Source organism: Carassius carassius, chromosome 46, assembly GCF_963082965.1.
Source record: "Carassius carassius chromosome 46, fCarCar2.1, whole genome shotgun sequence".
Taxonomy (NCBI): domain Eukaryota; kingdom Metazoa; phylum Chordata; class Actinopteri; order Cypriniformes; family Cyprinidae; genus Carassius; species Carassius carassius.
In genome coordinates this window covers 24,097,708-24,386,065 of record NC_081800.1, presented here as the reverse complement: position 1 = coordinate 24,386,065, position 288,358 = coordinate 24,097,708, and the positions used below count along the sequence as shown (strand labels likewise).

The 288,358-nt window shown below is 36.2% G+C and overlaps 5 protein-coding genes, 1 long non-coding RNA gene and 1 other non-coding gene across 12 annotated transcripts; 4 read left to right on the top strand and 3 right to left on the bottom strand.

The window, feature by feature from the left end:
• Window positions 1-19,360: 19,360 nt before the first annotated feature.
• On the bottom strand, window positions 19,361-21,866 carry LOC132129604 (N-acetyltransferase family 8 member 7). Its single transcript, XM_059541241.1, has 2 exons — window positions 21,753-21,866; window positions 19,361-20,385 (listed from the first exon to the last, which is right to left on the bottom strand). The coding sequence occupies exons 1-2, from the start codon at window positions 21,769-21,771 to the stop codon at window positions 19,694-19,696; spliced, it is 711 nt and encodes a 236-aa protein (XP_059397224.1). The 5' UTR covers window positions 21,772-21,866; the 3' UTR covers window positions 19,361-19,693.
• Window positions 21,867-44,109: 22,243 nt separating this feature from the next.
• trnat-ugu (transfer RNA threonine (anticodon UGU)) lies at window positions 44,110-44,182 on the top strand. The gene has a single exon. It is a non-coding gene; the product is annotated as a tRNA-Thr (tRNA).
• A 678-nt stretch (window positions 44,183-44,860) lies between these two features.
• LOC132128973 (prefoldin subunit 4-like) lies at window positions 44,861-47,780 on the bottom strand. The gene is made up of 4 exons (XM_059540394.1): window positions 47,633-47,780; window positions 46,988-47,095; window positions 46,761-46,901; window positions 44,861-45,223 (listed from the first exon to the last, which is right to left on the bottom strand). The coding sequence occupies exons 1-4, from the start codon at window positions 47,732-47,734 to the stop codon at window positions 45,092-45,094; spliced, it is 483 nt and encodes a 160-aa protein (XP_059396377.1). The 5' UTR covers window positions 47,735-47,780; the 3' UTR covers window positions 44,861-45,091.
• Window positions 47,781-50,406: 2,626 nt separating this feature from the next.
• On the top strand, window positions 50,407-63,508 carry LOC132128971 (muscle M-line assembly protein unc-89-like). 5 transcript variants are annotated; one of them, XM_059540389.1, is made up of 13 exons: window positions 50,407-50,655; window positions 50,936-50,993; window positions 51,452-51,527; window positions 52,162-52,481; window positions 53,614-54,019; window positions 54,098-54,642; window positions 56,155-56,301; window positions 57,038-57,097; window positions 58,224-58,259; window positions 58,457-58,648; window positions 61,163-61,201; window positions 62,039-62,161; window positions 63,243-63,508. In XM_059540389.1, exons 2-13 carry the CDS (start codon window positions 50,955-50,957, stop codon window positions 63,441-63,443), a joined length of 2,184 nt encoding a protein of 727 aa, XP_059396372.1. In that variant the 5' UTR covers window positions 50,407-50,655; window positions 50,936-50,954; the 3' UTR covers window positions 63,444-63,508. The 5 variants fall into 5 exon arrangements, with proteins under 5 accessions (XP_059396372.1, XP_059396374.1, XP_059396376.1 ...); XM_059540390.1 differs by having other exon boundaries at window positions 50,409-50,655; window positions 58,463-58,648; XM_059540391.1 differs by lacking the exon at window positions 58,224-58,259.
• Window positions 63,509-76,322: 12,814 nt separating this feature from the next.
• znf217 (zinc finger protein 217) lies at window positions 76,323-89,319 on the top strand. Of its 2 annotated transcripts, none has more exons than XM_059541502.1 (6): window positions 76,323-76,549; window positions 80,273-81,940; window positions 82,926-83,048; window positions 83,200-84,540; window positions 87,176-87,296; window positions 87,384-89,319. In XM_059541502.1, exons 2-5 carry the CDS (start codon window positions 80,632-80,634, stop codon window positions 87,283-87,285), a joined length of 2,883 nt encoding a protein of 960 aa, XP_059397485.1. In that variant the 5' UTR covers window positions 76,323-76,549; window positions 80,273-80,631; the 3' UTR covers window positions 87,286-87,296; window positions 87,384-89,319. The 2 variants fall into 2 exon arrangements, with proteins under 2 accessions (XP_059397485.1, XP_059397486.1); XM_059541503.1 differs by having other exon boundaries at window positions 76,323-76,562.
• Window positions 89,320-99,614: 10,295 nt separating this feature from the next.
• Window positions 99,615-172,929, top strand: LOC132129064 (uncharacterized). Its single transcript, XR_009428432.1, has 4 exons — window positions 99,615-99,836; window positions 100,208-100,397; window positions 131,448-131,555; window positions 172,747-172,929. It is a non-coding gene; the product is annotated as an uncharacterized LOC132129064 (long non-coding RNA).
• On the bottom strand, window positions 141,032-201,798 carry LOC132129063 (teashirt homolog 2-like). The gene is made up of 2 exons (XM_059540485.1): window positions 201,166-201,798; window positions 141,032-144,850 (listed from the first exon to the last, which is right to left on the bottom strand). The coding sequence occupies exons 1-2, from the start codon at window positions 201,203-201,205 to the stop codon at window positions 141,825-141,827; spliced, it is 3,066 nt and encodes a 1,021-aa protein (XP_059396468.1). The 5' UTR covers window positions 201,206-201,798; the 3' UTR covers window positions 141,032-141,824.
• Window positions 201,799-288,358: the final 86,560 nt, after the last annotated feature.

The window sequence follows — 288,358 nt, the reverse complement described above, 5'->3', positions numbered from 1 at the left end:
AGAACAAATATTACTTTTATTAAGTTAAAAGTGTTTTGTGTGTGTTTGAAGGAATCGAGTGGACCATGATCAGTTTACGTGAAGAATGGAAATGCATTCGATTCTTTACATTATGCATGTGAAGTACAGCTATCTAAATGATTTCCATGCAAACACATATCACACCAACTCATAAACCGGTGCTTACAGCCAGATCAGACACAGAACAAATGCACAGCTACCTATAGTGTGATACACACAGACACACACAGCAGGTGTAACTGCTAGCGGGGGAATCACAGCTCATTGCACAAGTGGGTAATGTGATTGCACATTTTTCTGGTGAATACAGTAAAACTATATCCTTCGGTAATGTAATCAAATGACAATATCTGTCACACTGATTATGTAGTGTTGACAATTAGCATGTCATTACATTATCCATAAAATTATAGGGAGAACAGCATGTGGGGAAACTGAGCATTCTCTCAGCCAGAAATCACAAGGAATCCTGTGAAGTGCAGGAAAACATGCAAATGTAGAGCAACTAGTGTAAGCATGAGCTGCACTTCACATCAGCATATGCAGATGTTTAACAGAGCTAGAAACTGAGCTCATTTGGTGCTTATTTGCTTCTAGGAGAGTTTTTTAGCAATGCAGGAATCACATTTACAGTGAGGAGCTAAGTGCCAACTCATTGATCCCAACACTAGCACAAACCTATATAAATTAAAAATTATTCAAGAATTATGAGAAAGACAGATTTATGACATTTAAATTTAGAATTGTGAGAAATATAAATCTGATAAATTTCGAATTGTGAGAAGACAATTCTGATATAAAAATTGAGAATTGTAAAAACACAATTAAGTAGATTAAGAATTGTGAGAAATTGAATTGTGTGATGTAAATGGGAAAAAAACTGAAATATGAGATATAAATAAGAAATGTGAAGGAACAAAGTAATTATGTAAATGTAGCATTGTGAGGGGGAAAATTAATTCTTAGATATGAATTTAGAATTTGTCTTTAAAATATAATTGAGCTACAAATGTAAAATTGTCAAGAAAAAATGAGTTGTGAGATGTTAAAGTAGAATTGTTAGGAAAAATACAGAATTCTGAGATTTAAATGTCGCAGTTAACTTTTTATACTTTTGTATATTCAAGTTGTCACTTAATACAATGTTGACTCAACATTTACTTTAAGTTAAAACTAATATCTTTCTAACTATGGCTATGAGAAATATTATATTTGTCCCTGATGTCTTATTTCCCACCAAAAATCTTAAAAATTCTAAAGCGATGATTTTCATTCTCTTTTTCTCCTAATTTTGCTGATGATGCAGTTAATTGACCTGTCATGAAGAGCACTCAGTCTCCAGTGATGCTTTTTCCTGAGTACCTTTCATCTTGCTCTAGTGATTCCTGCTGGTTGAATCTCTAGAAGAGGTTCGTTTTTCTTGTTTTCTTGCATGATGTGATCTTAGAAATCAAACACGTTCATTAACTTGATGACTGGTTTGCTACAGTGAAAATCTCAAGAAAAAGAACTCTTTTCTTATGAAAGAACAGTATGAAAAAGTACAGAAATCATTATAAACATTTTTAAAATGCTTATAAATGTACATATGTTTATTATTGATGTAAGATTTATAAATTATTCATATATAAATATAACATTTTCTCTTGAATTTCTGAGTTAATGTAAAGTTTTTAAATCTAAATCATTTTCGTTATATAAATATAGATATCAAATCTGCAGTCAAATATCAATTTGTAAAAATGTCAGTATGAGCTCATCAAATATTTCACAGCCAAGTGATCACTAATGGACTCAAAAAGGTATGCACATTTAAAATCTAATTTGTGTCACATACTTGAAGGAATTTTGAAAGAAACATCACAAATGTGATACAGAAATGAAAAAAAAAATAGAATTTTTTGAATGGGCAGCATTGAAGGGAACATTTTTTGCGAGTTCTTGCTAAAAAATACAAAATGGTTATGTATCTAGCGTTTTTAGATACTACTAATGGATATTGCTAGTTTTCGTCAGTTCGTCAGATGCCGTTTCATGACCACTTCCCCTTCAGTCGTGCAGAGCACTCTTCATATGCCAGCAAACAGACCAATTATTTCTTTTGGATTTTTATTTGATTAATAATCAGCTTGAGTTGTTCAAGTAGCTAGACCGTTCTGAGAAGCTCTTGAGCGTACTCCATTGACACTCACCTAATCAGGGCCTCGCTCTCTTCAGCTCTCACCTCCGGGACGCTCGCGACTCTCAGCAAACGCATGTGTTATACTCTGTGTGATTTGGGTGTTAGGTGCTAATTTAGGCCTTGTTTGAAATGCATAGAAATTATTGTAGTTGGTAGGTGCTGGAAGTCTGCAATTAACTTCAACAAAGTGTGAAACGTAACATTTTCAAATCAAAGTTTTAGATCAAGAATAACTACAAGCAAGCACATTCATAAAAGAGCAGGTTGGATGGCCTGAGGGCGCATATATTTTCTGCAAATGTTAATTTTTGGATAAAATATTCCTTTAAAATGCTGCTTACATATACAGCTCATAGGTTTTCATGCAGATGGGTCGAATGCAGTGAATGGGTGCCGTCAGAAAGATAGTTCAAACAGCTAATAAAATCATCACCATAATCAACATCTAGTATAAATATATTCACAAATTACTTTATTGATTTGGAGAAATGTAGCATTACATCACTGGTTCACCAGTGGATCCTTTGAAGTGAAAGGGTGCCGTCAGAATGAGTCCAAACAGCTGATAAAAACATCACCATAACATCATCATAACATCAGTAATCTACATTACACCGCTCCAGTCCATCAGTTAACATCTTGTGAAGCAAAAAACTACATGTTCATAATAAATCAATTGAGAAGTTTTAACGTTAAACTATCTCTTTTGGTTAAAATACAACTCCATAATTCCTTCAGTCTATCCCCTGCTGTCTTCTCACATCAAAATCCACTCTCATATTTGTTTAGAACTTTTTGTACTGTTTTGGTTTTTAAACTGTGCTTGATCTGTGCAAATTTCTCTCCTGATTCAAAGAAGAAGACTTTTTCACTGGAAAAAGAAATATTATGGATGGGGACTGGCAAATTATGGCAGAAGCAATGGTTTGAACTTAAAAAATGCCTTGATGGGTTGGTTTCATACAAACATTCTCATTCTCTCATTCTGACGGCACCCATTCACTGCAGAGCATCCATTGCTGAGCAAGTGATGCAATGCTACATTTCTCCAAATCTGTTCTGATAAAAAACAAACTCATCTACATCTTGGATGGCCTGAGGGTGAGTACATTTTCAACTAATTTAAATTTATGGCTGAACTATTTCTTTAAGTCCACATACACCATTAAACGCCATTATTCATCTGAGCACCATTAAACGCCTTTCACATGCTCTCCATTCTGCTCTTTCTCCTTGGATAACCTAAGATTGTGAACCTTACACACACTCTTACCTCCATCCTTTGTGTAAGTCAAGAAAAATATACCATATAATGAATATTTTCGTACTTTCCAAATGTATAGCAGTTCACTTTGCTGTCATTAAATCAGAGAACCGCTGACTCACTGAACCCAAAATAATGGCTGGCAAGGTCAGTGTCAGATCCTCTTCAAACATGCCATAAGAGTGACAAGTGATAGAATATATTATAGCGGGCAGCTGAAAGCATGCTGTCAGCATTTGCCACACAGATTTACAGGTATTATATATTATGTGAATTATAGAGCATGCTAAGCATGTCAATGAATATCATTGAGGGGATCCGTAGAAAAAAGCAGTAATCTTCCAATTTGATAAATTTCCTTTCCGAATCTATCCGTATATCAGCGAAATCAAGTTCTAAATCCATCTTGCACATTTCCTAATATGAAATTATTCTAAGCAGTCAAGTGTTAAAAAAATTTAATTGGGTGAAACATACAATATTAATGTGTTAACTTTGGCAGTCCTAATATTAATCTGAGAAACAAATATGAGAAATAGCTTACCCAACATATGTCAAGTGTATTCGTCCAGGAAAAGCACCTGGTGTCTTAGAATAGAGCATTGTGGATTTAATGATTCTGTACATTGTCTGAATTTTCAGCCTTGGCAAGCAGATGTCCAAGACTGCTGTATGAGTTTGTATTTTTGGGCCAAACAGAGACAAATTACAGCTTGGCAAGGCGTCGTGCATCTGTGATTTTGGAACAGGTGTTAACAGACCTGAAGATGCATTTTTATTCGACATCAATGTGAAAAACACAACCTGTGCAGGTTTTCTGCTGCAGACTAATGTAAATTAATGACCATGTGGCGTGAAAAACATCCTCATTCCATTTTTCACAATACACATGCTACAATAAAAAGACTTAAAGGCATTGGTTTTAAATGTTTCTGCATCTGTATTCTAAAATGTCAACCAGTATTTGAGACAAGGCATTAAGTATTGTGTATGACAGGAAACCTGGCCTTGTCACCATAAAATGCAAATATACAGTACAGACCAAAAGTTTGGACACACCTTCTCATTCAAAGAGTTTTCTTTATTTTCATGACTATGAAAATTGTAGATTCACACTGAAGGCATCAAAACTATGAATTAACACATGTGGAATTATATATGGAATTATATACATAACAAAAAAGTGTGAAACAACTGAAAATATGTCATATTCTAGGTTCTTCAAAGTAGCCACCTTTTGCTTTGATTACCGCTTTGCACACTCTTGGCATTCTCTTGATGAGCTTCAAGAGGTAGTCACCTGAAATGGTCTTCCAACAGTCTTGAAGGAGTTCCCCAAGAGATGCTTAGCACTTGTTGGGCCTTTTGCCTTCTGTCTGCGGTCCAGCTCACCCCTAAACCATCTCGATTGGGTTCAGGTCCGGTGACTGTGGAGGCCAGGTCATCTGGCGCAGCACCCCATCACTCTCCTTCTTGGTCAAATAGCCCTTGATGCCTTCAGTGTGACTCTACCATTTTCATAGTCATGAAAATAAAGAAAACTCTTTGAATGAGAAGGTGTGTCCAAACTTTTGGTCTGTACTGTGTATATACATATATATATATATATTTATAATATTAAAATTATTTTTGTACACAAAAAAAAAAAAAACTAAAATAATGATTTTATTCAACAATTTGTCTCCTCTGTGTCTCTCCCCATCAGCATAGTGCCATTTTGGAGAATATGATAAACAATGCTTTTCATACCTTTCTGGACCTTGACAGTGTCACTTTTTTTTTTTTTTTTTTTTTACCTTCAACCTTTAACTCATGCTGTTACTGTGAAAATATATAGTATAATTTTAATTGTAAAAATTTGTTAAAAATTGGTAGTATTTGTTGTAATGCTTAATTTTTTTCATCACTGTAAGTGAGAATATGATGAGAATCACAATCGAGAATAATAGGAATTACAAAAAATAAAGACATTTTCAAAAATCTGGAAACATAAATTATTTGGAAATATGGTTAAATAATTTCATAGTGCAAGAAAATCTGAAAGACACTGAAAAGTGACCTGGACACATTTTGTTTTAAGATTATCTCTCTAATGAAATGAATTTGATCAAAATCAAGATGCAGCATTGATATGCCTTGAGAATCCAAGCTCCATATCAGTCTGTATTTATTTTTCACTTTCATGTAGTTACATTGTGAGAGCTGGACCAGGTTAATACAGCTGGGTGCTTGGGAATGACCCTTGCACAGCAACCAAGCAGTGCGAGACTGTCTGTCCCATGCTAGGCTAGTTTTTGCCCTCCAAAAGCCCTTAATTCAATCAGCTCCTCTTCCAGCAGCGGGTCCCTGCAGAGACCCGGAGCTGCGTAGGTGAGGAAGGTTAAGAGCGAGAGAGAGGAACCACTAATAATATACTGAGGCTTAGGTCACCTACGCCGAGGCACTTTTTCCAGCCTGGGCAAATTAGCTCTTCATTTCCCTTTCAGAAATCAGAGCTCGTCACAGCGCATGGATGCCACCGCCGCCGGTGAACACGCTGCATGCTAAACTGTCTCTCAATCCCTCGCTCTGTCACAGACTGTGGCATTCAGAAAAACAGGTCTATAACACATGAAGATGAGAGGATGTTTGAAAACTTAAACGTTCAAGCCAACATGAAATCCACAATTTCACTTGGATCCACGATTATCTGACGGGCAGGCCACAGTTTCAAGATTTGTTTTATTCGTCACATACATGGTTTATAGCATATGACCAGCAGTGAAATGTAAGTTTGTGAGATGTAAGTAACATCAGGGCTCCCCAGGAAACTGTTCTATCTCCTTATCTGAACTTGAAGCTCATTATTTAATATTTAAGAAGTTGCATTGAACTTGAAGCTCCTTACACTCATAAATTTTATACTTGTAAAAAAAAAAAAAAAAAAAAAAAAATTGGACAGAAGTAATTCAGGTAATGGAAGAGAGTAAGAAATCAAATATAATAAGATACAAAATATAGTTTTGGGTATATGACCTATGCTACTTAGTAAAGATGAGTTATTTATTTAGAATACTGAGAATTACATTTTTTAAACCAATAACACAATTTTGGAGAAGGCAAGAATCGCCCGTTTTAAATGATTGGTTAGAATTAGTTTCCAAAGTCCACTCTATGGAGAGGATATCATATTTAATTAAGAGTAAAAGTATACATTTTGCAAAAAAAAACTAAAAAACTAAAATCAAAGTAGGGCTATATTCTATAAAATAAAGGAATACATATCATATTAATTACTTTTTTTATATAATTCTGCCTCTCTTTTAATTTATTCACTTATTATTTTATTTATTTCGTATTATTATTATTGATTGATGTTAAAGATTATTTGAGGAATTAGGTGTCATGATAGGAGTTTGATATGAATATGTCTTTGCATTTTTCTTTTTATATAATGTTACAAAATATTTTAAATTAATTCTGTAATTTTGAACTTCCTGTTAATAATCAGAAATGTTTCTTGAGCAATCAGCATATTAGTATGATTTCTGAAGGAACATGAGATTAGTACCCCTCGGACAACATACAAAACTAGCAAATCTTGCTATACGTTTGATTGCAACATATAATCATTGGTATTAATAGTGTTCACCATCTGTTTGATTACTTGTCATTAACTAACTGCTTGACTTTTACCATAAAATTCTGCCATATGGATATCAACTTGACCACTGATAAGCTGTTAGTAAACATAATGTAGAAACTTTAATTTTTTGTAAAGCTGCTTTGCAATGATTTGCATCGTGATAAGCACTATACAAATAAACTTGAATTGAACACTGAAGACTGGAGTAATGATGCTGAAAATTCAGCTTTGATCACAGGAATAAATTACATTTTAAAATGTATTCAAATAGAAAACAGCTAGTTTAAATTATAATAATATTTCACAATATTACAATCCACCCACCTCTAAACAAGGTGAAGGTGGTTGGTTGGAAGGGGTTGAAATGTAAAGGGATTAGTGATGTAAACTGGGAAGGAAGGATGGCAAGGTGTTTTGATGAAAGATTATAAAGATGCATGCAGCGATGAATCATTCACAATGAGACCAGAAACATGCATTATGAAAGAACATAGTCAGTTCTAATTTCATGCTGACGTTGAGCCTTCATTAATGAGTTGAATAGACTGATTCAATGGCATTGCATGGCTTCTTTGAGATGCAAGTAGAACAAGGCAATTCAAGCAGACAGCAACAGTAGAGATCATGAGTTCATGGGCTGCAGCCGGCAAAATGTTTCTGACTCCAAAAGAACGCACAAAGCTATGTAACCAAGGTGACAGTTATCTGATATTATACTAATTTCATCATAAATACCACTGTATTTAGCATATTCAGCCATTCACAGACAGATTTGCACATCGAAGAAATATTGCAAAAAAAGCTTAATTTTTGTTGCTATAGCTGCTTTGCACTACAAAACAGAACATATAACTGTGAACAAATATAGATAGAAATACTATTAAAAACATTTAGAATTTATTTTTGACTTATATCTTGCAATTCAGAAGTGCAATATATAAACCTGCAATTCTGAAAGAGATTCAGAAAAAAACCAATTCAGAATATATATATATATATATATATATATATATATATATATTCTGAATTGTTTTTTTTTCCTCAGAGTAAATTTTCACACAATTTCTTAGATTATTTAGCTATTCTGACTTTATTTCTTGCCATTCTGACTCTTTTCTTAATTCTGAGTTTCTCCCACAATTTAAATTCTTATTGCGCAGTTCTGATTTTGTTTCTTATTTAATATTTATCTGATTTTATTTATCAAAAATAATCTGCAAAAATGATTTTCTTCTTCTCTATTTGTGTCTTGCTTTCCAGTACAAGTATCCAGAGGTGGGTAGAGTACCCAAAAACTGTACTCAAGTAAAAGTAAAAGTACTTCTAGAAATATTTACTCAAGTAAAAGTAAAAGTAAAAGTAAAAGTACTAGTCTTGAATAGTTACTTGAGTAAGAGTAAAAAAGTATCGGATAAAAAATCTACTCAAGTAGTTAGTTACTAGTTACTTTGGGTCATATATACTGAGCCTATTTTTATTTAGATATATAGATAAAATGTATGTAATGTATGTGTGCGTGTATAAATTTATATATTTCATCAGCCTTTACTCCAATTTATGTAATTTATTATAAAACCTTGTCTGTTTACTTAAGTAACAGATATAGGTATATTTAATATGACTGACTTTATATTAAATGTGAATTTAACATTGAAAGTTAATGTGATATAAATATTGCTAATAATCTTTCATTGTTCAGAAAGAGAGCAAATAACATTTACATTATTAAAGATCATTTTCACTGACAGTCTAGATTTCAATCACTCTCAGAAACTCCCATTAAAATCACTGAAACTGTTAACACTGTGAAATCAATATCTTAATTAAAGATTCGTACACACATCTGCACTTTGTTGTTTTTGACCAGAGAATTCGCGTGATTGTATTAAAATTAATAAAATCTTAATCGGCTAATTTTTGTCTTTTGGAAGCTGCATTCAACTTGACTCCCCTCTGTTATAAGCCACACACGTACAACAAACTAATGTCACAGTGGTATCGTGTACTGTAATCGAATGTAGCCCAAGTTATTACCTGTTAAACAGTAGACAGCACACGCGGTGTTCATCTAATAAGGATCTCCATCACTAGCAAATAATAGCCTTTGCAGATTTGCTTTCAATTCAGTGCAGTTCCAGCCACGTTTTCAACGCTCTTTCTGTTCTTAAACGTTACAACTGAGTGAACCACTTCAGACGCTCAGCGCGTGCGGCAGGGAACTGAACAACTCATTAAAAATGATTCATGAACCAATTCACTCGTTTGCCAATTGGGTTGATCAAGCCTTTGAACAATTGACTCAAAAGAATGAATCATTCGCGAATGGGCATCGCTCATTGCCCAGAGAAAAGTAGACGGCGTGTTTGGAATAAACTGAAGCATTTATAACATTTATTGCATTAAGATAAAGTAACGAGAGGAGCGTCGCCCACAGTAACGAAGTAAAAGTACAGATTTTCCCCCAAAAATGTACTCAGGTAAGAGTATAAAGTACCCATCTTTAAATATACTCCGAAAAGTATTCGTTACCCCAAAGAATTACTCAAGTAAATGTAACTCGTTACTACCCACCTCTGCAAGTATCTCACATTTCCTGTAAAATAAATTAAAAGTGACTTTATGCTTATAAAAAGAAAAAAATAACTGCCAGTGGGGAATGTTAAATGTTAATCATGTTATCCTTTCAAATTTAATTTATTTTTCTGACCCCACTGGCAGGTTTTGTTTAGTCATTTAAGTCATTTTAATTTTTATCTTTTTTTCAGAAAATAAGTCTTAAAATATCAAATAACTTTGATTCGCATGTAAATGTCTATTGATTTCAGAATGTTTAGAAATTTGTAATGGAAAACAAGAGAATAATACAGAGGAAGAATCATTTTTGCAGCGTCTAAGTGGGTGGTTCTTAGAGGGCCATCCTCAAAAATACTCCTCTTATATATCTCTAAGCACCTCTGTAGCATAATAATTTGTGCTTCAAAACCCATATCACCCCAGGTGGTATATCAGCAGTCAACAAGATCCCAGACACAGATGAAGCCCTGAGCCTCTGCTCAGTAAATAAGCTCAAGTGATTCCATCATGCTAGTGTTATTTGTGCGGGTCTCCACACATGCAAACGCAGCAACCGGAGATAAAGATTCATAGAAGAAGCCTGTCTGTGGAAGCACTTCAGTGGCTGCTGCCCGGGTCGAAACCATGGCAACAGCTGTGAAAGTGCCGCACATCCGTGCCGAAACAAGAGCCCTCCTGCCCTGTGAAGTGTTCGGCTCTCTGGGCAGATCGCGCGCTACGTGACTCTGGTTTCAAGTGGATTTTCAAAGAGAATAAAAAGAGGTTGTTCGCTCTTTATGGGCGTAATGACTCGCGCTGTGTTCAGAAATGAAAGTTCAGTGTCTGAGTGTTGATCATGTCGCTCATCAGACCGGCTGCTAGAACTGTAGAACACCGCTGCATCTTTTACTAATTACAAATCAAATTATATATTAAGTAATATATTCAGACTACTTTTCAGTTACTTTTAGATTACTTTTGACTTGATTATCACAGATAAATAAGGAACTAGAAACAATATATAATATGAACATTTTAAAATATTAAATCTAACATACTGGGAAGGAACTACAGAAAAAAAAAAATAATTATACTCTTTAAAAATAAAATATAACGCATAATCATAAAAAAGTAACTGCAGGGGGTTCATGAGTTGATGAAAAGCTAATAATATTTGATTAACAATTATTTTTTTAAATAAACAATCAATATGAAATACTTGAACATTAAAAAAGTTGAAATATTGAAATATTTGTTTACATGCATGTCATTAACTGATATCAGATTAGTCAATTATTATAATTATTCAGATATCAGTCAATTATTATAAAATATATAAAATCATAAAAAATTCAGAATAATTTAATAAATAGAAGGCTTACTGTTTTATTATGAGTATTGTAATATTTAATACTTTTTAGGGTCTGTTGCTGAAAATGTATATTTTAAGAAATGTATTCTGACTAGTGACTACTTTTTGATAACTTAACTTATCAAATTTGAATAGTGTGTGTGTGTGTGTGTGTGTGTGTGTGTGTGTGTGTGTGTGTGTGTGTGTGTGTGTGTGTGTGTACATGTGTGTGTACATGTGTGTGTGTGTTTGTGAGCTGATGAAAAGCTAATAATATATAATGAAAATGTAAATTAAATAAATACACAATTTTAAAATAATCAAAATGAAACACATGAACAGTAAGAAAGAGACATTTCATTCGTTTGCCTGCGTGTCATCAGAGAATTATGATTAAAATGACCAAATCAATAAAAAACATGACACATTTATTTCCATTTTGTGAATAATATAATACAATTGAATCAATAAAAAAAGTAAGTGTAGTCAAAATATAAGTTATTTAAAATGTAATATAATCTACTTAATTTTTGGAATCTAATTACATAATTCAGATTGCATATGAGATAATGCCCAACACTGGTGGGTAAAGGCTTATTTTTAACACCCCACAGAGTTACATCCTACTTAGACGTGACTCTCGCATTTTAATACCTCTGGAGGCACAAGCTAAGCTAGGAAGAGAGAGCACTCACACACTGTTTAGCACTACGTTGGTTAAGCCTGTATTCAACACGTTCATCGGATTAATCTCGAGGGCATGTCAAAAATAGTAACTGGGTTATTGTTAATTATGTGGCATTCATTCAATAAAAGGAGGATGGTTTAAGTCTTTAGCACTCGTTTTGTCTACTGTCAAGGGAAGAAGTGTCAAAGTAAAAAAAAAAAAAAAAAGCATTAGCAAATGTCACACAATTACAGGTGACAATTAGACCTCTCTCTTTCAATTAAATCTCTTTCACTCCTTCCCAGAAGCATTGATTTGGTAAAATGAGCAATCTACATTTCAACACTGACTTGAAAGTGACGTGACATACAGCCAAGTATGGTGACCCTTACTCAGCGCACAAGCACGCACGCATGCGCGCGCACACGCGCACACGCACACACACACACACACACACACACACACACACACACACACACACACACACACACACACACACACACACACACACACACACACACACACAGACAGACAGTGGTGGGGGGGTTCAGGTCCTTGCTCAGGGCACCTCAGTCATGGTATTGCCAGCCCGAGAATCAAACCAACAACCTTAGGATTAGGTGTCAGACTCTCTAACCACTAAGTCACGACTTCCCCCTTCCTCCTGAAAAAGATTCTAAGTTCAAAAATGAAAATGAAAATCCTGTCTTCATTTACTCATCCTCTTGTTGTTGTAAACCTGTATGAGTTGTTGAACACAAAACATGAAGATGTTTTGAAGAATGTTGGTAACTAAACAGCTGATGGTAGACATTGACTTCCATGGTATGGACAACAATTCCATGGAAGTCAATGGCTACTGGCAACTGTTTGGCTACACACATTATTCAATATATATATATATATATATATATATATATATATATATATAGTGTGTGTTCAACAGTATTCAAACTCATACAGTTTTGGAACAACTTCAGAGTTGTTAAGTAATGACGGGATATTTTCTATTGTCTTGTTAGAAAATTTGGATTTGCCTCGTGTGAGGAAGTTTGCATCAATGATTTTGTTACTATCCTGTTTAATACTGTTAACTGCTTCAGAACAATCTCTGTTGTATAAAGTGGTAGTGTTTTTCTACTTTTAGTCCAGGCACTTGTCATTTCTAGGCTGGACTACTGCAGTGCTCTTCTGTCTGGACTTCCACTAAGCACAATTAAACCTCTACAAATGATTCAGAATGCAGCAGCACAACTGGTCTTCAACGAGCCCAAAAGAGCCTATGTTACACCTCTCATAAGGGCCTTTCACACCGATTTAGTTCCAGAAATAAATGTACAGTACTAAAGTACTGGGACGATTCATTTTACCCGGTTTACCGGTTACATGGTATCATTTAAAGGGTTGCATTCGCACCGACAGTGTGTACTAGGACGTGATGTAAGCCGGTCAACAGTGATGTCATTTGTGCGTGACGTTCAACAATGAAAACAAAGAAGAACAACGTTAACAACAGGTGGATGGAGGATGCTGTGATCACAGCTGTATTTTTGGTGTGTCTCGTGGATTACACAATAATGGACATGGAATGTCAACGTATACAAAAAATGATTGAAAGAACTGGAAAGAGGACTACGAATCTCCAACGACAACTGGCAGTGCTACATTTGCTACAAGTGCTTGTACTTCGGCCATCTATCGCTGTTCATACTTGCGAAATAAGTTGACACAATTTTTACAGTATGTTTACATGGCATTTTAAATCATGGCAGGTGAGGGTACTATAAAAAAGTTTATAAAAAATCTCCTTGCACTGGCTACCGGTTAAGGCTTGCATCAATTTTAAGATATTGATACTTGCATATAACAGTCACAGACTTAGCCCCCCTCTACTTCCACTCACTACTACGGATCTACATCCCCTCCAGAAGTCTGAGATCCGCTAGTGAGCGACGCCTCATGGTACCATCACGGAAAGGCCCCAGATCACTTTCCAGAACATTCTCGTTCACCATTCCTGGCTGGTGGAATGATCTTCCCACCACTCTCCAGAATGCTGAATCCCTGACAATTTTAAAGCGACAGTTGAAAACTCATCTCTTTCGAAGCTACTTGACTTCATAAAATAATAATAAATTGTCTCTATTTATTCCTCTTTCTAGCTTGCACTTTTTGAACAATGCCTAAAACTTGGTATTACAAGCACTTTCTTTCTGTTTGCCTCTTTAAGAAGAATCACTTCATGTATCCCCCAATTGTAAGTTGCTTTGGATAAAAGCATCTGCAAAATTACTAAATGTAAATGTGAATACTGAGTGGCAAAAAGATCTCGCAGGCTCTTGAGTAAGATTGTATTGGATTCAAGATAATTTGTTGATGGGGCCTGTCAAAACTTCATCAAAGAGGCCTCACTTAGCATAAACTGAACACATAATTGTCTGAATGCAATCAAGCTGCCTACAAATCTGATAAACCGAAAAAAAAGAGAGGGAATAAGAAAAAAAAACTAACTGAATTCATAATCCAACCAACATTAGAGACTCTCTGGCCATTTTGTACATGGTAGAAACATCTGTCATGGGTAAAATGGGAATACGTTTTCTTGATGTAAACCTTGCAATTTTTTATCTATTCATTTAATTATTCAATTTAAGATTAAGAAACTATTTTAATTGATCTTTATTTATATTTATATATATTATATATTATATACTTATATTTATATATAAGTTTGCTTAATTTCTGTATGTTTGAATGTATTTATGCATTATGTTTATTTACTTATGTGTGCATTGTGTCTTGCAGGAAATATACATATCTGTATTGTGGCCAAAAATTTATATAGAACATATTCAATAATAAAACTATAATAGTATCTGAATGAAACGAAGATAACTCTGATTTGTTCCTATTATCTATTGATTTGAGGCAACATTTTCTTAATTAGCTCTATCATTTATTGGCCACATTAAACTTATTTGTTGCTAAAACAAACAAACTAAAACAAAAACAAACTAAAACAAAACATGAAAACAAATTAAGTTGCGGGAACAAATTTTTAATTCATGGCCATAATATTATTTTTTCCCCCTTACATGTCTGGCAAACAAGAAAAAAAAAATACTTAAGATGATTTTTGTAGTGTAAAACATTTGTTGACTTCTGTTTTTAGCAATGATCTTGTGATCCGATCACTAAATCTATACCAGATGCTAAAGGCACATCATTCTCACCTGTTTCTAGTTTTTTTTTTTTTATACTGTTTTTCTTCATGAATGAATCAATGTCAGAGCTTTTCCTGCTGCTTAACCAATGTACAACATAGCAATAAACAAAAAAGTCCCTAGTCACACAAGTTCAGAAATGAAAACAGAATATTTTTTTGCAGTATTTTCTCCTCAACCATCACCACTAAAGTGGTGTCTAATTCATTTTGAACACTGATCACAGCATCCAGCTTGGGTTTGTCTGGGTCCTATTCTATAAGTCACATCTGTCTGATAGCAATATTTTCAGATCTGACAAGCTTTTGAGGAGAACGCGTTCAAAGAAAGTCACAGACCTGATCTTCCCTTCAAATAGGGACCTTAAAGTGACCCTCGTGTCTTTGAAGCCGTTTGCTGACTGAGGACATCTTCTATTGTGAAATCACAAAATCTAGCGATCCATGTCCTGCTGTCAACCAGTATGCTGGTGAATATTTGTTATCACATAACTGATATAGAAAATCTTCTGTAAATCACATTTTTCAAGGGAAATGAAGCAGAATAGCATGAGTGCAATAAATAATTGTATGTATTTATTTTTACAATTAATAATAATAATTATTATTATAGTTGTTGTAGTTTTACATTACACTAACATTTACATTTAGCAGATGACTTTATCCAAAGTGACTTACAAATGAGGACAAAAGAAGCTATCAAAACCAACATAAGGGCAAAATGTAAAACAATTAAAAATGTAAACAATTGTATTTTTTTTTAAACCATAAAATAAAAAATAATAATAATAATAAAACTGGAACTTAAAAAACAAAACAAAAAATAATTGCTAAAAAATTAAATAAATGTTAACTGAAATAAGTATTAAGCTAAATGACTACAACTATTTTAGTTGTAATTTTTAATAACCTGAAAAAACCTCTTAAAACAAAAACTTCTAAAAATGGCAAAAAAATAACAAAATTTCTAAAATGTTAACTAAAATATTATATTTGTATTCCTTCTCTTATAATTCATAATAATTATAATAATTATAATACAATTTAGAAAATTAACCAGTTCAGCTGACTAGCTCTCCTAAAATTCACATTAAACATGAAAAGGAATTTGAGAATTAATTGCCATTCAACACTAGCCTCGCACAGAGCTGTGTGTGTGTGTGTGCGCGCGTGTGTGTAAGGATTTCTGTGTTCCCTCTTAAACCCAGGGGTGAGTTCATTAAAGGGAATTGGGCTTTTTGCATCTCTCATCCCTCCTTTATTTCACCTCTTTAATGTCTGCTAAAAGTGACCGTATATGAAATGGGATTTCTGTTTAGAGGTGATGGTTATGTGATGACTGTCGATGACTGAATACTTTCTACAGCTTAATATGCAGGGACAGCTATAAATACGCCATTGTTAATGGTTTCCCTGGCAAGTGTAAGCTATGTAACTCTATGCAAACATTGCTTGGCTTGTTTGAGCATCACTATTGACCTTACACAGTGATACGGACTAAACTTTTTGACATTGGCCAGCAAGTAACCATACAGTATATAAATTATCTTGGTGCCATGTTAGCATGGAGTACAGAGGAACCTAATCAACTGACTGAATAATATCAAGCATGTCCAAGCTGTAAATGCCTCCAAAATGCAGAGTCACACAGCTGGACGCTTGGCAATTATTCAGCATTGACACTACGGCATTTTCCGACCTGACATTACGTGTGTCCCTTATTTATATGTGCATATGCATGCATTAGAGTCATGATGTGCAATTTAGACAATTATTTAAAAAACCTATCCTTATGAACGGTGAGAATAATAATGATGGGAGTCATTATACAGGCTTACTCCCCTCCCGAGTGGCTGAAAGTGGCTCAGCAGTGCTCAGATCATCACAGTGTTTTAATACCGTCTGACAAGACCTGAGTGGGTGATTGATGTCTGCGCTCTGTCTAGTAATGTGAGCACAGCTCAGCTGACCACAGCATTCATCTGAGAAAGAATACTTTGATGTATACTATGAGGATATTTATCTGAATAGATGCATGTAAACGTATATAAATGTATTTTTTATATCCAATTGTAAAAATGCAAATACTGCACCTAGTGTGCATCCATATATTGTTTTTGAAAAAAAAAAATATATATATTATAATTATTTACTATAAATATTATTACAATTTAAGATAAATCTTTTCTGTTTTAATATAAATTCAAATGTAATTTTTTCCTGTTTTTGTTTTATTCACCTGTATTTACTCCAGATAACCTCCAAGTGGAAGATAAACCCCAACATGTCATAAAATAAAAAAAATCACAGATCGCACAATCACAGAGTTGGAAAAAGAATCACCCCCTTGTGCCAGTATTTTGTTGAACCACCTTTTACTTTAGTTACAGCCTTTAGTCTGTTGGGATTTGTCTCTACTAACTTTACACGTCTAGACTTGGCAATATTTGCCTGCTCTTCTTTGCAGAACTGCTCAAGTTCAGTTTAATTTGATGGTGAGTGTTTGTTGACTGCAGTCTTCAAGACATTCCACAGATTTTTAATGGGGTTTAAGTCTGGGCTCTGACTATAGGCCATGCAAAGACATTCACCTTTTTATCCTTCTACCACTACGTGCTCAGTTTTGCTGTGTGCTTTGGGTCATTGTCATGATTGAAGGTAAATCTTCTTCCCATTGACAACTTTCTGGCAGAGGACAGCAAATTTTGATGAATTTGATGGTGTTTTGCCCCATCCATTTTTCCTTCTATCCTGACAAGTGCTGCTGCTGCAGAGAAACACCCCCAGAACAGGAGATCACCAGCTCCATGCTTTACAGCAGGAATGCTGTTATTAGGTTGGTGAGCTGGATTGGATTTCCACCAGACATATCGTTTGGTGTTGAGAAGTCATTTGCCTCAAAAGTCTTCAATGTGTGTTTTGGCAAAGCTCAGTCGTGACTGCTGTCCTTTCTTGAGGAGTGGCTTTTTTTCTTGCAACCTTCCCATACAAGCCACATTTGTGGAGAATTTGTGATATTGTTTTCACATGCACACAATGACCACTCTTTGTCGTGAATTCCTGCAGTTGCTTCAGAGTTGCTTTCGGCCTCTCTGTCGCCTCTCTGAACAGTTTTCTCCTGATCTTTCATCCAGTTTGGAGTGACGTCCTGATCCAGGGTGGGTCTGTGCTGTACCAGGTTCCTTGCATTTCTCAATAGACTTCACTGTGCTTCTAGACATTGATAAAGTCTTTAGCATGTTTTTGTGCCTGTCCACAACTTTTGACAGTGCCTTGCCTCCTATAGTTGATTGTTTGCTTCAGTTGCACTACCGAGCACAGCTGATCACAGTTGAGAGTCAAATGATCTGTTGTACCATTGAGAAGGTGATCAGCACCTGATTGAGTTTACGAGTCATTTTTAGGAGGGGGGGGGGGGGGGGTGATCGTATTACTCAGTGATTCCGTTTTTTTTTTTTTATGACATGTTGGTGTTTTTATATTTACTTGGATGCTATCTGTTGCACTTATAAATTGTATTCAGTATATACAGTTGGAAAAAACAAAAACTGTCCATCTTCAGCAAGATGTGATTATATGTAACTGTGCATATACATATACTGGTGCTATATATGTGCACACACATAAGCTAATTTCATATAAATAAATACATACATGTAGGTTCATATGTAACAAAAAAAAAAATCGATAGATAGACCGTTTCAGTGTTTGCAGTGAGCTGGTCCTCTGAAGTTCCTCTGAAAGTCAGCATCTCAAGATAAGTGAATGGCCTTTCATTATTTTTCATCACAAACTGTCTGCATAGTCTGCATTTGACAGTTCCCAAAGGAACCATACACCAGGTTTAAACCATGTTTGATATTTAACAAATTGTGTGTAAATGCATTTTACACATGCTAGTGTAGAATGATAGATGTTATGAAGTATAGATCTGGCTCAATATGGATTTTACTCCAAATAAAATTTGTAAACACTAGACCTTTTTATTCTAATCTACACAATAAGCTCACAATGGCATTGTGCCTGCAAGAATGTTAAACCTCCAGCCGCTTTCTCTGGTTTTGCAATTCAGTGGTATTTCCAGATTTTAGTATGGTCTTATGTGTCAGCTGGCACAAATTGCTCTGGAGCAATGAGATCCAGCCTTTTCCTGAAAGCTACAAGTAGTTTATATACATTTTTACACCTCCGCTTCTATTTATAATACATTTCAAATGGACAAAGAGCAAACTATAAAATATGTATTGTTTGTTGCTTGTGAAGTTTGTTTAGATCCCATACGAAAGTATGAAGAAATCAGACAAAAATAAATAAATAAATAAAAAAGTATTACATTTGCATTGCTTTTTGATTGTATTCAGAGCATGAAAATAGTATCGACTGCAAATGAATTGTCAAATGTGTGAATATGAGATACAAACATAAACATTTCTGCATCATTTATTACATATTATTAGTAATGCAACTTAAAAAAAAAAAAATTGTGGATGTTAAAATCATGAAGTAGATGACGAATAATAAACTGAAGTTGATCACAGTATCAACACTGACCATAAGTACTAGTAACAGTGATATATATATAGTTCAGGCATAAAACTATAGTTGTGTTGTTTATTGGTTGCGGCTTTTGTTTAGATTCCATATAACAATATAAGAAACCAGGCCAAGAAGGCAAACAAACTATATTTCATTTAAACTGTCATTGCGAGTGAGAGTATAGTCTTGTTCGATGAGGAATGTTCAAATGTGTGAAAATGGAAAAAAAAATCAAAACAATTTTTGTAAGGCTTCAACATACAGTAGCATTTTACAGATGCTTTTCCATTCGTATAACATTGATCCGGCCCAGTTTTGATACCAAATGGTAAGCGTGTGTGTTGCTGTTCACAGACGTCACAATAAAGCCAAGTTTGCGGAAAAGCGAAAGAGCTGCGGTTTGCGGGGAGCTGATCTTTACGATAACTCGAGAAAGTCCCTGCTCCTTGCAAAACTCCACGGCCGTTTCGACCAGCTGGGTTCCCAGACCTTTACATCTCTGGTTGAAGGACACGACCAACTGAAACACCTCTAGAGCCGGTCCGTCGCCCGCATCTGCGTCCCATACGTCACTCTTCACCGCAGCCAGCAGCCCGGCAACCTTTGACTTCCCGTTCACCTCCATCTCCACCACCCAGAATCCATTCGCCTGGCTATCCATGAAGTTGGCCTGAATGTCAGCCATTTCGGTGTCTAGCTTCCTCCTGAGGGAGGCATCGTAAATCTCGTGACAGCAATAGTAGACCAAACAAGCCCAGGCTCCTGCGAAGAGCACGGCCAGGAAGTATGAGGATCCTCCGAGCACATATCCAGCCACGGAGACGCTGAGGGTCATGCCGATGTGGTCCGGATGACTCATGGCTTTGAAGAAAGCTGGGTAGACGTGCTCCAGAATCCCAAAGCGGAAGAGAGAGACAATAGCTGACTTATCTGTGGGCTTGTAGGGCCTGATTATACTCTTCACTGCAAGAGAGGTACAAAAAAACAGGGATTCAATTTGATTCTGACAACTTCAGTCATGCAGAGTTATAGGCAGGAGGATGCAAGTACAGAAAGAATGCTTATAATTAAAACCAGGGTTATTATAATTAACTTGGACCATGACAACAGTTTCATAATTTGATAAAATTTTAAGGAGTTTAAGGTTTGTAGAATTCTAAGTTGATGTTTGTTTCTGCTATTTGTTATGGCAACATTATACATTTTCATGTAGTTTAAGCATATGTACTAAAAAGTTACAGCAATGCAAACTATGTAGACATTTAAAAATGAATAAAAATTATAAATACAAATATAAATACAAATTACAAAGCACATAAAAAATGAAAGTGCAAATAAAAAATGTTAAATAAATAAATCTAATTCAAAATATGAACAACAACTTTCATATATAAATTTACAAATACTTTAGTAAATGAGATTAAAATAAAATACTAAAAAATAAAAACTGAAACTTAATGGAAACTTTATACATTATATTTAATAAAATAATAAAAAAACATAATAATGACAATCCCACAACAAAATAACAAACATAAACAAAAATAAAAATGCAGACAGAAAACATAAAAATTAGATCTACTTCAAAATTGTAACAAAAGTTATAATGCTGTATTAATGAAGCTAAAATAACTAATAACTAAAACTTAATAAAATATGTAATAAAATAATAAATGACAAATATACAAGTTTTAACTAAAAAAAAACTATAAAAAATTAAATGCTAATTGAAAATATTAACAAAAATTATCATAGTGAATCAATGATACTAAAATAACATTTAAAAATATAAACATGAATTATCAGCATCAAAATAATGTTTGGTCATGTGTTTCACAGCTGAGAAGAGCAAATGAAGCCTTAATTTACAAAGGTGAAGCATTTCAAAACTAATCTAAATAAATAAAAAAGTTAATATGTGAAATGTGTAAAATTCTATGAGATTTAATTGAAAATAATCACATATGAATAAAATCATAATATACTTAATTGAATAAATTAAAAAATATTTTTTTTTAAATAAGATTATTTTCAATATATTGATTATTTATTCTTTTTTTTTCTTTCTTTTTTGTTGAATGTCTGTATGTTTTATACGATCAACAAACTTCAGACATTATAATAAAAGAATGTTTCACAATTGGGAAACATGACATTCAGTGTGAACCCCCTCAACAGCCTGAATCTGAAAAATGATGAATTGTGCCGCAGCAAACTGCAATTTTAATAATACGCCATAGCATAAGCTTTTCCAGTCCTTGTATGATAATTGCATTAGCACCTTTGACACACCTTTGAGACACATTCAGACAGAGAAAAAGTTCACTTACAGCTGCTTTTCTGTTCCATCGCTGCTGTTCAACGCTTTACCTCCTCGCTCAATCTGTGAACTTTAGCACAGTATGAGACAAATACCCATTTACAGAGCAGCTTAGGGAAAGAAATGGAGCATGTTCAACACACTCACACACACACACAGAGGACCACTCATACATGTCCCAAGCACTTATTCATTTATTAGATTTCAAACTATCCATCATTTTGATGTTTTGTTTTCTAAAGATCAAAATCCACCTATTAGTCATAATTACCAGAAATTAAAACATGATTATGATTAAAGAAATTGACAAATATTTGTAATTGAGATATAAACTCAAAAACATTATCAATAATTTATTGAATTTGAGCCACAAATATGACAAATAACTTTGCAATTGTGAGATACTGTATAAGAGCATATTGTGAGATATAAAACCAAAAATATACCAGTTAACTTTGCAGTTGTGAGATATAAAGCTTATTGTGAGTAATAAAGCCAAAAATATAACAAACAATGTTGAAATTTAGATATAAAGTCATATTATGAGATACAGTATATAAAATCATAAATACAAGACATAATTTTCTGAATTGTCAGATAAAGTAAAATGTGCAAAAATATAACAAATAACTTTGTAACTGAGATATAAAATCATAAATATGAGAAGTTACTTGCAACTGAGATGTAAAGTCATGCTGTGAGATGTGAAATCACGAATATGAAAAATAACTTTGCAATTGTAAGATATAAACTCTTATTCTGAAATATAAAGCTAGAATTTAAAGGAAGAGTTACAATTGTGAGATATACTGTAACAAACCTTTTTAAGCAATAAGAGATTACAAAACCATTTTAAGCCGGGATTGTTGACTGCATGGTCCTCACACTGTAGCTGATTGTTACATATGGATAGCCAGCCACACATATACTCATATTCAGCGTCTCGCTAGTATTTCATCAAATCAGCTCTATAATCTTGGCCTGACTGTGTAATGAGGTCCTCATATGCCTCGCTGGATCAGACATGGAGCTGCATATCTCAGTGACTTTGTAGGGCTGCTAAATGTGACCTGGGTTTTAATCGCAAGAGTTCAGATTAACTAACTAGAGACATTTAATAAGAGCTGTTAAAGATTCATCACACCCAATACACTAGACTCAAACATATAGGCTGTGGTGCATATATATATATATCTGGCTTATCAACCGAATATATGATTTTTTTTTTTTTTTTTTTTGGTGTGTCCTATAGTAAGAATAACAATACACAGGTTTTCAACAACATGAAGAATATTCACGTTTTTTGAGTGAACTGTCGCTTTAAGCATAAATGAAGAAATTCCGTTATTGAAAACAGTTCAGTGAAATCACAGATAGATGATTTTCGTGAATGATGTGGCTTCAAGGGCAATGACAATGACTCGGAAAGCACTCTGAGGCTTCTAGGGCCTTCGGGCACCTTACATGAGATTTAAATTAGAAATCCTTTAGTTCGTTCTGTGGTGCCATGGACACATAAATTACACCTGATTGCTTGTCGCTCAATCACGCTGCATGCTACAGAGGACAGACAGCTTGCCAACCCATGCACTTCATTTAGTAACCGGATTAGTGTGCATGTTTTACATTACAGGGGAGACTGGGGCTAGTTGTCTTGTCACATAGGGAAGTTGCACCAGTGGCTGTATTTCAATAACTATAAGAGTTTGAGTCAAGTGATTTATGTATTTGGAATGTGCATAAAAATTCCATGCATAACAAACTAATAAACTTAATGTGGTGCATATTTATCAATGCATAAGATTTCTGTAATAGTACTCATAAACTGAAAGTGTTTTAGATGCACAATAGCCAGGTTTATCATCAGTAAATCCAAATCTCATATTTTAGTGTTAAACTGTATATTGCTTATTCCACATTTAGCCATATTTTAGCCATGCTTATACTTTTTAACTTTTTTTTTATCACAATTAACAGATTTATGCAGATTATAGGCAATCTGAATAAATGCATTTTAATAAATGCATAGAAAATCAAATAGATCCAAATAGATAAAACTATAATAAAACTGATTTTTGAGTGCAGAAATATATTTCTAACCTGATACATATGAAAATGAAATATAAAATTGAAAGACATATTAGGACACATAAAATCACACATGTAACAAAACTTTTTATTTGTGATATATAGTCACAGCTATTACAAATAACTTTGCATTTGTAACATATAAAGTCAAAAATGACGAACAATTGCAAATGTGAAGAAGTCTTATTGTGAACCTGACAAATATGCTTTACATGAGATTTACTAATTTATTATAAGCCTTTGTAAACCAAATGGATGTAAATATATAATGTACAATTTAAATACATAAACCAATGTAGGTTTTTGTGTGACAACATGCCCCAATGTATTAAACCAACTGTTCAATACACTGTTAGAAATCCCTCATTTTTACTAGACAGTTAATTTTCACTTTTCATCATTACATCTCTTCTGTTAATATTAGCTAAGTTTCAATTGTTCGTCAGTCTACTGTACGGTGGGCCTGAGCCTGGCCAGCCCAGTGTTAAAAGATTTAACGTTACCTTTCACCTCCATTTATAAGCACATAAAATGCACTCCGATCTCAAAATCTCACTGGAATAAATACACGCAATTGCTGTTAAGCTATGATAGCATTTCACAAACCCATGTGCTTTCTGAATATGTCCCGATATATTTATGTTCAGAAATCCAGTGACCTATTTAAGGACACGAATTTCAACAAGAACATTGCAAATGTATCTCTTTGTTTGTGTGTGTGAGTGTGTGTGTCTGTGTGTTTATTTATAGAGTGTCTTAAAGCTCCCTGCTATTCTAACTATATTTTAACCTCTAATTATATGGTAATGATTTATATGAAGCGACTACACAAGGATCATTCTTTATTCCAGATCTTAACATTGTCAAGTGTTTTTGTGACGTTAAAGTGGTTCATTCAACACATGGATCACCCCACGTTCATTCTGTTTGTGACACTGGAATGAAGTGATTTAAAAGGAATAGGTAACAGCAAAAAAAAAAAAAACTAAACAATTACTCGCATTCAAACCTTCATGAATTTCTTTCTTCTGTGGAACACAAAAGGAGAATCTTTTTCCATGCATTTACAGTGGAAGGGGACCAGTGATTTAATGCTTCAAAAAAGCAAAAGCTCCAACATAACAACGAAACAAATGACTCATGCTCTAAAGTTTTCTGTTGATGTATTACAGCTTAACAGACCTAAAGAGTCTCATTCACTGACAGTCTTGACATTCACATTTGCTCTACTTGATGCATCATAAGTTCAAAATTTGTTGCTGAGACAAGTAGTAATTATTATTTTGAGTCCAAGACTCCAAACTTTTCAATGAATCATTAAATTGGACCGGTCTGAATGATCCATTCGATTTAATGTTCCAGTCAAGGAAGGGTGTACATCACATACGTTTTTGTGTAATGATAAAAATCCTTACATGCAGAATGTAGGTCAGAAGTATGGGAGTTTCCGCCACAAAATAAAAAAGGTAATTATGACTTATATATAGTGTGCATACAGAAGTCATATAGGCCACTTTTGATACTTTTATGGTCACTTTGCATCCTTTTTGAAGCTTGAAAGCACCAGGCCCCATTAATTATAATTGCATGGAAAACAAAACATGAACATTAGTCCAAAATGTCTGTGCAGTAAAGGCAGTCATAAAGGTTTGGAACAATAGTAAAAGATGACAAAATGTTATCTTTGTATGTGAACTTCTGCATCTCTTTCTAACTTTTGCTCATGGTCTCTGCTGTACACACTCACAGCTGTTCACATAAATATTCCCTTTCCCTCTCTCTTCTGTTTTTGACACTTAAGTTCTTAAAATACAGAGTCTCACAATAGAAAAACTAACAAAACATTGAATGCTTAACTTTTTTTCCCTCTGGAGCTTCTTTTCCTTTTCTTCCCTGTAATGCTAATTATTTTTGGGGTAGTTAATGAGTTTTGCACTGAAATCTTGGGAGATAATTAAAAGCAACTTGCTGTTTACCAAATAATGATGAAACTCAGCTCCTGTAATATAAACACATTATTTTCCACAATATCTGCCCTAAAATAAAGAATTTAGAACTTTTTGTAAAAAAAGAATCTTTAGTTAAAGTAAATAATGCTACAAATAACTAAATTACCTCATTTTTAAAGAAATTTTTAGGTTAATTCATGCTGTAGAGCAATGTTAACAACAGACATTATTTTACACATAATTTGAAAACAGCTATTATAAAAAGCCAGAAGAATTTCCCATGGGATACCATGACATCTTTTCACAGAAAATGTACTGAAATATTAAATGCAATTTGATATTTTACTATCTAATAGCATGTTCAAGTGTCCAAATACTTTCTGGGGCTGTTACAGCTTCCAGAATGTACAGTGATGGAGTAATATTAGTTGGCGGATGACACAATGAGACTGTGAGATGGTGAATTATGTCGTTTGTTTTGATATGTGAGCAGCACAGGTTGTTGTGACATCGTCTTGAGCAATAAACCCACGGATGTCAGGTAAGATTGAATTTCCGCTGCGGTGAGACGGCTTTTCTTACACCTGCTTAAATCAATAACGGCCCTCATGAATCGCGGAGGAAGCTGAGGGTCAAGGGACTCTTGATGTTTTGAGAATAATTTAAAGCATGTCGATGAATTTGGAATTCCTCTCCAGTGACACCCCTTTTCTGTATTACCTTTAATCAGATCTTGAGCAAATCGTGTTAGTTTTGGTGAGAGTTGTGTTATACAACTATAAAACCAGACTAAAAGTATTTTTAAAACCAGTGATTAAAAGTAGTTCTAGACTAAATTGTACTGTCATAGATGGTTAACATGTGAGAAGCTTTTCAATCCAATTCCATGCAATATCAATGCAATTTAAAAGAAACATTTGGGGTATTGAGGTCTAATGCAAAACTGCAAAAATGCAGGTGCAAAAACTGTAATAATTTTCATTTTAAAAACTGACCTGCATTCAAACCCTTTTTGTAAGAAAATGCATTTATATTAAACTTTAAACCCTCTTTGCCCATGCAACCTTGTCATTGAACAAAGAATCAAATTATAATAAATAATTCAGCAACCACCTTTAATAGCTGCAATATACATCTGCCATTAAATTTGATCATGTCATGATCTCATTTATTTGGGAAAAAAACTCTCTTCTGCCTTTTTAAGGGTTAAAAGACTTTAAATAGTGCTATTCTATTTCTTTCACTTTCCTTATAAATGTCATTTAGAGATGTAGAGGAGTTTGTTTCTTCACCAGAACAGGTTCTGACAAAATTAGCATTCTAGCGTCAGAATGATAGTCCAAACATCTGATAAAAACACAATAATCCACACCACTCCAGTCCATCAGGTAACATCTTGTGAAGTCAAAAGCTGCGTGTTTGTAAAAGAAAAGAAAAATCCATCATTAAGGTGTGTTTATCTTAAAATGGTTGCTTCCGGCTAAAATAGTCATCTATCTATAATTTTGCTTTCTTGCATTAAAAAAGTCACCTGAATAAGGAGAGAAGTCTGCACAGATCAAAGAAAAAACAGTCCAAAACAGTTCTTAACAAATATGTGAGTGGATTTTGATGTGAGAGACAACAGGAGATGGCCTTTTTCACAGGAGGAAGTGTTATTGTGGATTATGGAGCCAGAAGTGATGATTTACATTTATTGATATTTACATGAAATTGAATACATTTATTGATGAACTGGAGTGGTGTGGATTACTTGTGGATTATTGTGATGTTTTTATCAGATGTTTGGACTCTCGTTCTGACGGCACCCATTCACTGCAGAGGATCCATTGCTGAGCAAGGGATGCAATGCAAAACTTTTACTACAAAAACAAAATCAAAAACAATATTCTTTGCATTGAAACACCAAACATTTATCTTAATAGTGACTTAACACAGAGCAGGGTCAACAGCTCTGAGAAACCATTAATGACAGCATCAGACAACATCCATTGCGGTCCAACATAACCTTCACAACAATGTGAGAATACATAGTTTAACACACTGCAAAAGTTCATAAAAAGCCTTAGTCACCATTCACTCTTATCGTATGTGATCGAAAAAAAAAAAGATGCAATGAAAGCGATTGGTGACTAAACGTTTACCATTTACCAACAAATTACAGGTTGCTGTAGTGTTCAGTAGAAGACTCAGATTCAGAATAGTGTCTTACTCAAACAGTGACATGAACAACATTATCCAAGTTAAAAAGATTTACCCAAAGTTCAAGTATTGATATATTCCTTTTTCCTTCCTGACAATAACACACGTTCTCTCTCGCTCTGTCTCTCTCTCTCTCTCTCTCTCTCTCACACACACACACACACACACACGCACACGCAAACACACACAAACTTAAAAGACCAAGAAAAATAATAATCATTACCTTTTGTCATAACCTGGCAGCTACGAAATAAATGTAAAAAATAAATACATGCATACATACACAACGACAATAAATAACGATGGAAAAATTTACTTATCCTCTTGATTTGAATTGGAAATTTAATTAAACAATTTAAGTGATATAGGCAGACAAAGTCTGTGATAAACAATAGTATAATTTAATCCAAAAGGAAACATTCAGCACTTATAAGTGAGTAGTTGGAGGCTAAATAAGTCACAATTTGAACAGATTATAATATACTTTAAAGTTCAAACTATGGTAAAAAGTAGTGTTTTTTTTGATTGTTTGTTTTTTTTGTCATTTTGAACCATGTAATGATTGTACACACACACACACACACACACACACACAAACAGGTTGAGTCCGGGGTGAGAGGGGTCTTTGATGATGTTACCTGCCAGTTTCTTCACTCTGGAGTTGTACAAGTCCTGAAGACTGGGCAGGTGCACACCAATGATCCTTTCTGCGGTCCTAACAATCCACTGCAGACTTCTTGCTGGCTGACAGTTATAGAAGAGCCCAGAACCGACTCAGTAACAGCAGAGTAAAACTGTGTCATCTGTGCCTGGGACAGGTTGAACTTTTTCAGCTGATGAAGGAAGTACAGCCTCAGCTGGGCCATTTTCACAATGGAGTCCCACTTCAGGTTCTGAGAGTGGTGCCCAGGAACCTGAATGAGTCCACGGCAGCCACAGTGCTGTTCATGATGGTGAGCAGGGGGGTTTCTCCTGAAGTCCACGGTCATCTCCACAGTTTTGAGCGCGTTCAGCTACAGGTTGTTGTGACCACACCAGACAGCCAGCTCTTTAACCTTCTGTCTGTAAGCAAACTCGTCACTGTCCAAAATGAGGCCGATGACTGTAGTGTCGTCTGCAAACTTCAGGAGCTTGACAGAGGGGTCTTTAGAGGTGCAGTCATTTGTGTAGAGGGAGAAGAGCAGTGGGGAGAGAACACAGCCCTGAGGAGCTCCAGTTGTGATGGTGCAGGTGTTGGATGTGAGTTTTCCCAGCCTCAGACTATCCTGACCTACCATGTGTATTAGCCACACAGGCACACCATATGAGAAACAATTGCATGGAATATATGTATTAAATTATCTATAGGCTACATGTGTGTATGGTGAAATTCCGGATATAGCCCCATCACCTTTAAAATGCATATTTTTCATTTTCCTGGCAGCCAAGTCCAAATGCCGTAATATGCGTGACTCCATGAGTTGAGGGTTAAGACACCAGCTCACCAGCGGGTAAATTAGTGATGTGTTACATACATTTCAGCCTAATTCAGTTCTACAGAACCTTGTGAGACTAGCCTCTATGCAGCCTCGCAAGTGGCGGAAGATAGAGCTTTACTGGGAATAATTTTGAGCAAGAAAACACGTCTAATTTAGTTGAGTAATGCGAAGTAAAGCTAGCATTGAACAATGAAGCATTGCACTTCATCTTCAATAAGCACTCGCCTCACAGGCACTATGTAGGAAGCCAATAAAAGCCTGAAACAATTGAGTCGCTGTAGATTGAGGGGACACAAAAGCTGGCTGGAAGCATTATACTGCTATTCGATGGCGGTCTCTTCCCCTCCGGGAGAATAAGGACACAATGTGGACAGTCAAGCAGCTCCAAACTCCATCTATCATACTTAAGATAAAAGCCACCCACCTATGTCTGTTCAACCACATGCAGGGATATTCTGAGGTTTACGGAAACACTCTGAAACGACACAAAGGACCAGAGCTGTCACCGTTACAGCGATCTTTCTAAAGGAGAGCTGCATTTGTGTGTGTGGCACCTTGGTTTTGTTTAAGTGGAATTGTCGGCTGGGTACACTGTCGAATTTCCATGAACGGAGACGCTCAGGTGACGCTGTATTAATAATTGATGGAGGAAAGTGAAAGTACACTCTGAGGATCAGAGTTCACAGGTGCTCACAGAAGTTTGTGAGTGGATCTTCTCCGCTAAAGCACAACAAACCTGATGTTTTTGCTATTTCTGGATACGGTAAAAGCCACAAACCTCTGCGGCTTGCGCTGAAGTGGACACTCAGCAGGACTGCACTTACACCCACCCTAAAATGCATTCAAAATCAGTTTAGTCCATAAGGTAATTAACTTGCCTGAATAGATGCAAGGGGCAGCGCTCTAACAAGTACTGAGAAATTATGCATAATTATAGGTTATGTGTCAAAATTTGACTTAATTACATGTCCTAACCAAAACCATTTAGCCTACTTGAGTGAAAAGTAAAAGAGGCTCCATTTAACTGTACTTAAAAGTTATTCTCAGTGTCTTAATTATAAATACAGAAATCTTTTACCTGATACTGCAATCACATCATACTCAAATTAAATGTTAAATTGAGTGCTGCAGGTATGACATGTTTTTGTAGGCCACAAGTGCATTCGAGCACTTCCAGTTCCAAAATTAATGTGTTCTTGGTTTAATGCCCATAATAAGATCTGTGGTTAGCAAGGGTGTAGAATTTAGTAGAAATGCTAGGGACATGTCCCAACCAATATTCAGCAACTACTAAATTGTCTGTGACGAGTGGGCTGGTGGAGTAAATGATAATGAGTGAGGAGCTCCAGAAGATTAAAAGGAGGAGTGACGACAGTGAAGGACGAGAGAGGACCAGGCCTGGGACATTTTAGTTGTGTTTTTGTTTGTTTGTGTGGCAGTCATCTGTCAGGGGCTGCTGCTTAAGGCTTGAATACACTACACAATTTTTGCCCTGATTTTCCGCCAATTTAATGTCTGGAGAAGTTGACGCTAGTTGCCGTAATTCAGAGCCAGTCTGGAGATTTGAGTAGGATATAGTAGGGATGCTATAACATGTCCCTACATGGTTGCATGGTTTTAAAATCGGTTAAGATTCGGGTGCAGCCAGTTTAAACTATTTAGCAGCGACTGTAATGAAGTGTTAGCATGTTGACACTTGCAGCGAATGCTAATTTACAAACTCCTGATCTGTGCAGGCCCTGAAATTGTTTCCCAATAAATTCCTAGTTTCATAATTTTCCTTCAGTTCCCTAATGGCCCAGAACCAGTATTATGCAATAAAAATGAATACTCACCACAAACTTCTACAATCTCATCTCCGAAATGAATTATGAACATGTTTTCCTGGAGGGAATTAGGCTTGGGATATTTAGTTCAAGCTGCATTTAAAGGAAGGCATTCACTGGTAAATGAGAAATGATGCTTGGCTCGAACTACCTTCTCATTTTTAAACACACTCAATGGGAGGCCCATGTGCGATTCAGGCAGCCTTTTTATGAAACGCTTTGCCAATGTTGACACCAGCTCTCAGAAACTCACATTACCACCCCCAACTATTGTCAGCCGGTTCTATAAGAGGTGCGACGCACGGAGACTAATAAAAAGAGGCCAGGTCAAACTGGAGTGCCCATTCAAATGTTTGTTTTACTCTCGCTGGATCCATTTCTAAATGGCACAGCATGCTTTTAAAGCCCTGGCACATCTTAACACAAACAAAAGCAACCTGTGCTTTGCATTCCTTGAACAACAGCCACAAATCAAATATTGTTTTTTAGTTAGTCAATATGCACACTTTGGTAATTGTTGTGGCTGTTGCATGCATACATGTATGTCATGACTTCCTCAAACTGACATAGTCTACACAGAATTTGGTTTCTGAAGACACATTTAATCCTTAATAATCAGGTATTACACAAAGACAGAACAGTCTCTTTGAAATGCACTTTTCAGTTGCAGGTAGAAATGGCTTCTCGTTTCATTCCCTTATCAACTAAATCAACAGAAACGAAAGAACATCCAAGGTTTTACCTCTAATCAAGTTGGAAATGTATTACCGGTGGAGACTTTAGGGAGATGCGGACTCTCTATGCAAGTCATTTGTTTTTCCATTAAAGACTGTCGGCCATGCAGAAGAGAGCAGAAGTACAGGGAGCCAAGTTTCAAATAGATTCACTAAATTATACAGGACAATTTCATGGAAATGAATCAATAAACTTGGCATTACAGGAATAGTTTGTCTAAAAATTTAACTTTTGACTTTACTTGTTCGCTCTCGTGTCATTCCAACAGAGGTGGGTAGAGTACCCAAAAACTGTACTCAAGTAAAAGTAAAAGTACTTCTAGAAATATTTACTCAAGTAAAAGTAAAAGTACTAGTCTTGAATAGTTACTTGAGTAAGAGTAAAAGAGTATCGGATAAAAAATCTACTCAAGTAGTTAGTTACTAGTTACTTTGGGTCATATATACTGAGCCTATTTTTATTTAGATATATAGATAAAATGTATGTAATGTATGTGTGCGTGTATAAATTTATATATTTCATCAGCCTTTACTCCAATTTATGTAATTTATTATAAAACCTTGTCTGTTTACTTAAGTAACAGATATAGGTGTCATGCCATAGCATATTTTTAATACGACTGACTTTATATTAAATGTGAATTTAACATTGAAAGTTAATGTGATATAAATATTGCTACTAATCTTTCATTGTTCAGAAAGAGAGCAAATAACATTTACATTATTAAAGATAATTTTCACTGACAGTCTAGATTTCAATCACTCTCAGAAACTCCCATTAAATCACTGAAACTGTTAACACTGTGAAATCAATATCTTAATTAAAGATTCGTACACACATCTGCACTTTGTTGTTTCTGACGAGAGAATTCGCCAGAAAGAGGTATTCAGTCAGCGAGCGAGTGAAGGAAGGACCGGCATTTTAGCGATGACTCATCGGAACACCTCTGATTGGCCAATGCTTTAATAAGCTCAAAAGAATCATGTGTGATTTGTTATAATGCGCAGTGCTGTATAAACGCATCTATCTCTGGCTCAGCGCCAGCCAGCGATCACAGATCTGAATTTAGCAGCTGATGTTATGACTCGCTGAACGTACTTGCACCAGTGTGATTGTATTAAAATTAATAAAATCTTAATCGGCTATTTTTTGTCTTTTGGAAGCTGCATTCAACTTGACTCCCCTCTGTTATAAGCCACACACGTACAACAAACTAATGTCACAGTGGTATCGTGTACTGTAATCGAATGTAGCCCAAGTTATTACCTGTTAAACAGTAGACAGCACACGCGGTGTTCATCTAATAAGGATCTCCATCGCTAGCAAATAATAACCTTTGAAGATTTCAATTCAGTGGAGTTCCAGCCACGTTTTCAACGCTCTTTCTGTTCTTAAACGTTACAACTCCGAGTGAACCACTTCAGACGCTCAGCGCGTGCGGCAGGGAACTGAACGACTCATTCAAACTGATTCATGAACCAATTCACTCGTTTGCCAATTGGTTTGATCAAGCCTTTGAACAGAATTGACTCAAAAGAATGAATCATTCACGAATGGGCATCGCTCATTGCCCAGAGAAAAGTAGACGGCGCGTTTGGAATAAACTGAAGCATTTATAACATTTATTGCATTAAGATTAAGTAACGAGAGGAGCGTCGCCCACAGTAACGAAGTAAAAGTACAGATTTTTCCCCAAAAATTTACTCAAGTAAGAGTATAAAGTACCCATCTTTAAATATACTCCGAAAAGTATTCGTTACCCCAAAAAATTACTCAAGTAAATGTAACGAAGTAAATGTAACTCGTTACTACCCACCTCTGCATTCCAAACTTGACAAAAAGTGAATTCTATAAAAATATCTTGGCTGCTCTTTAAAATGAATGTGAAGTAGGAAAAAAGTGGTCCATCAGAGTGTAGAGATGATGTATTTTTGCTGGCAAAAACCCAGAAACAAGTGCATTTTAGCACTTCTGGTTCCATTGTCACAAAAGTCAGGTTTTTTGATTAAATGCCTTAAATAGGCGCTCTTGCAAAACATTGTAAAAATCTCTTGTTTTCTAAAGCGACAGTGATGTTGAAATCATGAGACTATAGTTAATTTATAGCTTATATTTATATGTTTTTTACTTCTAGTGATACAATAATACATAGATTTGATTTATTTGTGATTGAAAAATTAGTTTTCAGTCAAATCTTTTAACGAATCAATTGATCCAGTTCACAAAGCCATTTTAAAAGATTCGTTCACAAATCAAACTGATCTGATTCTCAAAATCAATTCTTACTCATGATTATTAATAAATTTTAGTGTTGTTGGTCGGTTTTGCACACAAAGCTACTTCAAAATAAATTTAATTATGAATTATTTTATGAATCTTTAGGGAGCTTTTGCATTATTTTTTGTATCTTAAAATCTCTGGTCTACATTTTTTGTCATTGGAAAAAATGTAAATATTGAAAAACGTTTTTCAAAATTTATCCCATCTATGAATGAATAAAACTTTTTTTTTTTTTTTTTTTAAATCAGTATCAGTTTTTAAAAGTAAATCAGTATATAGTGCAAAGCTTAAGAACTCTGATCTACATTTATTGTTTTTTTTGGGGGGGGGGGGGGGGCACAAATATTTAACTAAATTTATCCAATTTGTGATTGAATCATTCTTTTGAGTTAAATCTTTTCAATGAATCAATTGATCCAGTTCACAAAGCCGGTCTGAATGTTTAGTTCACAATCCGACTGTTCTGATTCTCAAAATCAACTCTTATTCATTTAGTTTTAGTAAGTTTTAGTGGTTTCAGTCTGTTTCTCACACAAAGCTACAAATGTAGCTCAAAATTCGGAAGATCTCTGTGAATTTTCTTTTTGGAGTTAACAAAGTAAATGATGACTGAATTTCCTTTTGTTAGGTGAACTGTCCCTTTAAATTTCTCTGGGTATGAAATTATATACAACTATGAATATTAGTTCAACTCTTTGTCAGTAAGCGTCCCTGAGCAATGACCTCTGTGAGATGTGACCGTAAATATTTCCGAAAACAACTCTTGAAAAAGTATGTTGCAAATGGAGTCAATTAGAGCGCTCTCTCCCAGTTCCAGCCACGCTGGGAATTGAATTAGAATGGCAAATGAGACAGCAGATGTTACAGCCGACCATCAGATGCTCAGGGATATTGGGGTGACAAACAAGTCAACCTTCTCAAAGCGGTCATCTACTACAACTGACTATGGGATTGTGTGTTTATTAGAAGGAGTAATGCTGCTTTCCACTAGACAGAAGAAAGAAACAAAAGAAAACAGAGGCCACCTTTTACACCTGACATGAACATGCCTTTGCAGGGAGGCAATTTACAGTTGGAAGTCACTTGGCTATACAGTAAAAGCCAAGTATAAAAGCATTATGATCAGATCACTGAAATGCATCTAAGTAATTGTTTAAACAAGCTGACACTTACTGGTACATGAAAATAGAATCAAATTAGACTTAAATACAACAGAAAGGAGACTTAAATTAAATATAAAATGTTAATAGATTTGAATAAAATTTAATAAAATATAAAATGACTTGCATCAATAAAATATAATAATAAAATAATATATACAAATAAAATATCAAGTTAATAAAAAATGTAATTTATATATATATATTATAAATTATAATATATAAATATAATACAGAACATAAGACATAATGTGATTTTTGCACAGGTAAATGTGATTTTATCACACATTAGATGTGTTGGGATGCAAATTGTGAATTGTAAATGTGAATTAAAAATTAATGCCAAGTGTAAAGGGGCCCTTAATGACATCCATTTATCATGATATATCTGTCCATTTCTAAGTACTGTGCCTATTGTTTCCCCCGTCTTTCACATGAATACTGGATATACAGAAATGTCTGGGACAAATTTGGCAGTATCCTGGGCATCAGAAGCAATTTTTTAATGCAAATTTGGTTGCGTGTGAACGATGCCAGAGTAAATTAACAAGTCATTTTCAGAAAACAGCATTTGTTGCATATTGTTGATTACCACAAAAATAAATAAATAAATGAATAAATAAATAAATAAATAAATATCAGCTTTGCAACTGAAGTGAACAGGGCCGTTTTTGAGGAGTTACACACAGAAATGTGAAGCTTATCATTTTATGCTCTTTTGTAAAAAAAAAAAAACTATTTATTACTTGAGCAGATTTAGGGTTTTATTGTTTATAATGTTAAACTGTCATAGTGACAAAGTAAACATGGACATCATTAATACATAGGAAGTGATCTTTCACTTAAAAGGACAGTTTGCCGCCCCCCAAAAATACAAATATTACCCTCATGTATATCAAAACCTGTATTTTTTTTTTGTTCTTCTGCTGAACACAAAAGTATATATTTTAAAGAATGTGAGTAACTAAACATTTTCAGGTCCAACTGACTTCCATAATATGGACCAAAAATATAATGGAAGTCAATGGGACCCAAAAATGTTTAGTTAACAACATTCTTCAAAATATCTTTTTCTACAGAATAAATGTATAAATATTTAAGTGTACTTTAAATGGATTGATTGACTCCTTTATTTATATAGTAAGTGTAACTGTAACTCCATTCATTCATTCATTTATAAGACAGAGGGACAACTGAAGTTTTATTTCATTTCATATTTCTTTGGTTTAAGGCTATGTCTTACTGCTCTCATTGCTGACTAAGGAAACCTGTTCTAAATCTACACTGAGCAGCATCTAATATTTACTTTTCCATTAAGGGGCAATATTTGCCCCTGGAACTGATTTCCCAAACTGGCCAGAGTTTCAATGCTGACTAATTTAAACACCTCTGATTGGCCAGTTTTCAGGACTGACTAATCAAAAATGCCTCTGATTGGCCATCACGTTCTTAGGCTCAAAAGAAACGTGTGTTATTGGTTATTATACTCAACACATAAAAACTATGCATGAAAAAGTGATCTGATGCAATATGCACAGATCTAAATATTAAAAACCTTTGATTTTAACATTTCATTTTTATCGCAACAGCCGTTATAGATGTAATATAAGTGTGCATGGGCAATTTTTGCCCCTTCACCTTGAATTTGTGGAGCTTTTTTGCCACAAGGCCCCATTACCTTCTGACTCTGATACTGAGTAACTAAACACACTCATACATCTGTAATACATTAATATGTGAAGATGAAATTCCGGGCCCATTGTGCCCCACAGTACAAGTCGAAAACATATTTGGAGGAAGCAGTCGCCCAGGCAGCCGCCGGCCAGCTCACGGGAAGAAAGCAGTTACCACACTTACTAAAAGAAGATTAATGTTTTATCCCTCACCCAATAGTGCTCTGTCTCAGAGCGCTGCAGATGGGAGAGAACGGCGAGACCGATGATAGAAGTTCTCTGTGCTTCCCCTCTAATCAGTTTAGCCCATTTCTAATATCAATGGATGACTGATACAAAGAGGAACTTTGATTGATTACATGCCGCAGATGTTCTCGAAATGCATTTGCTTCCTTGCTTTCGGCATCATGAGGCGCCCGTGAGTCATCACAGGAGGATGAACCGGTAAAACGGCACATGCAAGAGAAAAACCCTCGACTCAACTTCAAGTGGGATATCAGACCTAGTCGGGCACAACTAAGTTTGGCAGGTTAGCATGTAGAGGTTCTCATTCATAGATTGTTGTTATTGTTAATTAACTAAAGCTATTATCATTTCCTGACATAAACATAACATAGAAATATTAGATGAAAAACTTGCTTTGGACTCAAGATTTCAAATCTAGAACTTTGTTGATTGATTATCAAGTTGCTAGTAATCATAAAATCTTTGGAGAGTTGCCCTTGATATACGGAGGGAAGGCTGGTGGAGCTCACATGGATGTGGTCCAATCTGAAAACAATGATCAGTGATGAAGGAAGATGGAGCCAAAAATACATTATTTAAAGCAACAGTTTGCAAAAAAAAAAAAAAAAAAAGTGAAGAAAGAAAATTATGTAATTTGATACGATCAAATTGGTGCAATCTAAACTCAGTCTATTCATAACATTTCTTTTTTTTTTTCCTAGGTTTTTTTTAGTTGAAAATGTTTCAGAGAAAATAAAGAAATTTACCATATCAAAAACATTTTCAGGAGATCTGAAGATTATTAAAAATTAGATTGGAGGAAAAAAAGGGCCTAAGATTATCTGACCAAAATATGGAGAAGATGCATAATAATGCAATACATAAAGTGTTGTTTTTATATTTAAAGAAAACCATTTACCAAAAAAATGAAAATTCTGTAAATAATTATATGTTATTTTTGTAGTGGTTTCAGGACAACGGTTTAGAATATCAAGTTACTATACAAATCATTTACTATACAACCATCATTTTGTGGTTTTACATAATTTTCGAACTTGACAAGCTTATGAATTCTTATTATATTGAGAAAAAAAAACAGGATATCCATCCTCCATCCCTGATGTACAGAAGAAAGAAAATCACACAAGTTTAGAGAAACACGAATGCAAGTATACTTACATGACAGAATTAAAATTTAACAGGATGAACTATCCCTTTAAAACAACACTCCCTCTCCCAAAGGCAATGACAGACTAGTAATAATGATAGGCCCAGCTCTGAAACTCTGTTTCAAACAGTTTGTTCCCTGCAAAGTTCAAACACACATTAATATGACTTCATTCAGCAAGCCCTCAGCATCCTAGCAGAGCGTCCCGAGTCACAGTGATTGAAATGTAATTATTGGCAAATGAATTCATCTCCAAGTCCCTGCCAGTGATTGCTTCCTCACTGCAAGTCCATCTGGGCCAACGTAGCGTCTCGTTCACGCCGAATCCTCAATGAGTTCTCTTACACAGCCCACGCTGCGAGTCGTATCACGTGTCCCTGAGCTCTTTTCCATGCCACATCCAGCAGTGGGCCAAGGTTTATAATCTGCCACAAATCCCCTGGTGCTCCAGTACATGTCAGGCTGTCATAATCTCTTCTACATGGGCTGTCAAGTGAAGGCGCTTGTTTTCCATCAAGTGCACGGAGGATGTTGGATTTGCCATTTTGTGAGCGCATTCTGCACTGTCAGTCTGAATGTCCTAGATGCAGAGAAGTCATCTTAAGACAGCTGATCCATGCTACACACCTGTCTGAAAATATCAAGTGGCTGAGTCAACTCACTGATACTACATATTTAAATGTGTATACACTTCACCGGTGATGGGAAAGTACTGAGGAGGTTTGTGCTAACTGATAGCTGGCCTTTGAACTTTGAGCTGTTATGTCAAATGCAATATAGTCCAAAAAAGTCACTTATATAACTCTAGTTACTGTTCAGATGTTTGGGGTCAGTACGATTATTTATTTTATTTCAAATGTGATGTATTCTTGGGTATTTTCAGCATCATTCCTCCAGTCTTCAGTGTCACGTGATTCTTCAGAAATCATTCTAATATGCTGATTTGCTGCGCAAAAGATTGTCTGATTATTAACAATGTTGTAATACATTCTTAGAAAAATATTTTTTTGTAAACTTGGCTCTTACTTGATATCCTACTAGAAACAAAACATGGCAAATGTTTTGATGATTGTTTATAAAGACGTCTCTTAGCAACTAAACTGCAGAGGATAAGCAACGCATTGCAACATTAGCATTTGTTAGACATACAATTAACAGCATTGAAGATGGTGTGCTGTTTTACACACCTGTCTTTGCAAACATTTGCTGAACAGCTATTATCATGTGTTTGTAGAAACTTTGACTCATTGAAGCTTTTTATTTGTTTAGAAGTCAATTAGCTGTGTACATCATACATCTAGGTTTTCGCATGCATTTTAAGTCAGAAAAACTACAAGTGACATTCGATTGCACAGTTTTTTCTTTTTTTTTCTTTTTTTTTTTTTTGTGGAAAGCCGGGAATTCCAGCACAAACTCTGCAGGGAGACACATCTCCAGGACTTCAAACCCCTGCTGAATGCATTAGGTATTTAAAAGATGAAGTTCATTTTGCAGCCTATCAGATTTGGGCTTTGAGATGGATTGCTGCAGTATATCTTCCACAAAATATTTCTTATACCTAAGTGTCTGGATTTAAAAAGAATTGAAAAAGTCTGTTTCATATTTCAGAGTGAGTAATATAATACATCCAGATACCAGACAGCACACAAGGATAGAAGGCAACACTAGGAAAGTGCAGCTGTTTCAGACCAGAGATTCTCATACTCCTAAATAATCCACAAGTAGCAGCATGCAGCATAAAAGAGCATTAAAAATTAGTGATGTTTGTTCATGGGCAGTTGTGATTACCTCTGACACAAGAAGGACCGAGTGTGATAGGTCTCTGTGGAGATTTATGTTTTATAGGGCTTTAGGGAGATATTGAGCGATGACTATGAGCTCCCCAGAGGAAAGGAGAGAGGACTGGAAGACAGATTTGTGGTTGTTCTCCCATGGGCAGCACAGCGCACCATGTGTTTGCCATCTGTTTCGTAGCCAATTACACTGCATGGTGATCAAAACGTATACACAAGACACGTTTCAGTGACTTGTTAGAATGAGACATTCAATCAGAAATCTTGATTTGCTGGTGATGACCTTTCCATGCAACCCCCCATAGACGTTCTGGTGTGAAAATTGGGTGGAAGTGTCTAAAGTACTGCGCCAAGCATGGAATTACTTGAGAAACAGAGACCCATAGTGGAAAGATTGTGGAAGTGCATGTCAAATCATGGATCATAACTATGGATCATACCTTACAGTGGACAATTGTAATTACTAAATCTGACATCACAACCGGCATCAATATGAACTTAAAAATGTGGATCCCATAAAGCAATTAAGTCTCCTTAAAGCAATAGTTTGCCCAAAATTAACATTTTCTGAAAAATTACTCCCCATCAGACCATCTAAGATGTTGATGAGTTTGTTTCTTCATCAGATCAGATCAGATCAGATTTGGAGAAATATGCTTGTGGATTATTGTGATGTTTTTATCAGCTGTTTGGACATCCATTCTGACGGCACCCATTCACTGCAGAGCATCCATTGGTGAGTAAGTGATGGAATGCTACGCTACATTTCTCCAAATATGTTCTGATGAAGAAACAAACTCATCTACATCTTGTATGACCGGAGGGCACTGTCTTTTTTTTTGGGGGGGGGGGGGATTTTTTTCATGAACAAAAGCAATAAATGAAGCATCAGACATAGGTTCATCGTTTAGTTTTACGACTAAACGAATGTTTGAGCATAACTTCACTGGGTAGATGCTAAAATGAGCAATAAATATCCAAAGAACAGTATACTTGCATTGAAGAAGAGATTTGAGCCACCAAAAAAATAATAATAATAATAAAATATATATAATAATAATAATTAAAAAATAGTTTGTATCTAAACATAAATATCTAGTTCTTACCTAAAGAGAAAAGGCAAAAGGCTCATGAGGTATAATACACTGTGATGACTTTATCACTGAAGCAAGAAAGAAAGAAAGAAAGAAGATATGAAATTAAAAGAATGAAGGAAAGACGGGTGGAAATAAGGAAGGAAATAAGAGCTGAAAGGAAAAAAAGAAAGGAATCAAGATGAAGGATAAAGGAAACTAGATGAGTAAAGTTTGTGAACAATTTTCGGAGTTGGCTTGAGAAAACCTAGCCTGAAAGTTTGAAGCAGATGTAAAAGCTTTTGAAAGTTTGAAAGTTTAGATGGATGTTAATAGCATGTTGCTAGCCTGATTTAGCACAAAGCAATGAACACTGTGTAGGGACTCTGTCAATCAGAACACAGTTCATGCATGGAGATCTCTTCTAATGCGCTGTTTATCTGAATCAGGTGTGTTTAATAAAAGAGACATGCAAAATGTTTCATAGCCAGTAACACTGTGTGGTGATCAAAATGTATAAACAAGGCACGTTTCAGTGGCTTGTTAGAATGAGGGATTGAATTGAGAATCACTGTCTTAATGTACAGACGTTTTGACCACTCAGTGAAAGTCTATGGAACTTTCCGTAGATTTAGTTAAAAAAAAAAGATATGCATAACCAGAGTCAGACCAGTCTGAAGATCTCACCTGAGTTTGGTGGTTGTGGCTTGAAAGCTGTATGAAGAGACACATTTTCAAATTTAGTCTCAGAAGAAGAAGAAGCTGAAATTGTAGATCAGTCCGTGGGCTTTCTCAAGCCAATTAATGAACAGAATAAAGGATGAAAAGAAATGTAGAGATGGGGAAAAAAGGAAGGAAAGAAAAGTTGAACGAGAAAATGAAGGAAAGAAAGGAAGTAAAATGAAGAAAGGGAATTAATATGATGAAGAATGTAAAAACTGAAATGTAGGAAGGATGAAAAAAGGAAGGAAATAAAGACTGAAAGCAGAAAAAGGAAAATGAAGGAAGAGAGGAAACAAGTAAAGACTTTTTTTTTTAAGAATGGAAAGGAGGAAGGAAGGAACAGTGTAAAGGAAGAAAAAGAAAATAAATAAAGTAAGAAAAAGGAAAATTGAGGATGTGGAAGAAAAGGAAGAAAATAAAAAAAGAAAGGATGGAAGATGCAAGGGTGGAAATGAAGAAAAAGGCAGAATGGACATGATAAAAGGGAAGCAGAAAACACAGGAAGTAAAGAAATTAAGAAAGATAGGAAAGCATGCAATTGTTGCTGTGTGTGAAGTAAGATCTCTGATCTCCTCAGATTCAGGCTTTAGGCTGATGATGCTGGATGAGAGTGGGCGGAGCTTCTCTTTAGGAACTTCTTAATTGAGATCGGGATCCTCCGGTCGGCTGCTGGAGCATTTATGTATGTGCTGTTTTATTTGGAGGAGCACGCTCACTTAAATTAGGCCAGTTCAATCACACCTGCTCCAGCAGGACCAGACCAGCATTTGATCAAGCAGATGAAGAAATCACAACAGCTGGAATTCAGCACTCACTTCTTTTAGGCCAATTAGCACGGTTCTGACACCATGTAGTGATGTGATCACTCTGTAATGATGCAATTACAAAATAATAATTATATTTCTTGCTCAGCAGAATAATATATGAAAGTGATATACATATGATGATATCTTGTGAAAATAATGCATGAGGGTCACAGCTTTTTAATGCTCAATCTGGCTGTTTGTATTTGCGTTTTTCAAAGCTTCCTGCTGAAAATCAGTACAACATATGAATAACTTGTTATTCATCTCTGATTTTGAGATGAAATCCAGGCTTTTTGGAAACCTTCTAGATTCTGAATGCTTCTCACCATTTGTGTCCCAAGTTAACAGTCCATAGTTTGTTATATAAAGGTAATAATTTGTTAAAAGTTGGTGAAAATATATATATATATTTATGAAAAATTATAATTTCATGAAAATGTAAGGCCATTCAAGATGATGAGATGAGTTTGTAGATTTTTCTCAGAACAAATTTGGAGATATGTAGCATTCCATCACTTGCTCAGCAATGGATGCTCTGCAGTGAATGGGTGCCGTCAGAATGAGAGTCCAAACAACCGATAAAAACATCACAATAATCCATTCAACTCCATGATCCATAGCAAGTCTTCCTGCAGTCCATTCACTGTTTTACTCTCACATCAAAATCCACTGAAATCTTTTTTGAGTAGCTGTACTACTTTCTAAAACATATTTAAATAATGTAATTTTTTTGTTTGTTTTTTTGTTTTGTAAACAGTGCTTGATCTTTGCATATTTCTCTCCTGGTTCAGACTAGACTGATTTTTTTCCACTAAGAAAGCAATATTATGGATAAAGGATTCATATTTTAGTTGGAAGTGAAGGTCTGAAAATAAAAACATCCTGATGTTTTTTTTATACAGCTTTTCACTTCACAAGATGTTAACTGATGGACTGGAGTGGTGTGGATTACTGTGATGTTTTTATCAGCTGTTTGGACTCTGACGGCACCCATTCACTGCAGAGCATCCATTGGTGAGCAAGTGATTGAATATATATATATTTTTTTAATCTGTTCCCATTTAGAAACAAAGTCATCAGGCTGAGTAATCATTTTGCAAATTGCTGGTGATTTGCATAGACTGTCTAGGAGGCATAAGAGTATCATTGTCATTGAAAATGGATACAAACGAAAAAAACACATCAACTGGCTCCATAGCTCAGTGGTTAGAGCACTGGTCTTGTAAACCAGGGGTCGTGAGTTCAATCCTCGCTGGGGCCTCGGGGTAAAAGTGAACATTTAGCTTCAAAACTACAAAAATAAATAAAAAAAAATTGCTTTATCTGTTGTATCATAACACCATTCTAGTTCCCCTCTCCTCCTTTGGAGACTCCATTTCATGTATCCAAATATTTCAGATGTAAAAATTATTCAAAATTAAAATAGCCGTTTTGACTATATCTAAAAACGTAATTTATTCCTGTATTTTCATCATCATTCCTCCAGTCTTCAGAGTCACATGATCTTCCGAAATCATTCTAATATGCTGAGTTGCTGCTCAAGAAACATTTCTTATTATTATCAATGTTGAAACAGTTGCTGCTTCATGTTGTGGAAATCATGATGCATTTTTCAAGGATTCTATGATTAATACAAAGTTCAAAAGAACAGAATTTATTTCAAATCGATAAATCTTTTTTTAACATTATAAATGTCCTTACTGTCATTTTTGATCAATTTAATGTACCCTTGCTGAATAAAAATATTCATTTCTTTACAAAAGGACCTTAAACTTTTAAATGATAGTGTAACTTTTTTAAATAAATATTAAATAACTTGCATTACACAAATCCTTTAGCTGACACTTTTATCCAAAGCGACTCACTTAATACACTATTATGCTAAGCATACATCATTGCACCAATAATACAACAAAACTGAATAAGAAAACTGAAACAAAGGAATATTTAGATTTTTATTTTTTTACATCAGTGCCTCTCATTCTCTCTTGCTGGATGCTTCATGCAGCCCAAAACCACCTGTATGCAACAGCTCAATTAATTCACTAAACATAACGAAATGTGAAATGCAACAAAGAACACTAGTTTAAACAGGGCGAGAACTTGCTGTCAGAGTAGAAATGCCATTTCCTGTTGGAGACTGATAGTCTATGAGGTCATGCTCAAGGTCTCAGCTCTCATCTGCCTCTAGATTGATGTGGTTTCCAAACTTGGCATATAACTGAACCTTCAAATCTCCAAGGAGCTCCTGTATGGACGACACACGACCCTCCAGAGCTTTGATCTCATCCTGCAGAGCTTCCTGTGGATAGCAGAATAGAAGAATGGAAATGTTGAGCAGTACAACAAGGGCTCAAAATAAACACTCGGCAAGCAAGAAACACAAGAACAAATTGGTTTTGCACAGCAAAGGAAGCTAGACGCCAGTTGGCCGGTAACTTTTCTTAGGGATTGAAAAAATGAGATACAAAAAGTCCAACAAAGAAAACATTTTTTACCATCTAACAATTCTGAGAAAAATCCAACAACGTTAAGATGCTGGGCAGTTTTACGTTAGGCTGCTTTGTACATGATGTGCAGCAACTCAAATTGTGCTGATACTAGTAAAATCTATATATTGAATAATGTGTGTTAGATATTACAACCATCTGCAATAAACACCTTAACATAAACAATTTCATAATTCATCAACAGACGCAAAATCTAAGATCTCTTAAAATGATTAAGATGTTTGTCATACACTTTTAAGATATTTTTAAATTTCTGCAGGGATTATATTTCGTTTGCTCCTAAATACATTTTACAGTTTGCACAGGTATATTTTTAGTTGCAAACGCGAGTGAAAAGTTAGCGTGAGACATGCAAAATGCACAACACCGATGTATGCTGCTTAAAAGAGCATGTTGCTCTGATGTAAACAATCATGCATGAGAAGCACATGGGGAACACGTGAGAGATGCGCTGAATGAAAGCACATTCACTCTCTGACAGCAGATGGCGCTAAAATGCAGAAAATGCTGCCCAGAAACCCCATAAATAAAGCGCTACTTTCTAAAACATATTAAAATCATTTTAAATAGCCATTCAGGTTTGTGTATTCACTATGATGTTCATCACAGCACCAAATACTTAAATATTTAGACTTAATAGGCTATTTAGTTTCAAACTTTTTTTTCTTTCATTTTGATATGGACTACAAAATGCCCTAGATATTGTTTAAAAAAAGTGTTTTGATTCTTTATTGTTAATTCACACTTTGCATTAGGGCTTCGTTAGTTAACATTAGTTAATTCATTAGTTACCAAACTGCCAATGAAAAATTCTTCTGAACATTCATTAATCTTAGGTATTCTGATATTCAATAACATCTTAAAATCTAGTTGCAATTGTATTATTTAATGAGCTAACATGAACTAAGAAATTTTTATAAGAGATTAATAACTTCTGTAGCAAATGTAGCTATTGCTCATTGTGGATGTTAATGGTTAACTAATGAGGTCTTATCGTAAAGTGATACATATGGGTCTTTATAGTTCTTTTGAACTTTAATCGGTCTAAAACTTTATATATATTTTCTGTATTGCTGTATTGCTTTATTGTATTTAAATGTTCAGTTATTTTTGTTATAAGAAAAAAGTTAACCTGTTATACTGTATTATGACAATGTATTTTTTTTTACTAAATTTCAAAGACCACAATGATTACACGACTCTTGGGAGATTTGAGCCTACAAGCTTTCCAGCATAGATGTTCAACCATTAGGCTACAAGGTGTTCCAGATTCAGGCACAACACACATAAACACACAGGGTTTGGTTTGGTTTGTGTGGCTCACGTCACCTTCGCTGCCTCCAGCATTTCCTGCGTCTCTTCCTGCGAGTGACTGATGAACACATCTCCGATCTGATACGGGATCAGCATTGCATCGTCCTCACACATCATGAGGTCATCACTGGCATCCTCGAGATTCTGTAAGGATTTCTACAAAAAAAAAGAAAAAAGTTTGATCAGCATCTGCCTGAACAAAATACAACCCAAAATGTAGACAAATCAAAACAATTATTTACCTTTTTGGCCTCGATTTCATCTTTAAGTTCAGACATCCGATTTGTGTTCCTGGCAAACTTGTTGATCTTTTGCTGGTCCTCAAATGTTACATTGACATCTTCAGCTGCCTGTTATGATTTGAGCAAGATTTATAATTAAAAAATGCATTTATAACAATATAAACAACTAATGTTGCTCTCTATTTTTTTTTAAATTCTGCTTGATATAAAAATTCTCAGAAAATAATATTTTATGTCATATAATACAGTTACTTTCTGTGATGCACTTTGTGAATTCCAAAAGGTTGAATTTATATATAATGTAGCTGTATTCTTATGAAATAACCACACAGTGACAAAAACAGATATTTACTTGCACATGATCTGAAGGCAAATGGCCTACTGTAGAGCGATAAACGTAAATGTAAATAAAATAAATAAATGTAAATAAAAAAATTAAATGTCAATGGCAGAAAAATCCCGAATCATGTGACGTTAGCTATTTAGCTGCTCTAAGAAAAAATGAAAACAAATACTCTCCGGAGTCACTCATCGCTCTTTCTCTCGTGCACTGTTTCACATCTTTCAGCCTCACTTACAGGTTACTAAACACGCGCAAAAACACGACGTGAATCTGGACAGAAAGACGTTTATGTAAACACATACCACTCCTTTCTTCATGGTGGCTGCCATCTTGAACAGGAAACGGAGTAACGGACCTCGTGCACGCGCGTGAACGGCGGCGGAATGAAGCACGTGGGTATTCATGAGTTTGTTGTTGCCATTTCGGAAATGTGCTGCCTTTGTAAGAGGGAGAATGACACGGTTTAGACTTGAGCACTTAAGTTGTGCATTTATTTTCTCATTATTATCCGCAGTGCTCGTTGTGGTCAGGATTTTCACAGCACTTAGCCTACTGACATCTTCTGGACAATAATAGCCTAGATTTGTTTCCACATAGACACATACACATTTTATGATGATGATTTAAACCAGTATATCTATACTTTTATGTCCCCAGAGATTGATTTCCTTTCCCCAACTTTATACTTGTAGATATAGCTTTGTCAAAGAACCAGAAATAAAAAATAATAAAAACATCTTGAAAATATTAAAAAATGACAATTAAATGTTATTGTAGGCCTACTTGTTTACATTCTAAAACCCCACAGGGCTGATATGAAGAAAAACCCATGCACTTGAATTCAGCTTGGCCGACTGACTTGTTACTTTAAGTCTTGGATTATTTTAAGATATATTGTAGATATTTTGGTTGTTCCTATTTGCCTGTGCATATTATGCAATTTGTGATTTATAATGTGCTTTTATTTGATGCATTTTCTGTTGCAATACAGTCTTTGTATTGATAAGTGAAAAAAACGACCTTCAAGACATCTCAAACTAACTTATTTAATGTATTTAAGAAATGTATGACAGAAAATGAAGACCAAATCTACATTTTTGGGTGAACCAGGTCTTTCAGCTTCATTATAGCCATGTGAGCGAGACACAAGCTGTTGAATATTTAGTTAACATAATGACAGCGGACACAACCTGACTGAACAAACTCACTCTGGTTGCTAGTACTAGTTTCTTAAACATCCTCTTAGTAAACAGCGTTACACCCAAAGACAAATATTGGGATGATATGCAATTTACCCCCCTTTTCCCAACATTACCATTCATATATGATTATTTTTAAAAGCTATCTTTAATTTCCATGTGTGCATATTTGAGCATCAGTGACAAATATTAATTTGATAAATGTAAAAACTATAATTGCAACTTGTTTGCATTCTGTGCGGTCTTTAATCTTAATGAAAATATGCTTCATTTGGATGATTTAGTGGAATGCCTTCAAGGTTTTTCACTGTTAGCATGTTGCAAGAATTCCTCATGGTGGCAGATTGAGTTCACAGTGACCATGGAGGAATTTGATTGTTCGCCCCCAGTGTGTGCATTTACAATGTGTCTCTGTATACGAAGCTTACATGGCAAAATCAGCTCCTTTGTTCGTTGTCATGCTTTCTGATGAACAGGAAAACACAGCACACTTTACATATTAGAGTGTTCTGCTTGACATTCATTTAATGAGATATTAAAGACGAGTTTACAGTACGTTTTGGCAAAGCAAGAGGATTCCTCAGCTCAAACATCCATGTGTCCATTGAATAGTTGCATTTAGTGGGAATGGACAATGACTGAAACGGCTGAGCGGGGCCTGTGGGAGACAATCGGCATGTGTTTTGTCTGTATTTATGCATGTCGTGCAGTAAGAAGAATTATATTATGTCGAGAAAATTATTATTTTAATTATTATTATATACAGTATATTATTTATACTGTAAGCCTAACACAGCAGTGTATTGTACAAATACTTTGACTTTAGATGTACTTTGCTGTAGGATTTATTTTACAATCTGGAGCTGATGATCAAAACACGGGTTCATCAGGATTCCCAAACAAATCTACAAAAATGTTTGATGATGAGCTTAAACTGATCAGTTTAACAGGCTGGAAAGATGAAACGGTCTGCAATGAATCTGCTGTGAAGTCCAGAGCAGGGTTTTATAGTTAATACAAATGAAACCATTTAAAGAAAGTTATTTTATAAAATATAAATCAGCGTTTATTTTTTATTATGACGTTTCAAAAAAAAAAAAAAAAAATTGACAAAAACAAAAAATAAATAATAATAATAATAAATAATAAAAATAATACTTACTTTAGCTGAAGCGCAAGATGCTCTTTGAAACATCTCTGGAAAAATAGGCTCATCTTTATTACACTGATATACATTTTTAAGGCAACTTGCAGTACCTTTTAAAAGTTTATTTATTTATTATAAATAAATATAATAATATAATATAATATAAAATAACTTTTCTTTATTTTACTACATTTTAAAATGTAATTTATTCTGAAATGTACAAAGCTAGATTTCAGCACCATTCCTCCAGTCTTCAGTGTCACATGATTTACCAGAAATCATTCTAATATGCTGATTTGCTGCTCAAGAAACTTTTCTGATATGATCAATGTTGAAAACCATTGTCCTGGTTCATATTTTTGTGGAAACCAGATTCTTTCAGGATTCTTTGATGCATAGAAAGTTCAAAACTATTCCTAATTGTTTTTCATGTACCTTTCCATGTATTCTGCAATTAAATCATTAAATAAATAAAGACTTAGGTTGGAAAGTTTGATGTCATGTACTCTGTACTCAAGCCCTGGATGAGAGTCATGCTGCGCAAATAAACTTGTGCTATATATCCTCTACACACATCCTGTTTGGGCTCAACCACACCTACAAAACCAGAGCTGTTCTCAGATCAGCCCGACACTTTCTCTGCTTCGGTGCTTTGACTGAAGCAATGGATGATACTGACTGATGCTTATCTTTGATGTGTATGATAATCGTATCTTCTGTATTTAGGTGGAAAAGCTCATCAGTGAGAAACAATAGGACATGATCATGAGTTCATCAGTGCTAATAGGTTTACAGGACATGTCTCATCCACAGTTTATCTCTCAAGTAGCTTCAGGTAATAAGTATTGAGCCCCACCCTCTCTTAGGACAGGTATATGTGTACACACGCGGGCTGACAGACAGCAGACTTGCTTTCATCGAGCTTTGGAAACTGTACACAGACTCTACTTGTCAGTTTGGGGCAGAAGACAGTGGAAAGGTAGATACAAATATTCTGTATTAATTTTGTTTTTATTAATTTCAGTATTTTTATAAAATCTGTATATGCAATTGTCTGTAAGGTTTATAGTAATCAGAAATATTAATTAAAAATGTAATTTTCATCCGTGCATGGGACTGAACCTCCACCCTGCAGCGATCTGTTTTTCTTATTCGGACTTTTAGTGATATGATTAAATGTAACTCTTGTAACAGACTTATTTTGCATATTTTCATCATATTTATGTTTAATAATTATCAATGTCAATGCCGATATTTAGTTGCTGACTTGAAGTGACCATGGGAAACGAGCAATCATCTCCGAAAAAACGGCAGAAGGTGAATTTTTTCCTCTTTTTTTATATATATATATATCGACATAGCTTTATTTTGCAACATCTATATTATAAGTTAAATATACAAGAAAATCTATAATTTATTTTCAAACATTTTAGCAATATCATTATTATATTGTTAAAAGTACAAATATTCTGTGTAGTTCTAAAAACACTATTTTGTTCAAATTAGTCATAGATTATAGCAAATGTTATCAATGTAGCAAGTTTTATGGCAGCAATGTGTTGGTTTTGGAAGATATTTGTGTATAATCTTGATTCAGAAAAGGCATATTATAAATTATTATGCATTATAAATTATATATATATATATACATCAGTTAAAATAGTTAAATAAATGGAAAATACAAAACTATAAACAAATTTCATATAATCAAATATAATCATATTTTTGATGTAAAATAACAACAGATTATGAAAATAACCAGTATAATTCACCAGGCAAATGCTGAGAAAAAAGTCCAAAATGGAGAGCTGAATGGACATGCAGCAGCAGCTCCAGATGAAACTGAACCTGGTATGTATATGATATACTGCACATTTATTCTGTTCATGTAATTTAATTTATCTCATTTTATAATTTCAAAGTAAGCATATAAAGGAGTAAAGCTAAACTGGCTGGCATGTACATTGTTTGGATTAACTCAGCAAGTCAGCCAACAATCGAGAACATGACTCAAAGCTCTGTATAAACTTTGGGTGTTGTAGTCAGGTGCATGGTGGATAAAGCAATGTTTAATTTGCATTTGGTGTGCAATGCTAGTTTGTACTTTCACAAAGCCTTTATAAAAACAAAATGTACTCATAAGTACATTTTCCTTAAATGCTGATGCATGCATTTATTCATGCACATATTAAGAGAGAATGAAAGTTGTACAATGCACATAGAAATAAGGCCAGAAACACACTTTATGCTAGTATGCAAACGCATTCTTGTTGAATATAATTGTACTCTTGTGTCATTTTGGCTTTAACCTCAACTGTTCTTTAAAATGTTGAGTGTGTATAAGAAGTGGGTGTGTATTATGATTTATGACTGGTCAATTCTATTATCATATTGATAACTGAAGGCAATAAATATTATTTGTCCCTGTACATTGCATTCATTATTTTTTTAATATATATATATATATATATATATATATTTCTAGAGACAAGCAAAGAAGCAGCAGTGGAGCAAAAGAGTGAAACCCCACCAGCCCCTGTCACAAATCAACCAAAACCACCAGAAAAAGAGGAGGTAGACAGCAGCAAAGCGAATGGACCCGTGCATGTGGAAACGACCCCTGAGCAAAAAACAACTAAATCATCAGATGCTGAACCACACAAAAAAGCTGCAAAGCCCAGTGGAGATGAGATGTCTAGCTTCATTGGTAAAATGTTCAAAAAGAAAAGCGAACCTGCAGCAGAAAACAACGATTCAGTGGATGCACCGGTCAAAGCAGTGGATCTGAAAATCGACATGAAGCCTGTAAGTAGAAGTTGCAAAAATTTAAACTTACACTTTCTCAGGCCATCCAAGATGTAGAGGAGTGTGTTTCTTCATCAGAAGAACAGATTTTGAGAAATTTAGCAATCCATCTTTTGCTCATCAATGGATACTCTGCAGTGAATGGGTGCCATCAGAATGTGATTCCAAACAGTTGATAAAAACATCACAATAATCCACACCACTGCAGTCCATCAGTTAATATCTTGAAGTGAAGTCTTGTAAGAAAAAAATCCATCATTAAGATGTTTTATCTTAATACATTATTTAATATATATACATATATATATATATATATATATATATATTTTTTAATTGTTGCATCCAGCTAAAATACGATACTATGTGCTTTCTCCGGTGTAAAAGTTTTCTCATCTGAATCAGGAGAGAAATATGCACAGATCAAGCACCATTTACAAGCCAAAACACTCCAAAAGTCTAAAAACGTGGGTTGATTTTGATGTGAGAGGAAAACATGGGATGGACTTTTTAACTGACGATTATGAATAGAAGACTTGTATTTTAGCCTGAAGCAATGATTTAAAGTTAAAAACATCTTGATGGATTTGTTTCTTACAAACATGGAGCTTTTTTGCTTCACAAAGCATTGATTTATAGACTGGAGTGGTGCGGATTACTTGTGAATTATTGTGATGTTTTTATAGCTGTTTGGACTTTCATTCTGATGGCACCCATTTACTGCAGAGCATCCATTGGTGAATCAGTGATGCAATGCTACATTTCTGATAAACAAACAAACATATCTACATCTTGAATGAGGGTAAATACATTTTTCAGCAAATTTTCATTTTTTGTTGAACTATTTTCCTGGCCACTCGATTTGCCTGGCCTCGTCTACAGTGAAACATGGCTGTATTTTAAACATCAAATATTGCTAATTAGCTATGATTTGTTTTTGTTTTTTTGCTGTTAGTTTGGAGGAAAAAAACATTATTTGACTAAAAATTTGGAATGCAAAAAAATCTTGAAGTACCAAGAATGCTTTAGTACGTTTAGCTGATTTTAACATGAAAGTTTTCTGCCGAGCATCTACCAGGTAACAACAAATCCAAATAAATGCACTTTGACTCTGACCAATTTCTCATTACAAAAGGATAAAGTATTAATTAACGCAGACCAAAAGGAGATTCTTGAGGAAGTCGCGGAGAAGATCAAGTTGCAATTGGTTGACTCCATTCCTGTACAACCCATAAGTTCAGGTTTACTGACAAAGCACGTCCTGTTGGAGTCCTCAAACACAGATGAGATCTTTCCAGACTGGCCTGCTACACACGAACCAGTAGATGTTAGAGAAGAACCAGTAGCTGAAGAGCCAGTTAAAAGAAAAGCCAGTGAGTTACATACAGGACATCTGAAGTCTGAAGAGGAACTATTGGTTGATGCCCAGGCTGTAGAAGAAGAAGAACCTAAAACTGAGGATGCTGAAAAGGCCTTGAAAGAAGACACAGAACTCCTACAACTTGTTGAAAGCATAACATCAGAAGAAAAGAAACAAGCATGTGAGAACAAGCCAAATGGTATCAAACAGATTAGTGATAAACTCAACGCTGATAGTGTGTCTCCAGTTGTACAATTAGCAGTTGATACTGTCGATGTTGAGGAACCAGTCGTTGGAGCTGATGAGCCATTGCTGGTTGCTGAAGAAATTGCAGACATTGTTGAGGAAATCTTCCACATCACTCAGGAGCAAGAAAGCCTTGATGCAGAAGAGTCAGAAGAACATCAAAGGAACATGTGCAAGGAGACTTTGGTCGTTACAGAAGAACCATTACCATCATCTGTGGAAGCAGCGCTGATTGCCGGAAAAGAAATCGCTCCTGCCACTTCTGAGTTCATCTTAGCTGTTAATAGATCGATGACTGTAGATGAGGACAGTTGGGTGATAATTCAAAAACTGGCTCGACCGCAGAACATCTCTGGACTTTTAGAAGAACCTGCACTCACTAGAACTAAATGGTATTCAGCAGATTCTTCTCAATTGCTTTCCCAACTGAGGTCCACATGCACTAAAGTTTTAGAAGATGCTTCATATAAGCCGCTCAGTGTCGATGTATGTGCTGATGAAAGCACTATTCACATCACAGTTGAGCTTTGCCCGGATGAGCTCACATATCTGAATAAGGTCAGTTACAATACCGATGATTTTTCGACAAGAAAACCGCTGCATGGACAAACTCACCGCATGCGATTCACTCAAAAAGCAGAAATATTGTAAAACATTATTAGAATTTAAAATGACTTTGTGTTTAAATATATTTCATATTTGTGATCCTGGACAACAAAATCAGTCTTGTATGTAAATTTTGGAAAACAACAAAATCTGAGAGCTGAATAAATAAGCTTTCCATCGATATATAGTTTGTTAGGATAGAACAATATTTGGAATACTATTTGAATATCTGGAGTCTCAAAATGTTAAAATATTGAGAAAATCGCATTTAAAGTTGTAAGTTGTCCAAATGAAGTTCTTAGCAATGCATATTTCTAATCAAAAATTAAGTTTTGATATATTTACGGTAGGAAATTTGCAAAATATCTTCATGGGGCATGATCTTAACATAATATCCTAGTGATTTTTGGCATAAAAGAAAAATCTATAATTTTGACCCATAAAATCTATTTTTGGCTATTGCTACAAATATACTTAAGACTGCTTTTGTGCTCCAGGGTCATATTTAGCGCTTAATTATTGTCAATTATCATTAGTCCTCAATTATTAATAATAATGGATCTATTATAAATGTTGAAAGCAGCCTAATATGTATATGTAAACAAAAATACAATATTTCAAGATTTTTTTGATGAATAGAAAGCTAAATGAACAGCATTTATTTCATCTTTATATTCTTACTAATAATAATATCTAAAACCTTATTTGAAATATATAATAATCGTATATGCTTCAATTTATCAATATTAAATTGTAATAATATTTCACAAAATTCATGTTTTACTGTATTTTTGATCATAAGAGGCTTTTATAACAATAAATATATCATTCTAATATTATTCCAAACATTTGACTGGTAGTTTACCGGTCTCAGACATTTAAAGTGTTTGTTTTGTCTTTATAATTAATTCATTAAAAATAAATAAATGTTTGTTTATTTATTTATTCATTCATTCATTCAAAACATTTATCTAGTAGTTTAACTGTCTTCAAGGGTGTGTTTGTTTTGTCTTTTATTCATTCATCTAGTAGTTTAACTGTCTTAGTTAAGTGTTTCTTTTGTCTTTTTCTTGTGCATTTTACATTTGCATGAAATCTAACAACTAATGAAGAGCTACTGTAACTCTACTGTACACCAGTCATCACCAACCAGATGTTGTTGAGTTACATCTTTCACATGTTCAACTTTCCACAGAAATATAACAAGCAAAACATACTGTATATTCTAAATATGACACACTTTACTGCCATTTAAAACACATGCAGACTTTAAATCCAGCACATTGCTGAATATCAATGAGTGAGGGGGGGGAACAGGCGTTAATAAAAGGATGATTGTTGCTGCTGGCTGGAGTAGGCAGAGGCATGGATGGAATTGTGCCTCTATTTCAATGCATCTATTGCACATCAGCTGTAAGGGTTGTAATACATTCCCAAGGGCTTATTCTCTGGATTTGTCTATAGGATCCAGTGGACATAAAGACCAGCACAGAGCCGGAGCCGGTGGCTGAAGCTCTCAAACCCAGTCCAGTGGAAGCTGCACAAGAAAATAACCCGTCAGAGGAGGCCAAAGCAGCAGAGAAGACAGTTATGAACTTTTTCAAAACATTTGTAAGTACATTTTAATTGCTTTGGGTGATTTGAATGCTGTTTGAATTCTCTTTCAAATTACATTTTTGTTTTAATTGCACTGAAATGCATAAACTCATCGGTGTTTTAAGCTAAGCTACAATCATAAGTTTCAATATTATTGAGAAACACAAGCATGCAGTGTTTATAAAAAAAAAAAATTTATAAGAGTAACAAGTGTGTATTAGTTTAAACTGAAAAATCTAGACTTGTTGTTCCAGACTAAAATGATGCATTTTTACTCTATCATTGAGGTATTTGTTACACTGCATTTTTTTTATCTGTTAAACTCTTGTTTGGCACTCTGTTGAATCAATCTTTTGGACATGTCAGACTGTGGCAGGCTTTTGTTTGCTGCATAATGTAAGCTCACAAGGGAGGCCTGTGCGTTTGGAGTTGTGATAAAGCACGGGAAGGCCTACGCCGTCTCCAGAGGACAATGGCTGACTCAACACCAGATACATGCTCAGATCGGCCCCTGCCAGCGAGCTCTTTGTGTGCCTGTGGCAAAGCAAGCCCGGCTAAACTGCGTCTGGATTTGACAGACAGGCTTTATCCTCACAAAAGATGCTTTTTTTGATATCTCTGTCTTAGACTAGGTCCAGTTTGGAGAAATGGAGTACCTGAAGGAGCAGTATATGCTTAAACACACCACCCTGATGGTGTTTCAAAGTCACTCTAATGTTTACGTGTCTCATTCTCTTTTCTGCATGTGAAGGTCACTCCGACCAAAACAAGCAAAGAAGCCAAAGCCACTCCTGATGCTTCTAAAGAGCAGGTAATAAAGCCTTGACTCTCACAGCATTACTCATTCATATTCATCAGATATTATATTATATTATATTATATTATATTATATTATATTATATTATATTATATTATATTATATTATATTATATTATATTATATTATATTATATTATATTATATTATATTATATTTTTTCTTATAATATAATTTTTAGTGAGAGCAGTCTACAGAACCTATTTCATACTTTCTGCTTAAGATTTTTATTTCTGCATAGGATTGCTTTTAATGATTATTATAGGGCTGAACATTTTTAGTGTGACACCCTAAATTCTGACTTTAGAACTTCTCTCATAGGGCTTCAGCTTCATTCATTCATTCATTCATTCATTCATTCATTCATTCATTCATTCATTCATTCATTCATTCATTTATTTGTTCATTCATTCATTCATTCATTTGTTCATTCATTCATTTATTCATTTATTTGTTCATTCGTCCATACATTCATTTGTTTGTTTCTTCATTCTTTAATTCAAGACAGTTTTATTGATACATTTATAAATAAATATAAAATAATGTAATGTAATATTTATTTTTTTATTTCAGCAGGCTTCATTTATACATTTATGAACAAGTAAACTTAAGCATGCCTTTTTCTTTTCTTTTTTACAAATGCATGAATATAATATATATATTTATTTACTTATTTATTTGTTTAAGCATGCATTATTTATTTAAGCATGCTTTATACATTTGTGAATAAATATAAAAATATATTAATTTATTAAATTGTTTATTTATCTAAGCTTTATTTTTAAATCTGTATGTATAAATGAATTAAATATAAAATGCATTTATTTATTTATTTATTTGACTAAGGATGGTTAGTTCATTACAATTATGAATAAATAATAGAAAATTAGGAAATACAATGTATTTATTTGTTTATTGATTGATTGAGTGATTTATGTATGTATTATTATAAGCATGCTTTATTTTTAATTATTTATAAATTTAGGTTTAAATAAAAAATATATATATAATAATTCAGACTTAGGTTTATTTGCAAAAAAAAACAAAAAAAAAAAAACGTCAGATTATTGTCCTAAATACAGATGATTCTTGGTATTTATTGTCTTAACGTCTGTTCTTTAGTCACAGAAAGAGACCCCACCAGCACCATCAACTAATGTGAGCCATTTAATTATTAATTATTTATTTATTGCTTTTGTAATATTTCTACCTTTTGCATCATTTCATTTCATTCATAAGCAAAAAGTTGGTTTTGAGGTGTGATTAGTTGACAATAAAGCATTATAGAAGGGAAAAAAAGTATACTCACCTGCTGTTTTGTGCTTGAAATGAAACAAACTGCATTTTTTTCTGAGGTACAGGAAGCACCCAAGGCACCTCCTCCTCCTCCCCCAGCGCCACCTAAGATGGAAAGCAAAGCAGAGTCGGCGGTAAAGAAAGAGGACACGTCTGCAACAAAAGCAGCGGCAGCAGCTGCAACAAAACCAGAGGGATCTGCCAAGAGCAAAACTAAAGACAGTGCATTAAGCAAACTCTTCCGTTCAAAGGTAAGCCCAAACCTGACAGCAGAAACAATAAAGCACATTAATAAAACTATTCTGTTTGGTTCTGGGGTGAGCATGAAGATTTCAGTAGTGGTAAATGATAACAGGCTATTCTGATATTAACAGAACTGACACATTACTGTTAACTCCAGACATGCAAATTCAAAGATCTACTGTTAAGAGCTGGAATCAGAGCCTAAAACTAACATTTTGCCACACCAGCCAATGGCAAAATGTACCAGCCATAAATGTTTTTTACCAGCCATAAAACTGTCTGTGCATTATTTATTTAAATAAATAAACAAATTAATTAATTAAAACATAAACATGCTGAACAAATTAAGGAAACACATCCAATTGCAATTATTATTTAATCAAATGATGAAAAATAAACTCTAAACTACATCTATAAAGAAGTCACTATATTACTATTGAATTGTAAAGTATTTCATAATAATAATTTTTTTTTCATTTATATAATAATAAAAAATTTATATTATTGTAATTGTTTATTATTATTATTATTATTATTATTATTATTTAATCAAATTATATATATATAAAAAAAAAACTTGGTAACACTTTAGCTAACAACTAATGGTCCATTGGTTAATGTTAGTTAATTCATTTATTAACATGAACAAACAATGAACAATACACCTATTACTGTATTTATTCATCTTTGTTAATGTTAGTTAATTAAAATACAGTTATTCATTGTTAGATCATGCTTTTTCACAGTGCATTAACTAATGTTAATAAGCACAACTTTTGATCTGAATAATGCATTAGTAAATGTTATTAGTTAATAGTTAAAATATTATTATTATTATTATTATTATTAATCAAATTAAAAATTAAACAAATCTGTAAAAAAAAAAAAAAAAAAAATATATATATATATATATATATATATATATATATATATATATATATAATTATAACACCATTGAATTGTAACATTTAATATTTTAACGTAAATAATAATAATTATTATTATTAAAAAAGTATTGTTAAAACACATGGTACATACACCTTTTCAAAAGTTAAAATCAAGCACTTTTCATTTTCAATGTGCATTTTCAAGCTTTTGCAGCACTTTTATGGTTCAGAATGTATCACCTGTCTGAATTGCATATAAGATTGCATAATCTAAATAGCTAACATAAAATATAAAATTAAAAAAAAGAAAGATTTTATCATAGGATAGGGCTGCAATATTTTGAGATAATCATTATTTTTGATCGCTCTTGATATTGTAATACAGGGTATCTGCAGGATTTTTTAACTCAAATGTAAGGCTTTTAAACCATTTTAAAACTTACACAAATAAAATGAATATTGTATAAGGGGTGCAGGGCAATGTCTATGGTAGCATATTAAATTGTAAAATGACTGCAGAAAAGCAGGATTTACAGTTCAGATACAGGTTTTCACCACAACAAAAAGAGTTATAAAATGATCATTTTCCCATTTCAGCCTTTAAACCAAACATGTGACTGGTTATAATGCTCAGCGCTGAAAAAAGAAAAGAAAAAAAACTAATAAAGAAATCTATGATGCAATGTCAGCAGATCAAAATGTAATGCCACAGTCAACATCTTCATTCATGTTTACATTTAAGTTAATAAGGACAGCCTTCATAGATTTAGTTTACTGAGCTGGGGCAATCCTGCACCCTTATCTTGAATTTGGAGGGCTTTTTTGTTTGCTTTGGTGGCAACGCTGACTGAAGCAGGAACCTCCCGATATGTTTTTATCTCCCACTCTGTTCCATCAAAAATGACTGACAGATTACACCACAGCCACACACGAGTTGTTCTCATTTTATATAAACGGCGAAAGCAATTAGGCTTATTTTATCTAAAAAGTGAAGTAAATAAATAAAATACACTGCATTAAAATTCAAGCATTTAAAAGGATTTCCAGCACCCCTATGAACAGTACTACTATTCATGGCTGTTTTTTGTTTGCTTTCCAATGTTAAACCATAGAGCTTTTATTTTGGTGGAAAACAGCAGAGGATTTTTTTCTTTTGAAATGCTTTTCTCTCGTTTACAACTTATTTATAAACCATTGTCGTTACGAGTTTGGGAAGATTTTTTATGCATGTTGCATGTGACTCGAACTCACAGTTTATGTGGAGCAGCATTTACTGCAGAATCAGATTACATATTTATACACAGTCTTTGCAGTGTTTTCACACAACGGCATTATACCATGTATCATTTATTTAATTAGTGGAAAACTCATTGGAAATAATGAATGAATCAGTGAAGGTCCATTATGGTGATATCACAGCAGCCACTGCCTCACTTCACAACAGCTGCCAACCAAACCATGTGACTCTCCATTCCACCGATTCATAACTTACATCAGATTTATTCAGGCCCTTGTAAAGGCTTTGTGTAACCAGTGACTTAGCATTTGTCCCTGCTAGAATAAATGGCCAGCATAAAGTGCCGTAGGAATTGTAGATTATTGCAAAATTTAATGCCAATATTTGCTTGCCTGCAGCCTGTTGTGGTGGAAGAGAAAAAGCCGGTTGAGGTGCAGGTAAATACATTTAGCTGATCGATTATCTCTTTGTGGGCTTCATGGTGGTGGGACTGTCTTCCTGAATAATTCATCTACTACTGAATTCATCTACTATTTACACTTCTGTACATGGCACTTTCTATGAACAGGTTATAAAACAGTGTTGCATTACTGACACGCTCCTCAAAGAGTGAAGTTATATCGGATGAACTATACTAAAAAAAAAAATCTAAACAAATATATTTTTAACCAAGATATTGGCCATTTTTTGCATGTTTTTATATATTGTAAATGTAAATGTTTAGATATTTTGCCTTCTATATTACAGTTCAAGAAAACACATGCAAACATGTAAAACATTTGAATAAAAATCAGTGAGCAAAATAATTTAAAATGCTCAAAAAATGCAATATTGCACTATATAAAAATATTAAACATTATTAATAAATAATAAACATTTTCTTTAGAAGGCCATCCATCTTTGTATTTAGCCTAAATGTAGGCTACTGTAAGACTGGAAATGTATTTTCTTGCTCCAAAATACATTTAGAAATATATATTTAGAAATATATAAATATATGTAATAAAAAACAAAATATATTTTCTATTTTAAAAATATATTTAATTGATCTTTGCAACATATATTTAGCATATATTTCACATATTCCATATGGGTTTACATGCAATTTAACAATTTATTTTGTTAATAGGGTTGCAAACTAGAGCAAAGGAGAGGGAAAGAGAGATAGAGAGCGACGAATAGATAGACTGAGCATCTTCTTCAATCCCCTCACTGTTCTTTTCACTTACTGTATATATTTTACAGTCTTCTCTGATCTTTCTCTGACACATCAGGTCGACGCGTCTAAGAGCAGCACTCTCGAGGCCGCCGCCAAACCTGATGAACCTCCAGCACAAAAACCAGAGGAGAAGAAACCAGAGAAAAAATCCACTTTTGGAAGCATGTTCAAACCCAAGGTAAAGCCCAGATGAGTGTGAGTGTATCAGATGTGTTTCTGCGTGCAGTAACAGATTTGTGTGACTTTGAGGTACTGCTCGGTCAGGTGAGCAGCGTCCAGCATCTCCCACATGTCTGCTGCAGCGGTAAACACCGCTTTACCAGGCCCTTTATACATTAACCAGCTGCTCTGCTCGAGCTCACGCCTGACACCGGCGTGTGTGTGTGTGTCTGTTCTCTCACACTACAAGTGCAATGGAGTCAAAACACACACAGTGTCAGTGGCACAGTTATTAATCACCTTAATATTTCAGTAATGGAATATAGACTGTTTTCTGAATAAATAAATTACACTAAAATCCTTTATTTTCATATGACACATTTTTGCTTTCTCTTTCTTTTTTCTTTCAAACTGTCAAACTTTCAAACTTCCTTGTTTTCTTTCTTTCTTTGAAACTTTATTACACACTTCCTTCCATTTCTCTTTCTTTCTTTCTTTCTTTCTTTCTTTCTTTCTTTCTTTCTTTCTTTCTTTCTTTCTTTTTAATTAAGTTCTAATAAAGTGTGTATGTGTGTGTATATATAATGTTGTTTTATACATTTTATACATTTTAATTAAAAATAATATAAAATAATACAGTTTAATTTGAAGTCAAAGTTTTTATAATATTTTTTAAAGTCTCCTATGCTCACCAAGGCTGCATTTTCTTGATCAACTTTACAGTAATATTGTGAAATATGATTACAGTTTAAAACAACTGAAATCATTCTAATATGCTGCTCAAATTAAATATTTAAATATTAGAATTGTTTAATTATTAAAGGGTTTATATAATTTTAATCACAATTCTGATTGTTGGGTGAACTAACCCTTTAAGTTGCAAACAGTTGTGCTGCTGTTATAGTTTTTGAGGATTCTTTGACCAATTTTTATATTACATTACATTATTAATTGTAATACTGTCTATTTTGATCACTTTAAAGCTATCTTGCTGAATAAAAGCATTCATTTCTATGTTCTTTTTTTTAAACGTACTAACCTCAAACTTTTGAACAAAAGTGTACAAAATATAAAATATAATTTATTTCTATCAACATAAGGCACCAGAGCCCAAGAAGGAGACTCCAGCTGCTCCTCCTGCGGCAGAAGCTGCTCCGGTTGCGAAGGCCAAAGAGGAGGCACCGCAAGCGGCCCCGGACAACAAATCAGCCGAAAGCACAGATAACGCCTCCCCAAACATGCCCCACAAGCTGGAGAAGAGGAACTCCTTCCAGCTGTTCTTAAAAAACCTGGCTAAGTAGAAACGCGGAGATTCTCCAGGGTTAGGGATCCCACTCAAACCTGTGAGCATTTGCAATCTGTGTAGTCTAACTCTTCAGTTGTATGTAGTTTTCCGGTTACCGTATTTTCCGGACTATAAGTCGCACTTTTTTTCATAGTTTGGCTGGTCCTGCGACTTATAGTCAGGTGCGACTTATTTATCAAAATTAATTTGACATGAACCAAGAGAAATGAACTAAGAGACATGAACCAAGAGAAAACATTACTGTCTCCAGCCGCGAGAGCGCCCTCTGGCGGCTGGAGACGGTAATGTTTTCTCTTGGTTCTAAATAAATGCGACTTATAGTCCAGTGCGACTTATATATGTTTTTTCCCTCATCATGGCGTATTTTTGGACTGATGCGACTTATACTCAGGTGCGACTTATAGTCCGAAAAATACTGTAAATGCTGTCGAGAAACATTTTGTAATTCTGTCCGATGTCTAACCATCCTGAGTATTTTGATATTGCTGGCTATTAATCTTACAACAGTGATCTTTTAGGTGATGAAATGATTAATTGCATCCAAAACAAGTGTTTTATTATTTTGGATGCGATTAATCGGCAATAATTACAATACAAAAATCAACATTTACAGGGTGTGAACACTATATGGCATCAATTACCAACCTATCTAGATTATTAAATTAATTCCACATAAGTTTATTCGAATTTTAATAAATGCTGATTAAAAAAAAGTGATAATATTTCATTAAATTGGGCGCAAATATATTGCTTGTACATTTTTTTTATTGCATGAAATCTAATAATATTACATGAAATCTCATTATCTAATTATGTAATTCTAATCTTTGTTGCAATGTATAACTTCTTCATAAATAAACTATACTTTTTGTCATGTAATATGAATATAATTGTGTCAAAACCATTGTGCATAAGAACATATTTGCTATAGTTGGGAGGTATTATGCTGATTTACGAGGCCCAAATTTGAAGTAACTATCAAATATAATCCCCATGCATTTAGTGAGAGCAGAAGCAAGTGTAATGATATACACTGTTAAGCAAGTGCTACATGTGTTTTTGACTGGAGGGAGGAACTTGTGTTGTTTTCCTGTAGAGAACCGTTTCAGAGTTGCGTGTTGTGGCATGAGATGGAAAAGTGAAAGTGAAAATGTAATCCTGCATTTCAGATAAACTCCCTTTTCTGTGCATGATAAAATGTAAAATATGTTAACTATACTAACACTGTTGTCGTATTGCATTGCAATTCACATGTATTGCGCCATAAAACCATTGCATTTTCACCTGGACAAAGCAAACATCATGCATGTTTACATGTGAAAAGAAATTATTTATGTATTCATACACTATCTGATCTGAAAACAATAACCTGTCGTCTGCTTATTTCAATCACTGAAACCTACAAAGCCAATTGGAATTCCATTTAAAGTGCAAAACTTCTGAATCACTTTAACAGATCCATAGAAATCAAAATAGTTTATTTAACATAATGTCAATCAAATTGAGCGCCGTATATTATATCAACTTACTTGGTTATTTAAGTTTTCAATTAAAAAAAAAACGAAGTTTGTTTATTAATCATGACTTACTAACTAAACCACATTACAATTATTGTCTTGTTATTTGCTTGGCCGTCCGGTTCTGACCAGGGGAGACTAAAAAGAAATTATTCTAGTTAAATATTTTATTTTCTTTCTTATTTTTATGAACAGTACAGTTTGAAATAAATTTGTGGTATACAGTAAGGCCATATACAATGTACATTCAACGCTCTGCTGCAGTCGCATGTACTTTATGATTTTCTTCCTAATTTTCTCTACATTTGTATTGAGTAGAAGGGCCAGATTCAGAATTCAGACTATATGCATGAATCTTAGACTGTCTGTATCTTCTTTGTTGCATATTTGTCTATTTAACCAATCTATAAAAATAAAATAATAATTTCTCTCCTCTGTAAAAGGACTCATTCTGTATTGAAAACTATGAATAAATATATATAAATAGATTTTTACATTTTCTGAAAAAAAGGTGTAAAACCACTATGCAAAGAAAAAAAAAATCTACTAATATATATATTTTTTTTAATATTAGCATATTTAAATAGGCTATATTTTGCCCTCTATTATACTTTAGTTTAATAAAAGACATTCACATATCACATTAAAAGAAAAACTTTATTTAGCCTAAATGATGAATACTCTACTATTAGAAAGTTTTTTTTTTTTGTTTTTTTTTTGGTCACTGAAATAAGTTTTGAAATATTTTTGCTATATGCTTTTTCATTATATTTCTGGTATATTGAACAATGAGCTTCACTGTTTGCAACACACACACACACACACACACACACAAACATATATAATAGTTTACTTTTACAGTAGCGGAAGCCACAATTACATAATTGACATTTGTTTGATACTATAGAAAAGCAGTAAAAGTTTTTTTCAGCTAGTGTTTTCAGCTTGGTAGTTTAAATATAAAAATATGACATGCAGTTGCTTCAAACAATATTGTAAACATCATGCAAAATAAATTGTGATAATCGTTATTAGTAATTGCAATTACAATTTCAAGAGAATAATCAACAATTATGATTTGTTCGCAATCGTGCAGCCCTACAAAAATGCATGGCACTCTCAGTATTATTGTGAGTGCAGTGTGCTGCTGCATGCTGGTGTTTTCCCACGCATACGCACTGTCCCAGCTGTGTGTGTGTGTGTGTGTGCGGGATCACGGGTTTGGGGCTGGAGAGGGGTTTGCTGGAGGACCCCTGTCAGCACTAATGTGTGTCACAGCCGACAGACAGAGAGATCAGAGTCTGGATCAGATTCCAAGAGCCTCAGGGGGCTGAGACCTTCCCAGAATCTTAATTCTTCATTATTCTTCCACAGTCATCTGATTTCTCCAAGCGCACTTATATATTTATAAACCCAAGAATTTGGGGTTGGTATGTTTCTGAAAGAATACTCTTCTGCTCACCAAGGCTGCATTTATTTGATTAAAAATACAGTAAAAAAAAACACTCATATTGTGTAATATTATGACAATTTTTACAGATTGTAGTTTATTTTAAAATGTAATTAATTCCTGTATTTTCAGCATCATTCCTCCAGTCTTCAGTGTCACATGATTTGCTGCTCAAGAAACATTTAGACACATACACACTCTCAGACAGACATATGCGTTCTTGTGAAGAAAATGTAGTTATGTTATAGTGTTCCTGCATTAGTGGTAGTGCTTGAGGACGATTTGTTAGTGTGCTATCTTGAACTAGTTGTATATTAAAGAGAGCTGCTGACAGAGAGCGGTCCTGCAGACTCATGACCGCATGACGCTTCTCTGAGAGAGATGTGATGTCTCGGAGACCCTCACACTAACCTTACACAAATGAGCATGAGGCCTGCTGACCATTAAAGACATAGTTCACCACGAAATGAATAATGTGCCATCATTTACCCGACCTTGTCACTTTTGAGACTCTTAAGAAGTTAAATGCAAGAAAACGGCCCGCCTTCAAGGATGTGCATTTAATACATGTGCGGAGTAAGAACAAGGAAGCACAAGTGTTTAAAACATACAAGCACAATGATGAAGTTTACACTCTTTAACTGTATGTTATTAAATTGAATGCACAAAGCAAACTGTTAGATGAAATATCCACAAAATATAAATAATAATAATAATAAAAAAAGAATATAAAATCACTGAAATGTATCTGGTTTATCTGTGAATCAGCTGTGCATGAAGGTTGCGTCCCAGTGAGTTTTTTTTTTTTTTTTTTTTTTTTTCAGAATCATCATTGGTCCAAATTCCAATTAATTTTTATTATTAAAAATAAGCCTAATTAAGACACCCAGTGCCCTGATGCTACTGTAATGTTATTGGTTTTACATAACCTCCCTATTAGTTCTTAACCCTCTATGTTAGGTTTATATATATATGTGTGTGTGTGTGTGTGTGTGTGTGTGTAAACTGCTCATTATCGCTTATTTAACTTATGCTTAATTTTGGTAATTTCATTTACTTTGATAATGATGCATTTAATTGATTAAACTCTTTATTAACTCTTTAGTTCTAACATATAAATATATTTTAAGTACAGAAATATTCTTCTTCATCATCACTTTATCAATATATTTTATTTTATTTTAGATAAAGAAGCATTTGGTAAAAGCCTTGCTCTACCACAAGGTGTCTCTACAACAGTGACTCTCAGCTGGTTTTGCTCCAGGACCCAGATTTCACATTAGACCATGTTTTCCAACTTTTTCTTGAATACTCTCACAGCTCCATGTGTAAGCTTCTGTTACTCCTTCTTCAACACCAAACCAGAAATATGTTCATTTTTACTCACATTCTGATGGATATTATTTAGCATTTATCTTTATTAAATTAATCAATCACTATAAAAAAGAAAAGACAATGTGTCTTAAAACTCCCCAAGCAGCACATTTATTCTTCTAAAAGTTTCATCCACATTACACACATCATATTGTATTGTTGGCTTTCCTTTAAAAGGAACTGAAACAAAGCTAAAACTTTCCAACAACCCTCTTTAACCTTTTTATTTTATTTTAATCTATTGAATTGGTATAGTTTTTGATATACATTATTAGTTATGATAATGATGAGACGCACTGCTTGTTGATCGATAAGCAGCACATCCTGTCGAATTATTTCTTGTGCAGGCAGATCATTTCACTCACAGACATATTTTTCATTTCTCAAAGTCCACCACTGGGGAAACTCTATTCTCCCCTTGAACAGGAAGTTATTTTCAAAGGTGTTTTCCAGACTTCTGTCACTTTGCGTATGGGGAGTAGATTTCAGTAGAATCCACCCTCACAAAAACTCAATTCTTCAAAAGCGTCATCGTCAGCAGGATGAGGTGTGAAGCGTACTCAGTGTCACATCACGGACACAAGCCTTGTGTTTCCATCTCAAAAGCTCCAAGATTTTCACTCTCAGTGGTGCATTTGCAGGACAAAAGAGCACTAACCTGCCCAGAGTTTTCACTCCACCTCAAAATCGTTTACCTTGGCAAAATAGAAACCAAAGATTGAATGCTTGCTTTACATAAGCTGATTTGTAGAAAGATTAAACTTGATGGTAAATATGATCTGATGGTTTGCCAGTCTTTATAAATTTTCTTCTTTTCAGCAAGCCCCATAACTAACCAAAAAATAAATGTAAAATAATTAAATGTAAAAAAGTATCAATTATATTATAAATAGTCAATTATCAATTAGTTTATAATTGGTTGTAAATATATAATACAATTTATTATAGACAAATATTTCTTTAAATGTTTTTATTATTATTATTATTATTATTGTAAATGTATGAATAAATACATGTAAATTTATTCATAAAATCAATCAATCACGGTTTATGTTAGGAGTAGAGATGTTTTTTTATGTTCCTTTTGTCAAGAAGAACAGCAGAAAGAAATTTATATCAAATGTAATTTATTTATAATTTAAGCAACAGTTTAAATTGATTTGCTTATCATTTAAACAATAGTTTAAACTAATTTATTTTATTATTTTATCATGTGTTTTTTTTTCATTCAAACAATGGTTTAAACAAATAAAATCAATAATGATTAAGGATAATAACTTAGCATTCATATTAATAATATTTCTATAAAATTAAAAGAATAAGAGCTATATTGTCTTTTATATATATTTTTTTTTACTATTTGTTTGTAACTTAAACAATGGTTTATACCCGTAAAATCAATAATGATAAAACCCCTACAAAAACAATGATAAAACACAATGATATAAAAGTAATATTGCTGTAAAAATAAAAGAATTACAGCTAGATTTTTTTATTTCATTTTATTTTATTTTACTCCAAAATCTTCATGATATTCTTGCCCCCCCTCCAATGTATACTATTCGCCATTTACAGGTGAAAAGTCTTTAATTATTTTTTATATGTGCTGATATTTATACTTGGGGTTTGTTCACATCCCTCATGTTTAGTATGAAATATGAATCGTAGCAAACATGGCAGACAATAATAATCTCCCATATTTATCTTTGCATTAATAGAAGAAACACATTTGTGTAGAACAATGAAGTCAGGTGCTCCTGACACATCGAGACAAAACCAGGCTTCAGCAAACTTCACAATCCACTCAGAGCATCACACGTGTGTGCCGTCAGCTCAATACACACTCACTCACACACACACACACACACACACACACAAACAATACACACTCTTAATGAACTCCATTTTCTTCAGCGTATTCTGTCAGCTGTGCTGTTATATCAGCACCCATAACATTTACAGTTTTAGTTTTGTTTTATTTCAGTTAAGGTTTATTTTATTTCAAGTGAAGAGAGTTTTTAATGGTTTAAATTAACTATTATATATTTATACACACACACACAGACACAGTACATATATTATATAATTTAGTAAATGTATGTTTACGTCACTCTTTTTAGCAGTGATTTATTTTTGTGTAGCATCGTCTAAAAGTCGTAATGTGTCACCTAATCAGTGAGTAGCTTTCCTTTCTCCAAACATTGTGCTGATGCCTTCTGCCCTACTTTTCTCCATCATTATTGGCTGACTGGCCATTTGGCTTGATATTATCCTCAGGGGAACAACACAACCCCCTCCCAGCTAACGCTCGGGACGCTGCCATTTATTACCTCTGCAAAACTATAGCTTGAAGTGCAACTATCAGAGGAACACAACAAACTTATCTAGTTGGACTGGATGGTCAGGATTGGATTGGGCAGGATCCTGGAGAAATGTGTTGAAATGAACTTACTCAACAAACCTGTCATTTCCTCAGAGAAGCTCATCTGAGCCGCTCAAACAAAGACACTCACTAATGATGAGCGTTTGATGTCATTTATTCATAACAACATCACGAAACCATGATCCAGATCTGCTGAACCACAACATGATTAATTCAGAGTAGATAACGATCAGATTATAACGGTTAACTAAAACTAAAACTATATATATATTATAAGATAAATAAAAAACTGAAATAATATAATATAATATATTATAACAGTTATTTCAGCTAGTAACATTTCTTATCTTTGTTTAGTTTAACTAAAATACTGACTAGAATAAAAAGAAATTTCTAAATAAAAGACAAACTATGTAGGCTATATAAAATTAATAAAAATGACAAAACACACCACAAAAATAACTACAACTTTAACTGAAAGGAAGGAACCTGCTGATGGCATTAATGGGTCATTAGAGCTGCTTTGAATAAATCTATTCTGTATAGCGCTCTATAAATAAAGGTGACGACTAAAAATCAAGTGAAAAAATAATATATATATATATATATATATATATATATATATATATATATATATATAATATTAACCAAAACTATAATCGTATATAAATGATTCTAAAATATTACTGGTAATAATGTTCTGTGTAAAACATTGTACAAAAAAACACCCCCCAAAAAAAACCTTAATTCTCCCCTCAGTCTGGATCTACAAAAGGTCTTTAACAGGCTTTTATCATGGCCGACATAATAATGCGGTTCCAAAGCCTTTGTGATGTCAGAACAATAGGAAGTGAGCGGGAGGCCTCCCAGTCACATGTGCTGATTCCACACTGGTCTGTGAAAAATAATCCAGGTGAAAGACAATTCAGATCAGTTTGCTATAATATCTTCACTTTACAAACATAAACAGATGCATACAATCATTAAAGTCATAAAAAGGACATGTAATTAAGAATCCTCTCATTTTAGATTAAGATAGTATGCAGTGGTTTCAAATGTTATGTCAATATTTACACCTGACAAATATGTTCGCTGTGAATTTTAAAAGTATCTTATAGAAAAAGAGATGAGATCAGAACTCTGTTAATATCTCTCAGTCTGTGTAACCGATCACACAACACTGTGATAATGTGAATCATCGTCTATATAATGTACAGTGAGTCGGTCATTATCCAAAAAATAAACCCTGACGAGGATGATCTGGTAATGACCACCTGACTGTACATTATTGCACTTATTACATAGTATATTGTATATGTAATAAGTATAAATATACGTAGTATAGTTCTATAAAAAAAAAAAAAAAAAACAACATTACTCAAACTTGAACTAAAATTAAAGTGAAAATATAAAAGACACATAAAATTGAAATAAATATCAAACAAAACTAGAACAAGATATCAAAGTAACACTGATTGAAAATACTGTATGGTGTGACAACTTTTTTGTTTTTTGAAATATAATAAGCTAACTGAAAATAAAATATAAAAAAAAAATATATATATATATATATTCCAGCTTGATAGCTAGTAAAATACCTAAAACTAAATATAATAAATTATATAAATTACATATCATTTACACACATATAAAGATATATATATAAATTAAGGAATGTATGTATATGAAGACTTCAGATGCAAAAACCATCTGAGATTTTTTCTGAGATTTTTTTTATCATATTTATGTTCAGTAATTTCAATTTAATGGCAAAGAAAATGTTATTAGTGGGTAATAAATAAATGCCTTATTAAATATGTATAAATGTTATTTTCAAAAGAGCCTGATAAAAATAAAACTTATCTCAGATATATTATATATATATATATATATATAAGAATTTAGGATGCACTGAATTCAAATATCAAAACTGACAGTAAAAGACAAAGTAAAGTGTTACAAAAGATTTCTATATTTATTATACCTTCTATTTATCAAATAAAAAACAGCTTTGCATCACAGGAATAAATTACATTTAAAAATATGTTCAGATAGAAAACAGTTATTTTAAATTGTATTAATGATAATTGTAATAAAATGTTTGATCAAATAAGTGCAGCCTAGCTGAGCATGAATGACTTCTATCAAACACATTTAAAACTGGAGTGAAAATTGAAACAAAAAAGTAATACACTAATGTTAACTTAATGTCAAATAATGATGATATTTATTTGAAAAAAGTAAATAAAAACGTGCATGTATGTATAAAAAAGTAAGTATGAGCTGCTGTGGACTTGTTACTTGTCAGATTATTGTCATTTGTTATAGATCACCAGATCAGACATTAACTGAAGCTGAACTTCTGAACAATCTTTTAAAAGGCCTGTTTTGTAGACTTACACCCTTCATGCTGTGCAAAACTTTCCATTATGGAAACCAGCAACTAAGACTTAATGACTGGGTTTAAGACTTAGAATGACATCATTTAGTGTGTACTAAACATTTAATCAAAAAGCCTCCCTTGAGCTCTTTGGAGAGTAACTGCTGCTGAACAGAGACTGTGTGGCCCTCCTGACAGCTGTGAGCCACAACTGAGAGCCTCTCTCTCAGAGAAATGATTGCAATAGAGCATGCGTCTGTAAGCCGGCATTCAGAGCAGAGATGAATGGGACGCACACAACACAGCACTGCCTGGACACTCTACAATGGATTTACTGTAGCTCCAAAAGAATGGGAGGGTTGACTTTGGAAACTGAAATTAACAGTTCCTGCCAAAGATATCCTTTATGACACTACAAAGGTTTGTACCAATAATCAATGCCTCATTATCATGAGCCAAATTGCATGTGGGTGGGTTTGTGTGTTTATATACTATGCATATGTATATATAGATAGATAGAAGGATGGATGGATGGATGGATGGATGGATGGATGGATGGATAGATAGATAGATAGATAGATAGATAGATAGATAGATAGATAGATAGATAGATAGATAGATAGATAGATAGATAGATAGATAGATAGATAGATAGATAGATAGATAGATAGATAGAATTTGGCTCATTTTATATATATATATATATTTTATATATATATATATATATATTATATATATTTAATAATATTATATAAATATAATATTATATATATTATTACATTATATATATATTTTTTTCCCCCTAAAATATTTCAACTTTAATCTCATATGGCTATGACTTTATTCTCACAATTTTGCATTTATTCTTAAAATATTTTTTTTATTATTATTTTATAATTTTTTTATTTATAATTTTTTTACTTGACACTAAAATGCAGTTGTTATTTATATTTAATATTTATACGGAGTTGTAATATTCGCCATCATATCAAAATGCTAATTAAAATAATAATAATAATAATAATTTGCTGCCTTAAACTGCATACAATTATAATTTCCAAACTGATATAATAATAATAATAATAATATACAGTAGTATTATAAGATTACTATATATATATTTTTTTTTACGGCAGCACCTGAATTTAAGTAATTGCATCAATTATATGAATAAGTTAACATAATGGAAAAAAAACATCAGGATCTCTTTTATTTCTCTTTTCAAAACCATAAAATAACAAAGCATTTAAATCCTTAAGAACAAGCAAAAGCAAAGAGCCTTAGGGAGATTCCCAAGAACTGCATCTTCCTTTCCATGATTGCTGGGTGTGGAAATATGGGGGATGGGGACGCTGACGCTTCATTCACATGCATAATATACAACTTAAAAACAAGAGGAGGTGAACCTGGTGCAGAAGGACATCCAGCCTTAAATATACAGAATCTGTATGGAAGTTGTTGCACAGACTTAAGCTGAAAGCTGTTTTTTATGGTTTGAAGGTCAGATTTTTTTATGGAAACACAAAGGCTTCAACAAATGCGTGAAACCGACTCGTGTAGGTCTTTACATTTGAGTAATTTCAGTAACAAAGTTTCCCCAACTGAATGATTGCACAACCTAACAGTTGTCTGTCTTTCGCCTGAGGGTGTTTACAGTACTTCTCACTTCTGATGAAGCTTTACATCCCAACTATACTCCTGTGCTGGTTTCTGTGTCACAACAAAAGCATGGTGGATTAGCATTAAGAGTCATAACAGCTACTATTCTGTAGAGAAGACGACTGAATCAATATCATTTCCTTGAATGATTGATTGTTCTGCAAAACCTTTAAATGTCAAAGTTCATGCAACCCACAAAGTTTTATTTGCTTATCTGAATACAGACGCATAACAGCATGCTTTTCTTGCACACTTAGCTTGAATACTGTGATATTCAGTTCTAAATATGCTTATGATTCTGACTTTTAACCATTAAAGTAACAAACCCTGATCTAGGCTTTACATTCATGTGTTTTCTTGTGTGAGTTTCTTCCCCTCCCCCCACTCTACATGGTGTGGTGTGTGTGTGTGTGTGTGTGTGTGTTGTGTGTGTGTGTGAGAGAGAGAGAGAGAGAGAGAGAGAGAGTTAAGGGACGTGATAGGTATCTACTCTCTCAAATAACCAAATTTCCTGTAGTTACATGCAGTTGCAGAATAGTGATGATTTAATGCTTATCTGTTTGTGGAAGAAATAATGAATGAAAATATTAAGGGAGGAGAGAAAGCAACTTTGTCCACCTCTGTTCCTCATAAAACTAGGACTTTTAAATGCACGTTTTTAGGATGATGCCATCATGAGGAGGGTCTATATATATATGTGCATATCAGAATCAGAATGAGCTTTATATATGCATACTATGTATACATACTGGCATAAACACATTTTTGCCCTCATTTGGGACACAAGCCTGAAGGATAAAAGCAATGTATCTTTGTATTGCAGAATTTCCATTCAAATTATGCCATGTTAAGTGCATTTAGGCTAACAGTGAGTATTAGAATGAATAAAATACTATAAATTTAACCTTAGCAAAACATAATTTTATTAAAAGATTATTTAAAATTAAATTCCCAGCACAGAGACTGTTAAATGTAATGCATCTTGATTTGGTGGAAATTTTAATGACTTTTGAACATTTCTACTACACAAACTAGTATGGAAGTGTGTTTTAAGAGAGTTTATTTTCTAAAATAACCCATTATTTTTTTTAAGTTTGAGATGAAAACACCCACTGAGTGTGAACTGAAAATGTTTTGTAGTTGCACTATATAGGCCTATATGGTGAATATACAACGAGCATGACCTTTTTTTTAAGGGATGTTTAGTAACCACGTCATGGTTTAAGAAGGGACATTTGTTTACAATGCGGGCTAAAGTGACTACTAACTACTTAGTGTTAACTTCCTTCACATTACTACTAACGGAAGCCATCCTCACACGTCAGAGAATGTACATAACTCTCATACCACAGTTCATAATAAGCAACAACCGTGAACCACAATTCCACTCTAACACTTCTAGATGAAGAATAGTTGAGAGGGTCATGTGATCAGAGGTGGGTTGCGTGAACGCGCATGTGTCTGCCTTATTTGCGTGAACAGTTCATTAATTATTTTACGTCAGTACGTTATTACGTCACCGTGTGGTCCCCGATGTCCCAGCGTGGTACGCTGCATGCTCTTGAAAAAAGTATTTTTGTTTAATACTTTTATGTTTAGTTTATTTTCCTGTCTACCAGAACATTTTGGTTCCCGCTCATATAAACACTTAATTCAGAGCTCATATTTAATAATATATTTATGCAATATTTCAAAACTCCGGAATAACTTTTTTTTATGTTTTAATAAAACCAAATTCGATACAATACTTCCAATGCATTTTATTTTAAACACGTCTGCTATTTGGATATTGGCGTTTTTATTAAAGTTTTAGTTCATGACGAGTCGACAAAAAATGACAAAAGTGATACTTTGATGAATTAAAGTAACCGTTGGGATTGATTGATTCATAAGTGTTTTGATTCACTAAAAAAGAACGGGATCCTACGAGTCACTTGTTCATGGGAATCAAACTCAACATGTATTAGATTCACTTAAATGAACCGACTCATTAGAGCGATTCGTTCGAAAATCACGCTGCGTGTTTTTTTTTTCGCGGGCCAGTTCGAGTGATTCATTTCAAAGATCCGAATCACAAAGAACGCGCTTTAACGAATCAGACATCTACGGCTCCCCACGGGAGCGCGCCCCCTCTCTCTCTCTGAACGCAACAGCTGCATAGTGAGTGATTTGCAAACATTGAAAGCAAGGCAATTCGTCCGGCTAACAATTGGCTAACTCAGCTAATCAGATTTCCAGAAAGAAAGAAGCTACCAAACTAACACCCCATAGATATCGTTAGTTACTATATTGATTGCTGGCACACAATAAGAATACCTGACGAAGTCTGAACATAATGGTAGGTATGGAGGGTGAGTTCCTTATTTTCTATATCACTCAACGCTAGCGTGTCGTTAGCAAAATTTCTATAATCAGCACGAGCACAGGTTGATCAAACCTCACCAAATTTTACGAACTGACACGTACGCTTTAGTCAGACCCTTCTGTGATATATAACGAAATAGAAGAGGATGATAAAGGTGGGGTCTTTTTTGTTTTGTTTTGCATTGAGATCTTCTGGTGTTCTTCCTTAAAATTAAAGTTGAAACAATAGAAAACAACTTGACAAAAGTTTCAGCCATCCCCCAAAAACAAAGTTATAAAGTTGTATTTTGATATCCGCCCTGTTATTGGGTACAATAATAGCTTTAACAGCAAAACAAGTTATTCTAATAGTTACAAAGAAGAAGGGACTTTTGTATAAGTCTGGTCTGGTTTGTTATAATGATGGCTTTATATGATTATTATTATTATTTTTTGTTTGAATAGCTATTCCGTCTTGTTTGTATTGTTTCTTCCTTCAAACTATACAACGACCACATAGTGATCTCATTGTTCTGTAGTTAAAAAACATCTTAACTGTAGTTAGGGAGGAGTTTTGTATCACATTCCAAAAAGGAAATAAAAAGAAAAAAAAAGGGTACATGCAGGTATATTGGCGAGGAGGGATGTAGTAAAATAACTACATAAGCTGCTGATCAAGTTAGAATGATCACGTGTCAGGAAATTACAGCCACATTAAAGACACGCTTCCACACGAGGCATTATTATTTATATAAAGCGTGATTTCGTTTATAACGCGCGTCGTTTGCATGCTTTCTAATATGTTTTTGAAAAACCGATACTTTTTTATTAGATCGGTAACCGTCGTTTTAATTAGCAGCCATCGCCACATCTCTCTATTTGTTCTCGACGTGATGACCCCAGAAGTAGTCTTGTGTTTGAATACCGTGTGTCTCTGTAAGTGCATATACATATATATATATATATATGTATGTATGTATGTATGTATGTATATGCATTCTGTTCACAAGAATAGTGTGTTTGCTAGCCCCCAAACCATCCAAATTTCTCAAAAGAAGTTATTAAAAAGAGACTGTGTCAGCTACACTTATAGCAGTGGTCTTACAGAACAATAAATGGAGTGGCTGGCTCATGCAAATAACTCAAAAACAGGTTATTATAATAATAAAAAAAACAACTAAAAATAAAAAAAAACACCACCACTCAATAATTATATCAGAAAATGTTTGTAAGTTCTCATAACATTGTATACATGCACTCTATGCATAAAACAAAATAAACCATGATATGCATACATTTCTTTTGCTATATAGCAAATGAAATTTATGCATATGATGGTTTATTTTAACCATGCAAACTGTTTTCTTTTTTAATTATAATAACCTGCTTTTGAGTTATTTGCATGAGCCAGCCACTCCATTTATTGTTCTGTAAGAACACTGCTATAAGTGTAGCTGACACAGTCTCTTTTTAAGAACTTCTTTTGAGAAATTTGGATGGTTTGGGGGCTAAGTGAACAGGTTGCATTGCAAAGCCCAAACAAGAGAGTAAGATAAACAGCAGCTGGTCTCTAGCTGTTTCTTCTTCAGCATGTCAACTAACTGTGTTCTAGGCTATTATAATTACCCAAGCATAGGTGGGCCCATTAACTTTATCATTTTGTACTATTTAGTTACCTAGAATAATAGAACTTTTCTGCATCTGAAAGTAAATGGCTTTGCTCTAGATTACTATCTGAAGGATTTTGAGAAGTAAACAGCATTGTTTGTTGAAATCAGCATGGCGACGCATGCCATTAGCGAATGACTGCATAATGTAAAACAATTCAGATGGTTTTCTTTCTTTTTCACTTGCTTTTTTTTAACAGTGTTTATTCAGTGGATAACTGATGTGCTCAAGCTTCCCTTTCAGCCTCCGTGTCTCTCTTCTTTTTTTCAGCTTCTGTTTCTCTTTTTTTTAGTACCTAACCTTAGCAAAGCTGTGTGTGTGTGTGTTTCCCTAAAAGTGAGTTGAAGTAGTTGTGTGTATCTATGAAATAGCAGGTGATTGTTGGTGTTGTATGATTGCGATTTGATTCTTTTTTTTTGGTGTGTTTTAGGTATTGCTTTGTGTTGTATAAGGACTTTTGTGTGCAGTTTCAAAAGATTGGCAAGATCTTGCATTTAGGCTTCAAAAGTTTGTATTGGGAGTTATATAATATCCTAAGAGAAAGATAAATGTGGTTCCTCATATTTATTGGCTTGTTTCAGCATGGAAGATAGGCTAAACGGTTGCAGAACAATGCTGTGACTCCACCTTAGACCTCATGAGTGAGGTTTCACAGATATTGTGAAGGACACAGTTGTAGATAGGCATACGACTCTGGCTTCCTGTTGCCTCAGAGTAATGCATCTAAAGAATGGCATTTCATCAGTTATGTCCCTGAAGATCTGTCTAAAAGATCTGAAATTGGGTTTTCCCTTCATGTTTTGTAAAAGTTGATGCCAGATCTGTGTGCACTCAGATAGTGTTTTCTTTGTTTGTGATGTGTTCATTTTTACTGAAATAATACTTTCAGTAGGCATTTGGGCCCGATGTATGTGTGTATGTGTTTACACTGGTGTTCCAAAGTTTGGGATCAGAAAGATTTTTAATGTTGGTTTAAAGAAGTCTCTTGTACTCATTAAGGCTGCGTTTATTTGATCAAAAATACAGAAAGAAAACCGTAATACTGTGAAATATTATTTTCAGCATCATTACTCAAGTCTTCAGTGTCACATGATCCTTCAGAAATAGATGTACTGCTATATATATATATATTTATGTAAACAAAGACAAATGACATCAAAGGACTTAAAGGTCAAATGCTAGTTGGCAGCATTAAAGCTATATAACATGGCTACTTATTTTTATAATATACTTTTATAATGTATTATGATTGTTCATGCATTTTTTTTTAATGACCTCTAATCAATTGAGATTGCTACATGGATATTTGTACAATTAAAAGTTGGTTTGTCACTCTCCTGGACAATTAAAATTTAACTAGTGAAATAATAAAGTTGATTAAAATTTGTGAAGAACAATAAAATGGAGACCAGTTACAGCATCTCTTATACAAACCTGTGTGTGTGTGTGTGTGTGTGTGTGTGTGTGTGTATGTATGTATGTATCTATGTATGTGTGTGTGTATATATATATATATATATATATATATATATATGTGTATGTGTGTATATATATGTATATATGAAGACTTTTCTCAAGGGTACAATTATTAAAGACTAACACTCTCGGCATACCTTTAGCTGCTTGTCCATTCCTAATTCAGATCATTTTAATTCCTATCATTACTTTTGGCTGTTGGTTCAGATTTTTAACCACAAGGTTACTATTGTGTTTTACCCAGTCTGTGTTCCCTTAAATAATGATGCATATATTCAGAATCAAAATAACACTGCTATAACAACAAAATGTTCAAAAAAATTTTTTTATCATGTTATATTTGCTGTATGACAAATTGTAGTTACTTAAAACAACTTTTCTTTTGACTCCGGTTTACTTTAGAAACTTAAGCTAAATATCAAATTTGGAGCCCTATGGGGTTACTAATCTTTTTTTTTAATTAATTGTTTTCTCTCCCCCATTAATGTAATCATCTGTATTTGTAAGTGTAGTCCTGAGTAGATTACATTCCAGAGAACTGGCCACACCTGATTTTGTCTTTGTTTTATTTCAGGTTTTGCCTGTCAGGACAATTCCTCTATGTGAATCACAAGAAATCAACTGATCAAGTTTATGCCCCATTACCTGGCAGTGACTGGCAAGCCTCGACTGCTTCTCTTCTACAGGATGGATCATACGGGTTTACTGAAACTCTTAGCATACACACTGAGCTGAAATTTAAAAAGTGTTTGGAAAAATTTAGCATGTTCCACGGTAGTGTTCCAAGTGTTATGAGTATTTGGTATTCTAATGCATGATGTCCTTCATGAGAATTTCAAATGAATGACTCTTGTTTCGCATGTCATATTGTTTCATACAAGCTTTCAACTCAAACGAAATAAGAAAGAAATAGCCAAGTAAATTCCTGCTGACATGCCTACCCACCCATTGATCCCATATGTGGAAAGTCCTGATGGACTAGGTCATGATATACTCAGCCACAGCAGTGCAAGCATGCCTGGTACTGGATCTAGCATGACGCCCCACACTAGCGTGGTGGAAAAACCAGACACGTTGGCAGAAAGTAGCTTACCTCTAGACTGCATGTTTTGCGAGGAGACTTTCCTGCATCAGGAAGACCTGGGACCACACCTTCTTTCTCAGCATCCCACAACATTCCACGCTCCTGCAGTGTTGCGCGTGGAAGCGGAATTCTTAACTCCCAGTGAAAGGGCTCATTCTAAAACCTGCCCAGCTGTGGAAAAGAATGAGGAGCTCTGTTGCGTTGTGTGCGACCAGGCTGTTGCAGATGCAACTGAGCTGGAAACACACATGCGGAAACACAAGGACTCTTTCACGTACTGCTGCGGCCTCTGTGGACGTCGTTTCAAAGAGCCGTGGTTCCTTAAAAACCACATGAGAACCCATGGCGGAAAGGCTAAAAACAAAAACCAGGACCTGGAGAGCCCAGCCACCGTTAATGAGGTCATCCAAGACCAGCCCCCATCACCTGTGGTCACATCGTACAAAATGTGCATGGTATGTGGCTTCTTTTTCCTGAACAAGGAAGTTCTGGCTGAGCACAGCAAGGTACACAACCGTGAACTGGAAGTGGATGAGAACGTATCCTCCGACAGCCATCGTAATGAGGAGCTTCCTGTTTCTCAGAAGTCATTTTTGCAGACCCTACAATTGCATCCTTCGGGAGCAAGAGAAGAAGCTGAACAGAATCACCCATCTGGACGCTGGATATCCCAACTTGATCCCTTCAACACCTACCAGGCCTGGCAGTTGGCCACTAGAGGCAAGATCGCAGCAGGTCCGAACTTGGCCAAGGAGCTCAATGCTGACTCCAACACTGACAATGAGGACTCTGGTTCTGAAAAAGAGGAACTGGGGGCCATTTGGGCTTCTGATGGTGGAGATAAACCCAGGCGAGGCCTACGAAGTGAACTTAAGCCTAGAGAGACTCCTTCCCCATCACCTGAGCAAAAGGGTCTGATTCGTAAGGACAAGCCAACAAACTGTGAAGAGTGCGGCAAGATCTTCAGGACGTACCATCAGTTGGTCCTCCATTCTCGAATCCATAAGAAGGAACGAGGAGGAGCAGAGAGTCCCACCATGCCTGTAGATGGTAGGGCCCAAAGCGTAGGCTCTTGTAGTAGTTCATCTCTTGACCGAGCAGAGGAGTACTCCGAGGATGGCTCCGAAGAGGGAGTGCCAGTTGACGCCTTTAATCCAGGTATTATTACCCATGTGCTCAGAATTGTTTTTGATTTTTATTCATTTTTAATTGCTTAATAAAAACATCTGTCAGAAATTGATCCACAGAGCGCTTGAGATTGTGATCTTTTCAAATGATGTACACCATAATTACCCAGAAATGAACACTCTTTACTACAGATGAAGATACCTCTGTCTCAAGGGATCGATTGCACATTTTTTATGCCAGTGAAGAACTTAGGGCTCCCTCTGCTGGTCAGAGAAAATGCTTGAATATTTGACTTAAAGGGTTAGTTCACCCAAAAATGAAAATTAGAATGTTTTACTCACCCTTGAGGCATCTTAGATGTATATGACTTTCTTCTTTCAGACGAATCCAGTCAAAGTTATATAAAAAAATTGTCCTGGCTATTCCAACCTCTATCATTGCAGTCAGCGGGTGATGTAGTTGAACAATCCACAAATGATCAAATAAAGCATGCGCGTTTATAATAAACGTGCCTCACACATCCTCTGTTTGTACTTCTAATTCATGGCATTTTTTGTTTTGTTCTCTCTCCGTGTTTGTCACTAATCACGTAATGCTGACATCTTATGTTATCTGGCAAAACGGCTTTGCATATGACAGATAACAGAAGTGACAGAAAAGTGTTTATTGCTTTTGGAATTTATATATTTGTCTTTTGGAGGCATTGATTCACCCCCCGGAGCCGTGTGAGGCACATTTTATTATGAATGCGCACGCTTTATTTGACGACTTGTGGACCATTCAACTGGAATAGCCAGGAATTTTTTTTTTATATAACTTCGACTGGATTTGTCTGAAAGAAGATAGTCATATGCACCTAAGATGCCTCAAGGGTGAGTAAAAGAGTCTTATTTTCATTTTTGGGTGAACTAACCCTTTGTGGGTATTCTGTAGTGCAGCTTGTAGTTTTAAATTTCTATTCTAGAATACCATGCATCATTTAAGGCTTAAACTAAACCAGTCACTTTTCTTACAGAAAAAGGTGAGGATGGATCGGGAAAAATGAAGCTGAAAATTCTCGCTCCAAGAAAATGTGGTTACTGTGGCAAGACTTTCCGCTCAAACTATTACCTCAATATTCATCTCAGGACACATACTGGTTAGTTCTTTGTTGTATTATCTTTTAACATTGTGTTGGGTCTAATTTTGCCTTGCTTTATGTCTCCAATGGCTTGTATTCCAGGATGAAAGTAGTTTGCTTATTTTCTTTGTCTTATATAAACATTGACGTCTCTCTTCTCATTTTACAGGTGAAAAACCTTATAAATGTGAATACTGTGACTATGCCGCAGCACAGAAAACGTCTTTGAGGTACCACCTAGACAGACGTCACAAGGACAAACCTTTCACAGAAATCCCGAACATTCCTGCAACATCATCTGCAAGAAGTATCATCAAGGTCATTGAACCTCCCAAGAATGTAGATGACAAAAAAGCCTTAAAACCAGCCAAACAATGGCTTGCTCCTAAACCTCTCCCTGCCAGTGTTAAACATGATCCTGGCATGAGCAAAGCCGTTATCAACAGCACAGGTCCTTCCATTCAAGTCAAGCAAGAATATGTTAGTTCTCCCGTCACAACTCCTTACACCCCTGTGGGTGAGGTCAACAAAAAATACCTGTTACCGGTAAACCCGAAGATGGAGGAGGAGAAGGCTACCGAAGCACCTTTGAATTTGTCCCTCAAAGGGCCACTTCCTGTATCTGCTACCTCAGTACCCAGAAACCTGTTACCAACCAACACGTGTACCTCTTGCTCCTATGAAACCCTTTACCCCGAGGTTCTCTTGATGCATAAAAAGCTCATCCACAAGGAGAAGTTGGATGCCAAGAAGAATGGATACAGGGAACCACAGAAACCAAAACGGTACACTGGTTGCCCTCCGGCTCTTGAGGGCAAAGACGTCACTCCTTTGCCCCACATCAACAGGAAGCATCCCCGTCGGACCAAATCCCCATTGCGCCAGCCGGAAAAACTTGTGGAGAAGCTTCCAAAACAACCTCAGATGTCTAAGATTTCTCCTGCAAAAGATCACTGGAGGGATCAGAACCAGGAGGGCCAAAGGAGCAGGGAATTGGACACAACCAGCTCGCTTTCTAGAAACTTGGAGCAAGAATCCAGTAGAAAATTAAAAGTGCCATTGATAATTGATCGAGAGTTCTCCAAGCAGAGGCCTGGTCTGGATCAGGAGATGAATCAGAGGGCAAGCATGGGCAAAAATGGAATAGTTTGGCCCACAGATCCAGCTAGACTTTGCCTTTCAGACCGCTTCCGAAACTTGACACAAATGGATTTCGGCGAACCGTCTAGCAAGAGACACAAGTCCTTTGAGCCTCTACATACTGCATCTGGGCGGCTTGGAGAGGATTTCACCCAAATTGTGCCCTCCAGCAGAAATGCAAAAACCTCGTTGCAGGCAAACTCACCCTTGGGTTCAGTTAAGGTGACTCCCACTGCGTCTCCCAACAGCATGCAGGCCGACTGGAATGTCATCAACCTGCTCCGCACCTACACGCCCAACAACCTGTCCTCACTCTATCACCCCACCACTGCAGGTTCCAGCCACACTGTTATGGCCTCACCTGTCTCTGGTGAGTATTTACTGCATGGTTGTCAGTAATTGCTCAATGGGTAAATGAAATGGCTTTTACATTAAGATAAGCATAAAGAATTTTTATGCATTATTTACCTTTACTTACTGGTATTTTTTAACATTTGTATTTGTTTCCAAAGTATAATACTGTACTATCAGAATAGTCACGCATCTCAGAGCAACACACAACAGTCTTTAGTTGCTGAATGATTCATCATTTTTGAACGAATTGGGTGAGTCAGTGATTCAGTGAGCCATTCATAAAGACAGTCACTTGCTTCATTTATTGAAGGAATCAGATGTTTGAATGAATCGGTTGAATCATTGACACACCCATTAGGACCGAGACTTGAGACTTGAATTCATATTTAAAAGTATCATTGCATCTTTCCAACATTTCAGATTTGTATGTCAAAAAAAGTAAAACATTACAGGGTTAGTTCACCCAAAAATAAAAATAAGGCCACAAATTACTTATCCTGAAGGTATCCCAGGTGTATATGACTTTCTTCTTTCAGACGAATCCAGTCGGAGTCATTTTAAAAATTAAAAATACACAAAAATGCATTTATTCGCTACAGAATGCCTTTGTTCACCCTCCGGAGCGCTTGGACCGAAGCCCTGCAAAACTCACTGAGTGGCATCAAACAGCTTGAAGGTAGTGCTGGGCGGTTTGACCAAAAATGTATATACCGTTTTTCCGGTGTATGGCGTTTTTTTTTTCATGCATAACCAGGTGTACAATGCATTTTCTGCTGGTTGATATTCCAAGAAGTGCTTGCGGCTAAGGTGCTGGAGCAAATTGCTCGTGTTGCCGCCTTTGGCGACAATTTTAGCCCGACAGCACTTGCATAAAATGGATATTATATATGCATAATCTGCCTGCGGTGCATATGCAGTCCGCAGCACGGACTCATTGTGTTTTCACACAGGACGTGTTTGCAGTCCGCTACTGATCCGCGTCTGTTTAGTCCACAAACACAACATTTGTTCATTGTTTTGATTTCATATCATTTAAAAAAAAAAAAAAAAAAATTATATATATATATATATATATATATAGATATAGATATAATTTTTTTTTTTTCAGCATCGTAAGTCTTATCACAGAACAGTAACAATCTTTCATATAGACATTAGTTTAAACTCAATAAATATAAACAATGCATTATTCATGCATTTTACTTCTAGGTTTGTATAATAAGCTGCTCAAGCAATCGGCAAAACATTTAAACACAATAATTAGCCTACTTTTCTTGTTAAAATATTTAAAATTATAACACCACAGACAGAAACAGTCTCGTGCATTTTGCAATTAAATCTTTATCACAAGCAATCCCACAGGTCTTAATGAACTTTGTTTTTCTGCTTCCATAAAAGTGAAAATATATATTGTTTTCCTTGTTTATCTAAAAGTGCTCTTTTTCTTGTTTTAAACCTAGCCAAAAACCCATGTGACTGTGTTTCCATGTCAATCCATGTTCATTTTTCCCGCGAACAATGCGCTTTCACTTTAACTTTCACGCCTGCAGCACAGCAAAAATAGACTCAGTACGTTAACAATCGCTGCACTGCTGCAGAGCACCGCTCCTTGAACGCACTTACGGACCGCAACCTCGTGCAGCTGGAATCCGTTAATATGACTGGACTGTGTGAAACAGGCGTTATAACGTAACACCAGAGCACTGCTGTGTACCCTCACCAAGTGCGACATTGTAAAGGGTCCGTCTGAAACAGTGTCTCGCGGCCGCGGCGAAGCATCACGTTCGTTCCGAACTCTGAGTAATTAAATACACCAGTATGGCGGTATATTCAAAATTAACATCGTAACGAAAATATACACCGGTTTTCGGTATGAACCGGTTTACCGCCCAGCACTACTTGAAAGATAACTCTGACTGGTTTCGTCTGAAAGAAGAAAGTCATATACACCTAGTATGACTTCAGGGTAAGTCATTTATTGCCTAATTTTCATGTTTGGGTGAACTAACCCTTTAATCTAATAACATTATTTATGCATTTGCAATTTTGAGTAAAAGCATTTATGGAACCACTTATCTTCATTAAACAGCCTGAGTAAATGCATCTAAATAGCACTTTCAATGCATCTTCTGTGTTTCTTTTACTGTGGAAAGATGGAGCCATTTGAATGGTAACAACCATATAGTGTCTTATTCTAACTGCATGTATTGATCAAATTTAAGAATTTGTCGTAAATGGTGACGTACACTTAATAAGGTTAGGAAAATAGCCTTTCATAGCGTTAAAAAGTGTAACAGAAATCAATTTAAGGCAAATATCTCAAATATGATGATTAAAGTACTACCTGATAGATGAGACTATTGCTTCAGAATAAATTGCAATAAATTACATTTACACTAAACCCCCCCCCACCCCCCCCACCCCCGGACAAGTAAATTTTTTACTCTGACAAGTGAATGACACGTCAAGGCTATTTATTTGCATATAATTATTTTAAATATTTATTTTTTGAATATATTCTAGCATCCTTTAAGAAAATGAAGGCAGTAGCTTTGAAGAATTATTTGAAGACTTCACCATGGCCTAAATGGTCTTGGTGGTTGTTTAGTGAGATCATGACTGAATACTACCCTGTATGCTCCTCTCTTTAGGGAGCAGGTCCTTGATCTTCCCTCATTACTCTACTAGTATGACTCAGAGAAGAATCCAAACCAGCCCTCTGAGTAATGAACGCTGTGGACCTTCAGAAAAGAGCTCTTAGACCTATCCAGGGTAAATGTCTTCAGCAGACCTAGCTCTCATTTCACAGATATTGCATTGTGGTTTTAGTAGTTAAATCGCACTCTTTCTCCTCCACAGCTTCGAAATACTCCGATTAAATGCTGATGGCGACTGTGGGGTCCTTGGCTGGGAGAAAAGTTGAACTGATTTGATGTTGCTCACTGTTCTTCAGACACTAACACTGAAGGGATTGATATGTTGGAAGATGTACTGTGGATACGGGCCTGAGCTCTGAGAATGAACTTGGACTGCAGCCTTGAACAGTGTTGTTTTGATTCAATTTGCATTCCATTATGGCAATAGAATTATCTGCGGTGCACTTAACACAAAGCTGAACGTCAGACGCACTCCGTGCATGACAGTTGACTTGTGAATCTGTTGTGGGTCGGTGGTTTATGATGATGGCCTCAATACTAATAATCAAACCACAAGCCCAGCAAGTGCCTCCATTACTTTTTATTAAAAGCCTAAATACATGAGTGGATGGCACTGACCAAATAAATAAAGAGGGGCACTGTGTTTTTTTGCTTTCCTCTAATCGTGCCTGAGTTGTTAATGTTTAACATCTTTTTTGCAGGTTAACTTTATGCTATGCACAGAACGGGAAGTCGATAGTTTCCGAAGTTAGAAAGCTTCTCATTTGTACAAAATCTAGCTGCTGTGTTACCGTCTCGGATGCGAGACTTCTGAAGCAATGGTGACGTACTGTACTGTTGTATAAGTAAAATAAAGAATTGCAGGGACTGCGTGGAACCTCTTTCACTGTGACAAAGACATTCGACGGGATCCTCAGGACTGATGAGAAACATAACTGTGATTTTGCGCATCCACTGCTGAGCAGTTTCTGCCAAATATGTGGTGAGCATTTTTGATGTGATTGTGATGTTTTCAAACACCAGAATTTTGTTATTGTCTTTTTTTTTTTTTTTTTTACTTAATAATCAGTTGTATTTATTTTCAGACAAGTGTGTTGCTTTATTAGGTTGTATGTGGAAAGGTGGCTTAAGCTCATCATGGTTTCTGTTACTGTCTGCGTTCAGTATACCAACTGAAGAAACATCTTCAGATTTGGAGAGTTAACTTATTTTGTATTATTTAAGGGGCTTTCATGAGCTTAAGCAAATAAGCTTAATCGTATTTCATTGATGATAAACTTGAACCATTTTATTATAATTTTCTTTGTTTGCTTCACAGCACAATGATGAATCGCCCCTTTTTTAGTTTTCTTGTGAGTCATAGATCGGTTAGGCTGAGTGGTAATGGATTTCTATTCGACTTTGGTCAAAAACCAACGCTGCTTCATGCTAAAGACAGGTTCGATCTGTCTTTCTGGTTTTTGTCCTCGCTTCTGCTCAGTATTGCGACTCACACCGAATTGGGTTTGTGTAGGTAGTTTGGTTTAATGTCTACATGTGTTTGTAGTTGTTTTTTTCTCTCTAGGGTGTACCTGTTCCCATTTAAAATTTTTCTTTTGCACTTTCACTGATGACTTTCTCTTTAGAGTTCCTTTGTTGTGGCCATGTTGCGCCAAAGGCGTGCAAAAACAATGAAGCCAAGATGCTTTTTCTTCCCGCTGGTCTCGTCCAATGTTTCATGAATGATGCTGTTATTTTTGGTCTTTAACAGAATGTGTAGTTTGGATTTCCAATCTTGTAACCCACCTTGTTATAAAGCCAGGTGTATTAAAGGGCTCAGGCCCTCTCTAGAGGCAGAATAAAGCAGTTGTGCAAACTGGAAGAAAAGTCAGATTGTGTTTTTCATTTTCATCCGAGTATTATTTTGTCTTTGATCTTGATTGTGGATATTTATTGTATAATTAAACTTATGTCATATGCTTAAAATGTGCAGTTAAACATACTGTACAGTTTTGCAGGTCAAGTAGTCTATATACAAACTACCAGTGAAGTGCTAGTTAGTCTTTTTTTTTTAATTTATATAAAAGTTCTTATGAAGATCGAGACAGATTAAGCTTTTTATGATCTAGTTGTGTGTAGCTTTCGTGAGGTTTAGGTGCTCACCCCTCTTAACCTCTAGAAAGATTATTTGCTTATTTTAATTTGTGGGGTGAATTTTGCAAATAAATATTTGATCATATGTCACCCCAGAAAGTAAAAAAAAAAAAAACTAACCCTAATAAAATCTCATTGGTTAACCTTAATGCATTAACTAAAACTTATTTTTAGAGGGAGACATCAACCCTTTTAAAGGTTTTAAATAAAAATGTTCATGTTAACAGTGTGTTAACAATGGTAACGCATGCAACTTTTTATTTTAAATAATGTATAAGTAACGGTTGAGGTTAAGTTTGATACATGTTGTTATTCCATGGTCTCTCTGAATACTGGATTCTGATTGGCTGACAGGTATGCAGTAAAACCGTTTGATGCACAGGTAGTTCCAAGTCAGTTTAATCACGTTCTATATTAATGTGCTGCTTTAATTGAGGCACACCAACCAACATGGATCACTCGCTCACACACACACAGAGAAAGAGAGAGAGGTTGGCACTGTCATGATCCAAGGCTCGGAGCCTGCCCTCCAAGCATTTACACTTGTCTTTATGCAAATTAAACAGCAGGCACATCTTAATACAAGTCTCATTCAAGATCATACAGATATAAATACAAACTCTTATTCTGTAAAAGACATCCAAAAGAGGCTTGATTAACGCTTTGCGTTGGGTGGTTCTTTGCCTCCACGTCCTTTAATGCGTTGATTATCCCTAACTTAGTTCATTTTAACTAATGTTAACAAATGGAATGTTGTTACACATTTTGTAACACTTTATTTTAGATTTGATTTTCCCCTAAATTATCATCACTATCATGCAAATAAATCAAACATTTTCATAAGCAAATGATCAACAAATAAGGATATGCTGGATTTTTTATTTCAAATGTTTCAAACTCCTCTTTTTTTCACTTTCAGTAAAAGGTATATTTTTCTTGGACCCACAGTGTTTCTTGGAAATGTTTTGCAGCTGAATCTCTATTGTGAGTCAATTTTCAACAAATCCATCTGGGATCAAAAGCTTTTTTTCAGGTCAAGAACCAGACAGAACAGAGACCTTGTGTTCGGTTGCATAAACTGCTTGGACCAGTCTTAAATGTCAGTCATCTAGTTTTTTTTTTTAGATGACTAACTTTTAAGAGTCTAAGCAGTTTCTGATAACATTTTAAAGTCAATAACAAGAAGGTCTAATCTGAATCCAAAAAGTAAGACTGCTTACCACTTGGTCAACCACTAGTTGTTCAGACTAGTTCTTAAGATACAGTTTGAACAGTATGCAACACATATTGTATAAATCAATAAGAATCCTGTATTTATACATTTCTAATTATGTTTAATAAATTTTTATTTAGGAAAGCCAGTGGTAGAAGCTTTGAACAAATGCTTTTGTAACGAGTGCTGGGGAAAGTTACTTTTAAAAGTAATGCATTCAAATATTGTGTTACTACCTAAGAAAAATAATAAAGTATCTAATAACTAATTATTTGATTACTTTTTATATAATGTATTATGTTACTTTTGTGTTACTTTTCCTCATCTGGCCTGGGCTTGCTTGTTTTTTGAATGTTATAAAAATACAAATGTTATGTTAATCGAACTTCAGTGACGTCATGTTTACACAGCCTCTGCATTTACTCCTGATTTCTGTCAACATGAGGGCCAGAGAGCTGTCAGTCAATAAATGGGAAAACAAACTAACTAGCATTACTTAATTCAAAAAGTAACTCAGATATTTTCTTATAAATTAAAAAGTGATGCATTACTGGAAATCTGATTATGTAACTTGCGCTTTACTGTTACCCCAACACTGTTTCTAACAATAAGTCATTGTAAACGCTTTTTAAAATCAAATTAATGTATCCTTGCTGAATAGAAGTATTAATTTCTTTCTTAATACATAAAAATAAAAAGTACTGACCTCAAACTTTTTTACAGAAGATTTCTATTTTGAATAAATACTTTTTATTCATCAAAGAATCCTGAAACAATCATCACAGGTTCCAAAAAATAAAATAAAAATAAATAATTAAGCAGCACAAGTGATTCCAGCATTGATAATCAGTATATTAGAAGGATTTCTGAAGATCATGTGACACTGAAGACTAAAGCAATGATGCTGAAAATACAGCTTTAAACATAGGAATAAATTACATTTTACACTATTCACACAGAAAACATTAATTTTAATAATAATTCATTACTGTAATAATAAGTCTAATAATAAATCTTACTGTAATTTTAGGTTTAAAAAATGCAGCCTTGATATTTGTCACTGAGCATAATATTTTGCTTTTAAATATGGCCTGGAATTGTCCTTTACACTTGTTTTGGAGTAATTGTGTAGCAAGAAGAAAATGTGTCTTCACTGGCAGCGCACTAGAGGGCAATGTGGACCAACATGTGCACAGCTTCCAGTGAAACCATGTGCTTTTGCTTCGTATGAACACACAATGAACTCTTCACACAAAGACACATTAGGTCTTACACGGATATAACAATCATTCACCGTTTCGGATGTAAGATGACTACACTGCCTTGAATAATCATCCTCTGCATCTTTCATTTGAGGCCCACACACTTTTATTGGACGGCCGTACGTTAATAATCGATCATTTGCTTTGTTTGTCTGTGTTGAACCTGGCCGAGTGCATCACAGTGCTCAAGTCTGTCAACAGCAAATTACAAAGGACAGTATCCAGCACATTAAACAGAGTCGTTCACCCCCTCCTTCTCTTTTTGACTACAGCACATCTGCTTGCTGTCTGCTCCCCAGGGCCAGCGCTGCTGTGTAATCTATTGCATTAGCTCACATTAGTGCATATCGCCCATGGGCCTTGATAATCACCAACGCAAAATGAGCATTTCGCTTAGTATCACCCTCACACGGCCCTCAAACCGAGGCCAGCGAGAGCATCTGGATGGCAGCAGGGAAGGAAGCACAACCTCAGCTAGCGACACGCTTCCTGTTTTGCCTGAACCCTTCAAGGCAGGACTGAAGCTCAGAGCCGCTCGCTGTTTTCTTTTGATGCTGCTGGTCTGCGGTGATCAGTACACGTCTGGATCAAGCCTCATTACTGCCTTGTGAAAGGTGGAAAGCATGCAGGCTTCTTGTGAATCTCTGGCTGCGGTGAGGGCCTTCAGTGTTGCTTTAGCGGTGCTGAGGTTGTTTGGAGAAAGAAAAATGTATCACGTTGAATTAAACATGAATATTTGAAGTAGAAAAACTGGAATAGTATTTTCTTAACATAGTCTAACAATATTTGTTTTGTCAAATTAAACTCAGCTCCCTTTACTTTAAAAAAAAAAGAGTTTAATTTTTTGCATTGGATTTATTCCTCACATCTATTGATGGATGCAACTTTATGCAGTTGAATTTTCAGTTGCTGTCCTGTGCTATTCATGTTTGTCACCCATGATTACAATTAACATGTAATACACAACATTATTCATACGTTTATTTAACACACCATACTTATTCACATTTCCTTGCATTTGTACGACACTATACATAAAAAAAACTTTTGGCTATTTTGTGTTTTGTTTTTCTTCAAAAAAGTGTTTTATATAGCTATTTCTGAATTCAATTATTCTATTGTAATTATCTTTGTCTTGTCACTGTCATTCTGTTTGTGATGTGGAAGCTTCTGTCACTATAACAAATTCCCTGTATGTGTAAACATACATGACAATAAAGCTCTTTCTGATTCTGATTCTGATGATTAATTTATTTCACAATCAAAAGTGTCTAATAATTGATAATAGTATATGCACCATTTCACACTAGTATACTTTAAAAGCACTAATATGTATCTTTAAGGTACTATTATGTTCCATTTAGAGGTAAGTATAGGTGCAAAGCTTTTTGTAATAGTGCATGAGTCATATAGTCATATTTGTTACTACAATAACAACTGCAGTTTATTTGTGCAAAACATTTGTAAAAAAAAAAAAAAAAAAAACAGCTGGCTGCACCTTTAAATGTTCTCTTAACTAGCATTTTCTAATGCATGCATGCAATGCAGAGCAACTATTACAGCTCGCGCCGTCATCCCCTGCTGTTACAGCACAATAGTTAATTCCTGTTTTCGTCCTGCCTTGTTTTCTGTGAAGGTGTGGGCCCCTTTGTGCCCGGGGTCACACCCTGCAGAAGAGACGTTTATTTCCACCGGGCTCTGCTTTATTCACCACAGGAGGTGTTGCTTTTGCTGACATAGGGATCTGGCACGCAGCGCGCCGGGCCCCACGCAATGCTGTGTGCAGCAGGTAATGTGCAGGAGAACAACACTAAGATGTTAATTAGAGTTATGTGCAACGTGGGGCCACATGCAGTTACCCTATTGCTTGTCATTGTATTTGTGAGAGCCTTTGTGGCAAAAGCAAAGCTGGCGATATTCCCTGTAGACGAGTAGACGATATTTTATTAGTGCCGTTTCCCCCTGTCAGGCAAATTATTTGTTCACCATGAAAATGTTTAATTGTCTGCTTCATTTTTGATATTTTAAGAATAATGTTTTAATAAATTAATCATTGCAACTATATTGTGCATTTTCATCAGTACATACACTGTCACTTTTGTCTTAACTCTTGTTGTTTTGTTGCAATGTTTTTTGCTGTGACGCTTATATTCACATTTCATGGCTTAATGCACAATTCAGATCTAAAATGTTCTTTCATGCAAATGACAAATGTTGCATCCATTATCAAGGCTGCATTTATTTGATCATGCATGCAGTAAAAATAGTAATATTGTGAAATAATAATATTAAAATTTAAAATAAATGTTTTCTATGTGAATATATTTTAAAATAGTATTTCTGTAATGCGCAGCTGAATTTTCAGCATCATTACTCCAGTCTTCAGTGTCACATGATTCTTCAGAAATCATTCTAATATGATAAATTGCTGCTCAGGAAATTCTGATTATTATCAATGTTTTGTGATGCTTGTTATTTTTGTGGAAATGCCATTCATACACTGCCATTCAAAAGTTCAAAAGTAAATATTTTAAAAATTATAATAATTTTATTCAAAATCAAAAGTGACAGTGCAGACATTTATGATGTTACAAAAATATTTGTTTTTTAAAAAGCTGTACTTTTGAACTTTATTCATCAAAGAATGCATTTTTTCCACAAAATTATTAAGCCTCAACACTGACAGTGATAAGAATCATTCTTAATATCTGAGTACCAATAATAATTGATAATAATTTAGCAGCAAATCAGCATATTAGAATGGTTTCAGAAGGATCATGTGATACTGAAGACTGGAGTAATGATGCTGAAAATTCAGCTGCGCATCACAGGAATAAATTACATTTTAAAATATGTTCAAATAGAAATCAGTTATTTTGAATTGTAATAATATTTCTCAATATTACTGTATTTTGTGTGTATTTCTGATATAAATATCAAAATGATAATAGTATATTGATGTTACAAATTTTTTCTATGCTATTTGGGAGCTTCGTATTAACTCTGTTTCTATATTTCCAAGAATGCAGTTACTCAAAATATTATGTAGGATGAACTTAAAATTTCTTAGAGTCAGTATTAGATACAAAACCCCAAGTTACAAAAACCCAAATTACAAGTAGACTGCAATTAAGTTATTAATTTGATACTCATTTAATAAATTCAGTTGAACAGCTCTGCCTAATATACTCCCTAACACTGAATCACACCCAACACTTTATTTCAGACACCTGTCTCTCCTCGCTCCAGACAAAAGCAGCACATGGAATCTTTATATCAGTCAAGTGACCTCTTCATGGCCGATGTTATCGTCACTAACAATTGCTCCTTCCAGATTGTCAACTTGCATCAATTAGCAACTGGGCCAGAAGAGCACTGAAGGAATCCGACTCGTGTTTTTGGAGAGATGTAAAGTCAGCGTTCGCTGTGATTGCTCATCATCATCCGTAGATCCCTCTGAGAAAGAAGGGAGATATAATGGCACTTGCGGAAAAAAACAGCCGCTGGCTTCAGGAAAGGGATTTGGGTGTCTGGAGACAAGAAGGACCATATGGAGCGGGGTAAGATAGCAAGGCACACATTCAGAATAATGGATGATGTGTCATGTTTCATGTTGCTAAGAAGCCATCAAGAGACCTGGTTGGGGGAAATCAAAAGACGTACGTACAGTAAAAGCGACTGTTGCAGCATTTAAAGATTTTGCTGGTTCCATCAGCCCACATTTGCTCTCTGATGGCTGAACCCATTAATGGGATGAGGGTTTTTAAGAAATGACATTGTTGTCATTGTTCAGTGGAAATGGGGCAAAATACATATTCAACACACCTGTACAAAACAAAAAACCAAAACACCCAGCTGTTGAAAAGTTTATTTCCTAAAGTCTTAAAGGAATAGTTTGACTCAGAATTCATTCTCGCACACATATAAATATCATACTTAACAACAATTTCCAAAATAAAACATATTATTCAAAAATAATATGCAGTAAAAACGTTTTTCTTTTTCTTTTCTTTTTTTTTTGAGCAGCAAATCAGCATATTAGAATGATTTTTGAAGCATCATGTGACACTAGGAATGGAGTGATTATGCTGAAAATTCAGCTTTACCATCACAGGAATAAATTACATTTTAAAATATATTCAGTTAGAAAACATTTATTTAAAATGTCACAATATTACTAGTGTGTGTGTGTGTGTGTGTGTGTGTGTGTGTGTGTGTGTGCCTAAATCAAATAGAACCCTTGGTGAGTAGGAGAGCCTTTCAAAAGCATAATAATAATAAGAAGAATAAAAATAAAAAAGACTTTCTCGCAATTCTATATAAAGTATATACAATTTTGAATTGAGACATAAACTCAGAATTCTGACTTTTTCATGCAATTATGAGTTTACATCTCACAATTCAGTTTTATTATTTGTGCCATACAATAAATAAATAAATAAAATAATAATAAAGGTATTGCAAATGTTAATTAATTCATTCATAATTAATTTTTGAAATATTAGAACTGTGAGAAAAACAGAATGGTGACCCTGGACCACAAAACCAATCAATTTTTTGAAATTAAGATTTAGACATCATATGAAAGCTGAATAAATAAGCTTTCCGTATGGTTTGTCAGGATTGGACAATATTTGACCGAGATACAACTATCTGAAAATCTGGAATCTGAGGGTGCAAAAAAATCTAAATATTGAGAAAATCGCCTTTAAAGTTGTCCAAGTAAATTCTTAGCAATACATATTACTAATCAAAAATTAAGTTTTGATATATTTATGGTAGGAAATTTACAAAATATCTTCATGGAACATGATCTTTCGTCAGTTTCCTAGTGATTTTTGGCATAAAAGAAAAATCATTAGTTTTGACCAGTGCAAAGTTTTTTTGGCTAATGCTACAAATATACCCCAGAAACTTAAGACAAGGTCACAACTGTTAGGTACAAACTAAAAATTAAAAAGGGCTTCCATAACTAAGCTGAATAAATATTGATATCATTTACATTTTTGGCACGCTATTCCTTTAAATATTATCTTTAAATGTTCTCTTAACACGTCACCATTGTCCAAAAAAAAAAAAGATCTCTGATTGGGAAATTTCATCTTGTAAACAAAAAGTGTAATCGCTCTTCCCCAGATGTTGTATTAGCGTATTCGAAACCAGACCACTGAGGGAGATACAGGACCGAGGTCATGACCCCTTGAAAATGTATATCTAATGTCGGCCTGTCTGAGCCTGTCTTCCCTTCTATCATCGAGCCATAAATATTACAATGCCTAAACATCACAATCACAAAACACATTGCAGAATTGATAGATGGTGGGTGAATGATAGATAGAAGACAGCTTTGTTTTCCACCTTTCTACACTCTGGATCAGGAGCATGGGGCGGTGGGCTATTTTTCTTTTTGCAAGGGGAGTTTTTTGCTCTTTCTTTCTTTTTCTCTTTGCAAAAGCATGTCCACTAAGTGTGATTCCCCCGCCCGCTCACCCCTCTCGCTCTCTTTTTCTGCCTCCTGCGCTCTACCTGCATGTGAAATGCATCTGCATACCCCTAACCTCACTTTTTCCTCCTGTGTCAGAGCCACCCTTAAGTGCTGTTGCCGATACCCATGAGTAAGCCCTATAAAAGCCGCACTATCGCCGCGGCCGTTATTGTTTCTTGCGGATGATTGATTGATGAATGAGGGCTGACACTTCAATGAAGCTATTTCCACTGGCATCTCTATCCGATGATGTGCAGCGTACATTTTCTATCTACGCCTCATTGCTCGCCTGTGTCATTCCTGGAAGTTCATTTACACCATGTTCCCTGAAGGACCATCTCCCTTTTCTTTCTCCTCTATTTCTACCATTTTTCTCCTCCTGGTGTCATAAAATAATGCTGTTTCTTGTAGGCTCTGTGGGAGCTGGGATAATTTGCACAGAGTGATAAAACAAAAGGCATGGAGAGGTTACTTACAGGAGGAACATGCATGTTTCAGACATATTTATCATAAAATTTAAATCTGCTTAAATATAATATTGTCATTCCTGCTGTGCAGGGTGTTTTTGGCTTCATTTTTCTTTTTCTTTCATTTATAAAATTCTGAAAGACGGAAATCATTTTTATCCCTCACAATATCAAAATTAAGTAAACGTGAGGGTTAATTTTAAATAATTATATTATTATTATAGATGTTGCTGTACTTGTCATGTTTATGGAAAAACTGAGAGTTTATTGAGAAATTTATTGTTTTAATTGGAAACAAAGTGTGTTTCATGTTTATCGCAATGTTTTTCATGTTCACACGTTTTTCATGGTAATTTTGTGTAACAAAAGCCTGTTCATGACATCATCCTCCAGGAAGTATCATCATTTTGGAGGGAAAACAACAGCAAAAACAATAGTCAAGTGAGTATAAGCAATGGATTTGATTCATTGTGTGATGCACTGTGGTATTTTGCATTTATGTAACTAAAAAATGTCCCATCCTTTTTGATAAAATTGCAGAACTTATGATAATTTATACATTTCAAAATATAGTTAAAAACTAGAATGAACTTGAAGTTAGCATACCCAATGCAAGCTAATCCCATTCCCTCAATGAGAAAATGTTAACTTTAGGTGTTTATTTATATCATATTTCATATCATAGCATATTTCATATACACTTTGATAAAACTACCTTGTTTAAATTACAACAAAAGTTTCTTCTTTTTTTTTTTTTAAAGTGTACTGCATAACAGGAATGTCCCAGCAACTCTGTTAGCATTTAAGGTAATTACCCACTACGTTAGTCAACCAGAAACTAATGATGTGGCTTCCTGTTCTTGTTTCCAGAATATCGTAGCAATAACGATTTTTCAGTTGGTGAGTTGAAGAAGAGAGAAAGATGGCTTTTCAAAGACAATTCTTCATTTTTATCTCATATGGAGAGCAGATGGCAGGCCTTCATCAGTGCAGGAGGCTTTCTGGGATGACAGCCATGAGATTCCCCCTCAGGTGCCATTGGAGCCCTCATGAGCCAGGAGTGTGATGGTTGGGACATGGCACCTCCTCGTGAAAGAATGGCTCTCTGTTCGCCTCCCTTTCTCACTTCGTAATGGTGCTTGCTAACAACCTAATATTTCAAGTGTATGTGTGCACACACAGTAGCCCAAACACTATAAACTCTCTTCTCTCCTTCTCTGACACTCTATTTCTTTGTGTGTGGGTATGAAAACAGCCTAGGATTTGAGTTGAAGATCTAAGAACATAATTATCTTTATATTAAGAGTTTTCTGGTTAATTTACATTTACATTTAGTCATTTATCAGATGCTTTTATCTATCTAATTTTGTTCCTCTTAAAGATGGCACAATAATGTGTCACTCACTTGCGGCACATAACTCTCAAGTAAAGAAATTGAATGCACATTAATCAGTTTAATAGACAGCTAATTGTCTATGTATAATATTTGTGACAAAAAAGTTTAACTATGATAATGCACTTCAAATTGGTCATATTAGAGGTTTAAAAAACAGAAATGCAAAGCTTTTGATTTTATTCAGACTTTAAGTCTACTATTTAAGCTAGTCATCCTTTCAGTCAAAAGCCTTAATTTTGTTAATATATTCACTCACATGCTATAACACATTTAAACAATGTTCAAGTACCATATGTTAGAGAGTGTGATGGTTGGAAATTTAATTTAAATTAGCAGTACATTACAATTGCCTGTTAAGGCTTCATTGAAGATATAACATTTCATGAAAATATAATATTTAATTTAATATTTCATGAAAAAAAGAAAATGGTCCTAACCAGTAATTTGGCCACACTGAAAGAAAAATACTGTGCGAATTGACTCAAATACAACCAATCAGAACATATTTTGTGTTTAATACCTATATAGCTATGTGGCACATGATCTTGGACCAATGAGGATTCCCTAGGGGCGGAGCTATACCTATATAGCTTTGTGGCACATGATCTTGGACCAATGAGGATTCCCTAGGGGCGGAGCTACCCAGTATGACACCATGGGAACAGTGGCCAAATGCCTGGCAAAATGTCCTGTTGGCAGGTTAGGACAAAACTCCAACACTTTCGTAAAACTGTGCAAATATTGTACTTTTAGGGGTACAACAGCTTGTCACTGGGAAAAGGATATCTTTGTACCTTATTTACTCATATAAGATTCATAGTAGTACCTTAAGGGGACATATTACTACTCTAAAGGACATTTTAGGGATAGGTAAGGTACAAAGCTTTCCTTTCCAAGGTACCGCGCCAGTGACAAGCTGTTGTACCTCTATGGTACCATTTTTAGAGTGAATATGCAGTTTCTTGGATGTGTGTTGTGTGCTAGCCACAGTTGTGCAATATAATATAATCAGAAACAAATGTGTTAAAATTATAGGATTCCCACATGAACCATTTCCTCTGTCTTTACAGTGTTTGTGTCACAGGTCATTTCCACTGTGAAGGGGAATATCTTTCAGAGGAAATGCAGCATGTTTGAAAATATTCAAGACTTCATCACAATATCAGAGAGAACATGTGGATACTCCACCAAAAACCTCCTGCATTTTTGATGACTCAACCTTCTGTCCTCTTCCAGAGATGAAGTGACTCATAAGGAGAGGTAAGTGTCCATTCCTCCTGTATTTATACAAGCCTTCCCAATGAGAGAATGTATGGAGGCAGAAGGGGTGATTGGACTCTGGCGTATATTTCCCCTGTGTCTTCACTTCAGCATGTCATTCTTTATCAGTAATCACCTTAGAGGGCAGCATGGCACTCATTTGCGAGATTCTGACCTCGCTTGCACTGAGAGTGGTAATATGAAGTGTAGTCACCCTTTTCATGCACTAGTGTTCAAGTGCAAGGCCTGGGGAAAACACCTTTTGGGACCCATCAAAACTCTGGTATTCATTAACCAACAGAAATGGTGAAAAATGGAATACGCTAAGCTATGTAGATATGAATGCCTACCCTGCTGAGAAGACTAGGGCTATGCAACTCCGGTTCTTGAGGGCCATTGTCCTGCAGTTTTTAGTTCCAAGACTCCTGACTAATCAAGTAATCCTTAATTTGCTTCTTCACATGTACTGGATTTGGGTTGGAGGTAAATGCTCCAGGCCATTGCCTATCCAGGATGGGAGTGAAATAGTCCTGGTTTAAACAAACAAGCTGGTTTGTTCATGTTAGGTCTGGGTCAAGCTAGTGGACAAATATTGCCAAGCTGTTCACCAGCAAAACTTGTGTAGCATCTAGCAGAGTTAACTAGTATGGTATTTCAAGTGATGCCAACTGAGCAAAGGAAGTATTTCTGGTTAAGCTAGTTAAGAAGCCCTTTGAGGACGGCAGCTTTCAAAATGTGTTCTGGATTTAAGGCCAGGACACACCAAGCTGACTTCAAAGAACTAATGTTGACAAAAGCCGACGGTGTTGTCACCTAACTTTGGCTACATCTGGACAGAAAAGCTGTGCTTAAACACACTGCAAGGACTACGGCTGACTGCAAACTAGCATATGTGTTCTGCATCTGTGTGTTAGGAGTTAACTCTCTATATCAGCAGGTATTAAGTCTTTATATAGTCTTCAATTTTATATAGCCTTAAATAATCTAATAACTTGCTTCATGTTAAGCGGCTCATGTTGTTATGAAAATATTTGTGTATTGGAATGCTTGGTAAAGATAACTTGACATTATAACAGACTTCTGTCAGTGCAGTCTTGATTTACTTGCTTGCTTTCATCGGGAATCTGGCAAACTGCTTCCTACAAGAGCTGAAGTTTAAAACACATGAAAAAAACCTGCTTGACGTTGGCAGACGCCTGACCATCAGCTTGGTGTGCCACTGCCTCTAGTCACAATAGACGGTAAATTTAATTTTATACAAATGAAAATGAAACTGTGAAGGACCGATGTATAGTTCATTCAATAGACTGTACTGTCCAAGGTCACATCTAATCTTCACAGCCCATATTTCCTGGACCAGTGGTTCCCTACACATTCCTGCCCCCCAAGCTTGTCTCATTTGTCTGACAGCCCCATTTCAGGGGGGGGGGATTTGGTTGGTTGGATGTTAACAATGAACACCAAGCTATACAACACAACAGTGCAACTTAATGACCATCTATCCCTCTGTGTTAAATGTGGCATCCCCCCAACTTAAGTCTGGAACATGGTGTTCTGTTCAGCAAGCTTTCATTCTTTGCAAATGTTTTGTGGTCAGCAGTGAGCTGAACTTGAAGTTTACTCAAACTCATGGTCCAAGCTGTGCTTCTGGACACTTCTCATCTGCCCAAGTGCATGTACATCTCAATCTTAAAGGCGATTCAGCCACACCCACCTGGCAAAGCAATACACTTCATCCGCTAATGCGTGCTGACACTGAATACTAGACCCACCGAAATGAGGAGCCGCAAATTGGGTTTTTCATCTTCACCTGGCGGTAATCTAGTTGATAAGCTCTATGCATGTAGATCTCTAGTGGGGGAAGAGGCAATGTGATTACTGAGAGCAGAGCCATTGATGCCTGAGCTGCAGTTAAAGGGCCTCTGGAACTCCAAGGGATGGGCCTCTAACAAACACGTTTGAAGAAGACAAAGTAAACACTCGTTCTCAATTCTCAGCCATGTAATGCCTTGCAGCACTAGCAACAGTTAGCATGAAACGATGGAAAAGGAGAATAAATTAGTTTGTTTTACTGACTAAAGGAAGAAAGGTGATTTGAGAGGTATTCTTTGGTGTTTGAAAAAGATATCATCTATTTCTGCCTCAGAAAGACTTGGTATTTTTCTTAGTTTATATCCTCTTGCTGTACCTCAATTGTTTTTCCCAGAGAATAGCAAGCATTCACCTGTGAAATCGGGCCAGCGTGCAAAGTAGTCTGACTATTGTAAATAAAGAACAAAGGCTAAAGAGATTCAGCTGTACATCAGCCAGGGCAGGATACAACATTATCTCACGGCAGACTGGCTGGAAATTAGAGCTGATGTCAGAGGGATACTCTTTGCCTAGTTGAAGAAAATGCATGTATCTAGCAAGTAATTTGTAGAGATCCAACTTTGCAATCTTAAATGTAAAAAGGTTCAAATGCAAAGCAAAAAAGATTTATTCAAATGTGATCAGAGGCGTCGACTGGACCACTGAGCTTTAGAAATATTTAGGTTGCATTAACTCATCATGCGATGGCAGTACCTTGAATTATACTACCAATGAAAACACAGGACTCTGTAGTTGAGTCCACCTTCGGCAGGTTGTGAAAAGAGCTGGGGCCTTTGTTGCTCACTGTAGTCTCTGAATTATTTTCATCCCTTCAGGAGTCCATCTGACCTAGACCTAGCAGCATCTCATGACTTATGCATGTCATAGACCCCCTTACTTTCCCCTCCTAATGGCTAGATAGCTTTGGCGGCTGCAAGTTGTTGTTGTATTTGCAGACATGATGCATAGATCCCCGGTGGCCGTATAAAAACCAGCCAGACCAGGTGCAACACTAATATCCCAGCCATATCCAAACATTTCCTTTCAAAGTAACCAGCACACAGGGGCCCATAAATTAGAGCCAAGATGTCAGGCTTCCAATAAGACCCTACCCTGAGCAATAAACTTTGACATTGGTGTGTGAAAAACGGTGGCCCTTTTTCATTGTCAAGTGTTACAAATTGATGAAATGAGTTCATCGATGTTCCCTGGTCATTATCCCTCTAGTGGCACTTTGTTTTACAGACAGCGGGGAAAGGGACGGAGCAGATTAGGGGCCCCCGACACAGTTTATCAAACCAAATCTAATATCATCCCTAAGAAGGGAATCTGGAAATCAATACTTCATTACTAAATTGTTACTGGGGATGAAGAGTGATTGTGAGGGTTCAGAGATGTGTCTCGGCAGCCGGGGCACGGGAAGTTCAATGTCACCGGTGAAGTGATAAGTAAAGGCTTTGATGGGAAGAAACATTTCTGTAACGGGCGCACTGGTGAAGAAGGGCTTTGGGGGTGTTGGTGAGAGAACAGATAATAGAAACTGAGTTTGCCTTTGATTGGGCGTTTGTTTTATAGCTGGAAAGAGAGATAGAGGAGGGGAAAAGGAAAGGAAATCTTTCTTTCTTGACTTCACCAATATCTCTAAGTCTACTGGGTGCGTGCAACATTATGGCGGAATTATTGGGTCGTTGGCAAGCAAACTCTCATTATGAAGGCATCGATTTACACAATAATGAACTCTTTACTTAAAATAGATCTTTTCATATTTGCACACATTGTTCTATTTGCAGAATTGGTGTGTTGAATGCAGGACAGTGTTAACTGTATTGTTGCTAGTCTTCCATAGTCAGGCTTTTCACTATTGGTGATGAAGTCCACATTACCAAGAGCAATCAAGAACTGCCTTTTTATGTAACATTTTAGGCAGGCAAATCTTAAATTGTCCAGAAACGTTCAGTACGGTGGCTGTAGAAATGTAGTTTCAGTTTGTTTACCCATACTACATAAACTGTTTACCGGATTTTTTTTCCAGATTTGAAATTTTAAATGTCAGGACTTCCTCAGGACCAAAAGCCAGGGATTTTAGGCCAGCTGAACACCTTGGGTCAAAGTGGACAATGAATAAAGGCGTTTATTCTGAGTTAGAAGACGGCCAGCACCACTGCTCACTTCCTATAGTTTAATTCTAAATACCATTATAAATGTACATTATGCTTATGAAAATACCAGCGACAGCATGAAGAACTTGAAGAAGCATGAAATCATATTTGTTCTGTCTCTTCTCTGTGTCCTTGATGATTTCAGACTTTTGCATCTGCATGTCATTAATTGAATGGAATAACAGTATAGTGAGATGGTAGACAGTGCTCAAACCTGCTCCGGTTACATCCATCATGGAAAACAAACATAAATACTTATTCTTTCTAAAGAAATTTGGCGTAAACGTACAAGGGTTTATCAGTATTTTTCTATTGTGTTATTTGTGTATGCATTAGGATTTTAAAGTCCTAATGGAGTTGTTTTTTTCATTCCTGTCATTACAAATATATGGAGCAGCTGCGACTAAACCAGTATGTGTGGTCTCTTTTTATGTGAAATAATGTAAAAAATCAGCTTGATTGAGCATGCTTACACAAATGAATAAATTGCAATTTTTTTTATCGTAAATCATTGGTATATAAAATATAGATGCTGAAGTCTTTAAATCTTCATGTAAGGTCCAAATGTCAGCTTCTGTCAAGTTTGTTTTGCAATATAGTTCGTTTTCTTTCATTTTCCCCTCTCTGGTGAAAATGTGGTGTTGTGTGACGTTTGCTTCAGGGAGGCCTGTTAAGGGCAGGTTTTATTGTAGCCCTGGTCTGACAGTGGAAACGAAGCTTGATTTTGACATCGTGGCTTGAGGTCCGAGGCTATTGGTCCCTCCTCGGCTCATTGTTAGCATATGAGGAGTTACACTTCATTTTCTGCCAAATTGTATTGCCGATTAGAAATATTAAAAATACAGTATTTTTTTTTTTATAATTTGAGTTAAGCAGCTAAATGAATGCTACATTTGCTGTCAGATTTGATTGCAGATTTGAAAAAAATATTTTGAAATATTATTCCTGTACAATAGAGCATTCTTAGCAAATGATCCCCTGAGAACTGATAAAATGTATATCTTGATTACAAAGTTGCTAAACATACATTATTGTAGCGTGATTTGAGCTAAGAAATTTAATTAATTAATTAATTAAATAAAAAATGAAGCTAAAGCACTTACTATCAGCCTTAGGCTACATTTACATAACAGCGATGTAGTCAAAAATGGAAAAGTTTTTCCCTTGTGTTTTAAAATTTTCTCGTATACACAAGAACATTTTCAAAATTATTAGGATTTACGAAAACGACCAAAAACGATGGATTATCCCATGCCAGGTACTCGTTCTTCGTATGTCGCCAACTCAGTTAGCTGGATTTGATTGTTGATGATTTGGCATGATCTTGGATTGGTTGGTTCTTCAAAGCTCATCCCGGAGTTGCTTTCATAGCAACAGGTCCGTAAGCTTTTTCATGAAAACAGGATTAGATTGCATATTTTTAAGTAGAACTGATACTTAAAATCTGTCCACTGCCACCGCTACTTTATTACAAGAGTATCCTACTGATCCAGGGACAGTAATTTAAAATAGTAATCATTAAAAAATGTATTTGAAGATAATATAATAATGTTGTGTAATCTTTAGACAAAGACAGTTTCACTCAATGAAAGATTTATACGTCATAAAAAAATTACTTCATAATTGTATTAGAGTCTTACACACATGCTATACAGATAATGTAAAGTCGTGCATTATTTGAGTGATGACAGCTATAATGGGAATGGCTTGATGGAGCACAGGAGATGCAGTTAACATGATCTTGACCCTTAAGAAACTTTAATTAATGCTGTCACATAACAAATCTGTTTAAATATAAAATTAAATGAATTGCTAATTACTACACTGAAATAAAAATGGTAAGCCTGTAGAAATGTTAGCAATCGTGAATATAAATAATTGGGAATCATGTAAAAAAAAAAAAAAAAAAGTAAATTATCTATTATAACATTTCGTTTTGTTTGCTTGGCAGTTTCCTGCCAAGTCCAGAAATTTGTCAAGTGTTTCATCAGGTGTCATTTTTAAATAAATGTCATTATGTTGCTGTCTTGCCGCCAGCCAATCACTGCTTTGCGGATCGTGGTTCCAAGTAACTATACATAACCCCTTTTAAAGCAACCCATGAAGGTTAACTCAATCCAGCCATACCAATCATCAACAACAGGTGCATTTGAAGAACCCCAGTAGTTGGCGCGGTCACCTTGTTAGTAAATAATACCTGTAGGGAAGTAACGATTATATGTTGTATATGATGCATCGCCGATGTTGGTTGTAATATTGGTGAAGTAAATCCACACTTTGCTGAAGAACCATTAGCAAACTCTTGAGCAGCAAATACAGTACTCCACCATTGTTGTGTATGTTTGTTCGCGCTTGCATTTAAAATCGACACACACTGCCCATGTCTACATACCTAACACTTACTATGCACGTGCATGACATAACCATTTTCAAAGATTCCCATATTGGGTGTTTACATGGAAACGATAACGGTGGAGTTTTTAAAAACTTGCACTTTGAAAACTGTCTCCAAAACACGGTTGTTGTGTAAACGAACAGGCAAAATGCATAAAAAGTTTCCAGTTTTGGGCTGAAAACATTGTCGTGTCAATGGCCCTTTCGAAACAAGTTTGTTACAAAATGTGCACGCTGACTGCCAGAATTCTGTAGAAGCTAAATAATCAAATGGGAACTGGAGATTCCAGCCAGCTCTTGTCCTTTATGTGTGTATTTCAGTCAGTAAACAGTTCATGGATGCTCTCTACACAAGAATATGACCGTACCTTGAAGACACTAAGCCATTCTCTAATACTTTATATAAATAAATAAATTAAAGAGACGGAATAAAAGATTTTGGAGCAAATTATTTTGATGAGGCGCGTTACGCTGCATCGCTAACTCCACAGTATGTCTCTAATTGGAAGACCATTGTCTGAGCTGTCACGACTGAAGCCTCGCACATTCGCTCACGTTAAGATGTTCCTCGTGTACATTGCACGTTTCCAGAGCCCCTCTCCACGCAGGTGGCAAAGATAAACATTTTTCACGGCCGAGTTTGACATCAGTGGAGGAAGAAGACTTAGTCCAGTATCAGAGGCCCACGGCTAATGATTTTTGAGCAGCCCCCGACTGAGCCTTAAATGTCTTCAATATCCATAAACAACTCTATACTGTCCAATTAGGCAGACAGAGATGTACTGAGCTGTCAGACAGATTTGCATGGCTAAGCACCTGAGATCCCGCAGATGATGGGGGGGAGGGTTCGTCAGGCCGGGAGAGAAAGATGAGCACAACGGATGACTTTCATTACTGCATTTTGCCTTTTTCCCAACACCCAATTACTGCCAGGATTAATTGATTGTTACCTTTCTTTCAAAGCCCAACGCAGAGATTGCTGGCTCTTTCTTTCCCCACTTTATGCACTTATTTCCTGAGCCTTTTTTTTTGTGTGTTTTGTTCATGTATAAAGCCATTCGCCCTGTTTCTCCTTTGGGGATTTAATTTTTTTGCAATTTATAGGTTAAGAAATAACATCCAGTTCTGTTGCCTTTGAAAAAGATGGCCATTTTACAGCAGGCGATACCATGCTTAATTAGGATTTATACTCTTGTGTACCATCGCTGTTGCCCCTGCTCTCCCCTCTCTCTTCGCAACTGGCCTGTCAGTGGTCAGGGAGCTTGGGAGAACGTGACACTTCCCTGAGTACGTCTGATGGGAGTGAATCATGCTTTTTAGATTCATTATGGCACTTTATTTTTCCACTGGGCCTTTTCTCTCCTGTCCATCCAGTGTTGGGAGTGAGACGTGTGAGGGTGTATTACAGGACAGACAGCGTACATATTTCATGATATGTACGCGGTTCTGCTCTGTGGGCCGGATGAGATGCTCAGCTCTCCGTCGGTGTCTGTTTTGTCTTACATGCTGGCCAGACAAAGAACTCAAAAAGACAAGTTCGGGGGAACAACGTCAAAGTCACATCAGGCTGTCCGTGATTTCTGGGTTAAAGCTGGTTATATGAGGAGAGAGTGAAGAGAGAGAAATCTAGAAGCAGGACTAGTTTTATGTCTGTTTTAAAACTGCTATAGAGTTATATAGCAGCTTTATATAATAACCAATAATGTATTTTTCAGAAAATTATAACTAAGACTGGACATTTCTGATCAGTTATTAAAGTCAGTATACTAAATGAAAACATAAACTTGGAATAAAAAAAAAAAAAAAAAAAAAAAAAAAAAAAAAATTATATATATATTTTTTTTTTTCATTTAAATATTCAAATAAATATTTCAATATAAATATAACTAAATTATCTGCTAATTGTGGGCTTGAAGTTACAAATTCGCAAGAATTTTCATATATATATATATATATATATAATTTATGTATGAAAATTGTTGTGAATTTGTAACTTCAAGCCCACAATTAGCAGATAATTGAGATATATTTATATTAAAGTGAAATAATAATTATAAATAATATACTATTTTATTATTAACTAATACTATTTTATTATATCTTAGATAATATTGCTTGTATTGTTATTTAAGATTGTATATTTATTTAAAAATGTCATGTTTAATTTTATTTCTCTAACTGTATATTTGTAATTTAAAAATGTAAATATATTTTATGTAAATTTAAAACAATATGCAAATGTAAATTATATATACTGTATAAATACTTTTCTGTTTTAAATATTTTACTGTATTAATGTTTTCATCAATTTTAATTGGAAATCTTGGTTTTCATCTTAAAAAAAGTAACAAAAAAATCTGGGGGAAAAGATTAACATTAAATAACATACTAAATATATTTATATTAAAATTTAACTACATATTTTATATATTTTACATATTTAAATGTGTGTGTGTGCATGTGCGTGTTTTCATGGATTTAATATCTAATCAGAAAATAAAAAAATACAAATATAAATAAAAAATGTGAGAATATATACAGTATGTCAAATATGTCAACATTTGAAGTGGATCAAAAAAGTTAATCAGATTTGTCATAAGACAACAACGGGTATTGTTTTGGTTTTAGGATAACTTTGATCAAAGGTTTTGATCCACTTCATATGTTGACTACTGTATATGTGTGTGTGTGTGTGTATATATTTTATACAATATTTTACATATTTATTTTGCATAGATTGTGTCACTTCAAATAGGCTTACAATCAAGTCTTAATTTTTATTCTCTAGAGCTGTACTCTAGAACCCACATGATAACATGTGTGTGTGTGTGTGTGTATATATATATATATATATATATATATATATATTTATATTTCAGAATTAAAAACATGTTATTATATTACTTTTCTAACCTAAAATGGTGTTTCCAGCAAGCATGGTTTCTTTCAAAGCTTGAGACGGGGCTCCATTTGAAGCATGTTATTTTGATCTCAGACATTGGCACTGTTGACACCTCAGTACTTGACTGTCCCTCAAGCCTTTCCATCTCCCTGGCATCACACTTTCATTGGAACTAATTAATAAAAGTGTTTAAATCGCATTTCCCCCCTCCTGTTGTAATTAACAGCAACATCTGTTAAAGTTTCACTCAGCCTAGAAATAGCAGCTCCTATGCAAGCTCACAGGGAGAAATACAAACTGTGCAGAGGATCCGTTAAAACGTTCAGACCGGTGCACGTGACCACGACAGACATGCTTGTTAGAATATGAGGTTTGCATTAATACATTAAACCCATTGATTCAAACATGTTTTAGTTTCTTGTCCATATGCTCATTGCCGAGCCATCGTGGGTGCATTACAACATCTGATCTATTTTGAAAGCTTTTGATTATGTGTGTTTTCTGAATTAGACAGATGAAAGGATCGATGAAGAGGTCAAGTAAGGTCAAAGCAAAGAGCCCCTAAGTAACGGCCCTTTCCGGCAAAACTGGCAGGACGTATGCTGATTTAGTGGAGGTACTTTATATCTTTTCATGTGGAATCAGCCTAGACGTGCTGGTGAAGACTGCAGTGCATGCTTCAAAATGTCATTGTTCATTATTCATTTCGGTTAAGGCGGTTTCAAATGTTGAACTGCTTGATAATTGGCTGAGATGCTTGTTTTGAAGGAATATTCTGGGATATTCTCAGCATAATGTTTATGTGCTGCATCTGTGTCATGCTTTCAATTGCAATAGATAATAAAATGCATGTCATACGGACTCATTTTTTTTGTCAATTTTGAAGGTTAGAAGATATAGGAAGCTAATTGTGAGCTAAAGTTGAAATTAAAATAAGGAAAGATATGTCACTGTAAAATATGAAGTTACAGTTGTCAGTGAGATATTGTATGAATTTCTTTATTATGGAAGCTTGTTTCCACCACAGGATAAAAAATAAATAAATGAAGGTAATTGTGACTCTTTATCACACAATTCTGGGTTTATATCTCGCAATTCAGAGTTTTTTTTTTCTTGCATTTGCAAAGATATACATTGCAATATATAAAGTGAGAATTTAAAAATATAAACTCAAAACTCACAATTCTGACTTTTCTCAAAAAGTTTGTCTTGCAATTCTGATTATTTTCTAGCAATTATATATTTTTTATACTTTACAACTCTATAGATGTTAACTTACAATTGCAAGTTTATGACTTTAATTCTGAGAAGAAATTTTAAGATAAAAAGTTTTAATGTAAACTCAATTCTAAGAAAGAGGTTGGAATTCTAAAATAAAAAGTTGCAGTTAACTTATTTATTTATTCATTGTGTGTGTGTGTGTGTGTGTGTGTGTGTATGTATACATAAACATACATATATAATTTTTTCTCAATATATCACAATTATAACTTCATGGATAAACAGATCGATTATCAAACATGTTTTTTACTTATTTCTTCTTGAGACTTATTTCTCTTAATTGCGACTGCAAGTCATATTGCATTATGACTTGATTAGAAAGTTGCAGTTAGAAAATATTAAGTCACATTGTATGATAAAAAGACACATGAAATCATAATTGCCCTTCCCCCCCTTATTTCCCAGAGGATATTATAGGCCTCCATTATTTTTTTTAAGGTTTTTTAAATTGTGTAAATTGTGTTTTATTTCTTATTTCTCATTACTGCGCAATCACGTTATGGCTAATAAGGTTGCAGTGATGAGAGCAATTGTGATATATTAGAGACAAACTTATGAAATATTAAGCCATAATAAATTGTTTTGAGTCTTCCAGTATTTTTGACGTTTTAAATTTTTTTAAACGTTTTAAAAAATACGTTCACAAATGCCCTTGTGGTTGACAGTTAAAATTTTACTTAAAAAAATATTTAAAGCACTATACGACCAAAGAGTCCCACGGAGCTGGCGTGCCTCGGGTTGAGTACCGGTGCTCTACTAAATCAGTCGCTGTGATTAGACAGGAGGTAGGCTATCCCATGAATCAGGTTGCACTGGCTGCTTATAATCACTTTGTGTGACAAAAAACTAATTGAACTCAAGCTGTTTTGTGTACACGAGTATGACAAGAGCTAATGGGATTATTTGAAATACAAACGGGTCCTCACTTTTTCATCATTAATTACTACTAATTATATGAGCACATGCACACTCTCGCTGAGGCACCTATTAGAGGATTTTGTACTTGAATGGTGTATATCACAATCAGAATGTCACTGATGTGTCTTAATTGTCTTTGTGTCTTCTCTGTCATATCTGAACCCTCTCCCTGATTACTCCGTATGGCACCTGCAGGTTATGTCAAGATGATAAACATAATCATAACTTAAATAGCATGAATCAGACCTCTTATATTATGAGGAGGTGTGAAAGAAATGTGTAAAATATCTTAAAAATGCCATGTTTGAAAAGGAGACATTTTTAAAATCAAAATAGAAATAAAAATACACACTACTTACTTTATATTTTTTGCTTCAAATGATTTAAAGATGCTTGTTTGGTTACATTTCATCAAAATATGAAGTTGCCCAACCCCTGAAATGACTTTCCTTTTCAGATGTTGCCACCAAATATGTTCTCCTTCATTTTTTCATAATTATGTCATTAATTACTTACAAAGCTGTACACATTAATGATATCTTAATTTTTATTTATTCATATTTATTTTATTTATTTAGTGTGTTATAATATATTACATTATATATTATGGAAGTAAAATGGGTTATGAATGCTGTTTCAAGTCTTGTTGTAAAACTGAACAAATAGGGCAGAGTTTGCACACACTACTTGCTTTTATTATTATATTAATTATATGATATAATGAACAAATACTCCCAGTCAAAAACTTTATTAAAAGAAAATAATTCCTTACTTTTCTTGCTCTTGGTATTTTGACCGAAATGGCGACCAACAACAGTTGGGCCTCATTAAGACAGCATTTCTAATATTCAGCCCACCGTATATTCATCAGATTGGACAGACTGCATCAACTCGGCTCATTTCTGCATTTTTAATTGTTGTTTTTTACCCAGAGCTCATCCTTGGGGAGGCAGTCCAGTCTCTCCGAAAGGTTAGTGGTCCCTGATGCAAGCACAGCACTGGATTTCACATAATGTCATGTCTTTGTTAGCATTTTCACTGTTAATAATATAGTCACCTGACATCAGCCTGCCAAACCAGAGGCATAGTAATGCGAAAGAAATGTGATCTCCTTTACCAAAAAACAATTACTGTTGAAGAATATCGCTTTTTCCCCTCCAAATGGTTGTTTTATACTTCATTGAGAGATTCATCAGTAATCAAGGGTTAATTTCACACTCCACTGAATGGCCTGTTTTAATCCCTATTCACAGTAATTAAACTGTCTGATAAAGTGAGCATTTTTCTCTCTTTTTTTTTTTGTTTAAATACTTTTTTTTTATTGTTTTACACCCTTCACGTCTCATCTCCTGAGCACCATGTCATCTCGCCTCAGTGACAGGCCGAATCTATCCCTAAAATTAAAACAATCCTGACCTATCTAAGATGACAGGAGACGCAGAGAGAAAAAGTGATAGAGTTAGAAAAGAGAGGGGGAGAAGAAAGGGATAGACATGAGAGAAGTTGAAAGAGATCCTTCACAAAGCTCATCAGGAGTGCGAAGAATAGCTGACAATCGTTTTATTTTTTTCCACCTCCTTTTCTCTTTCTTACGCACTTCCATTTCAGACGAGTGGAATGTGAAGATTTGACCCTGTCAATCAGGACCGGTGACAAGTTTAATCACGGAGCGCCCTCCACAAAATCATGGCTAAATAGGAATGCAAATAATAGAGCACCAGGGCCTCTTATAAATGCTAATCAAGAGGGCTAATCAGCTGACAGGACCACAGATTCTGCTCGTTCAAGGAGTCACTCAAACTTACTTTCTCCTCTCTTTTGCACTTTCTTTCCCCCCTTTGACTTTCCCCATTACAGGCTATAAATCCACACGTCTGCCGGGAAGGAAATCCAAAAAGATTTCTACCGGCTTCCTGCGGGGTGGTATGAGTGTTGAGGAGAAACCGACGTTACAAACTTAAGGGTAGATTGTGTAATTTCTGTGCTGTTAAAACTGAAATACAAAAATAATGACTGTCAAACACAATCTAGTCTGCAATTGGTCAGACAGCCCCGCCTCCAAAATCACGTGATTGGATGAGCCTGTGTTGCAGTGTTGGGCTGGTCGAGGTGCTGAAACAAAGAGAACAATGGGTTTCATTCACTAATAATTGTGTAGATTATTCATATTGATATGCACAGGAGAACTTCTCTTAACCTCATTGTAATGTTAAAGAATTTGCAGTATTCAAAATGAGCAACCATGTATCTAAGGTTAATTTGTACTAAACATGCCCAAACCGTCTACATATAAGGCCTTTTGTCACAGCAAACTTATCATGTTCTCTTGTCTAAGGCTCTGTTTATACCTATGATGCGCTTTTTGTCGATCAGATCATAAAGAGATGATGGAGAAACATTCCCATTCATACCTGCTGTTTTAATATATCTCTTTGATCCACTTTCAACCACTTCAGTAATTTCTTCGAGGGGAGGGTCAATGGCTGGTGGTACATGGGCCAACTATTTGAGCAATTTTGCTGGGCAACTTTTTTTGAGCAATGTTGCTTGGGCACTTTCCCATTGAGAATGGGTAACAAATCTGGAATCTGGATACTTTAAATCGGTTGTCGGCCCTGTGTCTCACCTGGTTGCCCATTGACAGCAACATTGCTCAAAAAAATTGTCCAGTGTATCATCAGCTTATGGGTGGTTGTATGTATGGGCCTTTTCTGATCTTTCAATCTAATATTGAAAAATAAGCTTCCACAATTTACTTATGAACACAAAAAGAGAGAACAGAAAATAATACAGAGAGAGGGAGCTTTCGTTTCTGCTCTCAAAGCCACAAAACTACACCCAACCAATTTCAAGGGTCCCATCCTCAAAACTAGTTTAAATACCTTCTAAACAGAAGTACATGATTGGACCTCTCAATAACCTGCTGTACATTAATAAAAAATTTATTCAGATGGATGAAATATAACTGAACAATAGCTGAACAAATATTATTAATCTGAGGTAATTAAACACCTTTGTAGTATCCACTGTCAGAATTATAATTTTTTTTTTTGCAAAAATTGTACATTTATGGATCCAGCAGCTTGTTACTGGGACAGTACCGTTAAAGGGGAATGTTGTACCTTATCTACCCCTTAAAAGCAGCATATTAGTACCTTAGAGTAGAAATATGCACTACTATGAACCTAAATAAAGTAGAAAGTTGTTCCTTTAAGGGTACTGTCCTAGTGACAAGCTGTCTAGACACACTGAAATCAAAACATGATTTTAAGAGCACATCCAGTAATCAGTCAAATTCAAACAAAATGAAGTACCTTTCATTTGTGAAGCATCTAATTCACTGGGTTATCCAGAGAAAATAGGCATTACCACATTATTATTTTTTTTATTTAATTTTTTTGTTAAACTTCCAGAAAAAAAGATAACTATCATGATGTGTACCATTAATGTGATACAAATGACATGATTCCGCCCACCTCTACCATCCTGTGTGACCATTGGTTATTCGGGGGTCCGCCCACTTCTGCTCTATTTGCACAGATATAACATGTCAATTATGCCCATCTTTGATCTCGAAGTGTAGTTATTTTCCAGCGTTTCTTCCCTCTGTGGAAGAAATAGTTATATTTTTAGGCTCCATAAAGTGCATTTGATAGAATCCCCCCTCCTCTTGATGAGATGAAGTAGTGTCTGTTTCAGAACCATGTAAATGAGGCCTTGCCAATCCACAGCTCTGTGATCCGACTCAGAAGTGAAGAGCTCAGTGGAGACTTTGAAATGTTGATTTAGGCCTGGTTTGAGGATGGCGAGTCCCCCTGCTGCACCTTTAAAAATGCAGTTGATAAAGTTGAAGTTTCATGTGCGCTTCAAAGTTGTGAAGGTTGCCTTTCTCTTCCCAATTGTCTAAGATATCAAAGCTAAATGTGAAGATCCGCTCCACTCCGCCAAATCACAGACGATAAGACTGAAGCCAAGGCAGTCACTTTCTTCTGGAGACTGTACTTGCTTTTGTTATACTTTGTGTTCTTTCTTACGGTAGTTTTGGTACCTGCGCCATGTGTTTTCCATTATCAGAAGTTTGAAATGAGGAGGGTTAAGAACTTAGGACAGTGCACTTCTAATTCTAGTTTCAAGAAGGTAATGGAAAATTTAATCCAAACGCATGGCAGTCACATTGGATTTCTGAAACCAGCAAATGTGGAACACAGAAGCATCAAAATATTCCAAAATATTAAAACACAATATGCAATTAATTTTGTTGTACATCTAAGTTTACATTTTGACTTTTGAAGAGGATGCTTCTCCTTCTAGTGTATCAATAATTTATGGTAAAGGGAGTCTTTTTATTCAAAGACAAAACATTATTATAACATAATCGTAAGTGATTCCATCTGGTTTCATTTGTCAGCAAGAGTTATGCTTAAAAAGGAAACATAAACAAGCTCTCACATCTCAAAAACTACCACTGGCAAAATCTATTTCTCCCCTCAAACTGATGGTTTAACATCTAATTCTCTCGGGCGTTACTGAGTGCCTGAAACTTTCCCATCTCCAGAAACGCATATGGGTGTGTTTGGCAGTGCCAAGTGTGAAAACAAAGACTTGCTCTGAGAGCTTGTAAAAGATACTGTCATGCACTGCAAGAACCGCAATATCAAAACATTTGGATATTTCATTATTTTGAAAATTAGTGCTGCAGATTTGCAGTCTGCCACTGGACTGTGTTGTACGGTGTTAAAAGTGCTTGTAAATAGAAAAGAGATCAGGCTTTAAGCAAAAGCAAGTTTCATTACTCTAAATTTTTAATTATTTTTCCTTTTTCTGCTAACATCATTTGAGAGAGCCATTTTGAGCTTTGATGACACTTTGAAAATGCGAACAGCCTTCAAATTGTTTGGTTGTTTGGTTGTATTAAGCTTTACAAGTATTGTATAAGATCTGATGGCCGGTTTGCTGGCTGCTAGTTAACAGCAGACCTTGCTCATACACACCCCGAGGTGAAGATTCAACCTGCCGACCACCCACTTCACCAGACGTCTCCCCAGGCATCAACACCACATGGCCATCGTCCAGCCAACATCTCCCCAGTGATGGGCCGATGCTGCTAATGATGCCCCGTGTTTGGCAGTTCAGAGGCCTGTTTGATCAGGTATCAACCCTGCGTGTCAATGATCTCCACAGATATCGCCACAGAGAGCAGAATGGAGGCTGAGGTTCAGAAGGATCTGTCATCAGATCAATCAGTCAACCAGTCAGTCTCTGGGACCGAGGGCCATCAAGGGCCAATGCCTTGCCTTTGGTTGCACTTTCTCCTGAAGCAATGGAAGGTTTTTTTTTCTAATGAGGAATGAGTTTGGTTTGTGGAATAAAATTGCAGAGGTGGTATTGATGTGTACAACCCATCTGGTCATACATAAGATAAACTATATGGCCAAAAGTATGTGGACACCTGAACCCCACACCTGCATGTTCATCTTGAGTGTTTAATTTTAAACCATGGGCATTGCTAGAAAATCTGCTAAACCTGTTCCCTAGAATGTGGGTGTCCATGAACTTTCGGCCATGTCGTTTACCCAATCTAGAGTCTAATAAATTATAGGCCGTAGGCCCTTTTCAGTAAACATGCACATAATGAATCTGCTTTACCTGTGGAATACACTACATGACTTAATATTCGACATTAGGCATTGTACGGTTGTCGAATTTGTAAATTGTCACATGCAAAAATTGCCTGTCATACACTAAATGACTGAGGACTGCACACTATTAGACTTTAAAGTTGTTCCAAACAGAACAAACTCACCTAAAAATACACACATTGTTGGAGTGACAAATAAAAAAACAACATATGTTCTTAAATCGGCTGAAAATATCAAACGTGTTTGACATCCTTCGACAGGAAGGACTAATAGTCTGAAGCTAAAAAAATCGGCGTCTATGACTATCATACAGGGAGGCAGGGTTTCATATTTTTTTGAAGCACCCCTGGGCGCCGCCATTGGCTAGCGGACCCCCACCTGCTGTTAGCATTCCATTGACTCCCATTCATTATGGCGTCACTTTGACAGCGAATAACTTTACATCTGAGGTGTTTAAAGACTCAATTTGTCCATTCATTATTTCTAAAGAAACACGAAAATGTATAAAAGGCTCCATTACCTTGTATCTTACGTTATGGTCATGTAGAAGCAGTTTTTGTAAAAATTAGGCTAACGATTGCGTCATAACCAGCGACTCTCTGTCGCACAGTAGAGAAATTACCGTATGGACAGGAGGAGAAGCTCGCAGGCAATCTTTTACTGTCTATGAGGCTATCGGGGGGATGTGGTGGCATAAAGTCCAGGGAGATAATTAATCAGAATACTTACCAAAATGTGCTCCTGTTCATGCTCGCCTTCTCTGCAAGATTCGGTGGGTGATTCAGATTTCTCTTGGCACAGCGATTAGAAAACTTACAGGTTGCTCACGTGACCTCTACGTCATCAAGCTCAGTTTGAGTCTGCGCAGTACGCCCGACCCCCAGGAAGTGCGTGCTTCTAATTGACTTCACTTGTCTCCGTTTAATCCAATGGGGTCGCTGTGTCAATTTCTTTTACTGTCTATGCTATCATACACTACACAATTTTCTATTTAATTTGCCAACAAAAATCTGCAGACTGGCGCTTACTTTCAGCAGCTAGCATCTACTCGTCCAGACGGTAAATCTGTGCAAATTTGTTTAGTGTATTCCAGCTTTAGAATTGAGTGAGATGAACACATGACTTTCATCCATTCCTTAAACGCCACCCATCTGGATTCCCTCAGACTGGCACTTGAGTTCCAGCGAAAGAAGGGAAAGGGTGCGGAGAGATTCTGGACAACAGATCTGTCTGCTATTTTTACACCTGATAGGATAATGTTGGGGAAATTGACAGACTACCAAATGATGTATTGCATAGTGACATTGTTGAAGACAAGAAGACCTCTTCACACAGGAGGGCACAGGCTGTGACATCAGGGATAATAGCGGCGAACAGAGCTGTTTGTGTCCCACTCACATGGCATTTGGAACTCAGCAGCGATCTGTGCTTGGCCGGGAATATCAGGCTTCGTGCCTTTCAGTCAGCTCACTTGAAGGATGTTGGCAGGGCATGCTCTCTTAACCCTTGAAATCCTTAATAATTAGCTTAATTTTGTGAGGCAGGGCTAAGCCATACCCAAGATGTGTGTGAATACTTGATTGCTATTCTTATTTTTCAGAAGACCCTTTGACTGGTGCATGCATTTATGTTTTTACTTGTGGAATAATGCGAGTACTTTCTATTCCTTTCTGTTGTGGCCCATTCACCAATTACTTCACATAAACTTTTGATACCATTTATCAGCCAGCATTGATTACTTCAGGTGCATAATGAGTATGGACTGCTTCACTCTCATTGGACTGCTCAGGAAAAAGGCAAGCTGGCATCCTCCATCTATGTCCCTACTTGTTTTCATTTTGCCTGGGGGCTGCTTCCAGCGTCAGGGGCCTCTCTTTGCAATGTGACAGCTCCATCTCAAGGGGTATGGCTCCCCATGCAAAAACAGCGCATCAGAACAAATAAGGCCTCCGCCACTTATGAGAAAGCTTCGATCAGTACCACCCTTTAACGTCACGTCAATGCCAGAGCGCACGAGGCAATCTTCCACAGTCTTGCACGGCTCTCTGCCAGTCTGTCCTGCAATTCAGCATCATCTCTACGGGAGGCCCCTGCTTCTGTCATCCTATGGAACCACTGAGGAGGTAATTACAGATTTTGCAGCGTACAGAATTTCCGAAGACGGACACCTGCCTTAAAAAATTATGCTCTTCTGCGGTCGACATTCCCACCCCTGCTCCTCCCTCCACTTTCTCTATTCCAATCCGAGGAAAGATGAAGAACTTCTGCTGATCCCCTACCCAAATGCTGGCGGCAACAGGAGCCTCCTGTACATTAAACAAAAACTGTCAGCCTGGGCAACATGTGGCACTGAAGCATTTATTCTGTCTCACATATCCTGGCACTTAGAATTATTTCCTCCATGCCTGATAACCAAATTACAATATGGCAGGTCTCTCCGGAGCCACGGGGATCGTTAGTGCCAGCTCACAACATACTTTCAACTGATGTGGCATTTCATGTACAGCTGCCAATCAAAGTCTACGGAAGGGAAAGATGCAAATGAGGGTGGGCCCGGCAGTGTTGCAATTACAGTTGTGTGTGTGTGTGCATACGAGCGAATGTATAATCCCTCGTCTCTCCTGAAGATAGACAGCTGCAGTCTGAACGCAGTTCCCCAGAATCTCACTGTGCTAACTCTACTCTAAATATGGGGTAAGCAAAATGGCAGGTGAAGGGAATTACTGTAGTGCTGCTGGATTATGAGCTGTCGTATGCTTCTCTCAGGTCTCTGAGTGAGCCGAAAGCTCCATCCTGTGGAATAACACCATTCGCTGTGTGAATGGCAAAAAGACAGCAGTTTAGTAAACTTGTGGTTCTTCAAAATAAAGGGGTGACACAGAGTCCCAACCTGTTTTGAGATGGAAAAAATCATAATGTTGTGATGTCTTTGGCATAGCGTATTTTTTCCTCTTACAAATGACAAAGTACATTCAAACCATAATAAATATAATATAAAATGGCCCTAATAAAATTAATAAAACATTTTGGAAACTTAAACCATATTTTAAAATTTATGAATATATGTTTGCACATTGCTACTTTAAGTTGGTTAAAAGACATTGCAAGACAACAACAACAACAACAACAACAACAACAACAAAAAAATGTCTGAAAAAGTCCCTAGCATTTTAACAGATGCCACTTGATTTGATATATCATAAAATTAAAATCTAAGTCTATATATCATAAATGAAAGTATAACAAAAGTGTCCAATATTTTTTATTTTTTTTAAATTGTAACATAATATGTATTATTCTGTTGAATATTAGGATATTATTGTTGGAAATTATACATTTTCTTTCGTTTTCTTAATTTTAATGCAGCTTTTGAAGGTGGCCCAGTTAAACCATCAAGCTCATATTTCAGAAAAACATTCTCTGTTTATGAAGGATTCAATTTTGCAATGACTGCACAACCAATGTGTGAGCCGCTTTAGCCACTACAGAATTCTGTGAGTCTTTAGAGGTTTACAGGGTTTCCTCTTGTAAGTTAAAGGGAATATGCATTTATGAATTTAATACATTTATGGATAGGTATGCAAATATTTATGACCAAAAGGGACAATGGCTCATCTCATGCAAATAATGTATTAAAAGGCCCTCCAGCATCTCCACTATACCTAGTACAGGTTTACAGACACTCAGCAAGTGAGATTAAATGGCTGGGAAAATTCTCCATTACGGCTCTGGATGGTGATGAGTGAATATGTGCACTAGGGGTTAATAGCACAGTAAATCATCAGAAACATTTTACAGGTTTCTTGAGTTTATCCCCCAACCTAATTTTTGTTTCTTGATTTTGTCTTCATTCTTATTTGTGTTTTTCTTTTTTTTTTTCGATGAAGGAGTACCCCCCACTTCTCTCTCAAAGTGATGCTTTTGTTGCATTCCAAGAAGTTGATAAATCAATCCATCAAAAAAAATTTGCGGTGAAACTCAATCAAGAAAGGTCATGTCGCCAGGAAAAGAACAGATTAAATTAGCATTGAATTAGACATGGAACGTGAGCTCTGTCAAAACCATCACCGAGCTCAGCACAATTAGAATATGTTAATTATGCATTTCATTAAGGGCCCAGGCGCTCTTTGAATGTGAGATGAAATGTCACTGGTGTAGGCAGCCGAAAAATGGAAGATTGCCAGGCACAACTTTCTTTTTGCAATGTGTGACACCTTCATTAACATCAGGGATTGCTGCTCTGATTAGACTTTTGTATTAGTGGAAGCCTTAGGCCTTCAAATGCTTTGGGTTTTTTTTACACCCTGACTGCAAAGAGGACATTATCTATAGACACTTGAGTGAATTTACAAATCATAACACCTCGCACAACAATATGATTTGTAGTTCCTGCACATTAATGGCTACAGGTCCATTATTTGAAATGTTTTTTTTTTTTTTTAGGTGACAGATGCTGTCATTTAGAGGCTTGATTACAAGTACTGCACATGAAATTTAAGCTATTGTGATGGACCAATCAGCCATTATGCATTAATAATAAACAGTTAAAAAAAATTACATAAATGTTAATTTCTACAGCTTGCAATTACAGAAATTAACATTTATAAATATTGTAAAACTATTGTTAAAACAGACTATTTTTAAAACACCATTAGTCTTTTTTTATTTGTATGTATTTGTTTAATCTATTTGGTGTTGACATTGAGGTTGCAGTAAATGATTTAATGCATCTATTATACAACAATTTTAGGAAGCTGCATATCTGTAAGGATTTGTTATTTGTATTTAGTCTGTTCATCTACTGTAGTTGCTCTTCAGGAACAGAATAGCTTTTCACACTTGAAATAGTTAACCCTGGGGTAAACTGAATCCTGGGTTATCTTGTTTGTTCATACTTTACCTGAGTTTAACCATTAATCCTGTATATAAACTCACGTTTCAAGTCAAGTCAAGTCACCTTTATTTATACAGCGCTTTAAACAAAATACATTGCGTCAAAGCAACTGAACAACATTCATTAGGAAAACAGTGTGTCAATAATGCAAAATGACAGTTAAAGGCAGTTCATCATTGAATTCAGTGATGTCATCTCGGTTCAGTTAAATAGTGTCTGTGCATTTATTTGCAATCAAGTCAACGATATCGCTGTAGATGAAGTGTCCCCAACTAAGCAAGCCAGAGGCGACAGCGGCAAGGAACCGAAACTCCATCAGTGACAGAATGGAGAAAAAAAAACCTTGGGAGAAACCAGGCTCAGTTGGGGGGCCAGTTCTCCTCTGACCAGACGAAACCAGTAGTTCAATTCCAGGCTGCAGCAAAGTCAGATTGTGCAGAAGAATCATCCGTTTCCTGTGGTCTTGTCCTGGTGCTCCTCTGAGACAAGGTCTTTACAGGGGATCTGTATCTGGGGCTCTAGTTGTCTTGGTCTCGGCTGTCTTTCAGGGATGTAGAGGTCCTTTCTAGGTGCTGATCCAGCATCTGGTCTGGATACGTACTGGATCCGGGTGACTGCAGTGACCCTCTGATCTGGACACAGACTGGATCTGGTGGCCACGGTGACCTCGGAATAAGAGAGAAACAGACAAATATTAGCGTAGATGCCATTCTTCTAATGATGTAGCAAGTACATAGGGTGTTATGGGAAGTGTTCCCGGTTCCGGTTTACCTAATTAATGCAGCTTAAAAATCCTTTAACGGATTTGGATATTAAAAGCATATTAGTATGTTATGTGTAAGCCAGGTTAAAGAGATGGGTCTTTAATCTAGATTTAAACTGCAAGAGTGTGTCTGCCTCCCGAACAATGTTAGGTAGGTTATTCCAGAGTTTGGGCGCCAAATAGGAAAAGGATCTGAGGTGCTAAACCATTCAGGGCTTTATAAGTAATAAGCAATATTTTAAAATCTATACGATGTTTGATAGGGAGCCAGTGCAGTGTTGACAGGACCGGGCTAATATGGTCATACTTCCTGGTTCTAGTAAGAACTCTTGCTGCTGCATTTTGGAATAGCTGTAGTTTGTTTACTAAGCGTGCTGAATTGAGTTATTGAGTAATAACTATTGAGTTATTGCTGAATGGAAATTTGGACTATAGAAGGTAAAGTAAGAACAAATATTGTTACTCTAATTCACGTGTTTTCCGTCAATCTCTTTCCGGGTGTAAAATAGATGTTTTTGGCAGGGTTTCACCGATAAAATTCTTATTCCAGGGGCTAAATATCATGTTATTGTGGTCGTTTTACCCGAAGACATGAAAAACACAACCCACACATGGCAATAGTGTTATAGCAGCCCAAGTCCGCAGGAAAACCACACACTTGTCAACAATCTCGATGCTCATGTGGGTTGCCAGATTGGGGGCACGCAACAGGAACGATTGCAACAAGCCTTGATGAGTTTATTTATCTGAGTTTTGATATGCCTTAGCTCATAGAGCATTTTTAGATGAAGGCTTTTAGGTCGGGTAGAATCTGTGATCTCTGATCCAGTTCTTTTGCTGGCTTCCATGCCTGCAATACACTGTGTGTGACAATCATAAAGAGTGAAAAAAATATATAAAAAAAATAACCAGCCATCCTGACACTGAACACGTATTTCAAAGCAGAGTAACTGGCTGTAGCATTGTTTATCGGAGAAACAAGCATGAGAACATGTTTCCTAAATATCTGCAGACAAGTTAAGGTGTTTTTATGCTTTAGTTCAGTCAAAATAATTATGAAGCAACTTAAAGGTGTTCTGAGTAGCTTATAGCATGTTGATATACTGTTTTAGATGTTTGCTGGAAATTGCTAGGGACTTATTAGCATGTTCTGTGTAGCTGGCTGCTTACAAGCCCAAGTCAAAGGGTTCATCATCAAGTCTCTGTGATATTCTGGTCTCTAGATATGGCTCAGGTGCCAGGCTCAAACTAGGAAGAAAACTAACTATTTTTAATGAGTCCAACATCTTTTGTTTTTCCAAATAGTCTAATATACATCTGTTGACCTTTTAAAAAGAGGCATTTTAGGTGTACGTATGATTTTTCTGTAAAAAAGCTGACAAAATGATGGAGGCCCTAACCGTGAAAAAATAGGGGCTCTATCCTTCATAATAAAATGGCAGAGATGCAGAGAGAGAGAGTCATAACAGAGAGTGATAATGAAAAAAAAAGTGGGAACCGAGCACAAATGGTCTGGCATTCTGGATGACTTACACTGAAGATAAGTCAAACTTTTAAAAACTTCATTAAAGCAAAATGAAAGTGCTCCCTGGCACTCTAAAATTGAGTAGAAGATGCTTGGGAATGGGAGCAGCCTGCCAATTACGGCTTTCACAGCCTTTTTTCAGGGTTTAGATGACTGTCTTGAGTTCACACTGAAGCAAATAAGAGCGCGTGTTTGTTCGTTCCTCACCCACCACATTTAAGCTGATGTTCATAACGCTGCACGATCACTGGCTGCTAATCTTATTCCTGTAAAGATCCAGAAAGCTGGTAATATCACTTCAAGGCATCTCTGAGAAGGAACGCTTTATTTAAAAATATCTAATTCCTTGTTTTGCGTTGGTTTAAGAGTGTTGGATGCCTCTTATCTGCTTTGTTCATGTATCTTAATATCACATTTCTGTCTATATGTGCCAAGCGGCAATGCGTTGTCTTTTCTAAAGCATGTGATAAATTATAAATGATTCTAGAGATAACTTAGTTTGCAAAAGGTGCTGTTATGTTATGAGTCTTAGGAATGCTAAATTCTAGTCCATAGCATTTGTTCCTCTAACTACAGTTAGCAGAATCTAGGTAGCGTTGTGAAATATTATTACAGTGTCAAACAACTGTTCGGTTTGAATGTATTTTAAAATGTAATTTATTCCTTTGATAGTAAAGCTGAATTTTCAGCAGCATTACTCTTTGTCATTTGATCATTGTCACATGATCTTCAGAAATCATTCCAATATGCTGATTTTCTCAAGAAATGTTTCTTTGTATTATCAATGTTTAAATCAGTTTTACTGCTTAATGTTTTTGTGCAACCTGTTTTAGATTTATTTATTTATTTAATTTTTTTTTTTCAGGGTTCTTTGATGAAAAGAGTCAAAAGAAGATCATTTCACTAGTTCACGCTTACATATAATTAGCTGAGGTATGGAATGCGTATTTGGCGTGCTGTCCGGGGAAGGGCTCCGAGCTCGGGAATGGCCCGAACCTAGAGTACCCCCCCTTCCCCGTCTATTTATAAAGTGAACTCAAAGTGAGGAGATGGGGTGGAGGAGGGATGCTGATAAACCGTCAAAGGATAGAGGTAAGTCAGCGATATTTATACTATGGGATTGATTACTTGATTATGGTCCACCTGTGTTGATTAGGCTAAGTATCTGACGCGCTCCTCCCCAATCTTATTAATAAAATTACATTTATTTGAAATAGATTTTTTTTTGTAACGTGAAAGTCTGTAAAAGTCTCTTTTTATAAAATGTAATGTGTCCTTGCTGAATAACTGTATCAAAATATACATTATTTGTCCAAATATGATGGTTTCTCATAGTTTACACATGCAAAATAGCTGCAGCAATCCATCCAATAATTGCCAAAATGCGTATGTATGTCAAAAGTCATGTCGGAAAGCTTGTATTTATTGATTGTATTATATGAATGTCACCGCAAAATTGTGATTACAAGTGAATCTTTTCTGATTGGATGTAATCTGGATTATACAATTCCAAAAAGTACTACTAATAATTATAGTACCTATAGTTAAATTGTATTACCTTTTAAAATACTAGTAATCAGACTACAGTTACTTTTTTATTGATTACATGGTTACATACTATTCACATTACATGCAGGTAAACAGGTATAGTATTTCATATTTTTTATTGTTTTATTTGATTATTGTAATTAAAAAAAAGAGTTCTCTTAAAAAGATTAAAAAATATATTTATTTTAATTTTAATTCATTATTCAATTTTCAATAAATTCACGAACCCCCCCTTCAATTCCTTCACGAACCCCAGTTTGAGCAACTTTGACATAATATAACATTTAATGCACTTCGTGTTAATAACAACAACAAATGTAATATATTTTCTTTCTCTTTATATTTTTAGATCAATATCATACAAGATTGTGCTATTTAATTGAATGTGATCAACAAGTTAGGTCAAAAGTAATCTAAAAGTATTCTGATTATATCACCTGAAATATGTAATGTAATGGATTACATTACTAACTGCAATTTGTGTCATGTATAATTCAGATTCAGTATCAGACTACAACTGTAACTGCAAAAAATTACTTTGATTTTAACGGTAAAAAAACTGTGAAAATTCTACAGTACAAATCTGTTAAACGGTTAACGGTAATTTACAAATAAAGAACACATTTACCGTAAACTGACATTCCCAGAATTCTCTGCACTGCGTTTCAAATTTTGTTTGAATTTGATGTTCATTCTATGAAATAACTGTTTCTTCTTATTTTTTTTTTCTTATCTCTTATGTTTATTAGGGTTGTATGTTACATATAATGTTGTTAAATGAATGTTTATTGTATATTTCATTTTAATGATGACTGTGATGGTGTTTAATGCTTGTGTGAATCACACTGTGCAGCTTCTATGTATCTTATTATTTTAAAGCTGCTTGTGATGGGCTTTGTTTCATCACGTGACTTTCTCATCACCACCTGCTTTTGGTGGTTAACAGTGTAATACAAAGGTACAAAACAGATTTCAGTACTTCAATAAGTTGGTATATTAAAATTATATCAGTTAAATTATGGTATTAAACTGTAAATTTAAGGTTAAACCGTTAAACCTAAAACAGTGTTACTGTATTTTTACGGTATAATTCTGGCAACCACAGCTGCCGATTTTTAACCGTATATTGTACAGATTTTTTTTTTTTACAGTGATAATCTACCCAGCACTGACTGTAGTATTACCATGGTACTTGTCCAAAAACATGGTAATATATGTTATATATCATGACTACAAATTTCTTATTAAATTGTTTCCTGCCTGACAGTAGTTGACCTGGAAGAGAAAACTAACAAAAAAAGCGTTGAAAACATGTACCAGGCTTGCATTATGAGCTCTGTTCTGACACATTTAGTAGTGCAACAGTGCGTGAATTAGTAGCTAGCGTGTGCGTTAACCTAAAAGTGTGCTGGATTAGGCTATTTTTGTTCCCTTAGCATTAATGTAAGAACTGACCCCCATGATGTCAGACCGACTTTTCATCATGAAGATCAATGCTTTGTTTTCCCTCCAAAAATGATGCCATTATTTTGAGATCTACATAAAATAACATAAGAATCACTGTAAAAGATATGGCACATCTGACCACGATAAATATCAGGCAAATGCAGTGCTGTACAATAATCTAAATACATCTACAGGAAACAGCCAATCGGAGGAGAAATATGGAGGTCTGTCTCTGTTGTAAATATATTCCGTGGCCCGAGGATGAACTCAGAGGCCATGTGATGTATGATTTACACACAAAAGACCACTGACTCCTCACAATGATGTATCTCTGCCTCCGTCTGGTCAGACCCAGTCCTGACATATAATCTTTCTCTTTAAACGCTGATATAGAGATAGATAACAGAGTGTTCTATTGATTCCACTGTCAGCTCAGGCCCGACTGCTATTTTAAACACTAACTTATGCTTCCTGTGTCATGTATATTCAAAGGACAGTCTCTGCTGTGTCTTATTGTACAATCACATACTCTTTGGCTAACAGCTTAAGTCAACATGAAAACTAATTTGAACGTATTTAATTTCCTAACACATGTACTGGTCTTATTATGAATGATTCATCAGTGCACATTATGGCAGTTTATAAAAGATTACGACAATAAAAGAAAATAGCAATTTAAAAAAATCATTAATATATGTTAGGATTAGTTTGACATTATACCATGGTACTGAAATTCATGCAATATGTTTTTTAGTTTTATTTACTCCATGGTCCTTTCAAGACATGTCCAAAATACCATGGTAATACCATAGTACATGTCTAAAAACATGGATGGCTGTACCATGCAGCTTATTTTAATAATTGAGACCACAGTATTTACATGGTACTTCAATGTGCTTCAAAATATTACATGTACAAAAAAAGATAACTGTATGCCCAAAATACCATAGTATGATGTCCTAACAACCATGTCAGTACCGTGGTACTTTTTTGAAAGTAATCCCATGGTACTATGAGGTACTTCATAGTATATCATGGTATTACCACAGTACTTGTCATTAAAAATGGTAAGACCATGGTACTTTTTATATATCATGGTTCTAATTGATTACCATATGTATATACCATGGTTTTTTCATGATACTTTTAGGAACTTCAAAGCATACTGTGGTAATACCATGTGGTATCTATTAAAAATATGGTAATACCACAGTACTTTGTTTTATGTCATGTCTCTAAATGATTAACAAAAATATATACAATGGTATTTGCATGATACTTTCAGGTGCTTCAAAGTGTACAATTGTTTTACTTGACATATAACAGTGTACCATGGTATTACCATGACTATGATAAATAAATGATTACCTGAAATAGTAACATGGTATTTGCATGCACCTCAAAGAATACTACAGTATGAATACCTGTCCAAAAATATGGTAATAGCATGGTACTTTGGTATATACTATATAAATATATATATAATGACAATAATTCTCAATACTTTCTCAAAATCACATCAGAGCATACCTTGGCATTGCCGTGGAGCTCATCCAAAAACATGGGAATCCTATTTATCTTTGATTTCAAACATAAATTATGGTCTAAAATTATTACCATATTCATATACCATGGTATTAGCATAGAACTCCAAAGTACATCAAAGCATGTCACTGAATTACCATGAAACTTGTCAAAAAACATGGTAATACCATATCATGTGTGCAGTTACAGTTATAATGATCATGATTATCATTATGGCTGCCTTCTAAAAGTCATTTCCATCATCATCCTCATTCGCTAGCGCGCGTCTTACTTCGCTGTCATGCGATTGTGAAGATTTAGCGAGCAATTTATCTCGAGCTTCATGTTTATTCAGTTCAAGTGTTTCAATATTAATACAGTTAATCTAATATCTAACATGTCCACCTTAATTACAACCTTTCTTCTTGTGAACCCTGACCTGCTACAGTCTGAGCAAAGAGCAATGATTAAAGGAATCCTGCACCTCATTTGCACATTGACTCTGCACATTGGTGCACACGAGGTGGGCCGCGTACTGAATCAAAATTACGTGACAGAAAGTGGGTGAAAAGGAGAGAGTTCTTATTGCGTCTGTAGATACATCAATCCTGTACTGCGATCAGCACAGTATTACTTTTTTTTTTTCGTGACATTCAGCCAAGTATGGTGACCCATTCTCAGAATTTGTGCTCTGCATTTAACCCATTCAAAGTGCACACACACAGAGCAGTGAACACACACACACACACACACTGTGAACACACACATGGGGATCTGAAAGCACTTGTGTCACAAACTAGCAACTTGGTCAGGTTTATTTTTGCATGATGCTTTTGCAGCTGATCAAAGCTAACAGCCTGCCTGTACCATCACATACATTCTGACTCCTTATGAAATAGTTTTTAAGCATTTACAGCATTTTGAGCTTCCTAAATGTCTTAATTCCTATTATTCATAGTCTGATGGCTTCAAAAACATTCTGAACATCGTAGATTTACCACACCGACGGAGCATAGAGGTTCATTTTATAAAAAATGTACCAATAAATCCACTGCAAAATCAAATTAACCACATAAGTATGCTTGCCTCACGCAGACAGAACTTGGCAAAATTGACGTCAGCTCACATTTGCAAATCCTCTGTCAATCTGTCATTAGACATGTTATAAAATAGTGATAAGTGTACGCTTCTCGCTTGCTTTTGCGTGCTGCTCTCTGATGTTGATGTGTTGTAATGGACCAAATGTGCATTGAAATTTGCCTGCTTGAATAAACAGAAAACATTCTCTCTCTGCCTTTCTTTGTATTTTCCTGATGACTGTGTGTTCCCTGGATCAACACTGACTCAAAAGGAACATAAAAGGGTTAACGATCTTGCAATGGTAACGTGGATGCTATTCGATTAGAAGGTCTCAGGATTCATGAGATGTCGAGGCCATAATAAGCACCTCGTTTCTCTAAGGAGGTGAATTAGAATGAGATGCATTCAACAATACAAGCATATAACATACCAATTTAACTTTTTTCTTAAGTAACACATTTTAACAGGGACATAAGCACAAGCGTGTTTATTTTGCATCCTTTAAACTCACTCATTTGACGCCATGTAAAGAGAGAACTTTTTCCTCATACACTAAAAAGTAAAGAGTCTAAAAAGTACCTGCATTTGATTTGGTTTCTATTGCATTTCCATTTTGCAATTTTTATCAGTGGGTTGACAAATCTCGGTTTTAGGTTTGCAGAAATCTTTGCTGTTCCTCTCATTTGTCTTGTTTGCAGTATCTGTGTGTGGATGAACAGAGATTAAATGAATCATTGTCAGTTTATATGACCACATGTGTGGGAGAAGCTGTTTTTACATGTACGTGATGTTAACACCTCGGCAGATGTTGACTTGGGTGAAAGATGAAAGCTCAGCTCTTTTCTGTGAACTAAGAGATCTTCATAATCACAAACAGTGATGTCGATCAGCTATCTTTCTTTCTTCCTCCTACATGAGCTGAAATGTGAGGTCAAAGTTGAACTAAACCCTGTTTTATCATGTAAACATCGACAGCATTTGTGGCATCATGTTTGCTTCCTAGAAGCAAACCGGGCCTTTTTTTTCCAGAGGATTGTGTTTTTAAGCACTTAAATTATAAGAATTGTTTAGTAAAAACCTATAATGCTGAAGTTGTTTCTGTTTTCTTTTTTGATAATTTTTCTAGGCAGATGAACTTGTGGTTGTGTGTTTCTGCCGTATATGAAATTTTACTGGTGTCATATGGACGCTGAGAGGAAAAGATCAGATAAAATTACACCAAGAAGGTTAGCAGGTAATTCTGTCACACTACTCTCCAACACTTTTAATTTTTTTGTCTGGGAAAGTTCAGTGCAATAGATACGATGCTAGAAAACAAGCTACATTTCTAGTTTCAACAATACTTATTGTTCATATATTACCCTTTAAATATAATAAGCATCTATATACAAAGTGACTTGGACAATTTGGACATGGTGCCACATTAAGATCCCCATATCAATGGGACTGAACCATATAGGGCCTAGAAAAAGAAGACAACAAAAGGAAAGTTTGTTAAGAACCAGAATCTAAAATCATATTGGAGTATCTTTAATACTTCTTGAGTTTCAGTCACTCAAACTTTGGAAAATGGATATTTATGGCACACAGACAGGTATGTGCTATGCAATTGTTTTGATGGAGGGAAACAAGATACATTTCTAGTTTCAATATTATTTGTTCCTTTGATATTCTTCTTTAAACACACAAAAGTATCAGCTGTTTGCAAAGTGACCCACATTTGGGTTTTGACCCCTGAAAATGTGTAATATTGAATTATTTACTCTTGGAGCAATATTGAGATCCCAATATCTCTGGTAGTGAACCATACAAGGCCATAAATATGAAGATAGCAAAAGAAAGCTTGTTAAAAAACAAATTTGTAAGGGGTATTAAGATATACTTCTTGAGTTACAGCCATGCAAATTTTGAATAAAATGTTTGAATTGTGTACCATTTTTTAACTGTCAACAACAACAACTGCAACAAAGATGCTAAAGACATCTTTCTAAAGTCTGCCTTTAGTAATTTTGCTCCAAATCTCAGGAGAAAATTGTCATTTTGAACCCATTTACAAAATAGTGGATTACTCTGTAAATTAATATTATGGCTTTCATCACTATTTATGTTTGACTTTTTTCAGAATTAGAAAATGTGAAACTCATGTTAGACCAACAGAATTCCCTTAAATGCTGTTCCAACTAGTCCATAACAAATCACTTAACATAGAATATCAGAGTGAACAATTTTGCTTCAAAATGATGCAACGTTTGTTGTGTTGTGATGTCAAGAGCTTGTCTTTTTATGTTTGTTCATTCTCAGCGATCAGGGTTGTGTGTTAAATGCTGTGGTATATGTACAACTAAAACGATAGTCTTTATATCTTCGTTTTGTGAGGTGATTGTGCCTTAAAATTTTGTTAACTTTTCGCAATGCACTAGCATATGGGTGCCTTTGAATCTAGCAGACGTGAACTAAAGCCGTTAAAGTCCCATTTTGATTCCATGCTTTGCTTCAGATGCACTTCTAAAACCTCTCAAAACATTTTAACTGTAGACGACGTGTTTGTAAAACAAAACTGACAGAGATGACAATCTGAAACCTCGCTTTATAAAAGTTTCAGGTAAAGGAACTCTCGCACTTTAAATAGTTCTTTGGCGTACAGCGATATCTGGAACAGTCCTCCATCATACCGTGTACCTCAGACCAACAGACAGCGTCATCATTTTCAGGACAGTCGCTATTTTCCTCCTCGCTAGTCTTCCTTGTGGCAAGCTCAACTTGTAATGGTTGTCTTTAAATATTCATTCTCTTTCATTTCTGTGTTTGATGCTGGGTCGGCCCAGAAAGACATGCTCAATGATTGAGCAGCGTCTACGTTTCCTTTTTACCTGCACGAGAACGTTTGAAAGGTTTTAGCAAAGCGTCACTCACTTCCAGTCACCTTTTCAAAAGGCCAGCTGAAATAAAGTGTTGCACAGTCAGTAATAGAGAGAAGCGCAGAGGAGAGACAGACGTGCTTTCAAGGATAAATGGAGTGACGCCCCCCCCCCCCCCCCCCAAAAAAAAGACTGTAGACTCAAGACTCTGAGCAGCTCAAGTGTTACCCATCAATGGAGATTAGCGCTGTATAAATATGCACTATATGAAACAATGTGTAACATGAAATTTTAATTCTATGGCTGCTGTAGTGAATTTAGAGAGGCTTGATCAAACCAGGTTGCTTAATGTCTTGTGGCTGTATGATTAACGGGCTGATGTACTGTAGCAATGTTCAAATTTAAGGAATTTCAAAGAACTGTAACTGTAGTTTTAAGTTAAGCAATAATCAAAATATTTTGAACAGATCAAATAATAGTAATAAAAAATGAATTTTAACATTTAAATTTAAATTTTCAGTATGAAATACCAATATTCATTTTATTTTATTTTATTTTATTTTAAAATTTCAGGCAAACAGCATGCATAATTTTAAACTGATTTTGGAGTTAAATGGACAGAATAATAATAAAATAATTCAAGAAAATACATTTTAACATTTAAAAGAGCATAATTTCAGTATGAAATATTATGTACAGACAAGTGGGGTATTAAAAATGTAATTGTATTAACTTTTAGTTTATGAAACATTACACTGGATTGAATTTTGGACTTTTCAATATTTTTTATAAACTTATGTGATTGTGATGGTCATTTTGACGAATGTGCTGTTTATTAGATTTTTATCAGTATTTATAATGGTAATTATAACAGGATTTACAGAAATGGCTTAGAAATTGTATTGTAATTGTAGGATTAAATATGTATAATTAGTCAAATTATTTGTCTATAAACTTGAATTATTTATGTCTCAAAACTTGCGCAATTCAATAAATTCCTCTTCCTGTCATTTCAGTTCAATTCCAATTCAACATCCTGTGAAAATAATTGGAATGACAAGTTTTACCCAACCCTGCATTATCATCAAACCTTTTATTTTATTTTCATAAATCATGATGAGTCCAACTATCTCTCTTTAATTTACAATGGATATCATTAAAATGTTTCTCAGAATTCCTAGTCTGCCTGGTCAGCTCCTGATAAACACATCTGAAGCATATTTCTTGAACAGAGATGCATGCTAGGACAAAAAACAGACAGCATAAAGACAGACGTCTGTCCCATCTTGCCAATCTTAAATCAAAGTGATGAAAGCATCTCATTACACTTCTTTGTACCGCTCATTCAATTCTAATAACTCCAACAAAACCTCTTCTAATCACAACATTCAGAGAGATTCACTAACATGTGATTATTTAGACCTTTTTCTCCTGACCTCTTGTTTTCACAACGTCTGCGTGTAAAACTATAATCAAGCTGTGCTCATTGCAAGCCACTTCTACACTGCAAAGAGATGTATGGGGTCAATGGCACCCATTAATTTTTTATCTTCAAAGGCGAGTGAATGCCAATAGCACATCTGAATGAAAGAGTGTGCATCGGTTTAGGCCTCCATTACTGCCTGGATGAAAGAACTGGGTCCCGATTGCCAGCACTTCATCAGTATGTGGTCGTGTCACAGCGACTAGCTGGAGGGCCGGAGAGCTGCCTCAGATTGGAGCTGACATCACCCAAATCTCAAAGCAACAAATCACACATTTTCATTGGGCACTGATCTCCTGGCCAGGCCCTGTGCCGGCGTCAGCACAATCACGGCTGCCATGCTGATTCCTGACGACCGTCCGACTGCTCGCTCCAGCTGTTACTAGCTAGCAAAGCAGAAATGTGCTGAACGTGGCCTGTTGCCACAGACAGCAGTCTCACCCCTCGTGCATCATCCCAACACAGCCACGCCAGATTGGCCATTGTGGGACGATTGTACGGTGAATTGTTTTAGGAGCAGATACTGTACCATCCTGAAGCCAGTCAGACCAGTCAGCAGCCATCTTGCCAATGCCTCCAGCAGCTATTTTCAGTCAAGTACAGCTTCTGTGGGCATGAAGGGGGACTTTGGCAAGATTACATTGCAATAATGTCCATTTTCACTTCTTTTTTGGTTTTTGTTTTTTTTGTTAAATAAAATATGATGTGCTTGTGCATGCAAAACTCCCGACCATGACACTAAGACGTTCTTGGTGGTTTCCAGGGTGTATCTATCTATCTATCTATCTATCTATCTATCTATCTATCTATCTATCTATCTATCTATCTATCTATCTATCTATCTATCTATCTATCTATCTATCTATCTATCTATCTATCTTTAAAGACATTAACCTTTATTTATCTTTAAAGACATTAACCAAAAAAAAAATATTAAAGTGTGTGGCAAAATTAAAATCTTTAAAAAAAACTTAATCTTAAAAATATATATATCTTTCTAAAGTCTGCCTTAAGTAATTTTGCTCCAAATCTCAGGAGAAAATTGTAATTTTGACCCCATTTACAAAATAGTGGATTACTCTGTAAATATACATCCATTACATTTAATATTATGGCTTTCATCACTATTTATGTTTGACTTTTTTCAGAATTAGAAAATTTTAAACTCATGTTAGATATATATATATATATATATATATATTTATTTATTTAAAATTATTTATTGATGACTGTTAGATTTTTTGACAGTATTGCACTTGGTTTAAATAAAATGAAAACATTAACAACAGGTTGGGCTTTTTTTGTCAGGTTGGGCCAGCTAACTAACTAACATGCACATTGTAAACGGACTGATGTCTGTGCCAAAACCTGCCATGTTGAGCACTGCAGTTTCTTCCATTCATATGTCTCCTCTTTATACTGTCTCTGAACACTCTCAAACAATATATCAGCAGCTTTATGTGATGTAAGGCTGATGCAGAGTGTGATATGTGCATGAATAAAGCATGTCAGTGCTGTATAAATGTGAGTGTGCATCTATTGGTTATGAATTGCCTTTATCAGCTGCATTCCTGATGCTGACAGTGGAAAAATGGAACATCAGTTATGTGTTTCCATTAAGTGGAGCCCAAAAGGACTCGGGTTACTGTTGTTGCTACATCTCAATCTATTTTGACAGTCTTGTCCATTGGCATGTGTATATCTGAGCTAATGCGTGCATGAGCAAGTGTGTGTGCCAACTCCAGCAGTCACGTGCAGGCCATCTGTGCGTATGCAAGCCTGGAGGATGTAATGGGTCTTGCTGTCAGGCCGGTAGCCTTCAGGTTATCTGTCACTCATGGAGATGTGAATTAGCTTTCCCCCTCATCCTGTAAACATAGCCGAGGTTCACTGACCCAAAGCTCAAAATACAGCCCATATGCCCTGCTCAAACGGCCGGTCCCGATACAGACGGCATGCTTGTAAACAACTCTGGAATGCCTGTAAAGTCTAAGAGGAAGTTACAATGTGACCGCACATTTCCGTATGGATTTATGAGCATTCTAATTTAACATGATTGTCAGGAATTTTCCAGTAACAAGAAACTTGGGTGTGAGTAAATTAAAAACAACAGTATATGCAAATAACAAAATGTATTTATGTTATGTTTAAATTATTATATAATATATGACAGGTCAACAAAACTTGATTGATATTTATTTGATTTTTTTATTTGATTTTTCTTAAGACCATTTTTTGAAGGTCTTGTCTCAGTCTCCACCATACTCGCTCTTGTCTTGGTCTCAGACTATAATTAAATTCAAATTTATTTGTATAGCGCTTTTTACGATACAAATCATCGCAAAGCAACTTTACAGAAAATCAAGTCTACAATATTTAGAAGTAGCTTATAAGTAGTGACTGTCAGTTTATGTGCATATGACAGGAATTTTCTGAAAAATGTATACAATACAAGAACACTATTAACAGCAATTATTATATATAAGGACTTTGCTTTTTTTTTTTAAGAATACAACTGTGGGGATGTCAATAAATTGCCTGATTTATTTGTTATGGCAAATGTGATATTGGTTTTATACAAATGTTCAACAAATATGAAACTAGGTGAATTTTTGGTCTTCCTATTTCGGCAACAAAAGTAGTTAAAACCAATTAATAGCTGAACTACTGTGCTTTTCTGAGCAATACACAGAGTTTAATAAATGATTCCATGACAGTTTGGTTGAATAAATGATGCAATTAATTTGCTACTAGTGAATCCAGTTGGACTGTCTACATTTTTAAAACATTAATCTCAACAATATTTATTCATTTGTATGCAACTTCTCTGCCACCTCTGCAGTGCAAAGATGATTTTTATTATTAGTGATTTCGTTTGATTTGTAACAGTTCTATAAAGTACCTTATTATTCTAATTGCACGTATTGATCAAATAGAAGACTTTTTCAGGAAGTAAATGTTGTCTTGGCCTTGTCTTTATCTCAACCCCTCAAAGTCTTGGTCTCAGTTTAGATAGTCTTGACTACACTAGCTGTTGTATTAGAAACACTCACACAGCAGTGATATACATTTTTTGTAATTTATTGCCAAGGTAAGAAAACCAAATACGTCATAAGTGTACATAAAATGTAAAATAAATAAATAAATAAATAAAATGTATTTTATTTAAATTATATATATACACGCCTTAACTTGATGAAATATCTTGAAACCAATGGCGACCAAGATGTAAATGCTACAAAATATTTTGGAGGGAGCAGTTAGTTGCAGTCTTGAGCCCTGTCAAGGTGGGCTAATATTTAACAACAAAAAAAACATCCGATATATAACAATATTCAGTATTTCGCCATTAAAACTTTTTGATAAAAATGTGCAATCTAATTTTTAAATAATTGGCTAGATTAAATGACGTGCTCTGTGCTCACTTTTTAACCTGTCTCTTAGAGTAGAAAACTGTGGAAATGTTTCAACACAAGTCATTTTCTGAACATTTCACTCCAGGGTCCCCCATTATTTTGCTGTTCATTTGACATGTAACACTTAACAACTCTTTGACATTTTTGCCCACAAATTTGAGTTTATTTTCAGTCCAGTTAGTGCGCTTATAAAATGCTTTATTTCTGCAGTTTAAAATCAGTGTCTGGATGCACACGGCCCTTTTCCACCGCTGTGACTTAATTAGGCAGAGGACTGGCACTTCTCAAGTGGCTGTCTGACAAGATGATCCACATGGACCCAGAGAAGACGGTACAAGCACATTTGCTGAATTAGACATTCAGGGGAAACTCTATATAGATGTGTTTTGCAAAAAAAAAAATTCCTTCTAAATGACTAAGACTTGTAAATGACAGAGAAAGCAGAGTTCCAAGAGCATTCAGAGATGTGGAAGACGATAACCAGGGGTGTGTCTCAATACGATCACTAGTTTAGTAGCAAGTACTCACTTACGCAGTCCTGTTCAAGATCGCTCCAGTGTCAAACTACACTGTTAAAAATATTCCGTAAAAAATACGATAAAAAAACGGCAGCTGTGGTTGCCAGAATTATAGCGTAAAAAATACGGTAAAACCGTTTTTGGTTTAACGGTTTTATACTGTAAAAAAAGTTACACTGTTGTAGGTTTAACGGTTTTACTTTATATTTACAGTTTAATACCATAATTTAACTGATTTAATATTAATATACAAACTTACTGAAGCACTGAAATCTGTTTTGTACCTTTGTATTACACTGGTAACCACCAAAAGCAGGTGGTGATGAGAGAGTCACGTGGTGAAACAAAGCCCATCACAAGCAGCTTTTAAATAATAAGATACATAGAAGGTGCACGGTGTGATTCACACAAGCACTAAACACCATCATGGTGAGACTCATTAAACTGAAATATGCAATAAACATTAATTTAACAACATTTTATGTAACATACAAACCTAATAAACATAACAGATGAGAAAAAATTGAGAAGAAACATAGTTATTTCAAAGAAAAAACATGAAATTCAAACAAAATTTGAAATGCAACGCAGAGAATTCTGGGAACGTAAAGTTTAAGTTGTAAAGTTTACAGGAAATTACCGTTAACCACTAAACAGGTTTGTACTGTAGCATTTTCACAGTTTTTTACCGTTAAAATCACAGTTATTTTTTACAGTGTAGTAATGTTGTTTTCTTTCCGTAAGTCATCAATAATGATCAAATTTGTGTTCACAATATACAGATTTACATTACAGAGTAGTAGGGAGTGAAATGAGACACATCCCGGATCTTAAGAAAGGCCCAGCAATATTTATCAGGACAGTAATGTAATAATCAGCATAATCGCTTGTTCATTTACTCTCATCCTATTGTTCTTTTAGCATGCGGTGTTGCTTTTATTTTATTTTTTCCACTGCCATCCCGTATAAACATAAGAGACACAGTTAATTAATTGCGGGGTTGTTTAAACCCCTGATTGTGTATCCGATTGGAACTCGCCTTTAATGTGGCAATAAATCTCAAATGACTTTGAATTATTGTTCTGAATTAATATTAGAAACAGCTAATTTCCTCCCCCTGATTACAATGACGAATAGGATCCAGGCCCGTAATGTGAATCTCCGACAATGAGTGGCTACCTAGAAAACCATTTCAAATGTTCCCCCATCACACGTGCCCATCCAGTGGCAGGGTCGTTTCAAATTTTGCCATTAACCGCAAAGGCTAAATGACTCAATTGTGAGTCACCACGGCCGTGGCATGCTTTCATTTGATGAGACACTTCAGAGGCACGCTCTCAATTTTAATTAAGAAACACAAATGACGTTCGTTTTGTCATATTGTTCAGCCTATCTTAAATCATCCTCAGGCTTCCATTTAAAGGAAGTTGGTATTCTGAAGCATAATGGCTCAATGGAGGGAATCAGGAATCCATCGGTGAGAAAAGGCGCTAAATAATTTATGGCTTTAATCTGTGCACTGAGGTGTGAGCTCTATGGCTGTAATTATAAATGCAAGGAGGAATTATTGCAGAATACTTTAACTGCATTAGGAGTCATCAGATGAGCTATCGTGATTGCCTGCTTATTTCCAACAATGGAGGGGCACGGCGGTGTCAGGATGCACAAATCACCAGGTGCTTTCTCCCATTTACTATCAAATGTCACTTTCCTGTTATAAAAAAGATACTATGGGGAGTGGTAATTGGTGGTTTGATTGCTAAAAAAAGTAAGGAAATTGCATAAAATGTTGCAAGTTCAGAGTGTAATTATAATTTTTCATCGTTTTGGAAGCTGAAGGAATGATAAGCGATTCTAGATAGCCGAGTGACATCACAAGGGTCAAATGTTATAGGTGAGAATGGGGCTAGTTGTCATATTTTTCACTCCGGTGAACATTTCACGATTTATGTACAGTAGTCTTGGCAACAAAAACAATGAAAACGGAATAATTCCACCATTTCCCAGAGAGAGAGAGAAAAAAAGGTGATAGTTCATTCAGAACACCTTTTGTTGTGTGGGGTGTAATCTGGCATTAAACAATAATTTTTTATTAACAATAAAACTATGAAAAACTAAATCATGAAAGAGCAAAAATGTAAAAGTTTTTTGACCAGCACAAACAAATAAATTGTATAAGTTTATAACATTTAAAATGCATGACAAGCTGCCCTGACCTGACATTTATTAAAAATAATGCCTTGAGAACAGTTCAACATTTAAAGCAACCTGGATTTATTGTTCAGTTATAAAAAATAAAAAAACTACCTACAGTACATGGTAAATATAATCAAAACTATTTTTCTAGAAAAAAAACATATTGAAAAAGAAAAGAAAAATTCAAAACAATGATTCTGCTTTGTTCCAGTCAATAATAATGGATTTGAAGTGAAGACTTGTAGACAGTTAGAAAATGTTAATGCTTTATTTGTATTGGTATAAAAGGTGCAGTGTTCTTTTGTCTCACAAAGCATTTTCTGATGAGACACTTTTTTCTGCAATGCTAAATATACATTAATGTGAGACTTCCTCATGTCAAACCTGTCCAAATCTGTAAGCCCACACACTGAATCTGCGCCTAAACATGATTAAACTTTTATTAAAGTGCTTTTCTGTTCTATCGTTGTGACACAAACATTTTACAGAGCAAATATACTGTACATTTCAGTAAATGTTTTTAATGTATGTCTGGCTACCTGTTTGAGCACCTGTGTGTTCACACAAGTGCACGATCAGATCTGCAAATTACAGCCAATGCATCAATCAATTTGTTGTTAAACGTAATACAGTTAAAACTTGCCATATCATACAAATAAATAGTAGTCATAGCCAGAGCTATTGCATGCAAACATCAGCATTTATGTCTCAAGCAGTAATACATTTCATTTCTGGTGGTGCATTTGAACAGGGTGCAAAGACTTACGTCAATGTATTCTTAATCTCTTTAGGATTTTTTATTTTCTAACAGTACACTTCAGTCTAACCCAGCCAGTGTGTCCATTTATTCCTCGATATGATGAAATGTTAATTCTGAAGTTGAACTTTAAGCATTCTATGTAATGCTACTTGAAACATTATGGGGAAAAAAAGAGGGGGTGGGGGTAGACAATTTGACCCGTGTTTTATAAAAGCAGAGCAATTACAGTTATTTATCAACAAGATAACTAAAAGTAGTAAAAATCAACAAAGCTACTCTTTGTCCATTTCCACAAATTGTGAATGATTCTCTGGGGATTTACTGTGAGTTTTACTCAAGTGAAGTTTGACTGCGTGATTACTGGCAAATGTCCGACTGCAAAGCTTGCATTTGAACTTTGAGTCAGATTCCTCTTCTGTGATCTGCGAATCTGTCGGCCGTGCATTGAGCGCCTTTGAAAGTTCAGGCTCTGCTACTTTAGTTGGATGTTCTATGGGTAGTTTGTTCATGTCCTTGATTTGGAAACCCAGGTGGTTCTCCAGGTGGGATATAAACGCAGAGGGTGTTCTGAATTGCGATGCACAGTCATTGCAGTAGAAGATCGGATGGCCAGTGTCCATGTTCTTCAAAAACTTGGTCCCTCCCGTTTTCCTAAGCTGGTACTTGACATTGGCGAGCCAGTGGCTGATGGTGGTCATGGAAAGCCCAGTGAACTTGGAGATGTGCATCCTCTCCTGGGGGCCGAGGTCTGCGAGGAGATATTTGCCCTCAGAAGTCTGAAAAAGGCTGGAGGCGAACTGGGCTTGAAGGATGAGCAGATGTTGGGGGTTCCAGTTGGACTGTCGGCCTTTGCGCTTGTGAACTGAGTACAATTCACTGGAGACATCTTCGAATCGTCGCACGTCTGTCTCCAGTTTCATGGCAGGCACTTTCGCTGGCATTGAGAGCTTTGGGGTTGTGGCTTTTGGAAGAACCTTCACCATGTCAGCAATGTCAGAGAGGGCATGTTTCTGGGGTACTGGAGTGGAGGACTTCAAAAAGATGGAAGAGTTTTTGTTTTGTTTGTGTTTTGTCAAGTCTATTGGTTGATCATCATTTGTGTACATGAAGCTATTTCTGGGCCTGAGGGCAGCAGATGCTGAGAGTGCAGAAACTGGTTTCTCTAAACCTCTATTCAATTCTGAAAAGATGGATTGTGTGCGATGGGAGAGGATGCTTTCAGGCCTGGGCTTGTTTGCTTTACCCAAATGATTGTTCAAGACAGACTGTAGTGCGCTTAGAGGGTTTATGCTAAGTACTTCCTGGGAGTCACTGACAAGCTCTGAAGAACTGCTGTGCCCGTTGCTGGCAGGGGGGCTAGGTGATGGGTTCCCTCTTTCAGAAAAAGCTGGGCTCGACTTCCCTTTGATTGTGTCATTCTCTTCACTTACACAGTCTGCATCAAGCTTTGAAGAGGAGGAGGAATCATCTTGACAATCACTGTCATCATTCTCCACCAGATCAAACCTACAGCTCTGGCTCTCTTTGCCATCAGATGCGCAACCCCTCTCCTTTTTGATGTCCAAATTGTGATGTCCCTGGAAACTTTCAAGTCCCCGAAGTCCCTGATAGAACTTCGCCTTGGTTGCGATGGCTCTGTGCTTGTGGTTGAGATTCTGCTTGAGCTGGATGGGAGGAGAAGAGGAAAAGGAGGCCGTCTTGATCACCCCTGAAAGCTGGTATGCCGCATGAATGCTGGGGTAAGCGCTCCAGCTGGGGGTCCCTGTTTGAGCTTTATTGATTGCCGAAGCCACCGTGTTTGCTAAAGACTTGAGAATGTCACCACCTCCACTGGACCCCTGCTCAAGGTCTTCTTCTCGCAAGTAGGGATACTTGAAATTGGCGTCAGTGGACTTCCGGTCCTCCTCAGCTTGTTTGTTGTCCTTCTCTCCATTCTTTTCAGCTTTGTCTGGTGACATGTCCCTTGGACTATCCCTCTCAGAGTCACCAGATGCTGTGCTCTTTGGAGAAACCTTTTCTCCTTCAAGTTCGTTCACTGCTGGTTCAGCAAGTGTCTGCATTTTCTCTATTGCTAGAGGATCGAGGGCTAGTTGTTTGCCTTTCTTGGAGGCAGAATTTGTCACTTTTATGAAGTGGCCGGTGACCATCATGTGAGTGGTGAGCTGCTGGAGTGTATCGTGAGAGCTTCCACACTCCATGCACTTCAGGATCTGAGATTTGCATGTCTCAAACTGCCATGTGTAACTAGCACCGTTTTGATAGCCATAGCGGCTGTTGGGAGCAATGGCGAGGCCAGACGACCTTTGTGCCTCACTGTAACCTGAAGCCCCTGTGGTGGAGTCAGGTGAACAAGGCCTTGTGGCTTCAAATGCACGTTTCTTTGCTGGTGGGACTAATTTGGGAGTGATTACTGGAATAGGTTCTTTCAAAGGCACTTTCTGGTAATGCTTCGTTTTGATCATGTGGACACTTAGGTCTTGTAGAGAATCAAAAGAGTGGCCACAGAACATGCACTTCAGCACCTTTTGTGCATCTTCCTTGCCTTCCATGTCTTGAAGGTTCCTCTTTCGGTTCTTGGATGATGAAGTGGAGGCGATGTTTTGTCTGTTGTGGTTGTCATCCTGGTAGTGGCCACTCTTGTTCATGTGTACCGTCAACTCCACCAGGGTGTCATATGCCGCACTGCAGTCTTTGCAGCGGAAGCGGCTGGCACCTGTAAAGACAGCACTGCACGCTTTGCTACTTTGCCTGTACAGGTGGACGGAGCTGAATAGATTAGGCTTTGACACAGGTTTCGGGGACAGCGTTTGCTGCAGGGTTTTTGAAAGTGCGTCCTGGTGCCAGTCAAACTCGCTCTTGGTGCTCCCGTTGGTGCTATCACAGTTTGGTTTGCTGCCAGTGTTAGCAACCTTTAAATCTAGTCCAATCTTTGACCAGTAGGAGTCTGAAAGGAAGTTGGCATAAGCAGCCCTCATTTTCTCCAGGCTACTGTGCATGTCATTCTTCATTTTTGAGCCCTGGCTCTCTGTGTCCTTTTGACTTGCTGGTGGTGAGGTTTTAAAGTCAGATAGTCTGTCACTGCCATCGCTCAGACGGGATTCCAGCTCAACCTCCTGGTTGGAGAGGACACTGACCGGAGAGTTCTGGAAGCTGTAGCTGCTTTTGTTGTCTATGTTTTTGTCTTCTTTGTCCCTGGAAGTGGGCCTCTCAGAATTCTCCTCCTCGGCCTGCATTTCATTTTCGCCCTCATCCCCTGTGATTGACTCTTGGACACTGACATCATCATCTGGCTCATATGCTGAAAACAGAAAAAAAAACAGAGAATAGTGTTATTAGGGCTGTCAAATTAAATGTAATTAAATTAATTACATGATACAGTGGTTAATGAAACTAATCACAAATATTCTTGTAGCAATATGTAATCCATTCTGTGAGATGCTTGTGGGCCTGTAATCTTCTCCTGGTAATAGTGGGCAATTTGGCAGTATGTGTGATTCATAAGTCACTGACTTAGTTTTCTGAAGGTTTCATCTGTTTACACATACCGTTTGGGTGCAAAGTAAAAGGTGATTTTCTCTAGGTGATAAGCATCATTGCAATAGTCTAGTTGTAAAACTATTTGATAGGAGCCTAGTTGATTCCTGCACATTTCAAAACATAATGTAAAATCTAAAAAAAAAAATTTTTTAAACACTTTTAAAGATTAAATGGTTAAAAAGTAGGTTCACAATGTCTGGAAAGTTTTTATTTACTGTCAATCATTCTCATTCAGAATGAGGCGAAAACATCATAAGACCGCATAAATGCAGTTAACCTAAAAATAGTTAAATGCAACCTGGCATCCTTCTGATCCCTCCTGAATACTTGCTGGCTACAAATTAACCACTATTGACTAGACTCAAAATCATTTCCTAAATCTTTCATCACTTCTTAAACTGTACTGTATTATTCACTTAATAAAATATATCCAAGGCTGTCAATTACATCAATCGCCTCGGTTAAGAAAAATCAAGATCATCTAAATTTTATGAACACATATTTGGATAGCACTTGGAATTTCAAGTGCTATTACGCACAGATGTGCTCTGTTAAATATACATAGGACCTAACAGCCTGGGCCAGGCACTTGCCTTTCATGTGGTTAATATTTTTCTGAACTGGAGATGCTCAATGAGAGCAACTCTCAAAGATGAGGGCTAAAAGTGCTACGTTTTGTAGCCCTCACCATGTCCTGTTCCTTTGGATTCTGAAAATAAGACTTTTTATCAATATTTCAAAGGTGCATCCGGAGTAAGCCTGGAGGTGAATGGATGCAAATGGATAAAAATGGAGCTGAGATTTAGCCTCTCCAAACAAACCCAGAGAATGGGGTTCCTCGAACTAGGGGGTATGCCCGTACAAAAAGCTTCCTGACGTGCCACGACTTTAATCTTCCGCAATGAAAATTTCTCAAATGACTGACTACAATGGATGATTGCATCCCAGAATGTGCTCATGCACTAGCAGTTTCCAAGAGTAGCATCATGTTTTATGTATTGCAATGTGTATATATAGTTTTGACATAAAAGGAGTGATATTGTGTGCATAGTTTCTCTGTGGTGTCGCAAAGGTTTGCAATCAATCAACTGGCGTTATGATGGACAGCAGTATTAGCTGAGCTTTAGATTATTTACAGCATGTGTGGGATCAAAAAATGTAAAATATGGAGTCTGAAATTAACCCTCCTTTGCACTATTGCACAATCCTTGTCCTGCTACAATGAAATAGTTAAGTCATGGTGCAATGTGATTTTTTTTTTTTTCTAGTGACTGGCATGTTTCTGCATATCTCTGTGTTTATAAGATTTTTACGATAGTTACAATCTAAACAAGCAAAGTTACCATGACACCATACACCTGGAGGAATCAATCGACTGCTATTTTGATTGCGGTTGAAAGATAGACAGCTACATGAAAAATGCATTAGTCAACCACACTGCATTTTATTGAACATGTAATACTCTTCAACCTAATAAAAAAATCAGGACAGGTCTGAGGAGTGTCTCATTCAGAGCAATTAAAATGGTTTAATGCAGGTTTCATTACTTGGACATGCTGCGGGATCCACTCAGCCTGGCAACCATGTTCTCAGACTTCAAAGCAATCTAAACCAAATAATTGTTCATTTTATAGTTTTTTGATATATTCATTTTATTTTGACCCTCAATTGCTCAACTGCATAAATTTACATCACTAAACAATGTTGCCTATTAAACAAATTATTTTTGCATCTCAATTAATTTAAGCTTTTTTATTCTAGAAGTAAGGTTGGAAATCAGGTACCATTTGTGTCCCTTTTATACCGTGACTTTGTATACTAAACTTATACATGCATAATTGTTATGCAGATATTTCTAGACACACCAGCATTAAATTATTTTGCCATGTCAAACCATGTCAACTCTGTATAACTGAAGGCGTATTCACATTCAAACATAAACTGCCGTTTCAAAGTTTGTGGTTGGTAAGATGGTAAGATGTTTTTGAAAGACTTGTATTTATTTGATCCAAAATGCATTAAAAACAGTAATAATTTGAAATATTATAACAACTTAAAATATTTTTTTTTATATGAATATATTTCACAATTTAATTTATTTTTGTGGTGCAAAGCTGTATTTTCTGATGAAGACATCTCGAGTCTTCATTGTCACTTAATCCTTCAGAAAACATTTTAATATCAATTGATCAATTGAATGCATCCTTGCGGAATGAAATGATTTCTTCAGTATTGAAATATATATTAATTTAGGTTGAAATGCAACGAGGCAAAATTACTAGCCTGATAAAACCAAATGATTTACTTTAAAAACTTTTCTTATTTTTTTTTCTTATTTTTTCTTTTTTTTTTTGAAAAACTGATGTGGGTGGCATTACTGAAGTCACTGTTCCCTGGGCTCCGATTTCTTCATCCTCTGAACATCTGGAATACACATTAATACAACCACAGGCACATGTTAACCTTCCAGACCCAGATCTCTCCAAAAACCCTTCATGAATGGTTACATTTCCCTTCCTTGCCCATTTGTAACAGGGCACTTGTGTTAGCCAGCTTGTGATCCCTGCCAAGCGGCAGGATTTCGGAGTACAAGATCAAACACAAGGACACCACTCCCACAGACATGAGATACACCAGCCTTTCCCATAATCCACTGCTAGGATGCAGCAACTCTAGCAGGCCAACAGCAGTCGAATCCCACCCCCCTCTTCTGTTACTGATGTCTGAGCCAATAGAACAACCATAGCATAATTTGATCTCCAAGGTGGGCTATTTGTATTAATTTCAGTTATATTCAATATGCATTATTTTGATTCGGTCTAAGCAGCGCACACATGAATGCCTTTTGTAATCGTGCGTGCATGGCACCTCATTCATTTAACTTCTCAAAGAAGCCAGGCTCATTCGCCACAGGCCTGCGCACCATCGTTGGTCTCTCTGTGCTATAACAGAGCAATGAAAACAGTCATCGGTCCAACTAGGCTTACAAAATAAGGCACTGGCATGACTGTGCAGAGATTTAGCATGTCATAAACTTCTGTAAACCCTCCAATCTGTGTCACAACTGATTTATATCTTCAGACAGGGATATTCAAAGGTCAAAAAACCGAAGGTGTCCATCATAAATCAGCCACTAAGTGTTTATAACATTAATCCATTGGGAAAGACTCCTGGCATAACACAGCAGCAGCTGGATTTCAAAGAGCTGCCTGATTCCCAGCCAAATGGCTGCAGAAGGTCGAAGAGAAATGCTAACATTAAATGCGCTTTTTTCACATCTGATTCATATATACAGTAGTGGTATTATCATGGAGTCAGTTCTTATTACTGTAAGTGTGATCAAAGGCTGGAACAAAACTGTTTTTTAATTGTAAAAGAGACAGTGATGTATTTCCAGCTTTTTTTTTTTCGCACAATGGTGTCAGACGTTTTGATGAACCGTATTCTAAACCTACAAAAACTGTAATGAGTTACTGATTTTGCACTTTGATGGATCAAAGTGAGTGTAATCTGTATCATTTCCTCTGGCACCATCATTTTAATATAGCCTACTCATGAAAAAAATTCTTGAAATTTCATGCACCTAAAATTAAGTTATAGGTGTCTTTTTTAAAGAGTTTAAGAAAGAGTGCAATATTAAAAAAGAAGCGGAAAAACTTGAGCTTTACGAAAAAAGCATTGAGAAATGTAATATGCATATGTAATTTAATACTTCGCATCAAAATTAGGATCCATCAGACGTCTCTGTTCAACTTTTGATGGAAGCAGCCTTTATACAGAAAAATAGAAATGACACAAGTAAGATATAACTTTTGCACATTTCATTTGGAATATATTAAGCTTAGATTTATTTATTTTAAATTTTTTGGCTTTTTGACAGATATCAGTATCAGGAAGTTAAACTGAAATGTATTATAAGAAGAGATTAAATGTATCTTATACTGTATAATTAAAATAAAAAGACAAACTCTGATTATCAAATCATGTATACATTTGTTAAATTATTCTGCTAGCCATTTATAAAAAATATATATTTTAGAATATTATGAAAATATATAAATAAATACTGAATTATTTAGACTTAGAGTATACTTAAGTTTATACTTAATTTCTATTAAAATATTAAATATTAACAAATTATTTATTTTTCTCATCAAATTACTGATGTCATTTACATTGTATTTTAGCTAATTGTATTTTTTGCTGTTTAATTAAAAATTTATAAAATTTTATGTTGATGTTCTGAGGCCGTGTATCCAAACTCATGCAACAAATACTATATTTTTGTAAAGAATATGAATATAAAATATTAATTTAATTGTAGTTCTCTCTTCCAATTACTGATTTCTCATTTACATTGTATTAAAGATTATCAAGTATAACAATACATTTACTAAATTTACTAAATAATAATACATTTACAATTAATAAAAAGAATATATATATATATTTTTTTTTGCTCTTATTTTGATGTTGTGGTGTCAAAAATAAAAATGTTCTATCATTGTTTTTATTAATTATTAATTCATTTTTTATTCCTCCTTTCTAATTATTTATGTAATTAAAATTGTATTATCAAGTATAATAAATTAATCAATGAAAGTATAACACATTTTGATTTTAAACTACGTCTATGAAAACTTACATCATTTATTAATCATTGTCATTCCTTACCTACTTATTTGTATTTTTTATATTTTTTATTCTTTGATGTGTTTTTTGTTCTGTCGCTGTCATTCTGTTGCACTGCCGAGTTTCTATCACTAAAACAAATTCCTTGTATGTGTAAACATACCTGGCAATAAAGCTCATTCTGATTCTGATTCTGATTCATTCTGATAATCATAGCATAGCAAAATACATATTTGTGCCTATATTTTGATGTTGATGTTGTGAGGCTGTGTGTCCAATCAAACTCATGCCACAAATGGTAGATACAAGTCAAATAATGTAGAGGCTAAAATATACATGACATGAGCACAATAAACAATACTCAGTCACCACTTCTAAAACAATGCACAGCTCTGGATCATGTGCAGCAATATAATTAGACAGCGTTCACACAAATTACTGAGAAACTCCACTAATACAGAGGGAAGAGGAATAATAGCATTTAAAAACGTGGTCTACGAGGCATGCAGGGTTTTTTTGGTGGACGTGTCCTTTTAGTGTGCCACTGCGGCAGACTAATCATCCCCTTTGAGACATGTGAGGGTCTGTTGGGGTTAAATCTGTCAGTCAGTTTTCAGTCAGGGATGTGATTTGCATTAGTTCAAGGAACCAATGTAACATTCAGGCAACAACTTTTCCCGCCACGCTCTCGTTTTCCATGTGCACTAAACTGCCCTAATGCTAATATTTCTATCAGCGCGACATCAAACACTTACCCCCGTAGCGGTAACATTTATATAATCGATCGGTTCAGGAGGGCGAACAGCTGCAACATCTCTGGCCCTCCGCGAATATGTGAAAGGTAACGCTAGCGTCGCGGGAGACCCTCTAATTCTGAGGCGCTGTTGACAGGTCTGGCGGTCTGTGCCACTTTGGCCACGGATCTCTTTGCCGTCTCAGGCTACAGTTTTTTCCACGCGCCGATCAATAGCTCTTTTTACTTCTCATTGATTGTCTAGCAGCAGGAGACACCTAAGCAGAGGCTGTTATGACATTTCTAGATTTCCCCCTGTCCTTGGAACAATCAATTACACGTGCATGGCAATCAAAACCTCTTTGCAAAATGAACCCGCTCCGTGACATTTTCATCTACCGGATTTATGCCATGCTTTAAAAAAGAGAGAGGCAGAATGGGAGAGCGAGCGACAGAGAGAGAGAGAGAGAAGGCAAGATTTTCATGTCCCACATAAAAAGCCTTCACACACACACACACACACACACACACAGGCATGTGTGCTAACGAAGCAGGTCATGCTAGCGCTGTAATCTCCACTGCAGTCGCTGCTGCACAGGCAGGTCTTTGTTGGACACACTGCTTTGGCTATTGATTTTTGTCATAAGGTATGACAGCCAGGATCACTGTGGGTTTCTAACTGTAGAGTTCAAGAGTCTTGCAGCGTGCTGAGCTGCGGAGCACGGATACTTTGATATACTGCATGCAACAGCAAGACATTGTCATTTACCAGCGCCTGCCTCTCCCAACACATCTGCAGTGTAGCACAGTCAGCAAAGAGGCCTATGGTAGATGCAAAAACAACGTGCTGTAACTGTTCAGAACACGCAGTCGACGCCGGCGAGGACTGCCAAAGTTAACGGAATATTTATTTATTTATTTATTTTTTTTTTTAACTAGACTGTGTAATTATTTTATTTTTTTAAAGATTATGCTATTTATTTTTTTATACAATTATAGATTTTTTTAAAAATATTTTATATAATTTATTTCTATCTTAACATATTTAAGTTTTTGTTAAATACTTGTTATTTTTCAATTTTTCTGTTTAGTTCAAGTAAATTTTGTTAAGCTTTAGTAAATTTTAAGTGCTTTTTTATATATATATTTCTGTTTAGCTTTAATTTATTTTTATATCCATTATAGTTATTAAGTACATTTTGTTAAGCTTTAGTACATTTTTAAAACTTCTGTTCAGCATTAATTTAATTTGATTTCAGTTTTAGTTGACAAAAATTTGTTAGGCTTTAGTACATTTTATTAGGTGCTTTGGTCATTATTAAAATATTTTTGTTTAACTTTATTTTAATTTTCGTTTTAGTTGTAGCAATTTTAATACTTCAGATCATATTATATTTGTGTTAGCTGCCACGGAAACAGTTTTTCATCTAATATTTTTATTTCATTTGAGCTCAGCTTCAGTTTTATTTAACAATAGCAACACTGCTACTAGAAATGCTTTTATTAATTTTTTTTTAAATGTAAAAAAATTGTCTTCTAAACTTCTAATAATATATAATTCCTGGAGATAAATGCCTTGCTTTTAACTAAAATGAAAAGATTAAATTATATTAAAATGCAAATGACACCAGCAAAAGAAGAAAAAAAATCAGATTTCTATAATAAAATATTATTAAATAAGTAATATTTATTTTTTTCACAATTTCTATCTTAATTACAATACACACTTAGCATGCCATTGGATGTCTGGCTATTTAATAAATCAGTTTAAAGTGTGGCTTTGCTGACGTGACAGCAAAACAGGCCCAATTAAATCTTTTCCCAGTGTATCGCCGCAAGCACTCAGAGTGTGTAGATTCTCCACGTCTACATTTACACTGACCAGAAGTGAGAAATACCAGATCCAATCAAGCACAAAAACATGTTCATCATCAACAGTCTGGCCTCTGAAACAGATTATAAAGATCGATCAAATACTTAAAATAACAACACAGACCTATGATTATCAAAACAATGTGTGCAAAAAATCCACTTGATATGAAAAAAGGGTAAATATACTTAATGTTTAAGATGTTTAGATTGTATTCCCCTCTGCCTACAGTATGTTACTGGTGTTATTTACGTTTTAATATAGTCGAATTTTCTCATTTTAAAACTAGGTATTACAGTATAGTTAACATTTGAATGCAATTAAATCTATAATATTAGTGACAAATCAATAACATCGCTATTAAAGCATTGCAGTACAGTGTTATGTGTTGTTGACTGCTCCACAAACCTCTTCCAGGGCTCTGGCTGGAAACCAGGCGGCGGAGAGATTAGAGTTCATTTTTGCATGCATGACAGAGATGTTACTTAAAGCACATTACTTCCTTGACTAAACAGGAGCAATTCATGCAGATAAATGCCTTGCTTTCATATACCCACACATTAAATATTTAATAATATGATATAATCAAATACAAGAGTCTAAATTCTGGCATGGAAAGTTGCAGCAATTGTGGGTTTGATTTGAAGCTTTTGGAGCAGCTGTGTTTGATACCGTATATCAAAAGACATTCTTTGAAAGAACATGTTTGGCTAAATTAAAGTAAAATCCAAGAGAATGTTGTTCAAAAATCAAATATTCCTTTTATAATAATCAAAAGTTATGTTTACAAAAGCACTTTATGGTCACAAAGGCCTCATCTGTTATAAACTGATCCTTCACCATTTGTGTCAAACATTTGTGGTCCACAAACTGACAAACATGGGTGATCTTCTCGCTAGTAACAAAGTGCTCCTCTGAGACGTCTCTACCTCAAACACAGAAACGCTGCTTCTGCACCAGCACACAAGCTCCTGATTCCTGGACACTGATGGAAGCCAGGCTTTTTAGAGTCTGCTAATGACAGAAGATAGAGAGTGAGCAGTGGGAGGGGCTAAAGACGGGGACTCCTCCTCCTCCTCTACGGCCTAAAAATTCTACTGTCAATTCTAAAAAGCACAAAAATCTAACCAAAGTTCTTAACTGAAAAAAAAAAAAACACACAGTAATCTGTATCTTTTACTTTTTTCCGTAAAAATTCCCAAATCTCCTTAAAACTCAATATTTTTACCCAAGGAGCAAAATTTTTATTAAAACAACTGTATTTATTTGATATTAAAAAAAAAAAAAAAAAATATATATATATATATATATATATATATATAATATACAATTTATATATTTCTATAACATGTATATAGAGTCCCAAATAAAGGTTTATAACTAATTAATTATTACTTTATTATTAATTAATAATTACCAATATTATTATTAAATTTACATACAGGTAAGGTATTGCAGTTATTTTTCATTAGTTTATTTTTTTTTTTAAATAAATAAATAAATTAAAAAAATACTCAAAAATGTGCTTGATTTTTGTAATCATTCTCATTAAATGGAAGCACTTCTAGCATTGTGACATGGGTCATGACCACTAAAGTGTCTCTACCTTTCTGTCCCTCCATGGACTGTCCCGGGCTCCAGTATGAGCGTGATGAGGCCTGATGGAGGAGCCCCCATCCCTCCCTCTCATCTGAACCAGAGCAGCCAAGCAAGCAGCGTGCTGCTAATGAAAGATCATCATGCCTTGGTTTATATTTCCTGACTGAATGTCCGTCAGGAATGTTTGCACGATGGAGAGAGAGAGAGAGAAAGAGAGGATGCTGTACTTTTAAAAGACCTGCCATCTAAATATTACACTCTTTTGTTCAGTCAATAATAAATCAGAAAGCAAAGGCTGAAACACATTTTGTTAAGTGTTTGCCACTTAATTTATTAAAGGCAAAGACAAAAATTTGACAGGATAGAGAATTTAAGAGAATGCAGGAAATTATCAGAAAGGTTCACAAATCATATTTGTAACTGCATCTCCCATATGAGTGAACTAAAACTACATTTTTAACTAAAAACTGAAAACTAAAGTAAATAAATTAAAACTGAAAATTATATATATACACACACACAAACACACACACACACACACACAAACACAAACTAAAAATAAATATACTACTAAAATTATAAAAAAACATTACTAAAACTTTAAGTCAAATTAAAATAAAAACACTAATTAAAATATTAATACAATCTATAATATTATCTGAATAATACTAAAATAAAACTTCAACTCAGTTTGTTTCAACCCTCTTTTTTGCTTTTTGTCACTCTTATTTACAGGGAACATGAGATAGGACAGGAAATCACATCATAAATGTCAGGAAATGAACCGGATCCAACACAAATGCTAATCTGAATACACATCATGGAATGTATCACAAACTACATTCAAACTCTCACGTCCACATGCATTAACTGCTAAGCCACAAAGCTGAACTCATTTTCTTGGGCTACTTGTTATATTGTACACTAAAAGACATCCAGCTTTTCTGGTCCCCATTGAGTTCCATAGTATGGAAAAAGAAACTTTAAACTTTAAAATGTCTTCTTTTGTGCTCAACAGAAGAAAGAAACTCATACAGGCTTGAAACAACTTAATGATGGCCAGATTTTCATTTTTGCATAACTCTAATAAGACATCCCAAATATGCTGAAACACAGAACAAAGTCATGACATTAACAAATGTCACAGGACACAATGAGGGGTGAGAGCGTGGGACACCTCACTTCCTCTCAAATAGCTGCTGAGAAACAACACACAAGCACTTGCCACTGTCCTAAATGAAAGTAGAAGGGACGTACTGGTGGAAACAGATCTGCTGGGACACGTTCCCCTGTCCTCTGTGCTTCATAAGAACAAAGCCCTCGTGTGGTCTTTGTCACAGTCACCTTGTCTGACATATAGAAAAAGGACTGAATGTACCGATGATTACAAAGACAAAGAAGTGGGGTACTGGATCTGAGAACACATAACTCCTCTTTTTATCTATTCCCTCTGTCTATTTAGGTAGTTCATTGTAATGGGATTCAGAAGTTCTAATTGATTTTTCGAGTTCGGGAACATGCAAATACTTAAAGAAGTGATGATCGCGACCTGTTTTTTGTGACCGAACATCATTGAAGACATCTGTGTCGGACTTTTGACATCTATGGACTGTTTTTAACGAACCAGCGCTAAAATAAGGATCTGAATACGCCCCCAAAAACTGTTAAAGGTTTCGTCTAATGTCACGAGATTTAAATCACACACCCTTCTCACAAAGGGTAAAGTTGAATAGATCTCAAACTTTGGATGAGAAAGAAATAGCTTTTTCCTGTCAAAAAGAGAATGTTTTCACCTAAGTGTGTCAGAAAAGCACTATTAAGTATAAATATAAAAAGTCCATACAACGTATGCATCATATTCAAAATCTGATGATCCCATACAATAGTTTATGAATAGAATAAATGAAATATGGCGTCTTTAGATGGTCCACATGTTTCGCCTGAGTGACGTCACACATGATGGGCTGAGAGCTATTGGAGGACAAGATTTTCTATTGAATAATGATTTTAATTGGTGTCATTTAAAGGGAAATTTACCTAAAATGAAACTTATGTCATAATTTTACGCTGGCAATCCAAATTTGTATGACTTATTTTCTACAGCAAAACACAAAAGAAGATATTCTGAGAAATGTTCGGGGATCCAAATGTCCAATAAATAGGGTTATCAAATTTTAATCAAATTAAATGCATCCCATGCAGATTAATCAAAATGGTCAAATATATATATATATATACACACACACACACACACACACACACACACACACACACACACACACACACACACACACACACACACACACATTTATGAATATGAAAATATCATGCAATTCATTTGAGGGCTTTTTTTCAACATATGTTTTTAATGATTTATTTGTAATTAATCACATTAATGTTCCAAAAATATCACCAAAAATGCTATATTAATTGATCTTATGGGCTATTAAAACAGCATTGGACCCCACTGACTTTAAATGTTATAGAGGAAAAAAATTTCCCAGTCCCCATTCACTTTCATTATATGGCAATGAGCAACCAGGATATTTTTCCAAAACTCGCCTTTTGTGTTCTTGGGAAAAAAAAGTAATAGTGGTTTGAATCTAGATGAGGGGGAATAAATGACAGAATTTCTATTTTTGGGTGTACTATCCCTTTAAGAAGACCTTAAATATAATGCATGAGTCATATTTTATGAAGTTTTTTTTTTTGAAGGTCAATTTAGAGTGTCAAATTCTCTCCGTGACCAGGGTACTCTTCAAGAACTCACCATTTGTGTTCTTTGGAAGAAAGAAAATCATAGTGGTTTGAAATGACACAAGCGTGAGTAAATGATGGCAGAAATGTCATTTATTTTGTGAACTATTCCTTTAAAATCATTTGCATTTTCACATACCCTCCCTCCCCAACCAGATATTCTATGGATCTTTCATTAGATTCTGGCCCCCCTCCAATCACCACTTTGTGTTATACAAGCAGTTTTGTGCAGTTTTCAGCAAAGGATACATTTTTTATATTCCAAGTTCATTAATAGTAGATAGCCAGTTTTTCCCTTCATTAAATACAATGAGACTTCCCAGTGTATATGAAACAGAAGCGTGTGCTGTCAGCTTCTTGTGGGACCAAAGGCTGTTTGGTGGCACAAATAAAGCGAGGGAAGACGTCTCTCACGCCAAAACCTGCAACACAGCAGGGAGCGAACACCAAAGGGAGAAAGAAAGAAAGCAGAACTCTTCCAAAACAGACCCTCTGTTCATGGTTACTATTCATTTTAATGGCGAATTTGTCGGGAGTATTTGTCAAACGTCCTCCGCACGATGATTAGGGACCGCTGTTTGCTGAAAAGCACTGACTTCGGGGTGCGCCGGGAGAGCGTTGTCACTCAGCGACAGCCTGCGCCGCAGACAATGGCTGCCCGAATTGTGAGAAGTGTTGGCAAAGGCATTCCCTGAAAAGTTCCCCCCTTAATGCTACTTTTCTGCTGTTGGTGGATATTTTGTTGCGTTGATATCAAGTTGTTGATTAGAATGAAAAAGGAAGCCACTCAATTGAAAGGCCAAAAGCTCCCCACAGAGCAGTGTCAGCTACCGAGAGAGATTGACAGTCCTCTTTTGAGTCAACTTTTTTTCCACTTCATAAAAGAGTTGCTGCATGCACCGTCAAAGGAGTAAAGTTGCCGTTTAAGGGCAGCACGATTTCAGACCGCACAGACGATTTAGCTGGAAAGTGAAACCACAACAGAAAGTACAGATTCTAACCCTCTTTTTACTTGATGAACTTTGAATAGCCCATGAAACAGCATGAGTCACTTCCTTAAGTTTCATATTGACATGATGGATAAATGAGTTCCCGGTTTGAATGACTAATACGCTTCTATCATGTAACAGTGGCAGAGGAACAAATTATTTGTTCCTTCATGGCTGTAATGACGCTGAGTAAATTATTCCTAACAAAAAGGAAATGGGAGGAAATTATTAGACTACCCTTTTGTGTTCTTGATCTTAAAGAAAAAAACAAGATATAAAGACTAATATATATTGAACAGTGAGAAAAAAAAAAAAAAATATATATATATATATATAATGTTATTACAAGAATCTAATTAATCAGTAATTATATTTGCCTTTGAAAATACCCCCCATAAATTATATAAAGCCATTATTGTGTTAAATAAGAAATTGCAAGTAGATATTACAAAAAGTAGCTTTAGAAAGAAATATTTTATTTCATTCAACATACAATTTAATACACACAAACATTTAGGCTGCAACGGCCTAACACAAACTATGAAATATAAAAGAAGATGATTTGAGACACATCTCAGTATTTTTTGTTCATACAATGAAAGTCACTGCTAACCAAATCAGCTTGGTTATCAGAATTATTATTTTTCTTCTGGTACCAACATTCTACATTATTTTTTTATGTTCCACAAAAGAAAGTAAGTGTTACAGAATTTTTCTTTTTGGATGAATTATCACTTTATTTATTTATTTTTATTAAATGATGCTCTAAATCAGTGATCCTCAAATCTGGCTCGCGAGATCCAGTTTCCTGCAGAGTTTAGCTCCGACTCCAATTAAACACACCTGCCTGTGATTTTCTAATGATCCTGAAGACACTGATTAGCAAACTCATGCGCGTTTGATTAGGGTTAGAGCTAAACTTCGCAGGAAAGTGGATCTCGTGAGCCAGATTTGAGGATCACTGCTCTAAATAATAACATAAGACTGCCAGTAAACTGAATCTCTTTAAAGAGTAAGTCGTTGAGTCATTCATTCATTTGATTCCTTCAAACTGCTGATTCATTCAGGAATGATGTAAACAACTCTCTTAAAGGAACACTCCACTTAAAAAAAAAAAAATAGGCTAATTTTCTAACTCCCCTAGAGTTTAAAAGTTGAGTTTTACTTATTTACGAATCCATTCAGCCGATCTCCGGTCTAGCTGTAGCACTTTTAGCTTAGCTTAGCATAGATCATTGAATCTGATTAGACCATTAGCATCTCGCACAAAAATGACCTAAATAGTTTCTATTTTTCCTATTTAAAACTTGACTCTTCTGTAGTTACATCATGTACTAAGACCGACGGCAAATAAAAAAAATTGCGATTTTCTAGGCTGATATGGCTAGGAACTATACTCTAATTCCAGTGTAATAATCAATTAACTTTGCTGCCGTACCATGGGTGCAGCAGGCGCAGTGATATTATAAATTGCCTGAAAATAGTCCCCAGCTAGTTTGTGTAGTTGCAGCAATAGCAGAATTAATAGCTGCACCCATGGTACGAATAGATTCAAAAATGGTAAAACTCAACTGTTTAACTCTAGGGGAGTTGAAAATGAAAATGAGCCTATTTTCAAAAAAGGTTTTCCTTTAATGTATGAGCCATTGAATCATTCAAAAAAACAAAACAAATCAACGCTGTATTACAATTTTGTTGTGGCTTTATAGGTAATATTTTCATTGGTAAAATTTAGCAAAAACAAACAATATTGTGTTTAAAATATGACACAATGTTAACTTATTTACTGAACTGTTGTGTAAAATCACATTTGCACTTGTACTATTGGGGACAAAACGAGCACTTGTGTAATACTGCACTAGCTGCTTGTTTCTGCTCATATCGCTTATCATATGATATAAATATGAAACAAAAATTCAAATGTTTTAAATTTTAAGGGCATAACTGCATTTTATAGGCTACAGCACAGTGAGTTGTTCCCCTGTATCATGTTTGTCAACGGTTAACTGTATAAAATATAAGAACATGTACAGGTCTGAGGGTGGGGCGGGTGTGTTCAAATATTTTAATAATGTTATTTTTTCATAACAAATTAATTAAATGAACTTGCTAAAACAACAGCCTTAATTATATTATAATTATATAACAATTGTCAGCAATACATATACATGTGTATGATTGCAGGGAAAAACATTTTTGGACTACATATAAATAAAAGTATGAAATAAATGAATTATAAAATAATTATTTAAATATATTCTTAATAAATAAATTATAAAATGCTGTTTAAAATAGTGGGAGGTGGACACTGCTGTCATGGGTTCGAGTCTCATGTCCAGCAGAAATTTTCAGTGGGGGGAGTGGATAACCAGCGCTCTCTTCAACCCTCAATACCACGACTGAGGTGACACCCTTGAGCAAGGCACCGAACCCCCAACTGCTCCCCAGGCACTACAGCAATATAGCTCCCCAATGCTCCGGATGTGTTAACTACTGTGTGTGAGCACTTGAATGGGTTAAATGCAGAGCAAAAACTCTGAATATGGGTCACCATACTTGGCCACCTGTCACCTCACTTTGACTTTCTTTGCTTGACAACCATTGACTAAAATCAGATGCCATTAAATCTCCCTGTAATGCCAGTACCAGACAAGAGATGTCTGTCACTTACATCTTAAAATGGTTTAAAATGTAAGTGACAGATCTATTTATATTAACAAATACATTGATATCCTGTTTTTTAATTAGTTTTGTGAATTATCCCTATTCCAAAAGTTCCTTTTTTTCCCAGACACCTAATTCAGAGTGACCTGCTTTCAGATCTATTGGTGTTGAGTTTCTTAGTGAATTACTTATCAGTCTACATAATGATCACATCCACCTCTCAGCCCTTTTGAGATTCCGAGTCGCTGAGGGGTCTTAACCAGTAATGAAGTGGGAGGGGTGTTCTGCTTGCTAGAACGGAATGGCATGGCCCCTTCCGCCGCAGCACATCTGAAAGTGGTTAATTTATGGAAAAAGAGCGGGGAAGGGAAAGCGGTGATATGGAACACATACCCCCATGTGACTGAAGGCTGTATACCAGCAGGGGGAGGAATACGAGGAGAAAGAGAAAGGGAGATACTGAGAGAGAGAGAGGAGGTGAGGGAGGCAGGGACCAGAGCGACAGAGGAACGGTTAATGGAAATGAGTGACAGGCTTTCAGAATGATTTACAACGGGCGGGCAGCGGCGGAGCCCGGTACTTTGATGGATGATCCTGAAAGACGGCGAACGACCATAAATCATGTCTTTGAATCATTGACAGAGATAAAGGAGGGGGCGAAAAAGCAATGGCACTGACGTTCATTCTTCCAATAATGTACATTGACGAGTTACACTACCGAGCCTTAATTAAAAAGTGAACGGAGGCTCTGCTCTCTCTCGCTCACATGTCCCCCCTCTTCTCTGCTGTGATATCAGCGGTAATTAAAAATGCATCGAGGCCCCATCCCTGGTCTTGCTCCCACTTCCGCCGGTGGCTCACAGTGGCCAGATTAGATAGACGCTTGGCGAGGAGATAACGTCACTCCCCCTCCTCTCCTCCCAGTGAGGGGCCTCATTGCTCAATGGCTTTCCACTTCACAAAACATGCACAAATACACACCTGCTTTCCCTCCCAACTAGCTGCTATGAGTTTTTCTACTTCCCCACCCCGTCTGTACAGGTGTCTGACTGGGACTGTGTTTAAAAATTCAAATATCCTGGCATAGCTTGTAGCAGCGTCTTTGTAAAAACAGTAAAAAATGGCATCCGCACAAAAACGCTTGACAGTTTTCAAGCTACATGGATGTGGCAAACAAATTTTGGAGGGCAGCTGCTTCCAAAGCGACTCTTTTCTGCAGTGAAGTGATGGATGTCAAGAGTAGAAAGGGAAAGAGAAATAAAGCGAGACAGGAGAGCGGGATAGAAAGATAAAGCTGGAGAAGACATGCCCTGAAGAGGCGGTGGCAGACGAACTGAGGAGGCAGCATTCCACATCAGCTGGGATCCTCCAAAGTGCATACAATGAAGCAGCGAGGTGAAAGTAATCCCAAACATCTGTCCTGGGCGGCACGCACGCGCCGCCTGTTTGTTCCTGTTCAAGGAAAGAGGCATTAGAGAGGGAGGATGGGATCAATTCATGCATTAATTCTCTGAGGGGATCCAAGCGAAAACGGTGCTCTGTTGTTATACATAGCTTCGAACAAGATGGAGACAGATGCAAAGGCAGGAAAGAGGTGAAGGGCAAGGCCCTGGTACCCAACTGAATGCTGATCGGTCGCTGCATTGAGTGAACACACTACATGACCTCTTTATGGGGAATGTGGCTTAGCAGCTAAAGCTCAGGGCCTGTGAAAAAAAAGGCTGCCGGTTCAAGTCCCTCAAGGAATGAGTCTTATACCAAAGAAGATTATTAGATGGATATGTAACGTTTTGAGCGTGTGGAATGCAAAGTTGAGCGCCGTATGGATGGATAGATAGATGTTGCATCACCCACACTAAAATCTTAAGATGTAAGTCGATGTATACAAAAGTGCTAATCACTGACTAGTTGCTGACATCCCTTCTTTGGATGACTGCATTGTTAAGGATTTTAATGAGGGTGACTTGATGGTACTGCCATGGCTTTGACTCATCATTGCTGGATGGGAGTCTAAACGTCCAGCCAGTCTTGACAATCAGTGAAACCGTGTTCCAAACAATGAGAGATCTTAGATGCTTCTTTTACTGCTTCTTATGTCACTGTCCTCAGCTGTCAGCACTTCAAAAGACATGGAAGTGGGTCTTACGTCAGAGGCCAGACCTCCTTCTGACTTGGCCACTTAGTGCAAGTCATGCCTGAGACTGTAACCTTACACCATGGCTCTGTGGGAATTTGTGCAAGTGTGTGTGTTGTGAGCATACTAAGAGACAAAAAAATGTCCCTCCAGCTGGACGATGACATTTTGGCAGTTCCAAAAAGAAATTGCGGCAACAATAGTGCTCCTGTGGTGCAATACTGTGGCACACACACTACCGGGGCCTAGCGAGAGGTAGAGAAAACAAGGTAGCATTGCACCAACCATGAAGTCTGGGTCTGGGTATTCAATCTGGTAACTATTTTTCATCGGATTCTGAAGTTCATGATGGATCCCATGCTGACATTTTCAAACATAGCTTGATGGACACCTGAAATAATTAAATGTCATTCCTCTGTTTGAAGGTTTTCAGGTTTAGTGCCACATCTTTCTATCCATCTGCTGTCGGCAACCTGCAATGGCATAACTCGAATTTGATTCTATCAAAAAAAGAATGCATACTTGATTCTCGACAAAGATGAACTGATGAGGAATTGCATACTGTGATACGAACACACCAAGAAACTCAATAAACTTGAGAGAGTCTCTTTGTCTTGGAGTATTTACTCGACTCGGGGCCCTGTGATGTTAAATGGTCTTAAAAGATGATCCATACAATAATGAAGTACGCTCTCCTGTTGGCTGGCCTCCCAAATGCACAACATAATCAAAGCGAAGTCACAAGGGGATTCTGTGGAGCTGCTCTGTGTTTGAAGAGCAAACATTTGTTTTATTTGCTTGTCACAGACCTCTCGGATGAATCCACTAATGACAGCTAAATATTAATTGATGTATATGAAATGTAAATACCAATTTGTAAGGTACAAGTGCTGCTACGTCAAAATGAAGTGAATGTCAAATTGACGTATACTAATCCTGAATTTAACCCTGAGGTTTATCAATCTCAGATCAGCAGCGGAAGTCATAATGAGACCTCAGTCTTGTTCGGTCCTCGTCTACCCACGCACTTGCTACAGCGTGGATCCCACCCTCTCCCATACACACTGGGTCAGACCACCCTGTTTGCAGCAGTGGCGGCTCAGGCATCTGGACTTGCTGTCTTGTTGTTCTTGGAATGCAGTGAAAGCAAATAGCTTCTTAAATGGCCCCCTTCATTCCCAGACAAAACCAAAAAGCTGTAGAGCCATTCATCAAAAGAGTCGGACAACCTGGTCCTCTACCTCCCCCCCCTCCAGGCACGGCCATATCCCCTCTCTGGGTTTTAACTAGGACTCCATATCATTCCAGAAATGACAAATGATACTTATATCTGTGCCCTGTGCCGAATCAATAGGCATGCAGAACGGCTATCCATCTTGAGAGCTATCGACAGCTGCTGCCTGACATCAGGGGAGAAGCGCCTGGTGGCTTTATTCAACAGTGAGACAAAGCTAATGGCTGCATATATTTTCCCTGAAGTTTGTAAACTGATTGTCCTGTCTTCAGCAGTACAAGTTTATAGCTTTTAATTCTTTATCTAGCCACTTTTCTTTAGTATATAGTGCTAAAGTTATGATAAACTTTGTGACAAATCAGCTAGTGACACAGCAGGTCTCTGACTATTAGCTTCTTTGCTCCAATAGGTATATTTTAAAAAGTTTTAGTAGGATTTCTTTCAATAAACATCAAGCCAATGTCAATTTTATAAATTGCATTTTTTTTATCTAGCCTCTTCTACAGTGCTAAAGTTATGTAAAACCTTGTGTTTATCATAGTGCCACAACAGCTCTTTGGCTACTAGCATTTTTTGCTAGGTACATTTTCAAAACTTTTAGGAGGATTTCTTTCAACAAACATTAAGGCCAGTTCAGTTTTATAGCTTGTAATTTTTATCCAGCCTTATTTCTATAGTATACTATGCTAAAGTTATGACAAACTATGTGTTTATCATAGTTAGCGGCAGTATTCTTCTACTGGCTCTTGCTACCTCTACTTTGCTGCAATAGGTATGTTTTCAAAAGTTTTAGGAATATTTCTTTCACTAAACACATTGAGTTGACAGGTTTTTTTGTTTTTCTAGCTGCTTTTCTATGGTATCCTGAGCTAAACTTATGAAAAACCTTTGACAAGCATAAAAGTGAAATACTCCCTATGAAAGCTAGCAGTACATTTATGACCTTCTGTAAAGGTATGTAGGTTGCGCGCAAGGCTAGCACCTGCCTGTGTTTACATGGCAGTTTATGCTGCCGTGAGCTGATGGTGGAGCGATAGGAGCCCGGGCTGCACAGCACCGTCTGTATCGCAGCAGCTGACAGATAGCACTTCAGTCCAGTTTTAGCAGCACCTTCTCTTGAGAGACCATGATTGATGACTAGCACTGCCACCTATATCCATTTTCCACTCCGATCTCTCAGATTGAGGGTCCACAAAACACATTTCTCAACATTTTTCAAACCACCTTTCAGGGCTCTTTATGGGAAGGAAGTTAACAAAAACATAAGTTTTAAAAAAAACAATTTTTAAAGAGATGACTGATTTGAAATGGTGGTATTCTAATGCATTATAGAATTGTAAGGAAGTCTGCAAAAACCTGGCAGTTTAGGTATGAACAGAATGATCTTAATATGAATGTGAATACAATGTACTGTATTCAGAAATTATACTAAATATATCCCACTTTTATTAATGGCAAATAATTGTAAAATCAAGTTAATGTATAGAATGGCCACAAAAATACAAATAAAAACTTTTCTCTGTGTTACAGGGAAAACAAACTCTATATCTCTTAAAGGTCCCATGACATGGATTATTTCCTTTTCTTTAAATGCTTTTTAATGTTTCCTTAGGTGTACTTATATTGTTAGTATGATTTTTAAATTTAAAATTTAGAAATAAAAAGCATTTTTATATCCTGATATTTGCCCTCTGGCTTGAATGCTCTGTTTGAAGGGGCGTGTCTGCTGTGAGGCTCCGAGTAAACGACAACTGTTGTGATTGGCTGACATCTTTGCATTTGAAATGCGTATTACATGTGGAACCCCTCTCAAATATATATATATATATATATATATATATATATATATATATATATATATATATTATTACATATTATTACAGCTGTCAAGATTAACGAATCGTGGATTTGTTGATTATATAATTATTTTTTCGATCTTGCAGTGATGAACATTGAGTAGACAGAGTCTGTTTATTGCGTGAATGCAGTGATCTCGTCATTATTGCAACACGTTTTCTCTCACAAAATGCTTTCACCACAACTAACAGCAAACACATGAATACAGTAAGAGCTTTGTTGTGCAGCATAACAGCGTCATTCATTGTAACGGCAGTTTAGGCAAGAGTGCAGATATACTCGCGATGTGTGAGAGCTCCGAAAAAAAGTGAGCGTTCTTTGATCGCTCTCTGTAGTTAAATCACAATTTAAATAACAGATTTGTTTCATGCTACTAAGAGAAACAACGTGAAGTTGATCGTTGTCACTGGCTTGATTCACCGATGCATAAACAGTATTAAACGATTTAGAAAGAAAGTCTGTGTGAACTTGAATAATTAGCTACACATCAAAAATCACTGATCACAGATCAGGCATTAATGAACACTGTTACTCACTGTTTGTGGCGGTGCTGTCGAATCCATATCAAAAAAGTCTGTTTGTAACGCCTGTGCTGACATTGCGACTGAATTATATGTAAATATTTGGGCGGGCAAAGCAAAGAAAGAGGAGGTAACAATTCTCCTTGCAACGTCACAAAGAGGAGATTCCAGATCAGCCCATTTGAGCTTCCATTTTCTCAAAGGCAGAGAAAGATAGCAAAATCTCGATTTGCACCGATTAAAATTTCTAGAAACTTGGGGACCATATACAGGCTAGGGAAACTCATATTAATGTTAAAAAACCTCAGAAAGTGAAATTTTCATGTCATAGGACCTTTAATGATATTTATGATAATATGTACAGGTTGAAAAACAATGGTCCTAGTACTGAGCCTTATAGTACTCCATTCCGAATTTGTGATTGATATTCATTTTGATATTTGCTAAATGTTTTATTTAATAGCTTAAATTATTATATTAAATTGTTAATGTTTAAATTATTATTACATTTATTATTAACTTTAAGTAAGTGTCCAATACTGGCGGATACAGGTAAAAAATAGCTTATATTCATGCTTTTCAATCTTTACATCATTTTCTGCCTTTATAAATACTTATTTCCCTGTTCACACAGGACCACATCCATGGAATTTAGAATCGAATGTGTTTCATAAACAAGACCCCAGGATTCCCCTGAGACTATCAAGAAAGGAAAAACAAAAAATGCTGCAGCTCAGACAAAAGACAGTCCTCTATGTTTTTGTTACAGTCTCAACTGTTTAGAGGACATCTTTTGAAAACCAAGCATCCAAGCCATCAGTTTTAACAATGCCACCATAAACGTGTTAACGAACACTTAGCCTAGCCATCTGGATGACAATTGCACAGGAACAAACATACTAGCTCAGCAACTAAAGGTTGGGTCATCAATCACAGACAATGGTCATAATCTAGATGACTGTTTCTGCTGAGACCCAGCCTAATAACCCAATGAACTGCTGTGTCCAGAAGAAACATGTTTTAGGCCCTTAGCTTTTCAGTATGCTAAAGGGCATAACAATGACATAGCTGTTGCCTATGTTTTGTCATTTTATTCAAATGAAACAGCACCAAAATCTTGCATTCTATCCATAAGTTACAAATCATCAATGTTTGCATATACTGTACATACTCCTGACTATAACAGATGAGATATATACATCTAAACAGTGGAGTTAATTCTCCAAGGTGTCCTCCGGTCAAACGTCCACAGTTAAACCAATCCTGCTCTTCTCTTTGAGTAGCTTAATTAATTAACATTTTCTCTTTCTAATTGCAATCATGTGCCCCTTGGGGAGTCATCAAGGGACTATAATTGCAATTACACATTTGGATGAGTTGGTAAAGCAATGTCAACGTACACACCAAATCTGAAGAGATACAGAACGAGGGCTTCAAGTGGGTTAGTTATGCTTCCTGGCGCGGGTTCTTTGATGGGGAGATACTTACAGATGATGCATATAAAAACAGTGCTAATCAAAGGACAGATCTAATGAGCTGTTTAGACAACATTACATTTATTAGTTTCAGTGTTGACAAGTAACTAACCAAAATGAACAATGCTAATAACTTAACCACATTTTTCAGTACTTCTGCCGTTTTTAATAGCATGACCTATCCATTAAAACAACTAACAGTTGTTCAACAACAACAACAACAACAACAAAATGCAATTTTTATTAAAATTGCCATTTTAGTGGATAATGTAGTATACATTCACCCTTCAGCCTTTCAAACAAACTAGGAAATAATCAAACACACTCTTCTGAAATATACCATCTCTCTAAGCAAATCAGTTAATTTGGATTCAAATGAAGAAAAACATATTTCATCAATTTCTCTCTCTCTCTCTCTCTCTCTCTCTCTCTCTCTATATATATATATATATATATATATATATACTGATTTGATTTCTGTATAAAATCAAATATATATTAAATTACATATACAAAAAAAAAATGAAAAAAAAACAACAAAAAAAGGATAGATAGATAGATAGATAGATAGATAAATAGATAGATAGATAGATAGATAGATATAGTTTTGAGTAGCTTGTAACTTGTCAAGCTTTGCTTACAAAGTAGTTTCCTCAACACTGATAAGTTTGTATTTTATTTATAGGATGCTATGACAAATGATTTCTCATTTATCTATCCATGAATATCCTGATGTTTGAGAAGCTCTAATCTCACTCTGAAGTCATAATGAATCGAAGTAGGACGTCATTCTCCGACCCTTCCCTTTGAACACGCTTCACTAGCCGTTGGTTGATTCTCACTTGATGTCTTTTTCTTCCTGTAATGCCCAGCTGAGATTTCCTAAGCCACGGAGACCATCTAATATTTCCATTTACTCCTGAGGAACCTCTGATTCTGAGTACAGTACACCACCCTATACCTGACAGCAAACCTTCCACAGTTAGGAGCCACATGCAAAGAGATATCGGGGTTTCCTGACTCAATCCCTACACCCAAACACTCTGGGTAAGCCAGATCCCTGTCTGCCCTCCCCCAAACACAAAACATGAATGAGGAGGTGAGAAAGAAAGCCTGACAAGGGTAACCAGACCCCTGCTGCGTGTGATTTGTTTGTGCGATCACAAAACTCTTGGGTTTACACTTGTATACCACACTGGAAGGTAGAGGTGGTTTTGTCTCATGTGGGTAAAAAAACACAAGCACAACACTGTGAGCTATCACAACCTTGTCTTTGAACAATCACTTTATGTGATCAATGCTTATGATACATCAAAATCGGCAGTCTTCATGACAGGTGCTGAGCTTGATTGGCAACGCTGTATCTGATTAAGAGCGAATGCTGCTTTTCCACTGATGCAAAGCTTAGAAGCTGACAAAAAAATTTGTCTTTGCAGTAAACCTGACAGAATCAAGATGATTGTATTTGTATAAAAGTTTGTATTTGAACAAATAACAAATCTACTAGACCAGATTGTATATGTTTTGGGGAGAAAATTTGAGTGGTAATTATTTTTTGAAGTTGTAAATAAAAGAAAAATGATTACAGTACATTTTATAAGGAAATTTTATTTCAGACTTTCTACTTCACAATTTCATTCTTTACTCTTGCCATTGTGATTGATTTGGAAATGTACTTGCGATTCCAAGTGAAAAATATATATTTTTTAATTGAACACAAAATGTAATGCTTAAAAAAAAAATCTAATTTCTCAAAGTTTTAAATAAAACATAAATTAATGCAGTGGATTTTAGAAGAAAATACTATTTTGCGCCTTTCTGCTTTAAAAAAATGACATTTAATTCACTGTTACTTGCTATTTCTTTGTAAGTACTTGTAAAAAAAAATATTTTTTATTTATTTCAAATTTGAATGTCAAAATATTACGTTGTAAAAACTATTCAAGTTGTAAATATAAATTTTTCAGATTTTCGGAGTAGGTTTTACAAGAAAATACTATTTTAGCCTTAATAATACAAATTTCAGTCAAATTTGTTTCATTCAATGTTACTTGACATTTACTGTTAATTTCTTAATCATTTATTTTTTTAATGTAAAATCAATTCACACTCAGAAAATTAATGTAAATGTCAAAATGAATTACAAAACAATGGCAATTAACACGTTGAATTAAACACAGAATTTAACGGAGAAAGAAATAGTATTTTCCTGTAAAACAGTTTGTAATTTTTTTTTTTACTAATTCCAAGAAAGCGCTTTACAGCGTATTATGACTAGGGCTGTAGCTATCGAATATTTTAGAAATCGAGCATTCTACCAAAAATTCCATCGATTATTCGGATAAAATGTGTTTTTGCTTAATTAAAGTGCAATATTAATTATGCAAGAGAAAATAAGACTCCTGGGTCTTGTAACGGTCACGGAGGTACCGCACGTTCAACATGGACGTTAATACGCACACATACGCACAAACCACACACCGAGACTGTTTGGTGATACAAGAGTTTATTGTAATTATTGATCAGAGAGTGAATGAAATACCTGTAAACTATGTGTATTGTTCCCGTGAAGCGTTTGTCCCGTGATTTTTAGAGTCCTGGTAAGAAACAATGGCAGGAATTATTGGTTCCGCTTAGGGTGGAAATCTACCATGTATTAATTGAGCGTGGGGGCAACGTGGCCGAGTTGCTGCTGTTATTTCCTGTTTAATGTGAACAAATTTAATAACATCAAAGTAGATTTATTAAGTAGAACATCATGCCAATATGTTTCTTTCAGACTCTATATTTAAGGGAACGTGTGTAAAGTGTTTTCTGTGAGTTTGTCCCTCCACATGTGGTAATGGTGCTGGCCACCAGTATAAATGTGAATGTCTTTGTAATGGAAGGTAGTCTGTGTTTGTTTCTGCAGTGGAGAGTGTGTCCTGAGGGTTGCAGGTATTTTATTCACTCTCTGATAATTACAATAAACTCTTGTATCACCAAACAGTCTCGGTGTGTGTTTGTGCGTATTAACGTCCATGTTGAACGTGCGGTCCCTCCGTGACCGTCACAGGTCTCTTAAAATTAACAACTAAGTTTCCTTTTTTTAGAAAAAAAAATATTTTTATTTTTTAAATGCATAGAATGCAATACATCAAAAATAAACAATTAATTATTACCCATTGTTTCTCTGTCTGTACTTGTACTGTGAACAATGACAAGAAAGTTGACAGATAAATTAAGTGCCATTCAGTTGGGGTTTAAAATAAAGCATTTCCTGAGATGCACATTAAACATTAAACACATAAAACATTAATTTAATTTATCTTTTAATTATTGATTATTAACTTAACTTTTTTTGTAAACAAAGGGGATTTACTATTAAATATAAAACATGGAAGAAATGTTGTGTGATTAAACCTTAAAAAAAAAAAAATGTTTGATTTTTTTTTTTTGTAGTAGGCTATGTCTGCTGAACAATAGTCTTTAACCGGACTTTTATTTTGACGGGTTGACATACCTTTACAGTTCTGTGTATGTGATGTGACGCTAGTTTTACTCAAATCAAACGGTCAAATGCTCATGAAGTGACTGTCAGAGCAGTTCTGTATGGAAAGCCATGTGGACCATAAAACGCGTGCTTTTCAACGGCGTATTAATTTTAAAACGCCGTTTTCATAACGCCGCCAGGCGTTATATAAGCGCCGTTACGCGATAAGTTAACGCCAGACGCCACCACACGTTAAAATAACGCCACACGCCGACAGACATTAAGTTAACGCGACACGCCACTTAAGATGCAGATTTATTTACTCATCTACATGGACACACCTCTCATGGCTACAAGGACTCTATGGCAAGTCAGAGCATCCAGTTTGCAAGAGCGCAAAGAGGGCAAGGATAGCCCTTACAATTATACATATAGCTTTTGTCTCAAAGTTATCACCCCACGCGCGCTTCAGTGTGTGTGATAAAGGAAGACGCGCTTCTGCTCCAGAAATTTACCGCGTTTAACTGTAAATTTCGCTTTTATGACTGGATTCCGCGATTCCCTCCGCGTTTCCTGCATCGCGGAAATCATAGGGCCCTAGTTGTGGTATGCCAGCTCTGTCTTGCAATGGAAACATGCCACGACGTTCTCTTTATGTTTGCCCGCGCCCTCAAATCAAAACACTGCTGACTCCTTGCTGTATGCGATTTCGGACGCAGCGCTTGTGTCTCCTTCCGCTTTGTGGGTGATGTAAATGCATTGTGTCACATTAAAAAAAAAAAATTGCGAAAGAACCAGTCGTGAGATTTCAAATAAATTAAAAGAGGCTTAGAGGCAGAGGAATTTGCCTCGATCATTTTTTGTAATCGAGTTACTCGAGGAATCATTTCAGCCCTAATTATGACATTACATTTTGTATTGTTAATAGTCACTAAATTGTTCTGAGTGGTTGTTTGCATCATTCTTAGCATTGCTAGGGTGGTTTTTAGGTAGTTGCTTAGTGTCGTCAGTCAAAAGAGCCCAACCACCAAGACTTTCTTGCTTCTAAATATCACATGTTTTTGCCCATTTTTATCATTTGCCAGATGAAAATGACAAGTCGGATCACTTAGAAAAGCAATGCTCAAAAAAGCTGAGCACAAACACTGCAGGAAGAGTTGCACACCCAGGTTTTATACACATAATATGGGGTTTGTTCAAATCCCTAACCCCAAGTATGCAATAGCGAAGCTTTCCTTAACAAGCTGCACAAACAAACGTGCATTAATAACAATTGGCATTCACGGACAACAGATTAGAGATGATTTGCAGACTTGTTACTAAACCCGTACATAGCTGGGAGATACTAATCGTACGAAAAACATTTCTACCCATTTCTGCACCTCACAAAACCACCGGAGTGCTTTAAATCCTCAATTTGAGACAGTGAGGGATTGACGCAGCCAGTTCTTAAGCACATGGGGAAAAAAGCTCCAAGAGTCACTCATATCCCCCTTCTGAAAAAAACCCTCCATTTAATGATCCTCCTCTAAGGAGAATCTACACACCTCCGAAAGAATTCAAATCCCTTTTCCCACAGCCTCTTTCAGTCCGTATGATAAATGACACCCATCATTCCGCCGTTGCCAAACAGCACAGAGGGGAATTGTACTGATATATGATTCACAAGAACAGGAAATAAACTCTCCCTTTCTCTATCGCTCGTTCTTTTGCCAACTAGGGCGGACCTGGACAGTGTCAAAGCTCGGTCATATGAGGGAAGAGACAGCCGTGGACCCAAAAAGGAATAAAGACAGCAGTTTGTGAGAGCGCTGTTGACCTGCGAGCAGATGTTGGACCTCAAAAAAAAAAAAAAAACACAAGCGCTGGTGAAATAAACGGTGAAGAATGTTAAAAAAGGAAATGCGTATGAAGGCTTGAGTGATATGTAAGTATGCAATTACAGGGGGAAAAATCTCAATGAATGAATAACCCCCCTTGCCCCCAATTATAACAAAGCAACTGAAGTTAATTACTGGTATTATTATCTACGATGTCTGTGTATGAGAAAGGATAGAGACTGTGTGTATGTGGGAGAAAGAAAGAGCAGGAGGAAATAAAAAAAAAGGAGAGAGATGCCCTGTCTAAAACGTAATGACATGATTTGACACCATTTCCATAAGTACATACTTCACTATTCAAAATATGCATTTAAAATAACTTCCTGTTTGGTCTACTAGACATCAAACACCTAGTGCTATATAACGCCTGACAGTGCTGCTGAATGTCAGCCTTTGGGCAATATTCAGTGTATCTCTCAATATCTATGCTGACTTATAATAAGATGAGGATTCTGAATATATGGTCAAATATTAAAAAAATTAATAAAAGAAGAAAAAATATTTATATAAATTTCTCAGTATACATTTGGATTATATAATTTTTGATATTATATAATGGAAAACATGAATATCTAATGTAAATATACTACAATTATTTAAATGATAAAAACATTATTCTAAATTAAATAATTGTAAATTATAATAATAAAATGTATCATTACACTTATTTAATAACATAATTATAGTGTGTGTGTGTGTGTATATATATATATATATATATATATATATATATATATATATATATATATATATATATATACAACTTTTTTTTAAGACAAAATAAAAGTGCATTAAAATAATTTATGATACTGCTTAATTTTATATCACCAGCTAAAGCATTGCAAAAATAGCACAAATACGCAAATGTTTCTCCCACCCCTAAAACTTCACAACAAACAGTTACTCAACTACTCAACAAAACTACTCAACAAACAGTGGTGCGGTGCGTTAGTGCTAGCAGAGCCCCCAGGTTAGCGTTCATAGGTGGGCCTCGGACACCAGGGCTGAGCCGTGAGCCAGGACCATGAGCATTCAATCACTCCGACAGAGACATCCCTTCTCCTTCACCATTGGAGTGGCCCATATTGGGGGGGACAGAGATATTTATGAGCAGCGCATTTGCACACACGCCCATGCAGCTGCCATCACTGTGATATACTGCACGCTGGATGCAGAGATGGAGCCTTCCAGTTCATCTACTTCTCATTTTCGGCCCAAGCCCAGACCCTTTTTAGTGCTCATGTGAGCTTTATAGGATGAGTCTAATGCAGGCAGCAGACACAACTCACCACCGGCTACCCATCATGCTGATCTGCTACTCCTGAAGCACCTGGCCACACACTTTAAAATCAGCAATTAATGACAGGACGGGGCCCTCGTTATTCAAACACATCTCTTGTTTCCTATATATGTGTGTGTGTGTATGTGTGTGTGTGTGTGTGTGTGTGTGTGTGTGTGTGTGTGTGTGTGTGTGTATATATATATATTACAAAATACATATATATATATGAATATATATATGAATACATGACAAATGCATTTATTTTTATACATTAAGTAAAGCACAAACAAATCACTGAATCAGTTTTGTGTCGATTCACAAAAATGTAATGAATCAAATATATATATATATATATATATATATATATATATATATATATATACAAATTTTTTTTTAAATGTGATGGTACCAGGTTTCTTTAAGTACCGGTAGTACCGAGGTCCCGTTCAAACCCGGTTCAGCGCTATGATTTCTGCGAAGCAGCAAACGAGGACGGAATCTCAAAATCCAGTCTTGAAAATGAAACTAACATTTTAATATGGACAGTCATGGAAATCAAATCTCCATATGGACCAGTATCTGTAAATGTTAAGCCGCAAAAGTTGTTAAATATGAATCCGTGTTCTGCGCGTCTCTGTGTGAATTAATGAACGGCAGAGACGTGCGGGTTTGTTTACTACATAGACCGAAGCGCATGACGCTTGCATTAATTTCAGCATCTGAGCTTCAGAGTTCTCTCTCCATCAAGCGATCTGAACTTTTCAGTTCATCTCAATGGACGCACAGCGCACCTGATGCTCTGTAAACTCTTTGTGAAGACGCACGACTCACCGTCGCTTTACTGATAGCGCTGTTTCTCACACATGCAAAGAGAGAGAGAGCGAGAGTCTTACCACGCTGAATCGACACGCTATATGTAAACTATTCTTTGTTGTCTTCTCCTGTCAAAATAATGGAGTTCAATTAGAATTATTCATAATCATTTTCGAACAAGCAGAGGACATACCGGTTTCTCCGGTAGTGGGCGGAGCTAATGCGCAAATGGCAATTTCATTGGCTGGCGCTGATCTATTTCAGCAAATCAGTTTGACCGAACGCAGACAACGTGATTAATATTCATGAACCCAGCAGCTCATCAATTCATAGTGCATTGTGTATACATTAGTATGATGGTAGAATTAGTAGCAGTATTATCTTTTAATAATAATTAATATGATCTATTACTATTTTTTTTACAGAAACCCTCAATGACCAAAAATATCTTAAGCATCACCACCAGTCTTAAGTTCAGTTAAAATGACAAATATGCATTCATTAGGCCTAAAAGTTAATTTTTACATAAAGGCATTGTGCTAGAAATATAACTATTATTTAGTTAAATGTATGTGATACTGCTACTACTGTTGAAAAAATGTATAAAACTTTATTTTTTAAAGAAATAAATCACAATATTTCTTCCATGTTTTAATTTTAATAGCAAATCCCCTTTATTTACCAAAAATAAAATGTGTTTAAATTTCATAAATTAAAAGACAAATTAAATTTGGGTGAAACTTGTTTACTGTTTTTCATAATTATATAACTTGTAGAAAAACTTTAAACACAATTGTAAATAAGTATAAAGAATGGCGTTGGTTTTATTTTTAGTGCTAAAATTTTTTTTTTTAATTAGCATATTTTTGTGTTTTGCTTTGGTACCGAAATTGGTACAGAGAACCGTGGATTTTCACTGGTATCGGTACCGAATACTGAAATTTTGGTACCGTGACAACACTAATATATATATATATATATATATATATATATATATATATATATAGAGTGAATAGTCAAAAGCCTAGATCAGAAAGTTGCTATTTAAATACTGAGAAAAGTTCTGCTCTTCTGAGGGAGTTTGGGAGCCTCTGTGTCTGTGTTTATAATTTTGTAAATAAAAAAGGAAATGAGTAAGTGAGCCATATTTGCGTCATGGCGAGCGATGACTCTAAAAAATACGCATCCGAAGGATTACAATAAATTTACCTGAAAGAAGGAGCGCCTTTCCACTTTTCTGTCTTTTTTCTGTCTCTCAGAGAAATAATAATTGCAAAGGAAGCCCTGCAAAGCCTCGTGGCAGATTAGGAAATGAACTGGAAATGGCTTCAAATTGTCGCTCTAAAGCAAAGAGGCTGCTTTGCACCACAAGGAGTTCCTTTCCTCAGGCGGGAGGAAGGATTAAAAGAAGCCATAAAAGAGCTCAGTAATGGCATCAGTAATGTTTCACTGCCATTAAAAAAAAAAAAGGCTAAAAAACATCTGCTTTGCATTTTTCACTCCCTTGCTGCTCATTTGTCTTCTAAAGTCTCAGTGTGCTCCTCCGTCTGAGGAAACTCACCTTTCTTTCTCAAGAAGAGCTCGATGTAAACAGTCAACATCCTCCTCCCACACTCAGTTATGGATCTGAATCATCTGACCCAGCCCAGTGATTTAATGACTGAACTGTTGTTAACTCAACCTGAAATATGATTTTGCGTCTCACAGGGTCATTTCTTGACCACTATTGTTTATCTTTTAGTTAAGGTAAGGCTGGCTAATAGACTTTTGTTTTATTTTTTTTAGCTATGTGACAATATTTTCAGATTTTCAGAGGTACAGTACTTGATCTCAGTATGTATGTATCTGGGTCTGAAATTGACTGTTGTTATGAAATATTTAATTCAATAATTAAAATGCATTCAAAAGATTGGGGTTGTTAAGATTTTAAAAAATGTTTGTGAAAGAGGTCTCTTCCGTTCACCAAGGCTGAATTTATTTGATCATAAATACAGTTATAACAGTAACATTGTGAATAATAATAACAATGTAAATATTTTTACTGTTGCATCGTTGATGGATTAAGGGATACATTAAAAAAAGTAAATAATAATAATAATCAATTTAAAATACCCCGCTGATCCCAAACATTTGTATGGTAGTATAATACACACACACACACACACATATATCATTTATTCTCTTAAATCTATTTATTTGGTATATTAATTTATTTTCTTATCTTGTTGCTTTTTTTATTAATTGAATTATTTATTTGTGCTTTTTTTTCACCTGTAATGTAAATATCTTCAAGCACTTTTGATCAGTTTAAATCATCTCTGATGAATAAAAGTGAAATTCATAATTACATAACTGATATCAAATCTATTTTTTATGCTATTTAAAATTACGTTATCATTTATTTTTTTTATGATTAGTTATTCATTTATTTGAGCATTTCAGCTTTGTTTACTCCACGTGGCTACCCAAAAAGGCTGGTTTGTTTGTGTTGTAGAAAATGTTCGTCATGGGTTTAGCGAATGGAAATCAATTAAACAACCAGCTGTAATTCAGCCAAACATTGCAAAGCTAACATGCAGCCTAAAACTTGTTGGCAAATGCATTTCACCACTGCGTGAATGTCACCTCGAACCCTATGGTGCACAGTGAATGTGACTTTATAAATTGGTTATCTTCACGAGTGGGTCACATAATGGACAGCAGTGTAGGGTAAACACCTCTGTAGCTTTACAGTAGATACCCGTGAGTGTGCATCATCAGCTAAATGCAGTAATATCTAACCCCACAAGCCTTTAATAAACTATGCTTTATGATTGATTGCTGCCAGTCAGCAGAGCCCATTCCCAGCCCACAAGCCTTCAGCCGTGCAGAATAAGGAACTTTTTCAGTCGACGCCGATCACAGCCTAAAAGGAAGTATTCACTGGGAGCCAAGAAGGGAGTGGTCCATGGTTTCGTGGGATCAGAGCTGGATGGCATTGCAACAGTGATTCTTTTGTCTGCATCTATTTAAAGGCATGCATTATAGAGACCCTGTATATCGCGACTGTATAGGCCGGCCCGTATGTTTTTGTGTAAGGGCTACAAACCCGATCCAGGACAGGTCTGATGCACAACCCGAAAACAAATACTGCACAGAAAAGTTCAAATTGCACTTAATTGCTTAAAAAGCTGATAATGATGATACTGGTACAGAAAATGTCTAATTATCCTAAAGTAACAAAAGTCTAGACTATCATGACAGTTTATGAAAATATGCTGTGCATCAAGCTTTCTGCTGACAATACCAAGTGACATAGCAATATGTGAAAACAACACAATAGATGATAAAACAGCAAAACTGTGCCACACCTAACATGACTAATAACATTTACAGGCCTCAACAATAAAACTGGCCAGATGAGGCCAGTGTGAGTGAGGTTCAGGCCGGCTGACAGATTTGTTAGCCTTTAAAAAAAAGTTTTTCATTGCTCAGGCTGTCTTAAAAAAATGCAGTGGTCATGAAGCAAAGCACTGAAAAAACCCCCGAAAAAAATTAGACACCAATGTTATGAAAATACATAGTTTTATGTTCAGCACTAGAATTGTTTTTTTTTTTAACATTCAGTACATTGATCAATACATTTATGCCACATTAAAAAGGTTTGCTTAGATAAATGTCTTTTTTTTATTTATATTTATAGATTTTTTTAATTTAATTATTATTAATTATTGCTCATTATTAACCATTTAAAATACTTAATTTAACATTTTAATAATAAACTATATATTTGCTGTAAATTTGTCTTGTAAAGACATTGCTTTACTTTAAAAGTTAAAGAAAATATATTGTTAAAACTTCACAACAAGGTCCCATTTATTAATGTGAGTGAATGCATTATCTAATTTTAACTAACAGTGAGCAATTTGTTACAGTATATATGAATCTTCATTACAGTTAATAAAAATGCAGTTATTGTTAGCTCATGTAGCTGCATTAAATAATATTAACAGATACAACTGTAATTTTTCTTTTAATTATTATTATTATGGTTAACTAAAACTAAAACTAAAAACATAAAAAAAATGTTACCTGAAATTAAACTTCGTTAGCTAGTTATTTAGGAGCTAGTTGCCAAGGCAACATTTCTTATTTTCATTTATTTTAACTAAATGTTTTAAAATAACTACATCTAATAAATACTGTATGGTCATTTAAAAAATAAAATGACTAAAACTTTACAATTAAATTGAAAACATGAATATAAAAATAAAAACTAATATTAGTAAAACTATAGTAGTATCAGCATTGGTATTAGTAAATCTTGGAATTATGGAAAGTTTATTAATAAATGCTTTATTGTTAGTTAATGTTAACTAATGTATAGCTCACCAATAACAAATGTAAGTGTTCTGCTGTATAGAAATCTTAATGTTTAATAAAAATATATATTGCTCCTGACACTTAATCAAAAACAAAAAATGCTGCTAAAATTTTCTAAACTTGTCATTTCTTCCTCGGGGCCAGTGAAAATGTCAGCAGGGCATGTAAAAATGTGAACAGCCGGCTGGACCCTTTTTGCAGAGGCCTGTTTTTACCACAATTCATCAAGCTCTACGACTAGAAAACAGGTTATCTGATACTACAAACCCTTGCCTTACTTGACAGCAGCGATAGAGAGAGAAACAGAGGTACAAAAAGGGCAAGGTGCCGAATGATGTTCAGCTAGGGTAATAAAGTCAGTAATATCTCTATCTCGCCCTCCTCTCCCAAGGATTGCTATAAAACTATTTCAAAAATTGCACCCATATATTTGCGCGAGACAGTTAGCTCATCCTGGTGACAGTGCAAACTTAAAAGGGGTCTGAAATTGGGCCGGACGGCGCACCAAACGCACCTCATTACGGTCTTAATCATTATAGCATGTAAACATACGGACTCAAATGCCCATAAAAACAAATACACACTTAACACACATTCGCATTTGTATTCAAAGACGAGCGTCAGGCTGTAATTTCAGCAGACAAACAAACAGCTGAACATGCGTGAAGCCCGTCCGCCCACATTAACACACGCACGCATTCTGAGACATTTAGGGTCATGTGTGCGCATCTGACTGCATCTTTTACACAAGCCGTCCGTCTCTTGACACAGAGAAATAAGGCAGAACTTTCATATGACTGTCTTTCATGAATAATGATCAATGTGGGGCCGTTTGCAAACCGCAGTATGTCTGTTCAATGTGCCTGTGGGCGGAAGAACATTCCTAGCACTCATGATCTAAGCCTTAGGTGACTTTATCCGAGTGTGTGTACTTGATGTCAAACACAGCCGAGAGATTTACAGAGCTAGAGTCTAATGTACATCCACATTCACTACATCTCACCGGTAAACCTTTTGGAGAGAGTCTGCATTCTCGAAAAGTTTAATGGCGGGATTAATCTTAACTTGTAAGCAGCAGCCATTTGAGACTTAGCTTTTAAATAGAATACAGGATCATGAAAACAGGTCAGTAATTACAGAGTTAAGTCATCTGACTTCTTTTTCATTTCCTCAATTTCCTCCCCCCTGGAAGAACAAAAAGCTACACCCACCAGTGTAATCATGGGGTTTGATTCTCCTGTGTGCGGCTAATGTAACGATATCATCCGTCCGACAATAGCGCGGCTCATCACCTCTTTGTTTGAGATGACAGACACCAGAAAAGCACACATCAAAGATGGATCCATCACAAAAAAATCTACATTGGCAATATGTACGTCGCTCATTTTAAAAGCCATCTACTGATAGAAAGGTGTTTTTATTAATTTATTTTTTATTCACCAATTGCCAGTGTGATGCTGTGTAAACAACTAAATTGCGAGGTCACTTTGAATAGCTTGACATTTTGTACTTCTGCTTTACATTATATGAAAACAGTTCGACTTTTAGGACTGACCTTCATTATGTATTTCTTCTGTTCAACAAAAATCGTTCAGAAACATTCAGCTTTTGTTTGTGGTTTTTGCTTTACGAAATATAATACAATTTCTTTTGGTCTTTCTTAATGTTTATGCATTTACTCTACTTCTTAACAATATTTGTTTAGAAAATTACTTTTTTATCTTCTGATCAACATGATTACAGCATAACAACCCATTTATAAGTGTTTAACTAACAATAATAATGCTTTTTCGTGTTAATACACAAAATCAATCTTTTCAACATTTTTTTTTTTTTTTGTCAGACTGAGCTTTATTTTTATGAGTGAAGTGACATTCAGCCAAGTATGGTGACCCATACTCAGAATTTGTGCTCTGCATTTAACCCATCCGAAATGCACACACACAGAGCAGTGAACACACACACACACACTGTGAGCACACACCCGGAGCAGTGGGTAGCCATTTATGCTGCGGCGCCCGGGGAGCAGTTGTGGGTTCGATGCCTTGCTCAAGGGCACCTAAGTCGTGGTATTGAAGGTGGAGAGAGAACTGTACATGCACTCCCCCCATCCATAATTCCTGCCGGCCCGGGACTCGAACTCACAACCTTTCGATTGGGAGTCCAACTCTCTAACCATTAGGCCACGACTTTCCCCTCCCCTTATGCATTTACTCCATTTCACTACAATAATTGTTTAGAAATTAGCATTCCTATCTTATGATCAATATGATTATGCAATGAACAATAAATGTGAGTGTGTTCAACTATTGTAACTTTAGCACGTTATTAAAAGTTAACAGTATGATACAATTTAATGCTTTTTACAAAGTTTACCTTGTTCTTGCCTTTATGCCCATTTTGCAGCAAAGTTTGTTTAGAAAATAATGCTTTGTTCTCTACAATAAAAATGTCAACTTTAGCTGTTATTTGTACTAGATTTTCACAATAAGATGCAATTTCATTTTTTTTCTTGTGTTAAACAAAACATTTGTTTGAAAAGTTATGCTTTTATTCTACAATACAAACAAAAAAACTTTAAAATACTTTTAAACAAGCTAACGAAGTCAACATTTAGCTGTTTATTTTACATTTGCTTTTGATACAATTTCATATTTTTGGGCCTCCAATTTCTTATTTAAAATATTTGTTTAGAATTTTTTTTTTTTCTTATAATCAACAATGTAACATGACATAGAGTTTTTTTGTGTGTTTTGTGTGCATTTAGTTACATTAACAGTCATTTAGCTGTTGTTTGTCCTTTTTCTTTACGTAATATAATCAAGTGTAATGCTTTTAATTGTGTTAATACAAAAAAAAATCGACCTTCATTTATGCATTTATTCTATTTTCTATCACCATTTATTTAAAAATGATTTAAATACAGTACAGACCAAAAGTTTGGAAACATTACTATTTTTAATGTTTCTGAAAGAAGCTTCTTCTGCTCATCAAGCCTGCATTTATTTGATCAAAAATACGGAAAAACAGTAATATTGTGAAATATTATTACAACTCAAATTAATAGTTTTCTATTTGAAAAAAAATTATTCCTGTGATGCAAAGCTGCATTTTCAGCATCATTACTCCAGCCTTCAGTGTCACATGTAACATCAGTCTATCACATGATCATTTAGAAATCATTCTAATATTCTGATTTATTATGAGTGTTGGAAACAGTTCTGCTGTCTAATATATTTGATGAATAAAAGGTTAAAAAGAACTGCATTTATTCAAAATAAAAAAAAAATTCTAATAATATATATGCTAATAATATATTTTCTTTACTATCACTTTTTATCAATTTAACACATCCTTGCTGAATAAAAGTATTGATTTTATTTAAAAAAAAATGAAAGAAAAAAAATTACTGACCCCAAATTACTGACCAGTAGTGTATATTGTTATTACAAAATATTTATATTTTAAAAACATAGCTTCTTTTTTTTTTTACTTCATCAAAGTATCCGAAAAAAGTATCACGTTCTGAAAAAATATTAAGCAGCAGAACTGTTTCCAACTTTGATAATGAATCATCATATTAGAATGATTTCTAAAGGATCATGTGATAATGATCCTAAAAATTCAGCTTTGCATCACAGAAATAAATGATAATTTAAAGTATAATACATTTAAAAACAATTATTTTAAATTGTAATAATATATCACAATATTACATTTTTTTCTGTATTTTTGATCAAATAAATGCAGGCTTGATGAGCAGAAGAAACTTCTTTCAAAAACATTAAAAATAGTAATGTTTCCAAACTTTTGGTCTGTACTGTATATAATAAATGTGATAAGGCAAAAAAAAAAAGTTAACTAGCAAAGTCAACATTTTGCTTTCCTATGTACTTTAGTCACTGTTGTGTTTTTGCATTTGTAATCTATTTGTTCTATTTCACAGCAACTTTTGTTTAGAAATATACATTAACAGTATGTTGTAAACAAACAATTCAATTCACTTTTATTGTGGTGCCTTTTATAACACAACAAATGCTTTTCTTTGTTTCAGTCAACAGACCATAATTTATGTTTTTATTTTGTCTCACAGCCAAAAACTGCATGCAAGTTTGAATGAAGGCACAGTGAGTTAACAAAGAATTGCATGAACGCTAGCGCCGTGATCTCTCAAATAGGTACAGTATTTGACCCAGGCTGCGTACACTATCATACTAATCCAATCCAATTACATTGTGTTGTCACGCAGGGCGGGGGGACCGGTGGGGGGAAGAAAGAGAAGCCAGCTTTCTTTCTTCGTTGGGCCTAAATCAGTACAGGAAATGAATATGGATGGCCTGAGGCAAGAGGGGAAGGAAATTCAGAGGCTGATGAGGTCCCTGATGGAGGGATCTGGACACCGTGTGCTACCTCATGCCTGCGTCTCAGCCACATACAGCCTGTGAGGAGAACACATGCGTGCACATGAGCAAATGCACAAAAAAATAATACAAAATTGCAAAAAAATGGGGCCTATGGAGTGACAGATGCAAGAAGATCTTCATATATGCTATTCATTTGATTAATATCATGTAATTAATTCAATTAAAATGCAAACATATCCTCGTGAAAACACATATGGCTAAGTGCCCCCTCACCAGCGAGAGGCACGCACACGCGCAGACACGTTTTGAAGTGGGGAACATCTGTCAAGAGCCGCTTTGATGGCAGTGTTTCGATGCGGGGGCATCGAGTAGGTGCGACGTGTGCCGTGACAGACACATTCGTCTCCGTGATTGATCAGCTCACGCAAAATAGACAGGAAGCAATGAGATCTGAATCAGGGCTTCAGGAAGCTCCCATGAGCCTCTGCAAAACAGGGCCACGGGGGCCAGCGTAGGGTCAAACGTTACACAAGCGCTCCGAGAACAATCTGCAGTGAATCAAAGCCATACAGAGCTCAACGGCATGATTTAGTGTTCAATAAAGTCACTAGGTATAGCTAATTGCTGCATAAAATCAGATATTTATAATGGATGGTTAAAAATGCTCAACTCATCAAACAATGTCTCTTTACACATATAAAATACACACACAATATTATTTATATATATACATACATACACTTATTTATACATGTTCTAATATAATTTTGATATAATGAAATATATTTTTTAATCTTTTATATATTTATTTTATAAATTGTATTTTTTAATATGAATATAATCTAGAACTAAACATTTTTTATAAAGGTGAAAATATACAGTATATATATATATATATACTACAAAACAAATTAAGACATGTTGCCTACCTAACTAAAATATGTTAAGTACTAAAACTACTTAAATTACAACTTAAATAAAATAAAATATAATAATAATAATAATAATAATAATATGAATAAAAGAAAAATTAAAGCTATAAAAAAATAATAATAATAATAATAAAAATGAAAATGACAAGCAAAATTACTAAAAACAAACTGAAAATCTAAAAATAAAATATTCTCAGAATATTAATGGTAATAATAGTATAGTATTATAGCATAGTATTATATAGTATGTACATTCAAGTTGAAGTTAAAGTTACTCAACAAAATTAAAAAAAATAAATTAAAGCTATACAAATAAAAAAAATAATAAAAATGACAAATACATAAAAAAATCTAAAATTAAAATTAAGGTAAAATTAAATTAGAGAAATTAAATATATTTAAAACAGTTATACTAAAACAACAGTATAGTATAATATAGTATAGTATATATGGTATTGTCCTGCATCACATTTTTAATAGGGATGTGCTTCAGTAATCAACTAATTGGATACTCTTTTTGCATTAACTACTCTATAAAACATACTAAAAGTTTGCTGCAAAGGAGTATACAAAGAAATATAATCTAAAATATAAATATAAGCTTCAGTGTGAATCTCTAAATGAAAGCTCTAAATAAATATTTTATTTTTTAAAACTCATTTAAATATTTAGACATTTTCTTTAATAGTAATAATAATAATAAAACAATCAACCGACTAGTCTATTTTAAATGTGTAGTTTTGCACAGTATGAATTCGTGCTTCACATGTGTTATGTGCACGTGAACATCTGCAATGTTATAAAAATCCTTTGAAAACTCGATTAATCAGATCCCTGGTCTGGTTACATCAGCTTCAAGCCTCAGACAGGAAATGGATGTAGTATAAGTAGACCACGTCATTCTCATGCCATCTGCTGCGGGTTGGCACACGGTTGTGCATTTCTGTACGATCACCAGGAAGTCCCTCTCTTATATAGCCCACATTTCTGCGATTCTCTGGCGCGTGCCAGCTCACTGCTCATGCACGCAAAATCACAATGCAGTACATTTCCATTTACATCACTACGTAAAATACAATCACACACGATCACAGAAGGGCTCTGGGCTATAACGTGTGGGCTACTGATGCTGTTCTGGACAGTAATGCATTCAGATGGGCCTGGTGTTATGCATCTGGAGGCGTCTGACCTCTGCACTGACCAATGAGACGGGACGAGGCCTGCGGACACCTTATCAAATCAAGATAGTGTCAAGACTCATACTTTGGACCATTTGCTGTTACGATGCAGATTCATCGTCCATATTAGTAATACTCAGATTAGAGCAAAACCCAAAAGCAAATAACAAAAAAACAACCAAGAAAGTAAATAATAAGTATTTGATGTGAGTAATAACTAGGGTTGGGAATTGTTAGAAATTTTCCGGTTCTATTAAAATCATTAAACAACTATTAAAAAATAGTGGTAAGGAAACATGCACAATACTCAACTACTCAATGCTCAATACTGTTTATTACTTACTGTCAGCTTAATTTAAAGGTTGGAAATTGCAAAATGCAACAACATATATTACAGTATACGGATCTTCATAAGTAGGGTTGGGTATTATTAGAAATTTCCCGGTTCTGGTTCCATTTAAATGAACTATTATTATGTTTTTTACTATTTTACCGTCATTGAATGTAGTGTTGCTGGAAGGTAGTAAGTAATGTTGAGTAATGCTAGTCCATCAATCAGCAGTCTATTTATTTTGTGGTCAAAGTCAGTATGTATATCAATGACAATACGGGACAAATATAATTTAATTTAGTGGTTGTTACAGTTACTGCGTGCTGCCAGTATATGTACAGTCAGACAAAACGACTTGCACAGTTTTCAAAGGCGCGAGTGCGTGGACTTCATGGGAAACTATGTGTTTGGTAGTTAAAGACGCGGCGCAGCAGCACGTCTGTTGAATGCAATCAATGTGCTCAGCAATTAAAGAGGCAGGGCAGCGTTTCTGTTATTTGCTTTGTGACATCCTTTACGGGAAACACAGAATCGTCAGAAGACCGGCGGATTAAGGCTGCTCTCAGCGTTTGATCATGTGTCGCACCAGAACCATTTTCAGAAACTTAGAAATTGCTCTCGGTTCCGGTTCTTTTCAAATAACAGAACAGGTTCTGAATAAGAACCGGTTCCCAACCCTAGTAATAATTAAAAAATAAATAAATATATATATATATATATATATATATATATATATATATATATATATAACATTTTTATAATATTATTTTTCAATCTGAGAATTCAATTATTTTTAATTTATTTTTTTAACTAAAATCTAAATTTTTATCTATAGTGATGAAATAGATCTAAGATGGATGGATGGATGGATGAATAGAAGGATAGATGGATAGATAGACAGCAGTCAGTAAGCAGTCACCTAGTGACAACCGCATATCAACAACCGGATGTGAAAATCCAGTCTGAGAAAGTGACGTTGAAAAAGAAATTAAAACAAACTAAGTGTCACTATCCTGACGAATGGCAGCAATTTTAACCAAAAGACTATTGAGCTTCCCATTCAGGCTCTCCAATAAATTTCCAAAATGCATGACAAAAAAGAATTCCCAAATCATAAATCACAACTAACAAATTACACGCCTACAGTAACAGAGAACTGATGACAAAAAAAAGAAAGTGCTTTTGGAGAGAGAAGGCGGGCCGTGGGCTCAAAGTGCTCTCGAGGGTCATTGGGTCTCATTGCAGCTCTGACGGGAGACGTCCGGGCCAAAATGAGAGCCGGCGTTCATTTGACTGTGATCTGCAACAAGATCCGCTGGCTCCTAATGACTCCCTCTGGCAGCGTAATGGCAGGTATTAAAGCGCTTATCCCAGCGAGAACCTCAGCCGCACATGGATCCACTCAAGCAAAGCCAGCCACTGACGGACTAACTACAGGCCTCCACGGTGGCCATCCCGGCTCTCGGTGAGCCGAGGCAGCTGCACATCTTTAAACAGTGCGCCTCGGAGGGGAAAGTCAAACGAGCGGACTGAAGGCCAGGGAGACGGATGTGAGCCCCCCGTGAGAGACCTCTCAAAACACAGAGGTGAAAAACACTGGGGAAGGAGATGAGCGCATTGAAGGAAGGATTCTGGGATTCAGGGGAGGAGCGGAGAGATGGATGTGCATCCGTTCTCAATTTATATGCTGATTCCATCGGCTACGAGTTGAAAAAGGTTCCTTTTTGACCTCTTGAAAGCCTCAAATTTACTGCTACTAGTAATAACAACTAAAATACGGCGGCCAAAATTAAGGTTCAAGGAGTTTTTAAATGTTAAAAGTCACAAGGAAATGGCACTCGCAACACTAAAAAAAGATAGAATATTAATTGGAAACAATGTAAGGTAAAACTTTTGGTTTTGAAAAACTATTGGTTATTATAGGTTGATATTTTTTAACCTTCATGACGTCAGAAAAAGAAGGTCATTTCAGAGGCAGAGAAACTAATTAAATAATAGGAATATATAAGAATTATGTTTAATACTTAAAATCAATGTGCAGATTGTGCAGTTTTTTACTAAAGGTAATTGAGGCGCGTTTAATTTCTTATTTTAACATGAAAACACAATTTACCCCATAATAATTATTTTTGGTGTATAATTCATCCATCCACATTATTAAAAACATAAATAAATAAAAATCTACAAAAGATAAAATAAGAAAACTGTATTAAATAATATTATAAAACATTTATAATAATAATAAATATGAAAAGTTTTAAAATTATTATTTATCCATTTTTGTCTTTTTGTACTTGATTCATGTGCCCACGTTATTCCAAAATAACAAAATGAAACAATAAAATAACGCAAAATGATAATAGTAATTATTATTATTATTATTTAAAATAATCCACTCCCAAACCCCTTTCATTTCTGCAAACTTAAGTATATGAATAAGTATGTTTAAAAAAATAATAATAAAAAAAAAATAAAAAACTCCTGTGATGGAAGTAACTGTGTTTGAAAGTCAACATTTGAAGTTGACTCTAAAATAGGATAAATAAAATTATTATATTGTCTAAGAAAAGCAAGTCATCTACTCGTGCTCAAGTTCCCAAACCGATTAACACCCCTACAATCTAGTAACTGGAAACACCAACATTTCCACACAGGTATAAAAACAAGCAATTCACAGGATGTAAAAACCACTCGTGAGTCAAAAAATGAGTCAAATCTCAGAGAATCAAACGAAACAAAGTTCAAATCGTCCTGAGATCTAACAGTCAAAGGTCTCAGAAGCCTGCCGCTCATCTGCATTTCTCCATTCACATCCCGATAGCAGCGACTCTCACGCATTTCCACCTCCAGTGAGCGACTTCACACTACACCCACAAGGAGGTTACTGGAACCTTCTCGCGATGACTCAAGACAGTGTGCAGGAAGGCCTGGCATCATGTTTTGTTTCAGACAGATGCAGTTGGCCCACAGTGAGGCATGCTTCTTCCTGTACAAAGGCTCCACTGTGTGCTATCAATCATGTGAAGCAGCCATGAAGCTATAAATCCCTTCTTTGAGGAAATCCCCCCCTTTCAGATTTACAAAATGGTGAGGAGTGTGACGAGCCTGCCGAAAAGTTGGAGGAATGCGCATATTGACAGATACCAGCAGATGCGCAGGGATCTGATTGGCTGTTTGGTTGACGAGTGCCACGTAAAGTTTAATGAGAGAATCTGAATGTTAATATTAGCGGTTTTTGTATAATTCAGTCATGCCAAAGGGAAAATGTACTCGTAATGTCATTAGTAAGGTGGATTTGGCGTGCCATGTTAGAATTCATTTAGGACATGATTGGAAATTTTTAACTTTTAAACACAGGCAGAGTTTAAAGGGACAGTTCAGTTTCTATCATGATTCACTCGCCGGGGGCCCCCACTCATCCGTGGGCCCCTATAAACGTCACCACCTTTCACCCCACTTGCGACGGCCCTGTCTGTTTGTCATGGACCCAGCTAAAATACATTTGTTCTAAGAATGTTTTGCTAATGTTCCCATTAAGTTTTGAAAACCTTATTTCAGAATGTTCTCTGAATGATCAAACCGTTTTTTTCTTCTTCTATGGGATAGAAAAGTATGTTACGGGAACATTCCATTTTTATCAGTTTGCAAACTTTTTTTATCATAATTATCATAAAGCTTCATAAGACACAGCAAAATCATTGTTTTACATACAGTAGATCACAAAAGGAGAAATTCTGAAAACAAAGCTCTTTCTGGTGCAATTAAGCTTCACAGGACTTAAAATACAATGTAAAACCTCAGTTTTATTGAGTTTTTAGAGTTTGACAGACATTGTTGCCATGAAATGAAGATTTGCTGTATGAAGATTTTTCAAAAATTCTCCTTCTGTCATAGTCTCAGCGTCAGACGTCACGGACCGTCAGCTGAATGTCTGATGCATATGTCACACAAAATTGGAAACACTTCGGGAGACATGCGAGTCGCATTCTTTATAATGTTCTGCCTGGAAACAAATATGCTGTGACGCTAAACCCCTCATGGAAAAAGAAAGCCGTTGTGTTTACGATGTGACGATGAGCACTTACCAGGATCAACTAAATGCTGGATTTTCTAAAGTATGTGAAATATGCAAACTTCATGGCATAGAGTCTTTAAAATACGTCCAATAGTTTTACACACCCATCTGTTATTGTGTGGACATGTCCACGCCCCTAGACATGACACGGCACAAAATGAAGCGTGATTGGTTGCTTTATCTGTCAGTCAAATGGCCTCTTGGGCGGTCCTTGGCCTTTCAAAGCTACCAAGGTTCCCAGACCATTCTGTCATCAGTCTGAATGTCTGGCTACATGAAACTAGTCATCTACTGAAAAAGACAATATAGACTTGGGAGTGTAAATAGTAAAAGAATCTCCATTTTTATAGTGAACTGTTCCTTTAGATGTAAAAAAGGTGAGAATTGCCGCAGAGAAGTTAATGTTAATAATGTCGATTAACATGTCTGCAGAGAGTGAAAGAACTGTGAGCCTCAGCAAGTTTCTAATCACATGAAGTTCAACTTTCTATTTGACTTGAAGTCTTGTAAAAGAAGATAAAAGGAGCTCCATCACACTCATTCTTCTCACCCTCACTAAAATGATCGAGGCTTTCACAAAGTTGGAAAATGTTTCAAGAGGGCACGGCAATTAATAGGAGAAATTACATTTGCTGGGATCTTTAGTGGAGAGAGTTCTTCTTCACAGCGGAGTGTAATGCTGCATAATTTCACTGGTTTGCTCACATTTATTTTCTTTTGCTAAATTGCAATATTAGTCATACACTCATTATAGGGGCCATCAGTTCTTGGCAAATTCCTATTGCCGTTCATTTCCAGCAGAGACGATGTGGGATGTGTATTTTTTTCAGGCTCATGTCAAGTATTGAATCTTTTGTCACTGTGTCAGTGAATAGTTTGTCATTAATCTAACCGACAAGGCCTGTGCATTTGCACACATACCTGTTCATTTTCACTTTTGAAAAAATATAGATGACATTTCTTTACCATAAATGCAGCTGAAATTGCTTTTGGCATAGATGCAATTGCATCTATAATGTAAATTATATTCATATTATAATATACATAAAAGTATTATAGTAAGTCATTACATATTCATTGAACTATTAAAATGTCAAAAGTATCATTTATATATATATATATATATATATATATATATATATATATATATATATATATATATATATATATATATATATATATATATACACGCTGTCTCAATATACAATTTGTGAAATTGAATTTATTACATTAAATAATAATTTTTGTTCTATTTCAATTAAATTTTACTGGATTTACTGTATTTAGATCAAATAAACACAGCTTCTTACCACCCCCAAATTTTTTATGGTAATATGATTTAAAAACATAAACTATCAGTTTGATATTTTACCATGGCATACTGTGTTAAAACATTCACCATCAGCCATTATTATCATTTTTTATTATTTTTATCCACACACTGCAGCATTGTTAAATCTTGTACCAGCACGACGCCTCTAACCATTAATATGTTCATCCGGTTTTCTTAATCAAGTTGTTAGTACAACTGAATTATTCTATATCCTGCAAGGACACCTAAGCTGTCAGAGCTGTTTAATGAGTTTCAATTAAGCTGTTAGTTTCAGAAGAACGGTGCGGCTCGTGCGGGCGTCTACTCAGAGCTCTGCAAGGACACAAACAAGACATTTTGGCAGACTCGCTCCATCAAAACCAGCATCTTTGCGATTCCAATCAGAACACTAATGTTTGTGAAAAGTCATAGTTAAAATTAATTAGTTTGCAAAACAATCATACATTGCCTTCGGATGCACACATGTGAGCTATTCAGGCATCAAAGCAACATTTTACAGTTTTAAAACATCTGTATGGTAAAAAAGGTGCGCTGTCTAGGTTAGGAGCCTACGGTGGTTTGAGTGAATGGCTACAATTAACCAGTCTTTGGACTGAGGCCACAAAAATTCTGTCCCCCTGTGATTAAAGGGTGAGAAACAAGCTCCTAGCGCATGCAGAAATTCACTTAACTGTTGTTATTTGTTATGTTTACTAAAGAGCACAAATATGTAAATGATTCACTCTAAAACATGCAAAAATATGCAAATGATTGACTCTAAAATGGTCCTCCAACATAAGTATAAATAACAATTGTGTTTGCATATGGTATCATGCTCACGCTCTCCTGATCATTACAGCCGCACGCCGCTGAAGCTCTGCGCTCCCGCTGACCTCTAGGTAGAAAATGGACTGAAAGGCCAGCCAGGACTCGAGAATATCGAGTTGATTCATCAAATTAGTTTCTGTGTAATTGCACGCCATGACGTGCCATGAAACTTGTCAGCTATAAAGCTGTCGGAAAGACATCAGCGGCCATGTTAAATGAAGACACAAAAAAAGGCCTGAGGTTTATGACTCGGTGCTGTTTGGACACTCGCCAGCGGAGTAGTGAGGAGACGGACGCCTTTAAGATTTCAAACGTGTTTTAAAGTATTGTAGCTATCCATTTATTGCATGCATTAATCAATCTGATTTCCACAGATGCTTTAATTAAATATTCCTTTCAAATGCCTCTTAGTCAAGGCTAAGGTTTAATAATAATGTGAAATTAAAATTTGATGTAGTGCCTGTAAAAATAAGATGACACATAGTTAGTAAATATGAAAAATACATGCAATTAGAGATAATTATTCTTGGTTATAAAATTATATCTATTAAAAATTATAAAAATATAATATCTGCAGTAAATGTGTCTGTCTAGTTTAGAAGCCTATGATGACAAATAAATTAAAAATTATATAAATATATTTAAAAAATAATATTAATAATAATAATAATAATAAAAACAATATGTATAAATGATATAAATATATCAATTTATATTTCAGGAAATGTAAAGCGCTTTATATTTTCCTGTAGACTCTCAGGCCCGAGACTGATCTTGTGTAAGTTTTCCTTTTTAATTAATAAAGATTGTATGATTAACAAAATACTGTCATAGCTCCTGCCCCATAGACTGTAGCAGGCCAGGGTTAATTTGCATAATAAATCTTAATTGAGACTCATTAAGCACTTGATTGGAAGCAAATCAGGTACACGGTGGACAATTTTATTTTAAGATGAATGAAGTTTCTGTCTGTTTTAAGGCTCAGTTTTCTGCCATCTTCTCACAAACTGTAGGGAGGCCAGAGAGAAAGTAGGGTCGTCACAGGAACACGAGCATCAAGAGGTCGAGTTACAGACACGTCTCACAAGATGAAATATAACGTAATCAAACATGGTTAGACAGGCTCGGTACACAGATCAACAACAAACAACACATGCTCTGAGTGTGTTTGAGTGTCATATTATCTGCAGCAATTTTCAAGAAGACAATGACAACAATTCATTTTTTAATTTATATATATTAATTATTCAACAAAACACTGATTTTGGAGCTAATATAAGGACATCGAGCACATCTGTGTTAATCAGCTGTAATGAATTACAACCTTTGTAATCTTCGGCAAGAAGGAGGCGGGAACCGGCGGAAATCAACATGAAACTTTAATAACAAAATAAACACAAAACAGAGCACCAGCCCCTCACGGACGACTGGTGCGCGCAAATAAAAACCAAAACACAACTAAAAGCCCAGGCCTGGTCCTCTCTCGTCCTTCACTGTCGTCGCTCCAGTTTTATATCCTTCCATCTCCTCTGTGGGACTCAAGACCGGTGGTGGGTCGCAGGTGTAGCGGATTTCCCAATCACTCCACCGGCCTCACTCGTGTTCCCACATCCCTCGGCCCCGCCCCACTGCGACACCTCGCAGGTCGGGGGGTACCCTCGAGACTGCACTCTACTCAAGCCCCCCCCTCCCCCTCCCTCCGGGGGGGACAGCTCACGGGGACCTGCGGGAACCTGGGGGTAGGACAGACGAGACGAGAGAAACGAAGATGGAAGGAGGAGCGACAGAGACAAGAGAGAGGGGAGAGAGGAAAAAAACAAAAAAATTCCGGTTCCCAGACGCACTGCTGCTCGTCCCTCCACCAGCTGGGTGATCTCCACCGCGGTGCCTGGCTATGGCACTGGACGGCCCTCGGCGGACGGCACGACACTCCTCCGCCGCCGATGGACAGCGACGGCTCCTCCGGTTTTGGGCAGCCGGCAGGATTCCCCCGTTCCCTGCTCCTCCGGATTCCTTCACTGAGGCAGCAGGCTCCGGCCCCCTGGCGAACGGCGCAGACTCCTCCGCTCCCTCACGGACGGCAGCCGTCTCTCCATATCGTGGGCGGTCGGCAGCGAGCTCGCCCATCCCCGGCAACTCGTTCCAGTCCACCGCCTTGAGCGTCCATGGCGGCATTCTCCTCGCCTGCTCTGTGGCACCGCGGATTCACCACAGCGGCGAGGGATCTTCAGCAGCGCGTCCCTCCTTCTCCCGGGCTTCGGCACCACTGTAATGAATTAAGCCTTAATAATCATCGGGAAGAAGGAGGCGGGAACCGGCGGACAATCAACATGAAACTTTAATAACAAAATAAACACAAAACAGCGCACCAGCCCCTCACGGACGACTGGTGCGCACAAATAAAAACCAAAACACAACTAAAAGCCCAGGCCTGGTCCTCTCTCGTCCTTCACTGTCGTCGCTCCAGTTTTATATCCTTCCATCTCCTCTGTGGGACTCAAGACCGGTGGTGGGTCGCAGGTGTAGCGGATTTCCCAATCACTCCACCGGCCTCACTCGTGTTCCCACATCCCTCGGCCCCGCCCCACTCGTCACATCAGCCAAACAACTACATTTAGGGGGAAGTCGTGGCCTAATGGTTAGAGAGTCGGACTCCCAATCGAAAGGTTGTGAGTTCGAGTCCCGGGCTGGCAGGAATTGTGGGTGGGGGGAGTGCATGTACAGTTCTCTCTCCACCTTCAATACCATGACTTAGGTGCCCTTGAGCAAGGCATCGAACCCCCAACTGCTCCCCGGGCGCCGCAGCATAAAAGGCTGCCCACTGCTCTGGGTGTGTGCTCACAGTGTGTGTGTGTGTGTTCACTGCTCTGTGTGTGTGCATTTCGGATGGGTTAAATGCAGAGCACAAATTCTGAGTATGGGTCACCATACTTGATTAGGGGGAAGTCGTGGCCTGGTGGTTAGAGAATCGGACTCCCAATCGAAGGGTTGTGGGTTCGAGTCCCGGGCCGGCAGGAATTGTGGGTGGGGGGAGTGCATGTACAGTTCTCTCACCACCCTCAATACCACGACTGAGGTGCCCTTGAGCAAGGCACCGAACCCCCAACTGCTCCCCGGGCGCCGCAGCATAAAAAATGGCTGCCCACTGCTCCGGGTGTGTGTTCACAGTGTGTGTGTGTGTTCACTGCTCTGTGTGTGTGCACTTCGGATGGGTTAAATGCAGAGCACAAATTCTGAGTATGGGTCACCATACTTGGCCGAATGTCACTTCACTTCACTTCACTTCACTTCACTTCATTCAATATTCTCAAAACGGCCTAATAATCGGGCCAGTTGATATATCTGTCCATAATATCAGTCACTCTGCAGACAAAAAACAAAGAGAAAACATGAGTATCTCGTGTAATAAGTAATGGGCACACTGTTTCTGACTGGTTCCCTTGTGATCACAACATCTTTAAAACAGAATAAAGCTTTGTGTTCATATCAACAGGATCCTATCGCGGAGGAGAGGGGTAAATATGACAGCGAGATGTGAAACGCGATCCTGAGCCACAGTTCTCAGCCCGGACGCAGCACCCTGTCTGAAATCCATCTGCTCACAGTAATATGAGCCCTCACTGATTGTTTTGAGCAACTTTGGAAGCATATGGCAAGCCGACGATTACTGAAATAAGTCCATTAACAATCTTTATGGGGTAAGAACTGCTTTCCCGAGAGTCAGATGCGTTTTGGCATCCTGTTTTAACTACGCTGCGACACCATCAAAATTCCTGCCGGTAATCAAATCCGGCACGCACAAAAGGCGTTTTGTGTTGTCGTTAGGCCTTTTCCCCCCTGTCTGACTTTCACTCGAGAAATTGACACAGATCAACTCTCCCTTTCTCCCTCGACCTCAATCTCCCAGACATGCTGTATCTGCGGAGAGCCGGTACAAAATGCCATTTCGTAATTTCTTTTATACTCGGATGTCTGGCAGGAGTAATGAGTTTCAGCCCGAGAGCAATAAAGTCTCTCCGTAACCTCATCATTGTTGTGTTTAATGAAGAAAAAAGCAATAGAAATAGCTTTTTGCTGAGATGATCGCGTAAAAACATTATCCTCCTCGATCGCCCCGCTGGTGTATCAAATTGTGTCATTTGCCTGGAAACTGGCGCAGATCTCTGAGGGAAGGCAAGGTGAACGCGCGGTTGCGGCAGTGGGGGTACGAGGCAACGTGGTGCTCGTGTCCAATCAGGATGCAGGGATTTTTTCCCTCTTTTAAGGAGTGGAGTAGAGTGCAGAGCGATCTGGGGCACGGGAGCTTCTCCTCTCTCACCTAGACGCAGCACCGCCCTGTCTGACTCCTGGAGCAAAGCCTCACAAAGTGATACTGCCAACTCCACCTGCACGCTGGCGGAAATATCATGACATCACCACAATGGAGACAGGATAAACGTTGCTGTGGTTTAACTGTTACACTCATATAAACAAACACTGGGGTATTAGTACAATACGGGATACAAAGAAATAGCTAATACTGGAAAGACGGCTACATATAAGTGGCCTTGAACACTCTTTCCTGCCATTCGTGAAGTTAATGATATTATCAAACAAACATTTTACGTGCCATGACAAGAAAATGATCATCAAATTACCGAGCTCAGAACTTTCGTCCTAAATTCAGTGCTGGACCGTCTCTACCTTGACTAGACTATCAGCAACCGCTGATGTTTCCAGAACAAACCACTTAAGAGGACTTTGAGCGAGCCAATTCCCAGAAGCCCCTGCCACTCACTTAGTTGGCAGTGCAACACTTAATGCCTTTGTCTGTTCTCCAATTTATCTTGTTAACAACAAATTGGGCTAGCAGTTTGAAGCACGGGCTATTCAAAAACTGATTAGAAACATAATCCAGTGAAAAATATCACCGCACTGCACACTAATAAACCCTGTACAGTCATATTTCTGTGCAGACTGGGAAATATAGTGACTAGTGTTTGTTCTGAAAAGGTGTAAAAGAATTTCTTTCAATGATAGGAAGGAACCATCATTTTGACTAAACAAGCACTGTTGCCAAGTAGATTTAAAATTCTTGATTCATACATTAAAATTCTAGTTATAAATACTCATATCACGTTTTCTGCACTAGCTATCACTAGATTAAGAATACGTTTCTTTTATATAAAATATAAACACATCCTAATGGAAAATATCTGTCTACCCATTCAGAGATTCAGAACAAATAAATGAGCCAAAGTCAGAGTGGTTCAAAGAATCACTTCATTGAACTGACTCACAAAAATGAATCAAACTTACTAACTGAAATGCTTCAGATGCTACTATAATCATCATGAAAACAATCATCAGATATCTGCGAAACTAACCATGTGACCTTAAGGAAGCTTAATGGCCAAATGAAAGCACATTTATTCATAACAATAATTATAATATTGCTCAATTTTGGATCTTCGGCAAAATAATCACGACTGATTACATACATGAATAATAACCATAATCAAAAACAACAAAAAAAAGAACTACAGTATATAAATATTAAAATATATATATGATAAAAATATTTATTATAAATACTATCTTAATGATACTAAAATAAGACTGGAGAGAAAAGAATTGCAGTTTATTTCATAATGGTGAAATGTAAAATCCTTAACTTTCTGATGCAGATACTGTAAATCCAATACATCTGACTTTTTTGTGACCGCTAACTAAAGTCACACAACAAATATTAACCACAGGGATGTGTCTAAATGGCTGCATTTCCAAAGCAAAAAAAAAAAGGATAATCGTGTCCACATACCGAAATGAAAGCTATTTTAAGCCCAGTACGTCTTAAAAAGACTGTACAAAAAATGGTACAAAAGGTGGTGGTGTTGGTGGAGGTGGGGGGGGGGTATAAAAACTCATTCCTTGCATCTTCTCTGGTCTTATTTTAATACCTCTCCCTCTCCTTGTTCACCCCTCCACACATCATTAAACATATTATTATAACATGACTGTCAGCTTGCGTCTCTCTCGCCGCTCCATTCTTGCTCTGCCAGGTAATCAATTTGTCGTCACTCTCTGTAACCCCAGTAAAGTCATCAAGGGAAATGAGTTACAGCTGCAAAAAGACTTCAAGAATATAGGTGGGGGTTTGAGGGGTGGGGGTCAGGAGAAAGCAGGTGGGGGGGAATGACAACACGGGCCTGGAATATTCTGCCGCTGATAGCACATCCCAGGTCTCGGAGATGAAATATTAATGCACAATTTGTTTATCTTCGGGCCCACATCTCTCCTGCGCCGAGCTGTTAATTTTCTATCTGCGCAGACAACAGATCAGTCAGTCATGAACTCTTCATAGCCATTACCGGGAGACATTTTGATTAAGTATTCCTAATGTAGTGGATAGGAAAGAATGAAAACACTCTGCCTGCCAACTTTTGATTGACCATTAAGCCACTGATGAATGTGCCTGTCAAAGAGAAGACAATTACCTCAACAATGAAGAAACTCTTCTGGAAGGCTTATTTCTCCATAGGGCTGACACATTTACCAGATTACAGGCGAGCAGGCCCAGAGCGTGTAAAGGGATCGCTTAGGAATCTTCGCAAAAGTTCACCCAATAATTGTGCCGCCTTTGTTAAAGGGAAAGGGGCTTTTAGGAGGAGTGACGAATATGTGTGCGTGTGACGGAAAGTGACAGACAAAGTAGAAATGAGGAAGAAGGGACTTAGTGTCTTCAGGGGGTTCTAATATCCGCCATTGCTGGCAGAGTCTGATGACCATCTGTGGGGTTTGTCTACTGTTATTATAAAGAGTGATCATCCTTCCACCTCATAAAGAGTCTGACGCATCTGGCGTCAATGTACACAAAAACAATAACCTGCGGTACGCACCTTCCAAAGCAAAGTTAGGCTCCTAGCAATTGTAGCGTACTTCTCTTAAAGGAAAGAAAACACCGCAATGAATGGGCTTTGTCTAGAAATACAAAATCAAATAAAAGATTAACACTTAGTTAAACTGTTCCAAAAATATTCAAACCCTACAATTTTAAAGGTAAACTATTTCAGAAAGCCAGGAAAAAAAAACGTAACTGTTTAAAGGAGCATCATCATCGTTTTAATAAACCGAATAACCACCACCTGAGGACATGGGAAGGCTAACAAACAACTGGTGATAAATGCATCTATTATAAATTAATCTATCAATAAATCTAACGTGATGTGTGATCAATCATATACCAAGTGAAAGCCCGAGGGGGAAAGGAAAAAAGAAAATGTTTCATTGAGAAGCCTTCTGGTAAACAGCCAGTTGCATTGCTGTGCATGACAAAATTATGGCAGTGTTTCAAAACCTTGTGTGTCTCCTACCTAGACAGCATTTTTAGACAGCACAGGTGATTTATGAACATTATTCAAAATGCTACATGTAGGCTACATATAGGTAGGGAGGTCAAAGGGATTTGACACACAGTATATGAAAGAAAGTGTACTGTCAACACTACACAATTAAAGGAAACAAAATGTCTTTTTTCATAAAGAACTATTTCCATTCATTGTTTTAGCTACACTAAAGATGCTTCTTGATTATTCTTGTCTAGACATAATCATGATCATTATATAAGTTATGCTTTCAAAAATGCTGTCTAGGTAGTTAGATTAAGAGGCTTTGAGACAGAACATGAAACAAAAAGTGTTCTGACAACGTTATACAAGTTAAACGCAAAAAAAAACGGAGCTCGCCTCATCATGTAATTGAAACATAAACAAACGATGTAAACGGTCTTATTCTTGCATATTCCGTACTCTCGAGCGCGTGCGCCCGCACGTGTGTGCATGCATTCACCCCGTTTGTGTGTGTCCGTTTCTCTATGAGATATTATGGGTTCGTAGGAAGTTCAACTGATATTCTGATCCAAAGCAGCACATCTATCCAAAATCACTCCGTATTTCCTCTATGTCTATTAAGATACATAAACGCGTCGCGCTTCGGTTCCCAACAAAATCTGACTAAAGGCTACACTTTTTAACTCCAAAACTATTTAACGTGTAAATAAATATAATCACACTAGTTTAAAATGAAAATATGGTTCGTTTTACTTCATTGTATGAACAACAGCCACTGACAACAGCTGAAAATTAACACTGCAAATAGGCCAAGAAGCGAGCCTTGCCTAAACTATAATTTAGCCTACTTCCACTATATTCTCATACATACACAAAGATCTTTAAAACAAGACAAATTACTTGAAAAACAGAACTGCATATGGTATTAGCACTTGTTTTAAAAGACAATCTGAAAATATGACGTAAACTGATGTTGTTTTAAGAATATTTACATATTTTTACTGGAAAACATTTCAGAAATTTTGATTAAGAGCATGATTTTTTTGTCGCACCGTAGGGGTTACACAAGGTTCACTACTCGGTCCGTTTGTAATGCTAAAACGTTACGATTTTCAAGCACGCTATTCATTTGAGGATGTAAAACGAACGTTGTTTACGTTCTAAACAAGCGTGTTTACATTCATTTAAACATGAAACAGAGAAGTTTAAAAACTTTCGCCGGATTTTGTCGGGAACCGAAGCGTATCCTTTCGCAGTGTATCAAAGCATCATTCTCCGATATTGAACACATCCTCTTTTTAAAACAGCGCTATCACTTTCATCATACTATTTCACAAGATAAAAAGAGGCTCATTCAGATACAAATCCGCACGCTCGTGAGCTTAAGACGCGTATGAAAGGCAATATTCGTGTTGGGATAAATGTGAAATGATAGGTGTCAGGTTGAATCTTACCCGCAGCCCTTTTGGGTGCCTGCTGTTTCCTCCTTGGCATGTTCAACTCTCTTTAGTTCACGTACAGTGAAATTGAGCCCAGGTGAAATTCAGTAGGCTATAAGTGCTCTGATACACACGCAATAGCGACTCTCTAATGCACTTCAGTTCCGTACAATCCAGTATTTCAGAAATGCTGTCCAGAAATCAGGTGTCTCTTTTTAAATATACCTCTCCTTCCTAGATAGACAGGTCTATGGCGGATTGTTTTGCTTTGCTTTGCATTTCTTTCCGTCTCTTCTTCTTCTTTTCTTTTTTGTTTCCCACGCCAAAAGGACGAACGCTGTCAATCGCTTAGACTCCCGGTCTCGTATGAAACGTAGTAGGAAAAGGACAGACAAAAATAGTGTATATATCACACACGCTCACACACACGGCGAAGCCAGCAGCAAACATCGATCCATAGAACAAACTGAACATTAAAAACTCCTCCTCCTCTGGACTTGATGATGGCAGCGAGACATTTGTTACACTGGATAACCACGAGTTTATTAAAGAGACAGAGGCCGGAGAAAACATGAGACAGCCCACTAGAGCAGCCTCATAGCGTTTCTCTGCCGCTTCAGGCTGGAGTTTAGAGAGATGCTGCGAGCTGAGCGCTTCGGTGTAATGACACAGTGCAGCGTGATAATGAATAACGTGCATGTCATGTGTAATTATTTTCAGTAGCTGCCAGAAATGAGATATAATTGCCATTGCCGTGGTAATTACTTACATTTACATGTCTATATGCAAAAGCTGGTACAGTATATGCTTTAAAATTGCACACATTTTTTTTTACGTTTTAGTAGCTAAAAAAGTAGGCTAGTTATTTTTAATAGCTGAGAAATGAAGCGTTTGTTGTTGTGGTAATCAATAAGCAGACATGTTAAATTGTATATATGTATTAAGACATATTTATAAATGCACTGAGCCAAGAATTCAAGCATTAAATACACAATGTGAAAATAAAGAAAACACAGGCTAGAGTGTTCATGCTATAGTGTAGTATTGATAATTAATGAACAACTTGTGTGCAATGTATGTTCAGTAGCTGCTTAAATATTATTATTGTTGGTCTACTATAGGTTATACAACAATTTGTGTGCAGTATATACTTCAATTCTGGACATGTTTATGAAGGCATACATTAGGCCAAAAATAAAACATTAAATACACAGAGTAAACGTTGTGTGAAAACAAAGAAAAAATGTTATAGTGTAGAGTATAATTATTGATTGTTAGTGAACAAAATATATGCAATATACTATTTTGTTCAGTAGCTAAATTAGGTGTAATAATTTTTTTGGGCTACACTTAATATAGATGCTTAAAAAAAGTATAAAAATAGACAGAAAGACAGATTCCCCAAATTCATCCAGTATAATGACACAAACCCAGACAAGCATTTTGATTTAAACCGAGACCATAGAAACATTGAAATCTTGAAAACCATTATGATGTCACAGTAACAGCAACAATGAGCAGCACAATACATTGTTCGGCACAGCTTCATTACAGCGCAACTGTAGTCGTACAAGGTTGAAGCTCTCCAGTGTCTCACCATTTGTGTCCCGACCTCTCACCAGCTCTGATTATTGAGGTCACCGATAAACAAATGAGTGGCCATTACTCACAGACTACAGATGACCTCAGCGCACACGCCCCCTCCCACCATTACTGTGTGATAAATGATCCTGCTGTCATACAGAGAGATGATGCTGCCTTTGTTCATCTGTTATGTGGTGACATTACTTGATCCTCCTGTTTTCTAGCCTGCTTTCCCCCTCTCCTCACACTGATGTGCGGATGCCAGTCACCGAGCGATGATGGCAGATACCTCCCGTGAACTTGACATGAACTCTGCCGATCAATCAGTGTTGAGCCTCCACTCTGACCATACCTGTCTGAGAGCTTTTAACACCCTCTGTGTTTAAACGCTAACACACGCACACACACACACACACACACACACACACACAAGGCACTATAGCTCTATCTGCATGTATTGTACGGCTGGCACATTGCACCAGCCATCTCTTGACCAGCATTAAGCGTATTTTACTGAAGTGCATAAGAGTTTATAAGCTGTAACATACAGTAGGGGTATTTTGTCATATGCGATGTCTGTTGGCCAGTATGACATTGATATCAGTTAACAGTCCACAGGTGTGTTTAGTGTTGTTCAAACTGGAATTCAGAATACCTTTCATATTCAAATTCAGTTTGAATTGAAGATCCAAGCAGAATGCGTAATTTCAGTTTGAATTTGAATGTTAGCAAGTAGAATTAAAATAAAGTGAAATTTAAAGAAATTTCTAAAACTGTATTATGTACAGTGTGCATTTATCATACAAGAAAAAGTTTGTCAAGGCATTGATTTACAAATTCTTGAAGTTTGAACTTTCATGGATGGATGGATAGATAGATAGAATGATGGATAGAAAGAGCAAGGGCTCATAATACTAATGCAAACAAACAAATCTTAGCGTTGACACTATACAAGCCTTCATAACACACTGTAAACTTAATTTTGCAGACTAAAAAAAAGCCCTTGTAAGTTTTAGTCTGAAGCTGACTGACATAAGAAAATATTTGCAACTGTTGCCATTGAATGCGACACAGTGTTAATTTGCATGGTAGGGGTTTTCAATGTTTTGTTCCGCAGCCGTGGTGCAAATCGTCAGTTCTGCGAGGCGAGCTAATTAAAATGCACTCCCCATGATGAAAGAGTCAAGGCCTGGGGATTCCAAACCTGCTTCTGATTCAAAGCTGAAATTTCATGTGATACGGACAGGCGGTGATTGAAGTCTTGAGAGCTGTAATTTTCAAAGTAGAACAACAACATATGCATACTGTTAACAGCAGATGCTTAATTTGAAAATCTAATGCATATAACCCAATTAAAAGTCGAGGAAAGAACCACAAGTGAAATCAAATAGGCTGCCTTGCTGCTTGAAACCTTTTAAGACGAGAATATTTTGCCTGATATTTTCATCGAGAATCTCAGCTAAGCGATCAATATTCGTGCACGATAATTAACATCTGAAGGCCACATGTAGGATGGAAATGCGTTGCCACATTCTATATTTTGGTTCCCTTAAGCAGTTTTTGTCTTGAGGAATTGGTTTTCATGAAGGAAGGACAATGCAGCAAATATTTGATGAAATGCAGGAGGGGTAAAACACCACAAACGCTGCCCAAACACAAAGGTGCTCCTCCTGATAGGCCTCCACTTGTCAAGGCTGCATAAAAGAGAACGTGACCTTTTCCTGTGAGTATGCAAACATATTGTTTGTGTATGTAAAGATGTGTGTTTTCACAGGATGTTGGATTAGCTGAGGGGAACAATCATGTGCAGAGGCTACAATCACAGATTTTCCTTCCTTGAGATGAAGAGAAAACCAGATCAACAGAATCATGGGGGTTCAGATCGAATCTGCAGAATTCTGACCAAATGACATGTTCAGTTATACAAAACAAACTGTAGCTGAAGACACTTTTATATGCACAAACCTTACAGCAAATATTGTAAACATGCATGAGCTAGAATAAAAACCATAAAAAAAAAGAATAAATAGTTTAACAGAAAAGAAAATTCCTGTTGTTCAAATCCATACATTTAAAAGTTCAAAAGTCTGGGACCAGTAAGATTTTCTGTCGAGAAAGTATTACTTTTATTCAGCACAGATGCATTATATTGTAAAAAAAAAAAAATTTTTAAATAAAAAAAAAAATACAAAAAATAAATGACAATGCTGACATTAAACATGTTATGAAATATTTCTATTTCCAATAAATGCTTATATTTTAAACATTTTGTTTATGAAAAAGAATCCAGAAAAAAAGCATAATGTTTTCCACAAAAATATTGATCAGCATAGACTTTCAAAATTGATAAATGTTCTTAAGGTAACATGGGAATAAATTACATTTAAAAATAAAGCAAGCATTTATTTTAAATGGTAAAAACATTTCACAATAATACTATTTTTTTGTTTAGTACAATATTAGATCATTTTTGATCAGCCTTTGTAGGTACAAGAGACTCATTTCCAAAATGAATGAATGAATAAGTAAATAAATACAAATAAAAATCAATGAACCAATGAACCAATCAATCAATCAACCAATCAACCAATCAATCAATCATTCTTATCGACCCAAGCTTTAAACAGTATTGCATGCGGTTACATTTTCCGTTAAACACAAAATATTAATGCAGCTCATTTCAATAAAAATTCTGCTCATAGTTATAATATCTGCCATGTTAAATCACTAAATAAAAAAATAAATAAAACTGTTTTATATAAAACTATTCCTTTAAGCAAATCCTGACTGATACACTAACGTCTTGGTTACGTATGTAACCCTCGTTCCCTGAAGGAGGGAACGGAGACGTTACGAATGGGAGACCCCAATCACCTTCGAGTGGTACAAAACGAGCCAAAAGGTACACAAAGCACCTTGGTCTGCGGGATTTGCATCGCGAGCTCCGCCCCGCAGAGCGGGTATATAAGGAGCAACGCGAGCAACTCGCATTCAAGTCTTCGCTGAGGAGCAGAGCCAGTGACCCGGCCGTTCAGCGGAACAGCAATGTGGCAAGGGGACGTAACGGCTCCGTTCCCTTCTTCAGGGAATGAGGGTTACATATGTAACCAAGACGTTCCCTTTCAGTCGGTCATGTTCGACGTTACGAATGGGGTCCCTTACGAAATGCCAAATGGCTGTCTTCCAGCGACCCGTGTGAGTGATAGCACCCTGTCGCAAGGCCAGCACGAGTGAGGGCTCATAACTTACACAGAATACACTGGGTAGCATATTCCAGCTGGACGTATGCTAGCTGGCTGCCTGCCCGTGGGAGGACTTACAGAAGGCAGATATCCACCCAGGTGGTGATACATAAGAACTCTGAGGTACCCAGCCGCAGGGTGGAAGTTTCAACGACAGAGCTGGCAAGGGGCTTGCCAAGGGAAAGACACATGCTGCGGAGAGACTTACTGTGGACATACACACGTGGGATTGCCCAGAAAGGGGAATCACACCACATGGAGGCACCTATTCCCACACAGGGCTGACCAAGGGGCATGTACACAAGTGTTGGACATTAACAGTGCTGGAGATACAAGCGTACGCGTCCTTCAGGTCGATCGCTGCAAACCAATCCATCGGATGAATGCATTCGAAAATGCACTTGATTTTGAACCAGCGGGGTCAAGGGCACTACAGGCGTACCCACAGTGGGGCATCGTGGTGGAGCAGACAGCCCCGGCATGGGAGGCATAGCGTCCCTTAGCGGGGGCGGAGTGCGGGGCATAAGAAGGCGAAGCGTTCTTGAGCCGGCTTTGCATGGAGACTGGCAAGGGAAGAGGAGAACGAGAGCAGCGAGGAAGCACGTCGCCAACTGTCGTTCGGCTGTGCCGGCGGCGGGGCGGAGGCAGCAGTGGGACACCAGGGCAGGATGTGTCTCATGGCCTCAGACTGCTTCTGGGCGGCAGAGAACTGCTGGGCAAAGCTCTCTACCACATCGCCGAAGAGGCCATCCTGGGAGACCGGGGAGTTGAGGAGCTGAGCCCGATCAGACTCCCTCATGTCTGCCAGGTTCAGCCATAGGTGGCGCTCCTGGACCACCAAAGTGGACATCACCTGACCCAAGGAGCTCTTGCAAAACCCCTGGGTCAGCACTGCCCTCGTGCAGCTGCCGGAGCAGCTTGGCCTGATAGACCTGAAGTGAGGCCATGGCATACAGGGCGCAGCTCTGTAAGCCTTGGCCACAAGCGTGGATGAGAACTTACATGCCTTGGAGGGCAGCTTGGGACCGCCACGCCAAGCGGAGGTGCTCTGTGGACAGAACGCTCCACCAGGGGAATCCAAGCATACCCATTGGCCGCCCCGCCATCGAGGGCAGTGAAGGCGGAGGAAGTACCAGAACGGTTTCGGGCAGTTAAAGGTGCCTTCCATGAAACTTCCATGTCAACTCATCCGGAAACTCGACTGGCTGCGACAGGGAAGCCCACACAGTAACCTTCAGATCACCCTGGCCACCAGCCGAAGTAGCCCTCTTACGAGAAGAAGAGCTAGAACGGGGTGTGGCAGAGGAGACTCTATACCTTTTAAGGTAATCGAGTCTCGATCTCAAGGCCGAGATGGTCATGTCCCCGCAATGAGAACATGAGCCATCCACGAACGCAGTCTCAGCGTGCTGGAAGCCCAGACACGTGACACAACGATCGTGGCCGTCACAAGGAGCGATGTATCGACCGCACCCAGAAACACACGGGCGAAATTACATCTTTAAAAAGACGCAAATCGGCCCGTATCTCTTTTGTGAAAGAAATTGGCTCTTTCAGAGGTGTTGAAGCGTGTCGCAGGAAACCCAAACGAACCGCTGAATCGCGCCGTCACACCAACACCAGTGACTCTTGCTTGTAGCATTCCGGTGAAAGCAGCACACGATGTGCTCGGATCCGAAGCGAAAGCTTGACTGCGAGTTGCTCACGTTGCTCCTTATATACCCGCTCTGCGGGGCGGAGCTTGCGATGCAAATCCCGCAGACCAAGGTACTTTGTGTAACATTGGCTCGTTTTGTACCACTCGAAGGTGATTGGGCTCTCGGGCGAGATCCCATTCGTAACGTCGAACGTGACCGACTGAAAGGGAACATTTAGTTTTGCATAATAATCATTAATCATTAAATGTTTGCATGAATGCATAAATTAATAAACATCTGAACACTGGGAAAAAGCTTGATCAAAATTAACATGTAAATGTCTTGTAAGTTTATTTCTTTATGGCCGTTGTTGTTTCTGCCACAGAATAAAAATGCAAAAAGTAATTGCAACATTTTACCTCACAATTCAGACTTTTCTTTTACAGAATGGCGAGTTATAAACAAGAATTGCAAGTTTACATGTTAATTGTGAGATTTAAATGCAGCAATGCAATAATAAAAAGTCAAAACTGTAAGATAAAAACTCCTAATTACCTTTTTCATTTAACAGATTTTTCAATTACCTTAGTGGAAATAGGTTTCCATGGATAAAAGATTGAAAAGATATGCAACAAAGCAAATTGCTGCAGGATAGACTCATTTATCATCGTTTATCTTATGAGAAATAATAGTGCTAATAATAATCATTTAACTTCCTGCCAGTGGGGGGTTAAGTCAAAGTAGTTACGTTTTACTCAATAAGGATCCGTGCTGGTGGTGTTTCCAAAACTAGCACTTGACCTATTTCCTCTCATGTAATGTATCGTTAAAGCAGCCGTGTGAAATGTCTTAATTATTCATGCTTGATTTCAAAGTATGGTGCTTAAGCAACACGGCTCCACAGGAGGACTGACACACGCAAAGCTGTTCCTACAAGCACACATACTGAGCGCTGCGCCGACGGCCTGTTCACCGACACAAACGCTGCTGTGTTCAGGCTGTAGTCAGTATCAGGGCATTAGCACTGCACAGAAGATAAATGTCCATGTCTCTCTCTCTCACACACACACACAGTCTCGGTCTAAGGCTGACATGCACTAGACATTATGCAAACAGAACTGGAAAATTTGATATAGTGTGAAGTGACACACATCTGAAGCACATTTGAGGAAGACTGAGTGATCCTTGAATAATCTGTTTGAAGGAGGAATATTTTCCATATTACCCTTCTGATTTCCCAAAAGTCTTACTGCATAAAAAACAGCGACCTCAAAATAATATTTGGACACTTAAAGCACACTGAATGTCGATGCATCAGATATAAAAATAACAAACGAATAATGCTAGAGCTTTTCTTTAGATTCTGAGACACTTTTTAAATAATTATTTGGTCTTGAGGTAATTTTTGTGGAAGTCACTTATCAGTCACTTATATTTACTACTTGTAAAGTTCATCATTTTAACTATAAACATGTCCAACGATGTTTGACATCTAAAAAGATTTTTTTTTCTCCTTCGTTTTTCATCAACTATATCTATTGCATCATATTCCAAAACCTAACAAACTTTATATTAATTATATTATATTATATTATATTATATTATATTATATTATATTATATTATATTATATTATATTATATTATATTATATTATATTAATCAAGTATATAAGTTTGTCTTATTCTACAGTAAAAACATTAATATTGTGTAATATTATCACATTTTCAAATAACTGTTTTCTATTTGAATATACTATATATATATACAGTACAGACCAAAAGTTTGGAAACATTACTATTTTTAATGTTTTTGAAAGAAGTTTCTTCTGCTTATCAAGCCTGCATTTATTTGATCAAAAATGCAGAAAAAACAGTAATATGTGAAATATTATTACATTATTACAACTTAAAATAATAGTTTTCTATTTGAATATACTTAAAAAAAAAATTTGATTCCTGTGACGCAAAGCTGAATTTTCAGCATCATTACTCCATTCTTCAGTGTCCCATGTAACATCCAGTCGATCTCATGATCATTTAGAAATCATTCTAATATTCTGATTTATTAGTGTTGGAAACAGTTCTGCTGTCTAATATATTTGATGAATAAAAGGTTAAAAAGAACTGCATTTATTCAAAATAAATAAAAAATATTTCTAATAATATATATTCTAATCATTTATTTTCTTTACTATCACTTTTTATCAATTTAACACATCCTTGCTGAAAAAATATAGATTTTATTAAAAAAAAAAAGAAAAAAAAATTACTGACCCCAAATTACTGACCTGTAGTGTATATTGTTATTATAAAATATTTATATTTTAAAAACATAGCTTCTTTTTAAATATATACATATATATATATATATATATATATATATATATATAAACTGCTTTAATGTGATTACACAAAATAAGATATCCAATGACAAAACATGCGGATTCGTTTTTATTCATTAACTGGTTAACAGAAGCTTCTCAGCTATAAAATATCAGAAAAGCGGTACACTTGACTTGTGGACTACATAACAAATCTTCTAAAGACAAAAAAAACCTTCAAATCTCATTAACACTTTCACATATTTAAACAAAAGTGAGTAAATAATGACTGACTTTCATGTTTTTCAGATGAACTATCCCATTATAACTATCCCCAATAACACAGGTCTGTCATCTCATAAAGACATTGTCCTGCAATGTTTTGACAAATCAAATGTGATCTGGGCCAAGCAAGACCAAGTGTTAAGTGTCAAATAGTGAGCTTGTGATTGAAAATAGATGACATTCAGACCAGGGTTCTGCTCCTTTCATCTGACTGCTCATCATCTAACAATGACAGATGCTTGTTTGTGTATTTATTGGAATGTGGAAACACACATTTGAGTTTTGACCCATGCAGAAAGTTAAGGCCCAAGCCTGAGCTGTCACTTCCCCTCCGAAACAGCCGTGGTCTGAGGCGACAGCTCGTCCGAGCCAGGTTTGTCACTGTCTGTCCAGACCTGACCTGTCAGCTTCCATGCATGGATGTTAACACTGATGGATGTTTCCAGAACTGCTCCTTTGTGTCTATCAAAAGCTGGAATGTGTCAGTGCCACTTCAGAGTCCGAGCTCGGAGCTTCTGAAATTTGATAACAGCTGCAGAGGGTGGTCTGCAGTTCTGCCAAACCGGATCAGAGGGGTTCTGGTCTGACTGCGAGCGTTCAGAACACTTGCTGTGCAAAGAGGGACACTTTGTGTCCAGTCGATTGCGTGCCGATTGCAGTTTGGCTGGAAGCTACATTTCTAAAAGGTACTCTTGTTGAGGGAAACGTGAAAATGGTGACGTTTACACCTTGAGCCAAATATGATAAGTCAGAACACAACATCACCAATGCTGCTAATGAGAATTAAGAACAAATAGACAACCGTTTTGTGCCAAACATAATATAATACAAAAAAATAAAAATGATTAAATTTGTATTTTTGTTTGACATTTTTTACATTTAATAAATACATAGATAAAAAAATTAAATAATAATAAAAATAAAAATATAATTTTTTTTTAGTTTAAATAAAATGTTAAATTAAAATTTTAATAGACTCTTGTTGGAGGAAACATGGAAACTGTGATGTGAAATCCTGAGCTAAATGTGATAGATGTTATGATGATTAGAACAGTGAAAACACTACATGGCTAATGCTGCTAATGATGATTAAAAAACAAATAGTCAACCATTCTTTGCCAAATATGTGACCCAGGTGCACAAAACCAGTAATAAGGGTCAATTTCTTGATGTATGGTTTGTAAGGATTGGACAATATTTGGCCGAGATACTATTATTTAAATATCTGTAATGTAAGGGTGCAAAAAAATCTAAATACTGAGAAAATCGCCATATTAATTATTAGCAATGCATATTACTAATCAAAAATTAAGTTTTGATATACGATATGATAGGAAATTTATGGTGGGAAATTTACAAAATATCTTCATGGAATATGATCTTTACTTAATATCCTTATGATTTTTGGCATAAAAATCTATATTTTTGACCCATACAATGAATTTTTGGTTATTGCTACAAATATACCCCAGTGACTTAAAGGGTTAGTTCACCCGAATATTAAAATGATGTCATTAATGATTCACCCTCATGCCGTTCCAAACCCGTAAGACCTCCGTTCATCTTCCAAATAGCAAAAACTACGACTTTATTCAGCATTGTCTTCTCTTCCGGGTCTGTTGTGAGCGTGTTCACTGCAGTTTAGTGATATCAGGTGTAACATCACTGGTTACATCACTCGATGTAACCAGATCTTCTTGAACCAGTTCTTCAAATCGAACTGAATCGTTTGAAACGGTTCGCATAAGCATTAATCCAGCGAGCCGAGCCAGATAACGAATGGAAGATTGACTCGTTCTGGAGTCAAGAACCGTTTCTGTTCACAACAGACCCGGAAGAGAAGACAATGCTGAATAAAGTCATAGTTTTTGCCTGAGGGTTCAGGGACAGGTCACAGGAGTCGCACCGTCTGGCACAGCATCACCGCTGAAAGTTGACACGTCTTCATGGAAGATGACAGCAAGTGCAGAGCCCAACTCGACCGCAGCAGAGAAAGCGAGGTAAAATTGTTGACCCGCGAGATAAAGTTGTATGCAAGCTATTCAAGATACAGTTAGCATAGCATTCAACCATGCGGTCACATCTCAAAAATGTGCACCCAAATGAGCATGGCATAATGTGTGGAACTCCAGCTAAACAGTCACGTCTTGACACTTAACGTTACTTTGCATCGCCCGCCGCAAGCTCTTTGTCTGCAACACGACAAGAGGCCATAACGGATAAATTCATTTCGTTCATTTGTAAGGACATGAGACCGATCAGTATCGTGGATGGGGCACGCTTCGGGGAGTTCTGTCAAGCAATGGATCCGAGGTTTGATTATTTATCGTTTCATGCCAAGGAAAAGTTCCATGTTTACCACAGCACAGCTCGCTCGGAGCATTCAATGTCAGTTCTATATGCTGTAAAACTTCAATTAATATTAATAATATTTGTTTCAATCACTGAATGAAGCCTGCTATATTTGGGACAGAATTCGCGACCTTAAATTGCTTGCACAAAACTCTTGATCAGCACTGAAAAATTTGTTTGTTCATTTAAACCGTTATGCGCAGAGAGGGTGAGAGAGCGTGAGGTCTGCAGTCTTGGCCATTAGTTGATTTCCTTGTTTTTGTGTAGGTAATACGTTGTCAAATATGTTTAAACTTAAATCTATCTATCTAAGTAGTTATGTCTCTTTGTATTATTTTGTCCTGTTATTGACGTAATGCGCGTAATTGACAATATGCGCCACCAGATGTTCGAATATTATATAGTTCTGTGCTCCATGGTCACATATATGAGGGAAATAATTGTGCAAAATTTAAACTAAATAAATAATACATTTAAAACTAATAAGAAAACATTTAAAGTCAAATTAAAACTTTCATATACTGTACTCTTTTTGGGGGAAACATGAAAACTGTGATGTGCTAAATATGAGTCAGATGTTATGATGACAAGAACAGTGAAAACTTGATTTAGAAAACAATTCTCAGCTGTTCTGGGTTAAATTTATTAAAGGAAACAATTGCACAAAACTTAATGAATTTTAAAATAAAATGTAAACATTTATTTAAACAAAATATTAATTTTCAAGAATTTTTTGGAACTTTTAGTTCATTGAGCTATTGATAATTTTCCAAATATATACATATTCAGTGCAATCACAGCAGCTCATCAGCTTTTAAAAGAATATACTGTTAAAATCAACAAAAAACTGTGCTTGCCAACTACTTTTCCTTCAGTGATGTGGTCATGAAACAATTAAAAGACAAAAAAAATTGCAAAGAATTTAATTTATCTGTTAATAGACAGACAGAGATCTACTGCATCGTGAAAAGTGCTTGCTCCACTTTCGCTTTTCTAGGAGGATCAGAACAAAAAGAAAGAAAACGTACAGTACAGTATTATGACAAAATACTACACTTACTATACCAACCGAACAAGTGTATCAGGATTTAGGACGTCTTGATCTTAAGATGCATAGAGAAATTACTTTATTAAATGGTAGCGTGTGACTCTTGCTTAAACTTTGCATGCTAACTGCAGTCTTACGGATTGACAGAAGATTTCCTTGTTGAAGAAACATGATGTTAAACAGCTTGAATCAAACGAGATGTTATGATGACTAGAAAAGTGAAAACACTATGCATGAAGCTGCTAATGATGATAAATAGTAAATTAAGAAACAAAATGCATCAACACTATAAAACAGCAGTTGCTACCCATATTTGTAATATATACAACATATTTACAATGAAACGTAATAAAAAAAAAACTAAAAAAAAAAACTTGTGGCTTCTGAAATAATAATAAAAAAAAAAAAAAAATAAATAAGGTGCATCTTCAACATAAAAATAAAAATAAAAAATTGCAACAAGTTTGATGAAGAAAAAAATATTTTCTTCATCAAATGGATTGTGAAATATATCCGTTCCACTTGTGCTGCTTAAACAGGAATTTTCTGAACTGCTGAATGTTTGGAAAAAACATGTACAATGATATAATTCTACAAAAGTCAGCTTAACAGCTTTAACTTAAAAGCAGCCTCCAAAATGATAATGCCAACATGAAAACAAAACTGACACTATTTACTTAATTAATACATTCGTTTTGAACGGTTCAATACAGAAGTAAAAAAATGTGTCAATACAGAAGTAAAGATCATTTCATGTTGACTATAAGATCTGCTATAATTTATGAATCAAATGAACCTTATGTGCTGCAGTCATCCTTAGTCATAGAAAATAATGTTTCAGATCAGGTTAAGAGTCATAGAGTGCTGCTTAAAGGAGTAGTTCACTTTCAGAATAAACATTTCCTGATAATTTACTCATCCCCATGACATTCAAGATGTTCATGTCTTTCTTTTATCAGTTGCAAAGAAATGAAGGTTTCTGAGGAAAACATTCCAGGATTTTTCTCCATATAATAGACTTTAATGGGGACCAATGGGCTGAAGGTCCAAATCACAGTTTCAGTGCAGCTTCAAAGAGCTTTAGACGATCTACACGAAAAATCACAATCTGTTTTAGCCACACTTAAAGGGATAGTTAATCCAAAATGATGTACTGTGAATGAGTTTGTTTCTTCATGGGAACAGATTTGGAGAAATGCATTCGATCACTTGCTCATCAGTGGATCCTCTGCAGTGAATGGGTGCCGTCAGAATGGGAGTCCAAACAGCTGATAAAACATCACGATAATCCTCAAGTAATCCACACCACTCCAGTCCATCAGTTAACATTTTATAAAGCTGCATCATGTTCCAAATATGTGATCTCTATTCATAATTATGCTTTCTTCAGTGAAAAAGTCGACTGGTCTGAATCAGGAGAGAAACATGCACAGATCATTATAGTTCTAAACAAATATGTGAGTGGATTCTGAGAGGACAACAGGAGATGGACATTTTCACTGGAGGAAACATTATTATGGATTATGAATTTTGGTCAGAAGCGGCAGTTTAAACTTAAATCGCCGTGATGTATTTGTTTCTTAAAAACATGCAGCCTCTCACTTTACAAAAAGTTAACTGATGGACTGGAGTGCTGTGGATTACTTGTGGATTATTGTGATGTTTTTATCAGCTGTTTGGACTCTCATTCTGATGGCACCCATTCACTGCAGAGTGTCCATTATTAGTGAGCAAGTGATGCAATGCTACATTTCTCCAAATCTGTTCTGATGAACAATCAAACTGATCTACATCTTGGATGGCCTGAGGCGGAGTAAATTTTCAGAATTTTTTTATTTTTGGGTGAACTATTCCTCTAACTGTCTAATGGCATAAATCTTAATTTTTCAGTTGGGAAATCCATTGTATGAAGCACACACATTCATTCTGAAAAAGTCTGACAGACATTTCCCTTTAAATGTGATAGAGTGGATTGCCACCCATATTCACAGTCTCTTTTCCCTCCTTTTTTATGAGGACAACTCTGGCTTTTAATAAACATGTAATAAGAAAGAAAAGAGCTGGTAGCTGCATCACAGATGGTGCTGTTCTTGGCATCTCCGAGGAGGGGACCCCACATGCAGATGGCTCATTATTCCAGCATTTGGTTATGCATATTGCTCAAAATCTTATTCCAATGCTTAATAACCAGTATATGCGATACAGGTGTTAGAGTTTTTTTAAACACAGTTTTTCCCTCACAACATGCACCTCTCCATACAAAAACACAGCCTTATGTCTGTCACATATGTTTAGATGAACTCTTACGGTTTATGTAATCAATGCGAGTCTGATGAGAGAAATGCTTTCGGACTGCACAGTTTAACTATAACACTTCTCGCCATTACTAAATGAAAAAAGAGCAAACTGCTAACTATACAACCCCCAAAAGTACTACGGTACTACCATGTTTTTATTTTTGACATGTGCCGTTGTAGGCCTTTCACTCTAGACAAATTCTTCTTATTATTATTATTATTTTTACAAATAAAATATAATACAAATCAAATACAATATATAATTTTCCATTCGTTATGTGACCATGAAATTTATTATTTTGCTATACTGATGCATTGCAAAATGTCATCTATAGGAAATTAAAGTCTATATCCTCAAGTGTTTTTTCATAATGACTAACAACTTTGCTTGCCCCTTGCCTTCTGCTTTTCAGAAACATTTTGTTTAATCTCACAATCTTTGACTTTGTAGATGCACTGTTAATGGGCCACAGACAAATACTGTCAAAACCACATTAATGAGACATTAAAATTCAGCAGGGTTTTTTAATATAAACTCCCTCTTTCTTTGAAATTTAAACCATGCGAGCAATCAGACATGGCTCCTGTCTGTGGATGAACAGAAGTCTAAACCTTTTAAAGTCAAGTCAAGACATTTTCAGTTCTCTGGAACACAATTAAGGTGGCAAACCGGGTCAGTTTTGATGACATGTTGACTAAACATGCATTCATGTTCATCAGTGTCACATTTCACTCCAGCTTTATCTGATGAAGCGAGATGCACGTCTAATGATGAAGTTTGTCGTAATCAGCGGGAATGAGAGAAGTCCTTCATGTCCTGAAAGATCTGCTGGGATTTTCCTTCACTGCGACTCACACTTGACACCGCATGACTGCCGGAGCTGTCCTCTCTCGTTTATAACATGCAACAATGTGACCTTTATTCCGGCAATAACCATAATGCGCTTTAGCACATGCCACTCGCAGCCCGCCGCCACTGTTCGTGTCATATGTTGGATCTTCTGCTGAATTCAGCCACAGAGACGAGACCAGACGAGACGAGGAGTCTCTTCACGTGTCAAACCTTCCAGGAAGCTCAGTTCTGAGACTACCATTTAGTGTCCCTTAACCTTAAATGACTGCTGGATCTACAGACGTATGGCTGTATTCAAGCTTGCTCTTTATAGCAAAACATAGCCGAAAGAGATCATATGAAGATGGTAATGAGGCGATGGCAGACTAATGGTTAACTAGACTTGCATAGACTGTAAAAAATGGTTTGTCAAAGTTATAAATGAAACAAAGATTATTAAGCTATATTTTCAACTTTAATGTTAGTAAGTAACTTAATGAAAGTAATTTTAATGTTTCTTGCTGAATCTTTGTATTTTTTGTAACATTTATTAGCAATTTCTGAGTGATAATTACTTCAAAGTATTTTTTTTTGCAAGTGTAGCAAATATTGTTTTTTTGGGGGGAGGGGGATGGGGGTTATAATCATGAATAAAAAACAAAACAATAAAAAAAACTTTAACTAAAATAAAAAAAACAACAATCTTATTTTAAACTTAAACTTGAAGTACTAAAATAACTAAAAGTAATTTTGAAATTTTTCAAAAACTTGAATAAATATGACAAAGTGCACATGACAAAATGACTAAGACTTAAAAATGAAAAAGAACACAAAGTATACAAATTAAAACTAATTCAAAATATTAACAGAAACTAAAATATATATTAATAATAATATAAAGGAATAATAGAACAATAATCCAAAACTGAGCAATAATTGTCTACTTTCGACTTGTAATCTTAAAAAATGTAATCTTAGATGTTAAAGATAATATCAATAAAGTAATGTTTCTTTTTAAGAATTGCATTATCATCCTCAAAGTCACTCTCAAATCTAATCATTTTTTTGGTTTTAATTTCACTTTTCTAATTAACTTAAAAAATATTTAAATGTTTAATTTTTAATAAATAGAAATTACATTAAATTACTCTACTGAGCATTAAGATTACTTGATCATCGTTAAATCAGATTTATGTGAGAAGGAATCGAATCACATTTACTGTAAATGCAATTGTAAACTGTAAAAGCGGTAATTAATTTACCAAACCCAAACCTAAAAATGTAGCAAAGTCACACTCAAAGAAAGTACAGCAAAATCACTGCAGTGATGTCAGTATTGTGATCTTTAATATGGCTGAAATACTGTACACACACACACACACACACACACACACAATGCTTTCATGTGTGGTGTGAAACTGGCCTAATAATGCATAAAAGGTGCATTAAAAATGAATGATCCACAACACTGCTCCTTGCTGTGCCGCCTTGTGAAAGTCTGGTCTGGTCACAACAAAAAAAACGAAAAAAAACAAACAAAAAAAAACAAAAAAAAACAAAGAATGAGGAGTGACAGCAATGGTTAAGAAGATAAAGCCGCTGTTGTTCCGGCTCTTATTGCTCGCTCTGCTCTCTTGGTCCATCATGTCTCAGTCTCGCTCTCCTCTCGTTTCATCTGCCTGTCAGGTCGACTACATCTTTTTGATGGCATCACAGGCAATTAGCAAGATGATGCTGCACAAAACCATCTGGACAGACACATTTCATGTTGCTGGGGGAGACAGTTTTGGCATGATAAAAATACATCCCAAGGTCAGATGTTGATGTGTTAGAAGTATCTAGATGACTGTTGCTCTCAGTGTTTGAGAACATTACTTTTCAAAAGTAGCACATTAAAATATAGTGTTACTCATTTTGAATGTGTTACTAATTGTTACTGTTTAAAGAGGTTTATACTGTTATAGAAGTTATTAACGCAGACACTCATGGTAACACACAACACTAAAATAATACAATAAACATTCATTAAACAACAGAAGATGTATCATTAAACCCACATGTTCAGTACTAACTATTATGAAAAAATATTATTTAAGATTTCAGTTTCAATTGTGGTGTGTTATGGCCCAGATAGCACACATACATCTGCAAGAGCTCTGTTAAAGATCGCTTCATCTGGAAAGCGTCTGATGTGGACAAACATCTGATAGACGTCTTTAAGATGTGAGTTTTACATACATTCTAAATCATAAAAATCTTAAAAACATTTTCTAAACGTCTATTTGACATCTGATAGGAAACGTCCCATAGACGTATTGCAGATGAGCAAACACTCTAAAAAATGTCTTGCAGATGTAAATACAGATGACAAATAGATATCTCTGTAATGCATTTGTCCTATAATTGTGACTTATCTTGCCATTCTAAGTTTATAGCTGAGTTTAGACTGTTTCTCGCATGTCACAATTGTGAGATATAAATTCAGAATTACAAGATATAAACATAATTCTGACTTTTTTTTCCACAATTCTGAGTTTATGAGATAAACTTGCAATTGCAATATATATATATATATATATATATATATATATATATATATAAAATCAGAAAATGCACAAAATCTACTTGATTGCATTAACTTATAAAAAATAATGTTAAATAATTAGCAAATTGTAGCTTGTGAACAAACCCAAATGCTTGGACTCAACACCTGTTTATGTTTCTGAATTATAAATCTAAGTGTGGACTGAAAGAAAACTGTCACGGTCAATCAAAAAAATCTGTCTAGAACTATGATACACATCATACAATGCTTGCACGCTTTAAACATGAAAAAAAAAGAATTACACACATTACTTGACTCATCTGATTTCACAACGCATGTCCTCCAGCTTTTTTGTCCAATATGTTGTTCCAAAGCCGGTTCCACCTGGACAGCCGGGATTTCTCAATGTACTAGAAGATTAAGTGTTATTAAAGACAGACATAATAATATTAAAATCTGTCATAATAATATTGACATTCTGGAGCGATTCCAGGGCTCATTTATTAATGATGGTTGGTTGGAGGGGGTGCTGGAAGGGTCAGAAGCCTTGAAGAGATTACACTTTGGCAGGTTTACTGCTGCTCCAAATATGATAGACCTGACGTGTCATTTTCCCGGCTAGAGCAGCCTCAGAAAAGCCATAAATTATCATGGGATAGCGGGAAATTGATTCTCCCTCTCTGTACCCTGCAAATGTTCCCCATAAATACACAGTGAGGAGACATAGCTCCTTTTATTAACTTAAAAAAAAACTGGGTATTTAAGCCAAAGCAGAGTGATTTTGAGAACCAAACACAGTTCTGGATCAGTTTTACATTGAAGGCTTTATTTGATAGGTCCATCAGTTCTGTTTCCTATCGATCTGTCCCGACGTTGATCCATGAGGGTGTATCTGTAGACAAATAAATCCTACCAGATCACACGAAAATATCAAGTTATCTTCTTGAATTTGCTTCCTGCATGGCTTGTATTTTAAAATAAGGGTTGGAAACCATTCAGGAATGGCCCCTTTTTATATCATGTGTGTGAATTTAAATTAAACAGTCCCCACAGGAAGTGGAATTATAATGACAGAAAGGACTTGTGACAAATTACATAATTAACACAGCAATAGAACAGATTTAATTGTCATTCAGCACCACAAATTGTCCATCACTGTTTTAAATATAAGTATATAAGTTTTATTCTATACAAATAAAAAAATAATAACATTAAATTATTTAATCAATGCATTCATATATTTTGTATATAATTTGGGAAGTGATAATATTTATTTTAAGTATATATATATATATATATATATAATTGACAAATCAAATAAATTGTTAACAGATTATTTAAATTTAAGAGTAAAAAAATACTAATTACTATTTAACATTTATGAAAAATAAAATGTATTGTGTGAGAATATGTTTATGATGAATTAATACTGAAAAATCAAACATATTACAGTTTTTGCCCCTTGCTTGAACACTATAGACCCATGCTTAGACTAAAGTAACACAACTTGAAGCTTTTGTTACCATACCTCAAACACATGTACCCATACCTTAAACAAAAGCGCTGCTTTGCACTCTAGTTGCAATTCTGCAACACACTTACTCCTTTATGCAACACACTTGGTCCTGCATACTACACTCTATTATGGTCACTTATTCCTTATATGAACTGTTTCAAATGCAAGACATTGACTGCATGAGATTAAGTTTGTAAATGATAGCCTGTGCCCTTTTGTAGTGTGCACATATACTATTTATCATCAAACTGTGATAACTGTGACTAAATTCAGTATATATACATCTGCCATATGTTGCCAACCCTCAAAAATTCCTGCCCCCTTCTCGCCACCCCATCAATATTTTTCTAGATCCGTCCCTGCAACCAATCAGAATCAATCCTGCTGTAATGAGCTCGAGAATTTAAAGCAGCAGACGCGCGTCCGCTTAGAATACACAGACAATATCGTTCGCTGGTGTGGACGCACATAATATCGTTATCTTTATAGTTATCTTTATAGTTATCGTTCTTGGTGCGAACAGGCCTTTACACTCAAATTCACATTCAGGAAAAGAACTGGAATTTAAAGCGAACAAAATTACTTAAAAAGTATTTCCTGTTAATTCTGTATGTTTAATCAATGTTAAAAGTTCTGCAGACTAATTAGCAAGATGTTTTTTTTTTGTTTTTTTTTTTAACATTTGTTGTTGTGGTCATTATCATCTTAAAGTAAAAATGGTGTAATTTTTATTTAGAGATTGTACAGCACATTGGTCAACTTTTACGTTGTTTTAATTGTGCTTCATAAATAAATAAACAAAACAATAAAAAAAAATCAGTATATTTATATATATATATATATATATATATATATATATAGAGAGAGAGAGAGAGAGAGAGAGAGAGAGAGAGAGAGAGAGAGTCCACTCTCATGACCTCAAAGCCAACAGACATGCACTAAAAGCCACAAACCTCCCATTTTGAATTTATGGGATCAATAAAACACACTCAGATCAGTTGTCAATAACCACAACCCTGCTCTTTAAGATGTCTAAATACAATACTGCGGCCTGAAGACAGACAGGATTCAGATTTCATTCCAACGAGTCATCTTCCCACGGAAAATCCCACCGTCTGAAATCTGGAACGTGTTACTCATGTCTTTTGTGATATGAACAGATGGTTTTATTGCACGGATATAAAAAAGCGGAAGTGTAACGAGCCATTGACTAGAACTGATGCAACCAGTCATTGCATTTGAACTGCGGTATTCCTAAGAACAAAAGGAACGCTAGAGCAAATATGTACCGCGCTAACGCCCCCCAAGAGAATTTCAATCACACTTTTGTTTTTCCCACCTGGCTGTTTCCTTGAGCAGCTGAGTTTCATAACTCATCTTTCTGACAATGGATAGACGCTGTGCACACTGTGTTCAAAGACACACATTGTTGCTATTTCTAGACTAATATGTTTTCCGTGAAGGCAGATAATGCTAAATCAGCCATTTTCAAATCTGTTTGACAGCTGTCTCATACGCTTCTCGAAACATCTGAAACCATTCCAGGAAGTTAGATTTTTATCAACAGAGCTGTAAATCAGTTCCAATCAGACAAATATACCTTTGTGCTCCCAGCTTTGCCATTGTTTTAAATTGATTCCACACATGTGTCACCCCCCACCCCCCTTCTAAAATAATGAGGTAATTGTTGACTTAATGTTAATCTCTACTATGTACTCTCACATCAAAACAAACATAAGGGCTCTTCTTTCATGGGAAAGAAAATCTACTCATGTATCAAAATGATGATAGACTTGTGGCTTCAACTGGTGGGTGGGACAGGAGAAGAGAAGAACTAAACACACCAGCATTACTCGATAGCAAAATAAATAGGCTTAACAACTTTTAAAATATAAAAATAAACAAAGGAAAAAACATTTTCAATATCTCTTGTTGCTGACATCAAAGATAAGGCATCCAGTGAAACTCAAAATGATACTTGATACTGTATGATACTAATGATACTTTGGCGCAAATTCATTTGGACACAAAGAAGGACATGTGTCGACCTAAAATAACAACAGGATATTTCAATCAGTGTTATTTTAGTCCACTGAAGAACAATCCGATTTTACAGAAAACAAAAACTGGAAGCTGTTGCTGCCAGAATAATTCTGTAAAAATACAGCAAAAATTTAGAAAAATTTAAAAACCAAAAACTTTACCTTTTAAAACTGTAATTAAAAAAGAAAAAAACAGTTCGAACCAGTAAATCTAACAGTTTTCTTTTTTATTTTTTTACTTTTTTGTTCTTTTTTATTTTAGTACTTCAACTAAATGAAATCAGATTTACCGATTTAACTATTTAACAGGTTTTTACATTAGCACTTTTAGTCTTTTACAGTTGAAATTAGAATTGTATTGTAATACTATAATAGCTTTTTATATATATTTTTTGAAGTATTTTTTGTTGTGTTATTGACATTTTGATTAATTGTATTTTAAATGTCATTTTTATTTATTAGTTTTAGTTTATTTAGTTTTATATTTTAGCACTTCAAGTTAAACTAAATGAAAAGAAGTAATAATAAGTATTTTTTTTAATTGAACATTTATTTCCAGTATATTAATATAATAAAACAGATAATGCATTTTTATTTTTTATTTTCAGACCTTTTTAGCAATATAAAGTTACATTTCCTGTCATGTTGAATCCATCAGCCTGATCTAGAGTAATGAAGCTGACGAAATGCAGTTCGGGGCCTGCTGAAGAGTTTTGAGGCTGGCTGATTTTGACAGGATCTCTGTGAGTCACGAGGGCTCTCCTTCTATCAGCAGATGTTTAAATAATGGCCGCAGAGGCAAGCTTTTATTTACTACCTCCAGGTCTTCACTGTGGAGGCGCTTTTGGAGGTCTAACAGAAGGAGAAGACGTGGCTCCAAGGGCCAGACTCCGCCCTCTTCGTCCCCATCTCCATCATCTGTCACATCTGTCACACTCCAACATGTCACATGCAATTAAGCGACCAGGTGGTTAACTCTTTCCCCTGCTCCATGCTGTCAGGAGCCAGAAACCGTAAGGCATTCAGGCGCTGGCAAAAAGAGCAGCGTTAATATCGTCTTTGTTTGGTCACAGCATGACTGTCACATTTAGTCACATTTAGCACTGAACTGATTTTTTAATACTTCAATTGATTATCTGCATTTTGAAGCAACTCGAGAAATGCAGATTGTGAGCAGGTGAATTAACGTGATCTCATTAGTGACTGAAGGCATTCACATGTAAACAGTGTTCTAGCATGCTTTTTTTTGAATTTGGATTCACACTGATAGGTATAAATGTTAATCAACAAGTTTGACAGCTTCTAAAATGTAAATACATTTATAGATATGCAAATGTTTAAAAATAATTTACAGAATAGTGAATAAAAAAAAAATATATATATATATATATGTATATAAAGGAGAAAAATAATTAAAAAGGAGACTTTAAATTTGACACAGTCAGTGTATTTGACTTAATTTTGCTTTAAATGTTAATTGGTTATTCACTGATAATTTAGCCCTCTCCCAGATCACAATACTCCATGCGTTGAACTTAAAAGTGTGTTTCGGCAGAAGTTAATATTATCAGTGTATAATTTAACAAATGTAGTAGATGATATCCAAACAGTCTTTTGTGTAAAGCTTGACCATAACAAAAATATTACTTAGACATGCACAATGGGGCATATGGCATAAGATTCACCGCAAGGTTCACTGACAGTTTGTGGTGCATATTTCCACATGTCAGAGCGTGCAGCTGCCAGATACAGTGAGCTCCTCAGCTGCGGACTGTGTGATTGCAGCAGACAGGCCAGGATGTTCCAGTTTCGTGTGAACAATAAGGCCATGAAGGCTAGGTATGGAAATGTTTTTATCATTAACCATCCATCAGTCACATCCAGACAACAGAATGGGCCTAGGAAAATAAGCTGGAATTCTGCTCAGGCATTGGGTACAAGAGCACCACTTCCTGTATTTAAATACAGTACGTCTCTTATATCAGGACATGCCTGTTATTGTAAAAAAATAAAAATCGCACTTTAGCTTTTGATTTAATACAGGAACATCAGTAACAACTTTACATTGTCCACTTTACATTTTTACAGTAGATTTTGAGATTTTAAGAAGAAAATATGAGTAGTTCTGGTTTGTGCAAATGTTAGGGAGTTACTATTATTGATTACATACCAAGTCAACCCTCAAGTCATTATGATATTCTGGTTTCTAGATGTGGCTTGAGTTCCTCCTAAAACATACACATGGGTCAAAGACCAGACGTCACCATTTTGGTGTTTGCATTACATTAGATTTACAAAAGTCATTTTTTTTAAATTTAAATGATTAATTTATGGTCAAGCTCAGTTTTTGAAATTGGTGACCAGTTGATCGGCTGCAACATAAGCTCAAGTAGAAGTTTCGTCATTCACGGTAATGTTTTTTTTTGTCATTTTCCATTACATCCATTACACTGAATGAGAGTATCACTGTATAAATGTCAATTTTAATATCTTATTTATATTACAGATAAATAAGGAATATTTAGCATTGCTATATTATTTTAAAATATTAATATTTTAATGCATTTTTGTATTGTTTAGTTTGTGTTATTGATTAATTTTAAATGGCCACGAACAGAGAGAGCTGCTAAGCATTGTAAAAAGCCAAAAGGCTAATTAAATAAATGCAGATTCAGTAGCTTGGGTGGCACTCTTAAAGCCTGTTCACACAAAGAACAATAACTATAAAGATAACTACATTAGTGTCCACACCGATGAACGATACAAGTTCAGCTGAGGCCATTGAGAGAATTCTACACCAAAAATATTCATCCTGAGAATGTCATTTATGGTATGTTGACAAACAGAAAGTATTCATTAATATACCTGCAAGTAACAATTTTTGAGGAAGAGTAATTTAGAAATAAAGTGACATGCTGAGCAAGCATTGCAGAGAGCCTCAGAACAACAGTAGAATAGAATATTTATTAGTTTTCAACATCTGCTTTTGCTTCGGGAATATTATTCAAACTAATTTAATAATAGAGACTACTATTAAACATTGCAATTATGGGCACTATGACAATATTATTTCCCTCGTTAGAGAAACAAACCATGGTTGTTCAGCATAACAGTTATAAAACAGAGTAAACATTATATATATATATATATATATATATATATATATATATATATAGCCCTAGATTTGGTACAGAAGTATCAAAGTTGATTTTTACATTTTTAAAAGAATATACAGTATGGTTCTGGATTTTGCTAATGCTTAAGAGTTGTGTATGGTTGCCAGGGTGTTGCTAGGGTGTTTTGTGGTTGCTAAGGTGAGTTCCTCCTAAAATGTACTGATTTCATTTTTGCGATCAATGGATTATTCACAAGATGAAAATAATAAGTCTAAATAGTCCTAAATATAAGCAATAATAGTAGTGAAGCTTGGCTGATGTTCTTTGATTTCCTTTTACATGGATGTCAACACAAGCTTGACTGATTCAAGTGCTTTCTTCCTCGTACCTGATCTCCGGCAGGACCTGTGTGCCAAGACTGTCACCGACATGGTTATCCTTCACCACAGGCTGACGGAGGCATTATTTCGATGGGGATTGTTTGACTAATAAGCATTTTCACTGCACAAGCACAGACTCCAGTCAATGTTGTCCTGGGCTTGTAAATGACACCTTGTTCATGGGGAGCTAGTGGACAGCATTAACTAAAGTGACTCGTCTGTTAAATGCATTAGAGTTTTACTGGAGAAATCAGCCAACTCTTTATATATATATGAATATGTATGAACCTGTGGGATTAATCCCCATTCCTTACATTTGCATTATATATTGTAGGAAATACAGTATTTGGGCACTTTCCACCATCACTGTTGCTTATACTGTTCAAATCCCTAATTCTAAGAATTAAACCTTAATGCAACATTTGTGAAACATACATGAATTGTAGTAGTGCAACATGTTGAGGAGACGTGACCAACCACAAAGCAACACCCCGACAACCTCCCAGAACAAACTAGCAACAATAGCAGGCAACCACACTAGAAACCATCAAAAACACTCTAGCCACCACATAGATACAGTATACTAGAAACCACCCAAAACACATTGGCACCCACATAGCAACACCTTGGTAATTTTTCTGGAATGTAAAATCTTGCTTATTTTCTTTATAAGAATACACAGATGTCAAAAAGTTGTAAAAATATGCACATTCATGTTGATCGGATTTGCACTCATTCATTTATGCATGAATGCCAAAACAAGTTATCTGTATTGCTTTCCATATTGCTGTACATGTTTCTAAAACACAGTATATTTGTCTCAAAATGGCACTATTGGTCATCTGCAGGCATGCTTCTCTGAGTCTCTGACAAATGCCTTTCAGGATTTCAGGAGTCTGTAATAGTGGAGTGCAGTAAGAAAGTGTTTCCATTCATGTCATATAAGACAGGGTTTTGTAAGGTGCAAAGCGCATGAGGGACATGGTCATTTGAGAAACATCTGTCACTCCTGCACACAATAAAAAGCACGGGCCCTTGAGAAGACAAGCTGAGAGCCCCATACATCACCCTCTGTGTGACTGCTAAGCTAAGAGACACATGATGTGGGCCGTTCAATCACGTCAGCCTGCGAAACACCATTCTGGTGTCTACATATTTATCTGACAAAGGACTTGAGGAATACTGTGACTAAACATTATTGAAACAATCGGGGAATTGATATTGATTTGCTTAGCGTTGGAAATAAAAGTGTGCCGTTTGACTTTGGGGGCCCGACCGGGACGCACCGCAGGTAAATGAGTGCCGCTTCTCCCCTGATGCCGCAGGCAAAGGCGAGACAACAACGCATAGCATCTCTCTAGCTTTCTAATTCTCCTCCTCCCACCTTAATTGAGAATTTGAACAAACAAATTAATCATTGCAGCCCATAAAAATGACAGGATTCATGCAGCAGCATTCTTCATTCGCTCTAATTTGTTGAGTGTTGTTATTGCCCCCCGTTCGCCGAGGCCTTTCTTCAACCCCCACAGCAGGTTTTATTTTATTTTTTGTGCTGAATTTGCAAGTTTAGCCCTTATGAAAATTACAAATAGTTGTCAAGGTTAACGAGTTAATATTCTCATTCAATATTTATTTTATGGGCACAAGAGAGCGTCTCCCTTCGCCGCGTCCCACCGCAGGAGGAGGATGGGTGTGTTAATCAAAATGACAAGGACAGTGTCCTTTTGATAATACCCTGAATCATCGAGAATAAAAAATGAACTTTATTAATCAGCAGTTCCTGATTAATTGTTATGAAGTGCAGCTCGTCCATTTCCCCCGCATTTCCTTAATTTCCACAGAAGCTTAACAATCTCCCCGATGATTTGAAGCCTTTTGGGGTGGAGTGGAACAAAGAATTGCTGCAATAAATAGTTGGAGACAGCTTTTTTCTTCTTGGCGGAACCGGTGTTTAGTCAACACACACAAAATACAATTATATCCGGTCCTGGGCTTGTAATTCCATCATTTGAATATGAAAAAGAGGAGGAGGGGCTTTTTAATTGAGGGCATGGGGAGGTCAAGTTCAGATTTAATATAGATGTATGAATCTGGGCTTTATTTACACACTTTTAGATCATTACATGCTAATGTTTTGATTTTCAGCCATGAGGTACTTTATTATAAGTTTTATACAATGAGGTAAAACTCAGAATGTAGAGGTGGCACTATTGTCCATATACTTCAATATAAAACATCCCTAACTATAAGTATTAAACATTATACAAAATGCACTTTAACGGGATAGAAAATACCGTACATGCATTTTTTAATACATTTTTAAAATTATGTACTGTATATATATAAATTATAAAAAAAACTTTCATTAAAATAATAAAAAAATTAATTTAGGATGAAAATATATTTAAAAGCATTGCCATAAATATATTAGTAAATTTTGACTATGTTTTGTAAGATTCAAAAATATGTAGAATACAAATATATAAAATATATATAAAAAAAATGTCCATCATATGGGAAAATGTGAAAAAGGAAAATGCCATATATACAATATATGAAAAATACAATATATTACAAAATGCACTTCAAGGGGCAGGAAAATACATATAAATGCATTAAAAGCATTCATCAAGATGCATATTTTAAACATATACCTTGATATGGATAAAAGGATAAAAGTTTGGACAAAAGTGCCTGGAAAAATGTACAATCTTAGTAGTTTAATCCACATCTCTCTCATTTTCAGCCGCTCTGTCTAGCCCAGATGAGCTTTAGCCATAACAATGAGTGAACAAGGACTCCTGCCAGCTTTGATTTAAGACCACAGATTCATGTGATCTCTGAGTCTAGTTCAGGCCATCTTAAATGACAGCTGTGTAATATGTAGGGCAATTAATACTGCATATATTGAATGTTTATGATTAATATATAAAACCAAATGAAGTTTGCATAGCGCTGGGGCAAGGTTGAAGTTCTTATCTAATTTACATGAGTGTGTCAGACATGCAGCTCATTTGCTCTCTGAAGTTCTGCTCATGAAACAGAATACAAAAACTGCAAAAAGTTGTATGTCTTCCAGGGCCCCTCACCCCTCAAGACTTATTCCAATGACAGGACAAAGCTAAAGCAAAACAGGGCCCAGGCTTCTTATGAATTTCTTCTGTTTTCTTTTCCTTTGTGTTATATTTTTTTTCACAAAGAAACCCGCTGTTCTTTAAAATTCATTCATCTGAAACCTATGAAGGTTTTAAAAAAAAGATAAACTTTTTGTACATACAAATATTAATTATTAATTAGTAAGTTTGATATGGTTTAAAACACATAACTGACACATGCTAAACTTTACTAAACTTTGCCGTGTAACTCATCTTGCATTCCTCAAATCAAGTCAATTGTTGTTATTTTTATTTATTTATTGCTTTTCTAAAATGTACATATACACATGCCATAGAATATCAGAATATCATACAACAAAAATGTAAATATATATTTTTAAAACATTATTCAAAAAAATATTTAAATATTGAAAATATATCATGGCCAAAATATGAGGAAATGCATTAAAAGTATATAAAAGCGTATGGAAAATATATCGTTTTAAATATATTTAAAAATCTATATTAGAAGTACTGTGATTTGTATATTTGTGAAATTTATTATATGAAAACATTACTAATTTTATGATTTGTATTATTGGCATGAAAATATATTTACATGCATTTTGCTTTTTATATGCAAGTAAACAAAAAATATTCATGTAACATATAAATTAATATATAAAATAAAGACAAACATTAAAACTTAAAATCTATATTAGCAGTACATTTTTGACAGATTTTTGTATGTTTGTGAACTATAATACATGCCAATATATTATATTTTATTATTGGCAAGAAAACATAAATTTCTTAAATTATAATCAAAAATAAAAATCTATGCTAGCATTATATTTGTGGAATTTTTTATATACTATGAAATATATATATATATATATATATATATATATATATATATATATATCTTTTTTTTTGTTCAAATGGGAATGGGTAACAAAAATAAATTCTAGAAGTGCCATAGCAACCACCAAAACAAACAAAAACTCAGCACACCCTAGCAACCACATGGCGACACTCTAGCAAGTAGCAACCTCTAAGAACAGCTTAGCAACTGCACAGCAACCAACCACAACACAACATTTTTTACATTTCTTTGTAGAAAATGTTGCAATTGAGTTCTATTTAAAACCTCACATCTACTCAGTGAATACATTTTTTTCTCAAAGTCGTATAACCTGACGTGTGACGTGTGAATATTTTACAGTAAGTCATCACTTCCAGTGGTCCTCAGTGGAGTGGGTGGTTCAGCGTGGCACGCCGTTAATTGTGGAGGTGTTTTATCCATCAGTGTGAATTATTCAAGGGGATCGTTAATAGCTATCCCAGATCCAGGAGGCTCCAGGAAGGAAGACAAAGCCATCATTACCTCGCCTCGCCTCTGATCAGAGCCTGCCTCAGCCTTCCTCCGTCTCCTGGGCCTCCCGCGTCGCCGCCGAAACCAGGAAACTACAAACTGCTAACCAGGAAGTCGTAAATCCAGACTGAAGGTAAGACAGCTGGCAAGTAAAAACCTGCGTAGGCTTTTAACAGGAAGAGCCGGGTAAGTTATGATGAGCAGTGTCTGCCTCGCCTCGCTCATCATGTTCCTGTCAAGATGTTTATCAGAATTCACTCAAATTACACGATCACTTGTGACTCCTTTAAAACCTAGTGAGTCACCTCCATAGTGTGCATTCTAAGGTGTAAGTCAAATTTTAAAAGATGGTGATCCCATAATGCATTGCAAGCACAGTGCATAATAAAAAAATAAACAAACAATTAACTGCATAAATAAAATAAATATAAAATATAGTTTTACAAGTATTTTTCAGATGGAATTTTAAGAATCTGCAAATTTTGTGCATATATATATATATATATATATATATATATATATATATATATATATATATATATATATATATATGAAAGGAAAGGAATCGATGAACCAGTAAAATTCTGTTTAAGTTTGCATTATAAAGACTGTAAAGTATTTGCAAGTTTTGATTATTTAAAGCATGTTGTTTTCTTGTAAATGTGTATTAAATAGCGTAAATTTACTGAATAAGTATTATGGAACATATTCTAAAAATGAAGTATCTTGATTACAACTTCAGCCTGTACAAATACTATTTTATGATTAATAACTGCTCCTCACATCTCTATTATACGGCATGCCAGCTAAAGCTGAAGTGATTGCAACACACACTCGAGGACCTCATGTACCACAGAGTTCACAGCGGAACACAAACAGTGATAAACAGAAGTCCTTCATAATGGTTTTACTGTACTCACTGTGTCCTCCCACGACTAAAAGCTTTCAGCGGGAGACCAGATGCACTGCAGCCTGCCAAAAATCCTGCTCTTGATTTGATCATTTCACTCTCTTTAAAGTTTTCAGACTTGGACGCCTTAAGCCAAGTATTTTCAGAAGAGGTTTCAAAATTCAAGATTATCATCGACTGAGGATCATTCATAGGCGAGTAACCATGAAAACAACAGCTTTCACAATAATCGTTAAATTAAAGGCCTTCAGGTGAATTGCAATTAATTACTATTTTGAAAGAAAATAATACTTTTATTAATCAAGGCTGCATTAAATTGATCAGTGTCAGTAAAACTGTTTATTATGTTACAAAATATTTCTATTTCAAATAAATGCTGTTCTTTTGAAATTTCTATTCATTAAAGATACATGGCAGGAAATGCATCATGGTTTACACTAGTATATTAAACAAAACTAAATATTAAACCAAAAGTGAAGTGAGGTGAAGTGAAGTGACATTAGGCCAAGTATGGTGACCCATACTCAGAATTTGTGCTCTGCATTTAACCCATCCGAAATGCACACACACAGAGCAGTGAACACACACACACTGTGAGCACACACCCGGAGCAGTGGGCAGCCATTTATGCTGCGGCGCCCGGGGAGCAGTTGGGGGTTCGATGCCTTGCTCAAGGGCACCTAAGTTGTGGTATTGAAGGTGGAGAGAGAACTGTACATGCACTCCCCCCACCCACAATTCCTGCCGGCCCGGGACTCGAACTCACAACCTTTCGATTGGGAGTCCGACTCTCTAACCATTAGGCCACGACTCCCCCCAAAATTGACAATGATAAGAATTTTTTTTTTTTTTGAGCAGCAAATCAGTGTATTAGAATGATTTCTGATGGATCATGTGACAATAATTTACATTTTGAATAAATTACATTTGTTGAATACATTTAAATTATTTAAAATTGCAGTAATATTTAATGTAAAAAAAATGTACTGTATTTTTGATCAAATAAGGGCAGCTTAATATTATTGACCTAAAACTTTTGATTATATGTGTGTGTTTGTGTTTGTGAGTAAATACAAATAAATATTATTAAAATTTTAAGGTTTTAACTATATATATATATATATATATATATATATATTAAGGAATACATAATGCTTGTAAAATGCTAAGTGAGATTAAATAATTGCAAAATTAGAATTTTTAGCTGAAATCTTTCTGTAAGGTCAAGACTATCAGTCTTATAAATCTGTAAATTATCATTAAATTATTCCATTCATCAAAATTATATTTGGTAAAGAAAACTAAAGTCAAACTTTCTGTTCATTTCTGCCTAATTCGTAACCTTCATTGTACTCATCACAAAGGTCCATCAACCGTCTACAAACCTCTGTGATCAATCAAAGTACACATGGACCACACTCGCTAAAATAGGTCAACCATTTCTCCCAGGATTTTCTTAACATATGCTCTGCGCTACAGTTTCATATCCATCTTAACAATGAGAAGTGCTTTCAAAGCATGATCTATGAGACGAGGGAACAAAAGCTCTTCGACAATGACAAGACCCAAGTGCATGAGCCAGTCCCCTTCTTTTCAAGTAATTCCAGCCATGGCTATTCAGGGTTCGCCCTGTGGCAAGAGAGCACTCCAGTCTCCAGAAATAGCCATAGCTCATCTTTCACAAGGACTCAGGTTGTCTTATCGGGACTTGGGGGGGGGGGGTTTGGGGGTGTTGCTCATTTGAATTTCTGTCCCTTTGATGAGCTGAACGATTATGACGTGGAGTTAATATTGAAGTTTTGAGAATGCTGTGTGTTGTATCCCTGCAGGGCCTCCAGCATGCATAAGGAACACGAAACGTGTCACACAACATCTTATCACACGAGTCGGCCTGTCAGGAATGGCCGACATTTGCACTTTAGCATTTCCCGCCACTGTCTCTGACAAAGAGATAATGAACAACTTTCGCCAAAACCTTCTTACAAATGTACGTTTTGAAAAACCGCTAATGATTCGAAACATTTTTTTTCAAAAATAAGTGTCAATCACACTTAATGCTATATTATCACCAGAACTTGGATTAAATCTTTTTATCAAGTGGAATTGATTGGTCCTATGGGCAGAGTCAGAAAATAACTTTCTTTAGCATCGATGCATCTCGCGCAGATGTTGTTAATAAACAGCAGCAGTGGCAAACAGCCATCGCTTCTTCTGCTGAAAAGCAACGGCACTGATTTAGCAGTTGCTGTCAGTGACCACCTTAACAGATTGCAGAGGGGATTTTGAGAGGGTCTGGGTGCTCTTGGCAGCATCCTCGCTTTAATGTTACCCACAAATCACTGCGGCTTCTTGTTCATGCCTGTCCTGGACAACATGGGGACGATAAATCTGAGCAAATTAAGCATGACCTCAAATCCTGCATAATGAAATCCCAGTTTTAGAGCCATTTTAAGGCATTCTCTTAGCATCTTCAGAATTAATGATCACTTGTGTATTTATTTCACAAATCTATTTAACAGCTCTGTCAACATTCTTTCTGTTGTACTACATTTTTACTGTTTATTTAACCCTCTTGTGCTGTGCTGGAAATCCTTTACCTAATTTGTTGTTCCCGGACAAAATGACTGAAATCTCTTATCGTGCTATATTATCACCAAATCTAGGATTCAGTCTTTTTGTCAGCCTGTTTTCTTTCAATTAGCACAGGTTTCTTAGCATTTCTTGATCATAGGCCTGAGCATATGAACCTTAAATGTTTTTTTTTTTTTAATTAAAAAAAAAACATTATTCATGGATAATTTTGGCAATGTTCACTTAAAAACTGAGGTGCATGAACTTAAATCTAACTAGCCACAACACAACATATTAGAATGATTTCTGAAGGATCATGTGACACTGAAGACATGCTGAAAATTCAGTTTTGATCACAGGAATAAATTAAATTTTTAAATATATTCAAAGAGAAAACAGTCATTTTAAATTGCAACAATACTTCACAATATTACTGTATTTTTGATCAAATAAATGCAGACTTGCTGAGTATGAAAGAAAATCTTACAGATCCTAAGCTTTTGAACAGTAGTTTATATACAGTATAGATACCAAAACAGATTCATTGTTTTAGCTACTATTTAGTTTGTAAAGTGCATTTAACTACTTTTTTTTAAAGTAGCTTGACTATTAATAAACTACACTACATGTTACTATTACTATTATATAATGAAAGTGACATGACATTCAGCCAAGTATGGTGACCCATACTCAGAATTCGTGCTCTGAATTTAACCCATCCGAAGTGCACACACACAGAGCAGTGAACACACACACACACTGTGAACACACACCCAGAGCAGTACTTACTTACTTACTGCCCATTATGCCTCGGGCATGTAGGGCAGCAACGAAGGTCCTCCACTCTGGTCGATTCTGGGCTATTTTCTGGACATCTCCCCATGTCAGGTTCATATATTTCATTTCTTCCTCTACTGTACGACGCCAGGTGATCTTTGGTCGTCCTCTCTTTCTTCTACCTTCGGGTGTCCAATGAAGGGCTACTCTTGGGATGCTGTCTTGCTCTCTTCTCAAAATATGGCCAATCCAGTTCCAGCGCCGCTTTGTTACAATGCTACCCATGCTGTCTTGTTGACATCTTGTTAATAGATCCTCATTTGATATCTTGCTTGGCCAAAAAATCCGACAGATTCTTCTCAGACTCCTTGTGTGGAAGACTGACAGTTGGCATATGTCACTTGCTGTCATTCTCCAGCATTCTGCGCCATACAGTAAGGTGGATAGAACGCAGCTCTGATATAATTTTAGTTTTGTCTTGGTTCTATACTGCTGAGACTTCCATATGTTGTTTAGCATTCTGAATGCATTTCTGGCTTTGTTGATTCTGTTTTTAATGTCATTGTGTGCACCCCCATCGTATCTTACAGTACTCCCAAGATAGGTGAACTCATTTGTTGTTAGTAGAGCTTCTCCATTCACATGTATCGGTAATGGATCTAGGATGTTTAGCACCATTACTTCAGATTTCCTCTGGTTTATCTTCAGGCCAACTTGCTGTGCAAAGTAGCTGAGACGTGTTGTTTTCTCTTGCATGTGTTGGTGAGTGTGTGAAACTAGAGCCAGATCATCAGCAAAATCAAGGTCTTCCAATGTTGAGAAGAGGGTCCATCGTATACCTCTTGATTTATCTTCTGTTGTGCGGCGCATCACCCAGTCGATAACAATGTTGAAGAGCAATGCTGACATTACACATCCTTGTCTGACTCCTGTCTTTACCTGAAATGCCAGGCTACTGTTTCCCACCCGGCATTTGAAATTGGCATAAAAGGTCTTGATGAGGTCCACTATGTGTTGTGGAATTCCATACATCCTTAAGATGTTCCAGAGGCCGTCTCGGTGTATACTATCGAATGCCTTTTCAAAGTCTATAAAATTGATGTACATTTGCCTCTGCCATTCTGTGCATTGTTCTATGATATTACGAAGTGCAAATATCTGGTCAATGCACCCTCTCCCCTTACGGAATCCTGCCTGTTCATTCCTGAGTTTCTTATCTACTGCCTCTTTAAGTCGTCGCTCAATGATTTTTGCCATGATTTTGCTTGGTATAGATAGGAGTGTGATTCCTCGCCAATTGTTACAATCTCTCAAGTTGCCCTTCTTTGGTATCTTTATGATAATTCCTTCCGTCCAATCATCAGGTATTTCCTTTTCCTCCCAGATATTTTTGAATAGTGGTTGAAGTATTTTTGAGGCGAGGTCTGGGTCTGCTTTGAAAAGCTCTGCATTCAGGTTATCTTGGCCAGGGGCTTTTCCATTTTTTAGGGATTTAATGGCTGAGACAATTTCTTCCTTTGATGGTGGTTCAATGCTAATGTCCAGGTCATTCTCTGCATGCTGGACATCTGGTTCTATTGTGGGTGGTGGTCTATTTAGAACTTCCTGGAAGTGCTCTGCCCATCGGGCTTCTTGTTGTGACTCAGTTGTCAATAGCTGACCCTTTTTGTCTACTATTGGTGCCTCAATTGTTCGTCTGTGTTTGCCACTCACTATTTTGGTGATCTTGTAGACTTTTCCTTGCTCCCCTTTTCTAGCTGCCTCTTCTGCTTGACTTGCGAGATCTTCTAGATATGCTCGCTTGTCTGCTCTGGCTTTCCTTCGCACTGCTTTGTTTGTTTCTTGGTATTGTTTCCTGTATTTTTCTTTAAGCCGTTCAGACTTTGTCTCATTTACTTTCTTCTTTAGGACCCTTCTATTTTCTACAGTTTGCCATGTGTCGTCACTTAACCATTCCTTCTTTTCCTTGTGCTTGTATCCAAGACAGGCTTCACTGGTCTTCACATAGGCTGTTTTGGTCTGTTCCCACAAAGTGTTGATATCATCTGGTTTAGGCTCTGTATGATCCAACATATCTGCTAATGCCTGAAATCTGTTCTTTAGTTGTAGCACAAAACAACCTTTGACCTTGGTATCATGTAGCTTTTTGACATCAAATTGTTTTCTGGCTGTCTTTCTGCTTCCTGTTTTCCTAAGCTTTATTCTCAGCACAGCTGTTACCAGGTGATGATCACTACCAACGTCTGCTCCTCGTTTGACCTTAACATCAAGTAAAGAGCGTCTCCACGTGCCATTTATCATGAGATGATCTATTTGATTTTGATCCTTTCCATTTGGAGAGTACCAAGTTAGCTTGTGAATGTCTTTGTGTTGGAACAGGGTTCCCCCAATGACGAGGTCATGAATGGTGCAAAATTCTGCTAACCTTTCCCCATTCTCATTCATGACACCGCAACCTTCCCTTCCCATCGCCCTATCGTGTTCTGTGTTGCTATTACCCATCTTGGCGTTTAGGTCCCCCATCACTATCCTCATGTCGTGTCTGGGTGTAGTTTCCAATATAACCTGCAGTTGTTCATAGAATTCATCCTTCCAGGTGACATCACTGTCATTTGTTGGGGCATAGCACTGGATGATAGTTGTGTTAAATTTGCTTCCCCCTCAGCCTAATCTTCATGAGCCTACTGTTGACAGGTTTCCACTCCATCAAGCTCTTCTCTACTCCTTTCTTCAGAATGATGGCTACTCCTTCCCTATGTTGGTGGTCATCTCTTCCTGAGTACAGCACTGTTTCCCCTGTGCTTGTTGTGAGTCTCCCTGATCCTGTCCATCTGCTTTCACTTACTCCGAGTATATCTATGTTATATCTTCTCATCTCTGATGTCACTTGTGCTAATTTACTTGTATCGTACATTGTTCTTACATTCCAAAATCCTATCCTAGTCTTAAGTTTGGCGTTCAGAATTTCCACCTTCCTGTCACTGGCTTCCTTTCGGCTTTCACCAATGACATTCATCCTAGTATCTGATGATAGCCCTGGAAGTCCATCACGTCCAGTAGTGCCAATTCCTTCTGTTGATGTTTCCGTAACGTGTTTGTTTTTACAAGACAGAGTTGTTAGCCCTGTGCTAAACCTCCAACCTGGAGGACCAGTGGATTGCTCTTTGTCTGGCCTCTACCCTTTGACCTGGTAGGGTGGCCCTACCAGGAGATAAATCTCCTGCTGGTATAGCTCTAGGGGTCATTGAGACACACAAGCTCCCCGACCACTACAAGGTTGCAATCCAACGGGGAGCAGTGGGCAGCCATTTATGCTGCGGCGCCTGGGGAGCAGTTGGGGTTCGATGCCTTGCTCAAGGGCACCTAAGTCATGGTATTGAGGTTGGAGAGAGAACTGTACATGCACTCCCCCCACCCACAATTCCTGCCGGACCGAGACTCGAACTCACAACCCTTCAAATGTGAGTCTGACTCACTAACCATTAGGCCACGACTTCCCAAATGAATTCTATTGACTAGAATTTTAACCACAAATACATCAGCTGATAGTGACCTATGTTCAATTTCGTCTCTTTTGGCCACTGGCAGAGATCAGCTCACCGTCAGAATCCTGATAGGCTTGTTTTGTTCCATTTGAAAGATTTTTTTATTTTCTTTCATGCGAGGGCTGCCCATGAGACCGCAACAAGAGAATTCAATGACCCATAATAGATGCCATTTGCGTGGCCTCCTGTCTAATTGTTCTCCAATGGTTATGATAAAATTAGCAGGCCGCACTGATTGCCTGCTTGCCATTTTCAAATGAATAGGAAGATCATTTTGTGTGGCAGAGCCTGTACATCATATATGCCATCCGAGTCTGACTTCTATCTCGTTTAAAAATAAAATGCACCTGAAACGCTCTGATTTTCCATCACGAGAAGAAGGCATTTTTATAAATTGCTGATAAAAGCGTGGCAGTCGTCTCTTTCTGACATATTTGTTCTTTAACAACAAATCACAGGCTCCTGAAGCCTGGCACCTGAATAAGGAACAATGGGGAGATGAGGTTGAGATTGTCTTCATTAGATGCATTAATATTCATGGAAAGTAGAAAATCTGACACCAGAGAGGACTTGGTAACCTTTTCTCATATTAGATTTTTTCCCCTTCCTATTCCTTAACACAATTAAAGTCCGGCAATGACTTAATTAATGCTGCTTTCTGTCAGTCGCTTTAAAGAACTGTCAATTTGGCCCTGGTCCGCCTGTCAGAGAGACAGAAAGACAGTCATCCGACTCTGCTGCGAGACAGCCGGAATCACAGTGCTGGAGAAAGTCAAATTCCCAGACACCTTGCCAAATTGATTCTTTTAAGGGTTTTCTCACAGATTATCCTTTTTATCCTCTCTCTCTTTCCTCTGTCAGCGATTTGTAGGATGAATCTAAATCCTGTGTAGTTTTTCTTTGCGCCTATATAAATGTCTGTCTCAGGCTGCTTTTCGCTTCCTTTGTTTTCCTTGGAATCTGGGCGAAGGGTCATCCTTTCGATCCCTCAGCTGCCAAAGTCTTATTTTGGCACATCTCCGACATCTTATTTTGATCTGTCTAAAAAAAAAAACACTACAATAAAATAAAGTTGTGTGTGCTTACTAGGGATTGTGCTTGTGTGTAGCTGATGGATAATTTTTTCTTTTTTTTTTTTTTAATACAAAATTATAATAATTTAGATTTTTAAATAAATATGGAACAGAAAATATATGGCTATGCACTTTATTGTGACAAATAAAATATTCATAAATAATCTGAATGTTTATAATCATTAAAATTTCTGAACACCTTTATGTTTGAAAGAAACCACTCATAACCACCATCACAGATATTATAATATTACAAATGTCACATTTAGCATCACCATTGTTTTCTGAAGTAAAATAAATAAATGCTTGTTTTTTTTTCTCATAAGACGAACATAGATAGAATTTTAAAACACAATAGATTTATTTGTAAGCTAAAAAGCATATAATAAAATGTATCAATAAGTTAAGATCGATCCACCCATCATGTGCATATACGTTTATTCAAAGAAATGACTTCTTTGTGATATTCTTTCTCCTTCTTTCTTTTCATGTATAACTCAATCATTACTCTTGACAATGTCTTTGAACAAGAGTGTGATTAAAATGAAGTTAAAGCATTCAAACGACAGGCGAGATTGTGAGCGTCTCTGTAGACGGTGAGAATAAAAACATCACAGACTTACACACCCATTTCCCTGAGAGCTGCCCTGTCGTGACGCGGAGCTGCAAGCTGTCCAAACAAGATGACAGCTGAAATGGCTTCTGCTAATGACTGATTTTTCTCTAGCATGTGTTTTGATCAAAAATAACTTGGGCTCGTCAAGTGGCACTGGCCAGAATTGTTGTAATGGCTCCAGAGACGTGGAGAGCTACTGGAGAACAAGAAATCATAGATGTGATGGCAGTGTAGCAACAAACTTTTGATGATTTCCAGACAATGCTTGGGAGACATGCTAGGTATTTATGCGACAATGAGGCCAGTGTTTGTAGTTAGTGGCGCTTGCAATGCAGCATCACTAGTACTATTACTCACATTTAAGGTTTGAGATCTGAACAAACCACTAAGTTTATTACTAAACTTTGGTATTAAACCATGTCTAGCAACCAAATAGATGCTCATTAAAACTATCATAATATGTATGTTTACCACATATTCTCACTAGGGTTGTTAAGCGTACTAACTTTACTACTGAAAGTTAAAAAAAGTGACGACACCAGCATTTCCAACTGGCATTTTGAGCACTGTTACGCAGATTATTAAACATTGGCCATTATGTCCTCGTGCTCAACAGATATGATTGTCTGTGATTGGCTACAATGATCATCGCTTCACGCTCTTAACTGAGCGCTTACACAGATACACATTGGAGCATTTGAAAGCCGCATGTATCAGCGGTAGGGCTGTGAATCTTTGGCAAGGCAGCGATTCGATTCGATTATGATTCATAGGTTTTCGATTCGATTCAAGAACGATTTTTGCAAATTTAGAACGATTCAATTCGATTCGATTCACAATTAAATTCTATTCGATTCGATTATAACAATTCGATTCTGCATTCTTTAAGTGCATTCACGGGATTATTTAAATGCTTCTACTAAATTCTTTAAATGCTTAGTCAGGGGGCAAATTACAGTAGCATTTATGGTTAGAGAACCATAGGTTAGAAAAAAAAACAAAAAAAAACCTTTTGTCCATTGTTAAATGCTAGTTTAATGATGCGACATGGCATACGTAAACAGGGGCGTTGCTAGGGTCTTGATACATTGGGGGCTTAGCCCAGATTCCCCCCCCCCCCCCCCGCGCTTTTGGTAACTTGGAAGCGTAACTTTGAGCATTAAACACTTCTTTTACAGCATTCAGGTGCATTTTTTGTAGCATTTTAAATGATAGGTAAAAAGATAGAATGCTTTATTTGTAGAACTGTAACAGCTATTCACTGAAACACAAATAAATAATACATGAATATTAAAAAAATGAATATAAAACTATATATATAAATTTCAAAAGGCAATATCACCATTATAACCTAGATCCTGTAAATATTAATGCAACTGAATGTCCTTTCTTACACGGCCATGTTTACTGTTTACATATTGTCTGTGTACTTTTTGTTCTGTATTTGAATTTTACCCTTAAATTATATTATAACTGCCGGTCCTAATTTTTACTTTTCCACCAGATAGTGTTTATCTGTTTAATAACTCGTTTACATGGCTGCTCTTTCCCCTCGCCCGCACCCACCTGTCAGAGTATTGTGTATGCGACTTTAAGAGTACTGTGTATGTGACTTTAAAGGAAGCCCTTTTAAGGTAAAAGCCATATATAACGTGAGTTTGCTGAGTAGCAGCACTTGTGTACTTGAACCTCTGTTCGTTATACCTTTTCTTATAAAATAAGAGAAAGAGTCATCGTCTCTGCCTCCTTCCTTGACACCACCTAATCTGTCATTTATTTTTGTTTTGATAATAAATGGAGCCAGCCTCCAAAAGTGAAACCTGTCCTGTGATTTTTTTTGTTCTTATACATTAAGTGTTTGTTGTCTTTACATTCAAATAATAATGTTTCAAATAATCTAGAATATATATGGAATAAATAGCATTCAATACAAAATGAGTATCTCTCATATATTAAAATCATAAAGAGTTTTTATGTGAAAGATTTGCTTTGTTGTGCATTAGAACCACACGAGGCATTTTAGTCATATTACAAAATGATTTATTGAGGCCAAACATAATATAACATTATAAACTGTGTCACTTCACCACGTGACAGCAGCAAGCAGGCTCCTGTGCATTCATTGACATTAAACATAAAAATCACTCGCGCCTGACGCGCTGTTCGCGTCCGGTGTGAACGCACCATAGTCACCTGACTTAAAGTTCAATGATATGAATGAAACAATGAATGAGTTGTTGTTAATTCTCCATTTTCACTGTATGTTTCATTAAAAAAACGGCAGCAAAACAGCGATTAAAAGCCGTTTAGCTCGCGTCTCGCGAGATGAGAAAAGTGACATCGGTTGCTATAGGTAGCCTATCAGACAGAAAAGTTCAGCTGAAATAAAAAGAATGAAGCAAGATATGATTCCTAAAGTTATTTAGTATTTGCTTCGGTAATACCAATTGGGGAAAATCCTATCTTAGACTATCCATCTGAGGGGAATAACGTTAATTTACACATCATGTTTCAATTGCCAAATCAGATGTATAGGCTACTTCATCTACATTCTTCACGAGAAACGGATTATGGCTCACAAAATGGATTAGTTATAGGCGAAATAGTAAGGTCCCACGTACTTTATATATACAGTACATGTTGTTCTGCATTAATACCACAGTAAGTACAGGGATAGGTACGTTAGACCAGGGTTTGCTAAAGAGCCTTCACCGACCTGAGCTTAATGATGAGGGAACGGCGCCAGTAGATAACTCTTCTTGCCTCCTTATTTTACTTTTTAAAAAGTGTCTAATGTCCATAGCTACCACCAGAAGCCACAAACAACAATGACAGTAAAGCCCAAAGCTCTTTCTCCTCAGGCGCGCACTCTAAGCTGTAACCATAGTAACTTTGATCTGCTTGAACACATTTTAATCGTCTTTAATACATGATTGATTCCGAAGGATAGATTAAAAGACCCGGTCATTTTTTTTAAATAAATACAAATTATTAAAAAAAAATAATAATTATCAATAAATTAAATTTTTTGAGATCCGGGGCTATAAAAAAAACATCCGGGGCTGAAGCCCCGGATGCCCATGTCTAACGACGCGCCTGTACGTAAAAATGTATGTAAGCCAAGTTTTTAAAAAAGAGCTTAAAGAGTATTATGTATAAGCTAACATTTTGTCACACCAGGGGCGTAGCCATAATTTCAGAAGTGACAGAAATGTCAAATATAATAATTTTATGTATGTAGCCTATATAATAATAATAATAATAATTATTATTATTTTTATTTTTTTTTACAAGGAATTATCTTCTTTTTTAATTACTTTTAATTAGCTGTAATAAATCAAATACACTGCTGGACAATAATCAATCATTTGTAATCGATATTTTTTTCCTAATGGCAATTTTATGATTGTTTTATATACTAGGCTACATTTAATTACCAATTATTTAAATTTTCTGCACAGAATAAGGTAGAAAATATACTTTATAGTTTCTGTACTGTAATAAATGCCAATTAGCACTGCATCGTTCATAAATTGTTTGTGGGTTTTTTTTAGTTTCATGAGTTCATTCTGCTTTTATTCAGTTTAGCTGCAGACAAAGCCTGGCACGTCTATGAGAGCGAGATCGCTTCTCTTTCAGTGTGAAAACGTCTTCATCTCTATTTAACCTTTTCTCTCCATCAGCGAATGATTCTGAGAGAAAACGTCCCAGATGTCTGTTTGCTAATGAAACAAACGCTACTTTCATGCATCTGATTATCAGATAAATCTCGCGCTCTTATTTCAAGGTCGTTGTTAATGCTGTGGTTACTTTTAAAAGTTTCCTTCGTATATTCGGTTCATCCGCATTGTTTAAACACATTTATCATTCAATGGATCTGTGCGTATGATTTAGACACTTACATTTCTGCTCCGTCCATGCAATAAATACAGCTGTCGACGGCTCCGGTAACTGCGTAGGTAAGATGCAGAGAGCCATTGACAAACTACAGAAAAGTAAAACTTCACGTTAGCATTACTGGCCACGAGTCCTATAGATCACATGTCAGCTGCGTCAGAGACGAACGGAGCGCGAGCGCAATCCTGTGACAGTCTCAGTCGGTAAACAGTGGAGCGCGTGAAGGACAGATAAGAGGCACGATTCACGAACACTCTTCAAGGTCTCCATTAATTCGTGCGTGTAGTAATTTAATGTGTATACATTTCGAAAGCATTGAATCGCTATAGAAATCGCGATTCATTCGATTCTTAGCATTTTGAATCGATTGCTGTCCAAGATCGGTGATTCACGATTCAAAAATCATGTTTCAAGATCGATGCATATGAATCGACAGGGTTTGTAATCGATGCATCGAGAAAACGAGTGAATTGTTACACCCCTAATCAGCGGATCCATCTATGAGAAGATATATTAGGGATCTGCTGACGGATCCAGAATGGGTACATATACACAAACTGTAAGTATTTAATGTAAGTGTATATTCCTGAATAAAATCTAAATATGAAATATAAATGCATTAATTTTTGCACATGGAATTAGTTTTGGTGACAAAACCTTCCAGTACAGAGAGATAACACACAGATAATAAAAATAAGGATATGTGAATGAAATGCACATACTGTGTGAATATACATAAGTAAACAACAATAGTATGAACAACAAATTATGAATTGGTATTAATAAGTGAGTGACATGACATTCAGCCAAGTATGGTGACCCATACTCAGAATTCGTGCTCTGCATTTAACCCATCCAAAGTGCACACACACAGAGCAGTGAACACACACACACACACACACTGTGAACACACACCCAGAGCAGTGGGCAGCCATTTATGCTGCGGCGCCCGGGGAGCAGTTGGGGGTTCGGTGTCTTGCTCAAGGGCACCTCAGTCATGGTATTGAAGGTGGAGAGAGAACTGTACATGCACTCCCCCCACCCACAATTCCTGCCAGCCCGAGACTCGAACTCACAACCCTTCGATTGTGAGTCTGACTCTCTAACCATTAGGCCACGACTTCCCAAGTGATTGCACATATTTATATTGTACAATGGGGAGAGCATTTAATGGGGTCATATGATGTGAAGTGAAGTGAAAGTGACATTCGGCCAAGTATGGTGACCCATACTCAGAATTTGTGCTCTGCATTTAACCCATCCGAAGTGCACACACACAGAGCAGTGAACACACTGTGAACACACACCCGGAGCAGTGGGCAGCCATTTATGCTGCGGCGCCCGGGGAGCAGTTGGGGGCTCAAGGGCACCTAAGTCGTGTTATTGAAGGTGGAGAGAGAACTGTACATGCACTCCCCCTGTACATGCACTCCCCCCACCCACAATTCCTGCCGGCCCGGGACTCGAACTCACAACCTTTCGATTGGGAGTCCGACTCTCTAACCATTAGGCCACGACTTCCCAATGTTGCTAAAAACTTCCCGATGTTGCTAAAAAGAACATCATTTTGTGTATTTGGTGTAATGCAATGTGTTTATGCAGTTTAAGGTTAAAAAAAAACTAAAAAATTATTTTCCACAAAATGTACATTATTGTTTCTCCTGAATGCCTCGCCTTTGTAAAAACACGTCGATTTTTACAAAGCTCTCGGTCTGAAAAGTGCGGTGTACACTGATTGGCCAGCTATCCAGTGTGTTGTGATTGACAGAATGCCTCAAGCATGTGACGGAAATGTCACAAAATGCGTTTGAATAGTCACAGGCTGTGAGTCAGAAGCACCAGACTGTCCTTGCAAAGTTGGTACTGCCCAACTTTATAGAAACAGACAACGGCGTTTTAGGCTACTCTCACAGGAAACAGTCCTCATCCTCTGAAAAATGCACTGCACACATCTTAATATTTGGGTTGAACTGTTCTGGGACAGTGTTGTAAATACAACCATTGATTTCTAGTTGTGTCCTCTTTTGAAAGGCCAAACAAAGTAGTTTTGCTTTCACAACAAAACACACAGCATCTCCACAATATGGCTGCAGCGGCAACAGTGAGAATAAAAGTTACGCCTTCTTTCTTTCTATGAACATTTGGGCAGCATTATGTAACACTTCCCACATCATGACATCGATATGTGGGGGGCGTGTTAGAATGAGCCATTTTAGGAGGGCATGGTTGACTCTTAACTTTTATGAATGTGACCGGTTAAATTTTATTCATTTGAGTTTATTTGTTGTTATTTTAATGGTGTATTTCTAAGGCGAAGACACGGCCACTGCTGTGGAGCTTTTATTGCGGCATTGTTAGTGGCTTTATAAAAAGTGTATTCAAGTGGGCTGCTTTGATTCTTCTCCTGTGTTGTGCGGGCAGAAAAGGTCTTGTTGGTTTATATTTTCCTGTTGCTTTCCCCTTGTGAGTCGCTTGTTTTATTAAATTTTTTTTTCTTTAGCTGCCGATTATAATCTAAATGTGTGTTTGTTATAGGGATGTGCGCATGTTTGTTTTCAGGTGCGGCCAAAGAGCGCTAGCTGCTGTTTTGTATACATCTCTCAGAGCTGTTTTATAAACCAGGTTTATATTGCTGGTTTACAGTCTAGACCGTCATACATCACGATTGTAAACCTCTGTGTTACAGAGTGTTTTTTTTGTTTTTTTATAAAAGATTATTCTGCCCGAGTGCTCTGTATGATATATTTGAGTAAGAACTTGGATATTTGTCTCTTGTGCAAGTGTATTAAATTAACAGTATTTTTGCTCAGTGAAACTTTTTTTATATATATTAATCGGGAGTTACTTGTTGTGTTTTTTTCTGTTTTGTATTTTTCTTTCTTTGTTTTTATACAACAGTATGTTAACATTTATATACAGTACAGACCAAAAGTTTGGACACACCTTCTCATTCAAAGAGTTTTCTTTATTTTCATGACTATGAAAATTGTAGATTCACACTGAAGGCATCAAAACTCTGAATTAACACATGTGGAATTATATATGGAATTATATACATAACAAAAAAGTGTGAAACAACTGAAAATATGTCATATTGTAGGTTCTTCAAAGTAGCCACCTTTTGCTTTGATTACTGCTTTGCACACTCTTGGCATTCTCTTGATGAGCTTCAAGAGGTAGTCACCTGAAATGGTCTTCCAACAGTCTTGAAGGAGTTCCCCGAGAGATGCTTAGCACTTGTTGGCCCTTTTGCCTTCTGTCTGCGGTCCAGCTCACCCCTAAACCATCTCGATTGGGTTCAGGTCCGGTGACTGTGGAGGCCAGGTCATCTGGCGCAGCACCCCATCACTCTCCTTCTTGGTCAAATAAACCTTGATGCCTTCAGTGTGACTCTACAATTTTCATAGTCATGAAAATAAAGAAAACTCTTTGAATGAGAAGGTGTGTCCAAACTTTTGGTCCGTACTGTAAATATATTCACCTGTGACGAGCTGTGATTTTTGAGACTTAACAGAAGGGGAGAGTATATTTGTGTTTGTTTTTTTGGTTTATCACTTTTTGGTTTATCACTGCTTTAAGAATTATGCACTGATTTGCTGTGTGGTTTGTCCCTTCTGTTAGAGTGGATTTAATCTAGTCTCTTATCAGTTGTGGGTAAATAACTGGTAAGCTTTAAATGGTATTTTAAAACCTTTTTAAGAGTAAATCATTTTTGGCAAAATAAATGTGTACTACAGGGTCCTACATATTATTGTAATTTATTTTGGTTACATTTTTTGGGGGGGTGAAGAAATAACCCAGGTGGCGTAGTCGTTTTTTTTTTATTTTTTTTAATACTTTTAGCCAAAGGTTACATAAAGAATATCTCTTTGGATTTGAGACTTTAGTCTTTGCAACTTTACAGATCTTCTTTATGCACCAAGAGCTTGTAACATTCCAAAAAGAATGGAAAATTTGAAATTGCATCAAATAACCCCATTAACTGCTCATGAGGAAGATTACCTAGGGTAAGAAACATTTCTTGTCTTGTAGTCCAGGTGTTCGGTTCTCTGTAGTGCCAACAGAATCAGGTACTGTACAGAGTGGAAACCACCCCAAAAGTGAGCCATGCCGTACCATGCAGTGAAAGGTGCCATTATTGAAGGGCACAGGACAATGACTCAATAGGACCTTTCGCACTGCTTTAGTTCCAGAACTAAATCTACAGTACTAAAGTACTGGGACGATTTTGCGCGAACTATTTTCCATTACCATTTAAACGGTTGCATTCGCAACGACAGTATGTACTAGGATGTGACGTAAGCCGGTCAATGTCATTTGTGCGAGGCGTTCAACAACTCTTAACAACAGGTGGATGGAGGATGCTGTAATCGCAGCTGTGTTTTTGTTTTGTTGGGGGTTACACAATAATGGACATGGAATGTCGGTGTATACGTTAAGAGATTGAAAGAACAGAAAGGAGGATTAAGAATCTCCAATGACAACTGGCAGTGCTACATTTGCTACAAGTGTCTGCACTTCAGCGTCTGTCCATCTATCGCTGTTCATCATACTTGCAAAATAAGTTGACACAATGTTTACAGACTGTTTAAATGGCATTTTAAATCATAAATATTTTAAAGTGTTTTCAAACGCGTCTGGCCAATCAATGTCTACTTACGTCACTGATAGTACCAGTCATGCTGGTTAGATCCTGCTCCGTAGTAGGAGCTAATTTGGTTCTCAAAAAAAAGGCTGTCCAGTACTAAAACCACACCTAGTTCCGGCGGTGTGAACAAACCCAAAAGTGGGTAGTTCCACAATAAGTTGTGGTACTATGAAAAGGTTACAGGCAGTGCGAAAAGCCCTAATGACGGCTCAGTAGAACGGTGTGAGCAGTTCCTATGGCAGGTTGAACTTCCTCAGCTGGCAAAGTAAGTACAATCTTTGCTGGACCTTTTCAACAATGGAGTCAATGTGATTGTCCCACTTCAAGTCCTGTGAGATGGAGCTGCCCAAGAATCTGAATGACTCTACTGTAGACTCCACTCTCTGCTGTTCATGATGGTGAGTGGGGTGAGTGCAGGGCGGTTCCTTCTGAAGTCCACTATCAGCTCCACATTTTTGAGCATGTTCGGCTCCAGGTGGTTAATACTGCACCAGACAGCCAGCTGTGTTACCTCTTGCTTGTATGCAAACTCGTCACTGTCCTGGATAAGGCAGATGACTGTAGTGTTGTCCATAAACTTCAGGAGCTTGATAGAGGGGTCAGTAGAGGTGCAGTCATTGGTGTAGAGGGAGAAGAGCAGTGTGGAGAGAACACAGCCCTGTAAGGCTTTTGAATTTCCCCAGTCTCACTAGCTATTGCCTCCCTGTCAGAAAGCTGGTGATCCACTGACAGACAGAGCTAGGAACAGAGAGTTGGGTTAGTTTAGTCTGGAGGAGTATTGGGATGATGGTGTTGAAGGCCAAACTGAAGTTCACAAACAGGGTCCTCACATAAGTCTGGTTTGTCCAGATGTATAGCCCCATGTTCACAGCAGCTTTCACGGACCTGTTTGCTCGGTAAGCAAACTTCAGAGGGTCCAGTAAGGGTCCAGTGATGTCCTTCAGATAAGCCAACACCAGTCTCTCTAACGACTTCATGACCACAGATGTTAAGGCAACAGATCTGTAGTCATACAGTCCTGTTATTTTGGGGTTTTTTGGATTGGGGATGATGAAACTCTCAGAGTTTATGATGGTAATGAGAAAAAAAATTAAATGCCTAAAATTTAAATATTAAATATGAATAAAATAAATGTTTTCGGAAGACTATTTCTTATATAAAAAGAGACAAAACAGTAAATATTTAATATAACTGAATACCTGTATGAACTATAAATATATTAATTATATTAATATTAAATACAATTTAAAAATACAATATTATATAATATTATATATTTGTAATATTATTATTATAATTTATTTATTTTTCCTTTTAGTTTAACGGGTAACAAATATTTAACGCAATAAATGCAGGGGTGGAGTTAGGTTTGGCCATCCAACACACAACTGCTGCTTCTGTCTCTATTTCTTGACAAAAACTACTGTTATACTGGGCTTGTTGCACATGGTCTTCAATTGCATGCACAAATGTGGTGACTTCATTTATGGGGAAGTCATGGCCTGGTGGTTAGAGAGTTTGACTCCTAACCCTAAGGTTGTTGGTTCGAGTCTTGGGGTGGCAATACTGTGACTGAGGTACCAAACCCCCAACTGCTCCCTGGGTGCCCCAGCATAAAGCGCTGCCCACTGGTGTGTGAGCACGCACTTTGGATGGGTTAAATGCAGAGCATGAATTCTGAGTATGGGTCACCATACTTGGCTGTATGTCATCAGTTAAGTCATGAAATTATCAATAAGGCGATTAAAGCTGCTTTTAAACTATGCATGCAAGTATTTGTTATATATGAGTCACATTTAAGAACATTTCTCTGAAATGTAGTGATTTTCAAAACTGTCCTGGAGAGCCAGCTCTGTCTCCCTCATCGAACATACCCGATTCAACTCCTCAGCTCATCAGTAGAGATATTTCTGACCCACTTCAGGTCTTAAAAGTAAAGATTTGTGAGAAAATGCGATGTGTGTCAGATCCCATCATGTTCAGCAGCGGCAGCTCTTAATGCAGCCAAAATAAGCTAATAATAATAATTTATAGCTCTCAATTATACTGTAATGTTGAATGCCTATAGTCAGCGGTTAAATATTAGGGGAAAAAACTATTTCATAGAGACATCAGTATTATTGGTGGATACCTTTGAATTTTTTAAAAATATACTGTCTTTATGTTGTTTATACATTAATTTGAAGATTGAATGTATATTTAAATACTTTAATATTTAATAATTAATTAGTTATTTTTTTATAGATTGACAGCACTAATAGTATATATATATATATATATGTATGTATGTGTGTGTGTGTGTGTGTGTGTGTGTGTAATGTTTTCTGATATATAATATATGTTTATTTTATTTTATAATTAATGAAATTATTACTTATAATAAAATCGTAATACATTTAATCTATTGTACAATTGTTTTTATTTATTTTATAATTTTATATATATATATATATATCATGAAAATCCAAGTAAAATTTATTTTATTGCATCATTTCTTCCTTTAAATTTATTTTAAGCCTCTCCTGAACAAGATACTGGCATGTTTCGATTCAACCATCTACATCAGTTATATTTAAACTGAATAAAATCATTAGATGGTATTTACAGTAAAATTAAAGCATTTTTCTCTGCATTTGCAGCACAACGGCAGAGTTGCAGATTGAATCAGAGTGCTTTGTCACATCTATCATATAATGTGTGAAGTCAGTGAATTAAACCATCCAAGGTGTATTAATGAGCTAGTATCCCCCCGCATGCAGAACAAGGTCTAATGTTCCTGTCAGCCGACCGGCATGGAAGAATAAGATTTGAAACAACCAAAGCACTGCTTTCGCCACTGAATACAAAACAATAGAGGCCTCTCACAGTAATCACATCTTTGTATGAAAGGAGCCGACTAATTGGAATTATACTAGTACAGAGAGTGAGCTCATTAAAACCTGGAGCACCACCTCATGATAAACAGTCACTTTAAGGGGCCGGCACTAATGTGGTGAGGCAAAGGATCTATTTCTCTCTTCTCAATGAACAAATCTTCTGTCTAAGCTCTCTCATTGGTGCATTTGGGAGCAGAGGCCTCTTAATTGTCATCGGAAATTACAATAAGCTTATTGCAATGTGCAAATCAGAGGGGACAATTAGAAATATTGCTTTAAAGGAGCCATATTCTGAAGCATTTTCCACCCTCTCTGACCCTTACAAATAAAGTAACAGCTCAATCAACAACCAATATTCAGAAAGAAAAAAGTTTTTTTCTTCCTCAGTATTCTTGTTGCGTTTTATTTATTTAATTTAAAGTGAAATCAATTTATTTTTCCACATTGGCAGACATTTTTCTTATTTTGAGCAACTTTTTATGTATTTATGAATTTTTATTCAATGTTTTCTGGCAAAATGTAACGAAACTGAGTGACTTCACGCTGAAAACAAGAAAAAATGTCTGCCAATGGGTTAAGATTTTTTATTATTATTATTCATTTATTTTATTATTAAATTTTACAAGGAAAAACAAGTTTATTTTCATTACCCCATTGGTATGTTTTTCTCTTTTTTTTTCTTGTTTTAAATCTAAAGTCACTTAATTTTTTGTTCCTGTGGCAGTGGTAGAGCATTGCATTAGCAGGGCAAAGGTCGTGGGTTCAATTTCCAGGGAACACAGAAAGAAAAAAAAAGTATAGCCTGAATGCACTGTAAGTCGCTTTGGATAAAAGCATCTGCTAAATGTATGTAATTTTGGTAAGGTAATTTTGCTTTATATATAGATTTTTTATTTATTTCCCTGTGCAGATGGTGATGTTTACAGTCAAGCTCAAAAACACAATAACATAAACCACATAAATTCATTTTTTAATTAACCAATCATAATAACAGACTATACTGTACATGTAAGACCTCTATAGGATACCAAACAGCCAATGCAAACCACTAGAACCCATTTTCTGAGCGCAAAACACAGAAAACTGCAGTTGTTACCTGAGTTTGGAGAGAATTGTGGATGCACATCTTTTCCACTGATAAATCTCATTTAAACTGTGGTCATTAAACAGGCGCAACGACAGTAAAGAAGTCACATTGTGTTTGTCTCTCTTATGCAATGATTCCATCATGATTACTGTAGTCGCTAATGAGCCCCTGTGTACAATATGAAGATTGACATTGGCTAGAGCACTGAGTGAAATTCATATTTCCTAAGAGCGGCTGAAATGATTCCTTCCCTAACAACATCTATTTAGAGCACAGGTAGTTAAGGCAGAGCTCCCGTATAATGGGCTATTTCATTGTTACATTATTTTAAATATGTCAAACCATGAGGCCATTTGAAAGGTACGTCAATTACAGTGCTGCATTGGACATCTCAGGTGTCAAAACAATGTGACGAGACCCGCCATCTTGTCCCTGTTGCCTTGCACCATTAGAAGCAGGCCATGATGACATCCGGACAGTGGAGTGACAGTTCGGAGAGCAATTGACTCATTCCGCTCATTGTTAAATCGATCTGGCCTAAAAATAACCCTTCATCCCTTCTCCTTTCCATCACACTTCATTACACCGCACGGGGAAAGAATCCTCTGTGCTATTTTGCCTGTGTTCAAATCTCTTTTATACCGTCTCGTGTTTAAAGACTGCCCATAAATCCCATATCAGATCTTAATGACCGTAGCCGGCCGTCCGGTAATATGTCATTGTTCACAGACGATCACTCGGGAGAGAATAGACCTTGCCAGTCTTGGTAATTGCACACACAGAGAGATTTATATGACCATTATTCTCTCCCTTGAGAAATAATTCCAACATTGAATAAAGTGCAAAATCTACCGGTTACACGTTCCCAAACTTTTACCGGGCCTTACCTAATGGATTTCTGTGTGCTTCGATGGCCCGTTTCTCTATCGACGGGAAGCCGATGCTCGATATAGAACCATTATGCAAGTTTCGACAGCAGAAAAGGCTGGAAAGTGGCTCCCAAAACCTGCTGGTCTTCAAAGAGGAATCACTAACATCACAACAAAGATAACACTGCAGGCTTGTGAGACTAATACAGAAACAAACAGATCTGCAATACCAAATAACCCTTCAAACAGTCTATACTGGAAGTGCATCTCTAGATATTTTGTTTAGGTATTTGATGCATTTATTATATCTTTTACACTTTGCATCAAAAGCAGCCTGTGATTGCATAATAACATAAATGTAAAAAAAAAAATTGGAAACACAGACCTGTATGCAGTAGTGTAAATTAAGTATGATCGAGATACTATTATAGTTTTTATAAAATGTAAAAATATTTTATATTTTCCTTATTAAAATTGCAATAATTTGTTCTTCTTATTATTATTTTTATTATTTAGTTATTTATTTATTTTGTGTTAGTTTTTTTTTTTTTTTTTTTTAGGTTTTTTTTTCACATCTTTTAAAATAACTTTTTGGCACATCAAAATATTATACATGAGAATGAGAAATATTGCACAGGCAACTAGATAAATAAAATAAAATAAAAAATGTTAATAAAAAAGTTTTATATATAAAGTATTATATATATATATTATATATATATATTTTATTTTGGTTAACCTTTATTTTATTTCAAGTTGCAAAAATACTTGTTATAATTTTAGGTTTCGTTTAAGTAAACTATAATCAATGCATATATCATTGCAAATCTGTCTGTCTGTCTATCTATATACACTAATATTATAAAAAAAACTAATATTTAAATCATTAAATCATGTATTATATTAAATTATTATAGATATATAAATCTATACAGTGGCATGTGAAAGTTTGGGAACCACTTGCAGAATCTGTGAAAATGTAAATAGTTTTTACAAAATAAGAGGGATCATATAAAATGCATGTTATTTTATATTTAGTACTGAAAAAAAAACGTAAATAAAAGACAAAGAAAAATGTGTTATATAAAGTCTTCTTTTTCTTCTCTTTTTATTACGGTTTAGTTTTAGTTTCACTTAACTATATTAAGCAGGGTTCTATGAAAACCCTGGCCAGGCACAAACTTCAACATGAGAAAGAGGTATGTATGAACCAAACTGTATCAAAATCTTTACAGGGTCATTTGTTAACTGTGCTAGAGGTTAGAGATCGCCCCTAGAGGAAAAACCTGACGGACAGACAAGCTGTCGAAAAAAGGGCGCATGAAGGTGATTTACTGTCAAACCTGAGTATTAGAGAACTGAAATCCTCATGGAGGGAAGTAGTATTGAGTAACATTTGTCTGTTCTTTGATCAATCTGTGTGTTGGAGTCAAACTCAAAGGCTGTCGAGCACACCCTGGGCTCACCAGGTTTTTGATACTTTCCTCAGGTTAACAGATGAGATGATTGAAAGCGCTGCACGCCGGATCTCCCCGAGTGTGTGCTGTGTAGATTTTGTTGTTCGAGCTCCCTGCGTTCTCCCCGGGGAGCCGGCAGGTGCAGGCTGACGCAGGTTTGATCACCTTGGATGCACGTGAGACCTGACGAGAACACTGCGACCGAAAGAGACGTGTGTTTGACAAGCTAATGAAATGTATCCCAGGGTTATGCATTCGGAGAGGTTATTATTGAGAGATGACATGACAGTCCATCTGAGGTGCTAATAATTACTCCAAGACAAAAACAAGTGGACGAGACTAATGTGCTTTACTGCACAGGTGATAAAAGTTGTAACAGTTTGTCTATGCAGGAGCAAATTTAACAATTTGTCCTACATCACACCAGAATGTCAACATATTTATTAACATAATAATAGAGATAAAGAACATCCAATCATAATGTACTGATATTAGTGGACTCGAAGCAAGGTTAAGGAGTACACACTTCAGAAAAACAGATACACAAAAGATAGATAGATAGATAGATAGATAGATAGATAGATAGATAGATAGATAGATAGAACAAGAGACAGAACAATAGATAGAATAATAGTTATCGATAGAATGACAGGATCAAAGAAAGAAAGAAAGAAAGAAAGAAAGATATAGGTGGATAGATAAAGTGTATGTTTGGATAGAGATTGATCATCATATTGGCTCAAACTGCTCCTCACCTCTCCCCCCTCTACTTTCCTCTCCTCTCCTCTCCTCTACTTTCCTCTCCTCTCCTTTCCTTTCCCTTCCTTTCCTTTCCTTTCCTTTCCTTTCCTCTCCTCTCTGCTCCTCTCCTTTCCTCTCCTCTCCTCTCCTCTCCTCTCCCCTCCTCTCCTTTCCTCTCCTCTCCTCTACTTTCCTCTCCTTTCCTTTCCTCTCCTCTCCTCTCCTCTACTTTCTTCTCCTCTCCTTTCCTCTCCTCTCCGCTCCTCTCCTCTTCTCTCCTTTCCTTTCCTCTCCTCTCCTCTCCTCTACTTTCCTCTCCTCTCCGCTCCTCTCCGCTCCTTCCCTCTCCTCTCCTCTCCTCTCCTCTTCTCTCCTTTCCTCTCCTTTCCTCTCCTTTCCTCTCCTCTCCTCTCCTCTCCTCTACTTTCCTCTCCGCTCCTCTCCGCTCCTTCCCTCTCCTCTCCTCTCCTCTCCTCTTCTCTCCTTTCCTCTCCTCTCCGCTCCTCTCCGCTCCTTCCCTCTCCTCTCCTCTCCTCTCCTCTTCTCTCCTTTCCTCTCCGCTCCTCTCCGCTCCTTCCCTCTCCTCTCCTCTCCTCTTCTCTCCTTTCCTCTCCTCTCCTCTCCGCTCCTCTCCTCTCCTCTCCTCTCCTCTCCTCTACTTTCTTCTCCTCTCCTTTCCTCTCCTCTCCTCTCCTCTCCTGTTCTCTCCTTTCCTCTCCTCTCCTCTCCTCTCCTTTCCTCTCCTCTCCTCTCCTTTCCTTTCCTTTCCTTTCCTTTCCTCTCCTCTCCTCTCCTCTCCTCTCCTCTCCGCTCCTTTCCTCTCCTTTCCTCTCCTCTACTTTCCTCTCCTCTCCTCTCCTCTCCTCTACTTTCCTCTCCTCTCCTCTCCTCTCCTCTCCTCTCCTCTCCGCTCCTTTCCTCTCCTTTCCTCTCCTCTACTTTCCTCTCCTCTCCTCTCCTCTACTTTCCTCTCCTCTCCTCCCCTCTCCTCTCCTCTCCTTTCCTCTCCTCTACTTTCCTCTCCTCTCCTCTTCTCTCCTCTCCTCTACTTTCCTCTCCTCTCCGCTCCTCTCCTCTACTTTCCTTTCCTTTCCTTTCCTCTCCTCTCTGCTCCTCTTCTCTCCTCTTCTCTTCTCTTCTCTTCTCTTCTCTTCTCTTCTCTCCTTTCCTTTCCTTTCCTTTCCTTTCCTTTCCTTTCCTTTCCTTTCCTCTCCTCTCCTCTCCTCTCCTCTCCTCTCCTCTCCTCTACTTTCCTCTCCTCTCCTCTCCTCTCCTCTACTTTCCTCTCCTCTCCTCTCCTCTCCTTTCCTCTCCTCTACTTTCCTCTCCTCTCCTCTTCTCTCCTCTCCTCTACTTTCCTCTCCTCTCCGCTCCTCTCCTCTACTTTCCTCTCCTCTCCTCTCCTCTCCTCTACTTTCCTCTCCTCTCCTCTCCTTTCCTTTCCTTTCCTTTCCTTTCCTCTCCTCTCCTCTCCTCTCCTCTCTGCTCCTCTTCTCTTCTCTTCTCTTCTCTTCTCTCCTTTCCTCTCCTCTCCTCTCCTCTCCTCTCCTCTCCTCTCCTTTACTTTCCTCTCCTCTCCTCTCCTCTCCTCTACTTTCCTCTCCTCTCCTTTCCTTTCCTCTCCTCTCCTCTCCTCTCCTCTCCTCTCCTCTCTGCTCCTCTTCTCTTCTCTTCTCTCCTTTCCTTTCCTCTCCTTTCCTCTCCTCTCCTCTCCTCTCCTCTCCTCTCCTCTCCTCTCCGCTCCTCTCCTCTACTTTCCTCTCCTCTCCTTTCCTTTCCTTTCCTCTCCTCTCTGCTCCTCTCCTTTCCTCTCCTCTCCGCTCCTCTCCTCTTCTCTTCTCTTCTCTTCTCTTCTCTTCTCTTCTCTTCTCTTCTCTCCTTTCCTCTACTCTCCTCTTTTCTCTTCTCTTCTCCTCTCCTCTCCTCTCCTCTCCTCTCCTCTCCTCTTTCTTCTCTTCTCCTCTCCTCTCCTCTCCTCTTTCTTCTCCTCTCCTCTCCTCTCCTCTCCTCTTTCTTCTCCTCTCCTCTCCTCTCCTCTCCACATGACACTGTCCTGGACTCGAGGGGCTCACTCAGCAGTGACAGCCCCAGTCAGATCATACCCTGCAATCAAATCCAGTTATATTAGATCTGTCTTGCCGGGCCAGCGCTCCACTGCAAAAACATGTTTTGTTCTCTTTAACCTATTCCACCGGGGACACAAACCAACAGTGACACTGTCATTTGCGAGCGACGCAGTAAGACTCCCTTGTGGTCCAAATGTCAGATTTTACTGTGCAGTACTAGTTATCCACCCTAAATATAGCTCTTCGTGTATCAAGGGCTGTCGCAGGAAATTCACGGTTTCACATACGTGGCCTTTAGTGGAGCCTCTGACACTGTCACAAACCTTAAAATGTTGTAGAGATGGGCTTGATTGTACATTTTTAACTATTTCTATAAACTCACTGTTCTGATTCAGAAGAATCTCAAAACCTCACCTGATCACTGCTTTTACTGACCCTTGGTCATATTATGTAAAATAAACCATAGAGAAAATATATTTGTCTCTGTAAACTTTAATTCACAATCCAACCACTTTTCCAGCATTTTACACTCATGATAAAAAGAATACTAATAATAGTAAAAAATAAATAAATAAATAAAATAAAAATAAAATAAAATTGTGATATGAAATAAAATAATGAAAAACTACTTCTACTGCTACTGATAAAAATATAATTAATGTTTGATAATTGTATTATTATTATTATTCAATTTATTATTATTATTATTATTATTATTATCATTTATTAATAAATATAAAAATTATAATAATAATAATTATTATTATTATTATTATTATTATTATACTATTACTTCTACTAATATACTACTACTAATAATAATAATAATAAATATTACTTTTTAATAATAATTATTATTATTATTAGTAGTAGTAGTAGTAGTATTGATGTTGTTACATAATTAAATATCATTATTATTATTATTAATAATAATAATAATTATACTATTACTATAACTACTGCTACTAATAATTATTATTATTATAAATAGCGCTTCCAGAAGCTCGTCTTTTTCTGGAGAGAATCGTAAAGCTGTATCTTTCTTTTATAAATTTGATAAAACTAAAGACTTGTTGGAGATTTGAAAGATGCAGTAAATACTTAAGATTAACAAGAGATTGGGTGAAACTGTGTGTATATGCCCCCTTTAAATTATTTCAGTGGATAATAAATCAAGTTTATACAAATACGAGCAGATCTAAAAGAACATTTCTAACATCGATGTGAACTTTTTAAACCTCAACCTCTGCCTGGATCACAAAACTATAGTCTTTTAACTCTCTATTGTTGATCTCTGTGTCAATTTGCTGTAAGCCAAAATGCATCATGAAACAGAAACAGATCATCAGTCCAGCTGGAGAGAGAGAGAGAGAGAGAGAGAGAGAGAGAGAGAGAGAGAGAGAGAGAGAGAGAGAGAGAACACAGTGTTGGCCGAGAGAGTGGAATGGCCCTGATGTGTGCTGCTGATGGTATATCTGCTCTCATGGCTCATTTGTTTCAGGTCACATCAGGAGGAGATGGCTTCAGTCACATCAATGACACATGTGAAAGGCCATCTGCTGCTCCAGATAAAGATAAGTGTTGTGCAGGTAGGCCGTGACAATTCTGATAATGGTGAAGGTTGCATTGTCCATCACTGAAAGAAGAGCCACTATCACATCTGCACAATAAGCTGTGAGAGCTTGTTTAAAGGGAGCGGAGTGCAGGAAGTTGTCAACAAAATAAAAAACATTGACACTATGGCTTAGCGTTCGGGGAATGGATTATAATGAGCTTTGGAGCACAAAAGCTCAAATGTGAATTGCATCACATTTACCTAATCACTTTCTGTCCATTATCTTCTGTTTACAGACAAAATATCATAAAAGCCAAATATAACTTCAGAAAGGTATGCAATAAAAAATACTTAAAGCCTGTTTTGACTGAAACTCACGGTGTAAACACTTCAATGCACTACAAGAGGATATCAAATAATGCCAAACAAGTTTCAAATCTCTTACATGTCTAGCAATTTGTCACAACTGCATCTCAGCTTTGAAAATGCAGATCTATTCTCAGCTTTCTGGTTGTTCAGAAACAGACCTACTCTATATGGTAGAAATATGCAATGACAGAGATTTCCATAATCAGCATCTTCCCAGACCAAATTATCCTAGCTACAGCCACTTGGATTTAAACGTTAGGGGCCTCCAAAGAGCAAAATGGACAAATACGCTTAACAAAAAACATGAACAGGCCACAAATATCACTGAAACATGCAACAGATTAAAGATTATCACTTTGATCTTCATTTTGAAAAGAAGCCAGAAAGGCGTGTGTGCATGACAGCATAAAATCATTGAACGAGTGAATAAAACACAATTGCAACTGCACCAGGATTGCAACAGACAGAAATCTACATGCAGAGCCACAGGAAGAGTCAGAATCTCAGCATGACAGGAAGTGACATCACGAAGTTACTACACTATTTCAGCATGTGTCTTCACTATTTCAGAAGAGTTTCATACTCAACTCAAGAGTAGTAGTTTCTACACAATTTCCCAAGTAAATGTTGTTTAGAGTTAAACAAACAGAATTGCGCTAATGGCGTAAATACAAGTAGTGCTTGCTTACTTGTGCCAAAAGAGTAGGATCTCCACAAACAAAACACAAAAAACAGAAACAAATCAGGGATTGCATATGCAAGCAGAAATGTAAAATAATGTAATTATCAAACATTAAACAGCATATAAATAACAACTACCCATCCTTTCCAAATGTCAGTGGCACTTCTGAGGTGTTGATGGAAACATCTATGTTTTGATCATCGGTCTTTGACAAAGGATTAAAAAAATATATTTATCCACATTTCACAATTATTATTTTTTTTTTTTAGAAAATAAAATCCCCTGGGAACCATGAAAATTATCAAAAATGCTGCAGTGACAGTCAACTTTAAAAAAAAAAAAAAAAAAAAAACGCTGACATGGAAAGAGTTAATATAAGTCTATGTCTTTAATACATTTTATTCATTTATTTTTTATTTTAAAATTTTTATATAGTATTTATATCTAATTTTCATTTAAAAAATATAAGTGAAAAAGAACTAGTTTTTTTCTTGCAAAATACACCATAAAAAGAAGCCTTAATATCATTATTTAAGATATACTTAATTTATACTGGAAACAAGTCAAAAACTCGTAATTAAACTCCATGATGACAGAATGTTGTAGATGTTTCTGATTGGTTGCTGGTTCATTCATTCATTCCAGTTCAAATATCTATTGTATGTAAAAAGCAAGTCACACAAACTCAAACAGTAAAAATCTGTCCCTCCAGTATGTCAAACATTCAAGATATTCAAGGTATCGATCAAGTATTAATATTTTATTTATCCTTTATTGTCAGATTCATTTTACAATTTAAACATCTACTGTATGAGAAAAAATCTGCCAATCCAGTATGACAAAGATTGAAGCTATTCAAGATGCAATCTATTGAAGCAGGTCTTAATGTATGCAAGTTATTTTTACTGGAAAACAAGTCAAAAAACTTTTTTTGCAGGATAAGCTTTAGCAAACACCACTAATGACTGCTTGTGAATCTGGTTTCGAAACACACACCTCTCATCTGCCATTGATCGGACAGACGTGTTTCAAAAGCACCACACACATGTACCCTCAAGCAGCCACATTCTATCTTCACCATTCAGTCCCTTTGATATCCGTCTGCAGGTTCTGCACAACATTGAAAAGATCACAGTTCTTTTTCCTGACATTCTCACTCAGCCTTGAAATTATGTTTAGTCTCATTCCTCCGATCCATTTGAAGAAGATCTTTGACGATCATTAGCCGTGCTGGTGCAAGACACTTCCTATGTGGTCATGATTATCCTTAGCTCTGGAAAGGAGAAAAAGTCCTCGTTTTCATGCATTATCACTAATGTGAAATAATTCAAAGCAGCATAGAAGGTTTTCTTTCAGACATCCGACCCTATAAATAATCAAGGGCCCATTCAAACCCTCAGAGTAATTACTCGCGTTTGATGACAGCTGAAGGCAGGAGGAAAATGACAGGCCTCCAACAGGGAGATGTAGTCTAAATTTTATGAGTGACAAAGAAGATTAGCACAGCGACTGGCTACATGTTACCCTGACCTCCATGTGGGTGTGCGGAGAACAAGACGGACCGAAGACTGTGACTCCTTCGCTATATCTGTACACATGTGCCCACTATTGACTTCTCATGACTTTTAATTTGAAATTTTTATTTGATTGTGATATGTTATGACACCAAGGTCTCATTATATAAATATTCAACTGGCTTTTTAAAGAAACACTGAATGTACTGAATAATTTCATAGATGACCTTGTCGTGATTACGCCAAATTATGAATCTGATGCCTTGAAATGATAAACAGGAGGGTTTCTGCACTGAGCACAAGACAACAGGGGATTCTTGTGTAAGTGGCACTGGCAAAGTCAGTGAATATCAGTCAAAATGCAAGAATCTCATATAACACACACACAAATACACTCAGTCAGTCATCATTGAAAAATAAACCCAATGACTGTAACGGGTTTTAAATAAATGGGTTTATTTGTGGGGGTTTTTGTGCTAATGACTGACTTGCTGTAAATTATCTCACCTACTGTGCTAGAAATATTACAAAATAAAAGATTTGGCATTATTTACATCTTAAAAATTATGATTTTTTTTAAATTTTATCTGATCTAGATTCATTGCCAAGGTCTTCTTTTATAAATATTCAGCGGGACTTAAAAAAAAAAGTAAAATAACATAAAAGATTAAATAATAATAAATTAAATTAAATATTAAATTAAGTTAATCGATTTAATAATAATAGAAACTAAAATAAAAAATAATAATAATAGTTTGGCAGGCTGTAAATCATCAAAAATAATAATAGAATTAAATAAAATAGTTGGCATATTTTTACTTCTAATTTTTACATTTTAATCTGATCGAGATGTGTCATGACACACTTAATATTCAGTGGGACTTTTTAAAGAAAACACTAAATGTACTGAAGAATTTCATAGGTGATCTAGTCGTGATTATATCAGAAATGTGAAACTAAAGGCTCAAAATGAGAAGCACTGGTTGAAATAAATTTGTATTTTGTGCTAATGACTGAGTGGCTGTGCTGAAAATAAAATAAAATAAGACCCAACACAAGACAACACAGGTTTAATGGTGAAGTGACACTGACAAAGTTGTCGCAAAACATCCTTACTGGAGCGTGATAGCTATTTTGCTCTGACATCTACACTTTTCAAAGCGCTATTGAACGAGGCCTCCGTCTCCAGCGTTCCCGCCCAGCCTTGCGAGTGATGTGCCATTGATACTCCTTTGTGCTGCCTTTCCAAAGTAAGCTTTTGTTCGCTCTGTAATTACAGGGGTACTTCTCAACTGTACTTGCCGTTAAAGCGCACACACAGACTCTGAACGCCGGTCAAAGGGCTACGCCTGGGTTTCACAGGGTTGATGGCAACATCGAGTGCCTCGCTACAATTCCCTATGCGTCTTCCTTTCCAGACACGTTTCGGAGACGAACTCACGTCTCTGTTCCTGCTGTTCCAACAGGCTTTTTATTGTTTTTTTGTCTCATCTTGTTAAGTGTCTGACATTCTGATTAAATAAACATCCATGGCTGCCAGTTGAATTAGATCACTATCAAAAATGTGCCCAATACGCCGTGTCCCTCACTTGTCAGAGACCAACTCATCTGCTCATTTATTTATGAGACTCATCCTTCCATGGAGACCCCTTGTAGTCCCACACTGAAACACAAGAGCTATGTGTCCATTACAGCTTGATTTGATCAGCAGGCATAAGACATGAAAAGGAAAATAGTCATGCCAGTCTGAGAAAATAAGAACGTATATGAGATTCTTATAAAAGAGTCAAAAAAGACTAACATTTTGTCTGAGAAGTAGAGCACTTAAGATAAAGAGGTTTAGTATTTGGATAAAAGACCACGTTATTATAGATGAAACTATAATTCTGAGACTGTTCTTTTTGTGAAGTCAACGATTCAAGTGATTATTCATGGAATATTGATAAAAATACAGGAAATAGATACGAAGATATACTGTATAAGTGCAATCGGACATTAGTGAAAAATAAACCCAACATTGAAAATTGGGTTTATATCGTGCAAATATCTGAAGGATTGCACATTAACATGTTTACTATGTTGAAAAAGAAAATAAACAGAGTTGAAAGAAAAGCATTTGTTTTGTGCAATTACTGACTATCTGGAAAAAAAATACAATAAAATAAAACAAAATAATATTTTAAAATAAATTACAATAAAATAACAGTGTTGAAATAAACATGTTTATTTTGTGCTAATTACTGACTGGCTGTAAATGATCTCACTTGTTGGAAATAAAATAAAATACAAATGTTTTAAAATAATAAAATAAAAAATAAAAGTAACAGGGTTAAAATAAACACTTGGCTGTAATTGATCTCACTTCTTGTTGTGGAAAGAAAATATATTTATGTTGCAATTATTCTATTATGCAAGAAGAAAAATAATATTTTTCACATCAAACCCATATATGACAGTATATATGACAATAAAGCCTCAGCTAATTCAAAACCATGGCTATTGCATGAAAGCTGAATGTGAGTGGTGCTACAGTATATGAAAAGCTAAAGAAAGATGAAATCTTGCACATGAGAGATATGGACATGTTGAAAGGGATTTCAGAGATGCTATTCATTTCACAAGTGTTTTTTCATTGCCAGAGGCAAATCAACTAAATGGATGTCAGTCATTCCATTCGGCACGGCGAGCAGCGTGCTTTTCACCAAACCCTGTGATTGTGTTCCTCTGTTTTCATTCATCTGCAGTTGGCAATATGAGAAAATATGGTGCATGTGCATGCAACCCTTGGATGTACACAATTTATATAAGCACAAGGGGTTTCATGTTACACTGACTGGTCTGTTCTGGAAATGGGGTGAATCGTTCTAGAAGCAATGGGGCAAATCTGTATTTGTATGCTTCAATAGACCACTTTGAGAATTAAATGTCACATTTTTAATGCTTCCATTACAATGTTGAAATATTTAGCCTGTGTACCTTAATGTCACTCATGTAGAGCATCTAAGCATCGTGTGAAGACACTTTCCGAGCATTTGTTGGGCCACCTGGGATGAAATAGCTTCTCTCTATTGCTATAAATGTAATAATATGGATGATGATAAGTGAAATACAGAGAGAGCCTCACTGACACGTCACGTTTCTTCAAATGTCTTTCTGACGATAGTTTTCAATTCAGTTTTGCTCACCAATGCATCCTCTGCAGTGAATGGGTGCCATCAGAATGCGAGTCCAAACAGCTGATAAAAACATCACAATAATTCACACCAATCCAGTCCATCAGTTAATGCCTTGTGAAGTGAAAAACTCTGTGTTTGTAAGAAACACCCAGACGGCACCCATTCACTACAGAGGATCCACTGGTAAGCAAGTGATATAATGCTACATTTCTCCCAATCTGTTCCTATGAAGAAACAAACTCATCTACATCTTGGATTGCCTAAGGCTGGGTACATTTTAAGCAATTTTTAATTTTTTGAGTGAACTATTCCTTTAACTCAATACAGTAAAGAAAACAACTAAAATTGTACCACGATTTTCAACCCCAGTATGAATGCGTCACATTATAGTAATTCTGCCTGAAATCAGATACATTGTAACCAAAATGATAGCTATTCCCTATATTTCTCAATGTTGTCAGCTATTTTTTATTATAGCTATTTATAATAGTTTACTATTTCTTACATCCAAACAGTCCACTGCTGCACTGATATATATACAAAATAGCTCAATCTAAATCCAGAGGATCACTTGTATCACCGTTATTACAGACACAATATGGCATCACAAACACATGCTAAAATAATCAAGATATTGACATTTAGTGATATTAAGAGAGAGAAAAAAGGTATATTTAAAGTCCCCCTTTTGTGCTATTTGAAATGTTTATAATTTGTTTTTGGGAGTCCCCAACAACAGGTTTACATGCATGCAAGGTCAAAAAACACTTTCATTTTCTTATAATATGCATTTAATTTTAAGTTATTTCTCAAGACTCTCAAACTATTTGTTTGAATATTCAAAACCCTCCTTTGCATAATATTGCTCTGCTCTGATTGGTCCGATGACCCAGTCTGTTGTGATTGGTCTACTACGTACAGAAACGGAACACCCATCACCAATACTGGAATGTGGCTTTTCAATAATACATCCTATTATAATAATGATAGTGCTCCACTGTTCTAAAAAGAAAGAATCAGTGGGAGAAAAGTTATCTTACTCTTATGTTAGCGAACTGGATCCACAGCTTGGTAGTAAAGCCCCAAACAATAATGGTTAGCCGGACATAGACTCTTATTATATAAGAGTAGACTAATAAATAAAGATGTGTAATAAATTATCACTATTTTGGCATGTTTACAACAAGTATACTACAAATTATCTTAGAATCTGTAAAGCTGCTTTGAAATGATATGCATAATTAAAATCTCTATTTTATCACATTTTTTATAATGACATTCACTGATGTTAATTCGAAAAAAGAATGCTACTGAAATCAGTTAAAATAATGCCCAAAAATGCACTCGGCTTAACACAAAGAAAGAGACTAAGCAAAAAGGGAAACCGAAAAAATAAAAGGCTGAACAGCATCCAGTAAAAGCTCACAGCGCATGAATTATGTGGAGGACGTGTGTGGTGGTGGATGGTGAGAAGGACTTAGATTGAGATGTCCACTTCCGGCTCACTGGTTTGATATTTCCATCACGGACAGCGAAGGACAGTCAGTCGGGCTGTTGGAAGCCAGCTGTTTTCATGCTTTGAGAATTCTGGAATGTGCAGCCAAGTTGAAGGATTGTTAGGAGATTATTAAGCAAAGTGACATGCAGAAAATATGAATCCAGTGATGGAACGGTTGAAGAATTTGGGCAGCCCACATGCAGTAGATCTTTGGCACGCTAGTCAGCCGTGAGGGTTTCAGCATCAGTGGTGCTTTAACATCACATCCGACTTAATCAAGAAACATTAACTAAATCTAACGAGAATGTGAAGCATACACAGCCCTGCCCAGGGACGGACTGGGAATAAAAAACGGCCCTGGATTTTAACTAAACCCGGCCCAAAGCAACCGGCGGGCGGAAACTCGACAACAGTCTGTCTGCGCCATCTTTGTGTACTGTTGATTTAAACACTCAACTTAAACACTCTCTGTACTGTCAGGTATTTTGTCTTCTTCTGAAGGTGGTTTGACAAAAAAAAAACTCTAGGATGAGACTATCTGACTTGGAGCGCTTAAAAGTAATTTAAAGTTGAGCTGGAGTGAGTGTCTCTCTCTGCTCTTGGTCTAAGCTAAACCTGAATAAACAAATGATGAAATGGATAAAAAAAACAGGTTTTATTCCAAGATAGCATGGAATAGATTATATGAAATGCTGTTATAACAGCATATTATACAATCTATTCCATGTTGTCTTAAAATGAATTTATTACTTAATAATCTTAATTAATTTATGCAGTAATTAATCTTACTGCACAAATAATAATACCACATCTAAATGAAAATACACTGAAGGAGTGAATGCCGAGTTGCCATATCCTTCATACTGATATTAATTATATTATTACATGATTTCTTGTTTGACTATTAATCAAGTTATGGCAAGAGTGATATGTGTAACCTTATGTGCGCTTATGAGATATTAAAGAATCCTGTTCTACCCTATATTTCTTTTCCTCAAGATTAATGTCCACATATTGTGTGTGTGTATCCAACCGTAATGATAAGACACTCGCCAGTGCTAGAAAGCCTTGAATTTTAGATAAGTTCTCTGTGCATGTGTGTTAGTATCTGTCTGGACAGAGAGAAGCTCAGACAGTCCCAGGACAAACGATCAACTGCCAGTGTCCAGCGTTTATTGACTTATGTATTGATGCAATGAGTATCCTCTGTCAGGGTATAACTGTGGTTGATTTTGAGTTGTACGTGGCGCGGCCTACGAACTCCGTCGAGAGTATTGAAGCTGACTTCTGCTGATGAAATTGCAAACTATTTTCTTCAAGTAAAATTATTATTATTAATTAAACTCATCTCTGACTCCTGGTCTTCATTGCGACATATCTGGTCCTTGGGTTTTAACTGTAAATTCCCCTACAACACCATTACAAATGTAACTTCTGTATTCAAAATCTTCAAAGTTTGTAAGCTTTAACTGTAACGTTACCAACATTTTTAAAGTAAAAGCACAAAATATTTCTTAATATTAGCTACTGCATGTTGCATTTGACAGCTAAAATGTTGAGCTGTTTTAACTACTGTAATCATTAAAAATGTAGCAACCTGAATATCACTTCCAAACATCATCCCTAGCAAATAACTCTTTCTCCTCTCTTGTTCTATACTTAATGTATTTTCCGGACTATAAGTCGCACTTTTTTTTCATAGTTTGGCTGGTCCTGCGACTTATAGTCAGGTGCGACTTATTTATCAAAATTAATTTGACATGAACAGAGAGAAATTAACCAAGAGAAAACATTACCGCCTACAGCGGCGAGAGGGCACTCTATGCTGCTCAGTGCTCCTGTAGTCTACCACTGAAAAAATAGAGCGCCCTCTCGCCGCTGTAGACGGTAATGTTTTCTCTTGGTTCTTGATTCTAAAAATTTTTTCCTCGTCATGACGTATTTTTGGACTGATGCGACTTTAAGGTGCGACTTATAGTCTGAATGAGGTGATGACTGCGTGCATGGTGGGTGGTGGGCTGGCCCGCCGGCCGTCATGGAGTACCGGCCGTTCTGTGATTCTCCCGATCACACAAATGGCCAGTCCGCCCCTGTTCGTGGATGTTTCGACGTGGAAAGCAGTTCGGAATGCAAATATTGATATTTTATTTGTTAACAACATACTTTTCGTACCTTAAAATCAGTAAATAATATGAAATTAGAGAACTAAGCCAATAGTAGCACTGGCGGTGTCATTTGATTTGGATGGGAACTTTAGATTGTGAATCATTTGAGTCAGTTCGGGAGTTCGGAGCAGGTTCGCGGATCATGAGTCAGTTCGGGAGTTCGGAGCAGGTTCGCAAATCATTTGAATCAGTTTGAGAGTTTGGAGCAGGATTGCGAATCATTTGAGTCAGTTCGGGAGTTCAGAGCAGGTTTGCGGATCATTTGAGTCAGTTCGGGAGTTCGGAGCGGGTTCGCGGATCATTTGAGTCAGTTCGGGAGTTCGGAGTGGGTTTGCGAATCATTTGAGTCAGTTCGGGAGTTCGGAGTGGGTTCGCGAATCATTTGAGTCAGTTTGGGGATCGCGAATCATTTGAACCAGTTAGGGAGTTCGGAGTATGGAGCGTGAATCATTTGAACCAGTTTGGGGGTTCGGAGCAGGATCGCAAATCATTTGAGTCAGTTCGGGAGTTCGGAGCGGGATTGCGAATCATTTGAGTCAGTTCGGGAGTTCGTAGCGGGTTCACGAATCATTTGAGTCAGTTTGGGAGTTTGATTTGGGATCCCGAATCATTTGAGTCAGTTCGGGAGTTCAGAGTGGGTTCGTGAATCATTTGAGTCAGTTTGGGGATCGCAAATCATTTGAATCAGTTCGGAGCGGCTTCACTGATCATTTGAATCAGTTCGGGAGTTCGGGGCGGGATCGCGAATCATTTGAGTCAGTTTGGGGTTCGCGAATCATTTGAGTCGGTTTGGGGTTCGCGAATCATAGCTGTATATGGATAGGCATTTTTAACTAATTTAGTAGCTAGTTCTAATTACTTTTTCCAAGTGTGTTTAGGTGTGATATGTGAACTCGTATTTTTTGTTTTAATGATGTGTCTTTTAACAGTATCAAGTATATTCAAAAACTAAACAAATCGTGCAAGTGCACGCATCTAGGCTAATGTAAAGTTACATGATGAAGTCATACTAGTGCGCGTGTGTATTTTGAGTGCGTTCTTTCATTGCATTATTCGGTGTATTCAAATGCATTTATGAATGCATGTGAATGATCACAAAATTCAAGATATGGAGGTTAGAAAATGTATATATTTATATAATTTTATGTAGTTAATCAATATCACACGAAGAGTGCCATTTCAGTTTTTCTCCAAAAATCAGCATGATTAAAATGTGAAATTAAGTTACTACAAACAATACTTTAATTACAAATACAAAATGTTGCAGAATAATGTAATATATGAATGAATAATAGCCTAAAGAACCTTTGTGCCAAAAGGGTTCTTTCTTGTCATTATAGAACCTTTTTAGCATAAAAGGTTCTTTGGAGTTGAGTAAAGAACCCTATGGTCCTATATAGAACCCCAATAACCCTTTTTTGTAAGAGTGTGTTGTCATAACGTTCACCTTGGAGATTGAAAATGTTTCTTTTTTTAGATTCCAGGAGCCCAAATTCAGACCCAGAACAAAAAAAACCAACAGAAGAGGTGGGAGTTCGGAGCGGGATCGCGAATCATTTGAGTCAGTTCGGGAGTTCAAAGCGGGTTCGCGAATCATTTGAGTTAGTTTGGGGTTCGCGAATCATTTGAGTCAGTTTGGGAGTTCGATACGGGATCACGAATCATTTGAATCAGTTAGAGAGTTCGGAGCGGTTCCGCGAATCATTTGAGACAGTTCGGGAGTTCGTAGCGGGATCGCGAATCATTTGAGTCATTTTGGGAGTTCGGAGCGGGATCACGAATCATTTGAGTCAGTTTGGGGATCGCAAATCATTTTAATCAGTTCGGGAGTTCGGAGCGGGATCACGAATCATTCGAGTCAGTTCGGGAGTTCGGAGCGGGTTCGCGAATCATTTGAGTCAGTTTGAGAGTTCGTAGCGGGTTCGCGAATCATTTGAGTCAGTTCGAGAGTTCGTTGCGGGTTCGCGAATCATCTGAGTCATTGAGTCAGTTTGGGGATCGCAAATCATTTGAGTCAGTTCGGGAGTTCGATACGGGATCACGAATCATTTGAGTCATTGAGTCAGTTTGAGGATCGCAAATCATTTGAATCAATTCGGGAGTTCGTAGCGGGTTCGCGAATCATTTGAGTTAGTTCGGGAGTTCGTAGCGGGTTCACGAATCATTTGAGTCAGTTCGGGAGTTCGTAGCGGGATCACGAATCATTTGAGTCAGTTTGGGGATTGCAAATCATTTGAGTCAGTTCGGGAGTTCATAGTGGGTTCGCGAATCATTTGAGTCAGTTTAGTTTGGGGTTCGCGAATCATAGCTGTATATGGATAGGCATTTTTAACTAATTTAGTAGCTCTAATTACGTTTTCCACGCATGTTTAGGTGTGATATGTGAACTCGTATTTTTTGTTTTAATGATGTGCCTTTTAACAGTATCAAGTATATTCAAAAACTAAACAAATCGTGCAAGTGCACGCATCTAGGCTAATGTAAAGTTACATGATGAAGTCATACTAGTGCGCGTGTGTATTTTGAGTGCGTTCTTTCATTGCATTATTCGGTGTATTCAAATGCATTTATGAATGCATGTGAATGATCACAAAATTCAAGATATGGAGGTTAGAAAATGTATATATTTATATCATTTTATGTAGTTAATATCACACGAAGAGTGCCATTTCAGTTTTTCTCCAAAAATCAGCATGATTAAAATGTGATATTAAGTTACAACAAACAATAATTTAATTACAAATACAAAATGTTGCAGAATAATGTAATATATGAATGAATAGCCTAAAGAACCTTTGTGCCAAAAGGGTTCTTTCTTGTCATTATAGAACCTTTTTAGCATAAAAAGTTCTTTGGAGTTGAGTAAAGAACCCTATGGTCCTATATAGAACCCCAATAACCCTTTTTTGTAAGAGTGTGTTGTCATAACGTTCACCTTGGAGATTGAAAATGTTTCTTTTTTTAGATTCCAGGAGCCCAAATTCAGACCCAGAACAATAAAACCCACAGAAGAGGTGGGAGTTCGGAGCGGGATCGCGAATCATTTGAGTCAGTTCGGGAGTTCAAAGCGGGTTCGCGAATCATTTGAGTTAGTTTGGGGTCCGCGAATCATTTGAGTCAGTTTGGGAGTTCGATACGGGATCACGAATCATTTGAATCAGTTAGAGAGTTCGGAGCGGTTCCGCGAATCATTTGAGACAGTTCGGGAGTTCGTAGCGGGATCGCGAATCATTTGAGTCATTTTGGGAGTTCGGAGCGGGATCACGAATCATTTGAGTCAGTTTGGGGATCGCAAATCATTTTAATCAGTTCGGGAGTTCGGAGCGGGATCACGAATCATTCGAGTCAGTTCGGGAGTTCGGAGCGGGTTCGCGAATCATTTGAGTCAGTTTGAGAGTTCGTAGCGGGTTCGCGAATCATTTGAGTCAGTTCGAGAGTTCGTTGCGGGTTCGCGAATCATCTGAGTCATTGAGTCAGTTTGGGGATCGCAAATCATTTGAGTCAGTTCGGGAGTTCGATACGGGATCACGAATCATTTGAGTCATTGAGTCAGTTTGAGGATCGCAAATCATTTGAATCAATTCGGGAGTTCGTAGCGGGTTCGCGAATCATTTGAGTTAGTTCGGGAGTTCGTAGCGGGTTCACGAATCATTTGAGTCAGTTCGGGAGTTCGTAGCGGGATCACGAATCATTTGAGTCAGTTTGGGGATTGCAAATCATTTGAGTCAGTTCGGGAGTTCATAGTGGGTTCGCGAATCATTTGAGTCAGTTTGGGGATCGCGAATCATTTGAGTCAGTTCGGGAGTTCGGAGCGAGTTCGCGGATCATTTGAGTCAGTTTGGGGTTCGCGAATCATTTGAGTCAGTTTGGGGTTCGCGAATCATAGCTGTATATGGATAGGCATTTTTAACTAATTTAGTAGCTCTAATTACGTTTTCCACGCATGTTTAGGTGTGATATGTGAACTCGTATTTTTTGTTTTAATGATGTGCCTTTTAACAGTATCAAGTATATTCAAAAACTAAACAAATCGTGCAAGTGCACGCATCTAGGCTAATGTAAAGTTACATGATGAAGTCATACTAGTGCGCGTGTGTATTTTGAGTGCGTTCTTTCATTGCATTATTCGGTGTATTCAAATGCATTTATGAATGCATGTGAATGATCACAAAATTCAAGATATGGAGGTTAGAAAATGTATATATTTATATCATTTTATGTAGTTAATATCACACGAAGAGTGCCATTTCAGTTTTTCTCCAAAAATCAGCATGATTAAAATGTGATATTAAGTTACAACAAACAATAATTTAATTACAAATACAAAATGTTGCAGAATAATGTAATATATGAATGAATAGCCTAAAGAACCTTTGTGCCAAAAGGGTTCTTTCTTGTCATTATAGAACCTTTTTAGCATAAAAAGTTCTTTGGAGTTGAGTAAAGAAGCCTATGGTTCTATATAGAACCCCAATGAACCCTTTTTTGTAAGAGTGTGTTGTCATAACGTTCACCTTGGAGATTGAAAATGTTTCTTTTTTGAGATCCCAGGAGCCCAAATTCAGACCCAGAACAATAAAACCCACAGAAGAGGTGGGAGTTCAAAGGAGGAATCTTTATATTACCAAACTTCAGGGAGAGGAAGAGTAGATATAAGTCATGATCTGCAAGATTAACCACAATCTGATGTGATCCGACCACCTCAGAGAAAACCAGTGTTGAGCTGCTGCAAGAGCTTTTGAAGCACAGCAGCTGTGGTCAAAGAGTTCTCGTGTGTTCTGATTGGTGGATGATGATGATGAGTGGATAAAGACTAGAGCAATCAAATAGTGAGAGAGTGATCTGCTCACCTGGTTATGTTCGTGGTGCCTGACTGAAATCTGACCATAATCCAGGAAATATGTTAGGTGACAGGAGTACACCTGTTTGGCACCTTGTAAACTACTGCTTATTTAGGTAGTGTGTTACTGGAAAGCACTTTCTCTATTTAATAATTTTACTATAGTAATCTGAACTCAAATGAGTTCTCTTAACATAAAATTACTCAAATATCTTAAATTGATTACACATCAAACAAATCACACTTTAACCCTCCTGTTGTCTTCAACAACTGGTTACAACTGGTTCTGTGTTAGGGTTCAAATTGCCTACATTGATGTTTCCATGCCAGTTGTCAAAAATCGACACTATGAAAACATAATACAATTAATGTGAAAAAAAACTGAAAAACATTATATTTGAAAAAATTGATTAATTTCCATCTATTTTATTGTTTAATTTTTATTGTGTTTTGTGGACAATTTAACCAACATATTTTTTTTTTCAAAATAAGCTGCATAGACACTTGAACAACTCAGAATACTTAATTTAAGAATAAGTCTTAATTTTGAGTTATCTTAAAGTGCATTTGCATTGTTTTTTTTTGCATGCCTCTTTAGTGTTTTGCAAAGTGTGTGTGTGTGTGTGTGTGTGTGTGTGTGTGTGTGTGTGTGTGTGTGTGTGTGTGTGTGTGTGTGTGCGCGCAAATTTTGCAAAACAATGGAGATCAATTTGGTAGGGTGTTAGTAACAATAAAATTACACATAAAAATTACTCAAACAAATATCAAGTTACCTTCAAACTAGCAATAAAACATGCAAGCATGACAAATGTTAATATTTGTAATGTCATGGGCACAAAAATCTGTCAATTTAAAATCAATTTAAGCACAAGCTCCACTCTTCACCAATGGTAACCTTAAAATATCCTACATAACATGACATTTTCTAATACACTAGCATTAATGAACATTAAACATTTAAATTCAATTCAAGTTTATTTGTATAGCGCTTTTTATGATACAAATCATTACAAAGCAACCTTTTTTGAAAATTACATTTCTACAATATTTAGTAGTAGCTTATAATTGGTGACTGTCAGTTTGTGCGCATATGAAAGGATTTTTCAGAAAAATTAATACAAGACGTAGTCAGCCAGACGATGAACATTATTAACAGCAATTATTATATGATGCAGTCACACTTGTAGCAATATTTGTTAGTTCTGTTTGTTGATTCAGGGTTAGCATCATCTGAGTTGTCAGCATCATCCCTTCTCAGGTGTTCTGGATCCAAACTGGAGCTTGTGTAAATCCTAGTTACCACGGGATGTAAATCCCGTGACAAAACATAGAAACAAATAGAGACATCATTCGCATACTGTAGCTGCTGTTCCAACAAAGTAAAATTAATTAGTTTAACCCAAGCTGAAGAATAAGAATGCACATTTGATCAGATGCAACTATACTCACAATTTAAGATACATTATTCAAATGCTTGGCGAAAGAGATGCGTTTTTAATCTAGATTTAAACAGAGAGAGTGTGTCTGAACCCCGAACATCATCAGGAAGGCTATTCCAGAGTTTGGGAGCCAAATGTGAAAAAGCTCTACCTCCTTTAGTGGACTTTGCTATCCTAGGAACTACCAAAAAAAAGTCCAGCGTTTTGTGACCTTAGGGTGCGTGATGGGTTGTAGCGTGGTAGAAGGCTAGTTAGGTACGCAGGAGCTAAACCATTTAGGGCCTTATATGTAAGTAATGATACTTTGTAACTGATACGGAACTTAATAGGTAGCCAGTGCAGAGACTGTAAAATTGGGGTAATATGATCATATTTTCTTGACCTGGTTTTGGACTACCTGTAGCTTGTTTATTGAAGATGCAGGACAACCACCTAGAAGTGCATTACAATAGTCCAGTCTAGAGGTCATGAATGCATGAACTAGCTTTTCTGCATCAGAAACAGATAACATGTTTCGTAGCTTGGCAATGTTTCTAAGATGGAGGAATGCAGTTTTTGTAACATAGGAAATATGATTTTCAAAAGTTGCTGTCTAATATAACACCCAGATTTTTGACTGTAGAGGAAGTAACAGTACATCCTTCTAGTTGCAATCGTAATCCACAAGATTCTGTGTACTGTTTTTTGGTCCAATAATTAATATCTCTGTCTTATCTTAATTTAATAGTAGAAAATTATTGGTCATCCAATCTTTTACATTTTTAACACACTCTGTTAGCTTAGATAATTTAGAAGTTTCATCTGGTCTCGTTGAGATATATAGCTGAGTATCATCAGCATAACAGTGGAAACTAATCTCGTATTTTCTAATAATATTGCCAAGGGGCAACATGTATATTGAAAATAGAAGGGGACCTAGGACAGATCCTTGTGGCACTCCATATTTTACTGGTGATAAATGAGATGACTCCCCATTTAAATAAATAAAAAAAATAGCGATCGGACAGGTAGGATCAGTAACTTAGTGGGTACAGGATCTAATAAACATTTTGTTGGTTTAGATACAGTGATAAGTTTATTTAGCACTTCCTGTCCTATAGTTGTAAAGCACTGCAGTTTATCTTTGGGTGCGATTGATGAAACTGAAGTGTTAGACACTGCAGAATCTACATTCGCTATTAAACGTTGATGGAATATTTGAATCAGGTGGCGTCGGGTTATTTGATAATTGAGCCACTGTGCTAAATAAAAACCTTGGATTGTTTTGGTTATTTTCTATGAGTTTGTGTTTGAGTTTGTTTTTAGAGCCTGTCTATAGCTGGACATACTGTTTTTCCACGCAATTCTAAAAACTTCCAAGTTAGTTTTTCTTCATTTGCATTCAAGACTACAAGTTTCTTTCTTGAGAGAGTGAGTATTACTGTTATACCATGGCACAATACGTTTTTCTGTAACCTTTTTCAATTTGATGGGTGCAACAGCTTCTAATGTATTAGAGAAAATAGTGCCCATGTTGCCAGTCATTTCGTCTAGTTCATGTGTATTTTTGGGTACAATTAGCAGTTGAAATAAATCAGGCAGGTTATTTGCGAATCTGTCTTTGGTGGCTGGAACAATAGTTCTGCCCAGACGGTAACACTGAGCCATATAGTTAATATCAGTTATACGCAGCAAGCACAATACAAGGAAATGGTCAGTAACATCATCACTTTGAGGTACGATATCTATATCAGTAAGATCGATTCCATGCGATATAATTAAATCTAGTGTATGATTAAAACGATGAGTGGGTCCGGTGACATTTTGCTTGACTCCAAAAGAGTTTATTAGGTGAGTAAACGCAAGTCCTAATGCATCATTTGTATTATCAACGTGAATATTAAAATAATAATATGTAAACAATAACCTTTGTCTCAAAACACCAATTAAAACATTTACGTTCCAGATTGAGTCCCATGCAAAGCATGCTGGTATTCTCAACACAAACGGAATAAGTACTCTTCAGTTTTATAAATTTAAGTAAACTGAATGCCAAGCGATGGAATTTGTGAAAAAAAAAAAAAAAAAAAAGTTTAAGAACTCCAACATAACAAAAAATATTTTTTATCCTTATAAACACTAACAAAAAAACATAAAAAAAACACCTAATTTCAACATTTCACCTCCCAATCTAGTCCCATGCAAAGCATGCTGGGAAACAGAAATCAACATCACATGGCTTAGTGTTTACTGTATACTCTAAACTTCACAAAACTTTATTTGCCAAAAAATCTCATAAAAATAAATGCAGGCCACATAAAAGGTATCAACCCCTGCTTTTGTTATATGCCGAGCATATATATGACCTTTCAATGTAATTCCTGCAATGTAAGCAGTTTCCAAAAAAAAAAAAAAAAAACCTTTATTAACCATTTGAAAGCAATAGTGTGAGAGGACAAGCAAAGCCAGATATGCATCACATCCGACTCTTTAATAACCACTCTCTTCACCTTTTGCACTACAAAGAAAAAAAAAAAAAATATATATATATATATATATATATATATATATATATATATATATATCTTTAGAGGAAGCTTGCATTTATCTTTGAATGAGTCTCTGCAAACACAGAACAAGTCACTTTGAAAAGAGGAGAATAAAGGGTTTAGGTAAATGTAACCTGCAGTGCTGCTCAGTGGTGTAAGAAGCATTAGCTGTATGGTTTGTTTACCCGTGTGTGCACTTATGAATCCCAAGGGTGCCGCGGCCTGTGTCTAACTCACCCTGAGGGCCTAAGAGTATTTTTCACAACAAAATGAAATTTTATGGCATGCGAGATTAGACGATACTAATGCAAGGTCAAAAATAATAGAATCAGGTAGAACTGACCATGTTAACATTTACAGAAAATTACAGGCTGAAAAGCGCTGTCTAAAACAGAATGAAATGAGTCTCTGCTGAATTCATATTGATGCCTTTTCATTATTTCTCATAATTTGACTTTTTTGTGCACTGTGGCGGTCAGTGACTGTGGTTTATCACCCTTTGTGTGCGTGTGTGTGTGTGTGTGTGCGTGCGTGTGTGTGTGTAAGTGAGTGAGAAAAAGGCTGTAATGTGCTGTAAGGTCAATGTACCACCAGAGGTGGGTAGTAACGAGTTACATTTACTTGAGTAATTCTTTGGGGTAACTAATACTTTTCGGAGTATATTTAAAGATGGGTACTTTATACTCTTACTTGAATAAATTTCTGGGGAAAAATCTGTACTTTTACTTCGTTACTGTGGGCGACGCTCCTCTCGTTACTTTATCTTAATGCAATAAATGTTATAAATGCTTCAGTTTATTCCAAACGCGCCGTCTACTTTTCTCTGGGCAATGAGCGATGGCCAGTCGCGAATGATTCATTCTTTTGAGTCAATTCTGTTCAAAGGCTTGATCAACTCAATTGGCAAACGAGTGAACTGGTTCATGAATCAGTTTGAATGAGTCGTTCAGTTCCCTGCCGCACGCGCTGAGCATCTGAAGTGGTTCACTCAGTTGTAACGTTTAAGATCATCAGCAGCGTTGAAAACGTGGCTGGAACTGCACTGAATTGAAAGCAAATTGGCAAAGGCTATTATTTGCTTGCGATGGAGATCCTTATTAGATGAACACCGCGTGTGCTGTCTACTGTTTAACAGGTAATAACTTGGGCTACATTCGATTACAGTACACTACCACTGTGACATTAGTTTGTTGTACGTGTGTGGCTTATAACAGAGGGGAGTCAAGTTGAATGCAGCTTCCAAAAGACAAAAAATAGCCGATTAAGATTTTATTAATTTTAATACAATCACACCGGCGCGAGTACGTTTAGCGAGTCATCATCAGCTGCTAAATTCAGATCTGTGATCGCTGGCTGGCGCTGAGCCAGAGATAGATGTGTTTTTACAGCACTGCGCATTATAACAAATCACACATGATTCTTTTGAGCTTATTAAAGCATTGGCCAATCAGAGGTGTTCAGATGAGTCATCGCTAAAATGCCGGTCCTTCCTTCACTCGCTCGCTGACTGAATACCTCTTTCTGGCGAATTCTCTCGTCAGAAACAATAAAGTGCAGATGTGTGTACGAATTTTTAATTAAGATATTGATTTCACAGTGTTAACAGTTTCAGTGATTTTTTAATGGGAGTTTCTGAGAGTGATTGAAATCTAGACTGTCAGTGAAAATGATCTTTAATAATGTAAATGTTATTTGCTCTCTTTCTGAACAATGAAAGATTAGTAGCAATATTTATATCACATTAACTTTCAATGTTAAATTCACATTTAATATAAAGTCAGTATAAAGTCGTATTAAAAATATGTTAAGGCATGACACCTATATCTGTTACTTAAGTAAACAGATTTTACAGATTTTTTTAAACAGTTTTATAATAAATTACATAAATTGGAGTAAAGGCTGATGAAATACATACACGCACACATACATTACATACATTTTATCTATATATCTAAATAAAAATAGGCTCAGTATATATGACCCAAAGTAACTAGTAACTAACTACTTGAGTAGATTTTTTATCCGATACTCTTTTACTCTTACTCAAGTAACTATTCAAGACTAGTACTTTTACTTTTACTTGAGTAAATATTTCTAGAAGTACTTTTACTTTTACTTGAGTACAGTTTTTGGGTACTCTACCCACCTCTGTGTACCACTATCAGCTTCCAGTGGCTACTGACAGCCAATCAGAGTGTGTCGTCTTAATTGATCAGTGACACTAAAGGTGTTGAGAGGAATCATGTGACCTTGATGAGCTGTGCTAATGCTTTCAAACCTGTGTAGCACAATAAAACCAACACAGTTTTATCCTTTAAACTAAATGAATGAATGAATGAATGATTAAATAATTACATAAAAATTATTAACAAATATATATTAACAAATAAACTAATGATTATGTGAATGGATGAATGAATGATTGATATATTTAATTTTAATATAAAGGGTTTTTTCCAATCCAATAAAACCATTTCTGAAAATTAATTGAATGAATGAATGAATAATAAATACATAAAAAATATTAACAAATAAACTAATGATTACATGAATGGATGAATGAATGATTGATATATTTAATTTTAATATAAAGGGATTTTATATAAAGGGATTTTTATTTTAATTTTTTTTTTCTACCCAATAAAAATTTCTGAAAATTAATTGAATGAATGAATTTATGAATTTATGAATGAATGAATGAAAGGCTTAAAACACAAAAAAATACACAAATGTGTTTTTTCTGTAAAAAAACAAAACAAACAAACACACACACACACACACACACACACACACACACACACACACACACACACACACACACATATATACAAAAATGAATAGAGGAAAAAAAAATAATTGCATAAGAAAAAGATGTTGTTCTTTTTGGGATTAAATGTATTAGTTTCAACAAACCTGCTTTGAAACAACTCAACAAATCAATGGTATGATTTTAAATAAACTTGATTATCAAATTACCATTCAAATAAACTTAATCATTCCCTCATAAATAACTGATTTCTAGTGGTCTGAGGAATTAAGTCTTTGGTCCCAATAATCAGTGGTGTCAAAAGTATTGACATTCATTACTTAAGTAGAAGTATAGATACTAGGGTTTAAAAAGACTTTTGTAGAAGTTGAAGTATCAACTCAAGCTTTTTACTCAAGTAAAAGTGTAAAAGTACTGGTTTAAAAAACTACTTAAAGTATAAAAGTAAAAGTAATGTAAGGGAAAAAAATGTCATTTAGAACAAAAGCTTAGGCCGCGCCACAGGGGCCTATTGTGCACTACCCCACCTCCTCAAAAAAACATAATTCTAAAAGCCATAGGCCATAATGACTATAATGTTATATTAAAATGTTCATGTTGAAAAATTTGGGATGCACTAGGCTACCCGTTTCAGCCGCATATATGCCCATTGAAAATGAACGTACTTTAGTACAATGCAAATACATTAAAGAACTAGAGATATGATGACTAGTTGCCTAGGGTGACCATATGAGCCATTTTCCCAGGACGCGTCCTTGCCAGAATTTCTATATTGCCTAAAACATCCAAAGTAGTTTGACCAATAACATGCAGGTATGTTACATAATCAACCAATCGTGGCGTGTGATAAGGTGAGATCTACAGAGAACGATCAGAGTAATGCAAATACACGTACATGTTAGGTGTTTGTTCGTTCATTCAACTTGAAGCGTCGCTGCGCACCAATCATTGTATGACACTTATGAATGCCATACAATGATCGATCTGCAAAGCACAAACAGCCAAAATCTGGATATTTTAGGCAATATAAAAATCCTGGTAAGGACGTGTCCTGGGAAAATGGCTCATATGGTCACCCTATAGTTGCCTATAAGTATTGTTATGGTGCAAAAAGTCAAACTTCAGAGGCATGTCATCAATAACCTTTAATGGAATGTAAATGTACATCCAAGTTTAGCTGCAGGAATCTGCGAGGGCAATGGACAAGAACATTGGTGGAGGCTAAAAAACAATTAGCCTTGTATGGTTGTCTATATACAATAAAGATTATAGTGCTGTCAAAATGAATGATTAATCCAAGTGATTAATCAAAAACTAAAAATGAAAAAATAACTCATAATCCTGATACCTTCTTGATTGATAGCTTCCTGTATTTGCTATGTCCAGTCTGTGTGTGTGTGTGTGGGGGGGGGTAACGAGTTACAAAGTTGGTATAGCCTACTTATCACAACATTGTCAATCGCGTCGTCAATCGCAAACGATAATTTATTAAAACGTCTCGCTACCGAACTACCTACAGTAGCTTAATTTGTGGAGGACGAAGAGAAAGCACCCATTTGGTAAATGAGCCAGTGAGAAATAATCCAGTGCCATTTCGATACTTTTAAAACGGTACCGGCGCCTAAACGGTGCCTGAACCGATACTTTAAAAAAAAGACCCACAAAAAAAACTATGGATAACATTAAAGAACATTACAAATATTTAAAATAAATGCATAGCTTTCACTTTGGATGCTCTTATTTCCCAAGTTATGCTTAATCTAAGGCTAATAAATGTATTTCATAATCTGGGTCATTACTTAATACAAAAGCACACATAATGTTTCGACTGTATCTCAGTCACTCACTCTGATATTTAGTTAAAATGAGTGCTGTCTGTCACGGTCTTTAATCCATTCTGTGAATGACTGTATGCTCATTCTTTATAAAGTAGCAACAGTCGTTTGTAAAGTACAGTACAGTGCAAAAGTCTGAGGCACATTAGTATTTTCACCCCAAAAAAGGGTTTTAAGCCAGTTATTTATATATATGCTGTAGTGTGTCAGTAGGAAATATCAGTTTGCCATTAATTTTATTAATAATCTAGTGCGATTTTGAATGCACAAGCAGTCTGACAACGGCGAAATTAATGTTTGGAAATTTAAACAGATATTTTATACTGAAACAGCAAAGTATATAAATAACTGGCCGAACACCATTCTTTAGTGAAAATACTAACGTGCCCAAGACTTTTGCACAGTAGCTGGTGTATGTATAAAGTACGTACGATTAAATTAAGTATATTAAAATAAGTGTAAGTGTTCGTTCATATGTGTTAAGGGCTAGATTTTTGCTGGAGGAAACAGCTGTTTAGTGATGAGCGGTGAACGCAGCGAAAACTTTACAGAAGATGAGAAACCGACTGCTCCCTCGTGACCTTTTGTAAACTGTATTTATGACAAAGAACTGCACAGATACGGATATTCTAACAATCTTTTGATAAACACATACCTTGTGTCCTCTGTGTTTGTTTCCGCTCGCGCTGCTCCGCCGCGGTCTGCGGATTGAAGAGCGCGCTGAAAGAGGGAGAGGAGACCGGTCTGACGCCGGTTTCATATGAAACTTAAGGGGACTGACTCTGAGGCAATCACAAATTTGTATACAGTTTATGGAGCTAAATGCTACAGCCCCGCTAAAAAAGCCTAGCGATGCCCGTGCTTCTTGTGTACATTTTGGAGAACCAGGTCAAACATTTCAATCGATCGCTCAGGCATTTAAAAGGCACCGAAATCTGCTTCCTCTTATTCAGTTTTTTTTTTTTTTTTTTTTGAATGATGACAAGCCGGAATGAAAACAAGCCGAAATGAAATAGCAGTAACGAAGCTATTTTTAAAATGTAAGGAGTAGAAAGTACAGATACTTGCGTGAAAATGTAAGGAGTAGAAGTAAAAAGTCGGCTAAAAAATAATTACTCAAGTAAAGTATAGATACCCCAAATTTCTACTTAAGTAATGTAACGAAGTATTTGTACTTCGTTACTTGACACCTCTGCCAATAATAATGGTCTCCATTCTTAACATCCTTAATAAATGAAACCGAACTCTGAAATAATGAAATAATACTGAATTAATCTGCGAGCTGTAATCACTCACAGCATTTCAAAAGCGTGTTTGTATATTCAAAAGGAGCAGCTAAGCCAAGCGGTGCCAGTTTGAACAACCCGGAGTTCCCTGATCCTAGTTTTACAGTCTCGTGTACAATGTCAAAATGAGCTCGCGACTCGTGGGTGAGTGTTGCGGGCAAAGCGTCTGCTCAGATCCATTGTCACTCTCCCCCTGAAATGAAAATAACAGTTATGAATGAGCTTTTGTCGGCTGCCATTGTTCCATCAAGTGTTTTTATTGCTGTCATTATAGTTTAACATCGCACTGTTAATTCTGTTAATTAAAAAGCTGATTGCTTTTGCCAGTCTGTGATCTCCATTTGGTGAGTCCATATGGTAGAAGATTACTTGTTGTAAATTTCAATGAAGTCATTTCAGAGCTCGGATACATATAACTAAGCAGTACAAGTCCTGAAATGAAGCCTATAAAACCTTAATAATATATTCCCTTGCATTTCGTGTACCTCCATTCTACCTAATATTTAACTGTTGTGCTAGAATGACAATTTAGGGAGGACAAGAAGTTTGATGATATTTCGTCTGCCTGAGATGCTGCAGTCCTTTGACTGTGTGATGCTGAAAACACACATTCAGATTAATACAGGTTTAAAAATGTAATATTTAGCATGTTTATGTCAGATCCAGGTGTGCTTCGTAAGTTAACAAGGTAAATATAAATAAATAAAAAAATGGGTACAATACAATGAGGTGCTGTTTGTATTTCAGCAGTCAAATGCAAAGGCTACTACAGCATTTACAGTAAAGTTCAGTATTAAGTAGGTAAATTTAATGCAATACCAAATGGCATTTCATAATATGCCATATTTATACATGCAATGTAACATTTAACTTAAAATAAAATAAAGCAAGACTGGGCCATTGGGATTTGAATAGATTGTGAAAATTTGCCATTTATATTTGACATCCTTAATGACTTTCTGAAATTTTCAATATGAAGCAATGTGCATGAAAGAAGTGATTTGAGTCCATGCATGCTTTATCAGTACTGCAAAGATGATCTTGTGGCATGACTTAAACACTAGTATTAGTAAAGCCACACTAAGACAGACTGAGAAGATATTATGAAATATAATGAAAGTAAAAGCAGTAAAAGTTTCCGATAAAGTACAAATACTTGAAAAATGAACTATAACGAAGTTAAAATGCAAAAATTCTTTGTTACTGTCCACCACTGAAATTTGTAATTTAAAATAATTCTAGATTTTGAATAGTTTAATAACTTACAGATCACATAAAATGGCCAAAGCATCATTGTGCAGCAAGACTAGCAAACATGGGGGAAAAAAAACACAAGACCACCTTATGGAATCCAGCCATCAGCAAAACAAGAAGCCCCTTTTGCCACAAAGCATCGTAAATCAAAATGACACAAAGGCTGATAGTCTCTGATATGCTGCTTTTATTGGTGGCCCTGTGGCTCTATAGGAGAGCTTGTGTGGCTGCTCACATATGCTACCTGCATCTCACAAGAAACCCATAAACCTATGGACCACAAACTTGGGAAGCATATCTACTTTATGATTTGCAAAGAGAAGCCACAGAGGGATCAGTGTTCCTCAATTAATTCTGTCAGAAATATGTTTCCAGCAGGAAAGATTCCACATGAGATGGTCCGCAGCGAGCACTAACGTTGGTGCAGTTGTCTAAGAAAGATGAGATGCAAGGTGACTTATCAGCTTCGTTTAGGACAGAAAGAGTGCATGTCCAACTCCATGACAGACGGCCTCTTATTTAAAACACGTGTATGTGTGTGTGTGTGTCAGACTTATGCAAAATTTACCAGTTCACACTTCCCATGAGGCTGTCTTTGTGGTACGTTCCTGAGCGGAGAAAGGGCTGCTGATGGGAATTAGGTCTAACCTGAATAAAGCTCCACTGCTCATGTCAGAGGAGCTTATTGTGTTCTGATGGTGATGAGTGAGAAGGAAGGAGGTTTGTAATGCAAGTCCGGGCTACTGTTTCATGTAAAGTGGACATTTCCTGGCCACAGGCACTTTATCAACTATTTAAGGGTGTCAAAAGCGAAGTTTGTGAGTGACACTGACCTTTTGATGACAATGAGGATGTAGGTATATGTGGAGGTGAATCTCACAAAGAAAGTGGTGTCATATTTCACTTTAAAATAATAAAAAAAAAAAAATATATATATATATATATATATATGTGTGTGTGTGTGTGTGTGTGTGTGTGTGTGTGTGTGTGTGTGTGTGTGTGTGTGTGTGTGAATGTGTGTGGGTGTGTGTAGGGCTGTCAAAATTTCTGTGTTAATAATTCATTAAACTAAATTCATTTAACTTATTTTATTAACGCTCAATTAATGCAGTGCATATTTTCTGTTTCAGGATTTCCATGGGTCTTTAAAAAGTCTTAAGAAGCCTTAAATCTAGATGTATCATATTTAAGGCCATAAAAAGACTTAAATGCTACAAGAAACTCTCAATTATGATTAAAAGAGCTCTTAAATTTAAAGAGAGGGAAAGACAAGAATTGCGGTATGGTTTAATGCGAGATTAAACTTCAAATATATAATTTCCATTTTTCACTTATATTTTGCATAAAGAAAACAAAGGAAATTAATAAAGCAACAAATTAAATTCAGTAAATAAATACTATCATGATGTACATTTGAATGTACTTCATAATATATTTAAAAAAATTATGGTTATAAATCTGCTAATGATCACAAAGCAAAACTGTAACAGTTAAAAATGATAAAATCGATGCAAAATGATGCAAAAATCATAATAGTCCTAAATAAAGGCTTAAACAGGTATAATTTACCTTTAGATCACCATTTTCCACCCTTTTTCTGACACATGGTCCTAATACATACTATTCACAAATGAACACAAATGCAAGTACATATTTGTCTTTCTGGTGAAATTTTGGCATGACGGAGCATCAATTTCTGCTAAATTACCTTTAAGATTTAATAAATTCAGTTATGATTTGTTAACTGTTTGTATGTGAAATCAGTATAAACACTTGTTTTCTGTGATATGTTCCCTTTAAATGACAACATTAAACATATGGCATGCACAGAACATTAATTTACCAGCCAAATAATTGACTAAGCATCTGCAGACTCTGGTCATGTGACAGCCGTGACAAGCATTCAATGACAGCTTTATTCTGGGAATATTTGCAGGGGCCTCAACATCTCTAAGAATGATTTGCAAATGCAACTTCATCCGTGCATCTCAATCCCAGAATCCCAGGCAAAGGCTTTCAGCTATTCTCACTCGTCCGTGGTTATGACAGGTTGTGAACCGCCCTTCTTATCCCTCTGATGACCAACTGTGAAGGTGTTCCGATCTCGAACACTGGACCCGCTGTACCCTGAGGATCCAGACCAGCACACCTCCCGTCCACAGCAGCAGAACGCTGTCACAGCTGACGTTATCATGTCGAGCGTGTACTGCGCAGTTAGGAAGATGTGTTTGACCCAGGAGAGCGAGGACTGACCTACTTTGGGCGATTCCTCTCATTTCTGAAGGTAGGGACAGCAAACTAAGGTTTGAAGGACACACTAGACCTACCTGCTCTCTCATGCTTCAGCTCAGTGTCTGCTTCTTGGGGAATTGTTAGCTTGGAAGACTGTAAAAGTAGACCTAATACTGCAGTGAGCACTGGGACAAATCTGACTGCAAACCTGGAAACATAAAAAGTGTTAGGGTTATCGGTTGATGAAATGAAAAACATTCATTTCATGATATCAATATTTGCTGGAAAAGCCTCTAAATGGAGATAATGAAATGACTGCATTACATGATTAAATCACTAAATAAAAACTGACTTGAGAAGTCATATGCTTGAACATATTACTTGCCATATCATATAAAAAATTATAATAATTACTATAATATAATTATATACCATTAATAATCTATATATACATATATACATTAATAATATAGTTTATAAAAGGTATGTGTTCCTGTTGCTCAAGTGGTAGAGCATTACATTATCAAGCACAAGGTTGGGGGTTCGATTCCCCAGGAGCACATGATAGGTAAAAATTGATATCCTGAATGCACTGTAAAGCGTCTGCTAAATGCATACTTTAATTTAATTTATTTAAATTTATATATATGAATAGTTCAGACGCAAAAGCCTCTAAGTGCCATCTGAAATTTTCATCTAAAATTAGGATTTTTATCAAGCTCCTATGCTTAGGTTGAGTCATTTTACTTTAATTGCAATGTGCAGGTCCTTTTCCAGACTATTAAAATGAAATAACTGAATATAAATATAGGAGCCTGATAAAAATACTAATTTTAGATGAAAATTTCAGATGGCACTTAGAGGCTTTTACATCTGAACTCTTCATACATATATATATATAGAACTAAACGGACAATCTTAAAGACTAAAGAGACAAATCAAGAATTACATGCACAAGAAAGGATTTGTAAATAAAAAAATGTCCTTTGCTGAACAAGATATACTTTGCTTCCTTTGCTCCTGTAAACAAAATCTTGGTTCTCACCAGCATATTCTCACTGGATCTTGTTCTACACCGTATCCTACTTGTCATCCACTTTCTTTTGCGAAACTTAAAGGGGTGGTTCGGGATTTTTGACATCGGACCTCATTTTTAAATCAGCCTGGTTGTTATTCATCAGTGGAGACATTTTTTTTTTCTAAATTATCCAGTCTTTATATTTGGATAGATAGCCGATGCTAGGCTAGCGCGAGTCAATGGGTATATG

Coding starts and splice junctions, on each gene's coding strand:
- LOC132128973 (XM_059540394.1), bottom strand. CDS start 47,734: ATGAATACCCACGTGCTTCATTCCGCCGCCGTTCACGCGCGTGCACGA. Junction 47,096..47,632: donor CCACCATGAAGAAAGGAGTG/GTATGTGTTTAC, acceptor AAATCATAACAG/GCAGCTGAAGATGTCAATGT. Junction 45,224..46,760: donor AAATGCTGGAGGCAGCGAAG/GTGACGTGAGCC, acceptor TGCTATCCACAG/GAAGCTCTGCAGGATGAGAT.
- LOC132128971 (XM_059540389.1), top strand. CDS start 50,955: ATGGGAAACGAGCAATCATCTCCGAAAAAACGGCAGAAG. Junction 54,020..54,097: donor AGAAGAAAAGAAACAAGCAT/GTGAGAACAAGC, acceptor TTGTACAATTAG/CAGTTGATACTGTCGATGTT. Junction 54,643..56,154: donor AGCTCACATATCTGAATAAG/GTCAGTTACAAT, acceptor ATTTGTCTATAG/GATCCAGTGGACATAAAGAC.
- znf217 (XM_059541502.1), top strand. CDS start 80,632: ATGCCTACCCACCCATTGATCCCATATGTGGAAAGTCCTGATGGACTA. Junction 81,941..82,925: donor AGTTGACGCCTTTAATCCAG/GTATTATTACCC, acceptor CTTTTCTTACAG/AAAAAGGTGAGGATGGATCG. Junction 84,541..87,175: donor TATGGCCTCACCTGTCTCTG/GTGAGTATTTAC, acceptor TCCTCTCTTTAG/GGAGCAGGTCCTTGATCTTC.
- LOC132129063 (XM_059540485.1), bottom strand. CDS start 201,205: ATGCCAAGGAGGAAACAGCAGGCACCCAAAAGGGCTGCGG. Junction 144,851..201,165: donor GGCACCCAAAAGGGCTGCGG/GTAAGATTCAAC, acceptor TTCTGTTTTCAG/CATATGAGCCAGATGATGAT.